The sequence below is a fragment of the Bos grunniens genome, chromosome X (assembly GCF_055505025.1).
Source record: "Bos grunniens cultivar Pamir isolate PY7600 chromosome X, Bosgru_T2T1.0, whole genome shotgun sequence".
NCBI lineage: Eukaryota > Metazoa > Chordata > Mammalia > Artiodactyla > Bovidae > Bos > Bos grunniens.
The window spans coordinates 67,097,099-67,385,456 of record NC_141194.1 but is presented as its reverse complement, the minus strand read 5'-3'; the positions used below and the strand labels follow the sequence as shown (position 1 = coordinate 67,385,456).

The following is a 288,358-nucleotide window of genomic DNA, read 5'->3' as shown; positions in this document are numbered from 1 at the left end:
CCTGGGTGTTCTTTGGAAGGAATGATGCTGAAGCTGAAACTCCAGTACTTTGGCCACCTCATGTGAAGAGTTGACTCATTGGAAAAGACGCTGATGCTGGGAAGGATTGGGGGCAGGAGGAGAAGGGAATGACAGAGGATGAGATGGCTGGATGGCATCAACGACTCAATGGACATGAGTTTGAGTGAACTCCAGGAGATGGTGATGGACAGGGAGGCCTGGCGTGCTGCAATTCATGGGGTCAAAAAGAGTCAGACACGACTGAGTGACTGAACTGAACTGATATATACGTGTGTGTATGTGTGTGTGTGTGTGTATTGGCCACATCAGGTAGCATGTAGGATGCTAGTTTCCAGACCAGGGATTGAACCTGTGCCCCTTACAATAGGAGCACAGAGTCTTAACCACTGGACTGCCAAGGAAGTCCTTCACTGAAATTTTTAAAAATAAAAACAAGAAAACAGTAGAAACAGAATAAACTTTGTCAGAAATCTGGAAAACAGCCAGCTGTTTATAGCAACCAAGAGAACATTGAATTAAGAAAAAGAAAATGTGAAATCATAGGAAAATTTTCTGGCATTTTTATTTACCCTTGTCATACCCACTCCTTTAAGACTTAAGCAGTCTTAAAGTGGTGGCGGACCATGTTTCCCCTGTGGGATTTTGCTCTCTACTTCTAGTTGGAGCAGAGCAGAACTTACTCTGATCTGACTTGTGTATGTCTGTTCAGCCTAGCTGGGGAAAAACCTGAAGGACTGACGTAAGACAGTCTTTAGTTTCAAAACTTGGAACTCAGAATGGAAGAGTTGTGGGCATTTCTGGAAAATACTGCAAGGAGAAATAAACCCTACAGATGCCTGGAGCAGCAGATATGACTAAGACAATAAACCACTTAAAGTCTGAGAGGAAAATCTGAGGGAGGTCTTTTGAAAAATTAGGATATCCAAATGCACTCATGGATACAGGTGCATTTAAATACCCATGCCCATGTCCAGGGCAAGAGTGAAATTCTAAGCTTTTATTTTGGGCTTATCCTTGGGTTCAATGCAAGACTCTTAAAGGAGTGCACCCAAACAGAGTCAATCTGCAAAAACTGGAAGAGGTGTTTGTTTGGGGAGGTTGATTAAGTTTCTCTTTTATGTTTCTTTTATTATCCCTTATTTTGTCTTTATCTCTTGGCATTCAAGAAAAATCTGTCAAAGCATTAGCTGAACATGAGCAAAAGGAACAGAGACTTCAGTGACTAAAAACAAATAGGAACACATTGTATATAAAAATAGTTTGTAAAAGTTAATAAACATATAGTGTAAATTATTTAAAAGTTAGAATATTACAGCATTGGGACTTCCTTGGTGGTTCAGGGGATGAGACACAGCACATCCACTGTAGGGAGCACAGGCTTGACCCCTGAATGGAGAACTAACATCCCACATGCAACATGGTACAGCCAAAAAGTAGAAAAAAAATTACAATGTAAAATATCCACTTAAATATAATGAGGAAATTCCCTGACCGTCCATTGGTTAGAACTCCATGCTTTCACTTCAGGGGACATGGGTTTGATCCCTGGTTGGGGAACTAAGATCTCGCAAATATCAGTAACCTCAGATATGCAGATGACACCACCCTTATGGCAGAAACTGAAGAACTAAAGAGCCTCTTGATGAAAGTGAAAGAGGAGAGTAAAAAAGTTGGCTTAAAACTCAACTTTCAAAAAATGAATATCATGGCATCTGGTCCCATCACTTCATGGGAAATAGATGGGAAAACAGTGGCAGACTTTATTTTTCCGGGCTCCAAAATCACTGCAGATGGTGATTTCAGCCATGAAATTAAAAGACACTTACTCCTTAGAGAAAAGTTATGACCAACCTAGATAGCATATTCAAAAGCAGAGACATTACTTTGCCAACAAAAGTCCGCCTAGTCAAGGCTATGGTTTTTCTAGTGGTCATGTATGGATATGAGAGTTGGACTATGAAGAAAGCTGAGCGCCAAAGAATTGATGCTTTGAACTGTGGTGTTGGAGAAGACTCTTGAGGGTCCCTTGGACTGCAAGGAAATCCAACCAATCCATTCTAAAGAAAATTGGTCCTGGGTGTTCATTGGAAGGACTGATGCTGAAGCTGAAACTCCAATACTTTGGTCATGTCATGTGAAGAGTTGACTCATTGGAAAAGATTCTGATGCTGGGAGGGATTGGGGGCAGGAGGAGAAGGGGATGACAGAGGATGAGATGGCCGGGTGGCATCACCGACTTGACAGACATGAGTTTGAGTGAACTCCAGGAGTTGGTGATGGACAGGAGGCTTGGTGCGCTGCGATTCATGGGGTGTCAAAGTGTCAGACATGACTGAGAGACTGAACTGAACTGAACATGATTTAAAAGGTGAATACATAAAAATAATTATAAACCTATTATTGGGAACACTGTATAAAGATGTAATTTGTGACAACAATGATGTAGAGAGAGGATGGAGCTATATAGGAGCATAATTTTTGTATGCTATATAAATTAGGTTGGTATCAATTCAAATTATATTGTTATAAATGTCAGATATTAAATAACCCCATTTTAAACAATAAAAATAACTAAAGAATATACACAAAAATAAATAAGGGAATCAAAACAGTTCATTACAAAAAAAAATCACCTAACTACAAACGAATACAGAAACACTATAAGATATAAAACAAATGGCAGAAGAAAGTCCATTCTTAGCAGGAATATAAATAGATTAAACACTTCAGTCACTATTAGGGATGTGAAGAATGGATAAAAATGTATAATCCAAGAATATGCTGTCTATAAGAGATTCATTTTAGATCCAAAGATACAAATAGATTCATGGTGAATGAATGAAACAAATTTTCATTTAAATAGTAACCCAAAGAGAACTAGCATCACTACATCATTAGATAAAACAAATTTTAAGTAAAAAATTAGTATAAGAGAGAAGGATATATTGATAAGTTTCTATTCATCATATATAAGTGAAAGTGAAAGTCACTCAGTTGTGTCTGACTCTTCAGGAACCCATGGTCTATAGCCCACCAGGCTCCTCTCTCCATGGAATTCTCCAGGCAAGAATACTGGAGTGGGTAGCCATTCCCTTATCAAGGGGATCTTCCCAACCCAGGGATCAAACCTGGGTCTCCTGTGTTGCAGGTAGATTCTTTACTGTCTGAGCCACCAGAGAAGCCCTATGAAAGTGTTAGTCACTCAGTTGTATCCTACCCTTTGTGACCCCATGGACTATAGCCCATTAGGCTCCTCTGTCCATGAAATTCTACAGGCAAAAATACTGGGGTGGGTAGCCATTCCCTTCTCCAGGGGATTCTCCTGATCCAGAGATTGAACCCAGGTCTCCTGCCTCATCATATATATATATATACATATATATATATATATAAAACAATTATAAACATATGTGACCCAAACAACGGAAGCCCAAAATACATAAAGCATACATATATGTATATGTGTATAAATATATTCAATATATATAATATATTTTATAAAACATATATATTTATATATTATAGAGAAAAATGATTCATTGAACAGAAGGATATGTATTCTCAAGAGCACATGGAACATTCTCCAGGATAAACATATATTAGGTCACAGAAAAATCTCATTAATTTAAAACAGTGAAATCAACAAAACATCCTCTCAGACTATGTCATGGGTTGAATTGTGTCTCTCCTGAAATATATATATATATATATATATAAATATATATATATGTATGTATGTATGTATATATGCATATTAAAAGTACAATCCCTAATGAAATGATGTTTGGAGATAGGGTCTTTAAGGAGGTAATTAAAGTTAAATTAAGTCATGTGGGTGAGGCCTTAATCTAATAGGATTGGTGTCCTTATAAAAAATAGTGAGTGATATCAGAGATCTCTGGTTCTTCGTATGCAAACAGAGGAAAAGCCATGTGAGGACACAGCAAAAAGGCAGCTGTCTGCAATCCAAAACATAGGACTCACAGAAACCTACCATGTTGACACCTTGATTTTGGACATCCAACCTCCAGAAACCTGGGAAAATAAATATCTATTGTTGAAGCTACCTAGTCTGGTATTCTGTTATGGCAGCCCAAGCAGACTAACACAGATCATAAGGGAATAAAGCTAGAAATTTTAAAAAGGTGGAAAATAGAAAATTCATAGTAAGTAAAAACAATATATTCCTAAACAACCAATGGGTCAAAGAAGAAATAATGACATAAATTAGATAATACTTATAGACAAAAGAAAAATAAAACACAGGCCAAAATTTATGGGATGCAGCAAAGGCAGTGGTTAGAAGGGAATTTACAGCTATACATGTTTACATTAGGAAAGATCTCAAAGCAATAACCAAATTTTATACCTGGAAGAACCAAAAAATAAAAGAGCAAACTAAACACAAAATTAGATGAAAATGATAGAAACTGGAGAAGAGAAACACAATAGATGAAATCATGGATATCTAAAATTGAGACTTTGAAGACAACAATATTGCTAAAACTAGCTAGAATGAGGGAGAAAAAAGGGAAGACACTAACAACTAACACAATAAATTAGGAGTGACATCACTAAGATGGTGACATAGATCATTCCTTACTTTCCCTCACAAGAAGAACACCTAACAACTATTTACTAACAAGACACCACTGAGATAATCTTAGAAAACAGAGGTGAGGCTGAAACAGCTCCCTGAACCACAAAGATCAAGACAGATGGCATTAGAAGGGTAAGGGAAGCAACTATACAGACAACATTGCCCATACCACAAGCCAGTGCAGCACCAAACAGATGTCTCCCTTGAGCCCCAGTTCCTCCAGTGACAAAATAGCCCAGGGAGGACAACTAACACCCCCAGCACTGTGGGTCACTTACTTCATGGAAGCCCCTATTCTGGTCTTGCCACATGGGGACTGCAGGGAAGTATGCAGTTCTTAACCACTGGGAATCTGACTGTGACAAAGAAGAGGGAGATGCTTACACCACCACCAGCACACAGACATTGGCAGACCAACTCCATACCAGCAGTGCTCAAGTAATAATCTCAACCAGTGTCTTTATTTATCTGTAAAACCAAGCTCAAGTTCACTCTGACCAAGGAACTCATTGTGGTACAGATATGTCTGATTCAGGTCCTCAAATGTGGAATTTTGCTGGCCCTGGGGACTGGTTTGCCACCTCAATGTAAGGAGCTGAGTCATAGCCCCACAGCTGGGGACAGTGTCTTCCAGCCCCATCTGACTGCAAGAGCTAGTGAGAGCACCTGGAAGCTGAGTAACCAAGAGGTGGGCAGGCAGAGCTTATCCCCCCCTCCCCCAAATAAAAGCCAGTACTGGACATGGCAGGTTCCCCTGCTATGCCCAGGGAAGGGAATTAATTATTAACCAAGGCTGAAAGTAGCTCCCAGCCCCTCCTGATAGGAATACCAGTTTGGGAAAAATTGGGAGAAGCCTGGATTGGCTCCCAGGAAGAGGAACTGCGATATGACCCCACCTACTGTAGAGAGTGTCTCCCAGCTCCATATGAGCAGAAGGAATGGTGGGAACACCTGGAATCTTTGTAAGCCAGCCATACTCAAGCCAACAGATGGGCAGGCAGGACCAATAATCTTCAGGGCATGTCAGTGGACTTGTTCAGCCAGGGAACTTGGGACATGGGTTAGCTTAAAGAACAAAAGGGATTTTACCAGATTTAGAGCTGCTTCTCCCACTGTGTCTGGACAGGGAAACTAATTCATAGCCCTAATCAGTGCAGAATACAGCTTCTATCTGCCTGAACAGGTAATCTAGCCAGAGAGCATGAGAAGCTGCATAACCCATTCAAATAGCCCTGCCTACAGTGGCCCTCGAATAAAGAGCACTTTCCTGGTTTTCCCTGTATGCAGAGCAACACTGGTGATTGTACCTAACCAGGGAATGTAGTGTACATTATTACCTGATTTGGGTTCCCAATGAGCCATATAGGCCCTCAGTCTCATAGTGCTGCACTGCTAGGAGAGTGAATGTAATTCATAGCCCCATCTACTATTGAATATAGTGCCCAGTCCTGATCATCTGGTAAGCCTGATCAGAGAATCCAGGTAACTGAGGGCCCCATCCTCACTGGGCTAGGGAAATAAGTCAGAAGTCCTACCCAACTGTTGTTAGCCAGTAGCACACCACCCTCCCCTTCGCTGACCACAGGGGAAAAAAATCAATATTGGGCTTCCCAGCCCAGGGGTCCTGTGCTGGGAAGATGAGCTCCTAGAACATTTGGATTTGAAGGTCAGTATGGCTTTCTTTGGGGAGATTGGGAGGGCTGTGGGAAACAGGACTCTACTCTTAAAAGGCACACAAAAATCTCACACACTCATACCCAGGGCACAAACAGTAATTTGGAAGTAACCTGGGTCAGACCCACCTGATTATATTGAAGAGAATTCCAGAGAGGCAAGAAACAACTAATAACAACAACTAACTAATATTAGCATTCTGGGGTCCCAGAAGAAGACAGAGAAGAGGCAGAGAACATAATTGAAAACATAATAGTGAAAATTTCCCTAGCCCAAAAAATGAAACAGACTTCAAGGCCCCCAAAACACATTAATGTCTCAAACAGGATCAACCCAAAGATGACCACACAAATATCCATTGTAGTTAAAATGGCAAAAATGTAAAATAAAGAGAAAATATTAAAAGCAGTAAAGGAAAAGCAACAAATTGGATACAAGAAAATTCCCATAAGGCTAACAGCAGACTTTTCAGTAGAAAGACATGGCACAATATATTTAAAGTAATAAAAAGGGAAAACCTACAACCAAGAATACTTTACTTGGCAGGGCTTTCATTCAGACTTAATGAAGAGATCAAAAGTTTTAAAGACAAGCAAAAGGTAAAAGAGTTTAGTCCCACAAAACCAGTTTTACAAAAAATGATAATGGGAATTCTCTAAGTGAATAAGAAAAGGCCACAAGGAGAAACATGAAAATTACAAGAGAACAAGCATATTAGTAAAAGCACATGTGTAATAAAGGCAATACATCACACAATTAAAATGGACGACCTAGAAGAAATGAACAAATAACTAGAAATGTATAATCTCCCAAGACTGAAAGTGTTAGTTGCTCAGTCATGTCTCTTTGTGACCCTGCGGACTATAGCCCAGGATCCTCTGTCCATGGAATTCTCCAGGCAAGAATATGAGAGTGGGTAGCCATTCCCTTCTCCAGGGGATCTTCCCAATCCAGGGATTGAGCCTGGGTCTCCTGCATTGCAGATGGGTTCTTTACCATTTGAGCCACCAGGGAAGAATTGAACAAATAACTAGAAATGTATAATCTCCCAAGACTAAACCAGGAAGAAATAGAAAATATGATCATATCAATGACCAGAAATAAAATTACAATCAGTAATTTTAAAAACTCCCAACAAACAAATGTCCAGGACCCAATGAGTTTACAAGTGAATTCTATCAAACATTTAGAGAAGAGTTAACACTTATTATTCTCAAACTATTTTCCAAAAAATTTCAGAGGAAGAAACCATTCTGAACTCATTGTATGAGACTAGGATTATTCTTATATTCTAACCAGAGAAAGATATCACAATAAAAGAAAAGTACAGGCCAATATCATTGAAGAATATAGGTGTAAAAATCTTCCATAAAATATAAGGAAACTGATTCTAAAAGTACAATAAAAGAATCTTACAACATGATCAAGTGGGATATATCGCACAGATGCACGGATGGATCAATATTCACAAATCAATGTGATACATTAACAAATTCAAGAATGAAAATAATATGATCATGTTAATATATGCACAAAAAGCTTTTGGAAATATTCAAATTCCATTTATGATAAAAAAAAAAAAACCCCTCTCTCCAAGGTAGATATAGAGGGGACATATCTCAAATTTAATACACATCATATACAACAAACCCATAGCTAAAACCATACTCAATGATGAAAAACTGAGGGCATTTCCTCTAAAATAAGGAAGAAGACAATGAAGTTCACCCTCACAATTTTCATTCAATATAGTTTTGGAAGTCCTAGCCAGAGTAATCAGATAAGAAAAAGAAGTGAAAGGAATTCAAATTGTAAAGAAAGAAGTAAAACTGTCAGTGTGCAGATGACATGAAGCTATACATAGAAAATCTTTAAAAAGCTAAGAGGGGGTGGTCCTAAGATGGCAGAGGAATAGGATGGGGAGACCACTTTCTCCCCCACAAATTCATCAAAAGATCATTTGAACACTGAGTAAATACCACAAAACAACTTCTGAACGCTGGCAGAGAACACCAGGCACCCACAAAGGCAGCCCATTGTCTTCAAAAGGAGGTAGGACAAAATATAGAAGATAAAAAGAGAGGCAAAAGAGTTAGAGATGGAGACCTGGCCCTGGGAGGGAGTTGTAAAAGAGGAGAAGTTTCCAAGCACCAGGAAACCCTCTCACCAGCAGGTCTGTGGGGAGTTTTGAAATCTCAGAAGGCAACATAACCAGGAGGAAAAAATAAATAAAACTCACAGATTACGTGCCTACCCTAACTGCAACCCCAGCAGAGAAGTAGCCCAGATGCTCGAGTCAGCCACCAGCAAGCGGGGGCTAAACAGAGAGGCGTGGGCTGCATTGCTTAAGGTAAGGACCGGGCCTGAATACCCTGAGGGCAATCTGAGGGAGCTAACGTAAGATGGCAACCCAAACTGTGGGATAGCCAGAAAGAGGGGGAAAAAAAAAAACCGGGGAGAGAGAGAGAGAGAACTTTCCCTGGAAAAGCTCTAACCTAAGGCACCACTGGGCCACTCACAGAACAAAGGACTGAGCGAATACCAAGGGAGAGCTAGCCGGCAGTGGACCAGCCCATCCATCCCCTGCCAGAGACAGGGAGGCAGGCAGGCGACAGCCAGAGCCATAAGGCAAGGGGCATCCTCTATCCAAACTGCGAGCAGGCTCCCAGTTGCTAACCAAGTCCTCCTGGGATCCTGGACAGTTGACATCTGCCAGGAGGGTCGCAGCCAGAGATCAGCTCCCCAGAGACACATGACACCCATGAGACAGCACTCCCAATGTGCGCACCTGGGAAATCAAGCAGCCTGGACCAGGGAGGTGATAAGATGCACTGCCCCACCTGGGGATAGAGTGCTCACCAAGCACCTGGTTGCCTGAGCTGCTCCAACCTGGGAAAGGCATAAAACGAAGGCCCAACTGAGTCTGTGCCTTTGTGGAGTACCTGAGAACCTGAACCTGAGCGGCTTAGTCCTGGGAAGTGCACGCAACCCAGGCCCACCTTAGACAGTTCCCGTGCAAAGCAACCTGGAGCCAGCAATGTAGACTGGGAAAGCACACACATCGTGAGCGGAGGCAAACCCAGTGTGGCCTAGATACTGTGAGCATTCCCCACACACACCAGTGATATTTGTTTGCAGTGTTCCTCCCTCCCTGCAGCACAATTGAACAAGTGAGCCTAAATAAATGACCACCTTCGCTGCCTTGTGTCAGGGAGGAAGTTAGATACTGAAGAGACTTGCAAACAGAGGAAGCCAAAATAAACAAAGAGGGAACCACTTTTGAAGTGACAGGTGCAACAGATTAAAACCCTGTAGTTAGCATTGACTACATTGTAAGGGACCCATAGACCTTGAGAAGAAGTGTTAGCTGGAACAAGGAACTATCTGAAACTGAATGGACCCCATACTGCCCTCAACAGCTCCAGAGAAATTTCTAGATATATTTTACTATTATCATTTTAAAATTTTTTTAAGTTATTTATTATTCCTTTAATTTTCATTTTTAAAACCTACTATTACCTTGTAAAAAAAGACCCTATTTTTAAAGCAAATTTCATATATTTTTTATGACTTTTGCAATTTTGTTTTGTTTTTTTTTTTCATATTGTATTTTTGAGAGTCTAATCTCTATTCTAGATTTTTAATCTTTGGGGTTTCTTTGGTATTTGTTATCAATTTTGTACCTTTAAAAATCCAATCTTCAGTGCCCATTTTTAGTTAGGAGTGTGATTACTGGCTTGATTGCTCTCTCCCCTTTTGACTCTCCTTTTCCTCTCCCAGGTCATCTCTATCTCCTTCCACCCCTTCTCTTCTCTATTTAACCCTGTGAATCTCTTTGGGTGTTCCAGGCTGTGGAAAACACTTAGGGAACTGATTACTGGCTAGATTGGTCTCTCTCCTTTTGACTCCCATCCTCTCCTCCTGGTCACCTCTATCTCCTTCCTCCCTCTTCTCTTCTCTGTGGAACTCCATGAACCTCTCTGAGTGTTCCAGACTGTGGAGAGGAAATAGGGACTTGATTACTGGCTAGATTGCTCTCTCCCCTTTTGATCCCCTCTCATCTCCTCTTTCTCACCTCTATCTCCATCCTTCCTCTTCTCTTCTCCATGTAACTCTGTGAACCTCTCTGGGTTTCCCTCAGTGTAGAGAATCTTTTCACCATTAACCTAGATGTTTTATCATTGATGCTGTATGGATGGAGAAGTCTTGAGGCTACTGTAAGAATAAGACTGAAAGCCAGAGGCAGGAGGCTTAAATCCAAAACTTGAGAATGCCAGAAAACACCTGACTCCAGGGAATATTAATCGACAAGAGGTCATCCAAAAGCCTCCATACCTACACTGAAACCAAGCTCCACCCAAGAGCCAACAAGTTTCAGAGCAAGACATACCAAGCTAATTCTCCTGCAACGCAGGAACATAACCCTGAGCACAAAAATACAGGTTGCCAAGTCACACCAAACCCATAGACACTTCAAAACTCACTACTGGACACTTCATTGCACTCCAGAGAGAAGAGATCCAGCTCCACTCACCAGAACACAGACGGAAGCTTCCCTAACAGGAAACCCTGACAAGCCACTCGTCCAACCCCACCCACAGGGAGGAACCTCCACAGTAAACAGGAAGCAAAAACTTCCAATGTGCAGAAAGGCCACCCAAACACAGCAACCTAAACAAGATGAAAGGGCAGAGAAATATTCAGCAGGTAAAGGAACATGGTAAAAGCCCACCAAACCAAACAAAAGAGGAGGAGATACGGAGTATACCTGAAAAAGAATTCAGAATACTGATAGTAAAAAATGACCCCAAATATTGAAGACAAAATGGAGTTACAGATAAATAGTATGGGGACAAGGATGGAGAAGATGCAACTTAAGTTTAACAAAGACCTAGAAGAAAAAAAAAAGAGTCAATCAATATTGCAGTATTGATTGACTGCAATAACTGAGATCAAAAGAAACTGGAGAGAGCCAAAGGTAGAATAACTGAGGCAGAAGACAGGATAAGTGAGGTGGAAGATAAAGGGTAGAAATAAATGAAGGAGAGAGGAAAAAGGAAAAAAGAATTAAAAGAAATGAGGACAACCTCAGGGACCCCTGGGACAATGTTAAACACCCCACCATTCGAATCATAGGAGTCCCAGAAGAAGAAGACAAAAAGAAAGGCCATGAGAAAATACTTGAGGAGATAATAGTTGAAAACTTCCTTAAAATGGGGAAGGAAATAGTCACCCAAGTCCAAGAAACCCAGAGAATCCCAAACAGGATAAACCCAAGGTGAAACACCCAAGACACATATTAATCAAATTAACAAAGATCAAACACAAAGAACAAATATTAAAAACAACAAGGGAAAAACAAAAAATAACACACAAGGGGATTCCCATAAGGATAACAGCTGATCTTTCAATAGAAACTCTTCAGGCCAGAAAGGAATGGCAGGACATACTTAAAGGGATGAAAGAGAAAAATCTACAGCCCAGATTACTGTACCCAGAAAGGATATCATTCAAATATGAAGGAGAAATCAAAAGCTTTACAGACAAGCAAAAGCTGAGAGAATTCAGCACCACCAAACCAGCTCTCCAACAAATACTAAAGGATATTCTCTAGACAGGAAACACAGAAAAGGTTTATGAATGCAAGCCCAAAACAACAAAGTAAATGGCAACTGGATCATACTTAGCAATAATTACCTTAAATGTAAATGGGTTAAATGCCCCAACCAAAAGACAAAGACTGGCTGAATGGATACAAAAACAAGACCCTTATATATGTTGTCTACAAGAGACCCACCTCAAACCTAGGGACACATACAGACTGAAAGTGAAGGGCAGGAAAAAGATATTTCATGCAAATGGAGACCAAAAGAAAGCAGGAGTAACAATACTCATATCAGACAAAATAGACTTTGAAATAAAGGCCGTGAAAAGAGACAAAGAAGGATGCTACATAATGATCAAAGGATCAATCCAAGAAGATATAACAATTATAAATATATATGCACCCAACATAGGAGCACCACAATATGTAACACAAATGCTAACAAGTATAAAAGGGGAAATTAACAGTAACACAATAATAGTTGGAGACTTTAATACCCCACTCACACCTATGGATAGATCAACTAAACAGAAAATTAACAAGGAAGCACAAACTTTAAATGATACAATGGACCAGTTAGACCTAATTGATATCTATAGGTCATTTCACCCTAAAATAATGAATTTTACCTTTTTCTCAAGTGCATACAGAACCTTCTCCAGGATAGATCACATCTTGGGGCATAAAATTAGCCTTGGTAAATTCAGAAAAAATGAAATCATTCCAACCGTCTTTTCTGATCACAATGCAGTAAGATTAGATGTCAACTACAGGAAAAAATTATTAAAAATACAAACATATGGAGGCTAAACAACATGATTCTAAATAACGAACAAATCACGGAAGAAATACAAATATGCATATAAACAAATGAAAATGAAAACACAACAACCCCAAACCTAAGGGATACAGTAAAAGCAGTGTGAAGAGGAAGGTTCATAGCAATACAAGCCTACCTTAAGAAACTGGAGAAAAATCAAATAAATAACCTAACTCTACACCTAAAGCAACTAGAAAAAGAAGAAATGAAGCACCCCAGGGTTAGTAAAAGAAAAGAAATCATAAAAATTAGGGCAGAAATAAATGCAAAAGAAACAAAGGAGACTATAGATAAAATCAACAAAGCTAAAAGCTGCTTCTTTGAGGAGATAAATAAAATTGACAAGCCATTAGCCAGACTCAACAAGAAAAAAAGGGAGTAGAATCAAATCAACAAAATTAGAAATGAAAATGGAGAAATCAAAACAGACAACACACAAATATAAAGGAGCATAAGAGACTACTATCAGCAGCTATATGCCAATAAAATCCACAACATGGAAGAAATGGACAAATTCTTAGAAAAGTATAACTTTCCAAAACTGAACCAGGAAGAAATACAAAGTCTTAACAGACCTATCACAAGCACAGAAATCGAAACTGTAATCAGAAATCTTCCAAACTAACAAATTACAGAACCAGATGGCTTCACAGCTGAATTCTACCAAAAATCTAGAGAAGAGCTAACATCTATCTTACTCAAACTCTTCCATTACTGTAATACCAAAACGCAGACAAAGATGCCACACAAAAAAGAGAACTACAGGCCAATATCACTGATGAACATAGATGCAAAAATCCTTAACAAAATACTAGCAAACAGAATCCACCAACATATTTAAAAGATCAAACATCATGACCAAGTGGGCTTTATCCCAGGGATGCAAAGATTCCTCAATATTCACAAATCAATCAATGTGATACACAACATTAACAAATTGAAAGATAAAAACCATATGGTTGTCTCAATAGATGCAGAGAAAGCCTTTGTCAGAATTCAATATCCATTTATGATAAAAAAAAAAAAAACCCATAAAGCAGGCATAGAAGGAACATACCTCAACATATTAAAAGCCATATATGATAAACCCACAGCAAACATTATCCTCAATGGTAAAAATTGAAAGCATTTCCCTAAAGTCAGGAACGAGACAAGGATGCACACTCTCACCACTACTATTCAACATAGTTTTGGAAGTTTTAGGCACAGCAATCAGAGAAGAAAAAGAAATAAAAGGAATCCAGGTTGGAAAAAAAGAAGTAAAACTCTCAGTTTGAAGATGACATGATCCTCTACATAGAAAACCCTAAAGACTCCACCAGGAAATTACTAGAGCTAATCAATGAATATAGTAAAGTTGCAGGATATAAAATTAACACACAGAAATCCCTTGCATCCCTATAAACCAACAAAGAGAAAACAGAAAGAGAAATTAAGGAAACAATTCCATTCACCATTGCAATGAAAAGAATAAAATACTTAGGAATATATCTACCTAAAGAAACAAAAGACCTATATATAAAAAACTATAAAACACTGGTGAAAGAAATCAAAGAGGACTCAAATAGATGGAGAAATATACCATGTTCATGGGTTGGAAGAATCAATACAGTGAAAATCAGTATACTACACAAAGCAATCTATAGATTCAATGCAATCCCTATCAAGCTACCAATGGTATTTTTCAGAGAACTAGAACAAATAATTTCATAATTTGTATGGAAATACAAAAAACCTCAAATAGCCAAAGCAATCTTGAGAAAGAAGAATGGAACTGGAGGAATCAAACTGCCTGATTTCAGGCTATACTACAAAGCTACAGTCATCAAGACAGTATGAGACTGGCACAAAGACAGAAACAGATCAATGGAACAAAATAGAAAGCCCAGAGATAAATCCACACACCTATGAACACTTTATCTTTGACAAAGGAGGCAAGAATACACAATGGAGAAAAGACAATCTCATTAACAAGTGGGGGAACCACTTGTAGAAGAATGAAACTAGAACACTTTCTGACACCATACACAGAAATAAAATCAAAATAGATTAAAGATCTAAACATAAGACCAGAAACTATAAAATTCCTAGAGGAAAACATAGGCAATACACTCTCTGATGTAAATCACAGCAGGATCCTCTAAGACCCACCTCCCAGAGTAATGGAAATAAAAGCAAAAATAAGCAAATGGGACCTAATTTAAAAAAGCTTTTGCACAACGAAGGAAACTATAAGCAAGGTGAAAAGACAGCCTTCAGAATGGGAGAAAATAATAGCAAATGAAGCAACTGACAAAGAATTAATCTCAAAAATATAAAAGCAACTCCTGCAGCTCTATTCCAGAAAAATAAGTGACCCAATCAAAAAATGGGCCAAAGAACTAAACAGACATTTCTCCAAAGAAGACATACAAATGGCTAACAAACACATGAAAAGATGCTCAACATCACTCCTTATCAGAGAAATGCAAATCAAAACCACAATGAGGTACCATCTCATGCCAGTCAGAATGGCTGCTAACAAAAAGTCTACAAACAATAAATGCTGGAGTGGGTGCAGAGATAAAGGAACCCTCTTACACTGTTGTTGGGAGTGCAAACTAGTACAGCCACTATGGAGAATAGTGTGGAGATTCCTTAAGAAAACTGGAAATAGAACGGCCATATGACCCAGCAATCCCACTGCTAGGCATACACACTGAGGAAACCAGAATTGAAAAAGACATGTGTACCCCCATATTCATCACCACACTGTTTAGAATAGCCAGGACATGGGTGCAACCTAGATGTCCTACAAATGGATAGGAAAGCTGTGGTACATGTACACAATGGAATATTACTCAGCTACTAAAAAGAATGCATTTGAATCAGTTCTAATGAGGTGGATGAAACTGGAGCCTATTATACAGAGTGAAGTAAGTCAGAAAGAAAAACACCAATACAGTATACTAACGCATATATATGGAATTTAGAAAGATGGCAATGATGACCCTATATGCAAGGCAGCAAAAGAGACACAGATGTAAAGAACAGCCTTTTGGATTATGTTGGAGAAGGCGAGGGTGGGATGATTTGAGAGAATAGCATTGAAACATGTATATTATCATATGTGAAATAGATTACCAGTCCAGGTTCAATGCATGAAACAGGGTGCTCACGGCTGGTGCACTGGGATAACCCTGAGGGATGGGATGGGGAGGGAGGTGGGAGGGTGGGTCAGGATGGGGAGCACATGTACGCCCATGGCTGATTTGTGTGAATGTATGGTAAAAGCCACCACAATATTGTAAAGTAATTAGCCTCCAATTAAAATAAATTAAAAAAAAAACTCAACATTCAAAAAATAAAGAACATGGCATCTGGTCCCATCACTTCATGGCAAATAGATGAGGAAACAATGGAAACAATGACAGGCTTTATCTTCTTGGGCTCCAAAATCACTGCAGATGGTGACTGCAGTCATGAAATTAAAAGACCTTTACCTCTTGGAAGAAAAGTTATGGCCAACCTAGACAATATATTAAAAAGCAGAGAGGTTACTTTGCCAACAAAGGTCTGTCTAGTCAAACCTATGGTTTTTCCAGTAGTCATGTATGTATGTGAAAGTTGGACCGTAAAGAAAGCTGAGTGCTGAGGAATTGATGGTTTTGAACTGTGGTGTTGGAGAAGACTCTTGAGAGTCCCTTGGACAGCAAGGAGATCAAACCAGTCAATCCTAAAGGAAATCAGTCCTGAATATTCATTGGAAGGACTGATGCTGAAGCTGAAGCTCCAATACTTTGGCCACCAAAAGACGCTGCTGGGAAAGATTGAAGGCAGGAGGAGAAGACGACAGAGGATGAAATGGTTGGATGACATCATTGACTCGATGGATATGAGTTTGAGCAAGCTCCAGAAGTTGTTGACGGACAGGGAAGCCTGGGATGCTGCAGTCCATGGGGTTGCAAAGAGTCGGACATGACTGAGTGAATGAACTGAACTGAACTGATGTCTTCTTTGGGGAAATGTCTATTTATGTCTTCCATCCATTTTTGACTGGGTTTGTTGGGGTTTTTTTTTGTTTGTTTGTTTTTTTATATTGAGTTTTATGAGATGTTTATTCTGGATATTAACCCTTTATTGGACATATCATTTACAAATATTTCCTCCCGTTTAATAGGTTGCCTCCTTGACTTGCTTTATGCAGCCAGAAACACAAAAATCACCCTGCAGCCTCTGGCCTGGAATACATATGACTGTGGAAGGGAGGTGAGGTCAAATACTCTGGATTCCCCTCCCCCTTCCTTATTACTTTGTGGTCAAAGCAGGGACTTAAGTACCCTTTTGGTAGCCAGCTGGTACTTGTTTTTACATGGTAGGTTAGACTTTATGTTTAGGGTGTTTTCATTTGGAAAGGCCCTCTTTGTCCAGCCTGGCATTCCAGTGTCGATCAGGTTCACTATCCCCAGGGCCTTTCATGGAGCCCTTAGGAAGTCTGAGAACGTTTTACAAGTTCCCAGAGTTTAGGGGTTGATTTGCTAACTGTAGTAGAGGCGAAATTGCTAAGGAACCATCCTTGGTGTGAACCTTCACTGATAGGCAGATGCTGAGGAAAATAGGCTGGGGCTTTTTTATACCGTTACTCTTTGGGTATTTCTAGGAATGAACTCGAGCGACTTCACTTCACTTCAGGAATGAACTCTGGAGGTTGAATAGAAGAAGAAAAGGGTTTTTTTGTTGTTTTTTGGGGGTTTTTTTGTTTGTTTGTCTTTAAGAAGAAAGAAATCTTTTATTTCCTAGGTGCAGCCCAAGTTGGGCTATTTGAGCCAGCACAGACTGGCAATGCCATTTTTCCTTTGTGGATGGGGATGTTGAGCTAAAATTACTTTTTTCTGCAACACTTGTTAATTTTTCATTTTTTAAAAAAATTATGCAAATGTGTATGTATATATATATTTAATTGTTTTTTTTCAAGAGACACTCTTTATTAGATGTGACCCTCCATCCTAGGTGCTGTTGGAGACATTGTTTTGCTGTTAGTTGGGTTAAAGGGTTAACCCTGCATAAATTTCAGTTCAATTCAGTTCAGTTGCTCAGTCATGTCTGACTCTTTGTGACCCCATGGACTGCAGCATGCCAGGCTTCCCTGTTCATCACCAACTCCCAGAGCTTGCTCAAACTCATGTCCATTAAGTTGGTGATATCCAACCATCTCATCCTCTGTCATTCCCTTCTCCTCCTGCCTTCAATCTTTCCCTCCTGCCTTCTCTTTTCTAAGGAGTCAGTTCTTCACATCAGGTGGCCAAATTATTGGAGCTTCAGCTTCAGCATCAGTCCTTCCAATGAATATTCAGAACTGATTTCCTTTAGGATTGACTGGCTTGATCTCCCTGCTGTCCAAGGGACTCTCGAGTCTTTTCCAACACCACAGTTCAAAACTATCAATTGTTCAGTGCTCAGCTTTCTTTATGGTCCAACTCTCACATCTATATATGACTACTGGAAAAACCATAGCATTGACTAGATGAATCTTTTTTGGCAAAGTAATGTCTCTGCTTTTTAATATGCTGCCTAGGTATGTCATAGCTTTTCTTCCAAGGAACAAGTGTCTTTTAATTTCATGACTGCAGTCACCATCTGCAGTGATATTGGAACCCAAGAAAAGAAAGTCTCTCATTGTTTACATTGTTTCCCCATCTATTTGCAATGATGTGATGGGGCCAAATGCCATGATATTAGTTTTTTGAATGTTGAGTTTTAAGCCAGCTTTTTGACTCTCCTCTTTCACTTTCATCAAGAGGTGCTTGAGTTCCTCTTCACTTTCTGCCATTAGGGTGGTGTCATCTGCATATCTAAGGCTATTGATATTTCTCCTGGCAATCTTGATTCCAGTTTGTGCTTCATCCAGCCCGGCATTTTGCATGATGTACTCTGCATATAAATTAAATAAGAAAGGTGACAATATACAGCCTTGTCGTATTCCTTTCCCAATTTGAACCCAATCCATTGTTTCATGTCTAGTTCTACCTGTTGCTTCTTGACCTGCATATAGATTTCTCAGGAGGCAGGTAAGATTAGTAAGTTTGGTAATAGATTTTTGAAGGTTAAAAAAAATTGGCAGAAGATCTGTATAGGAAATTTTTCCCAAGAAGACATGCAGATTAGCAAATGGTACATGAAAATATGTTCTACACAATTATTTATTAGTGAAACACAAATCAATACCACAATGAGATTTTACCTCATTCTATTAGAATGTAGGAAAGTGGTCAAAATGTACAAACTTCCTGTTTAAGTTGAATAAGTACAAGAGATGTCATGTAAAACATGATGCCTCTAGTTAACACTGATTTATGATATAGAGGAAACTTAAGAGAATAAATTCTAAGAGTTTCATCACAAGGAGAATTTTTTTCGTTTCTTTTTGCTGTATCTATATGAGATGACACAGATGACCTATGTTAACTAAACCTATTGTGGTAATCATTTCACAATATATGTAAATCAAACCATCATGTTGTATATATTAAACATATAGAGTTATGCATGTAAATTATTTCTCAAAATAGGAATAAAATAAGAAATGAAAGCCATTACCATCAACTTTATAGAAATTTAAAGGATTATAAGAGACTACTATGAAGAACTGTACACCAACTAATCAGATAACCTAGATAAAATGGACACATTCCTAGAAACACAAAAATTATCTTCACTGTATTAGAAATTCTAGCCAGAGCAATTAGACAAGAAAAAGAAATAAAAGTCATGATTTCCCTGTGCTTTCAATGCATGGTGTGCAGTTTTGATCCCTGGTCAGAGAAATAAGATCCCACATGCCAGGCAGAGTGACCAAAAAAGAAAAGAAATAAAAATCATTCAAGCTGGAATGTAAAAAGTAAAACTCCCCATATTTATAGATAACAGTATCCTGTATAGAGAAAACTGCAAAGAATCCATAGGAAAGCCACAAAAGCTAATAAATAATTTTAATGAAGATGTAGGGTACAAGAACAATACATACAAATAAGTTTGGTTTAAATAAATCAGCAGTTAATAATCTGAAAAAAGAAATAAATAGAGCAATTCCATTTATAATGCATCTAAAAGAATAATGAGGAGTAAATTTAACCTAGGAGATGAAAGACTTGTATACTGAAAAACTATAAAACACTACTGATAGAAATAAAGAAAACCTAAATAAATGAAGAGACATCAAGTTTTTACTGACAGAAATACTTAATATTGTCAAGACATTCATACTACTCAAAACAATCTATAGATTTAATACAATTTCTAGCAATATTTGAACAGCTTAATTGGTAGATATGGAATATTGATCCTCAAATTCATATGGAATTGCAAAGGGCCCCAAATAGCCAAAATAATCTTTAAAAAAGCAGAACAAATTAAGAAGACACACACTTCTTAATATCAAACCTTACTACTAAGCTACAGTAATCAAAACAGTGACAGCATGATGCTAACATAAGGACTGACCTATAGACAGTGCAATAGAAATGTTCAGTCACCATGTCATGTCAAACTCTTTGTGACCCCATGGACTGCAGCATGCCAGGCATCCCTGTCTCTCACCATGTCCCTGAGTTTGCCCAAGTTCATGCCCATTGGATCAGTGCTGCTATCCAACCATCTCATCCTCTGTTGCCCTTTTCTCCTTCTGCTTTGAATCTTTCCCAGAATCAGGGACTTTTCCAATAGAAATGAGAAGCCAGAAATAAACCCATATGCCTATGGTCAGTTGATTTTTCACAAGTGTGTTAAGTCCATTAAATGAGAGGAGGGGCCATGTCCTGTGGCAGAGTGTTGCTCTCTGTCAGGAGAGTGACATGCCATGTTCTTGGACCTGAAGGCATGGATTGATCATCAAGCGAGGGTTCTTGGTTTCATGATGAAGGAAAGAATCCTAGAGCCAGACAAAGAAAAGTTAAGAGAAGAGGAAACAGGTCTAAAAATACAAAGAGGAGATTGGTTCAAGATGACAGAGTAGAAGGACATGTATTCATCTTTTCCTGTGAGAACACCAAAACTGTAACTAGCTACTGAAAAACCATCAACAGGAGGACACTGGAACCCATGAAAAAAGATACCTGACATCCAAGGACAAAGGAGAAGCTACAGTAGGATAGCAGGAGGTGTGCAATCACAAAGGTATTCCATGCAAATAGAATTCATAAGAAAGCTGGAGTAACAAAACTCATTTCATACAAAATAGACTTTAAAACAAAGATTATTATAAGAGACAAAGAAGGACACTACATAATGATCAAGGGCTCAATCTAAGAAGCAGATATTACAATTATAAATATATATTCACCCAATATAGGAGCACCTCGATATGTAAGGCAAATACTAACACACATAAAGAGAGAATCAATCCAGTAATACAATAATAGTGGGGGAAGTTAATACTCCACTTTTATCAACGGACAGATCATCCAGATAGACAACTAATATGGAAACACAGGCCTTAAATGACACTTTAGATGAATTGGACTATACATTCTTCTCAAGTGCACACAGAACATTCTCCAGGATTGGCCACATGCTGGACCACAAGGCAAGTCTTGATAAATTTAAGAAAATTGAAATTATATCAAACATCTTTTCTGATCACAATGCTATGCAATTAGAAATAAACAACAAGAAAAAAACTCTAAAAAACACAAATACGTGGTGGCTAAACAATATGCTATTCAACAACCATTGGATCACTGAAGAAATAAAAAAGGAAATAAAAAATACCTAGAGACAAATGAAAACCAAGACACACACACACACACAAAAAACCAAGACACAATGGTCCAAAACTTATGGGACGAAGCAAAAGCAATTATAAGAGGAAATTTTATAGTAATACAATCTTACCTCAAGAAACAAGAAATAATCTCAGATAAACAAGCCAATCTTACACCTGAAGCAATGAAAGAAGGACAAACAAGACTGAAAGTTAGTAGAAGGAAGGAAATCATAAATATCAGAGCATAAATAAATGAAATAGAGACAAAGAAAACAATTCCAAAGATCAATGATACTAAAAGCTGGATCTTTGAAAAGATAAACAAAATTGATAAACCTTTAATCAGACTCACAAAGAAGAAATGTGAGAGTACTCAAATCAATAAAATTAGAAATGAAAAAGGAGACGTTACAACTGACTCCACAGAAATACCAAGAATCAGAGACTACGATAAATAACTGTATGCCAATAAAATGGATACTCTGAAAGAAATGGACAAATTCTTAGAAAGGTAGTCTCCCTAGAGTGAACCAGGAAGAAATAGAAAATATGAACAGACCAATCCCAAGCACTGAAATTGAAATTGTGATTAAAAACATCCCAACAAATGAATGGGGGTATAGCTTAGTGGCAGATTACATGCTTAGCATGTATGAAGCCCTGGGTTCTGTCCCCAGTACTTCCATCTTTATGAGCTTCCTTGATGGCTCAGATGGTAAAGAATCTTCCTGCAATATAAGAGACCTGGGTTTGATCCCATGGAGATGGGAATGGCTACCTGCTCCAGTATTCTTGCCTGGAGAAGTTTATGGACAGAGGAGCCTGGTGGGCTACAGTCTGTGGAGTCACAAAGAGTCAGACATGACTGACTGACTAACACAACAAATGAAAAGTCCAGGACTTCACAGCATCGCAGGTCAATTTTATCAAATATTTAAAGAATAGTTATATCCTTCTGAAATAGTTCCAAAAAATTGAAGAGGAAGGAAGATTTCCAAATTCATTTTATGAGGCCACCATCACCCCGATGCAAAGCACTGACTCATTGGAAAAGACACTGATGCTGGGAAAGATTGAAGGCAGGAGGAGAAGGGAATGACAGGATGAGATGGTTGGATTGCATCACTGACTTGATGGACGTGAGTTTGAGCAAGCTCCGGGAGTTGGTAATGGACAAGGAAGCCTGGTGTGCTGCAGTCCATGGGGTCACAAAGAGTCAGACATGATTGACTGACTGAACTGAACTTGAGAAGATAAACAAAACTGACAAACGATTATCCAGACTCATCAAGTAAAAATGGGGAAGACTCAAATCAATAAAATTGGAAATGAGTATTGAGAAGCTACAACATACCTCATGGAAATACAAAGGATAATAAGAGACTACTACAAGCAACTATATGCCAATAAAATTGACAACCTGGAAGAAATGGACAAATTCTTAGAAAAGTACAACCTTCCATGACTGAAACAGACAGAAATAGAAAATATGAACAGACCAAACATTAATGCTGACATCAAAATTGTGATAAAAAATCGTCCAACAAACAAAAGTCCAAGGCCAGATGGTTTCACAGGTTAATTTTACCAAACGTTTAGAGAAGAGCTAATGCCTATCCTGCTCAAACTCTTCCAGAAAATTGTAGAGAAAGGAAAACTCCTAAACTCATTTTACTAGATCTCTATCATCCTGATACCAAAATGAGACAGAGATATCACACTCAAAAAAGAAAATTACAGGCCAGTATCACTGATGAACATATATACAAAAATCCTCAACAAAATTCTAGCAAGTAGACTCCAATAACACATTAAAATGATCAGACACCATGATCAAGTTGGTTTTATCCCAGGGATCAAGGATTCTTCAATATATGCAAATCAATCAATGTGATACACCATATTAACAAATTGGAACATAAAAACCATATGATCATCTCAATAGATGCAGAGAAAGCTTTCAACAAAATTCAACACCCATTTATGATAAAAACTCTCCTAAAGTAGGCATAGAAGGAACCTACTTCAACATACTAAAGGCCATATACAACAACAAACCGATAGCAAACCTTATTCTCAATGGTGAAAAACTTAAAGCATTTCCTCTAAGATCCACAATAAGAAAAGAGTGCCCAGTCACCACCATTATCCCACATAGTTTTGGAAGTCCTAGCCATGGGAATCAGAGGGAGAAAAAAGAAATAAAAACAATCCAGATTGGAAAAGAAGTAAAATCTATTTGCACATGACATGATCCTCTACATAGAAAACCCTAATGATGCCCCAAGAAAATTACTAATCAATTAATATAGTAAAATCAAAAGATATAAAATTAATACACAGAAATCCTTTGCATTCCTATACACTAACAATAAAAAATCAGAAGGAGAAATCAACAATCCCATTTATCATTGCAACAAAAAGAATAAAATCCCTAGGAGTAAATCCACCTAAAGAGACAAAAGATCTGTATGCAGAAAAGTACAAGATAATGATGAAAGAAATAAAAGATGACACAAACAGATGGAGAGATAGACCATGATCTTGGAGAAAATCAATACTTGGAGAATCAATATTGTGAAATGACTATACTATCCAAAACAATCTACATTTTCAGTGCAACCCCTATCAAACTAGCAATGCCATTTTTCACAGAACTAAAAGAAAAAGTTTCGCAATTTGCATGGAGACACAAAAGACCCCAAAGAGCCAAAGCAATCTTGAGAAAGAAAAATGGACCTGGAGGAATCAACCTTTCTGATTTCAGACTATACTGAAAGGCCATAGTCATCAAGATAGTATGGTACTGGCAGAAAAATCAGAAATATAGACCAATGGAACAAGATACAAAGCCCATAGATAAACTCAAATCCACAGGGGCACCTTTTATTTGACAAAGGAGGCAAACATGTACAATGGAGAAAACACAGTCTCTTCAATGAGTGGTGCTAGGAAAACTGGACAGCTACATGTAAAACAATGAAACTAGAACACTTCTGAACACCATACACAAAAATAAACTTAAGATGGATTAAAGACTTATATGTAAGACCAGAAACTGTAAAGCTCTTAGAGGAAAACATAGGCAATACACTCTGACAAATCACAGCAAGATCTTTTTTGATCACCTCCTAGAGTAATGGAAATAAAAACAAATTTTTTTTAAAGTGGGACCTAAATATACTTTAAAACTTCTGCAAAGGAAACAATAAACAAGATTGAAAGACAACCCTCAGAATTGGATAAAATAATTGCAAATGAAACAACTGAAAAACAGTTCATAAAGCTCAAAATCAGAAAAACAAAAAGCCCAATCAAAAAATGGCAGAAGACCTAAACAGACATTTCTCCAAAGAAGACATACAGATGGCCAACAAACACATGAAGATGCTCAGCCACCACCAAGTATTAGAGAAATGCAAATCAAAAGTACAATGATGTATCACCTCACACAATTCAGAATGGCCATCATCAAAAAATCTACAAATAAATGCTGGAGAGGATGTGGAGAAAATGAACCTTCTTAAACTGTTGATGGGAATATAAACTGATGCAGACATTATGGAGAACAATATGGAGATTCTGTAAAAAACGAAAAATAAATCTACTATGTGACCCAGAAATACCACTACTGGGCTATACCCTGAGAAAATAACAATTCTAAAAAACACATGTACCCCAATGTTCATGCAGTACTATTTACAATAGCCAGGACATAGTGGCTACCTAGCCTGTCCAAAGAAAGGCAATGCCACAGAAGTCTTAAACTACTGCACAAATGCACTCATTTCACATGCTAGTAAAGTAATGCTCAAAATTCTCCAAGCCAGCTTCAACAGTACATGAACCATGAACTTCCCCTTCAATCTGGATTTGGAAAAGGCAGAGGAACCAGAGACAAATTGCCAACATCCATTGGATCATCGAGAAAGCAAGAGAGTTCCAGAAAAACATCTACTTCTGCTTTACTGACTATGCCAAAGCCTTTGACTGTGTGGACCACAACAAACTGTGGAAATTCTTAAAGAAATGGGAATACCAGACCACCTGACCTGCCTCTTGAGAAATCTGTATGTAGGTCAGGAACCAAAAGTTAATACTGGACATGGAACAACAGACTGGTTCCAAATAGGGAAAGGAGTACGTCCAGGCTGAATATTGTCACCCTGCTTATTTAACTTATATGCAGAGTACATCATGAGAAATGCTGAGCTGGATGAATCACAAGCTGGAATCAAACTTGTCGGGAGAAATATCAATAACCTCAGATATGCAAATGACACCACCCTTATGGCAAAATCGAAGAAGAACTAAAGAGCCTCTTGATGAAAGTGAAAGAGGAGAGTGAAAAAGTTGGGTTAAAACTCAACATTCAGAAAACTAAGATCATGGCATCCGGTCCCATCACTTCATGGCAAGTAGATGGGGAAACTGTGGAAACAGTGACTGACTTTATTTTGGAGGGCTCAAAAATCACTGCAGATGGTGACTGCAGTGGTGAAATTAAAAGACGCTTGCTCCTTAGAAGAAAAGCTATGACCAACCTAGGCAGTATATTAAAAAGCAGAGATATTACTTTACCAACAAAAGTCCATCCAGTCAAATCTATGGTTTTTCCAGTGGTCATGTATGGATGTGGGAGTTGGACTACAAAGAAAACCGAGCACTGAAGAACTGATGGTTTTGAACTGTGATGTTGGAGAAGACTCGAGAGTCCCTTGGATGACTGCAAGGAGATCCAACCAGTCCATCTTAAAGGAAATCAGTGCTGAATATTCATCGGAAGGACTGATGCTGAAGCTGAAATTCCAATACTCTGGCCACCTAATGTGAAGAACTGACTCACTGGAAAAGACCCTGATGCTGGGAAAGATTGAAGGCAGAAGAAAGGGACAACAGAGGCTGAGATGGTTGAATGGCATCACCGATTCAATGGACATGAGTTTGAGTAAACTCTGGGAGTTGGTGATGGACAGGGAGGCCTGGCGTGCTGCAGTCCATGTGGTCGCAAAGAGTTGGACACGACTGAGCAACTAAACTGACTGACTGAAACTGTCCATTGACAGATGAATGAATAAACATGTGGTACATATATACAATGGAATATTGCTCAGCCATAAAAAATAATGAATTTGAGTCAGTTCTAGTGAGGTGGATGATCCTAGAGCCTGTTATAAAAAGTGATATATGTCAGAAAGAGAAGAGCAAATATCATATATTAACATTATATATAGAATCTAGAAAAATGGTACTGATGAACCTACTTGCAGGGAAGGAATGGAGATGCAGACATAGAGAAAGAACTTGTGGACACAGAGGGGGAAGGAGAGAGTGGGGCAAATGGAGAAAGTAGCATCAACATATTAATATATACAGTATAAAACAGATAGCTGTTGAGAAGTTTCGATATAACACAGGGTGACAAGCCAGGTGCTCTGTGATCACCTAGAGGGATCATGGGATGGAGGCAGGAGAGGCAGGCTCAAGAGGGAGGTGATATATGTATAATTATGGCTGATTTGCATTGTTGTACAGCAGAAGCCAACACAACATTGTAAAGCAATTTTTGTCCAGTTATAAAATAAGCTTTAAAAATGGGCAAAGAACATGTGTACACCCGTGGTAGATTCATGTTGATGTATGGCAAAACCAATACAATATTGTAAAGTAATTAACCTCCAATTAAAATAAATAAATTTATATTTTTAAAAAAAGAAAAAAAATTGACCTTTATTCTGAGAATGAAGTAAAAATCAAAAAAAATTTTAAAAATTAAAATGGGCAAAGAACTAAAATAGACAGTTCTGCAAAGAAGATTGCAAATGGACAATAAGCACAGGAGAAAATGATCAAAATCTTTAGTCATCAGGATAATTTAAATAAAAACTACAAAGAGGTATTACTTCATATCCATTAGTGTATCTATTATGTATGTAATTACAAGTGTTAGTGAGAATGTAGAGAAAGTAGAGGAGAAGGCACTGGCGACCCACTTCAATACTCTTGCCTGGAAAATCCCATGGATGGAGGAGCCTGGTAGGCTGCAGTCCATGGGATGGTGAAGAGTCGGACATGACTGAGCGACTTCACTTTCACTTTTCACTTTCATGCACTGGAGAAGGAAATGGCAACCCACTCCAGTATTCTTGCCTGGAGAATCCCAGGGACAGGGGAGCCTGGTGGGCTGCTGTCTCTGGGGTGGCACAGAGTCAGACATGACTGAAGTGACTTGGCAGCAGCAGCAGCAGAGAAAGTAGAACTATTGTACATTGCTATTGAAAATGTAAAGTGGTACAGCTGCTGTGAAAAAATTTACCAACTTCTCAGAAAGCTAAACACAGAATTACCATGACCCAGCAATTCCATCCCCACATACATACTAAAAATTGAAAACAGAGACTCAAACAGATACTTATATGTTAATGCTCATTGCAGCTTTATCACAATACCTGAAAGGCAGAAACAACCCAAGTGTCCATCATCAGATGAATAAACAAATATTAGTATATACATACAATGGAATATCATTCTGCCTTAGAGGAATGACTTTCTGATACATGCTAAAATATGAGTGAACCTTGAAAAATTATGCATGCCAGACACAAAAGCATATATACTATATGACTCCACTTAACATGAAATATCTAGATTCAGCAAATTCATAGAGAGAGAAAGAAGATATAAGGACACCAGGGTATGGAGTGAGAGGAGAATGGGAAACCATTGCTTAATGGTTAGAGAGTTTCTGTTCCAGACAATAAAAAATGAAATAAATAGTGGTATGGTTGTACAACACTGTAAATATAATGCCACTGACATGTGTACTTAAAATTATTAAAATGGCAAATTTTACATTATGTGTATTTTACCATGAAAAATAAAAACAGAGAAAAACATTCTTGGATAAATAAGAAATGAGAGAATATGATGCTAGAAGCTCTGCCTAATAAGAAATATGATAGAAGTTTCTTTGGTATGAAAATAAGTAACCTCAGGCCACTAATTCAAATTCACACACACAAAGAGTATCAGTAAAGCATATATTGATTCATAATATAATTATAAATGAATATATAAATGCACATTTCTTTCCTTTTTGCTTTAATAAAAGCAATTGTCCAAAATAATCTGCATATAATGTAACATATAATACTATCATATACTAGGAGGGAGCAAAGCCATATCAGAGTAAGGAAATGATACAAGATAGTTAAGTTGAATCTACACAAAATAATGGGGAAAAAAGAAATGATAAATAGGAAGGTTAATATAACAAACTCTATGACTATACTTTTGTTCTTTTCTAAGTTTCTTTAAAAGACATAAAATTATACAAAGCAGAGGAACCCCATGAGATCAAATTGCCAACATCCATTGGATCATTGAAAAAGCAATGATCTTTTTCCAGATGTAGATGTTCCAGTAATGTTCCAGAAAAACATCTACTTCTGCTTTATTGCCTATGCCAAAGCCTTTGATTGTGTGGATCACAACAAACTGTGGAAAATTTTTAAAGAGATGGGAATACCATGCCACCTTACCTGCCTCCTGAGAAATATGTATGCAGGTCAAAAAGCAACAGTTAGAATCTGACATGAAACAGTGGACTGGTTTCAAACTGGGAAAGGAGTACGTCAAGGCTGTATATTGTTACCCTGCTTATTTAACTTATATGCAAAATACATCAAGCGAAATAACAGGCTGGATGAAGCACAAGCTGGAATCAACATTGTTGGGAGAAATATCAATAACCTCAGATACGCAGATGACACCACCTTTATGGCAGAAACTGAAGAACTAAAGAGCCTCTTGATGAAAGTAAAAGAGGAGAGTGAAAAAGTTGTCTTCCTTCAAAAAAAAAAAAAAAAAAAACTCAACCTTCAAAAAACAAAGATCCTAGCATCCAGTCCCATCACTTCATGGCAAATAGATGGGGAAATAATGGAAACAGTGAGAGACTTTATTTTGGGGGGCTCCAAAATCACTGCAGATGATGACTGCAACCATGAAATTAAAAGACGCTTGCTCCTTGGAAGAAAAGTTATGACCAACCTAGACAGCATGTTAAAAAGCAGTGACATTACTTTGCAGACAAAGATCCATCAAGTGAAAGGTATGGCTTTTCCAGTAGTCATGTATGGATGTTAGAGTTGGACTATAAAGAAAGCTGAGTGCCAAAGAATTGATGCTTTTGAACTGTGGTGTTGGAGAAGACTCTTGACAATCCCTTGGACTGCAAGGAGATCCAACCAGTCCGTCCTAAAAGAAACCAGTCCTGAATATTCATTGGAAGGACTGATGCTGAAGCTGAAACTCCAATACTTTGGCCACCTGACGCAAAAAACTGACTCACTGGAGAAGACCCTGATGCTGGGAAAGACTGAAGGTTGGAGGAGAAGGGGATGACAGAGGATGAGATGGTTGGATGGTATCACCAATTCAATGGACATGAGTTTGAGGAAGCTCTGGGAGTTGGTGATGGGCAAAGGAAGCCTGGGGTGCTATAGTCCATGCGGTCTCAGAGTCAGATGCAACTGAGCGACTGAACTGAACTGAATTATAACAATGAACTGTTGGGTTTGTAACATTTAGATGTAATACACATATAACAATAACAAAGAAGGGGAAGAAAGAATAGAGCTATACAGGAGTAACATTTCTGTTATTGGAATTAAGTCAGTATGAATCTAAACTAGATTCTGGTAAACTGAGATGTATATGGTAAGCCCTGCAGTCTAAAGTAACCAATAAGTAAATAACTCAAAAATATAGTGAACAATAACTAAAGTGTGATATTATAAAACTTAATACAAAAGAAAGTAGGGAAGGGAGAATGGAGGCACAAGAAAGATACACAACATACAGAAATGAAAAAGTAAAATGGCAGACATAAACTCAAGTACATCAATAATAATATTAAATGTGAATGAATTAATCAATACAATCAAAAGGCAGAAATAAAATGGATAAAATAATATCTAACTACATGACGTTTATAGCAGAGAGTTTAGATTCAAAAATAAAAGTAGGCTGAAAGTAAAGATAAATCATGCAAAGAGCAGAGAGGGTGGGACAAATTAAGAGAGTAGCATTGATATATATACATTACCATGTGTAAAATAGGTAGTAGGAAACTGCTATATAACACAGTGAACACAGTTCAGTGCTGTGATGACCTAGAGAGGAGGGATGGGGGTGTGCTGGGAAGGAGGCTCAGCAGGGGGTAATATATGTATACACATGGCCGATTCACATTGTTGTATGGCAAAAACCTGCATAACATTGTAAAGCAATTATCCTCCAATTAAAAAAACAGAGTATGGGAAAATAGGAGTATTTGTTCCTTGAGAGATCAACTTGTGTCATTAAGTGGTGAGTGGGAACAGACTCAAAGAAAGAAAATTATATCTGTCCATATTGTATGCATTAATTTGTATGATAAACTAATAAAGATGTATTTTAAAATTATGCAGAAAAAAGAATAAAGTCCAAAACTTTCCTTACAATATACATGTAAATCGACTGAAAAATGGATTATATATAATTACATTTATATCAAATGTTCGGCATCAGTTAAGTTCAGTTGCTCAGTCGTGTCCAACTCTTTGCGACCCCATGAAGCATGCCAGGCCTCCCTGTCCATCACCAACTCTCGGAGTTCACCCAAACTCATGTCCATCGAGTCGGTGATGCCATCCAGCCATCTCATCCTCTGTCATCCCCTTCTCCTCCTGCCCCCAATCCCTTCCAGCATCAGGGTCTTTTCCAATGAGTCAACTCTTCACATGAGGTGGCCAAAGTATTGGAGTTTCAGCTTCAGGATCAGTCCTTCCAAAGAACACCCAGGACTGATCGCCTTTAGAATGGACTGGTTGGATCTCCTTGCAGTCCAAGGGACTCTCAAGAGTCTTCTCCAACACCACAGTTCAAAAGCATCAGTTCTTCCGCACTCAGCTTTCTTCACAGTCCAACTTTCACATCCATACATGACTATTGGAAAAACCATAGCCTTGACTAGATGGACCTTTGTTGACAAAGTAATGTCTCTGCTTTTGAATATGCTATCTAGGTTGGTCATAACTTTCCTTCTAAGGAGTAAGCATCTTTTAATTTCATGGCTGAAATGTTCAGCATAGGCCAATCCAAAAAAGTAAGAAGTAGTTTAGTGGTTTCTAGGGACTGGTGGAAGGAAAATAGAGTGACTACTAATAAATACAGGATTTCATATTAGGTTGATGAAAATGTTCTGGCATTAGATTGTGGTGGTTGCTCAATTTTATGAATATACTAAAAACCATTGAATTAAATGTTTTAAGGGTTATTTCATGGTATGTGAATTATTTCTCAATAAAAAGTTGGCAGAAGACAAAGGCATGAAATCTTACATACATTTATGAATGTGTGCTCATGTGCCAACATGAAGGCAACCAAAGAATTACTCCCCGCTAGACTCCTCTACTTTTGTAGGGAATCTATGGAAGTAAGAGTAGGGAGGATACTGTAAAACTATACAACCCTTCCCCACATCACTTCAACTTTCCTTTTTCCTACTTAATCCAGTGATTTCAGGACCAGGACTACAGTAGTACTTGCCAGAACCATGATGATCCCTAAGCAAGAAACTCTTGTTTAAACCTTCAAAACTATATGCCAGAATTTATCAGGCCCTTTTGGGATAGATTATACTTTTGAGAGAGTCAATTCCTAGGCAGGTTGATAAGAAGTCTAGAGGTCCCCAAGGAGAGAGGGGTCTGGAATTCTCAAGGAGGAGGAAAGGGCAAACTTTTTTTCTCACTCTACCTTCTTATAGACTGTCTTAGTCACATAAAATGTTTATTTTTTTTTTCCTTTAAGCCTGGAACTGATGATTACACAACAAACAACTCAGTTTAAACTCTGTACTAGGGATTCTATAACAACAATGTATCCTGCTCGAGGACAGTTTCTCCTTTCTGAAAACCTTCTGACTAATCCTATCTTAGAATGTATATTACATTGGGTCTGGGAATGGGTCTGGTAGGATCTTTCTATTGTTAAATTCTAATCCTGTTGTCCTAAAATGTAAATTGTGGGAGTGGGTCTGGTAAAATTTTTACAACCTTGAGACATTCTTTAGATTAATTGTAATAACCAATTTAAAAAAGTATATAACTCCCTTGCTAACACTAGCAAAGGAGGCACTCTCCATCCCCCTTGTGATGTTTATGTCAGAAGCTTTCTCTGTCCCTTTTCTTACTTTAATAAAACTCTGCTACACAAAAGCTGTTGAGTGATCAAGCCTGATCCCTGGTCCTGAAGCTAAATCTTCTTCAGAGATCACGAATCCGACACCATTCACCATAACCTATCACTTTCAACCCCCTACTGCAAAACTGGAATTGACAATGACTGCAGCTGTATTGCCTAGTGGCCAATATAGCCCACTAGTTCTTTATCTGTGTAACCCTACTCTGTATGAATGGAAATGGACTGAAAGGAAAGCATTTGCTAGACTTACTGTTGTTGCTAGCAATTTGAACCAACACTATCACTGAATCTAACCTTCCTTCCAAAGATGGGAAGGTTTGGTTTAAAATCAATAACAAATACACTGGGACGACCCAGAGGGATGGTATGGGGAAGGAGGAGGGAGGAGGGTTCAGGATGGGGAGCACATGTATACCTGTGATGGATTCATTTTGATATTTGCAAAACTAATACAATTATGTAAAGTTTAAAAATAAAATAAAATGAAAAAAAAAAAATAAAATCAATAACAAATACAAAGAAGGAAAAATAGCAACTGAAGGTAAAAGAATGAATAAATGGCTTAATGGAACAAGAGGGGTCCAACATTACACTGGTTCTTCAAGAGAGGTTCAGAGGAAGAGAAAAATATTTATGCACACAGACTGGTATAATTATACAGATGCCTGACACAGGATGAAGCTGTATATGTGCCCAGACCAGTCCCATTTTGGACCTTAACAAGGTTAAATAGAAGCCTGCAAGTGTGAATGGTATTACTCTGAGAGACATTCTGGTCATGTGCTATGATGATGAACAAGATCAACTGTTAATGGCTGAATGGAACTCTATTAATGTACCATTATCTTTTGATTTATAAACAATATCATTTAGGAAGAAACTTCTAATAATTATGCTCTACTAAACTATCAAATCATGCACCATACAGCTACTGGAAAACTGATCATTGTGTTGACTGTAAGCTTTGGTCACCTAATATTTATGTTCCTGGCTATTATGGAGAGAATATAGCAGCTGCATGCCTATGATGCTAAAATGTGCTGTGCATATCCTAGTTTCTGTGGGTGTAAAGCTACTAAATAAAATAGAAACAATGGGTTTTTGATAGGAATAAGGTAGTAGGCATCGTAGTGTTAGCTTGTGTCCCCACAGGAAATGACCCTACCTTGAGGCAAGGAGGGCTTGGGGAGGCCTTTATGGCATACTTGGAAAAGGAAATGGCAACCACTCCAGTACTTTTGCCAAGAAAATCCCATGAACAGAGGAGCCTGGTAGGCTACAGTCCATGGGGTTGTGAAGAGTCAGACACGACTGAGCGACTTCACTTTCACTTTTCACTTTCATGCATTGGAGAAGGAAATGGCAACCCACTCCAGTATTCTTGCCTGGAGAGTCCCAGGGACAGAGGAGCCAGTGGGCTGCCATCTATGGGGTCGCACAGAGTCGGACATGACTGAAGTGACTTAGCAGCAGAAGCAGAGTAAATTACATCTAGGTGTAACTACTATCCATATAACCTTAGTAAGAAGGACCCAACACTTTCGGGTACAAAATGTGTATCCTAGTCACACTCAGGCAATTAGTATACAACGGCAACAACATGCCTGGTAGACTGTTCCATAAGATAGCAGACATTGGTCATGATATAGAAGAGAGCTGTAGGAGAGACAGGTGCCAGTTTAAGCATCAAAAGACAAACTCATCTCATTTTTAATGAGTGGCAAACAGAAGAAAAAGTTGTGTTAGTGAGAACAGACTAATCAGCAGTGATACTCTTTCAGAAGAAAAGAAAAGAATGGGAATCAGCGTGGGGAGATGATGGAGCTTTAGTGAACTAGAGCGGGCAGATTCAATGAATAGCGCTGTGCAATGCTAGGCCTCAAGGTTGGGAAAAGCCTTGCACTCTAATCCTCAACAGGGTCTCTTGACAATTTAAAAACAGACTGAGCCTGAATCAGCAATGGGTCATTGACTCCAGCTAGGGCACATTTCTGGAAACATTTTAGACCTTCAGACTTATGGAAGTTCTCTGGGGGCAAAGAGTTATTTGCATTGATGTAACTCTGCTACCCTTCATCCCAAGAATGGATCAAAATAAGATATACCCTGTAGTGTAGTTATAGCAGGAATCAGAACTATACTGAATCACACTCTTCTACTTGCTGTAAGAAAGAGATAGGCCACGCTACACAACAGCACACAATGGAGACAGTCTCAGTAAAATCATGGGAACTACAAAGAGATGACTAGCTTTGTTTCCATATTAGGGACAAAATTCATATGTTGACCCTAACCTCCAGTAACTCAGAATGTGACTGTATAGGAGACAGGGCCTCTAAAGAGGTGATTAAGTTAAAATCAGGCCATTAGCATAGCCCTTCCCAAGTGGCACTAGTGGTAAAGATGTAAGAGATGTGGGTTCGACCTCTGGGTCAGGAAGGTCCTCTGGAGGTGGGCATGGCAACCCACTCCAGTATTTTTGCCTGGAGAATCCTATAAACAGAGGAGCCTGGTGGGCTACAGTCCATAGTGTCTCAAAGTGTCAGACATGACTGAAGCAACTTAGCATGTATGTATTATGACTGGCATCCTTATAAGAAATGAGAGCATGCAAGTGGAGACATGGGATGTGTACACACAGAGGAAAGACCATGTGAGGATAGAGGAGGCAGCTATCTGCAAGCCAAGAAGAGTCCTCAGAAGAAACTAAACCTGCCAACACCTTTATCTTGGACTTCTAGACTACAGAACTAAGAAAATAAATTTCTACTGTTTAAGTCACTCAGTCTATGGTATTTTGTTATGGCAACACTAGCAAATTAATACACATATAACTTAGAACCTGGAAATTACCAAAATCCTGGCCAGTTGCAACAATCAGTTCAGTTCAGTTCAGTCACTCAGTCATGTCCGACTCTGCAACCCCATGAATCGCAGCACACCAGGCCTCCCTATCCATCACCAACTCCCGGAGTTCCATCGAGTCAGTAATGCCATCCAGCCATCTCATCCTCTGTCATCCCCTTCTCCTCCTGCCCCCAATCCCTCCCAGCATCAGAGTCTTTTCCAATGAGTCAACTCTTCGCATGAGGTGGCCAAAGTACTGGAGTTTCAGCTTTAGCATCATTCCTTCCAAAGAAATCCCAGGGCTGATCTCCTTCAGAATGGACTGGTTGGATCTCCTTGCAGTCCATGGGACTCTCAAGAGTCTTCTCCAAACAATAGTCACACATAATAACATCTTGTAAGTGGATAAAGGCCAGTTATGCTGGAAAGTATAATAGATAACCTCTCTGATTTTTACTGGCATGTGGAAAGAAACAAAACTGGACTATAACCATAGTGTGAAAGAGTTTAATATTAGCATTGCTGGTAAGATTCTATTACCTCATACAAATATTGATAAGTTTATGTATTGGGAAATTAAAGACTCCTTAGAATGTGGTATCAATGGAAACTGGTTGGTGTTAAAAGGAACTAGATGTAGTTAACATCAGTTAATTAATGTGATTCAATGAAGTTAATTAATGTGATTCTACACAAGTTTATCATAAGGTACAAATAACTATCAGCCAAAGACAAAGTAATACAAAAATATGGAAATGTATATAATGGTTTTATAGGATGGACTAGTTGTTTCTTCATGTCTATCAGTACCTCCATGCTGGGCATATTCATGTTAATATATTACTGTATATTTTATATAAATGCTATACTAAATACAGGTACTAAGAAAAATACCATCATTTTCCTGTAAGTGAGCCAAAGATCAAAAGGGCAAATTTTGCAGGAAAGAGTTAACTTAGCAGGTCTTAGGTGCTCAAAATTTGCACACTCCCTAAAGAGTTTATTTTCATTAAAGGCTCTTGTCCAACTACTAGGAATTGAGCTCTTAGAATGTTTTAAATCATAGAACTGTTTCTGTACACTCGGAGCTTTGAAATACACTATACCAATATGTCTAGGTGGTCTGTGTAAGTAATGTGATTTACGGTGAACATTTGCTTTCCTTAGGTGATCTGTTTTGCAAACTGATCAATCATGCAGGCACTGGGTACCTATGTGACCAAATCCCAATTAAAAACTCTGGAGTCTTAAGCAAATGAACTTCCCTGGTAGACTACACTTTGCACACATTATTCCATCTATAGATAGAGGAATTAAGTGTATCCTGTGCAGTTCTACCAGAAGAGGACTCTTGGAAGCCTGTACCTGATTTTCTTCAGACTTTATCCCATGCACCTTGATGATTGTGCTTCATATTCTTTTGCTGTAATAAATCATAAACATAATGAATTCTGATTCCTAATGAGTTCTGCAAGTGGTCTGGGGGATCCTTGACATAAGCACACATCAGTTCAGTTCAGCATAGAAATACCCAATTAACATAAAAGAAAGTAGTAATGGAGGAATAGACAAACAAAATAAGATATATAACACATATAGAAAACAAATAGCAAAATGGCAGATGTAAACCCTACTGGCACCCCACTCCAGTACTCTTGCCTGGAAAATCCCATGGACGGAGGAGCCTGGTAGGCTGCAGTCCATGGGGTCGCTAAAAGTTGGACACAACTGGGTGACTTCACTTTCACTTTTCACTTTCATGCACTGGAGGAGGAAATGGCAACCCACTCCAGTGTTCTTGCCTGGAGAATCCCAGGGACGGTGGGGCCTAGCGGGCTGCCGTCTATGGAGTCGCACAGAGTTGGACACGACTGAAGTAACTTAGCAGCAGCAGCAGCAAACCCTGCTTTATTACTAATTGCATTAAATATAAATGGAAGAATAACAGCAGATGATTAATAACATGCAAGAAAGATGGTGAAGCAACATCTTCATGCTACTGAAAGAAAAAAAAAAAAAAACTGCCAACCTAAAATTCCACACTGGCGAAATATCTTTCAAAGCAGAGGTGAAGGAACTCCCCTTGGCCATCCAATGGTTAAAATGCCACACTTCCACTGCAGCAGGACATAGATTAGATCCCTGGTTGGTGAAGTAAGATCCTGCATGCTGCATGGCACAGCCAAAGAGTGAAAACAAAAAAAAGCAGAGGTGAAATGAAGACTTTCTCAAACACCCAAAAGCTGAAAGACTCTCTTACTAGGAGACCTGCACTATAAGAAATATTAAAGGAAGTCTTTTGTGTAGAAAGAAAAATAATATGTGAAACCTGAATCTATACAAATAAATGGAAAGCACCCAATATGGATAAATTAAAATGACTTTTCCCCTTATTTCTTCTTACATAGTTTTAAAAGATAACTGTTGAGAGCAAAAAATAATAATAACACATTGCAGAGTTGAACATATGTAGAAGCAAAATGTATGACAATAACAGCACAAAGGCTGGGGAAGGGGGAATGGAAGCATTTTAAGTTCTGAAAGGTGAAATAGATTGTGATAAGTTAAAGGTATATATACTATAAACCCTAAAGAAACCACTAAAAAAGCATTATATCTAATAAACCATTAAAAAAGACAAAATAGAATCATAAATATTCAATTAATCCAAAGAAGGTCAAAAAGAAGACAAAGCAAATAAAGAACAAATGGGACTTAACAGAAGGCAAATAGCAAAATGGCAGATTAAAACCAAGCATATCAATAATCATGTTAATTAAAATGATCTAAACACACCAATTAAAAAAGAGATTGTTGAACTGGATTACAGAAAGAAAGATCTAACACCAGGCTTCCTGAAGGGTTAAATATAAAAACACAATAAGTTAAAAGTAAAAGAATGAGAAAAAATATACCATATATATATATATATATATACCATATACTATCAAAAGAAAGCTGGAATGTTTATATTAATAACAGCCGAAGTAGATTTCAGAACAAAGAATATTACCATGGATAAAAGGAGACATTTCATAATGACAGAGTGTCAATCCATCAAGAGGACAAAACAATCTCAAAAGTTCATGCACTTAACAACATAGCTTCAAAACATATGAAGGAAAAACTGATAGAATTGAAAAGAGAAACAGATGAATCCAAAATTTGTCCGAGATTTCAACACCACCTCTCAATAATTGATGGAAGGAATAGACAGAAAATTTGTAAATAAATCAAAGACCTGAGCAACACTCAATCAACATAACCTAATTGACATTTATAGAACACTCCATGCAACAACAGTCGTTATACACATACTTCTAAAGCACACAGGGAAGATTTACCAAGAGAGACTATATTATGAGCCATAAAACAAATAATTTAAAATTGAAAAGGATTCAAATCATATGAAATGTATTCTCTGAATTAAATTAGGAGTCAATATTGAAAAGGAATCTAGAAAATCCAATAAATATTTGAAAATTATATAGCACATTTCTAAACAGCCTTAGGTCAAAGAAATCAAAAGGGAAATGAAAAAGTATTTTGACCCAAATGAAATGAAAACACATTTCAAAATTTGTGGGGTGTAACTAAACCAGTATGTATAGGGAAATTTGTACCATTAAATGCTTACATAAGAAGAAATGTCTGAAAAAAAAAAGGAATGTCTGAAATCAAGTTGTGGCCATCAGACCAGCAACATGGGTATCACCAAGGAATTCACATATGCAAGTCCTTGGGCCCTACTTCAGACCTACTGAACCAGAAACTCCAGGCGTGAGGCCCAGCCATCTGTGGCCCTCCAAGTGATTCTGCAGGACGTTCAACTTTTGAGAAACACTGATGTATACTGCTTCTTGTTTTTATTGTGTTAGGATTTCTTCAACACGGAGTCTACAGTTTATACTGTGGTAAAGTTCATGTCATTAAAAACAATATAGTTTTGGATAGTCTGCTAATTTTTTGTCATTTAGAAATCTTCCTGGATTCAAAGAGTCCTGGCAAGTGATTGTGCTGTGCTTAGTCATTCAGTTGTATCCAACTCTTTGCAACCCCAAGGACTTCTCTATCATGGGGATTCTGCAAGCAAGAATACTGGAGTGGGTTGCCATGCCTTCTCAACCCAGGGATTGAACCCGGGTCTCCCGCATTACAGGTGGATTCTTTACCGTCAAGCCACCAGGGAAGCCACCAGGCAAGTGATTAATTCTACAAATAATGCTTCATTTGTTAAAATGATCCAAACTTCAGAAGACATAGTTACAACTGTTTTTGAAATCTCCAGGGGAAATGTAACACCACTGAACAATTCCTACTGCCTATAGTAGGAATTCTCTTCATGTGGGAACCAAATATAATCAATTACCAATCATGCATAGTGAAGAAAAGGAATAAAGACATATTAAATTTAAATAGCTGATAATATAAAATTAATTTGCTTGAAATATGGTTTTATAACTATACTCAAATATGAATTTGTCTCATGTTCTAGAAAGTCACTTCTAACAAAATATTGAAACCCTAATATAAGCACTACCTCAGAAGCACTGATGCCTACAGTGGTAGACATCATCTTTCCAACTAATTCAATGCATCAACCTAAAGAAGATCTGGTCTCTATCTAAATTTGCTGACTCACATCTTTCCTGGGATAAGGAGAGAAAGATTTTGGTTTCAATTTGCTTCAGTTACAGCTTCTGCTAATCAGGACAAAAGGAAATCCACATTGTATCAAAATATTTAACTGACAAGTATAGATGATAAGAATATGAAAGCAACATTTGCCTTGGAAGAATTGTAATATGGGTAATCTATTAATCTTGGTTTGTTATGACAGTATTCAAAAATAAAGGGAAAAATATAGTGAAGTGCTTCTAGACTCCAAAGGGAAAATGTAATCCATCCTATACCAGTTTTTCTTCCTTTTCCCAAATCTTTGCTGCCTTCTATCAGCTTTGGTTTTCTGTGAGTATGGTTTCAGTGTGTCTGCCCTCTGATGCCCTCTGGCAACACCTACCATCTTACTTGGGTTTCTCTTACCTTGGACGTGGGGTATTTCTTCACGGCTACTCCAGCAAAGCGCAGCCACTGCTCCTTACCTTGGACGAGGGGTATCTCCTCACCACCGCCCTTCCTGACTTCCAACATGGGATAGCGCCTCTAGGCCCTCCTGCGCCCGCGCAGCCACCACTCCTTGGACATGGGGTTGGTCCTCCCGGCCGCCGCCCCTGACCTCGGATGTGGGGTAGTTCCTCTCGGCCTCCGCCTCTGACCTCGGACTTGGGTAGCTCTTCTCTGCCGTTCCTGCGCCATTGCAGCCTGGCACTCTCGGCCGCTGCCCCTTACCTCGGACGTGGGGTAACTCCTCTTGGCCACCGCCCTTCGGGCATGGGTTCCCTCGGCTTCTGCCCCTGAGCTCGGACTGGGGTAGCTCCTCTCGGCCACGCTGAGTGCGCGCTGGTCACAGCTGCCGTCGCGCTTAGTGCTGAGATTCATGGGGTGGCCAAGAGTCGGACACGACTGAGCGACTGAAGTGAACTGAACTGATCTGCTTTGGTTCTTTTTAAGAAACTGCCTGCTACTCTTTTCGGTTTTTTTTGTTTGTTTGTTTTAAACAGAAGCCACAACAGCTGCCTATGGGACTATGGGAGTATAATTAATCAAGTAATCAACCAGCCACCACTGTTAAAGTGTTTTAATATCAATGTAAAATGAGATCAGGATTCTACAAGCAAGTTTCAGAATGTGAACAGCGATTTCTAAGATGATTTCTCTTCTTTTCAGGAGCCTAATATAAACACATATAAATCTTAGGATTTTTTTAATATCAAGTATTTTTCTCATTTTAATACAACTATAATTGACAAACATGCAAAATAACTAAGCTCCAAATCAAAGACTTTTAGTAGAAACATCCAAGTGAAAAATGAAGCATTTTAATTTACTTATTGGCCATAAACTCAGCAAGAAACCATCTTTCCTCCCATATCTCAGAAAAACCACCACCAACTAATTTATTTCTAGTGCATCAATACCATTAACACTATTTAGCCCTCCTTTGTCAGCATCCAGATATCCCTGGTTCAAACTAAGTAAATTAATGTCACAGTTCCAGTGCTGGAAATGCCCTACTATCCTCTTCACTGCATTACACTGACAAGGCACCTACCAACAATGCATAGGGTAGGAAACGAGCCACGAAGAACATAATGGCTTAACTGAAGAGTGCCAATTGAGTGAGGATATTAGTGGAAATGTAAAATTCTAGGAGGTATTCTTTTTTCATTCTCTCCAAGTTACCAACATGTATAGTACCACAAAGTAAAGAGTAGGGGAAGGTAACAACAGCCACATACATGAAATCTCCCTAGAACTAAAAGCAAACTAAACAAAATGCAAACTATAGTGGGCCAATGAACTGACTTCCATTTGGGTTTTATTTGTGGCTGCAAGCAACCTCTAAACTGAGATTCATAAATTAGGGAACAGTTTCAATGCACTGAGGAATCAGCAATTTGTATAAGAGCATTATTAAAGCATTTTCAGAGTTGTATGTGCTTCATTGTTGAATTTGGTACCAACAGTCAAGAAATAACTAAATAATAATAAAAAAACTCAAGTATTTCCTTTTTACTATACCTACTTCCAAACATTATAAAGTATCTTTAACACAATTTTCTATGTCATCCCTTAAGTGAATTAGCCAAACAGGTAGAAACTCAAAACATAACTGTAATATTACACAGAAGAATAATTTTCCTTCAATAACTTAGTCTGTTCCAAAGTATTTCTGTCCGAAATGTGTAGGTGCAACAGGATGAACTTCAGTAGTTAAAATTGTGATCTCCGGAAACTCTTGAATGATTGATTTGGCACCTTCAAAAATAAAAGAAAAATTGTCATTATGGTGGGATTTTTTTTAATAACATTACCTAGAATTCAGTAATTTTATGGTCAGTCAATAGGTCTACTACTGACAGAAGACAGAGAGCAATAACCTTTGGACAAACAGTTAGACTTGGTTAATCTCTTATTTATATAATTTCTGATACCTGAAAAGTTTTTATAGTAGTCAGACTATGTTTCCACCCATTCACTAATAAATTCTTAGAATCAAACTGTTTTGTATTCAATACATGAAAAATATATTCAGTTATAGCAACTTTTCCCCTAATGAGTCATTTGTTTTATTTTAAAGGCAGCTGATAGAGAGAATACAGTCCTTCTGGAAACAGGATCATACATTAGATGATGGTTTCTCAATTGGAACACGTTGAAACAAGTGCAAAGACTTTTTTATTATATCACAGAAAGCTACTTTTTGAGAATTTATAACTCTAGCCTGGGCGGGGAGGAGGTGGAGGAGGAAAAGACAGGGACTAGCTTGGATCCCAGTCAAACTAAAAAGCCATAGCAAGGATGCTACAGAGGAAGATTTTTTCATCTATAATGTCAAAGAATGAGTATCCTATTCTACTAACGCATATCTATGGAATTTAGAAAAATGGTAACAATAACCCTGTATGCGAGACAGCAAAAGAGACACAGATGTATAGAACAGTCTTTTGGACTCTGTGGGAGAGGGCGAGGGTGGGATGATTTGGGAGAGTGGCATTGAAACATGTAAATTATCATATGTGAAACGAATCACCAGTGCAGGTTCGTTGCATGATACAGGGTGCTCGGGGCTGGTGTACTGGGATGACCCAGAGGGATGGGATGGGGAGGGAGGTGGGAGGGGGGTTCAGGATGGGGAACACATGTACACCCATGGTGGATTCATGTCATTGTATGGCAAAACCAATACAATATTATAAAGTTAAAAAATTTTAAAAAAAAATTTAAAAAAAGAACTAACACAGTTACTTTTCTACTCCCAAAGACAGAAAACCCAATAATTATTTGGTGATCTCAAAATTTACAATGCTACCTCTGTTATATAGACAGATGACCAAGCAAATCAGCCTTTGTAACCATCAACATTTGAACTACAGGTAATTTTTCATTATGAAACAGCAAAATAATCAATGGCCTACTAAGTGTGACTCTCTCAAGTGGTTTTTCTGTAGCCTCTTCATGGTTGACTGAGATACGGAACCTTTGGAAATGAGGAAATGCTCTAACTAGAAGCAACACATTTCTCTTATGAAACAAATACAAATTCACTGTAGAACATTTGGAAAATAAAAAAAAGCTTAAAAAATAACATAAGTCACTTAGAATTCCACCACCCTAAGACAACCACTATTAATTTAAAATAAAAATTGAATTAGTATTGTGCATCTGTCTAGCCTCTCATGTTGAGGAAAGACTTATTAGGTTTCATGTTAAACCCAAGTCAGATTTTGGTAGTCATAATAATTTGTATTAGTCATCTCTAAATTTGGTGATGACATTTTATCCTATTCTAATGCTGTTGTGTTTCTGTTGTTTTGACTGACCAAATTTTTTTATTGTTGCAATGATGTCAAAACGTATCAAATTTTACATTTTAAATATGTGATATATTGTATGTCTATTATATCTCAATAAAGTTGCTAAAAATAGATTGATCAAACGTGAGGAAAACTGTAAGCAGGTCCTGGATATGACCTTCGTATATGCAAGGCTAAAGTCACTCCTTTTCTAACTCTTAAAAAAGTCTGCAGCCTAACTCATTGTTCTGAAAGTCAACAGAAGATTGTGGTGATGGCTGAGTGGTCAGCCTCACTAAAGCTATCGTTCATTCTGCTTTTACATTTAGATTTTCTGACATCATTAAATATTTTTTCAAAAACACGATTTAACAGTTTTATATTACATACAGTTGATCCTTGAACAACATGGAGCCTAATCCACATATAACTTATAGTCAGCCCTCTGTATCTGTAGTTCCTCTACATACATGAATTCAACCAACCATGGATTGTGTTGTACTGAAAAATATCCACATATAAGTGGATCCACGCAGTTCAAACCCACATTGTTCAAGGGTCAACTGTATATTTATTTAACTATTTCCAAGTAAGTCACTTATATACTTTCAAATTTTTTCTTACATGAAAATGATAGTCTCTTCAATGACTATCCTAAACACTGAATTTCTACATGCCTTTATGATTTTTTTTTAGGATACTTTCATAATTGTCTTATGGCAAAGAAACCCAGTGTCTTAAATTAGGCTTACCTCTCTCAGTAAATGAAGAACACAAGTTCTTTCATCATGCCCTTTGAGCAGAAGTCTAAGTTTAAAAACTTCTGCTCTTTGCTTCATACTACAAAGCTTACTTCAGAAAGACCACAGGGCTAGCTAGAACCTTGATTTTCTTGCTGTTTGAGAGCATTTCTCAGGCTCAGGTGGGAAGCCAGAGAAATAGGGACCTTTCAGCCACCAGCAAGCTCTACTCAAACACGGCCACCATGAAAACAACTGCAATTCCCTTCAGTGTGGTTAGTTCATACTTTTCCATTTGAATTTGAACATTAGAGTGGTTGAATGGTGTAAAGTATTACAACTAAGCTTAGAGATGACAAACACAGGTTATAATTATCAAAATTCAGTTAGGAATTAATGTGAAAGCAAATGAACTTTTCTTCAGGATGAATGGTTGGACAGATGCACACTTAACCACTCCATGACCATCCAGAGCCCCAGATGCTGCCTCTTGTTGAACTCACCATGAGGAGTGGAGAACAGACTGAGTAGGATAATAACACTAGGTTGAACTCCATGTTCTATGAGAACCTTTACAGCTTCAATTACAGTATTTCCAGTACCTGAAATCAAATGAAAATCAAATGCATTGGAAACTTTAACATTCATCTCAAAATACCTTTGAAGTTGCTTCAAAGTAAAAGCAGTTTAGTAATCTAACATAAGATACTCCTAGATAAAGCTTCATTTGAAGATGCCCATTTTTTATAAATGATGTTATTTTCAACAACAGACATAACCCATGTACTTTTCAGCTTTCAAATGCACAAGCCCTAAATTCATTCAGTATTTGAGATATCAAATGTAATACCCACCTGCTACCCCCAACTCTAGGATCTGAGCAAGCATAGGAAAAGACTAGAATAGGAGAAAAAAATATTACCTCCAAAGAGAATAAATCCTTGAGAAAACCATTGCTATACTCTGAGCTAGAAAAGGGACATATTTTAATATATATTCCGTGTTCTATATATTTTGCCTCATTAAATATTTTGCTTCAATCTGTTAATCTTAAAATAGAAGCTTTTTGGAGCTAATAAAGTTTGACTAATGTGTATTTTCTTATTACACAATAAAAATTCCCCAGAGAACTGCCCAGGGCAACTTCAAATCCAACTGAGAAAAACAAAAAAAGAACACATTTAGAAACAGTTTCATTTTTAAAGAAGGGTACCTAGAAGGTAGGCACTAAGCTGAATTTTAACCCTAATCAAAGGTTACAAATTAAATGCAAACAACTCACTGAGAATTGGATACATCAGAAGGACTTTTCTTCTGTAAATGTCTGGGGGGAACTTGGCATAATATACTTTGGCTCTTTGTGTCTCCTCATCACTCTGAATCAGGATCTTTCCAATTCGTATGGATCGACAGCAGTCTCGTAAACCTTGTTCCATGGCCTCACCTTGAAGTAGGAAATAAAAAAGAAAGAGTGATTAAGAGTAGATAGAGTGAAAGTCTGAGAATAAGCCAAAGAAGAGCTTGTGACTATTATTAACACAATAAAGACACTGTCAAAATGGAGCAATTCTTCTTAAGCTAATAGCTTCCACTTCTGATAAAATATGATTTTATACTTAGTTCAGGTCAATGAAACTAGGTTAAGGGCTGGTCAACGAAACTAGGATAAGCTAACTTTACTGCTGGCTTACAAGTTTTAGAGTTGTCATGCTTCCATGATTACAGGTAATAAAGTGTTTAAGCTGCTCTCTGAACTTTTCTATATCAGGAACATTTTAATTCTACTATTTTAAGGACACTGTATTACTTTCATCAGACAAAAATATAAAATATTATGGAAGAATGAGGGCTGTAGACCAAAGGCTCTCCATTTAGATCAAGCTGACATCAAGAGATATCATGTAGCCCCAGCAATGACTTCAGTGGCAGAGGCTTGGCTGGTAAACAGTGAAAAAGTAATATGCTGTTCCTTCTTCCCCCAGGGATCCAAACCAAAACCACCACTATCCCCTTGGTTTCTGAAGGTAAAGCTATTTTTGAGTCTGAATTCATTTAAGGAAGTGTTTGCTAAAAGTCAATCATTCTCACATCATCTTCAAGATTTCAGGCCACATCAAAATTCTTCTTGTACAGTTATTTACTTAATATTTTTCTTTAAATTAATTATTTTTGTTTACATTTAAGAGGAAACTGTATATCACTAGTGAAAATATAAAAAGTTTCTTTCTAATAGATATGGAAATAAACCAAGAGCTACTAAAGTTAAAAACACCCTCTCTATGCATCACCCCAAGGTCGTCTGGTATACACTAGGGGTGCAAGGACCATGCTGTTGCCTTTAGGGCAGAAGCTGGACTAAAACAGAAGAAATTGTGCCTTAAAAGTCCATCTCCATTGTCTTTACCAGTTTTAAAAGGTTGAACAGCATTGTTCTGAAAATCCTATCATTACTTAAAAGCTACTTTCTATTTTAAAAAAAGGAGCTTAAAGCTCCTATTTTATTTGAGATATCCAGTTGTTCACAAACAGAACTTCATAGCCAGAGAAGCAATGGGAATGTTTATATGTGAAAAAAGAAAAATCCGGGGACTTTCTTGGTGGTCCAGAGATTAAGACTGCACACTCCCAGTGCAGGGGGCATGGGTTCAGTCCCTGGCAGGGCAACTAAGATCCCATATGCACAAGGTTCAGCCAAAGGGAAAAAAATCCATCTGTTTCCAATGCAAGCAAGTGGGGATTCTACCATACCCTGGATCTTGTACAAAGAATAATTAATGAATTAAGTTGCTGAATGGAAATAATCATCCCCATGTAACAGGTATAGGTCCTAGTTATAGGCATGTGATTTTGCTGCACAAAGGTTAATTTACAAGGGCAATTGGTTGGACTCAAACACAAACACAATAGACTAGCAATTGGAAATACTTAGAGTTAATCACAGTTAAGTTCTTTTGCCTACATAATCACATACTCAGCAAACATAAAACTAAAAATATTAAACAAGCCATTCAGTCCAGCTCCTGACAGGGTAGGACTGTTCCTCACAAAAGAAATTTAAAAACCAGAACAAAGATTTTCTCTAGTCGAGTGCTCAAAGTTCTACAGGTCTGAATTTGTGCTATTACATACTCCATCAATCTTCAAGCTTCCCTATTCTCTCCAAGATAGTATCATTACATCCTCCTATTCTTCCACTCTCCTCTGAATTTTTCGAAGCTGGCTTGCCCATGGGGACACACCACTAGGGAAGATGCTCTGCAATTAAAATTAGCCGAACTCGGCAATACATGGGCCATGATTCAAAGGCACTATGAGGATAGACAACACAGGTGGTGAGATTTAAGCTCAGGAGACAAGCCTGCCTCTCAGAAAACAGCAACTGTATCTAAGAATGCAGAGAGACAAAGTCACACATACACAAACCTACCGCTTCTCATTATGCTGACCCCACAATTTCCCTTTTCAAATTTCACGCCTTCATACTTGTACCCTGTTGGGGAATAAAACCAAATAATTTATCTTTCATCATTGGAGCAACTATTTATTTAACAAAGTATCTATGGTTTAAAGTAGATGGGCACAGAACAACTCTTGTCCAAACACACTGTATAACATCTTAGGTTCCCTGTGAAACCAATAGGAAGAGTCATGATTTTTCATAGTTAATTCTTCATAAGAAGCCTGTGGGAATAATTGGGAGAGGTAGACTTCATCGAGCAGGAATAAGCCTTATGATAATTACATACACATTTCTTAAATTGAATTTAGAGGAGAATTGTTGCATTCCAAGAATGTTGCTGCTGCTGCTGCTATGTCGCTTCAGTCGTGTCCAACTCTGTGTGACCCCATAGACAGCAGCCCACCAGGGTCCTCTGTCCCTGGGATTCTCCAGGCAAGAATACTGGAGTGGGTTGCCATTTCCTCCTCCAATGCATGAAAGTGAAGTCGCTCAGTCGTGCCTGACTCTTAGTGACCCCATGGACTGGAGCCTACCAGGCTCCTCCATCCATGGGATTTTCCAGGCAAGAGTACTGGAGTGGGGTGCCATTGCCTTCTCTGTCCAAGAATGCTAGAAACCCCATAAATTCAAACTAGGAGCCTGCTGTGAGCCACAGCAGAGAACCTCCTTATTCCTGTCCACTTTTATTAACCTGCATTCTGTGTTTAAAAGCAGAAGAGAAAGACTGAAGTAATTATCAAGACACATTCATGCCTTGATCTCAGACTGAATTTGTATCAATTTTGATGCAGCAAGGTTAATCCCTAATTTTCACAAAATCAACCTTTGGATATAACAGTTTCCATTATTTAATAAAGAACCATATCAGAATTTCAAATCCCTAAAATAGGGATCCTTGACTGTTCTCTGTTAGAGCAGAACAAATCTAAATACTCTTCTCCAATCCTCATCGTTTTTATTTTCTTTTTTACTTTTCTTTTTTACCTGGAGCTTCCATTGCTAAACCACCCCACACATTTGTTAACACCAGCATCTTCCCCACAAAGGTGAAGGTAAGCTGACAGCAATTCTTAGCTCTGGTCCCAATGTGCCATCATCAAAGGTAACATCCGAATGTTGAAGAATATTTATTAACCTTTAACTTAAACTGACAAACAAGCTATGAACAAAAGTCATTCACATAAATTTCTTTACTAAATGTCCCCAAATTTAATAAGTTGTTTAAAAGAACAGCTCCATGCAGATGGCTCATTTTGCATACTGATTTACTCAGACTGCTTTCTTCTCATTTTCCCCCAATTCCACCACAGAATTTTTATGAGAATATGAGAGTAACAGCCCTGATTACCTGTTGGAGTGGTCACCATGCATTCTTCATATGGCAGCTGATTCAATCCCTCTTCCACAACAAGTCTGATCTAGAGAGTCAAAGGAAGAATAATTTGAGAATTTGCTAAGAATCTCCTGTTAGCTGTTAGCCTCAGGAGTTTAACACCGGGCAAAAGTCAGCAACATACTAGGCAAGGATTTAACTTACAGTAGTAGGAAGGGCCGGAGAAGGCAATGGCACCCCACTCCAGTACTCTTGCCTGGAAAATCCCACGGACAAAGGAGCCTGGTGGACTGCAGTCCATGGGGTCGCGAAGAGTCGGACATGACTGAGAGACTTCCCTTTCACTTTTCACTTTCATGCATTGGAGAAGGAAATGGCAACCCACTCCAGTGTTCTTGCCTGGAGAATCCCAGGGACCGGGGAGCCTGGTGGGCTGCCATCTATGGGGTCGCACAGAGTTGGATATGACTGAAGCGACTTAGCAGTAGCAGTAGGAAGGGCGACCCTCTCATGTGTTAGATTCAGTTCAGTTCAGTTCAGTCTCTCAGTCGTGTCCTACTCTTTGTGACCCCATGGACTGCAGCATGCCAGGCCTCTCTGTCCATCACCAACTCCCGGAGTTTACTCAAACTCATGTCCATTGAGTCGGAGATGTCATCCACCATATCATCCTCTGTTGTTCCCTTCTCCTCCCACCTTCAATCTTTCCCAGCATCAGGGTCTTTTCAAATGAGTCAGCTCTTCTCATCAGGTGGCCAAAGTATTGGAATTTCTGCTTCAGCATCAGTCCTTCCAATGAATATTCAGGACTGGTTTCCTTTAGGATGGACTGGTTGGATCTCCTTGCAGTCCAGGGGACTCTCAAGAGTCTTCTCCAACACCACAGTTCAAAAGCATCAATTCTTCGGCACTCAGACTTCTTTATAGTCCAACTCTTACATCCACACATGACTACTAGAAAAACCATAGCTTTGACTAGATGGACCTTTGTTGGCAAAGTAACGTCTCTGCTTTCTAATATGCTGTCTAGGTTGGTCATAACTTTCCTTCCAAGGAGCAAGCGTCTCTTAATTTCATGGCTGCAGTCGCCATCTGCAGTGATTTTGGAGCCCAAAAAAATAGTCTCTCACTGTTTCCAGTTTCCCTATCTATTTGCCATGAAGTGATGGGACCAGATGCCATGATCTGAGCCTTCTGAATGTTGAGTTTTAAGCCAACTTTTTCACTCTCCTCTTTCACTTTCATCAAGAGGCTCTTTAGTTCCTCTTTGCTTTCTACCATAAGGGTGGTGTCATCTGCATATCTGAGGTTATTGATATTTCTCCCAGCAATCTTGATTCCAGCTTATGCTTCATCCAGCCCAGAATTTTGCATGATATACTCCGCATATAAATTAAATAAGCAGGGTGACAATATACAGCCCTGACATATTCCTTTCCTGATTTGGAACCAGTCTGTTGTTCCATGTCCAGTTCTAACTGTTGTTTCTTGACTTGCATACAGATTTCTCAGGAGGTAGGTCAAGTGGTCTGGTATTCCCATCCCTTGAAGAATTTTCCACATTTTTTTGTGATCCACACAGTCAAAGGCTTTGGCATAGTCAATAAAGCAGAAGTAGATGTTTTTCTGGACCTGTTAGATTTTCTGTTAGATTCAGAGATAGAACCAAATGTCAGGCTGCTTGCTGCTAGGTATCCAACCTTGGTGAGGCACGTGATTGTCACTAAAAGTCTCAAGTATGCCTTCTGATTATCATTCAGTTAGTCCAGGCTATATTATGAGAAATGCAAAACCACAGCAAGTGCAAGAGTCATGGCTGGAACACTTGGACATAATATACTTCTGGTAACTGGAAATAGTGCCCACTGGGAACTGCTTTGCCTTATTTAGTCTTTGAAATTGTTAAGTTGGATGCTTTTTAACAAAGGCCCACCATGATGCGAAATAAATCCTGAATTTCGTAGGAGGAAATAAATGAGTGGATGGAACTGAACCAATTTACTGAGCTTTTAGTAGGATACAGTTGAATGTATTAGGACTTCCCAGCTTAAAGAAAAAAGGCTCCTAATGATCTTAATGTGTACAGAGCAAAGAATCCATCAGAACTACAAGGAATATCCTCCAAAACCCATCAGATATTCCTATGAACATCCAGAGGCCACTACAAAAAAGGCAGTGCTGAGTCTGTAGAGCACATTTTCTCCAATCAGTATTACATTACTGATTAAGAACAGCAAGGAGAAATGTCAAGCCCTATGCTCTGTTATCACAACAAAACACCCTGCTGCTGTTAAAATGATAAATGTTAAATGGGCTGCACTGTGTCAACCTGGAGTACCAGAGGGTCCAGGAACCTCATGAATACTGTGTGTGTGTGTGTGTGCATACTCACCTCTAGCCACCACCATCTGTAGAGATTAATGTTTCTTATGAGCAAAGTACAAAGAAAGATGAGGATCATTTTCTTTGAAGAGCCTTATTTTCCTTCTAGTAATACTCCTCCAAAGAGTCTTACCACCTGCCCATCTCCTCCAACTTTGGGACAAGAATTAGTGTGTCCAAGATTTACAGGAGAGCATAAACCAGAAGAAGGGTTTAACCTCTTCTCAAGAGTTAAAATTCAAAATCTGAGTGCCAGGAAAGCCAATCCTGACAAAGTCAGGACAGAATTAATGTCAACTATAACAGGACCCTTGTGCTAGAAGAGACAGTATACTAGAAATCCCCATCATCAGAAACCTCAACAGCTCCAGTCCCTACCACAACCACAACTGACCTTCCACACCCCGCACCCCCAATATCAGGACCTTCAAATCTAACTTCAGAGAACAGAGAGGTCCAAAATTACCATCCACTCAGGTGAATTTTGCCCCGGGTCCTTATTATCTCATTTGACTAAGATATAATGCCTGCCCTTTCAAGCAAGCATTTGATAATAACCATGATCTTAATTCCTATGTTCTATAGGAAAATGGCACAAGGAGAGCAAAAGGAAGAAAGAGAGAGAAATCATTTTCTATCAGTGAACACCAAGATCTCTGTTTCCCCCCACAGCAGCCACTGACACAACTGTCTTGAACCCTTTGGTTTGATAAAAGCAAAAAGAATAACCTATCACTCCAAGAATGTCAACTACATTTATCTTGATGCAATCCAAGGATTTTTACTGCCCCTGGAAGCTCAAATAGAAGTGGCCTTTGAACCAAGAATACATAAAAGTCAAAAGTAGAATATGTGCTGTCTATACTCTTTTTGAATAAAGACTTCCCTAGGAAAAATGCAAATGAAGAGTTTCATACCTCCCCCTATACAACATCATCACATTCCCTTTAATAATCTATCTTCTACTATCTAGTATCTGGTTATAACTATAAGCTTAATAAGTCACTTTTCTTTCTTTCCCAGACTAAACAATGAGAATAGTATTTATACTGTAAACCACACAAGATCAGGGACCATGTCTTTATGCTTTACCACTGAATCTCCTCCCACCTACAACACAGTCTGGCACAGTGTCTGACTCACATGAGTTCAATGTATATTTCACGAAGTGATGAATACTAGGAACCACAGTAGAACATCTGTCAACCTCATTCCAAGCACGAAACAAACTTAGATATACACACAAGAAGTAAACAGGGCTTACCTAAGACAGCCCAGTTTGGCCTGAGATCCTCTCAGATGACACTAGATAAACAGAATTGGGCTTGGTCAATTCTTAACAGGAATTCCCTACGTGTAGACAGTATCCACATGTGAAGATACTACAGAAAATAAGAGGCAAGATAGATATCCATCCCCATGTAAACTATAAGATAGCTATTAGCTTTTGTGCATTCTATGGACACCACAAGGGTAACTACTAGGTCTCTTTACATCTTTGGTTTCCTTTTAATTTACTTCACTTCACTGACCTAAGAAGAGGTACTTAAGACTGAGGATCAAGTTACCAAGATCCACTTGAAAAGTAGTGGTACATCAGAACTATAGACAGTGAGTTCGTAGACAATGATTTGAGGTGAATGGAATTGAGGCAGAGTTTTAATGAAAGAGTAGAAACAACACTTGCAAAGTCTAGCAAGATGTTACTTGGTACCATCTCTCTCAACCTCAGAATGTTCTCAAACAAAAAGCCCCTTGGGCTACTATGATTGTAACACTAGGAACAACAATGAAATGAAGATTGAAAACCTCCATCCACCTACCAAACGATCCGCAGAAAACATGAAGTCCCCTCTACTGGCTGTCCTAAAAAAAAAAGTACAAGTTTTAGTCTAGATTAGAGCTTTAAAGTGAAATATTACTTAACATATATACAGTAACACAGATATTAAAACCTATTACATGATAAAAGCTTACCTGTAATAGACTATTATTGAGACATGATATTTTTCACTAGGATACAGGAACCTAAATGGAATGACTTGATATTATTGAAAATGCTCATCTGATATCATTAGAGACAGAAATTGAAAAGATCATGTAGTCTCCCACTGAACTGCTCAAGTATATACTCTTCAACCAGGAGATGAACAAGTTCCTCCTGGAAAATGGCAGCATATCCAGAGCTTAAGTTAAGAAAAAAAAATTGCAGTAAGAAAACCAGGTTCTCCCCATTCTCACGCACCATTCATCCCAATTTAAAATGCTTATTACCAACATAAGTAACCATCTACTTTGCCTCTAATTCTTTCTGGAATGAGAACCGTACAAACAAGTTAATCCTCTATTTTTGTTATTGCTTCCAAGAACACATAACCTAATTAACAAGACCTCTTTTGCAAACTATTGATAAATTGTTCCATTTTTCAATCAAATAGCTTATTCCATAGATCTTTCTACCAATTTCCTGTACAATTCCTTCTGGTCAGTATTTTCAGATCCTGAGGTACCCAAGTAACAATAACCCAAGGTTGCACCCACCCACAAACTGTTAAAACAGCCAAAAGGGAAATGTTATAAGGCTGACATTTTTTTCTTTTGTAAAAATGTATTATTGTTCCTTCGCCTTCTCTCATGTAACTTAAATGATCTGACTGATTTACAGTTTATATACGTAATAATCCCCATCTGCCTGCCCATTGCATACCTAAAATATTCCCCAACATAGCATCAAAATGGCATATGCGAGCATATATCATCTCAGTATACCATTAATCACAACTCTTTTTCAAGCTGCATTTATTTCTCTGACAGGAAAAAGCAATGAAATATCCCTTACACAAATGGAGTTAGGTTTCTTAGAGTAACCACAGTTCTTTCATTATTACAGATACTAACTCTCTAAAATATAGCAAGAATATACATCTAGGTCTGTATTCTTTATATATAAATACTCCCTAAACTCAGAAAACTCTATCCACATGACTATACACAGAGAGCTCATTTAAAACAGGCTTTAGGGGCTCCCCTGGTGGCCCAGTGGTAAAGAACTGCCTGCCAGTGCAGGAAACACCAGTTCAGTCCCTGATCCAGGAAGATCCCACATGTAGTGGAGTAACTAAGCCCATGTGCCACAACTATTGAGCCTGTGCTCCAGAGCCCAGCAGCCACAACTACTAAGCCAATGTGCCACAACTACTGAAGCCCACACACCCTAGAGCGCATGCTCCACAACAAGAGAAGCCACTGTAATGAGAAACCCCCACATGGCAGCTACAGAGTAGCCTCCACTCACTGCAACTAGAAAAAAGCCTACATAGCAACGAAGACCCAGCACAACCAAAATAAATAAATAAATAAAACAGGCTTTATTTTATGTATTGCAGTTTTCAAATGAAAATATACTATTACATCAGCACCTTTCATTTCTATAATAAGTCTTCACAACATGCTTGTCAAAGAAGTAAAAGTCAGTGAACCACACACACACACAAAAGAAAATACTGAAGACTACTACCCTGTTTGGTAGACCTACATAAACTTGTCTAAACAGCCAGAACACAGTTTTTCAATAAGGTAGGAAAGTCTGGATTCTTTAAGAAAAGTCTTAAAAAAATATCCAGTAATATATTTTGAGAACACACCTGAAATACTTGTCTTTAATTTCTGATCAGTTACACATAAATATATTACAAAGAAAAGTTATATTAGGTTAAGAGATTGGAGTTGTTCAAATTCATTATTTTACTTTAGAATGAAACATTTTAACATCTTCACATTCTCCTTAAAAATATCAGCTTCAGTTGACAACTTTTGCATGATAAACATTTCGCTACATTCCAAAAAAAGTACACGATGTGAGAACCTAATAAGAACTATCATCTCTTGATAGTTATTTAACTTCCAGTAAAACTCAGTCATCCCACTATAAACAGTAATTACTAACCTATACACTGCTGTTTTTGACAGACTTCAGACTCATTCCATTCACTTTGAATCAATTTAGAAATTAAAGTAAAGCTAGAATACAGTAAATTGGTTGCATTTTGAACAAAACCCACAGTGTTCTTCAATATCCACATCTAAATCCTTTACATTGTTAACACCAGAGTTTCATTAAGCAGATATTTCCTGTTAGATAAATCAAGTTGCATATAATCTCTAGGCCTCTACTTTAGACCCAACACCGGACTAAAGTATGTGTTAATAAAGATGTTTTAATGTAAACCAGATCCCAGGTCTTATTCACTCCATATACTTGGTTTCAAATCATAACTCTATTCACCTCTGTCTCAAAACCATTCTTTAAAAAAATCTGTGATACTGTAAACAAAGTTTTGAGAGACATTTTAATCATTTTGTATCTGATAACTTTCCCAAATAAAATCTAATACAAGATCATCACAAAACAACAAACACACTGACACACACCCCTGGATTATTGTATAATATATTCAAATATTTAAACAGTGATATCCAGGCGCTCATAATTCAAAGCACAGAAATCTAATTAATGTTGAGTACCTTTTAAGTTGTGTGAACTCCAAATAGGATTAATAATGCAGACCTAACCATATCTGACCGGAGAAGGCAATGGCAATGCACTCCAGTACTCTTGCCTGGAAAATCCCATGGACGGAGGAGCCTGGTAGGCTGCAGTCCATGGGGTCGCTAAGAGTCGGACACGACTGAGCGACTTCCCTTTCACTTTTCACTTTCATGCATTGGAGAAGGAAATGGCAACCCACTCCGGTGTTCTTGCCTGGAGAATCCCAGGGACGGGGGAGCCTGGTGGGCTGCCGGCTACGGGGTCGCACAGAGTTGGACACAACTGAAAAGACTTAGCAGCAACAACCATATCTGAGAAAAGTGCCAACTTATCCTGACACTTTGCCCAACAAAAGTGCCACACATCTGTAGTAACAAAATGAAAGCCAAAGATACCATTAAAATATATATATTTCACAGTGAAACAACAAAAGAATGAGAATCACGCCAGAAACCATATCCTCACTTCAATGTGGATTTGGCAAATCGGACTCTTCCCTACTTAAGACAGTGTATAAAGCACTTTAAAGTTTCCAGGGAAGCTACAGTAATTGAATATAGTTTAAAACATGGACATCTCAAAGCAGACCCAAACCAAGATGAAATCAGGAGAAATCTCTGACCTTTCTTTCAAAATGGGCCAATAGGTATTTACTTATCATCCACAATATATGGAATTATGAGAGGAATGTTTTATAATATGAAAAAATTAAGACTTCAAGTAGAGATCTTCTCCTCTCTTCTTACTAGACCTCACTACTACTACTAACTACTTTGCTCTTGCTGCTACTACTACTACTACCACTACCACCACCACTAGAGGAATTCTCTAGTATTTTGGAAGACATCCTTTCCTGGGGCAATTACAACTTCAATTTCTAGAGCAGAAACTGCCATTTGATCACTACATGCTACTTATCTATTCAAAATAAACTTGAAAACCTCACCTCTTGATAAGAAAAATAATTTTAATAACTGTACACACACGCACAAGCATACAGATTTATTTACAAGCATTTACTTAAATGGTCCAAAAGTAACAACAGGTAACAGTAATATACATATATTATTCCCTTTCCCACAGATCATCATTTGTTAAAAGCTTCCTTGGTGCTAAGTATTAAGCACTTTTGATACATTATCTGATCTAATCCTCATATAATCTTAACAAGTAGAGTCTGCTATTATCAATACCACTTTTTTAGTAATGAAAGTAGAGAGGCTTACAGAGATGAAGAATTCCAAGGTTCTCCCCAGCCTGAAGCTAAGTCCCTGAATAAAGCTATTATCTATATTTTGCTATAATAAGGGAATGTTTACTAAAAAGTAACCAGTTTTTAGGTGTATTTTAATGATATTTATCTCCCTGTGAATCAGATGGGCATTTACATACAATGCAAATAATGAAATAAAGATTCTGGCAGGCAAATCATTAAAATGTTCCTTTTTAAGATGGAGAAGCTACTATTATAATGCGGCTTGTAAAGAGTTTATTGTTGTTGTTGTTCAGTCGCTCAGTCATGTCCAACTCTTCACAACCCCATGGACTGCAGCACACCAGGCTTCCCTGCCCTTCACCATCTCCCGGAGCTTGCTCAAACTCATATCCATTGAATCAGAGATGCTATCCAACCATCTCATCCTCTGTCATCCCCTTCTACTGCCTTCAATCTTTCCCAGCATCAGGGTCTTTTCTAGCTGGTTCTTTGCATCAGGTGGCCAAAGTATTGGTTTCAGTTTCAGCATCAGTCCTTCTAATGAATATTCAGGATTGATTTCCTTTAGGATTGACTGGTTTGATCTCCTTACAGTCCAAGGGACTCACAAGAGTATTCTCCAACATCACAGTTCAAAAGCATCAATTTTTCAGCACTCAGCCTTCTTTATAGTCCAACTCTCACATTCATACATGACTACTGGAAAACCATAGCTTTAACCAGACAGACCTTTGTCAGCAAAGTAATGTCTGCATTTTAATATGCTGTCCAGCTTAGTCATAGCTTTCCTTCCAAGGAGTATGAGTCCTTTAATGTCATGGCTGCAGTCACCATCTGCAGTGATTTTGGAGCCCCCCAAAAAATAACATTTGTCACTGTTTCCATTGTTTCCCCATCTCCTTTCCATGAAGTGATGGGACCGGATGCCATGATCTTTGTTTTCTGAATGCTGAGTTTTAAGCCAGCCAGCTTTTTCACTCTCCTCAAGAGGCTCTTTAGTTCTTAGATTTATGCCATAAGTGTGGTGTCATCTGCATATGAGGTTATTGATACTTCTCCTGGCAATCCTGATTTCAGCTTGTGCTTCATCCAGCCTGGCATTTCACATGATGTACTCTGCATATAAGTTAAATAAGCAGGGTGACATTATACAGCCTTGACATACTCCTTTCCCAATTTGGAATCAGTCCATTGTTCCATGTCCGGTTCTAATAGTTGCTTCTTGACCTGCATACAGGTTTTGCAGGAGGCAGGTAAGGTCCCATCTCTTTAAGAATTTTCCAATTTGTTGTGATCCACACAGTCAAAGGCTTTAGCACAGTCAATGAGGCAGAAGTAGATGTTTTTCTGGAATTCTCTTGCTTTTTCTATGATCCAACAGATGTTGGCAGTTCGACCTCTAGTTCCTCTGCCTTTTCTAACTGCAGCTTGAACATCTGGAAGTTCTCGATTCATGTACTATTGAAGCCTGGCTTGGAGAATTTTGAGCATTGCTATGTTAGCATGTGAAGTGAGTGCAATTTTGTGGTAGTTTGAACACTCTTTGGCATTGCCCTTCTTTGTGAATATAAAGGATATACAATTAAGGTTAATACAAGAATACACCTTATTCAAATGATTAAATTAAAACCTGTGACTCATAACTTAAAAGACAATTTAATTTAAATCAAACCCCGTAAATACAAAAAAAGATTCAAAATAAGTAAAAAAAATAAATCAAACCCTAGAAGTATTGAATTAGGTACTATTTTTGAAAATGAGGATTATACACAAGGATTGCCTTTAGCATTTGCTGTGGGAGAAGTTAAGTCTGGGCATAAAGTTGCCACATTTAGCAAATAAAAATACAGGACACCCAGCTAAATTTGTATTTCAGAAGTGTGTCACATACAGTGTTTAGGATATATTTATACTAAGAAAAAGTATTCACTGTTTATCTGAACTCAAATTTAACTGGGAGTCCTGTATTTACCGAGCAACCTAAGCTAAGGAGGAAGAACAAATTCGGACTCAGTTTTAGCCCAATATGATCTTGTTTGTTTTTGTTTAAGCAACAGGTTAAAGGGAAGTAAAAATAGAAGCTTTTCTGGCAAGTTTAAACCAAAAAACTGTTTCACTAAGAGTTAATGTTTAGTGGAAGATCCAAAAAACATAAGCTCTACTTCCATGGTGGTTGTGGTAGTTTAGTCACCAAATCATGTCCCACTCTTGCAACCCCATGGACTATAACCTGGTAGGCTCCTCTGTCCATGGGGATTCTCCAGGCAAGAATACTGGAGTGGGTTGCCATGCCCTCTTCCAGGGGATCTTCCCAACCCAGGGATCAAATCTTCGCTCCTACACTGCAGGTAGATTCTTTACCACTGAGCCATCAGGAAGAGCAAGCTCTACTACCATAGCTACTTTTTTATGTTATCATTCAAAAAGAATAGCTCCAATGTTTGTCATGGTATGCAGATGATTTAGAAATTATTTTCCTCCTCCTCCCTTCCCCCTCAAAAACAAAACAAAACAACAACAACAACAAAAAAACCCAGTCTTGGAGCAAACCTAATCTGATGTGAAAAACAAAAACAAAAAATAGTTTTTAGAGTGCTACCTGCCAAATACAAGTCATCAGGACCACAGCTCTTTAGAGCCTTAAGAATCTCATAAAACAGTGGCATTATTTATTCACACCTCAAGGCAGAGTTCAATGCAAACATTTGAGATCAGGTAGAAAAATAAGTTGTTCAGTAGCTCAGTTGTGTCCGACTCTTTGTGACGCCATGAACTGCAGCACACTAGGCTTCCCTGTCCTTCACTATTTCCCGGAGTTCGTTCAAACTCATGTCCATTGAGCTGGTGATGCCATCCAACCATCTCATCCTCTGTCATCCCCTTCTCCTCCTGCCTTCTATCTTTCCCAGCATCAGTCTTTTCCAGCATTGGAAAATACAACAGAGACATGTATAAAGAAGCAACATCCTCACTCCTGGCCTTAAGCCAGTTAGAAAATTCACACAGAAAACCAAAATCATGTCCATGATTTAAATAACTTGTAGGTCACAGTGTTTTCTGTGATTGACTTTTTGGTTTTGTACAAGTTGAAGGGGTTCTGAGATTTCTCCAGTCTCAGGGTGATGGCAGGCCAGGCTCTCTAGGCTGGCTCTGTGCAATTTAGAATCCCTGGTTCAGCCTATACCCCACAACCAAAACCAGCGAAATCACAATACGAGGGAGAATAGCCATTCTCCCATGGTCAGTGGCCCAGACTGAGTACAGCACAAACACATGTGGTATCTTAAAAGCTACAAGCACTCAGATTCCACCCAACTACTATTCAACTCTAAGGATGGGTTCCAAAAAAAAAAAAGACTCCCCAAGCAATTCAAATGAACAGCATTGGTTAAGAACATTACCAAGACAAATGACTCAAATCACATCAAGCTGCCTTCATATTATGGCTGCACAGGATGTTCATCCATCCTGAGGTTAACGGTCTTCCCATCAGGTGACTAAAAAAGTCCACAAGGCTGAATGCGCTCCTTCTTTAATGCTATTTCATGGACTAAAATAAGATTGTTCAACTTTCACCCAAGCTGCCTGCTGCCATGGCAAAATCCCTTTGAGGGCAAATATACAGGAAACATGCAATAGTTCATGAAACAGCTTTACTTTAATGTTTCAGGAGACGAAAACCAACAACAACAACAACGGCAGTGCAGGGGGTGATCTTTTCAATACACTGCACTGCCTTATATATGAAGTCATCAACTATGTTCAAGCGAACTGTGCATTACACTCAGATTTTGCTGCGTTTAATATATAAAGGAGGCAGAAAGGGAAGGATGTGTGGTTTAAATCCATTGCAGCAACAAAAACTGTAAATGAAGCAGTTGTTTCTTTCTGAGTTCACCAGTGACACCTGTGTGACTGAGTAAATTATCTGATCATTTGATATTTAGATTACTGGATACTCAGAAAACCATTTCTTTGAAATTCAATAATACAACCAACATATTATGTTGCAAATATTGTGCAGTTCAAAAAAATAAACACATTTAAAATCAGTGCAATGTTCTCAACATTACCTGCTTTATGTATTTACAACATGCAGTCCTCTTATTCAACTCCATTTCTTCATGCCAAAGTCAATTTAGAAAGCAATTCCTTCAGTAAATAGATACTAAGGACCAGGAACAATAAAAGGAATAACAAGTACTCCAACGGCTTCCATCATGAGACAGTTCCATAGTGCATATACATAATGTCACATCAAAATAGAGAAGAGCATAAGGGTCCAAGGAAGACAGACTGTGATAGGTACGATAACTATAGCCATGTAAATATAGCTGCTTTAACCACCAGCACTCTACACCAGTCCCCCAAAGGGGATGAAACAACAGATCCTCTTTGTGTGAGAGGATACCAATTTTTGAAGATAAAGGAACAGAGGCCTCTATTAACAAACAGATTTGAGTAACAAAAACAAAACTAAGTGTCTCCATTCTAAATAACTAAACATTGATCCAGTTCAGTTCAGACGCTCAGTCGTGTCCAACTCTTTATGATCCCACAGACTGCAGCATGACAGGCTTCCATGTCAATTAGTTATCAAAATTAGCATCAATTGGTTATCAAAAATTGTAGTGAGTTTTTCTATTCTGTATCATAGCAGGATAAAAATTATCTAGGCTCTCTCCGTGTTTTTTTTTTTTTTTTAATAAGAATGTGAGTTCTATATTTTGGAGATTAATCCCTTGTTGATTGCTTTGTTGAAAATATTTTCTCCCATTCTGGTTGTCTTTCATTTTGTTTATGGTTACCTTTGCTGTACGAAAGTTTTTTCTTGTAATTTATTTTTTAATTGAAGGATAATTGCTTTACAGAATTTTGTTGGTTTCCACCAAACATCAACATGAATCAGCCATATGTTCCCCCCCTCTTGAACCTCCCTCCCATCTCCCCCCTCATCCCACCCTTCTAGGTTGTTACAGACCCCCTGTTCCAGTTTCCTGAGTCATACAGCAAATTCCCATTGGCTATATATTTTACATATGGTAATGTAGGTTTCCATGTTATTGTCTCTATACATCCCACCCTCTTCTTCCTCCCCCTGCCTCCATGTTCATAAGTCTGTTCTCTATGTCTGTGTCTCCATCACTGCCCTGCAAATAATTTCATCAGTACCAAGACCTAAATATAAGACCAGAAACTATGAAACTCTTAGAGGAAAACATTGGCAGAACACTCAATGACATAAATCAAAGCAAGATCCTCTAGGACCCACCACCTAGAGTAATGGAAATGAAAACAAAAATAAATAAGTGGGACCTAATTAAACTTAAAAGCTTTTGCACAACAAAGGAAACTGTAAACAAGATGAAAAGACAACCCACAGAATGGGAGAAAATAATAGCAAATGAAACAACTGACAAAAGATTAATTTCCAAAATATATAAGCAGTTCATACAAGCCAATAACAGAAAAACAAACAACCCAATCAAAAAGTGGGAAAAGAACCTTAACAGACATTTCTCCAAAGACACACAGATGGCTAACAAACACATGAAAAGATGCTCAACATCACTCATTATTAGAGAAATGCTAATCAAAACTACAATGAGATATCACCTCATACAGGTCAGAATGGCCATTATTAAAAAGTCTACAAACAGTATATCCTGGAGAGGGTGTGGAGAAAACCGAACTCTCTCGCACTGTTGGTGGGAATGTAAATTGATATAGCCACCATGGAAGAAGGTATGGAGATTCCTAAAAAAAAAAAAAAAAAAAAAACACTAGGAAAAAAACCCATCATTAGTTAGTTCAGTCACTCAGTCGTGTCCGACTCTTTGTGACCCCATGGACTGCAGCATGCCAGGCCTCCCTGTTCACCACCAACTCCCAGAGTTTACTCCAACTCACATCCATTGAGTCGGTGATGCCATCCAATGATCTCATCCTCTGTCGTCCCCTTCTCCTCCCGCCTTCAATCTTTCCCAGAATCAGGGTCTTTTCAAATGATTCAGCTCTTCTCATCAGGTGGCCAAAGTACTGGAGTTTCAGTTTCAGTCCTTCCAGTGAATATTCAGGACTGATTTCCTTTAGGATGGACTGGTTGGATCTCCTTGTAGTGCAAGGGACTCTCAAGAGTCTTTTCAACATCACAGTTCAAAAGCATCAATTCTTCCGTACTCAACTTTCTTTATAGTCCAACTCTCACATCCCTACATGACTAATGGGAAAACCATAGCCTTAACTAGATGGACCTTTGTTGGCAAAGTAATGTCTCTGCTTTTGAATATGCTGTCTAGGTTGATCATAACTTTTCTTCCAAGGAGTAAGCGTCTTTTAATTTCAAGGCTGCAGTCACCATCTGCAGTAATACTGGAGCTCAAAAAAATAAAGTCTGCCACAGTTTCCACTGATTCTCCATCTATTTGCCATGAAGTGATGGGACCAGATGCCATGGTCTTTGTTTTCAGAAAGTTGAGCTTTAAGCCAACTTTTTCACTCTCCACTTTCACTTCCATCAAGAGGCTTTTTAGTTCCTCTTCACTTTCTGCCATAAGGGTGGTGTCATCTGCATATCTGAGGTTATTGATATTTCTCCCGGCAATCTTGATTTCAGCTTGTGCTTCATCCAGCCCAGTATTTCGTGTGATGTACTCTGTATATAAGTTAAATAAGCACAGTGACAATATACAGCCTCGACGTACTCTTTTTCCTATTTGGAACCAGTCTGTTGTTCCATGTCCAGTTCTAACTGTTGCTTCCTGACCTGCATACAGGTTCCTCAAGAGGCAGATCAGGTGGTCTAGTATTCCCATCTCTTTCAGAATTTTCCACAGTTTATTGTGATTCACACAGTCAAAGGCTTTGGCATAGTCAATAAAGCAGAAATAGATGATTTTCTGGAACTCTCTTGCTTTTTCGATGATCCAGCAGATCTTGGCAATTTGATCTCTGGTTCCTCTGCCTTTTCTAAAACTAGTTTGAACATCTGGAAGTTCACAGTTCATGTATTGTTGAAGCCTGGCTTGGAGAATTTTGAGCATTACTTTACTAGCATGTGAGATGAGTGCAATTGTGCAGTAGTGTGAGCATTCTTTGGCATTGCCTTTCTTTGGGATTGGAATGAAAACTGACCTTTTCCAGTCCTGTGGCCACTGCTGAGTTTTCCAAATTTGCTGGCATATTGAGTGCAGCACTTTCACAGCATCATCTTTAGGATTTGAAATAGCTCAACTGGAATTCCATCACCTCCACTAGCTTTGTTTGTAGTGATGCTTCCTAAGGCCCACTTGACTTTGCATCCCAGGATGTCTGGCTCTAGGTCAGTGATCACACCATCATGATTATCTGGGTCGTGAAGACCTTTTTTGTACAGTTCTTCTGTGTATTCTTGCCACCTCTTCTTAATATCTTCTGCTTCTGTTAGGTCCATACCATTTCTGTCCTTTACTGAGCCCATATAACCCATCAACCAACTCCTAGGCATATACTCTAAGGAAACCAAAATTGAAAAAAACACATGTACCCCAATGTTCACTGCAGCGCTATTTACAATAGCTAGAACATGGAAGCAACCTAGATGTCCATCGACAGATGAATGGATAAAGAAGCTGTGGTACATATATACAATGGAATATTACTCAGCCATAAAAAGGTATGCATTTGAGTCAGTTCTAATGAGGTAGATGTACCTAGAGCCTATTATACAGAGTGAAGTAAGTTGGAAAGAGAAAGATAAATATTGTATATTAATGTACATGGAATGTAGAGAGATGATACTGATGAAAGTATTTGCAGGGAAGCAATGGAAACACAGACATAGTGCTTTTTTTTTTTAATTCTTTTAACTGAAGGAAAATTGCTTTACAGATATGCAAAGCTTTCAAATTCAATTAAGTGTCATTTGTTTATTTTTGTTTTTATTTTCATTACTTAAAGAGATGGGTCAAAAAAGATCTTGCTGCGTAACTTAGAGTGTTCTGCCTATATTTTCCTATAAGAGTTTCACAGTGTCCAGCCTTACATTTAGGTCTTTAAGCTATTTTGAGTTTATTTTTGTGCATGGTGTTATGGAGTATTCTAATTTCATTCTTTTACATGGAGCAGTAGAGTTTTGCTAGCACCACTTACTGAAAAAACTGTCTTTTCTCCACTGTATAATCTTGCCTCCTTTGTCACAGGTTACTTGACCATTGGTGCATGAGTTTTTCTCTGCACTTTCTATTCTGTTCCATTGATCTATATTTCTGTTTTTGTACCAGTACCATACTGCCTTGATTACTGTAGCTTTGATTATTTGCAAAGCAGAAATAGAGACACAGATGTAGAGAACAAACTTATCAATACCAACTGGGGAAGGGAGGGTGGGAGAAAGTGGGAGACTGGGATTGACATTTATACACTACTGTGTACAAAAGTAGGAAGTCAAGAAACACCTGGAGTAACAGGTAAATTTGGCCTTGGAATATGGAATGAAGCAGGGCAAAGACTAATAGAGTTTTGCCCAGAAAATGCAATGATCATAACAAACACCCTCTTCCAACAATACAAGAGAAGACTCCACACATGGACATCACCAGATGGCCAACACCAAAATCACACTGATTATATTCTTTGCAGCCAAAGATGGAGAAGCTCTATACAGTCAGCAAAAACAAGACCAGGAGATGACTATGGCTTAGATCATGAACTCCTTATTGCCAAATTCAGACTTAAATTGAAGAAAGTAGAGAAAACCACTAGACCATTCAGGTATGACCTAAATCAAATCCCTTATGATCATACAGTGGAAGTGAGAAATAGATTTAAGGCCCTAGATCTGATAGAGTGCCCGATGAACTATGGAATGAGGTTCGTGACACTGTACAGGACACAGGGATCAAGACCATCCCCGTGGAAAAGAAATGCAAAAAAGCAAAATGGCTGTCTGGGGAGGCCTTACAAATAGCTGTGAAAAGAAGATAAGCAAAAAGCAAAGGAGCAAAGGAAAGATATAAGCATCTGAATGCAGAGTTCCAAAGAATAGCAAGAGACAAGAATGCCTTCTTCAGCAATCAATGCAAAGAAATAGAGGTAAACAACAGAATGGGAAAGACTACAGATCTCTTCAAGAAAATCAGAGATACCAAAGGAACATTTCATGCAAAGATGGGCACAATAAAGGACAGAAATGGTATGGACCTAACAGAAGCAGAAGATATTAAGAAGAGGTGGCAAGAATACACAGAAGAACTGTACAAAAAAGATCTTCACGACCCAGATAATCACGATGGTGTGATCACTGACCTAGAGCCAGACATCCTGGAATGTGAAGTCAAGTGGGCCTTAGAAAGCATCACTACGAACAAAGCTAGTGGAGGTGATGGAATTCCAGTTGAGCTATTTCAAATCCTGGAAGATGATGCTGTGAAAGTGCTGCACTCAATATGCCAGCAAATTTGGAAAACTCAGCAGTGGCCACAGGACTGGAAAAGGTACATTTTCATTCCAATCCCAAAGAAAGGCAATGGTAAAGAATGCTCAAACTACCGCACGATTGCACTCATCTCACACGCTAGTAAAGTAATGCTCAAAATTCTCCAAGCCAGGCTTCAGCAATACGTGAACCGTGAACTTCCAGATGTTCAAGCTGGTTTTAGAACAGGCAGAGGAACCAGAGATCAAATTGCCAACATCTGCTGGATCATGGAAAAAGCAAGAGAGTTCCAGGAAAACATTTCTTTCTGCTTTATTGACTATGCCAAAGCCTTTGACTGTGTGGATCACAAGAAATTGTGGAAAATTCTGAAAGAGATGGGAATACCAGACCACCTGATCTGCCTCTTGAGAAACCTGTATGCAGGTCAGGAAGTAACAATCACAACTGGACACGGAACAACAGACTGGTTCCAAATAGGAAAAGAAGTACGTCAAGGCTATATATTGTCACCCTGCTTATTTAACTTATATGCAGAGTACATCATGAGAAATGCTGGGCTGGAAGAAACACAAGCTGGAATCAAGATTGCCGGGAGAAATATCAATCACCTCAGATATGCAGATGACACCACCCTTATGGCAGAAAGTGAAGAGGAACTCAAAAAGCCTCTTGATGAAAGTGAAAGTAGAAAGTGAAAAAGTTGGCTTAAAGCTCAACATTCAGAAAACGAAGATCATGGCATCTGGTCCCATCACTTCATGGGAAATAGATGGGGAAACAGTGGAAACAGTGTCAGACTTTATTTTTTGGGGCTCCAAAATCACTGCAGATGGTGACTGCAGCCATGAAATTAAAAGACGCTTACTCCTTGGGAGGAAAGTTATGACCAACCTAGATAGCATATTCAAAAGCAGAGGCATTACTTTGCCAAAAAAGGTTCGTCTAGTCAAGGCTATGGTTTTTCCTGTGGTCATGTATGGATGTGAGAGTTGGACTGTGAAGAAGGCTGAGCACCAAAGAATTGATGCCTTTGAACTGTGGTGTTGGAGAAGACTCTTGAGAGTCCCTTGGACTGCAAGGAGATCCAACCAGTCCATTCTGAAGGAGATCAGCCCTGGGATTTCTTTGGAAGGAACGATGCTAAAGCTGAAACTCCAGTACTTTGGCCACCTCATGCGAAGTGTTGACTCATTGGAAAAGACTCTGATGCTGGGAGGGATTGGGGGCAGGAGGAGAAGGGGACGACAGAGGATGATATGGCTGGATGGCATCACCGACTTGATGGACGTGAGTTTGAGTGAACTCCGGGAGATGGTGATGGACAGGGAGGCCTGGCGTGCTGCGATTCATGGGGTCCCAAAGAGTTGGACACGACTGAGCGACTGAACTGAACTGATGTACAAAATAGATAATTAATGAGAACCTACTATGTAGCACAGGCAACTCTACTCAATGCTCTGTGGTGACCTAAATAGGAAGAAAAACTAAAAAAAAAAGGGGATATAAGTATATGTATAACTGACTCATTTTGTGGTACAGTAGAAACTAGCACAACATTGTAAAGCAATTACACTCCAACAAAAAGTTTTTAAAAAGAATGTGAATTCTACACACAGTTAAATTCCTTTTACTGTTTCCTAATAGCTAAAAAAACCAGCACTTATGCAATCTGAACCATGCACAAATCTAAACATCAAGGCTTAAAATGCCTCAAATGCACATAGCTCTTCAGAATTTATAATAAATGTTCATAGACAGTATCTTGCTTTAGCCTCCTTGGAGTTTCATGAGATATTATGAACTTACTCATTTTACAAATAATAAAGCTGAAGCACAGAGATGCTAAGCATCTTTCCCTAAGATTACTCTGGATCCTGCTGTCTCCTTCCAAATTTCAGAAGAAAAAAAAAAAAAAGATTTTGCTTATGCCCAGGTTTACTATACCACCCAGGCTTTTCTGAGTAACGAAATAAAATCAGGTATTGATACTGTCATATAGTCATATATGAATACTGAATGCCATGACCTCTCCAAGTTTTATAAAAATTGTGAAATCTGATGAAAGCAAAGGAATCCTCATCCCATAAAAAGACATGTGCAAATGTTCATAGTAGCATTATTCATATTAGCCAAAAAATGGAAACCAAACCACCCAAATGTCCATCACCTGATGAATGGATACACAAAATGTGGTATATCCATAATAGTGAAATATTACTTAGTCAAAAAAGAAATAGTGTACATTTCATGTAAATGGAATCATACAACATGTGGCCTTTTGTGACTAGTTTCTTTTGACTAAGTAATATTTCACTATTATGGATATACCACATTTTGTGTATCCATTCATCAGGTGATGGACATTTGGGTGGTTTGGTTTCCATTTTTTGGCTAATATGAATAATGTCCAGAATAGGCACACCAGTAGAGACAAAGTAGTTTAGCGATTGTCTAGGGCTCTTGGTAGGTTGGAGGGAAATGGGGAGTGACTGCTCATGGGTATGGGCTTTCTTACTGAGGTGATAAAAACGTTCTAAAATTTAATGTGGTGATGGTTACAAAGCAATGAACACACTTTAAATCCATTGGATTGTACACTTTAAAAGGTGTACTGTGTGTACATAAATATAGCTCAATAAAGATGTTATTTTTAAAAAATTACAAACAGACATACAAATAACATTTGCCAGATAATTTCTGAAGGTTTGCTAAAGCCCTGAAGCCCATCTACAGGTGCAACACAAGGTCCAAGACACAAGGTCAGTAACTCTTGCTCTACAGAAACAAGAATCATCCTATTTTCTTTTTTACAGATAAGTTTTATTTCAGTTCCCACTACCACAACTGCCAAATCTATGCCTCCTACTTTTTAAGATCACTACTTTATTAGTTCACAAGACCACAATTTTCAACACTGATTAATTAAAAACCCTTAAATAGTACTTTCACAAATATAACTTTAAGAGCTACAAAGAACTTTTAGTAATTGAGTGACAATTGCTTGAAAGACATAGCTGGAATTCAAACATATAAAAGATAAAATTTCTGCCCTCAAGTAGCTTAAAATTGAATAAGTGAGATAAAAGTAAAACAACAGCATACAAAACAGATGGTGAATCTTGCATTAAAAAGGAAAGATTAGCAAGGAAGAATGATTGAAGGAAAGCTTCTTGGCAGAGGTAGACATTTAATGTTGAAGAATAGGTAGGATTTGAACACACAGAGGAAAAGTAAAGAGAATTCCAGGTGCGAGCAGAAGTTGGGATGTTGTTTCAGAACTGTTCCTAGGAACCATGAAGAAGGGCCTTAATGTCCATCTAAGTATCCTGACTTTATTTGGTAGGCTCAGAGAAATCAAAGAAGGCTGCTGAGTAGGGCAGTTAGTTAATCAAAGCAGTATATTAAGAAGATTAATTGTTCAGTAATTCGGGGGAACATGTAGAAGAAAGAAAAACTGGAGACAAGGAAACAATTTGGGAATCTGTTAAACGTTATGAAGTGAAAGAGCTACGCTATCTGCCCTGTATCTGTTCAACGTAGTAAACCCATAACCCAGAAATTGTTGCTGCCCACGTGAAGAGGCACAGAGCAGATAGCACGTTCACCTGATTCGAATGACTGAGGAATCAGTCATTCAGTCATTCGAACGAATGAATGAGGAATCAGTCATTCGAATGACTGAGGAATGACTCGAGATAAAGAGGAAACCGAAGGTTACCTAAAATGCTTCCTCCCTACACAAAGCGACGTTAAGCACCAGTACTGGGAAAGAGAGTAGAAGGCCTGTGTCACGTGACACCGCCCCTCAAAGAAAAGGCCCTGCCCAGATCCCAACAGACCAGCTTCCCAACGCCAAGAACCTTAGCCAATTTCACTTCCAATCCCTGCCCACCCCCGCGAGACCCTCCACCTCCCCTACCCCTTCCGCTCTGGCTTACTTGTCCCTGATGATAGTCTGCAGCTCCCGGATCTGATCATTCATCGGCAGAAGCTTAAGCTGGGCCCCGATCTGCCGGGAGATTTCGCAGTCCCCTAGGAGGGAATCGCTGGCTGGAGCGTCATAGTTGCCAGTGCCACCGTTGTTTTCTGAGTTGAAGGTGGCGCCGCCGGAGGCCTGAGGGTCCAGCTCAGCCGGTACGCTAGAATGGGCGTGCCCGCTGAGGAGAGTCAGCGTGGCCGCGGAATCGCTGTTTCCCCCAGGGTGGGCCAGGATCAGGTCTCCAGCTTGCTGCGGCTCAGGGTTTTGGGTCGAGGCAGAGTTTACTTGCTGATTGTGACAGGGCATGGAGTCCGGACACCGTAACTCCGTGGCCATACACCAGGCCCCGGGCTGCCCCCGCAGCTACCGATCCCTACGGATAAAGAAGAGCAGGGAGAAACGGACAAAGCTCCTGTGCTCTCCCAGACGTCCCGCCTCCTAGCAACCTCTAACCCCCCTCTGCCCTCTCACCCCCTGGCTTCCGCCGCTTCCCTTTTACGCTACGTCAAGGCCCCGCCCACACCAGACGTAAGGGCCCGCTTAAACACATGATTGGCTTTGCTCCCTGCCGCTCTGCAGCTCACCACTCGTTAACCCTTTGCGTTACCCTGGCTGCTTGACAGAACCTGACAGACGGGTGAGGCTAGGGATGCTTGGTTCTCGGGTCTTCCAGGAGCCCATAGGGATGCCATGCAGAATTTAAGTGAGTGATAGAACCAGGAAAGAACTAGGAGTGGAGGGTGATAAAATGGTGATACACAGAGGCCCACGTTTTCAGAATTTGTGTCTTGCCAGAAAAGTTAAACTTAAGGAACTACTGTAATCTACTGGGCTTCCCTCACGGCGCAGACAGTAAAGCGTCTGCCTGCAATGCGGGAGACCCGAGTTCAATTCCTGGGTCGGGAAGATCCCCTGGAGAAGGAAATGGCAATCCACTCCAGCACTTTTGCCTGGAAAATACCATAGGCGGAGGAGCCTGATAGGCTACAGTCCATGGGGTCCCAAAGAGTCGGACACGACTGAGTAATTTCACTTTCACTTTCACTTTCAATCTACTGTAAGCTTGCCTGTGTGACACCAAAAGGACATTAAAAGCCTAGCAGCCAGCTGAAGAGCCGGCCCTCTACTAGACTGTTCTACCAGCTGAAGCTTCCCAAGCGTGCTTGGCTGCTGGAGCTTTCCTTTATCTCTATTGGTTGAGCCCTACGCTGTACAGTTACCATGGGAATTCTAACAGCATTTCAGGTCCACTACCGCTTTGTTTCTTTTAAATATCTGGAAAGACTTTTTTTAGTGTGCAGTCTCAGTATAAAGGCTTGAGGTAACGTCTAGGGCAGTACTTTTCAACACTTTTGTGTGTTAGAACAATTGTAAAGTTTGTTCAAATGCAGGTTGTTATGACTTACCTTTAAAATTCTGATTCAGTAGATCTGAGGTGGGACCCAAGAATCTTTATTTTTCACATGTAACCCAGAAATTCTGATTTTTTTTTTAAAGCAGTACTTTTTGAGAGCAGGTGACTTACTGACTCCCTTTTTGAAGAGCCTGAAAGTCAGTAACCTACTAATTCTACTAAAAAATTACTGAGCAGTATTTAACAAGTTCCCTTCGGTCTCTGGACTTGACTTTGCCCGCCTATAAGTGAGATGCATTAACTATTTGACCCCTAAATGTTCTTCCAATTTTGACATTCTATAATTCTATTTTGCCCTCCAAAAACCAATTCTTAAAATTCCTTGTTCCACACAGTAGCATAACCAACACGTGCAGAGAGTCAAGCAAATATGATTAATGGTTAACAGGAATATCGAGGCCTTTGATAAGACTTGAGTCTTGATCTGGCTCTCTTTTCCATTTTTTCTTTGTTTGGTTGTTCTTTCTGTATTGGTATTAATGGTATTTTTCACCTTTTTTGTCTCCCATTTTCTCTGCTTTGTGTCTGACCCTCTAAGTCAGTACACTATTGGTTGTAATTATAGACAGCTTAAGTTTGATTGGATGAAAAAAATTGCAGCCCTGTACTATAATCCCATTCCTTTTTGAAAGTCTGTGCATCTTTTTTCCTAGCACAGAGTATGACTCAAAGGATCTCTGGGTTTAAAAACTGAATCTGCTAACTTGAAGTGGGCAGGAGCAATTAAATGGCTACTTTGCCAATGAGTACTCTAAAGGAAAACATGGAAATATACTGTTTTTTATTACTGATAATTTAAACAGAGTACAGTGAGACATCGACCCAAACTGTACTGAAGTCATTTTGTTTAGTGTCGCATTAGGCAAATGACTTTGTTCTCAGTCCCACAGAATATGAATTACAGCAGTACAACCACCAGTGTTCTTGTGTTTTCACTCTTAGGAAACAGCCATTCGTATACTTACCTGTACTAACCAATAATCATTAGCAAATTTATTTACCTAGTCAGTTTAATTATTCAAGATGCTATTGAAGTAAAATTCACTAATGATTTATGAGAACACCTTTAATTTGGTGGTTTATAATCAATAAAGAGCTTCTATACATTCTCTTTTAATTCTCAAAAAAAAGTTTGAGGATTATCAAGCCTCGTTTATAGATGATATCTATGTAATTCTTTTTCTTAAAGTGATTTCTCCAAAGTCACACAAAACAAAGTAGAGCCAAGACAGGAACCTCAGTCTTTTCAACTTAAATCCAGTCTTTTTTTACACACACCTACAGATTCATGAAATCATTCCATTAACAAATAGTGGTTGAGTCCTTACTATTTTCCAGGAATGTTTCTAGGTGCTGGAATAGATACAAAGAAAAATGGATGAATATCTTAGAATTCTCTGTGGTTGTAGAGGTCATAGACGTAGTGGGTAGTATGGATCTTTGAAAACCAAAGGACAGTAATAAGCAGCAAAGAAGCCTACACCAAAGATACTAACAGCAAAATTGACAGACGTGAATATAGTGCTTTTGTTTCCCACTTTTTGATGGAAATACAAAGCCAGATAAAGAAAAAGCAGAAAATGTCTCCTGTAATAATTGAGATGACTGTAAACTTCATTTTAGGTTTTGAGTTATAAATTTGAGATGAGCTCTAAAAAGTATGGGAAGCAATAAACCAACCGCATGTATCAGTAGACTTCCTTCACATGCATCTACATAGTGTTGTTCAGTCACCCAATTATGTCAGACTCTTTGAAACTGCATGGACTGCAGCATACCAAGCCTCCTTATCCCTCACCATCTCCCAAAGTTTGCCCAAGGTCATGTCCAATGCATCAGTGATGCCATCCAACCATCTTATCCTCTGATGCCCTTCTCCTTCTGCCCTCAATCTTTCCCAGCATCAGGGATTTTTCCAACGTGTCTGCTGTTCACATCAGATGACCAAAATACTGAAGTTTCAGCTTCAGCATCAGTCCTTCCAACAAGTATTCAGGGTTGATTTCCCTTAAGGTTGACTCATATGATCTCCTTGCTGTCCTAGGGACTTTCAGGAGTCTTCTCCAGCACCACAGTTCAAAGGCATCAATTCTTCTGGCACTCCACTTAATGGTCCAGCTCTCACAACCATACATGACCACTGGGAAGACCATAGCCTTGACTATATGCACCTTTGTCAGCAGAGTAATGTCTCTGCTTTTCAATACACTGTCTAGGTTTGTCATAGCTTTCCTGACAAGAAGCAAACATCCTTCTGATTTCACAGCTGCAGTCACCATCTGCAGTTTTTAGAGCCCAAGAAGAGGAAATCTGTCACTATTTCACCTTTTCCCCCTCTATTTGCCATGAAGTAATGGGGCAGGATGCCATGATCTTGTTTTTTTTTTTTTAATATTTAGTTTTAAGCCAGCTTTTTCACTCTCCTCCTTCACCCTCATCAAGAAGTTCTTTAGTTTTTTCTGCCATTAGAGTGATATCATCCACATATCTGTGATTGTTGATGTTTCTACCACCTATCTTGATCCCAGCTTATAGCATCCAGCCCAGCATTTCTCATGATGTGCTCAGCATATAGATTAAACACGGTGACAGCAGACAGCCTGGTTATACTACATTCTCAATCTTGAACCAATCAGTTGTTCCATACAGGGTTCTTACTGTTTCTTCTTGACTGGTTTCTCAGGAGACAGGTAAGATGGTCTGATATTCCCATCCCTTTAAGAGCTTTCCACAGTTTATTATGATCCACAGTCAAAGGCTCTGGCATAGTCAGTGAAACAGAAGTAGATATTTTTTTCTAGAATTCCCTAGATTTCTCTATAATCCAGCGAATGTTGGCAATTTGATCTCTGGTTCTTCTTCCTTTTCTAAACTCACCTTGGACATCTGGACATTCTTGGTTCACATAATGCTGAAGCCTAGCATGCAAGATTTTAAACATGACCTTACTAACATGGGAGATGAATGCAATTGGTCCAATAGTTAGCACATTCTTTAGTACTACCCTTCTTGGCAGTTGGGATGAGGATTGACCTTTTCTAGTCCTGTGGCTACTGCTGGGTCTTCTGTATTTGCTGACATATTGAATGCAACACCTTGATGGCATCATCCTTTAGGATTTTGAATAGTTCTACTGGAATCCCATTGCATCCACTAGCTTTATTAACAGCAGTGCTTCCTAATGCCCAGTTGACTTCTCTCTCCAGAATGTCTGGCTCTGGGTGGCTGACCACACCATTGTAGTAATCCAGTTCATTTAGATCTTTTTTTGTACAGTTCTTTCGTGTATTCTTTCCATCTCTTCTTGATCTCTTCAGCATTGACTAGTCTCTACCATATTTGTCCTTTATTGTGCCCATCTTTAAGCAAAATATTCCCTTGATATCTCCAATTTTCCTGAAAAGATCTCTAGTCTTTCCCCTTCTGTTGTTTTCTTCTAGTTTTATACACTGTTCATTGAAGAAGTCCTTCTTGTTTCTCTATGCTGTTCTTTGGCAATTTGCATTTAGTTGAGCATACCTTTTCCTTCCTCCCTTGCTTTTCGCTTCTCTTCTTTCTTTAGCTATTTGTAAGGCCTCTTCAGATAACCACTTTGTCTTGCTCTTCATTTTCTTTGGGATGGTTTTGTTCGCAGCCTCCTGTACAAAATTATGAACCTCAGTCCATAGTTCTTCGGGCACACTGTTTACAAGTTCTAATCCTGTGAATATATTCATTACCTCTACTGCATATTCATAGGGGATTTGATTAAAGTCATACCTGGCTGGCCTAGTGGTTTCCATGTTTTCTTCAGTTTAAGTGTGAATTTTGCTAAGAGAAACTGATGATCTGAGCCACAGTCAACTCCAGGTCTTGTTTTTTTGCTTACTGTATACAGCTTCTCCATCTTCAGCTACAAAGAATGTAATCAGTTTGATTTTGGTATTGACTGTTTGGTGATGTCCATGTATAAAGTCATCTCTTGTGTTGCTGGAAAAGGGTATTTGATATGACCAGTGCATTCTCTTGGCAGAATTCAGTTAGCCATTGCCCTGCTTCATTTTGTTCTCCAAGGCCAATCTTGCCTGTCACTCCAGGTATCTCTTGACTTCCTATTTTTGCAGTCTGATTCTCAATGATAAATAGAACATCTCTTTTTGATGTTAGTTCTAGGAGGTCTTCTAGGTCTTCATAAAACTGATCAACTTCTGCTTCTTTGGCATTGGTGGTAGGATCATAGACTTGGATTACTGTGATGTTGAATGGCTTTCTTTGGAAATGAACCAAGATCATTCTGTCATTTTTGAGGTTGCACCCAAGTACTGCATTTCAGACTCTTGTTGATTATGAGGGCTACTCTATTTCTTCTATGGGATTCTTCCCCACAGTAGTAGATATAATGGTTATCCAGATTAAATTTGCCCATTCCCATCCATTTTAGTTCACTGATTCTTAAGATATCGATGTTCATTCTTTTGAGTTATAAATTTGAGATGAGCCCTCAGTGTGCTTCTCTTGTGGCTCAGCTGGTAAGGAATCTGCCTGCAATGCGGGAGACCTGGGTTCAATCCCTGGGTTGGGAAGATCCCCTGGAGAAGGGAAAGGCTACCCACTCCAGTATTCTGGCCTGGAGAATTCCATGGACTGCATAGTCCACGGGGTTGCAAAGAGTTAGACATGTCTGAGCAACTTTCACTTTCACTAAAAAGTACAGGAAGCAGTTAACCAATTTCATGTATCAGTGAATATCATACTTCACATGTATATACATACTACCTGTACAGAACACTTTTATATAGGTTATCTCATTCAACATTGTGAAGCAGTTAAGACTCCGTATTATAATTCCTGTTTTACAGGTGAGAAAATTGAAACTTAGGAACCTAATTTATAGCCACATGAAAGTGGTAGAGTTGAGAGAAGGCAGAAAAGTTAATTTATTATTAAATTATTAACTCTACTTTCCATGCAATATGCTTCAGTTATCTCACTTAAGCCTTTCAACAACCTTAGGAAGCAGACTCTATTTTGTTATCCCCATTTTATAGATAGAAAAACAGATATAATGAGATTAAATTGATAATGTCACACAGGTGATAGATAAAGTGCAGGAGCCAAGATTGGAACCTAAGTGAGATCAAGTCAATTTGTTTCTATAGCCCAGGTCTTTAGATTAATCCAGATTGTAGTCATTTCCTATAGTAGAGACTCATCCAGATTATATTCCTCTGTCTCAACTGCAATACCAGATTTAACCTGTGGACCAAAAATCCTACTTTATGACTGAGCTGGGTAACTCTGATACAATTTTCTATTAATGCTTAGTACTCTGATGAACTCTTTGGCAATCCTTTTGTGCCATGAACTCAACAGTTCTTTAATTCAAGTTGAATTGGTTATGCTTGTTAACATTGCATTGTACTTTTAAATTTCTTTTGAAAAAAATCTATTAATTAAAAGGATAACCAATGTTCTGAACAAATAGTGTGATTCACTTTTCTTTCCAACTGAATAGCTGTATCACCTTTCAGATGTATACTTGACTTCATTCTGTTGTTTCCAATGACCTCAAAATGTCTACTTGGATATTTTTCAGATATATATCTTACCTTATTTACTATTTACTTCCCCTTCTTCCAATATTTTTGAATGACTTTTCAAATACATATTGCCAGCCTTATGAAGTTAGTTAACTTGTGAGTATAAAACCTCTCCTGTAAATCCTGAACAATTCCTCGTAGATGTGTGGGGCAGGAAAGGCAGGTCTTGTATTAAAAAATTATACCATCTTGTATAAAAGAGTATACCTTGTATAAAAAGTATAAAAGAGAACCTATAAAAATGATATATTAAGAACTGAGATGTCTCATTTAGTGTTTTGTTGATTTTTTTTTATTGGGATGCTTTGATTCAATTCTATTTTTCTTTCATGTAAATTCTAGAGATTTATGTTTTGTGGTTACCTTGGGAGTTACCTAAGATATCTTATAAGAGCCTAACATTAATAACTTAAGTTCAGTCATAGACAAAAACCATACGCTTTAATTTCCCTCCGACTTTATTGTTGTCACAATTTACATTCGTTCCTATGTGTATCTTTAAACATATTTTATAGCTATTTTAAGTAATTTTTTAGATTCCAATTTTTTAATTGACAACATACAGTATTTGTTTTTCTCTGTCTGACTTACTTCACTAAGCATAATATCCTCCAGGTCCACCCATGTTGTTACAAATGGGAAAATTTCATTTTCTATTATAGCTGAGTAACATTCCATTGTATGTATACCATGTCTTTATACATTCCTCTGTTTTGATGGATATTTAGGTTGCTTCTATATCTTGTCAATAGCATTTTTTTATAAGGTAGGTTGAGTGGTGATGAATTTTCTCGGCTTAAGTTTGGGAAAATATCACTCCTTTATTTTGAGGAACAGTTTTACTGGGATGGTATTCTTGGCATTATTTTTTTTCTTTCAGTACTTAGAATGGGTCATTCTACTCCATTCTTGTCTTCCTGGTTTCTGCTGAAAAAATCCACTGATTGTTTCATGGAGATTCCACTGTATGTTGCCAGTGACTTAGCTCTTGATACTTCCAAAAAACTCTCTTTTTTTTCTTTTTTTTTTAATATAAATTTATTTATTTTAATTGGAGGCTAATTACTTTACAATATTGTAGTGGTTTTGCCATACATTGACATGAATCTGCCATGAGTGTACATGTGTTCCCCATGCTGAACCTCCTCCCCACCTTCCTCCCCATCCTATCCTTCTGGGTCATCCCAGTGCACCAGCCCCAAGCACCCTGTCTCATGCATTGAACCTGGACTGGCAATCTGTTTCACATATGATAATAAATATACATGTTTCAATGCCATTCTCCCAAATCATCCCACACTCACCCTCTCCCACAGAGTTCAAAAGATTGTTCTATACATCTGTGACTCTTTTGCTGTCTCTCATATAGGGTTATCATTACCATCTTTCTAAATTCCATATGTATGCATTAGTATACTGTATTGGTGTTTTTCCTTCTGGCTTGCTTCACTCTGTATAATAGGCTCCAGTTTCATCCACCTCATTAGAACTGATTCAAATGTATTCTTTTTAATACCTGAGTAATATTCCATTCTGTATATGGACCACAGCTTTCTTATCCATTTGTCTGCCGATGGACATCTAGGTTGCTTCCATATCCTGGCTATTATAAATAGTGCTGTGATGAACATTGGGGTACACGTGTCTCTTTCAATTCTGGTTTCCTCAGTGTGTATGCCCAGCAGTGGGATTGCTGGGTCATATGGCAGTTCTATTTCCAGTTTTTGAAGGAATATCCACACTGTTCTACACAGTGGCTGTACTACTTTGCATTCCCAGCAACAGTGTAAGAGGGTTCCCTTTTCTCCACATCCTCTAGCAGCCATTCTGACTGGGGTGAGATGGTACCTCATTGTGGTTTTGATTTGCATTTCTCTGATAATGAGTGATGTTGAGCATCTTTTCATGTGTTGTTAGCCGTCTGTATGTCTTCTTTGGAGAAATGTCTGTTTAAGTCTTTGGCCCATTTTTTGTTGGGTCATTTATTTTTCTGGAATTGAGCTGCAGGAGTTGCTTGTATATTTTTGAGATTAATTCTTTGTCAGTTGCTTCATTTGCTATTATTTTCTCCCATTCTGAAGGCTGTCTTTTCATCTTGCTTATAGTTTCCTTCGTTGTGCAAAAGCTTTTAAGTTTAATTAGATCCCATTTGTTTATTTTTGCTTTTATTTCCAATATTCTGGGAGGTGGGTCACAGAGAATCCTGCTGTGATTTAGGTTGGAGAGTGTTTGCCTATGTTTTCCTCTCGGAGTTTTATAGTTTCTGGTCTTACATGTAGATCTTTAATCCATGTTGAGTTTATTTTTGTGAATGGTGTTAGAAAGTGTTCTGGTTTCATTCTTTTACAAGTGGTTGACCAGTTTTCCCAGCACCACTTGTTAAAGAGATTGTCTTTTCTCCATTGTATATTCTTGCCTCCTTTGTTGAAGATAAGGTGTCCATAGGTGCGTGGATTTATCTCTGGGCTTTCTGTTTTGTTCCATTGATCTATATTTCTGTCTTTGTGCCAGTACCATACTGTCTTGATGACTATTGCTTTGTAGTAGAGCCTGAAGTCAGGCAGGCTCATTCCTCTAGTTCCATTCTTCTTTCTCAAGATTGCTTGGGCTATTCGAGGTTTTTTGTATGTCCATAAAAATTGTGAAATTATTTGTTCTAGTTCTCTGAAAAATACTGTGTGTAGCTTGATAGGGATTGCATTGAATCTATAGTTTGCTTTGGGTAGTATTCTCATTTTCACTATATTGATTCTTCCAATCCATGAACATGGTATATTTCTCCATCTATTTGTGTCCTCTTTGATTTCTTTAAGCAGTGTTTTATAGTTTTCTATATATAGGTCTTTTCTTTCCTTAGGTAGATATATTCCTAAATATTTTATTCTTTTCATTGCAATGGAGAATGGAATTGTTTCATTAATTTCTCTTTCTGTTTTCTCATTGTTTGTGTATAGGAATGCAAGGGATTTCTGTGTGTTGATTTTATATCCTGCCACTTTACTATATTCATTGATTAGCTCTAGTATTTTTCTGGTGGCATCTTTAGGGTTTTCTATGTAGAGGATCATGTCATCTGCAAACAGTGAGAGTTTTATTCTTCTTTTCCAATCTGGATTCCTTTTATTTCTTTTTCTGCTCTGATTGCTGTGGCCAAAACATCCAAAACTATGTTGCATAGTAGTGGTGAGAGTGGGCACCCTTGTCTTGTTCCTGACTTTAGGGGAAATGCTTTCAATTTTTCACCATTGAGGATAATGTTTCCTCTTCGTTTCTCATATATAGCTTCTATTATGTTGAGGTGTGTTCCTTATTTTCCTGCTTTCTGGAGGGTTTTTATCATAAATAACTGTTGAATTTTGTCAAAGGCTTTCTCTGCATCTATTGAGATAATCATATGGTTTTTATCTTTCAATGTGTTCATCTGGTGTATTATGTTGATTGATTTGTGGATATTGAAGAATCCTGCATCCCTGGGATAAAGATGTATGATCTTTTTAATGTGTTTTTGGATTCTGTTTGCTAGAATTTTGTTAAGGATTTTTGCATCTATGTTTATCAGTGATATTGGCCTGTAGTTTTCTTTCTTTGTGCCATCTTTGTCTGTTTTGGGTATTAGGGTGATGGTGACCGCATAGAATGAGTTTGGAAGTTTACCTTCCTCTGGAATTTTCTGGAAAAGTTTGAGTAGGATAGGTGTTAGCTCTTCTCTAAATTTTTGGTAGAAATGAGCTGTGAAGCTGTCTGGTCCTGGGCTTTTGTTTGTTGGAAGATTTCTGATTACTGATTCAATTTCTGTGCTTGTGATGGGTCTGTTAAGATTTTCTATTTCTTCCTGGTTCAGTTTTGGAAACTTGTACTTTTCTAAGAATTTGCCCATTTCTGCCAAGTTTTCCATTTTATTGACATATAATTGCTGATAGTAGTCTCTTATGATCCTTTGTATTTCTGTGTTGTTTGTTGTGATCTCTCCATCTTCATTTCTAATTTTGTTGATTTGATTCTTCTCCCTTTGTTTCTTGATGAGTCTGGCTAATGGTTGGTCAATTTTATTTATCTTCTCAAAGAACCAGCTTTTAGCTTTGTTGATTTTTGCTATGGTCTCTTCTGTTTCTTTTGCATTTATTTCTGCCCTAAGTTTTAAGATTTCTGTCCTGGGGTTCTTCATTTCTTCCTTTTCTAATTGCTTTAGGTGTAGAGTTAGGTTATTTATTTGACTTTTTTCTTGTTTCTTGAGGTAAGTCTGTATTGCTATGAACCTTCCCCTTAGCACTGCTTTTACAGTGTGCCATAGGTTTGAGGTTGTTGTGTTTTCATTTTCATTCGTTTCTATGTATATTTTGATTTCTTTTTTTATTTCTTCTGTGATTTGTTGGTTATTCAGCAGTGTGTTTTTCAGCCTCCATATGTTGGCATTTTTAATAGTTTTTCTCCTATAATTGACATCTAACCTTATTGCCTTGTGGTCAGAAAAGATGCTTGGAATGATTTCAATTTTTTTGAATTTACCAAGGCTAGATTTATGGCCCAGGATGTGATCTATCCTGGAGAAGGTTCCGTGTGCACTTGAGAAAAAGGGGAAATTCATTGTTCTGGGGTGAAATGTCCTATAAATATCAATTATGTCTAACTGATCCATTGTATCATTTAAAGTGTGTGTCTCCTTGCTAATTTTCTGTTTGGCTGAACTATCCATAGGTTTGAGTGGGGTATTAAAGTCTCCCACTATTACTGTGTTACTGTTAATTTCCCCTTTAATACATGTTAGCATTTGCCTTACATATTGTGGTGCTCCTATGTTGGGTGCATATATATTTATAATTGTTATATTTTCTTCCTGGATTGATCCTTTGATCATTATGTAGTGTCCTTCTTCGTCTCTTTTCACAGCCTTTATTTCAAAGTCTATATTATCTGATATGAGTATTGCTACTCCTGCTTTCTTTTGGTCTCCATTTGCGTGAAATGTCTTTTCCAGCCCTTCACTTTCAGTCTGTATGTGTCCCATGTTTTGAGGTGGGTCTCCTGTAGACAACATATATAGGGGTCTTGTTTTTGTATCCATTCACCCAGTCTTCGTCTTTTGGCTAGGACATTCAACCCATTTACATTTAAGATGAGATTGATAAGTATGATCCTGTTGCCATTTACTTTATTGTTTTGGGTTCCAGTTTATACACCCTTTTTGTGTTTCCTGTCTAGAGAAGATCCTTTAGCATTTGTTCGAGAGCTGGTTTGGTGGTGCTGAATTCTCTCAGCTTTTGCTTGTCTGTAAAGCCTTTGATGTCTCCTTCATATTTGAAGGAGATCCTTGCTGGGTACAGTAATCTGGATTGTAGGTTTTTCTGTTTCATCACTTTAAGTATATCCTGCCATTCCCTTCAGGCCTGAAGAGTTTCTATTGAAAGATCAGCTGTTACTCTTATGGGAGTACCCTTGTGTATTATTTGTTGTTTTTCCCTTGCTGCTTTTAATATTTGTTCTTTGTGTTTGATCTTTGTTAATTTGATTAATATGTGTCTTGGGGTGTTTCACCTTGCGTTTATCCTGATTGGGAATCTCTGGGTTTCTTGGACTTGGGTGACTATTTCCTTCCACATTTTAAGGAAGTTTTCAACTATTATCTCCTCAAGTATTTTCTCATGGTCTTTCTTTTTGTCTTCTTCTTCTGGGACTCCTATGATTCGAATGTCGGGGCGATTAACATTGTCCCAGAGGTCTCTGAGGTTATCCTCATGTCTTTTAATTCTTTTTTTCTTTTTTCCTCTCTGCTTCATTTGTTTCTACCATTCTATCTTCTACTGCACTTATCCTATCTTCTGCCTCTGTTATTCTACTGTTGGTTCCCTCCTGAGTGTTTTTTATCTCATTTATTGCATTATTCATTAGATATTGACTCTTTTTTATTTCTTCTAGGTCCTTGTTAAGCCTTTTGTGCATCTTCTCGATCCTTGTCTCCAGGATATTTATATGTAACACCATTGTGTTTTCAAGATTTTTGATCATTTTAACTATCATTATTCTGAATTCTTTATCAGGTAGATTCCCTAACTCTTCCTCATTTGTTTGGTTTGGTGGGCATTTGTCCTGTTCCTTTACCTGCTGAGTATTTCTCTGCCTTTTCATCTCGTTTATATTGCTGTGTTTGGGGGTGGCCTTTCTGTATTCTGTCAGTTTGTGGTTCCTTTTTATAGTGGAGGTCCCTCACTGTGGGTGGGTTTGTATGGGTGGGTCTTGAAGGTTTCCTAGTTAAGGAAGCTTGTGTCGGTGTTCTGGTGGGTGGAGCTGGATTTCTTCTCTCCAGGCTGCAATGAAGTGTCCAGTAGTGAGTTTTGAGATGTCAATAGGTTTGGTGTGACTTTGGGCAGCCTGTATACTGAATCTCAAGGCTATGTTCCTGTGCTGATGGAGAATTTGCATGGTATGTCTTGCTCTGGAACTTGTTGGCTCTTGGGTGGTGCTTGGTTTCAGTGTAGATATAGAGGCTTTTGATGAGCTCTTATCGATTAATGTTCCCTGAAGTCAGGAGTTATCTGGTGTTCTCAGGTTTTGGACTTTAGCCTCCTGCCTCTAGTTTTCAGTCTTATTCTTACAGTAGCCTCAAGACTTCTCCATCTATACAGCACTGATGATAAAATATCTTGGTTAATGATGAAAAGTTTCTCCACAGTGAGGGACACCCAGAGAGATTCACAGTGTTACATGGAGAAGAGAAGAGGGAGGAGGGAGATAGAGGTGACCAGGAGGAGAAGAAGGGGAATCAAACAGGGAGAGAGCCAGGTAGCCAGTAATCACTTCCTATGTGCTCTCCACAGTCTGGATCCCTCAGAGATGTTCACAGAGTTACACAGAGAAGAGAAGAGGGAGGAAGGAGACAGAGGTGGCCAGGAGGAGAAAAGGGGGAATCAAAAGGAGAGAGACAGATCCAGTCAGTAATCAGTTCCCTAAGCGTTCTCCACAACCTGGAACACACAAAGAGATTCACAGAGTTGGGTAGAGAAGAGAAGGAGGAGATAGAGGCGACCTAGTGGAGAAAAGGGAGAGTCCAAATGGGGAAGAACAATCAAGCCAGTAATCTCACTCTCAAATAAAAATGGGTACTGAAGACTCAGTTCTTAAAGGTACAAAATTGATAACAAATACCAAAAAGCAAAGATTAAAAATCTAGAGTAGAGGTTGCTCCTGCTGCTAAGTCAGTTCAGTCACGTCCAACTCTGTGCAACTCCATAGACAGCAGCCCACCAGGCTCTGCCATCCCTGGAATTCTCCAGGCAAGAGTACTGGAGTGGGTTGCCATTGCCTTCTCCAAGAGTACAGGTTAGAGTCTCAAAAATACAATATTAAAAAAACAAAACAAAGTCACAAAAATTTTAATATATATATATGAAGTTTGCTTTAAAAATAGGGTTTTGGGGGGAAGGTAATAGTAGGTTATAAAAATGAAAATTAATGAATGTGAGAGTTGGACTGTGAAGAAAGCTGAGCACCAAAAAATTTATGCTTTTGAACTGTGATGTTGGAGAAAACTCTTGAGAGTCCCTTGGACTGCAAGGAGATCCAACCAGTCCATTCTAAAGGACATCAGCCCTGGTGTTCTTTGGAAGGAATGATGCTGAAGCTGAAACTCCAGTACTTTGGCCACCTCATGTGAAGAGTTGACTCTGGAAAAGACTCTGATGCTGGGAGGGATTGGGGGCAGGAGGAAAAGGGGACGGCAGAGGATGAGATGGCTGGATGGCATCGCTGACTCGATGGACATGAGTTTAAGTGAACTCCGGGAGTTGGTGATGGACAGGGAGGCCTGGCATGCTGCGATTCATGGGGTCGCAAAGAGTTGGGCACGACTGAGTGACTGAACTGAACTGAACTGAGAGGACTTAAAATTAAAAAAAAATTTAATTTAAAAATTATAATAGTAAAAATATATTTAGGACTTTCTCTGGAGCTGTTGGGGACAGTGTGGGTTCAGTTCATTTTTCAGATAATTCTTTGACCCAGCTTATACTTCTCAAGATCTCTAGGCCCCTTCTATGTAGTCGGTGCTAACTGCAGGTTTTAACCTGTTGCACCTGTCACTTTCAACGTGGTTCCCTCTTTATTTTAGCTTCTGTTTGCTGGTCTCTTCAATGTCTAATTTCCGCCCTGACACAAGGGGGCGATGGTGGTCACTTTTTTAGGCTCACTTGTTCAGTTGTGCTGTGAGGAGGGAGGAACACTGCAAACAAGTATCACTGGCATGTGTGGGGAGTGCTCGCAGTGTTTCAGCCACACTGGGTTTGCCCCTGCTCGCTCATGGTGTGTGTGCTTTCAAGGTCTACACTTCTCAGGCTCTAGGTTGCTCTGCCAGGAACTGTCTGAGGTGGGCCCTGGGTTGCGTGCACTTCTCAGGTCTAAGCCACTCAGGTTCAGGTTCTCAGGTACTCCACAAAGGCATAGTCTCGGTTGGGCCTGCGTTTTAGTCCCTTCCCAAGTCCGAGCAGCTCAGATGACCAGGTGTTTGGTGAGCGCAGTTACCCCAGGGGGGAGATGCGTCTTATCGCCTCCCCCATCCCAGCCACATGGTTTTCTGGGTGTACAACTGGTGTGCACCTTCTCAGGTGTGCCGTGTGTCTCTTCTGGGGTGCTGATCTCTGACTGTGACCCTCGCAGCAGACATAAACAGTCCAGAATTCCAAAAAGTCTTGGTTTGCAACGAAGCCTGCTTGCAGTTTGGTAGAGGATACCTCTCTGGGGCCACAATTGCTGCCTTCTGGTTCTGTCTGCCCTCGCCTGCCTGTCTCCGGTGGGGGGAACGGGCCGGTCTGCAGCTGGCTAGCTCTGCTGAGTCCTTTGTTCTGTAAGTGGGCCTGGCAGTGTCTTAGGGCTTTTCTCGGGATTGTTCTCTCTCTGTCTCTTTCTCTTTTTTTTTTTTTTTTTTTTTCTCTCTCTCTCTCTGGCTATCCCACAGTCTGGGTTGCTATCTCAAGTTAGTTCCCTTAAATTGCCCTCGGGGCATTTAGGCCCGATCCTTACCTTAAGCAATGCAGCCCGCACCTCCCTGTCTAGCCCCCGCTTGCAAGTGATGGATGTGAGCGTCTGGGCTGCTTCTCCACTGGGAGTTGCCATTAGGCACGTAATGTGTGGGTTTTAATGCTCAAACTACCACACAATTGCACTCATCTCACATGCTAGCAAAGTAATGCTCAAAATGCTCCAAGCCAGGCTTCAGCAATATGTGAACCGTGAACTTCCTGATGTTCAAGCTGGTTTTAGAAAAGGCAGAGGAACCAGAGATCAAATTGCCAACATCCACTGGATCATTGAAAAAGCAAGAGAGTTCCAGAACAACATCTATTTCTGCTTTATTGACTATGCCAAAGCCTCTGACTGTGTGGATCACAAGAAACTGTGGGAAATTCTGAAAGAGATGGGAATCCCAGACCACCTGACCTGCCTCTTGAGAAATCTGTATGCAGATCAGGAAGCAACAGTTAGAACTGGACATGGAACAACAGACTGGTTCCAAATAGGAAAAGGAGTACGTCAAGGCTGTATATTGTCACCCTGCTTATTTAACTTCTATGCAGAGTACATCATGAGAAACGCTGGACTGGAAGAAACACAAGCTGGAATCAAGATTGTCGGGAGAAATATCAATCACCTCAGATATGCAGATGACACCACCCTTATGGCAGAAAGTGAAGAGGAACTCAAAAGCCTCTTGATGAAAGTGAAAGTGGAGAGTGAAAAAGTTGGCTTAAAGCTCAACATTCAGAAAACGAAGATCATGGCATCCAGTCCCATCACTTCATGGGAAATAGATGGGGAAACAGTGGAAACAGTGTCAGACTTTATTTTTTGGGGCTCCAAAATCACTGCAGATGGTGACTGCAGCCATGAAATTAAAAGACACTTACTCCTTGGAAGGAAAGTTATGACCAACCTAGATAGCATATTGAAAAGCAGAGGCATTACTTTGCCAAAAAAGGTTCGTCTAGTCAAGGCTATGGTTTTTCCTGTGGTCATGTATGGATGTGAGGGTTGGACTGTGAAGAAGGCTGAGCATTGAAGAATTGATGCTTTTGAACTGTGGTGTTGGAGAAGACTCTTGAAAGTCCCTTGGACTGCAAGGAGATCCAACCAGTCCATTCTAAAGGACATTAGCCCTGGTGTCCTTTGGAAAGAATGATGCTAAAGCTGAAACTCCAGTACTTTGGCCACCTCATGCGAAGTGTTGACTCATTGGAAAAGACTCTGATGCTGGGAGGGATTGGGGGCAGCAGGAGAAGGGGATGACAGAGGATGAGATGGCTGGATGGCATCACTGACTCGATGGACGTGAGTCTGAGTGAACCCCAGGAGTTGGTGATGGACAGGGAGTCTGGGCGTGCTGCAATTCATGGGGTGGCAAAGAGTCGGACACAACTGAGCGACTGAACTGAACTGAATTATTTATTTATTTATTTTTCCTCCCAGTTATGTTGCCCTTTGAGATTCCAAGACTCACCACAGACTCACCAGTGAGAGTGTTTCCTGGTGTTTGGAAACTTCTCTTTATTAAGACTCCCTTCCTGGGATGGATCTCCATCCCTACCTCTTTTGTCTCTCTTTTTATCTTTTACATTTTGTCTTACCTCCTTTCAAAGACAATGGGCTGCCTTTCTTGGTGCCTGATGTCCTCTGCCAGCAATCAGAAGTTGTTTTGTGGAATTTGCTCAGCATTCAAATGTTCTTTTGATGAATTTGTGGGGGAGAAAGTGGTCTCCCCATCCTATTCCTCTGGTATCTTAGGACCACCCCTTTCTCTTTGTTTTGACTTTTGACAACTTGATAATAAAGTGTCTCGTTGTGGATTTTAGGGAATTCATCTTATTTGATGATTTGGCTACTTTTACATCTGGATATCTGTTTCCTTCTCAAGATATGGGGCTTTTTTCACTCATTATTTCTTTGAATAAGCTTTCTGGTCCTTTCTCTCTTCTCCTTTTGGAACTTCCATACTGCTTATATTGGATGTCTTGATGGTTTTCCATAAGTCCCTTTACTTTTTTCTTTTTTATTCTTGTTACTCTGATTGGGTTATTTCTAATGAATTGTCTTGAAATTTACTGATCCTTTCTTTCTTTGATCTAGTTTGTTGTTGAACCCCTATAATGATTTTTTCACGTAATTATTACAGTCCTTAGCTCCTTAATTTGTATTTGGCTTTTAAAAAATATTTTCTGTCTCTTTGTTGCAATTCTCACTTACAATCCTCTTGACCTCAGTGAGCATTTTAATGACATCTATTTTGAATTTTCTGTCAGGTAAATCATATCACTTCCTTTCATTTGAGTTGATTTTTGTAGACTGATCTTGTTCCTTTGCTTGGAACATCTTTGATTGAGTTTTCATTTTTATTGTCTCTCTCTGCATGTTCATATCTTTGCATTGGACAAAGTAGACACCTCTCCTGGTCTTCACACTGACTCGTACAGGAGACAATGCCTACCAATCAACCCAGCCAGATTCTGGGATTCTCTATCAACCCTATGACTCCCCAAGGAGAAGCTGGCAGCTATGGTTTTGTCATGTCAATTTGTGGTGAGCCAGCAGAGTGACATATGTTGTCTGCCAGCCCAAGCTTCCATATCCATTCTTCCCCAGGCTGCTTGACTGTGGTGGACCCAGCTGAGACTGGCAGGGCGGAGGTAAGTACTCTGGAGAAGTTGGGGGCATTGTACATACAGCTTGACTCTTTCCCTCCCTAGGAGGGAAGCAGAGAGTTTGGTTTTTTTGTCTACATGTTCTATACTGGACAGGAGTGGGAGCTGTGATGTCTGCAAACCAAAAGGTTCATATACCATGACCAAGTGGGATTTATCCCTGGAATATGAAGGTGGTTCAATGTAACAAACTCAAATAATACATCAACATCCAGAGAATAGAGGATAACACCACAAGACCATATCAATAGATGGAGAAAAAGCAGTTGTCAAAATTTAACAGTTTCATGTTAAAAACTTCCAGCAAATTAGGAGCAAATGGAAGATACCTCTACATAATAAAGATTACATATGAAAAACCTACAGATAACATCGTACACAATGGTAAAAAGCTGAACGTTTTTCCTTTAAAAGCAAGATTAAGATAAGGATGCTCACCTCTCACTACTTCCATTTAACACAGTATTAGAAGTCTTAGCCACAGTAATTAGGCAAAAAAGAAATACAAGTTATCTAAATTGGAAAGTAAGAAAAAAAAAACTAACCCTTTTATATATAAAACCCCAAAAACATCATTAAAAAAAAAAACTATTAGAACTAAAAATGAGTTTACTAAAGTTACAGAATGCAAAGGGGCTTCCCTGGTGGTTTTCTGGTAAAGAATCTGCCTGAAATGTAGGAGATGTGGGTTCAATCCTTGGGTCAGGAAGATGCCCTGAAGGAGGGCGTGGCAACCCATTCCAGTATTTTTGCCTGGTTAATCCAATGGATAGAGGAGCCTGGTGGGCTGTAGTCCATAGGATCACAAAGAGTCAGACATGACTGAACCAACTGAGCATGTACACAAGCACAGAGTACAAAATCAACACACAAAAGTCATTTGAATTTATATACATTAGTGAAAAACTATCTGAAAAGGAAATTAGGAAAATAATCATTTTGTGTTATAGTACTATTAAGAAAAAAAATTTTAGAAATAAATTTAATCAAAGAGGTGAAAGACTCGTATACTGAAAACAACAAAATATTGCTGAAGGTGGTTAAATAGGACTCAAGCAAATGGAAAGATGAATTGTGTTCATGGATTGCAAGCTAATATTGTTAAAATGTTAAAATGTTTCTCCCCAAAGAAATCTGCAGACTTGATGCAATATAAAAAATCCAAAGACATTTTAATTAATTAATTAATTTAGTTATTTATTGAAAAGGGTTGAATTTAATCTTTATTTACAGGACATTGCAAGATATGAAATTCCACATAGAAATAAGAAACTCATTGAGAGGAGAAGCTTCATACAGTATGTACAGTTTGGAACTGTTCAAGTACAGTTTTGTTGTAAAAAGTGCTACAATAACAAACCACATTTAAAAAGAGTTCTTAGTAGAGAAACAGTAAGACAAACTTATACAAAGCATAGTACACAACGAACAACTCTAAGACTCAGATGTACATCTAAAAGTTGAAGGTCCCAGCAGAGCCATCCTGCACTTGGAATGTATAGCCTTCAGAGGTAGTTTCTGGCACAATATTTTGATCTTCCTCTTCCTCTACAAAAAAATACTTCTCGATCAAGTTTAATGAAGCTTTGTACACAGACTCATTTTCATGGTTTTGTAGAGCTTCAATTTTGTCCAAACCTCTACATTCTTCAATCATTATACTAAGTTTCTCAGTTTCACCTAGTTTCTCAGCAGCCCAAAAGATATTTGAAATGGCATCCAGAATAACCAGACCAATTTTGGTATCTTTTGCAGTTAGGAGGTTCATCAACAGCTCTATTATGCCACAATGAACAAGGTACACGATCTGCTCAACAGTTCCGCCACTTGTATAGTTATTCACAGCCCATGTGGCTTCCTTTTATGTCTTAAAGTCTGTCTTTGAGAGAAGGCCAACAAGGAATGGGACTAATCCATGATTCACAACTTGTTGTATCTGGTGCTGGCGGCCAGCTGAGATGTTTGACATTGTCCACATAGCTTCCTTCTGAATATTAGTTTTGGAGTTTGTCAGCAGGCTGGGAAATACAGCAAGTGCTCCTGCATCTATTACAACCTGTGTTTGTTCATGTGTCCCAGTGACAATATTTCCTGTGGCTCTGAGCACAGGAGTCACAACTGACAATTCAGTAGCTCCTAAAAGCTTCACAAATTGGGGTACAACCCCAGTTTTCACAATCATTTCAATCCATTCATTTGGACCACCAGTAAGGTAGGAAATAGCCCAGCAGGTATCAGCTAATACTTCTGGATCATCGTGATGCAGGAGATGAATTAAAGTAGGAAGAATCTGCTCAATAGCCTCTAAGAGGGGTGCAGGATTCTTGTTGGGACAAAGATTTGAAAGTGTCCAGGTAAGACTGCGTAAGTAACCACATACTAGAGATGACATATCAGGGACAACCAGAAGTGCCAATAGCGGATCAACTGCACCATCAGATCAGATCAGATCAGTCTCTCAGTCGTGTCCAACTCTTTGCGACCCCATGAATCGCAGCACGCCAGGCCTCCTTGTCCATCACCAACTCCCGGGGTTCATTCAGACTCACATCCATCGAGTCAGTGATGCCATCCAGCCATCTCATCCTCTGTCGTCCCCTTCTCCTGCTGCCCCCAGGCCCTCCCAGCATCAGAGTCTTTTCCAATGAGTCAACTCTTCGCATGGGGTGGCCAAAGTACTGGAGTTTCAGCTTCAGCATCAGTCCTTCCAAAGATATCCCAGGGCTGATCTCCTTCAGAATGGACTGGTTGGATCTCCTTGCAGTCCAAGGGACTTGCAAGAATCTTCTGCAACACTACAGTTCAAAAGCATCAATTCTTCAGGGCTCAGCCTTCTTCACAGTCCAACCCTCACATCCATACATGACCACAGGAAAAACCATAGCTTTGACTAGACGAACCTTTTTTGGCAAAGTAATGTCTCTGCTTTTGAATATGCTATCTAGGTTGGTCATAACTTTCCTTCCAAGGAGTAAGCGTCTTTTAATTTCATGGCTGCAGTCACCATCTGCAGTGATTTTGGAGCCCCCAAAAATAAAGTCTGACACTGTTTCCGTTGTTTCCCCATCTATTTCCCATGAAGCGGTGGGACCGGATGCAATGATCTTCATTTTCTGAATGTTGAGCTTTAAGCCAACTTTTTCACTCTCCACTCTCACTTTCATCAAGAGGTTTTTGAATTCCTCTTCACTTTCTGCCATAAGGGTGGTGTCATCTGCATATCTGAGGTTATTGATATTTCTCCCGGCAATCTTGATTTCAGTTAGTATTTCCTCCAGTCCAGCGTGGTTCATGATGTACTCTGCATATAAGTTAAATAAACAGGGTGACAATATACAGCCTTGATTAACTCCTTTTCCTATTTGGAACCAGTCTGTTGTTCCACGTCCAGTTCTAACTGTTGCTTCCTGACCTGCATATAGGTTTCTCAAGAGGCAGGTCAGGTGGTCTGGTATGTCCATCTCTTTCAGAATTTTCCACAGTTTCTTGTGATCCACACAGTCAAAGGCTTTGGCATAGTCAATAAAGCAGAAATAGATGTTTTTCTGAAACTCTCTTGCTTTTTCCATGATCCAGCAGATGTTGGCAATTTGATCTCTGGTTCCTCTGCCTTTTCTAAAACCAGCTTGAACATCTGGAAGTTCACGGTTCACGTATTGCTGAAGCCTGGCTTGGAGCATTTTGAGCATTACTTTACTAGAGTGTGAGATGAGTGCAATTGTGTGGTAGTTTGAGCATTCTTTGGCATTGCCTTTCTTTGGAATTGGAATGAAAACGGACCTTTTCCAGTCCTGTGGCCACTGCTGAGTTTTCCAGATTTGCTGGCATATTGAGTGCAGCACTTTCACAGCATGATCTTTCAGGATTTGAAATAGCTCAACTGGAATTCCATCACCTCCACTAGCTTTGTTTGTAGTGATGTTTTCTAAGGCCCACTTGACTTCACATTCCAGCATATCTGGTTCTAGGTGAGTGATCACACCATCGTGATTATCTTGGTCATGAAGATCTTTTTTGTACAGTTCTTCTGTGTATTCCTGCCACTTCTTCTTAATATCTTCTGCTTCTGTTAGGTCCATACCATTTCTGTCCTTTATCGAGCCCATCTTTGCATGAAATGTTCCCTTGGTATCTCTAATATTCTTGAAGAGATCTCCAGTCTTTCCCATTCTGTTGTTTTCCTCTATTTCTTTGCATTGATCGCTGAGGAAGGCTTTCTTATCTCTTCTTGCTTGTCTTTGGAACTCTGCATTCAGATGCTTGTATCTTTCCTTTGCTCCTTTGCTTTTCACTTCTCTTCTTTTCACAGCTATTTTTAAGGTCTCTTCCGACAGCCATTTTGCTTTTTTGCATTTCTTTTCCTCGGGGATGGTCTTGATCCCTGTGTCCTGTACAATGTCATGAACCTCATTCCATAGTTCATCAGGCATTCTATCTATCAGATCTAGTCCCTTAAATCAATTTCTCACTTCCACTGTATAATCATAAGGGATTTGATTTAGGTCATACCTGAATGGTCTAGTGGTTTTCTCTACTTTCTTCAATTTAAGTCTGAATTTGGCAATAAGGAGTTCATGGTCTGAGCCACAGTCAGCTCCTGGTCTTGTTTTTGCTGACTGTATAGAGCTTCTCCATCTTTGGCTGCAAAGAATATAATCAGTCTGATTTCAGTGTTGACCATCTGGTGATGTTCATATGCAGAGTCTTCTCTTGTGTTGTTGGAAGAGGGTGTTTGCTATGACCAGGGCATTTTCTTGGCAAAATTCTATTAGTCTTTGCCCTGCTTCATTCTGTATTCTAAGGCCAAATTTTCCTGTTACTCCAGGTGTTTCTTGACTTCCTACTTTTGCATTCCAGTCCCCTATCATGAAAAGGACATCTTTTTTGGGTGTTAGTTCTATAAGGTCTTGTAGGTCTTCATAGAACCATTCAATTTCGGCTTCTTCAGTGTTACTGGTTGGGGCATAGACTTGGATTACTGTGATATTGAATGGTTTGCCTTGGAAACGAACAGAGATCATTCTGTCATTTTTGAGATTGCATCCAAGTACTGCATTTCGGACTCTTTTGTTGACCATGATGGCCACTCCATTTCTTCTAAGGAATTCCTGCCTGCAGTAGTAAATATAATGGTCATCTGAGTTAAATTCACCCATTCCAGTCCATTTTAGTTCGCTGATTCCTAAAATGTTGACATTCACTCTTGCCATCTCCTGTTTGACCACTTCCAATTTGTCTTGATTCATGGACCTGTCATTCCAGGTTCCTATGCAATATTGCTCTTTACAGCATCAGACCTTGCTTCTGTCACCAGTCACATCCACAACTGGGTGTTTTTTTTGCTTTGGTTCCATCCCTTCATTCTTTCTGGAGTTATTTCTCCACTGATCTCCAGTAGCATATTGGGCACCTACTGACCTAGGGAGTTCTTCTTTCAGTATCCTATCATTTTGCCTTTTCATACTGTTCGTGGGGTTCTCAAGGCAAGAATACTGAAGTGGTTTGCCATTCCCTTGTCCAATGGACCACATTCTGTCAGTCCTCTCCACCATGACCCACCCATCTTGGGCGGCCCCACGGGCATGGCTTAGTTTCATTGAGTTAGACAAAGCTGTGGTCCTAGTGTGATTAGATTGACTAGTTTTCTGTGAGTATGGTTTCAGTGTATCTGTCCTCTGATGCCCTCTTCCAACACCTACCGTCTTACTTGGGTTTTTCTTACCTTCGTCGTGGGGTATCTCTTCACGGCTGCTCCAGCAAAGTGCAGCCGCTGTTCCTTACCTTGGACGAGAGGTATCTCCTCACTGCCGCCTCTCCTGAAGTTGCTCAGTTGTGTCCGACTCTTTGCAGCCCCATGGAGTGTAGCCTACCAAGCTCCTCTGTCCATGGGATTTTCCAGGCAATAGTACTGGAATGGATTGCCATTTCCTTCTCCAGGGGATCTTCCCGACCCAGGTATCAAACCTGGGTCTCCAGCATTGTAGACAAACGCTTTACCATCTGAGCCACCAGGGAAGTCCCTTGCAGAGTTATAGACTACATAATAATGATTTTTTAAAATTTTATAGCACTGGACTTCCCTGGCCATCCAGTGGTTGATTCAATGCTTCTATTGTAGAGGACCCAATTTCAATCCCTGCTCAGGGAACCAAGATTCCACATGCCATGTGGTACAGTCAAAAATAAATAAACAAATAAAAAACTGTATAGCAATTTGCAATTTACAAAACAATCTCCATAATTATATCATTTGATCCTCACAGCAACCTTGTAAAGTAGGTATTATTATATCCATTAAGGATGAGAAAACTAAGTTTAAATTCCTGAATTTCAAAGAAGTTATCAAATAGTACAACTTGATCTTTTATTAACAATTTTATTGAAATATAATTCATGTACATCTAATCCAGGCTTCCCAGGTGGCTCAGTGGTAAAGAATCTGGCTGCCAATGCAGGAGACATAGTGGACACAGGTTTGTTCTCTGGGTCAGGAAGATCCCCTGGAGGAGGAAGTGGCAACCCATTCCAGTATTCTTGCCTAGAGAATCCCATGGACAGAGGAGCCTCACAGGCTACAGCCCACAGGGTTGCAAAAAGTCATACATGACTGAGTATGCATGCACGAGCACACCATCTAATTCACTTATATAAGGAATATAATTCAGTGGCTTTTACTTTATTCATAGAGTTGTACAATCATCACCACAATCTATTTTAGAACATTTTATCCCAGAAAGAAAACTTCATACTCATTAGCAGCCACTCCAGCACTTACCCCAAACCCCAAAGTCTTAAGCAGACACTAGTCTATATTCTGTCTAGATATGCTTATTCTAGGAATGTCATAAAAATGGAACCATACAATATGTGGTGTTTCGAATTTTTTCATTTAGCATTATGCTCTCAAGGTCTATCCATGTTGTAATGTATTAACACCTCATTCCTTTGTATGGTCAAATAATATTCCATTATATGGATATATCACACTTTATTTATCCAGTCACTAGTTGATAAGTATTTTTGGCTATTATGAATAATGCTGCTATGAGCATTCATGTATATGTTTTTCTGCAGACATAAGTATTAATTTACAACTTGATCTTGAACTCCAGTTTTTCATCATAGGCAAAGTTTAAAGATGGGCCCCAAGATTCTTGCCCTCTCGTGTACATGCCCCGTATAATTCCTTCCCTTTGAGTATGGGAAGAATTTGTGCATATGATGGGATAGCACTCTCTCGGTTTGGTTATGTTACATGGCAAAGATGAAGAAGGTGTAGGTGTAGTTAAGGTCCCTAATCAGTTGACTTTAAGTTAATCAAAAGAGAGATTATTCAGACTGGGCCTCATGTAATCAGGCAAACCCTTTAAAAGGGGATTCAGGCCTTTCCTGAAAGAAAGAGTTTAAGTAAAAGGATGGTCAAATGGTACAAACTTCCAGTTGTAAGATAAATAAGTCATGAGGATGTAATATACAGCATGGTGATTGTAGTTATCTATACTGTGTTGAATACTTATTTGAATCTTACTGAGAAAGTAGATCTTAAAAGTTCTAATCACAAGAAAAAAATTAGTAACTATGTGGGGAGATGGATGCTAATTAAACTTATTGTGATAATCACTTTTGCAACAATTTTATACCATATCAGTTTTTTGTACACCTAAAACTAATACAATGTTACACACCAATTTTATCTCAATTAAGAAATAAGCAAAAGAGATTCTCTTGCTGGCCTTGAAAAAGCAACTAAGCTCACTGCTTATCAAGGGGGTCACCTAGAAAGAACCTGAGGATGCTTCTAGAAACTGAAAGTAGTTCCCAGCCAACATCCATCAGAAAACAATGAATTCAGTCCTACAACTGCAAGGAAGTGAGTTTTGCCAACAGTCAGGGAGCTAGGAAGAGGGAGGGATTCTACATCTCAGGTGAGATTGCAGACCTGACTGACACCTTGATTTTATCTTGGTAAGGCTCTGAGCAGAATATGCAGCTGATTTGTACTAAGATTCCTGACCCACAGAAATTGTGAATTAGTAAATGTATGTTGTTTTAAGTTGCCAAATTTGTGCTAATTTGTTATGAAGCAACAGGAAGTGACTACAATGTCATATGGACTCTTTTTTTAGTCATACCATCCAGTATTGCCTCCATGTACCTGTGTTCCCTTCCTGCTCCATGACTGTGTCATAGAGACACAATTGTGACATTGTGTCATAATTATTGCAGTTGCCCGGATAATTAATGGATCTTTTTAAAAATCTGATTTTGCTGGAAAATCTCATTCAAATATAAGGAGAGCAATGATTTTCTGATTAACAAGAAGTCACATAATCATGAGTTTTAATAGCCAGAGATATTAGATTCAAGATGTTACATTAAGATCTGAAAGGAATCTTCATCAGGCTCAGCCTAAAAACTGATGTCATACTCAAATCTACCAACCCCTTTGTAACATGCCTCATTAAAGTATTTTCCCAGATAACATTCTCTGATTTTTCAATTCTCATTTTCTCATTTCACTCTTCTGGCCTTTGGATCCGGCACTTTAAGATGGAAACTGAAATGAGTTCTGAAAGATTAAAAACATCATGCTGCATACAGCTTCATCATGGACTTACATGTCACACAGATTAAAAAAAAAGTTTTCACAGTTCACTGGCTCCTTAACACCAGAGTAAAACCATGGAGCTATGAAATTAGCAAGTTAAATAGATTTTGAAGAAACTTGAAATCATGGTCTATCTAGCAACATTTCTAAGGGATCCATTTGATTATTCTCTGAGCAATGGTATACATAGTTTTCAGAAAAACAATGATTCTTACTGTGCCATCTGCATGGAGTCCCACAGTCCCATGAAAATTTCCACAAGATCATTCTTTGCCAAGGAAAACTTGGTTGCTGCTTTACAATACATAGGATTGCCCACAATATTAGGAAGTGAGTACAGCTTTGGCATGCTCCTTAAACTCTGCAGTCATGTTGACAAACATATGAAGAGACATTACAGTTTAGGTTGACAGCACAGACTTTAGGGTCAGGCTTAGGTTTGAGTTCTGGCTCTGCTTCTTAATAGGTAAGTACCTTTGGGCAAGTTCCTGAACTTCTGCAAATCTGTTTTCCTAAGCAGAAAATAAAAGTTGATCTTAATATTACCTGCCTCATACAACACTGGGGAAGATTATATGAGATCATGTATGTAAACCATATAGCAAGTCCTTATTATAGATTAAGCTCTCAATAATTAATAGCTGTTGTTATTATACATGAGAAGGATTAAGATACGATTATTTTGTATAACATGCAAATGAACCAGGTCATTTTTAAATTTGTAGAAGATTTCCCCCCTGGAAGTAAAACAGTAAAATTGAATAAAATCTCTAAACTTTTATTAGGCTAAAAAATAACATTTTTGCATGAGTTTTAAATTTGGGGGGGTCTTCCCCAATGGCTCAGTGGTAAAGAATCTGCTGCAGTGTAGGAGACATAGCAGATGTGGGTTCAATCCCTGGGTCAGGAAGATTTCCCTGGTGGAGGAAATGGCAACCCACTCCAGTATTCTTGCCTGAAAAATCCCATGGATAGAGGAGTTTAATTTTTTTTTTTAATACAAACAACTATGATTAAAACACTCTAGTACTTCCCCAGTGGTCTAGTAGTTAAGAATCCACCTGCCAATGCAAGGAACATAGATTCAATCCCTGGTCTTGGAAGATTCCACATGCTGTGGAGCAACTAAGTCCTTGAGGCACAACTACTGAATCTGTGTGCCACAAATACTGAAGTGTGCATGCCCCAAAACCTGTGCTCTGCAAGAGAAGTTACTGCAATGAGAAGCCCTGGTATCACAATGAAGACTAGCTCCTGCTAGCTGCAACTAGAGAAAGCCTGCACACAGCAACAAAGACCCAGCATAGCCAAAAATAAATAAATAAATTAAAGGAAATTAAACAAAAAAACCACTCTAATGGCATAGTGGTAAGGAGCATGTGCTTTGGAATAAGACCCTCTGGGTTTAGATATCAACCACTTCCAAGCTATGTGTTCCTGGGTAACCCCTAAGCTTCCTTTCCTTCATTTGAAAAGTGGAGGTTATAATAGAACCTACTCTATATGGGCTTATGAGAGGACAAAATCAGATGATACCAGTTAAAGCAGAGTACTTAGAAGAGAATAAATGCTCAATAAATGTTCCCCTCACAAAGAGGGAAGGGACTTCCCTTGGGGTCCAGTGGTTAGGACTTCACCTTCCAATGCAGAGGGTACCAGTTTGATCTGTGGTCAGGGAGCCACAAGCTTCATGGCCAAAAAAAACAAAAAACAAAAAAAAACATAAAACAGAAACAATATTGTGACAAATTTAATGAAGACTTTTGAACAATGGTCCACATCAAAACAAAATCTTAAAAAAAAGAAGGGGAGTGATAAACATAACTTTAAAACATCAATTATTTATTTTGTACTGTGTCATTTGAAAAATGTTATACCAATGGTCTGATATATCCTAATAATAATAAATGTGGCTATGTGTACATGTATATGTACATATGGGCTTCTCAGGTGGCGCTAGGGGCAAAGAATTTGCCTACCAATGCAGGAGACATAAGAGACGCTGGCTCAATCCCTGGGTCATGAAGATCCCCTGGAGGAGGGCATGGCAATCAACTCCAGTATTCTTGCCTAGAGAATCCCCATGGACAGAGGAATCTGGCAGGCTATGGTCCATAGGGTTGCAAAGAGTTGGACAAGACTGAAGTCATTTAGTATGCATGCACATACATATATACATACACACATATATATATGTTTATGTGTACATATATGTATGTGTTTGTCTATGTATATATATATCTTTGTGTTCTGTCTTATTCAACATTATTTCATGTACACTTCCATATACCAACACAAGTCATATACTTTTCATAAAACTATCATTGAGGTTTTCCATTGAACTGCTTGTGTAAGAGGTGGGATTGTTTTCAAAAGTTATCATTATGACTCACACTGATATAAGCATCTCTGTGCAGTTTCCCTTATTTTTTTCTTTTGGAGTAATTTTTGGGCTGTATTTCCTTAAAGTATGAGTGTCAAGTGATCAAGAGGTATATAATGGAGTCAACAGGGTTAACTGACAAGATGTGAGAAACACTTTTCTACACCCTCCAAACACATAGACAAGTTGGATAAAATAACATCCCTCCTAGTTTTTAAAAATGCATAACTGAGTTTGAAAACAAAGAAACTCTCTATGTGTCAGAAATGAAGAGGAAATGCAATCAGAAGAGTAAACAAGAGTTGAAGCTCAATGCTCCTAAGAGGAGTCAGACAGTTGTAATACAAAGTCTGGGGTATTATTTTTCCTTTTTAAAATTTAGGTACAAAATAAAATCACCCTTTTGGTTTATAGTTCTGCAAGTTTTAATACACACATAAAGTAGTATAACAACTACCACAGTCATGATATGAAAGTCTCACCAAATTCTTCCATGTTTCTTTGTATTCAAACTGTTCCTCCACCCTCACGTGACTGGAGTTTTAATGCCTTGCCGAAATGCATGGTAAGCCACAGATCCAGTGCATGGGTAGTGAGCTGGAACTGAGCTTCCTGAAATAGGAAGTACTGCTAAAACTTTGACCCTTGGCCTGTGAATGTGGATTTGTAAGCAGGAAATCCATTCTCAGCTGTAGGTCCTCCATGAAAAATCTCCACTATGCATGGGTGTGGGGTCCACATACATACTACATATATTGTATAGAAAGCAAAAGCTAAAAGAATAAACTGTAAAAACTGGCCCCAAACTTTTATAGGGACACTGTGGAAACAAGCACAAAACTGCTCCATAGTGACACCTCTACAATCCAGTGTATGTGCAGAACTCTTACAGGAGACAACTCTCTCTGAAAAAAGAGAGCATAACTAAAATTTACAAAGTATACAAAGACTCTTACCACCAAAAGAGAAAACCAGCGTATGTAATAATGGAAAAACATAGGCCCACGGAAATCTAATCAAGTAATCTGTCGACTTAGAACTTGTGAAATAATCAGTGAAATAAAGATATTTCAGGACTCAAGACTCAAAGTATACTACAACACAACTTCAGTAAAATAACTGCTTAAGGATGCATGGTGATGGCGATGGGTGATGGACAGGGAAACCTGGCATGCTGAAGTCCATGTAGTCGCAAAGAGTCGGACATGACTGAACGACTAAACTGAACTGAAAGGATGCATTCCAGCAAGACTGAAAATGAAATCAGAAGTAAAAAGTGTGATGGAATTAGGCAATGTTGAACAAAAACATCAGTGAATCATGTTGAAATACCTAAATAAGTATTAACTATAAAAAATCATGATAATAATTAATTCAAAGAGGTAGATAGAATAAAAATCTAAACTACTGTAACTAGGAGGATAGAAGGGGAAACTAGAGAGTTCCAAAATTCTTTTATTTTTTGGTAGAAGGCTAGAAATGTTACTTTTAGACTGTGTTAGAAAAATGTATAGTAACATAAGTATCTTTAAAGTTATAAGAGTAATCATTGAAAGAAATGTAAATAACATACATAACTTTCAAACCAGTAGGGGGGGAAATTTCAATAAATTCATGTGAAGGAAGAAAAGAAAGGAAAAAGAAGTAAACAAAAACTATGGCAAAAATAAAATACAAAATAATATAATAGAAATCAGCCCAAATATGTTTATAGTTAATGTTATAAATGTAAATTAATCATCAGTTCAGTTCAGTTCAGTTGCTCAATCGCATCCGACTCTTTGCAACCTCATGAATCGCAGCATGCCAGGCCTCCCTGTCCATCACCAACTCCTGGAGTTCACCCAGACTCACGTCCATCGAGTCAGTGATGCCATCCAGCCATCTCATCCTCTGTTGTCCCCTTCTCCTCCTGCCCCCAATCCCTCCCAGCATCAGGGTCTTTTCCAATGAGTCAACTCTTCACATGAGGTGGCCAAAGTACTGGAGTTTCAGCTTCAGCATCAGTCCTTCCAATGAACACACGGGACTAATCTCCTTTAGGATGGACTGGTTGGATCTCCTTGCAGTCCAAGGGACTCTCAAGAGTCTTCCCCAGCACCACAGTTCAAAAGCATCAATTCTTCAGTGCTCAGCTTTCTTTATAGTCCAATTCTCACATCCATACATGACCACTGGAAAAACCATAGCCTTGACTAGATGGACCTTTGTTGGCAAAGTAATGTCTCTCCTTCTGAATATGCTATCTAGGTTGGTCATAACTTTCCTTCCAAGGAGTAAATGTCTTTTAATTTCATGGCTGCAATCACCATCTGCAGTGATTTTGGAGCCCCCAAAAATAAAGTCTGACACTGTTTCCACTGTTTCCCATCTATTTGCCATGAAGTGATGGGACCAGATGCCATGATCTTAGTTTTCTGAATGTTGAGCTTTAAGCCAACTTTTTCACTCTCCACTTTAACTTTCATCAAGAGGCTTTTTAATTCGTCTTCACTTTCTGCCATAAGGGTGGTGTCATATGCATATCTGAGGTTATTGATATTTCTCCCTGCAATCTTGATTCCAGTTTGTGCTTTTTCCAGCCCAGCGTTTCTCATGATGTACTCTGCATATAAGTTAAATAAGCAGGGTGACAATATACAGCCTTGACGTACTCCTTTTCCTATTTGGAACCAGTCTGTTGTTCCACGTCCGGTTCTAACTGTTGCTTCCTGACTTGCATATAGGTTTCTCAAGAGGCAGGTCAGGTGGTCTGGTATTCCCATCTCTTTCAGAATTTTCCACTAATCATAGGTATCTATTAAAAGAGACTCTCAGAATGGATATAAAAACACATTCATGTGTGTGTTGCTACAAAGGCATACCTAAAACCATCAAACAAGAGGGGCTAACAATAAAGGGGTAGAAAAAATATAGTAGGCAATGAAATGGTGATGTTAGTATCAGACAAAAGAGAACTCATGGTGAAAAATATTATTAATAAAAAGGAAATGACTTAATAAATTTTTCAGCCACCATGAAGATAAAACAATCATTAACCTGTATGCACCTTATACTAAAAATATCAACTTAACATATACAATAGGTGACCAAATTACAAGAAGAAATTGACAAATCTACATTCACGATGCTACATTTTACTACTGATATTAGTAGAACAAAGCACACAAATAAGTAGCAAAGCTGTAGAAAATTTGGACGAGTTAAAAAATTGTTATATCCTTTACAAGGTACTGATTATTTTTTAACCTTCTACTTAGCAACCTTGTATAACTATATTGTTTTTTATTAGTTTATCAATAGATTATTTTTTTAAACTGGAAAAATAATCTATAGTTTACTGCTATTTTCTCTCTTTCAATCCTTATACCTTTTGTTTCTATTTCTCATTTATTGCATTGACCAGTACTTCCATCTAATACAATGTCAAATAGTAGTGGGTAAGTGAGCACCTTTTTGGCATAGTCCCATCTTTAAGGAAAACACTACTAAATTGTCATCATTAAGTTAAATACTTGAAATACATTTTCATTTATGGTGGGAGAGATACCCTTTACCAATTTAGAGAAGACTAAAGAGTTTTAAAATCTTGGATGAGTGTTGAATTTTATTAAATATATTTTCTGATGTTTTCAACATCTTGTTTCTATATAATATCTATCTTTTAAAATTTGTCTATCAAGGAATTCCCTGGTGGTCCAGTGGTCAGGACTCTGCACTCCATTGCAGGGATGTGTGTGCTTAGCTGCTCAGTCATGTCTGATTCTGTGTGATGCTATAGACTGCAGACCGCCAGGTTCCTCTGTCCATGGGATTCTCCAGGCAAGAATACTGGAGGAGTTGCCATTTCTTCCTCCAGGGGGTATTCTGGACCCAGGGATCAAACCTGCATCTGCTGTGTCTCCTGCATTGCAGGCGATTCTTTATGCACTGAGCCATCAGGGAAGCCACTGAGGGGGCTCACGTTCAATCTCTGGTGGGGGAACCAAGATCTAGTCTTAAAACTGACATATAATTTTCTTGTACAATCCTTGTCCATGGTAAAGGGGCTTGTATTTCATTCTAAGAAGTTAATGCTTGATCCTATAGCAAGTGAATGGTTTTAATCAGGAAAGAAACATGATTAGATTTGTATGTTCATTAAACCACTGTATTAAGTATATACACACTTCATAAAAAAATGTAAGACATCATGATAATCATGGTGAATTATTCAAATCTATTTGTCCCCTTTCCAAACTCCACCAAAGTAATATAAAGGAATAAAACCGGAATAAATCTACATGGACAAAGAGACTAGGGCTAGAGAGGGCTAACACAGGCATCTTCACTAAACTATTCTTTTCAAAATATAAAGCAAATATAGTAAAATGTTAGTATATGACTAAGCCAGGTTACAGGTACGTGGGTGTCCATTATCTTCTCCTTCACAATCTTCAGTTACGATGAAATATTTCTTAACATTAAAAATTCACAAAATCAAGTTAGTTTCAGAAAGTGATATGTGCTTCTCAAATTTTAATGTGTACATGAATAAACTGGGGAATTCTTATTAAAATGCAGATTCTGAATCATTAGTCTGGCGGGGGGACGGCTGAGATTTGGCATTTCTTACTGACATCCTGGGTGATGCCAATGCTAGTGGTCTGTGGAACACTCTTAGAATAGCAAGATTTTAGAGCAAAAAAAAAACAAAACCAAAGCAATGATAGAGAGTGGTAGGATCAGGGGGTGACTTCTTTAGATAAGATGCTTTTGAAAAGCTTCTCTAAACAGGTGATATTTGAGTCATTAAAAAGCCTCCAGGAAGGAAGAAGTTCTAGGTAGAGGGGAAAGTTCCAGGTAGATCAGATCAGATCAGATCAGTCGCTCAGTCGTGTCTGACTCTTTGCGACCCCATGAATCGCACCAAGCCAGGCCTCCCTGTCCATCACCAACTCCCGGACCTCACTGAGACTCATGTCCATCCAGTCAGTGATGCCATCCAGCCATCTCATCTTCTGTCGTCCCATTCTCCTGCTGCCCCCAATCCCTCCCAGCATCAGAGTCTTTTCCAATGAGTCAACTCTTCGCATGAGGTGGACAAAGTACTGGAGTTTCAGCTTTAGCATCATTCCTTCCAAAGAAATCCCAGGGCTGATCTCCTTCAGAATGGACTGGTTGGATCTCCTTGCAGTCCAAGGGCCTCTCAAGAGTCTTCTCCAACACCACAGTTCAAAAGCATCAATTCTTTGGTGCTCAGCCTTCTTCACAGTCCAAATCTCACATCCATACATGACCACAGTGGGAAAGTAAATGCAAAGGCACTGAGGTAGGAATAAGTTTTGTCATTTTCTAGAACTAGAAAAGACTACTGTGGCATTCTTGAAGTACTCAGGTGTTTCTTCCACATTTCAGGTGTAATTAAGTGAAAAGAGCACCATATTCAGAGTCATGAAACCTAGGTTTGGTCTTTGTCCCATTAGCTCTGTGACCTCTATCAAATTACAACCTGACCCAGCTGTTTCCTCATAAATATGGGAATATGAATAAATAATACATATTCTGCAGGCTTGATGTGAGAATTAATAAGGTATGAATTTCAACAGCTATTTATAGTGACTTTTATTGTGTGTTCCTCTCTCTAGTTTATTTCCAACACATATGTGTCAAGTTGCTGCAGGCCAAGTTGGCCTATTGCTGCAGTTCTCCCCAGTGCACAACTCTTGTTATGCTTCATGTTCTATTTCTGGGTGCACTGGAAAATTTCTTTGGTTTATTTGGCTCATATGTGATTCACTTTAGCTCATCAGAGAGTAACTACTTTCTTATTTCAATGTTATTTACATTTCTTAATCAGAGGAGTTGACTTACAATAAAACTACTTTGGTAAAAATGTTGTGACTCCAGTCAAAAACCTTACAACTGTTGCTCCATGACAATAATGCCTTAGGTGATTGTAATGAAACATCTCAACACTCCTGAGAAATCATCTGTAGGATCAGATGTTTCAGACTTCTGAGATTATGCCTTATTTAAAATCTGAGAATTCTCTATGGCCCATAGAGACTTTCAATTAAATCTTGCATTTGAGTGGGGGTAACATCTTTAGTGTAAAAAACAGTGGAATAGTAGTTTGAATACTACGGTTCTAATGCTGACTCTAACACAACATGGCCCTGGTCTTCTTTATCTACTAGCAACAAGAAATACCCACAAAAATGTTACTAAGATCCAGAAAGATAATGTGTGTGAGTGTTTCCGAAAGTACATAAATTTAAGATATTATCTTGTCACATTATATCTGACAGACTATCACAAAATATATATTGTATAAGTTCCCACAGTTTTAAATTTTTTTTGGCTCCACCCTGAAGCATGCCTGATCTTAATTCCCTGACCAGGGATCAAACCCATGCCCCTTGAAGTAGAAGCACAGAGCCCTAACAACTGGACCACCAGGGAATCCCTAGGTTCCTGAATTTTTTTTTTTTTTAAATTAGAGCATTACTGGACAATACTTTACTTGGGTAGAAAGATTCAGTAGCAATACTCAGCTATTATAGAAATCATTGGTAGAATCTAGGGCTTCTCTAGTGTACAGTGTTGTTAACACAGAATGCTGCTGCTAAGTCGCTTCAGTCGTGTCCGACTCTGTGTGACCCCATAGACAGCCTCCTACCAGGCTCCTCTGTCCCTGGGATTCTCCAGGCAAGAACACTGGAGTGGGTTGCCATTTCCTTCTCCAATGCAGGAAAGTGAAAAGTGAAAATGAAGTCGCTCAGTTGTGCGGACTCTCCACGACCCCATGGACTGCAGCCCACCAGGCTCCTCCATCCATGGGATTTTCCAGGCAAGAGTACTGGAGTGGGTTGCCATTGCCTTCTCTGGTTAACACAGAATAGATGCTGAATAAATGTTTATTAATGATGATTTAGGTAGACATTAATGAAAGAAGCCACTGTTGATTTGTCAACTAGACAATGAGAAGCCAGAAATATCAAATTAGTCACTAAGTTCTGTCAATTCTATCTCCATAATATCTCTGGAATTGACCTACTGCCCTTGCTACTGCCAGGTTCAGGCCTTTATTTTATGACAATTGCCTTAAATTCATGACTCCAGTCTGAACTCCCTCCAGTACAACCTTACTAAGCCAGAGTGGTTTAATGAACATATAAATCTAATCATGTTACATTCCCAATTAAGGGCTTCCCTTGTGGCTCAGCTGGTAAAGAATATGCCTGCAATGTTGGAAACCTGGGTTCAATCCCTGGGTTGGGAAGATCCCCTGGAGAAGGGAAAGGCTACCCACTCCAGTATTCTGGGCCAGAGAATTCCGTGGGCTATATAGTCCATGGAGTCAGAAAGAGTCAGATAGGACTGAGCAACTTTCACTTTCTTACTGATTAAAACCATTCACTCATATAGAATCAAGCATTAACTTCTTAGAATGAAATACAAGCCCCTTTACCATCTCTGCTTACCCAGGCCCATCTCTTACTACTCTGCCACACACTCCCTACTCCCAAACCTGGAGATGTCTTCTCATGCCTTCTTGTTGTTAAACATGCTATTTCCTTCACATGGAATTCCTTTCAACTGGAAACTTCAGTCTTAAACAATTCCTTTAGTCTGTAAATAATTCCTTTCAAGCATCTTCTTCTCTGGAAACCTGGAGCCTAATATGAATCCTGAAACTAAGTAAAGCTAACTGCACGGGTCATGCATATTCTTTGTCTTTATCAGACTTATCATTAGTCCACGGTGCCTCTACATAGCTAGTTCATAATTATTTGCCTGTCTTGTGCGAAAGTTTGAGAATGCAGCAGTGAATAGAATATTGCAAACCACACTACCGTCTCCAGGGTTTCAGGTAGCATTTATGCTTAGAAATATAGTTTCCTAGATAACCATAAACATATTTCAACATCATTTTGTTGGATGATAGTGGTGACAAAAGAATATAAATGCGTCTTTAAACATGAACTTCTCTGCATACATTTTCATTTTACCATCCTTCAGCAAATCTAGCTGCTTCAGAATAATTAGATACTGCAGAAACCAAAAGGAAGAGGTACAGAGGCAAATTAGCAGAGTAAAGGGGTGTGTGTGTTTGTGCGTATAAAACCCTCCCAAGAGCAACAGAAAACCAATGGAAAACTGCTCCAAAGTTTGTGCGAAGAACAATCAGCCAAATGAAAGCGCTTATAACATCGCAGAGAGAAGGAAACGGCAACCCACTCCAGTATTATTGCTTGGAAAATCCCATGGACAGAGGAGCCTGGCGGACTACAGTCCATGGGGTCACAAAAGAGTCGGACACGACTTAGCGACTAAACAACAACACAGCAAGTGAATCTCACAGTGTATCTCACAGATGAAGCTTCTCCCTGGGGACATCAATATCTGTAGTTTAATCTGCCCTAAGCAGTAGTACACAGGAGAGTGATGAGAATATTTAGAGGGAAAATGGAGAGAGCGGATCTCGGCACCGAGTTGGAGTCGGCAGAAGAGTGAGATGACTGACCAGATATGGTTGCTGGATTTAGCAAATACGGTTTTGGGACCTAACTATACTAAGAAATGATCCACTGTTATCTGAAACTCAAATTTAACTGCGCATCCAGTGTTTTATCTGACAAATCGAAGCTAAGAAAAACAATGTTATTCCGATATTCCCGGCTGCGTAAGAAAAACACTCGAAAACCAGCCGGGGGGCGGGTGGGGGAAGCAGTTACGCTAAAGTGGCTGAATCTTCACGGAGAAGCTATTTCCGGTCTCCGCCTGGGAGGGAGGGGGAGAAGGACTAAGGTAGTAGTGAGTTCCGACCGCCAGAGTCCCACAATCCTCTACTTCGGTTCCTCTTTCCTCGCTCAAGATGGCGCTGCTCGCGATACATTCCTGGCGCTGGGCAGCTGCGGCGGTTGCTTTCGAAAAGCGCCGGCACGCCGTGATTCTGATTCGGCCTTTAGTCTTTTTCCCGGGCCCAGGTCCGCAGTGGAGGTCACATCAGCTCCGCAGCTCGGGAACTGCTGGAATCTCTCAGGTGAGATGCCCTTCACTTGGATGTGTAGGGTGAAGGACAAGGGGACCTATAGGGAAAAGATTGCTCTTGTATCTTTGAGTCAGAGACAGTGCAAAGAAGAAAGGTCAGGGCTGACTTGGAGCAGCATTAGTGAAGGAAATTAGGGTTAGAAATGTGAGGAGAGGGTGAAGAAAATCTTTAGGGTACAGTAAGTGGGAACGGGACATACTAGTGACGCTCATAATTTCCAGTTTTTCCTCTGAATTTAAGAGGCAGGGTAAACACCATCATAGTCTTTCCTAGTGCCTCAGACGGTAAAGAGTCTGCCTGCAATGCGGGAGACCAGGGTTTAATTCCTGGATGGGGAAGATACCTGGAGAAGCGAAACGGCTACCCACTCCAGTATTCTTGCCTGGACAATCCCACGGACGGAGGAGCCTGGCGGGCCCCAATCCATGGGGTCGCGAAGAGTCGGACACGGTTGAGCGACTACCACACACACACTCAGACACCATTCCCAGGCAGCTTACTTTTCTAAATGCAAGGAAAACTGGGCTACTTTCCAAAGTTAGTAATAGAGTTTGGGACCAATTTGCCAATGCTTGAGGTTTTACTCAGCGGGAAGTAGCAATTTGGAAGGCGCTGGAAGATTACAAGCTACCTATAAACAAGCGGCAAATTGAATTAGCTCCAGTTAGCTCCCTTGCTGACAGTGCTCCTTGATAGGCTCAAACCGTAATTATCTCTGTCTCCAAAATATAGACCGCCCTAAATTTATATGTAAACACCTTTATCCTTTGATCTGAAAATAGTGTTCCTATGTGTACACAGGTCATTTTGGAAGCCATAATCTTATCTTTAGCTAATGAATGTAGCTGTGGCTACAGTGCATCTTAATATTTGTATTCATTATTATCTTTCATTTTAGAATAGTTTTTTAAATTGTTATTTTTATAATGCTTGTACTTCAGTATATCTTTTTATTGCCTATAATTGACAAAAAGCTTAATTGGCATCCCTTGTTCATCTGGATCATTAAAATGTCAGCTTTATATGATAAACAACCTCTTAAGTTTTTATTCTTTGTCAATAAATATTTAAAACAATTATAATACAGTAGTGCAATGATGGGGAAGGTACAAAGTACTGGAAGAATATACATGAGAGGCATCAAAACTAATCTTGAGGTGGAGAAAATTGCCTTGAGTAACTGATATCTAAGCCAAGATCTGAAAAATTAGAAGTTAGTTAAAGAGGGAATAGCATGTGCAAAGGCCCACAGGTGAGAGAGCATGAACTGGAGTTCTTGATAGGAGATGGCAGATTGGGCTAGAGAAGCAAATCAGATCCTTTTAGTAAAGTTTTTTTTAAAGCATTTTGTAGTTGAAATGTGTAACATGTGATCTCTCGGGAACCAGTCTTGTTCTCTAGTCCTCTAATAAGCCACATGAAGTTAAGATAAAATTTGTAGGACTTTCAGGCTCCAAGAATGAGGGGGAAGGAGAAGTCATTAAGAGTTTCAGAGGAAGTAATGGCAATAAAAAAGTTAGCTTTCTCTTTACATGAACACTATCCCCACAGTTTCCTCCACTCTCTCCTCTATATCCTGCCATTTCCTTTGGTTACCATTTCTGAAGTGTAAAAAGCAAGGAAAAGATGTTACCATTGTTTTCTACTTAAAGGCATGCAACTCTTGCCTCTTGTTTGAAAATGTGGGTTTAACAGGGAAATGAATGATTATAAGGCTTTTAAAGTGGACCCTGATAGAACCTGAGGCAAATTTTCAGATTAATTAGTTACTTGTGGTTAAGATTACAAAATAAACACTGAGTGCATAATTTTAGAACAAATCATTAGTATGTATAGTGTATTTTAGAGCTGAAAGGAACCTTAGTGCTGTGTTATGAAGTCATATTAGTAGTTGGATCAGCACTGTTTTTAAATGAAATTTAGTAGAATAGGAAAGAAAATATCAATGCTTTATATGTATTTAGGAAAGTATTGTTTTATGAGTGTATGTGTCATTCCTGGGGCTTAGTAGGTGGTGCTAGTGGTAAAGAACCCACCTGCCAGTGCAGAAGACTTAAGAGATGCGGGTTTGATCTTTGGGTGGGGAAGATCCCTTGGAGGAGTGCATGGCTACCCACTTCAGTGTTCTTGCCTGGAGAATCCCATGGACAGAGGAACCTGGCAGGCTACAGTCAATAGGGTCACAAAGCTTCAGACATGACTGAAGTACCTTAGCACACATGCATGCATGATCTCATAGCTTTGTCAATTCATCCATTGATGGACACTTAGGTTGTTTCCATGTCTTGGCTATTGTAAGTGATGCTACTATGAACATGGGGGTGCAGATATTTTTAGAGTTAGTGTTTACATTTCCTTTGTATATATTCCCAGAAATGGAATTGCTAGATCATATGGGAGTTCTTTTTTTTTCTTTTAAGCCGAGCCATGCACACACATATATATTCCCACTTGTATGTGGTTACAGTGATGTATTGGGAAATGTGTTTTTCACACAGGATTATGCCCTAGAGCTGTGCTGTATAGTGTGTTAGTTGCTAGCTTCATGTGGCTGTTTAAATTAAAAATCTAATTCCTCAGTTGCATTAGTTACATTTTAAAGACTGAGTAGCCATATAGATATGGAATGTTTCCATTATTGTAGAAATTTCTATTGAATCGTACTACTATAGAAAAGATCATATCCAGGCCTTCTAATTTTGCAGATGAGGAGACTAAGTTCTAGTATAGATAAATGACAGCCATTAAGGCCATTCATTTGTTTATTGCCTTTTGTGTGTTAGATATTTATATAAGGGTAATTAAGACTGTGACAGACACTAATCACACAGTGAATGTATGTTGAGTCATAAAGATACTTATCTAATAATTGTTTAGTCACTGAGTTGTTTCCAACTCTTTCAGTCCCATGGACTGTAGCCCACGAAGCTCCTCTGTCCATGGAATTCTCCAGGCAAGAATACTGGAGTGGGTTGCCATTTCCTTTACCAGGGGATCTTTCTGACCCAGGGATTGAACCTGCATCTCCTGCTTGGCAGGCAGATTCTTTACCACTGAGCCACCTGGGAAACCCATAATCTAATTATTATACTAGACCACTATTCATAGAGGGAAATGCTTAAAAGTTTTTTCTTAAAATGGGAACATTTCATATGATAAGACCTAAATTATAATGATTATTATACACTTGCCTCTCTACTATACTAATTAATATTAAAGAACTTAAGAATTTTGAATGATGGAATTTTATATTTATTTCATTAATATTGATATGTTAGAAATTGCATCATATAATTAATCTATAGTGCCTTTTTTCTGTTTAACGAGTCCTTGCCTCTCGATCCTGACACTGATACTTTCTTCATTTTTAAAAAATAGTTTTTTATTGAAGTATAGTTGATTTACAATGTTGTGTTAGTTTCTGCTGTACAACAAAGTGAATCAGTTATACATATACATATATCTATTATTTTTAGATTCTATTCCCATATAGGTCATTACAATATTGAGTAGAGTTCCCTGTACTATATAATAGGTTATTAGTTGTCTATTTTATTTTTTTAAGCTTTTTATTTTATATTGGAGTATAGCTGATTAACAGTGTTGTGATAGTTTCAAGTGGACAGCAAAGGGATTCAGCCATGCATATATGTATCCATTCTTCCCCAAATTCCCTTCCTATCCAGGATGCCATATAACATTGAGCAGAGTTCCCTGTGCTATACAGTAGGTCCTTGTTGGTTATCCATTTTAAATATAGCAGTTTGTACATGTCAGTCCCAATCTCCCAGTTTATGCCTACCTCCTTCTCCCCTAGTAACCATAAGTTCGCTTTCTACATCTGTGACTCTATTTCCTTTTCGTAAATAGGTTCATTTGTATCATTTTTTTAGATTCCACATATAAGCAGTATCACATGGTATTTGTCTTTCTCTGACTTCCTTCACTCCATATGACAGTGTCTAGGTCTAATCCATGTTGCTGCAAATGGCATTATTTTGTGCTTTTTTATGGATGAGTAATCGTCCCTTGTATATATGTACCACATCTTCTTTATTCATTCCTTTGTTGATGGACCTTTAGGTTGCTTCCATGCCCTGGCTATTGTAAATAGTGCTGCAATGAATATTGGGGTACATGTATCTTTTTGAATTATGTTTTTTCCTGAATATTTGCCCAGGAGCAGGATTGAAGGGTCATATAGTAGCTCTATTTTTAGTTAAGGAACCTCCATACTGTTCTCCACAGCAGCTGTTAACATTTACATTCCCAGTTAATTTAATTAATTTTAATTAGTTAATTAAAATTAATTAATTTTTGGTTGAGCTGGGTCTTTGTTGCTGTGTGCAGGCTTTCTCTAGTTGTGGCGAGTGGGGGCTACTCTTTGTTGCAGTGGCTTCTCATTGCAGTGGCTTCTCTTGCTGCAGAGCACAGACTCTACATGCAAGGGCCTCAGTAGTTGTGGCTCGTGGACCCCAGAGCATACAGGCTTCAGTAGTTGTGGTGCTGGCTTGCAGGCTCTAGTGTGTTGGCTCAGTAGTTGTGGTGCATGGGCTTGGTTGCTCCACTGCATGTGGAATCTTCCCATACAAGGAATTGAACTCGTGTCTCCTGCATTGGCAGGCAGACTCCCATCCACTGTACCACAAGGGAAGTCCTCTCCAGCATTTATTGTTTGTAGATCTTTTGATAATGGCCATTCTCTCTGATGTGAGGTGATACCTCATTGTAGTTTTGATTCTCATTTCTCTAATAATTAGTGATGTTGAATATTTTTTCATGTGCCTCTTGGCCATCTGTATGTCTTCTTTGGAGAAATGTCTGTTTAGGTCTTCCACCCATATTTTCATTGTTTTTTTTTTTTTTTTTTTCTATTGAGCTGCATGAGCTGTTTGTATATTTTGGGGATTAATTCCTTGTCTGTCACATCTCATTCTGTGTTTTGTTCATGGTTTCTGTTCCTGTGCAAAAAGCTTTTAACTAGGTCCTGTTTGTTAATTTTTATTTTCATTACTCTAGGAAGTGTATCAAAAAAGATCTTGCTGTGATTTATGTCAGAGTGTTCTGGCTATCTTATCCTCTAAGATAAGAGTTTTAGAGTGTCTGGCCTTACATTTAGGTATTTAATCCATTTTGAGTTTATTATTATTTATTTGAGTTTATTTATTAAGAAAAAATTTTTTCTTAAAATGGAAAGATTTCATATGATAAGACCTAAATTATAATGATTATTATACAGTTGCCTCTCTACTATACTAATTCATATTAAAAAGACTTAAGTTTTGAAAGAATTTTTGATTTATTTCATTAATATTGATGTGGTAGAAACTGAGGCATCATATACATAATCCATAGTGCTTTTTTAATCTATGTTAAATGAGTTCTTAACTCTTGATCCTGACACTGATAATGTACTTTCTTCATTTTTTTAAAAACATCTTTATTGGGATTAGTTCACATATCTAAAAGTCACCCACTTAAAGTGTACAATTCAATGGGTTTATTATATTCAATGTGTTTTAGTATATTCAGCAATACATACCACCATCACCACAGTCAGTTTTACATTTTCATTACCTCAGAAAGAAACCTTTTGGCTATCACCCTCATTCCCCCTTCCCCACCAGACCTATACAACATTAATCTATGTTCAGTCTCTATAGACTTGTCCATTCTGGACATTTCACATAAATGGAATCTTTTAATATTTGGTCTTGAGACTGGCTTCTTAGCATTATGTTTTCAAGGTTCATCCATGCTATGGCATGCATTAAATACTTCATTTCTTTTTATAGCTGAATAATATTTGATGGTATGGATGTAAGATTATTCATTCATCAGTTGATAGTCATTCAGGTTGTTTCCATCTTTTGTCTGTTATGAATAATGGTGCTTAATATTTATATACAAGTTTTATATGGACATAATATTTTCATTTCTCTTGGGTGTACACATAAGAGTAGATTTGTAGGGTCATATGGTAATTCTATGTTTAATTCTTTATAAAGCTGCCAAACTGGTTTTCAGAGTGACTACAGGATTTTACATCAGAAGTGTCTGAGGGTACCAATTTTTCTATATCCTAGCTATTAGTTGTTATCTGACTTTTTTAGTCTAGCCATTTTGGTGGGTGTGAAGTCATGTCTCCTTGTGGTTTTGATTTGTGTTTCTTTGATAACTAAAGATGTTGAGCAACTATCCATGTGCTTATTGGCCATTTGTATGTATTCTTTGGAGAAATGGCAATTCAGGTCCTTTACCCAATGTTTAATTGGATTATTGTTCTTTTTACTATTGAGATATGAGAGTCCTTATTCTATATTCAAGTTCCTTATCAGATATATGATTTGCAAATGTTTTCTCTCATTGTGTAGATTGTCTCTTTCTTCCTTGATAGTGTACTTTGAAGCACAGAAGTTTTTCATTTTGTTGAAGTCAAATTTATCTATTTTTTTTCTTTTATTGTTCATACTTTTCGTGTTATAGCTAAAAATCCATTGCCAAATCTGAGGTAATGGAGATTTACCTTTAGGTTTTCTTCTAAGTATTTTATAACTTAATTCTAGGAGAAGGCAATGGCACCCCACTCCAGTACTCTTGCCTGGAAAATCCCATGGATGAAGGACCCTGGTAGGCTGTAGTCCACGGGGTCGCTAAGAGTGGGACACGACTGAGTGACTTCACTTTCACTTTTCACTTTCATGCACCAGAGAAGGAAATGGCAACCCAGTCCAGTGTTCTTGCCTGGAGAATCCTAGGGACAGGTGAGCCTGGTGGGCTTCCGTCTATGGGGTCGCACAGAGTCGGACACGACTGAAGTGACTTAGCAGCAGCAGCAGCAGTGACTTATAGAAACATTACTTTTGCATAGTTCTGGTTCCTTCCCCCACTTTGTTGCTTTACTTCTCTATATATTACATCTATAAATGTTACAGTCCTAACAATATATTGTGAGAATTATGACTTTATATAATTTTATGACTTTTAAAGAAGTTGAGATAAGAAAGGAGGGTAAATAAATATTTATGGCGTTTGTTATTTTAACCTTCATATTTATCATTTCTGGTTCCTTTCATTTGTTCTCTTGTGTTTGAGTTATCTGGATTCATTCCTTAGCCCAATACAGCTATGCTGCCACCCATTTCCTTTGTGCTGTTATTGGCAAGCGTATTGCATCTCTCTATGTTATAGGCTCAAAGGCAATGGCACCCCACTCCAGTACTCTTGCCTGGAAAATCCATGGACAGGGGAGCCTGGTAGGCTGCAGTCCATGGGGTCCCTAAGAGTCTGACACGACTGAGTGACTTCACTTTCACTTTTCTCTTTCATGCATTGGAGAAGGAAATGGCAACCCACTCCAGTATTGTTGCCTGGAGAATCCCAGGGACGGCAGAGCCTGGTGGGCTGCCGTCTATGGGGTCGCACAGAGTCGGACGCGACTGAAGTGACTTAGCATAGCATAACGTACATTATATAAATATTTTTATATGATTGATTTTTAAATCAGTACAAAGAAGAAAATAGAAAAAATGTACATTTATATAGTGTAATGATACAATGAGCCATGCCATGTAAGGCCAGCCAAGATGGACGGGGCATGGTGGAGAGTGCTGACAAAATGTGGTCCACTGGATAAGGGAATGGCAAACCATTTCAGTATTTGAGAACTCACGAACGGTATGAAAAGGCAAAAAGATAGGACACTGAAAGATGAACTCCCCAGGTCAGTAAGTGCCGAATATGCTACTGGAGATCAGTGGAGAACTAACTCCAGAAAGAATGAAGAGACAGAGCCAAAGCAAAAACAACACCCAGTTGTGGATGTGACTGGTGATGGAAGCAGGGTCCGATGCTGCAAAGAGCAGTATTGTATAGGAACCTGGAATGTTAGGTCCATGAATCAAGGCAAATTGGAAGTGATCAAACAGATGGCAAGAGTGAACATCCACATTCTAGGAATCAGTGAACTAAGATGGACTGGAATGGGTGGATTTAACTCAGATAACCATTATATCTACTACAGTGGGCAAGAATCCCTTAGAAGAAATGGAGTAGCCATCATAGTCAACAAAGAGTCCAAAATGCAGTACTTGGCCGCAATCTCAAAAATGACAGAATGATCTCTGTTTGTTTCCAAGGCAAACCATTCAATATCATGGTTATCCAAGTCTGTGCCCCTACCAGTAATGCTGAAGAAGCTGAAGTTGAATGGTTCTGTGAAGACCTACAAGACCTTCTAGAACTAACACCCCAAAAAAGATGTCCTTTTCATTATAGTGGACTGGAATGCAAAAGTAGGAAATCAAGAAACACCTGGAGTAACAGGCAAATTTGGCCTTGGAATACAGAATGAAGCAGAGCAAAGGCTAATAGAGTTTTGCCAATACAGTGCATAGCAAACACCTTCTTCCAACAACACAAGAGAAGACTACATACGGACATCACCAGATGTTCAACACCTAAATCAGACTGATTATATTCTTTGCAGCCAAAGATGGAGAAGCTCTATACAGTCAGCAAAAACAAGAACGGGAGCTAACTGTGACTCAGATCATGAACTGCTTATTGCCAAATTCAGACTGAAGAAAGTGGGGAAAACCACTAGACCATTCAGGTATGACCTAAATCAAATCCCTTATGATTATACAGTGGAAGTGAGAAATAGATTTAAGGGACTAGATCTGATAGATAGACTGCCTGATGAACTATGAACGGAGGTTTGTGACACTGTACAGGACACAGGGATCAAGACCATCCCCAAGAAAAAGAAATGCTAAAAGCAAAATGGCTGTCTGAGGAGGCCTTACAAATAGCTGTGAAAAGAAGAGAAGCGAAAAGCAAAGGAGAAAAGGAAAGATATACCCATTTGAATGCAGAGTTCCAAAGAATAGCAAGGAAAGACAAAAAAGCCTTCCTCAGTGATCAATACAAAGAAATAGAGGAAAACAATAGAATGGGAAAGACTGGAGATCTCTTCAAGAAAATTAGAGATACCAAGAGAACATTTCATGGAGAGTTGGGCTCAATAAAGGACAGAAATGGTATGGACCTAACAGAAGTAGAAGATATTAAGAAGAGGTGGCAAGAAAACAGAAGAACTGTACAAAAAAGGTCTTCATGACCAAGATAATCATGATGGTGTGATCACTCACCTAGAGCCAGACATCCTGGAATGTGAAGTCAGGTGGGCCTTAGGAAGCATCACTACAAACAAAGCTAGTGGAGGTGATGGAATTCCAGTTGATCTATTTCAAATCCTAAAGATGATGCTGTGAAAGTGCTGCACTCAATATGCCAGCAAATTTGGAAAACTCAGCAGTGCCCACAGGACTGGAAAAAGTCAGTTTTCATTCCAATCCCAAAGAAAGGCAATGCAAAAGAATGCTCAAACTACTGAACAATTGCACTCATCTCACATACTAGTAAAATAATGCTCAAAATTCTCCAAGCCAGGCTTCAACAATATGTGAACCGTGAACTTCCAGATGTTCAAGCTGGTTTTAGAAAAGGCAGAGGAACCAGAGATCAAATTGCCAACATCCACTGGATCATTGAAAAAGCAAGAAAGTCCCAGTAAAACATCTATTTCTGCTTTATTGACTATGCCAAAGCCTTTGACTGTGTGGATCACAAGAAACTGTGGAAAATTCTGAAAGAGATGGGCATACCAGACCACCTGACCTGCCTCTTGAGAAACCTATATGCAGGTCAGGAAGCAACAGTTAGAACTGGACATGGAACAACAGACTGGTTCCAAATAGGAAAAGGAGTACGTCAAGGCTGTATCAGAGAAGGCAATGGCACCCACTCCAGTACTCTTGCCTGGAAAATCCCATGGGTGGAGGAGCCTGGTAGGCTGCAGTCCATGGGGTTGCAAAGAGTTGGACACGACTGAGCAATTTCACTTTTCACTTTCATGCATTGGAGAAGACAGTGGCAACCCACTCCGGTGTTCTTGCCTGGAGAGTCCCAGGGAAGGGGGAGCCTGGTGGGCTGCCATCTATGAGGTCACACAGAGTCAGACACGACTGAAGCGACTTAGCAGCAGCAAGGCTGTATATTGTCACACCCTGTTTATTTAACTTATATGCAGAATACATCATGCAAAACGCTTGGTTGGAGGAAGCACAAGCTGGAAACAGGATTGCCAGGAGAAATATCAATAACCTCAGATATGCAGATGATACCACTCTTATGGCAGAAAGTGAAGAACTAAAGAGCCTCTTGATGAAAGTGAAAGAGGAGAGTGAAAAAGTTGTCTTAAAGCTCAACACTCAGAAAACTAAGATCATGGCATCCAGTCCCATCACTTCTTGGGAAATAGATGGGGAAACACTGGCTGACTTTATTTTGGGGGGCTCCAAAATCACTGCAAATGGTGACTACAGCCATGAAATTAAAAGACGCTTACTCCTTGGAAGGAAAGTTATGACCAACCTATACAGCATATTAAACAGCGGAGACATTACTTTGCCAACAAAGGTCCGTCTAGTCAAGGCTATGGTTTTTCCAGTGGTCATGTATGGATGTGAGAATTGGACTATAAAGAAAGCTGAGCACAGAAGAATTGATGCTTTTGAACTGTGGTGTTGGAGAAGACTCTTAAGAGTCCCTTGGACTGAAAGGAGATCCAACCATTCCATCCTAAAGGAGATCAGTCCTGGGTATTCATTGGAAGGACTGATATTGAGGCTGAAACTCCAATACTTTGGCCACCTGATGTAAAGAACTGGCTCATTTGAAAAGACCCTGATGCTGCGAAAGATTGAGGGCAGGAGGAGAAGGGGACAACAGAGGATAAGATGGTTGGATGGCATCACCGACTCAATGGACATGAGTTTGAGTAAACTCTGGGAATTGCTGATGGACAGGGACTCCTGGTATGCTGCAGTTCATGGGGTCACAAAGAGTTGGACTCAACTGAGCAACTGTATTGAACTGAACTTTCAGGATTTTCCCCCTTTTTTTGACTTTCATTATTTTTACTGTAATGTGTCTATGGATCTCTTTGCAGGTTTCTGTTGACTAAAAAAGATGCAGTCATGGGAATTGCCAGTTAAGTTTTATTTGGGGCAAAATGAGGACTGCAGATGGCGAGTCAGCACCTCAGATAGCTCTGAGAGACTTCTTGAGTGAGGCAGAGAGGGAAGGTAAATATATAAGATTTTTCTGAAGAGGGAGTTCAGTGCAATCATGTACTCATTTTGCAAAAGGTTTTCTGCTAGTCACGAGGAGCTGATGTCATCATGAAGGGATTTAGAGCTTTTCTAGATATGAGGAGATGCAAAGATTGGGGTCTTGAAACCAGTTCCTGAAAATATCTGTCTATAGAAACTTGTTCCACCAATTTTCCTGGAGGACAGTGTGCCTCACTCTCCACCCTGAATTCTCTTCAGGGAGTGTCAGAGGTCAGAAGCTGCAGCAGCACAGGTGGATGGCAAATGTCCTTCTTGTTGTTCAGTTGATGGTGAATGCACTTGACAAGTGCCAATTTGTAGTTGACAGGCAAATGCTAATTTGTGGTTGACAAGGCCTCCTGATGGTAATAAATTTGACCATACTTTGGGAGGCATTTCATGGCCATTTTGTCCCACATTGCTAGCAAGGCTCATTCCTAGTTCTTGAGAAGATTTTGCTGATAGGTCACTCAATGTGATATTACTGGACCAGGTTTTAATAGTCAAAGATCTCTGGACACCTGTCTTCTAGTTATGATTCAGGAAAATATTCCCTCTCATTACATCCTCCCATATCTAAAGCTACACTGTTACAATCATTGATCACATATTGGGCTAAAGATTTGATTGACTGCCTCAAGTCTAGTCATCATCATTTTTGTTAGAGGCTCAATTATACACTTGGTAATACAAGAGTCAGTATATATATTATCTTGTAAAACAGGCAAGATACAAATAATATAATTAATAACATTAATGGAATTATAAGGAAATGTTTCAGTCATGAGCCTCCCACACCAAACAAGTTTTTTTTAAAAGATGATCAAGACTAGGGAAAGGGTCACTCAAGGCAGAGATCTGGTTTTTCATGTGGTTCATCAAATGTGTTACATTTGAATCCTAGAGGATTCATCAGGTATGAAAACACAGCATTCAGTTTGAATTATGGCACAGGTGCCTCCCTAAGATGCTGTAAGGATGTCAAGGGCCATGCAGTTTTGTAGCATTGCCTTCCTTATCATAGAGACCTCAGAGTTCAGTAGGCTAATAGCCTGGTTACTATTGTTTAAAGCTTGTTGAGTGAAAGTTGTTAAGGCTTCAGTGTGGTCAATTACATTTTCCAGTCCTATTGAAGGCACAAAAAATAGCTGCTAAATGGTCATACCGATAGAATACAGATCTCTTGACTCATCAGACTCGTATCAGTGGTAGATTATCTGGGGTTACCTCTGATTTGTTTTGTATATAACCTTGAGTTCAGGGAAATCCCAAACTACACCTTCCTATCTATCCCAGTAGAAGCCAAGGCCATAAATTAGTACCACAATCCACCAAGTTCCATTAGATGCAATCCAGTGAATCCCTGATCGCCTGACCTTGTCAGTTCCATACCCATCACTGTCTCTAAGGTAATAAGGCACCAGCCTAGTTTCATAATGTTACTAACTTGATCATTCTTAGTATGATTTCATTGTTTCCAACATAGAAGAGCTTTTAAACTTAAATGACCATTGCCTGGTGTTAACTATGTGGATTTATCCTATAATTGTGAGTGTTTTCCTTTTAGTAGGTGAGAAGTTACAGTTTTTGATTGAGACTTAGCTTGTTGCTCTGATTGACTTTGACTGACCCTAAGAGAAAACTTAAATCTATGGCCAGGGTCAGAGCAGATATTATTAATTGGCCAGGTGACAGGATGCTGTCTAGTAATATCATAAGTAGACAGAACAGGATTGAACTGTCTTCTAAAATAAATTTCCTAGGGGCAGTCCAGTCAGAGCTTTGAAGGGGGGAAATCCACCAAGGTAACCCAGAAGTACTAGACATATGTAATTGGCCATAAACCCAGTAATTGGATTGAGTTTTAAAACTAGCATAGTCTTATGTCCAAGAGAAGGTAATGGCATCTCACTCCAGTACTCTTGCCTGGAAAATCCCATGAATGGAGGAGCCTCGTAGGCTGCAGCCCATGGGGTCGCTAGTCGGACACGACTGAGCGACTTCACTTTCACTTTTCACTTTCCTGCATTGAGGAAGGAAATGGCAACCCACTCCAGTGTTTTTGCCTGGAGAATCCCAGGGATGGGGGAGCCTGGTGGGCTGCCGTCTATGGGGTCACACAGAGTCGGACACGACTGAAGCGACTTAGCAGCAGCAGCAGCAGTCTCATGTCCATGATAGAAAATATTTGATTTATAAGCAAAGGTCCAAGAAGTCAAGAAAACATTATAAATGATCATATGAATCAAGGCCAGCATTTTGGGCAAGCTCTCTACTTCTGATGTTGTTGTCTTCTCGTCCTGGTGTGAGTGTAGCTCCTCCTCTATTCAAGTGTGATTTTAAAGTGAGTTTGAGATCAGCAGTCCTCTTCTACAGTCCAGTTTTGTGTCTGGGCCCTTTTTAAGTGTGAAATATAAACCCAAGAATCCGTTTCCCTTCAGTTTCACTGTGCATGAGGTAGTTAAGAATACTTGATAAAAAATCTTTCCATCCGGGTTGGAGACAGTCCCTTAAATTATGTCATTTTCTAGTCCTAGTTGCAGGTTGTGAGGCATTTGGTCTTCATCCAAAGATAGATTGCTGAGATAAACTTCAAAAACAAACTTAGGATGTCCTTTAATAAGTCAATTAAGTTTTATGTTAATATACCATAACAGCAAAGAACTATCCAGGAAATGAGTCTTAGCAGATACAGACCTCCATTAATTGGAATTTAATGTTAATTGAAACAGCTTTTTCTACCTAAAATTATCATTGTTTTTACCAGATATAACCAAATTAAAACTAGTTTGTTTGTGAAATAAATCTGGGTTCAGTAAACTTTGCCTAATGATTTTATAACCATAATTGATCACAGACTTCCTTTTTTTGCTTTGCTAAAACTTTTATAGTCTGTGGATACCTTATCTTTGACAAAGGAGGCAAAAATATACAATGAAGAAAAGACAGTCTCTTTAACAAGTGGTGCTGGGAAAACTGGTCAACCATGTGTAAAAGAATGAAACTAGAACACTTTCTAACTCCATACACAAAAACAAACTCAAAATGGATTAAAGATCTAAATGTAGGAACAGAAACTATAAAACTCTTAGAGGGAAACATAGGCAGAACACTCTCTGACATAAATCACAGCAAGATCCTCTATAACTCTCCTCCATGAGTAATGGAAGTAAAAGCAAAAATAAACAAATGGGACCTAATTAAACTTAAAAGCTTTTACACAACAAAGGAAACTATAAGCAAGATGAAAAGGTAGCCTTATAGGATGGGACAAGATAATAGCAAATGAAGCAACTGACAAAGACTTAGTATCGAAAATATTCAGGCAGCTCATGCAGCTCAATACCAGAAAAAAGAACAGCCCAATCAAAAAGTGTGCCAAAGAAGGAAACAAACGTTCCTCCAAAAAAGACATACAGATGGCTAATAAACACATGAGAAGATGCTCAACAACACTCATTGTTAGAGAAATGCAAATCAAACCACAATGAAGTATCATCTCATGCTGATCAGAATGGCTGCCATCAAAAAGTCTACAAACAATAAATGCTGGAGAGGGTGTGGAGGAAAGGAAACTCTCTACACTGCTGGTGGGAATGCAAACTGGTACTGCCACAAGGGAGTACAGTGTGGAGATTCTTTAAAAAACTGGAAATAGAACTGCCATACAACATAGCAATCCCACTGCTGAGCATACATGCCGAGAAAACCAGAATTGAAAGAGACACACGTACTCCAATGTTCATTGCAGTACCGTTTACAATAGCTAGGACGTGGAAGCAACCTAGATGTCCACTGGCCAACAAATGGATAAAGACGTTGTGGTACATATACACAATGGAATATTACTCAGCTATAAAAAGAAGCGCATTTGAGTCTGTTCTAATGAGGTGGATGAAACGAGCCTATTATACAGTCAGAAAGAGAAACACCAATACAGTATATTAACGCATATATATGGAATTAGAAAAATGGTAATGATGATCCTATATGCAAGGCAGCAAAAGAGACAGATGTAAAGAACAGACTTTTGGACTCTGTGGGAGAAGGCGAGGATGGGATGATTCTAGAGAGTAGCTTGAAACATGTACTACCATATGTAAAATAGATGGCCAGTGCAAGCATGAAGCAGGGCACTCAAAGCTGGTGCTCTGGGACAACCCAGAGGGATGGGGTGGGGAGGGAGATGGGAGGGGCGTTCAGGATGGGGGGACACATATGCACCCATGGTTGATTCATGTTGGTCGATGTATGGTAAAAACCATCACAATATTGTAAAGTAATTATCCTCCAATTAAAATAAATTAATTAAAAAGAATCTCAGACTGAACTTGTTTTTTTTTTTTTTTTTTAAATCCTCTCAGGGCTAGGAAAGTCACACCAAAGGCTTATCACAGATTTTGCTTGACAGATCTAGGTGAATTCCTCCCTTCTCAAGGTCTCCAAAGTTTCTTGAGCTTTCTGTACCTGTTAGTGAGATAGCCTTCCTAAGTTATCTGATAAAGGTACAGGAAACCTAAGAGTTTCCAATCTCTGGAGGGATCAGATAGAGAGAAAATATAGTGTTTCAATTTTGCTTACAAAAATATCATTTTACCAAATTGCTGTAAGTCGTAATCAGTTTGAGGGGAAGGTTTCCTTATACCTGGAAAACACAGATTCAAATCAGTAACTTTTCAGGTAGAAGCCATAAAAGTTATAAGCATATTCACCAGTTCATTCAGTCCTTTTGTTAATCTTTGTGAAGCCCTCAGGTTTCCCTTGAGAATCCTTTAATGCCTTACCCAGTTCAGAAACTTGAATTTATCCAAAAGTCCTTTCTGTAAATCTTCTTGAAAAGGAAGCAGTATTTTGAAAGTTGGTTAGTGCTGTGACAAAACTTTTACCAGGACATATCAGAATTTTAGGAACTCCATATAATTTCTAGGATATCAGTAACATTTACTGTCTAATATAACCTGAGATTTATTACTCATTTGACAATACTTCCCATGTAATTCAACATACCAAATGAACCTAATTGGTTTAATCTCTCTGGGATGTTTCAGGGGCCCTCTGAAACATCCCAAAGTTAGCTAGAATTCAAAAGTGCTTCATTAGAATTTGATTTAGGAAGTTTTGTCAATAAATATCCAAAGCGTTTAGAACACTCAGTCAGATAGGATCATAGGTCATTCTGAAACAATAGCTATTCACTTAGCCAACGTAACAATAAAGGATTGCAAAAGTAAATACAGAACAGATCATTTAAGAGGAAAAGAAATGTAAATCTATTATCAAAGGCAGTTCACCATCTGAAGAAAGTGTGTACTCTTATTAACAGGTAGAAAACCCAAATTCAAGTTTTTATACCAGCTTACTTTTAAATTCATTTAAAAGCAAACTTAATTACATTTATTTTTTCAGAGTTTTAAATTTTCGTTTATTTTTTAAAACAACAGAGGTCAACCACAGATGTGGACCTCCAGCAATAAAAACAGGATTTCAAGTGCCAGATACTCAGCATATTAGGTTTCCTACATAAGTCACAGGATAATAGTTCTAAATATCTATAATGTGATCCAAAACCCTAAAAACAGCTGGCACAAAACCATCATGAATAACTTCCTCTCTGGATATAAATTTTAAAAAATATTATTACAGTATCATAGCCCCAACTAACAACAACTGGGGTATATATTACCGTGTCTTGTGAAATTAGGTGTATTTATTCTCTTGATCAGTAGCAAATGCTATTAAACTTAATACTGACCATGCACGGAACTCTTTTCTCAGGGTCCACTTTCCACAAAAACTATTACTTTCTGTACCCATTACTCCATTAGTTTGCTTTCCCCTCCTGAAACAGCCAAGTGTAAGTCACACCTACTTCCTTTTCCCTTCATAAATGCAATTCCATTCCTCATGCCATACTGAAAAGACACATCCTACTTTCCTTAAGCAACCATGAATTGTCATTTATATTAGCATTCTGTAGATTGGTGAACATAAATACCAGTGATAATTTCTTTTTTAAAACATTTGTTTAATTGGAGGATAATTGCTTTACAATATTGTAAAGCATAGGTTTTTGTCATACATCAATATGGTTGATGTTGGTACCAACTTTCTAGATTCTGTATATATGCATTAACATATGGTATCTGTCTTTCTCTTACTTCACTCTATAACAGGCTCTAGGTTCATCCACCTCATTAGAGCTGACTCAAATGCATTCCCTTTTATAGCTGAGTAATATTCCATTGTGTATAGGTATAAAAACTTTCTTATCTGTTCATTGCCTGATGGACATCTAGGTTGCTTCCATGTCCTAGCTATTGATAGAGCTGCAATAAACTTTGGGGTGCATGTGTCTTTTTCAGTTGTGGTTTCCTCAGGTTATATGCCCAGTAGTGGGATTTCTGGGTCATAAGATTTTTTTTCTTCCTAGTGTTTTAAGGAATCTCCATACTGTTCTCCATAGTGGCTATATCAATTTACATTCTCACCAACAGTGCTAAAGGGTTCCCTTTTCTCCACACCCTCTCCAGAATTTATTGTTTGTAGACTTTTTGATGATGACCATTCTTACCAGTGTGAGATGATACCTCATTGTGGTTTTGATTTCCATTTCTCTAATAAGTAATTTTGAGCATCTTTTCATGTGATTATTAGCCATCTGGATGTCGTCTTTAGTGAAATGTCTGTTTAGGTCTTCTGGCCCCTTTTTGATTGGGTTCTTTGCTGCTGCTGCTGCTAAGTCGCTTCAGTCATGTCCAACTCTGCGACCCCGTAGACGGCAGCCCACCAGGCTCTGCCGTCCTTGGGATTCTCCAGGCAAGAACACTGGAGTGGGTTGCCATTTCCTTCTCCAGTGCATGAAAGTGAAAAGTGAAAGTGAAGTCGCTCAGTCGTGTCCGACTCTTAGCGACCCCATGGACTGCAGCCCACCAGGTTCCTCTGTCCATGGGATTTTCCAGGCAAGAGTACTGGAGTGGGGTGCCATCGCCTTCTCCAGATTGGGTTCTTTACTTTACTGGTATTGAGCTGCATGAGCTGCTTGAATATTTTGGAGATTAATTCTCAGTTGTGCTCTGGAGAGGGAGGGACACTGCAAACACCACTGGCGTATGTGTGGAGCACTCGCAGTGACTGAAGCACATGGGCGTTGCCACAGCCCAAGGTGAGCATGCACCTCCCAGTGAAAAGCCACTTGGGCTCCCGGGTGAGCTGCAAGGGCATAGTCCCAGGTGGACCATGTGTCTCCTCAGAGGAGCTGGTCTTAGGTTGTGACACTCCTGACTCCTGGTAGATCTGAGCTGTCCAAGATCCCGGGAAGACATGGGTAGCAACTAGCGATCTGCTTACAGCTTGGTGGCAGATGCCATCTCTGGGGCTGAGATTGCAGCCACCCCTTGCCTTCTGCCTCTGGCTGTTGTGCGCCTGCCTCTCTGCCTCTGAGGCCGTAAATGGCAGCCAGCTTTCCCCACTTCAGTATTCACTAGGGTGTGATCCTTTGTTTTGTGAGCGTGCCAGGAGTCAGAGTGTGGTGTTAGAGCCTTCCTTTGGTAATGGTCCTTTGTTTCTCTGGTGATCCCACGGTTTTCCCCTTTCTGTCTGTGGTATGTCACATTAGCCCCCTCTGAGTGTTCTCATGGCATTCAACCCTGGTCCTTTCCCTGAGGACCGACAATGCAGCCCACGCCTCCATACGCAGACCCCACTTGATATGGGTGGACATGAGTGTGTGAGTCACTTCTCAACTGTTAATTGCCATTTGGCACAATTTCTGTGGTGAAGTTTCTCAGTTATGCTTCTCTCTGTGGTTCCTAAGTTCCCCACTGACCCTGCCTGTGAAAGGGTTTCCTATTGTTTGGAAACTTCTCCTTCATGACTCCCTCCCCAGGATGGACCTCTGTCCTGAAATCCTTTGTCTCCCTTTCTGTCTTCATCCTTTGCCCTACCTCATTCTGAGGGGATTGGTTTGCCTTTCTGGGATCCTCTGCCAGCATTTAGAAGTTGTCCTGTGGGAGTTGCTGCACTTGCAATGATCTTTTGATGTATTTGTGGGGGAAAAAGTGGTCTCCCTGACCTATTCCTCTGCCATCTTGGGACTGCCCTGCCAGTGATAATTTCTAAAAACAACAACAACAACAACAACAAAAAACTCATTTGCTTTCTTATAGGAAACGTCTCAGGATGGCACCAAACATTATTCATTAATAGTCCAAAATCTCTTTAGTTTCTCTGTAAGAGGAAATTCGTTTTCAGTAGTCACTGTTTCAGAATCTTATTTTGTTTGGAAATAACCTAGCTATTCAATAAACTTTCATCACTTAGTTTACCACACCACTAGAAATTGAGGCTACCAAAATCTGGACAGAGTATTTTAGACAAACATTCCTAAAGTGTAATTATTCTTAATAGAGTTTATCTCAAAGCTCTTATATCATTTACATTTTCTTTCCTTAAAAGTTTCTTCACTTGAGTTACTTTCCTTGCTGACATATTTGTATATTAAACCTAGGCACAATGAAAATACTGTGCTTAAAAATGTTAATAATTCTTAGACCTGTCTATATTAGTTAGATCAGCAAATAAACATTAATAAGTTATTCATTTAATACTGAATATTTCCCAGTTCACCTGAATCTAAAACTCATTTACATTGTTTTCTCTTGTATTTAGAGTTGTTTGGTTTGTAACTGCTTACTTTTCTTTAGGCCAATAAGATTATTAGAACTCATTTACAAATTAACCTCAGCAATATTATCCAAAGACAAAAACACATACTGAGACATACACATATCCTGGCAGGCACACTGCAAGATCGAGCTTCATCTTGTAAACTTAGTCATAAATCACGTATCACAATATAAAACCCACTAATTGTAAATAATGAGACGGTTGGATGGCATCACTGACTTGACGGACATGCGTTTGAGCAAGCTCTGGGAGTTGGTGATGGACGGGGAAGCCTGGCATACTGTAGTCCATGGGGTCGCAACGAGTTGGGCATGACTGAGCAACTGAACTGAATTGTAAATAACAGCTGGAATAGGAAAATTTTAAAAAGGCTTTGTTCCCTTTTTTTCCTTCAGTCTAAGGAATTCAGAGATGGTCTAAATAAGATAAGTGATTCAGAGAGCTCTGGTCCTCAAGGTATAATAGGAGTTATTCTCTTAGGGCAGAAGTTTTAAAGAGATAATTTTTCTTTCAAGCTTTCTCTGGAGTCTAAAGAATATTGTGACCACACTGTCAAAAATCATCTTTATTTTTCTGTAGTCATAGTTTCATAACCAAAATTTAGGCCAGATAGTGCTCAAATTGTCCTTGAGAGTAAGGGTCTACCCTGGTCCCAGCAGGGATTGCCCCTATGGGCAAGTGGAAGTCTTAGTTTGAGCAGCCCTAGACTGTTGATTATAGGAGAACCTGGACATAAGGGAACTTTAGTCCATTTTCCCATCCTGTGGCAATAAAGGTCTGATAATTTTAGGCGATTTTTCTTTGTCATGCGATCATAGCTATAGGTTGACCAGTCATTTAAAATTGTTCCCAAAGAGGTCCCGGGTGTGGTGTGGAACCTTACAGGAAGTGCTTCCATTTTATCTTGAGCAATTTGTACCTGATATCTGTACACTCAAACGAAAGTAACCAAACCAAACCAGTACCTTACCACCAGAAGTCACACTCTGTCGAGACAAGCTCAACAAACAGGCGAAAGTGCAGTATGGTGAGAGAATGAGAAACGAGACACAAGAATTCAGAGAAAAGCGAGGATCAGGGGACCAACAATGCTCCAAGGTGAAGGTGCTGAAACTGAATCCAAGCCAGCTTTATTATACTTTCAGCCATGAATGAAAGAATATATGGGGAGTTAAACTATAACTCATGTGGCTTTCAGGGCCAAAGAACAAAATGATCATTAACCATTGAGCAATTAGGAAACAGTAACAAATCAGTAACTAAGACTGATATTCTTATCTATAGATTTTCCACCAGATACGTAAAACATGTGACTCTGAGACGCCAGTTGAGAAACAGTCTGGGATAGGTTTACCGACTCCAGAATCATATCTTGTTTTCAAGATAATGAACTGTTCCCTCTGGACTTGTTCCAAGAGTCTCATGCCATATAACATCCAGTTTATCAATAATTATAAATTTCTTTTGTGGCCCTTCCCATGGCCTGCTTTTCTTTTATTCTTCCTGTCTGCTGCTGCTGCTGCTGCTAAGTCACTGCAGTCATGTCCGACTCTGTGCGACCCCATAGATGGAAGCCCACCAGGCTCCCCCGTCCCTAGGATTCTCCAGGCAAGAACACTGGAGTGGGTTGCCATTTCCTTCTCCAATGCATGAAAGTGAAAAGTGAAAGTGAAGTTGCTCAGTCGTGTCCGACTATTCGTGACCTCATGGACTGCAGCCTACCAGGCTCCTCTGTCCATGGGATTTTCCAGGCAAGAGTACTGGAGTGGGGTGCCATTGCCTTCTCCGTCCTGTCTCCTACATCACTCCAAATAAAACAAAAGACAAAGAGATGCCCCAAAGTCAAAAGCCTAACAGAAGAAACAGCAAAGTGATGCCCAGAAACCAAAAGCCAAATGATAGTTCCCCAAGAGGATGGCAAAGAGATGCCCAGAAGCCAAAAACCAAATGGCATAAATTCCCCAAATGTGAGTTCCCAGTCCCACTACACCTGTGACCTGGCAGAGTTAGTGGCCTTTTTTAGCTCCAGTGTAGTTTCAAGCAATTTCTTCTTGGTTTCCTGAAAAGAAGTTACTGTGTTGTTTCCTCTTTCAGAACCTTCTAGATAGCAAAGTAAGCAATCCATTCAGTCTGTTTGATCTTACAGCTGGCTTTTTCTAATGGTGCCTGTAAAAATAGCAATTTTGGAATATCATGCTGCTGCTGCTAAGTCGCTTCAGTTGTGTCCAACTCCATGCGACCCCATAGATGGCAGCCCACCAGGCTCCTCTGTCCCTGGGATTCTCCAGGCAAGAACACTGGAGTGGGTTGCCGTTTCCTTCTCCTTGGAATATCATAAGAATCCCAATTTGGACATTTTAGGTTGAGATTTCCTTTAGTATAATTTCCCCAATTAACTAGGTACTTGCAAGTATAAGTTTTGTATGCACATAATGCTGGGATTCCCTGATAGCTCAGTTGGTAAAGAATCTGCCTTCAATGCAGGACACCCCGGTTTTATTCCTGGGTCAGGAAGATCCCCTGAAGAAGGGAAAGGCTACCCATTCCAGTATTCTGGCCTGGAGAATTCCATGAACGTAGAACCAAGTTCTAAGTCCGTGGGGTCACAAACAGTCAGACACGACTGAGCAACTTTCACTTCATTAACCCTGGCTGGAGTGTTAGAAGCTGCTTTCTGATGCCCCTTGTTTCTGTATTTGAGAGGATCTATTTCGCATTTTAAATTGAATTTGTCATGGATAAAATTCACCTTTCACTTTTATCCTGACAAATTCTATTAATGCAGCCAAACTGAGGAAAAGCATTACATCAGTCTCTTACCTGGCATGCAAACTACTCAGCACAGACCATTCAGTCTCCTCCAACTGAGCAACCTTGGTATCTTTCAACTAGCGCCTCCCCCTCAGTACCTTTCCACTGGGTGGGTATTCCCTGGTATCTTTGAACCAGCACTCCCCCACCCCCGTGTTCTTTCATCCAGACCCTTCCCACCAAGTATCTTTCAGTTACACAGGTATTTCTCAGTATATTTCAACTGATCCCCACTCCAAGCCCCACTTTGCATGTGGACCTTGAGTAGGTATGCCCTGGTATATTTCATCTGCCCTTCCCCTGCAAGTATCTTTTGCCTGGGAGGGGATAGGTAACCTGCTCCACCACCAAGTAAAATTAAGGTTTTCAACTAATATGGGAGATCTGAGAACCAGGCGAGTCTTACCCAAATTCGTCTGCACTCCCTGGGGCATCAGATGGGTGCAAGAGGCTGCTGCTGGTACCAAAGCTCTGATTCCTCATGGAGTTCAGGTGAAAGAGGAAAGTCCACTGTGGGTCCCTTCATCAGTCGCCATAACTGTCGACAAAAAAAGATGCACAAATGAGGACAAGAGCTTGGGAGACAGCACCTCAGATAGCTCTGAGAAACTGCTCCAAAGAGGCAATGGAGGAAGGTCAATATGTAAGATTGGTGAAGAGGGAGTTTAATGCAATCAAACACTCATTTTACAAAAGGTTTTCTGCTGGTGACAAGGAGCTGATGAGTGACTGAACTGACTGACTGATCCCTTTGAATATATACTACCTCTACTTTGTGAGCCCAGTTTATTACTGGTAGTAGTTTTCTAGGAACAACATAGGCTACATTGAAGTTCACATGAATTTTTGATGGGGTAAAACTGTATTCTATCTCTTCTGATACTACTTATTGATCTAAGTATAGGAGTAGGAGAACTGAGATTGATGCTGAGTGTAGTATTTTCCAGTGTTGGGGAGGTGGAATTAGAGTGGAGGAAAAGTAAGCTAGGTTCTAAAATCATCTGGGAAAGTAGAAAAGGTTCTAAGGAAGTGGTGGAGAATAGCAGCATTTCTATAAAAATTTTTATAAAATAACGCATATATATGGAATCTAGAAAGATGGTAATGACAACCCTGTATGCGAGACAGCAAAAGAGACACAGATGTATAGAACAGTCTTTTGGGCTCTGTGGGAGAGGGAGGGGGGGATGATTTGGGAGAATGGCATTAAAACATGTATAATATCATATAAGAAGCGAATCGCCAGTCCAGGTTCGATGCAGGATAGAGGATGCTTGGGGCTGGTGCACTGGGATGACCCAGAGGGATGGTATGGGGAGGGAGGTGGGAGGGGGGTTCAGGATGGGGAACACGTGTACACCCGTGGTGGATGCATGTTGATGTATGGCAAAACCAATACAATATTGTAAAGTAAAAAAAAATAATAATAAAAAAATTTAAAAAAATAAAAATACTTTTTTTTGAACTACACACACACACAAAAGATGAAGCTTAAACATGGGCTGTGAATGATAGGAGTGGAAATAAAAACGTCTTAAAACCTTTCTAGGTCCAAAGGTCTTCTGCCACTTGCAGAAGTGGCACTGGGGATTGAGAAGAGGAATTCAGAGGACCCCTCATTCTGAAATAGTTGAATAAATAACATTCTCTAAACCATTGACATACTGATTTGAATTGGTAATTAATAGTAGGGGGAATAAAAGTTCATAATAATGGTTCTAAACTTTTATTTAGAGCAATAGGTCCTTTGAGAATCTAATAAAGGCTATGAACTTCCCCTCTAGGAAAATGCAGATGCATAAAAACCTGTTTTTATTAAATTGAAGATACAGTAATACATTGATATTCAGTGTTGTGATCTTTTTTTTTTTTTTAAATTTACAATATTGTATTGGTTCTGCCATATATCGAAATGAATCCGCCACAGGCATACATGTGTTCCCCATCCTGAATCCTCCTCCCTCCTCCCTCCTCATACCATCCCTCTGGGTCTTCCCAGTGCACCAGCCCCAAGCATCCAGTATTGTGCATTGAACCTGGACTGGCGACTCATTTCATACATGATATTATACATATTTCAATGCCTTTCTCCCAAATCATCCCACCCTCTCCCTCTCCCACAGAGTCCAAAAGTGTCTCTTTTGCTGTCTCATATACAGGGTTATTGTTACCATCTTTCTGAATTCCATATATATGCGTTAGTATACTACATTGGTGTTTTTCTTTCTGGCATACTTCACTCTGTATAATAGGCTCCAGTTTCATCCACCTCATTAGAACTGATTCAAATGTATTCTTTTTAATGGGTGAGTAATACTCCATTGTGTATATGTACCACAGCTTTCTTATCCATTCATCTGCTGATGGACATCTAGGTTGCTTCGATGTCCTGGCTATTATAAACAGTGCTGCGATGAACACTAGGGTACACGTGTCTCTTTCAATTCTGGTTTCCTCAGTGTGTATGCCCAGCAGTGGGGTTGCTGGATCATAAGGCAGTTCTATTTCCAGTTTTTTAAGGAATCTCCACACTGTTCTCCATAGTGGCTGTACTAGTTTGCATTCCCACCAACAATGTAAGAGGGTTCCCTTTTCTCCACATCCTCTCCAGCATTTATTACTTGTAGACTTTTGGATCACAGCCATTCTGACTGGCGTGAAATGGTACCTCACAGTGGTTTTGATTTGCATTTCTCTGATAATGAGTGATGTTGAGCATCTTTTCATGTGTTTGTTAGCCATCTGTATGTCTTCTTTGGAGAAATGTCTATTTAGTTCTTTGGCCCATTTTTTGATTGGGTGATTTATTTTTCTGGAATTGAGCTGTAGGAGTTGCTTGTATATTTTTGAGATTAGATGTTTGTCAGTTGTTTCATTTGCTATTATTTTCTCCCATTCTGAAGGCTGTCTTTTCACCTTGCTTTTAGTTTCCTTTGTTGTGCAGAAGCTTTTAACTTTAATTAGGTCCCATTTGTTTATTTTTGCTTTTATTTCCAATATTCTGGGAGGTGGATCATAGAGGATCCTGCTGTGATGTATGTCGCAGAGTGTTTTGCCTATGTTCTCCTCTAGGAGTTTTATAGTTTCTGGTCTTACGTTGAGATCTTTAATCCATTTTGAGTTTATTTTTGTGTATGGTGTTAGAAAGTGTTCTAGTTTCATTCTTTTACAAGTGGTTGTTCAGTTTTCCCAGCACCACTTGTTAAAGAGATTGTCTTTAATCCATTGTATATTCTTGCCTCCTTTGTCAAAGATAAGGTGTCCATATGTGCATGGATTTATCTCTGAGCTTTCTATTTTATTCCATTGATCTATATTTCTGTCTTTGTGCCAGTACCATACTGTCTTGATGACTGTGGCTTTGTAGTAGAGCCTGAAGTCAGGCAGGTTGATTCCTCCAGTTTCAGTCTTCTTTCTCAAGATCGCTTTGGCTATTCGAGGATTTTTGTATTTCCATACAAATTGTGAAATTATTTGTTCTAGCTCTGTGAAGAATGCCGTTGGTAGCTTGATAGGGATTGCATTGAATCTATAAATTGCTTTGGGTAGTATTCTCATTTTCACTATATTGATTCTTCCAATCCATGAACATGGTATATTTCTCCATCTATTAGTGTCCTCTTTGATTTCTTTCACCAGTGTTTTATAGTTTTCTATATATAGGTCTTTAGTTTCTTTAGGTAGATATATTCCTAAGTATTTTATTCTTTTCGTTGCAACGGTGAATGGAATTGTTTCCTTAATTTCTCTTTCTGTTTTCTCATTATTAGTGTATAGGAATGCAAGGGATTTCTGTGTGTTGATTTTATATCCTGGAACTTTACTATAATCATTGATTAGTTCTAGTAATTTTCTGGTGGAGTCTTTAGGGTTTTCTATGTAGAGGATCATGTCATCTGCAAACAGTGAGAGTTTTACTTCTTCTTTTCCAATTTTGATTTCTTTTATTTCTTTCTCTGCTCTGATTGCTGTGGCCAAAACTTCCAAAACTATGTTGAATAGTAATGGTGAAAGTGGGCACCTTTGTCTTGTTCCTGACTTTGGAGGAAATGCTTTCAATTTTTCACCATTGAGGATAATGTTTGCTGTGGGTTTGTCATATATAGCTTTTATTATGTTGAGGTATGTTCCTTCTATTCCTGCTTTCTGGAGAGTTCTTATCATAAATGGATGTTGAATTTTGTCAAAGGCTTTCTCTGCATCTATTGAGATAATCATATGGTTTTTATTTTTCAATTTGTTAACGTGGTGTATTACATTGATTGATTTGCAGATATTGAAGAATCCTTGCATCCCTGGGATAAAGCCCACTTGGTCATGGTGTATTATCTTTTTAATGTGTTGTTGAATTCTGATTGCTAGAATTTTGTTAAGGATTTTTGCATCTGTGTTCATCAGTGATATTGGCCTGTAGTTTTCTTTTTTTGTGGCATCTTTGTCAGGTTTTGGTATTAGGATGATGGTGGCCTCATAGAATGAGTTTGGAAGTTTACCTTCCTCTGCAATTTTCTGGAAGAGTTTGAGCAGAATAGGTGTTAGCTCTTCTCTAAATTTTTGGTAGAATTCAGCTGTGAAGCCATCTGGACCTGGGCTTTTGTTTGCTGGAAGATTTTTGATTACAGTTTCAATTTCCGTGCTTGTGATGGGTCTGTTAAGATTTTCTATTTCTTCCTGGTCCAGTTTTAGAAAGTTGTACTTTTGTAAGAATTTGTCCATTTCTTCCACATTGTCCATTTTATTGGCATATAATTGCTGATAGTAGTCTCTTATGATCCTTTGTATTTCTGTGTTGTCTGTTGTGATCTCTCCATTTTCATTTCTAATTTTATTGATTTGATATTTCTCCCTTTGTTTCTTGATGAGTCTGGCTAAAGGTTTGTCAATTTTATTTATCCTTTCAAAGAACCAGCTTTTGGCTTTGTTAATTTTTGCTATGGTCTCTTTTGTTTCTTTTGCTTTTATTTCTGCCCTAAGTTTTAAGATTTCTTTCCTTCTACTAACACTGGGGTTCTTCATTTCTTCCTTTTCTAGTTGCTTTAGGTGTAGACTTAGGTTATTTATTTGACTTTTTTCTTGTTTCTTGAGGTATGCCTGTATTGCTATGAACTTTCCCCTTAGGACTGCTTTTACCGTGTCCCACAGGTTTTGGGTTGTTGTGTTTTCATTTGTTTCTATGCAAATTTTGATTTCTTTTTTGATTTCTTCTGTGATTTGTTGGTTATTCAGCAGCGTGTTGTTCAGCCTCCATAGTTGGAATTTTTAATAGTTTTTCTCCTGTAATTGAGATCTAATCTTACTGCATTGTGGTCAGAAAAGATGCTTAGAATGATTTCAATTTTTTTGAATTTACCAAGGCTAGCTTTATGGCCCAGGATGTGATCTATCCTGGAGAAGGTTCCATGTGCGCTTGAGAAAAAGGTGAAAGTCATTGTTTTGGGATAAAATGTCCTATAGATATCAATTAGGTCTAACTGGTCTATTGTATCGTTTAAAGTTTGTGTTTCCTTGTTAATTTTCTGTTTAGTTGATCTATCCATAGGTGTGAGTGGGGTATTAAAGTCTCCCACTATTATTGTGTTATTGTTAATTTCTCCTTTCATACTTGTTAGTGTTTATCTTATGTATTGCGGTGCTCCCGTGTTGGGTGCATATATATTTATAATTGTTATATCTTTTTCTTGGATTGATCCTTTGATCATTATGTAGTGACCTTCTTTGTCTCTTTTCACAGCCTTTGTTTTAAAGTCTATTTTATCTGATATGAGTATTGCTGCCCCTGCTTTCTTTTGATCTCTATTTGCATGGAATATCTTTTTCCAGCCCTTCACTTTCAGTCTGTATGTGTCCCCTGTTTTGAGATGGGTCTCTTGTAGACAGCATATGTAGGGGTCTTGTTTTTGTATCCATTCAGCCAGTCTTTGTCTTTTGGTTGGAGCATTCAACCCATATACGTTTAAGGTAATTATTGTTAAGTATGATCCCGTTGCTATTTATTGTTTTGGGTTCGAGTTTATACACTGTTTTTGTGTTTCCTGTCTAGAGAATATCCTTTAGTATTTGTTGGAGAGCTGGTTTGGTGCTGCTGAATTCTCTCAACTTTTGCTTGTCTGTAAAGCTTTTGATTTCTCCTTCATATTTGAATGAGATCCTTGCTGGGTACAATAATATGGGCTGTAGGTTATTTTCTTTCATCACTTTAAGTATGTCTTGCCATTCCCTCCTGGCTTGAAGAGTTTCTATTGAAAGATCAGCTGTTATCCTTTTGGGAATTCCCTTGTGTGTTATTCGTTGTTTTTCCCTTGCTGCTTTTAATATTTGTTCTTTGTGTTTGATCTTTGTTAATTTGATTAATATGTGTCTTGGGGTGTTTCGCCTTGGGTTTATCCTGTTTGGGACTCTCTGGGTTTCTTGGACTTGAGTGATTATTTCCTTTCCCATTTTAGAGAAGTTTTCAACTATTATCTCCTCAAGTATTTTCTCATGGTCTTTCTTTTTGTCTTCTTCTTCTGGGACCCCTATGATTCGAATGTTGTAGCATTTAATATTGTCCTGGAGGTCTCTGAGATTGTCCTCATTTCTTTTAATTCGTTTTTCTTTTTTCCTCTCTGATTCATTTATTTCTACCATTCTATCTTCTAATTCACTAATCCTATCTTCTGCCTCTGTTATTCTACTATTTGTTGCCTCCAGATTGTTTTTGATTTCATTTATTGCATTATTCATTATATATTGACTCTTTTTTATTTCTTCTAGGTCCTTGTTAAACCTTTCTTGCATCTTCTCAATCCTTGTCTCCAGGCTATTTATCTGTGATTCTATTTTGATTTCAAGATTTTGGATCAATTTCACCATCATTATTCGGAATTCTTTATCAGGTAGATTCCCTCTCTCTTCCTCTTTTGTTTGGTTTGGTGGACATTTATCCTGTTCCTTTATCTGCTGGGTATTCCTCTGTCTCTTCATCTTGTTTAAACTGCTGAGTTTGGGGTGTCCTTTCTATATTCTGGCAGTTTGTGGAGTTCTCTTTATTGTGGCATTTCCTCGCTGTGTGAGGGTTTGTATAGGTGGCTTGTCAAGGTTTCTTGGTTAGGGAAGCCTGTGTCGGTGTTCTGGTGGGTGGAGCTGTATTTCTTCTCTCTGGAGTGCAGTGAAGTGTCCAGTAATGAGTTATGTGATGTCTATGGTTTTGGGGTGACTTTAGGCAGCCTGTATCTTGGAGCTCAGGGCTGTGTTCCTGTGTTGCTGGAGAATTTGCTTGGTATGTCTTGCCCTGGAACTTGTTGGCCCTTGTGTGGTGCTTGGTTTCAGTGTAGGTATGGAGGCATTTGATGAGCTTCTGTCAATTAATGTTCCTCTGGAGTCAGAAGTTCCCTGGAGTTAGGGTTTGGACTTAAGCCTCCTGCTTCCAGTTATCGGTCTTATTTTTACAGTAGTTTCAAAACTTCTCCTTCTATACAGCACCGTTGATAAAACATCTACATTAAAGATGAAAAGTTTCTCCACCGTGAGGGTCACCCAGAGAGGTTCACAGCATTACATGGAGAAGAGAAGAGGGAGGAGGGAGTTAGAGGTGACCCGAATGAGATGAGGTGGAATCAATAGAGGAGAGAGTGGGCTAGCCAGTAATCACTTCCTTATGTGCACTCCACAGTTGGACTGCTCAGAGATGTTCACGGAGTTATACAGAGAAAAGAAGGAGGAAGGAGACAGAGGTGGTCAGGAGGATAAAAGGGGGAATGAAAAGGAGGGAGACAGATCCAGCCAGTAATCATTTCCTTAAGTGTTCTCCACCGTCTGGAACACACAGAAATTCACAGAGTTGGGTAAAGTAGAGATGGGTTATGGGAGGATACACAGGTGACCTGGTGGAGAAAAAAGAGAGTCCAGAGTGAGAGAGAGCAGTCAAGCCAGTAATCTCGCTCCCTAGTGAAAAATGGGTACTGAAGATTGGGTTATTAAAGGTACAAAATTGGTAACAAATACATAAAAGCAAAAATTAAAAATCTAGAGTAGATTTTGGAATTTCAAAAATACAATGTTAAAGAAAAGAATAAGGAAAGGAAAGAGAGAAAAAAAACAAAGTCGCAAAAATTGTAAAGAAAATATAGGTACAAAATTGATAACAAATACCAAAAAGCAAAAGTTAAAAATATAGAGTAGAGTCTGGAATGTCAAAAATACAATGTTAAAAAAAAGAAGAAAAAGAAAGAGAGAAAAAAACAAACAAACAAAAACCAACCAAGTCACAAAAATTATAAAGAAAATATAGGTACAAAATTGATAACAAATACTAAAAAGCATAAATTTAAAATCTAGAGTAGTGTTTGGAATTTCAGATATACAGTGTTATATAAAAGAAGAAGAGAAAGAGAGAGAGAAAAAAGTCACAAAAATTATTAAAAAAAAAAATAGGTACAAAATTGATAATCAACACCAAAAAGGTAAAATTAAAAATCTAGAGTAGAGTTTGGAATTTCAAAAATACAGTGTTAAATAAAAAAAGAAAATAAAAACAAGGTCACAAAAATTATAAAAAATATACATATGAAGTTTGCTTTTTAAAAAAAAAAATAGGGTCTTTTTTTTTTTTGCAAAGTAATAGGTTATAAAAGTGAAAATTAAAGGAATAATAGAGGACTTAAAATTTTTTTAAAAATTAAAAAAAAAAGACAGATCGTAAAATAGTAAAAATATATCTAGGAATTTCTCTGATTTTGTTGTGGGCATTGTGGGGTCAGTTCATTTTCGGCTAGTTCCTTTGTCCAACTTATATTTCTCAAGATCTATAGGCCCCCTTCCTATGTATTCAGTACTAACCACAGGGTTTTAATCTATTGCCTGTAGCTTCCAAGGTGGTTCCCTCTGTTACAGCTTCTTCTGTTTGCTGGTCTCTTCAGTGTCTGGTTTTCGCCCTGACACAAAGGGGACAGTGGTGGACACTTTTTTTTTTTTAAGGCTCACTTGTTCAGTCGCGCTGTGGGGAGGGAGGGACGCTGCAAACAAATAACACTGGCGTGTGCTCGCAGTACCTCAGCCACACTGGGCCTGCCCCTGCTCATGGCCCGTGTAGCCTCCCTGCCCACACTGCTTAGGCTCTAGGTTGCTCCACCGGGAACCATCTGCAGCTGGCCCAGGGCTGCTTGCACCTCCCAGGTCTAAGCTGCTCAGGTTCAGGCACTTGGGTAGTCCTCAGAGGTGCAGACTCGGTTGGGCCTGCGTTTTGTGCCCTTCCCTGGTCCGAGCAGCTCAGGTGATGTGTTTGGCGAGCACAACTGCTGCGACTTATCTCCTGCCTGCCGCTTGGTTAACTAGGTGTACAACCAGCGCACCTTCTCAGGCAGATGTTGACCTTCCAGACCCCCAAGAAGTTTTAGTTAGCAAAGAAGCCTGCTTTCAGTTTTGTAGATAACGTCTCTGGAGCTGCGATTGCCCCCTTCCGGCTCTGGCTGCCTGTCACCAGAGGGGGACGGTCTGCAGCCGGCTATCTCTGTACAGTCCTTTGTTCCGTGTGCAGGCCTGGCAGTATCTTAGGTTAGGGCTGGCTTTTCGCGTGGTAGATATCCCACAGTCTGGTTTGCTAGCCCAAATTATTTTGCTCAGATAGCGCTCAGGGTATTCAGGCCAGATCCTTACTCTAAGCGATGCAGCCCATGTCACGCCTCCCTGCCCAGCCCCCCCTTGCTAGTGGCGTGTGCAGGCGTCTGCGCTGCTTCTCCACTGGGGGAGTTACCATAGGGCTCGTAATCTGCGGGTTTTAATTGTTTATTTATTTTTCCTCCCTGTTATGTTGCCCTCTGTGCTTCCAAGGCTCAGCACAGATTCGGCACTGAGAAGGTTTCCTGGTGTTTGGAAACTTCTCTCTTTTTAAGACTCCCTTCCCGGGATGGAGCTCCGTCCCTCCCTCTTTTGTCTCTTTTTTTGTCTTTTATATTTTTTCCTACCTCCTTTTGAAGATAATGGGTTGCTTTTCTGGGTGCCTGATGTCCTCTGCCAGCATTCAGAAGTTGTTTTGTGGAATTTACTCGGCGTTTAAATGTTCTTTTGATGAATTTGTGGGGGAGAAAGTATTCTCCCCGTCCTACTCCTCCGCCATCTTAGCTCCTCCCCCTCCAGTGTTGTGACCTTAAAGTTGTTGGTTTTTCAAAGGAGTGTGGAGTGTGTTCTTGCCGTGTTATAAAATAGACTATATAATAGAGGCAAAGTTGCCTGTTCTGTATGTGATTCTTATAATTTTCCTTTTTTATTTTATTTATGCATTTCTCTTTTTAACTGTATAAAATCACATCTAATAGAAACATGAGAAAAATACCCACAGTCTCACTTCTTATCTTCCATTTTCCCCTTGAATTCCAGTTCTTACATGTATATAATTTATATATTGCTGAGACAACAAATTTTAGATCCTGTTTCTGTTTACTTATAGGCATTATTTTCCTTAGTACTCAGTCTTTACCAAAATTAGGTCTTTTAATCATTTTTTTTCCTCCTTCTTTTTCTAAAATCTCCCTAAAGTCTTCTTTTCTTCTCTCCACACCATTGTAAGTTTGTCACTAGTGAGCAAATAAACTTTTCAAATATTTTATTATATCCTTTGATCTTCACAGTAGCCCTGTGAGGTAGGTGAATACCTCATTGTAGTAGCAATGGCCTATTCTCCTTTTCAGTCTCTCAACTTCTGCCCTAGTTTTAGGTCTACGTAAGTTTATGCACAGCTTTCCTCACTACCTTTAGGCATTCATCCTTTCATCCCATCCCACACAAAAAACATCCAGATTATTCTTTCTGAAACATGACTCTGTTAAGTATCACGTCCCTGCTTGTGGACTTCAGTGGACTCTACACCTTAGCCTGCTCTTCAAGGCCCTAAAGAATTTTCACCTATCTTGCTGGCCATATTATTAACTATTTCCCTATAAATACCCTGCCCCTCCAACCATCCTGGATTGTTCACTGTTCCTTGAACCTTGTGCTTTTTTGTTTTTGTTCCTTCATTTATATCATACCCTCTGTCTGAAATGTCCTCTCTCTAACTCCTTTCTTTTGTTCAAATCTTAGCTCAAGGACCAATTTATGCCAATAGAACCATTCCTTATAAGCTTGTAAGACATTGATTTTTTCCTTCTCTGAATTCCTATAACACCTTTTTCTACTAATACAGTTATCATGTGTGTCTTGTGGAGAAGATAAGATTTTATGAACCTAAAAGACAGGTACACTCCAATCACCTTGTTTTATCTTCCTCACAACAGGGCATAGTGTCTCACATGTAGCAAGCACTCAGAGAATACTAATGAAATGAGTGATTAAACCCTATAACCAAATCAAAACAAAGTCTAACATGGAATAAATAACGTTTGCTTTAGTACCATACATTGGAACAGAAGGCTCATTTCTATGTAAAGGGTGTATTTCAGCACCATGCATCAGAATAGAAGGCTCATTTCTACATAAAGTGTATATTTCAGCAAAATCTTAATCAAATTGTGGAATTATTAAACTTTAGGGCAACCTATTAAGTTTGTCCATTGCATTTCTGTCACTAGGTGGTACTGTGGTACGGTAGCATCACTGAATGTTAGTGTTTGCTTGATAACCAAAGCTTATATGCTTTCAAAATTTTTGAGTTACTTTATTAGTAGGCATCTTTTGCTTAAAAAATGACTTACAAGATGGAGTTCTTTGAGGGATAAGATATACAAAATTTTACTGCTTGTAGCAATTTTAACTGCAGGCTATTTATTAGTTTATTGGTTCTTTAAGTTTTCTTTACCACATCCAGGGGTGAGAGATGTTAGAGTAGAGAAACTATACCCTAAGAGTGTAGGCTTTTTTAAATTAACTTATCATGCTTTTAATTTTTTTTCATGCCTTTAAAAGCATACTAGAAAAGAGAAGTTGAAGCTTCTATTGGTTTACTTATCAAATTATTTTTAACTGATCTTGAGTAATTTGTCATTGTAATATATACATATTTTTAAGTATACAAATATCTGCCAAGTGTGAACTCTTTCTTCAGCCACTCTTAACTATGGTGGCTTAACAGCTGTCTGTACGTATGTGTTTGCTAAGCTGCTGTAACAAAGTGATCTCGGGTGGCCTCAGCTTGCCATGGCTTGGAGTGGGGCTGGGTTACTAGCCAGAGATTGGGCTGGGTCAAGGCAGTGAAAGCACCAGATCCTAGCCACAAGACTGGTGGTCAGTGACAAGGGCCCTGGATCTTCGGCTTTACAAAAAATAATTCCCACAAAGATGGAAAGCAGTGAAGCAAGTTAAGTATTTATTAAGAGGAAAAGAGTACAGTCTGTGTGGATAGGCACATGGGCACTCAGAGGGGGAGTCCCTTAGTCGTGCCCTGATGGCAGTTTGAGTTACTTTTATGGGGTATTTTTTCCAGGTTTCCTTTGGCCAATCATTTTGATTTGCCTGGTTCACAGTCCATATGTGGTGTATCTCAGGATCCTATGTGGTTGGGATCACATCTTTTAGCCAAGAGGGATTTTACTGAAAAGGCATATGGGTAGGGAACATCCCTTGACATAACTCCCCTTTGGCCTCCAAGGAACTTTTCTGTGCATGTGTGGTTGGGGAGGGCTCCTGACTTTGAGAATGAGAAGTACGTGGTCTGGGCAGGGCCCAGCCTTCTCCCTTAATTGTCCTGCTATTGTCTTGGAGTTTTGATCCATAGGGAATGAATCTCCAGTTGCTTTACCCTAAGGCGATCCATGTGCCTCCTGCCTCAAAAGTACCATAGACTAGGTGGCTTAAACAATAGAAATTTATTTTCTCACAATTCTGGAGGCTAGAAGTCTGAGATAAGGTGTTGGTGGGGTTGATTTCTTCTGAGACGTTTCTCCTTGCCTTGTTAGATGGCTGCCTTCTATTTCCTCACAAGGTCTTTCTTCTGTGCATGTCTGTGTCTTAATCTCTTCTCTTAAGTATGCCAGTCATATATTAGGGTCCACCGTAATGACCCTGTTTAATCTTAATTAACCTCTTTAAAGGTCCTATTTCCATATACAGTCACGTTTGAGATACTGGGAGTTAGAACTTGAACAGGAATTTGGAGGAGACACAATTCAGTCCATGATAGCATGTGTGTATGTAAATACATAAAAAGCTGGAATAGTATACTGCAAACATACTTCTGGAGAGGAGATAGATTGGGATGCCAAAGGACAGTAAAAAGGAACTTTCACTTGTTATTCTAGTTCGGCATTTAGTAAACTTGTTTTTATAATTACAAAATTTTCATATTTAAATTTTTCAGTTGGTGCTCTGATCTTTTTGATAGGTTGTATTAATATCTTCATATGAACTCTGTTTTGTCTACTAGTAATACATTTTATTTTAGCATTCTTGCATATGACTTAATGATTAATTTTTAACATGTAAAACAGTCTTTAACAAGTTTAAGAAGCTTTCCTGAAAATATTCTGTAGCTTTTAGATTTAGCCAGTTTTGATTATCACTTTACTAGGCAATTGGAGGTTTATTGAATATTGTTTCCCAGTATTTCCTCTTCATTTCAGCAGTTTCTTCAATTTGTGTAACATAGGTATTCTACATATTTGATGCTGCCTAATAAAGATCTATAATTTCCCTGGTAGCTCAGATGGTAAAGTGTCTACCTACAATGTGGGAGACTCAGGTTCAATTCCTGGGCTGGGAAGGTCCTCTGGAGAAGGAAATGGCAACCCACTCTAGTACTCTTGCCTAGAAAATACCATGGATGGAGGAGCGTGGTAGGCTACAGTCCATGGGGTCGCAAAGAGTTGGACACGACTGAGCCACTTCACTTCACTTCACTTCAGTAAAGATCTATACTCATGCTTCTTTTTTCAAAATAAAGTTCTTGTATTTACAAAAAAAAAAAAAATTACCAAAATAGTACATACCAGCTACTGAAAGATTAGAAAACATAGAAAAAAAAAAAAAGAAAAAAGAAAAAGGCAGCTCTTCTCTAACACTTTAGTATAACCTATTTATTTATTTATTCATTGGTCTTCACCAGGATCAGAAAAAAAAAGGGATTCCTAATTGCTTAGAGCTGTACTTTCAATACAGTAGACATTAGCCACATGTGGCTATTTAAATTTCAATTAAAATTAAATAAAATTTAAAACTTGGTAGCTTAGTCACATAAGACATATCTCAAGTGTTCAGTAGCCACATGTGTCCGGGTGGCTATTTGACCACATAGATACAGAACATTTTCATAATCATAGAAAGTTCTGCTGGACATGGCTGGCCTAGAAAATAATTTGAAGTAGGGATGATATGATCAAATTTCTTTTAGAAATATGATTCTTCTTGCAGTTTGAAGGACATATTGGAAATAGACAGGGATTGGAGATAGGGACATCAGTTAGGAGGATATTGAAGTAATATAGAAGAGAAGTGATAAGGGCCTGCACTGCCTATCATGAGGAAGAGTTGTTGGGATTTGTCACCAAGCAGTCTAATGTCATGAAACGATTCTGAAAGGTTTTGAAGGATTATGAAAGATTTTGAAGCATGAGAGTATTACTTTGTCTTAGCTACTTTACCTTAGTCTCAATGTTTTTAGGCTATATGATGGACATTTGAATAAAACTTACCTATCACCCACTATTCTGGGGAGAATCAAGTGAAATGATAGCTGTGAAAGCAGTTTGTGAATTGTAAAGTGCTTTAAATTTTGCTGTTGCAATTTTGACTTATGGTTCTGTAATAAAACATTATTTTTGGTAATGGATTTTGTGAGGACTACCTATACAGCTCGTGTGGTTAGGCTACTATCATTGTTTCTGTTTTGAATGCTGCTTAAAGTCCAGCTAATTAGTGACACTACAATCCAAGTCCTTTCACTCATCTCTTTCCCCTTCATCTTGCTAGCTCTGTTTTCCACAACTCAAACTGATAAATTTTACTTCTTATTTAGGACCTGTTGTGTAACTATAATCTATTGCTTTAATGAATAGCATTTAAATAAGCCTACTGTAAAACTATCTTTTAAATGAATTCTTATATGTTAGTATTACTAGCTTAGAATATTGTCATACATACAAAAGTAGCAAAATCATACTAATGTTTCTAGAGTTTATTACTGCGTATTACAGCTTTACATTTACAAAAAGAACATTATACCATCTTCAGCCAGTCTTAACAAACATTTATTGCTTACCTGCCATTTGTCAGACATTGTACTAGGTACTGGAGCTACAACTATGAACAAGGCATAGCCTTTGCCCTCTAGGAAATCACAATTTAGAGGAGAAAACAGGTAACTAGCTGTTTAAAATAAAGCATGTTAAGTGCTTTAGTAGAGGTATGTGTAGGGTTTTTGACGGGAACCACTCTCAGTCTAGAGAAGTCAGGGAAAACTTTCTAAATAAAGAATTATGAATGAGTATTGAAGGCTGTGTAGGTAGATACTGGTCTGGTTGATGAAAGAGAAGAGGGTATTTCAGGGCAAAAGATATTAAACAACATGTCTTCTTTGTAAAAGCTGTAGTTTGGAGTGTGGATTGAAAATGGACAAGGTTGAAGATAGGGAGACACTTGACTTGATGGAACTTCAGAGAATTTAATGGTAATATTGGAGAGAAGGGATGGGAATCTCAAGGGAGATTATGACAATGTTTATAGAGTTATTTAGGAGGTAAAATGGGCCGGAGTTACTGTGTGATTCAATACAGAGAGTAAAGAAAAAAATAAAGAGTATACTTCCTGGGTATCTGGCTTAGGCAGCAAGATGGATAATGATGCTATTAACTAAGATGTGGAGCAGCAAATTTGAGAAGTTGGAGAAAATGGTGATTTCAGCTTGAGGTATGTGGAGTTGAAGCTATCTAGGAGACATCATGATGAAAATGTCTAACAGTTGTATATATGGGGTAGGTACTCTAGAAAGAGATTTAGACTTGCAGTAAAGTTTGAGAATCATCATGGAGGTAATTTTTTTATAGTGGCCATGGATAACTTCTGCAGACTATGTAGAAGGAGAAAAAAATAGAGGGCTAAGGAAGACACTCATGAGACTGCCAAAATTTAAATGAAAGAATAGACCAAGGAGAATATGCAGTGGCCAGAGACATTAAAGGAATAGGGATTGATTGGTATGCTAGAAACCAAGAAGTGAGAGTGTTTTATCAATAGAAAGGAGGGGGGACTTCCCTGGCAGTCCAGTGGTTAAGAATTTACCTTCCACTGCAGAGGGTTGTATGTTGAATCCCTGGTTGGGGAGCTAAGAAACCACATGCCTAGCAGCCAAAAAACCAGAACGTAATCAACAGAAGCAATATTGTAACAAATTCAATAAAGACTTTAAAAATGGTCCACATGAAAGAAAATCTAAAAAAAAAAAGAAAACAGAAAGGAGGGAATGGTCAATAGTATTATATGACAGAGAGGGTATGTAAGATGAATATGCAAAGTGTTACTGAATTTAGCAGTTAGCAGCTCATTTAGTATTTATGGTGATATGGTGGTAGAAGCCATATTACAGTGTCTTAAGCAGTAAAACATGCTATGTCCTTTTCACTGCATCATATCAGGTCAGTTTTCATTCCAGTCCCAAAGAAGGGCAATGCCAAAGAATGTTCAAACTACCCCATAATTGCATTCATTTCACATGCTAGCAAAGTAATGCTCAAAATTCCCCAAGCTAGGCTTCAACAGTACATGAACTGAGAACTCCCAGATGTTCAAGCTGGATTTAGAAAAGGCAGAGGAACCAGAGATCAAATTGCCAACATCTGTTGGGTCATAGAAAAAGCAAGAGAGTTCCAGAAAAACATCTATTTCTGCTTCATTGACTACGCTAAAGCCTTTGACTGTGTGGATCATAACAAACTATGGAAAATTCTTAAAGAGATGGGAATACCTGACCACTTGACCTGCCTCCTGAGAAACCTGTATGCAGGTCAAGAAGCAACAGTTAGAAGTGGACATGGAACAACAGAATGGTTCCTAATTGGGAAAGGAGTACATCTAGGCTGTATATTGTCATCCTGCTTATTTAACTTATATGCAGAGTACATCAGGAGAAATATCAGACTGGATGAAACACAAGCTGGAATCAAGATTGCCGGGAGAAATATCAATGACCTCAGATATGCAGGTGACACCACCCTTATGTTTGAAAGCAAAGAGGAACTAAAAAGCCTCTTGATGAGGGTGAAAGAGGAGAGTGAAAAAGCTGGCTTAAAGTTCAATATTCAAAAGACGAAAATCATGGCATCCAGTCCCATCACTTCATGGCAAAGAGATGGAGAAACAATGGAAACAGTGACATTATTTTCTTGGGTTCTCAAATCACTGTAGATGGTGACTGCAGCCATGAAATTAAAAGACACTTGCTCCTTTGGAAGAGAAGCCATGACAAATCGCCTAGACAGCATATTAAAAAGCCGAGACATTACTTTGCTGACAGATGTCTGTCTAGTCAAAGCTATGGTTTTTCCAGTAGTCATGTATGGATGTGAGAGTTGGACCATAAAGAAGACTGAGGGCCAAAGAATTGATGCTTTTGAGAAGACTTTTTGGTGTTTGAGAAGACTTTTGAGAATCCCTTGGACTGAAAGGAAATCAAACCAGTCAATCCTAAAGGAAATCAACCCTCAATATTCATTAGAAGGACTGATGCTGAAGCCAAATCTCCAGTACTTTGGCCACCTGATGTGAAGAGCCTACTGATTAGAAAAGACCCTGATGCTGGGAAGGATTGAAGGCGGGAGGAGAAGGGGACGACAAGACAAGATAATTGAATTGTATCACTGACTCAATGGACATGAGTTTGAGCAAGCTCTGGGAGATGGTGAAGGACAGGGAAGTCTGGCGTGCTGCAGTCTATGGGGTTCGCGATGAGTCAGACACAACTGAGCGACTGAACAACATCGAGAATATCAGAGGATATGTGGTATTGATATGTCTTATTACTGGTGATGTTAACCTCCATTGCATGATTAAGGGGATGTCTACTGGATTTCTCCAGTGAGAAGTACTATTTTCTCCTTTGTAATTAAAAAACACCTTGAGGTAGATTCTTTGAGAATACGCAAATACCATGTTTCTCCTTAAACTTTCACCAGGTCCTGTTAGCGTACCTACAACAGTTATTACTGTGATGTTCAGCTAATAAATACAGTTTTTTTGTTTCCTCATTTTACAATTGTTAATGGGACATCTTTTGTAAAGAAGAGCTGTTCCCTTCTCCCTCATTTAGTTATTCACTTATTTATATGAGGGTGAACTCAGAGATGTTAATAAAATATATTCTATGGATTATAATTTAATAATCTCAACTTTTATTTTGTTGCTGTAGTTGTCCTAGCTCTGGGCCACTAGAAGCTCCTTTAGATTGGCTCTTGTTTGTCCTTTGGAACAACCTCTATCCTTTTTCATTGCTTCATTACTTTCTGACACCACTCAGTGTCCAAATTCATCTTGTATTTTCCCTGACCTGGTGTTGAAATCATCCATTTCTACCAGCAATCTTGTGCCTTTTATTGGAAAATGGTATGTAGAAATGAAGATCTAGATGCTAGATGACTGTGTATTTTAAAAAAGTAATCAGTTCTAAGTTCTAGGGACTGCCAGGATCCACAAATAAATGTATTTACTGGTTTTGATAACAAAGCTAGGAATGGTAATTAATTTCATGTAAGACTGGGAAAACCATTTAATTGTGATTATTATTTTATTTGATAAACTATCTTCAGAAATGTGTGTCCAGCTTTTCATTTGTTACTTCTGATTAAATGCCCTTAATATAATTCCATATTTGATTACTTTTAAAAAATTACTAGGTGAAATTTGTATAATATGAAAATAACCATTTTAAATTCAATAATTCAGTGACATTTAATACGTTTACAGTGTAGTACAGCCATCACCTTTAACTCTGAAGCATTTCCATTGCTCCAAAGTAAAACTCCTTATCTGTTAAGTAGTTTTCCCCATTCCTACCACCCACCAGGCCCCATCAGTCTGCATCCTGTCTCTTGATTTATCTGTTCTAGATATTTCATATGAATTGGATCATACAATATGTGACCTTCTAGGTCTGGCTTCTTTTCACTTAGCATAATAGTTCAGATATTCATCTATATTGTAGAATGTGTCAGTATTTCATCCCTTTAATGGCTGGATATTATTTCTTTGTATATGCATGCATATACCACAATTTTAATCCGTTCATCTGTTGAGGACCTTTGGGCCATTTCTACCTGTTGACTATTGTGAATCGTGCTGTTATAGACAAGAATGTACATGTATTATACTTGTTTGAGTTCCTGTTTTCAATTTTTTCTTCTTCAGATTTATTGAGATATAATTGGCACATAACAGTATTAAAGATATAAAACAATTATTTGATATATGTATATATTGTGAAATGATTAGCATAATTAGTTAACATCTGTCACCTCACATAGTGTTTTTTTCTTCTGATAAATACTTTCAAATTTACTCTCTTAGCAACTCTCAAATATACACTTGACCCTTGAACAATGTAGGGGCTGGAGGAACCAACCATCTGCACAGTTCAAAATCTGCAGGTAATATACAGTAGGGTTTCTGTTTAGGCATTTCCTCCATATCCATGGTTTGGCATCTGTGGATTCAACCAACCACAGATTGTGTAAGTGTACCCTCACAGTTCAGACCCTTGTTGTTTAAGTTAATATTATAAAGTACAATATTATTATATAGTCACTATGCTGTATTTTTTGTTTCTTCCTGATCAGTCTTGGTAGATTTAATGTTTCTAGGAGTTTATCCATTTTTCTAGGTTGTCCAATTGGATTGGTTGGTGTATAACTCTTAAGATCTTTTGTATTTTTGTGATATCAGTGATAATGTCTCTTCATTTCTGGTTTTGTTTATTTGGAGTCTCTTTTTCTTGGCTAGTTTAGCTGAAGGTTTATCAATTTTGTTTTGGATTCAAAGAACCAATTTTTAATTTTGATAATCTTTCCTATTGTTCTCTTCTTCTCTATTCATTTTTGCTCTAATTTGTATTGTTTCCTTTTTTCTGCTAAGTTTGATCTTAGTTTCTGATTTTTTTAGTTGCTTGAGGTGTACAGTTAGGTTGATTATTTCAGTTGTTTCTTTTTTCCCAATGTGTATTACTGTAAACTTGCCTTAGAACTACTTTCACTGCAGCCCATAAGTTTTAGTATGTTGTGTTTTCACTTTTGTCTCAAAGTATTTTTTAATTTTTAAAATTGAAGTATATTTGCTTTACACTGCTGTGTTCGTTTCTGCTGTACAGCAAAGTAACTCAGCCATACATATACATATATCCCTTCTTTTTTGGATGTCCTTCCCATTTAGATCACCATAGAGCATCAAGTAGAGTTTCCTGTGCCATACAGTAGGTTCTCATTAGCTATCTGTTTTATGCAGTGTACTGTATATATGTCAATCCCAGTCTTCCAATTCATCTGACTTACGCCCTCCCCCATCTCCGTTTGCCCTTGGTATTTTTATGTTTGTTCTCTGTGTCCCTAGTTCTCCTTTGCAAATAAGATAATCTATACCATCTTTCTATATACAACATGTGTTAATCTATGATATTTTTCTTTTTCTGACTTGCTTCACTTTGTATGTCAGTGTCTAGGTCTATCCACATCTCTGCAGATGACACAGTTTCATTCCTTTTTATAGCTGAATGATATTCCATTGTATATATGTACCACACGTTCTTTATCCCATTCCTCTGCTGATGGACATTCAAATTGCTTCCAAGTCCTGGCTATTGTAAATAGTGCTGCAGTGAACATTGGGATGCATATATCTTTTTAAATTATGATTTTCTTTGGTGTATGCCCAGTAGTGGGATTACTTGATCATATGGTAGTTTTATCCATACTCTTCTCCATAGTGTTCTGCATAAGGTTCTCCATAGTGGCTGTATCAATTTACATTCCCATTAGCAGCATAAGAGGGTTCTCTTTTCTCTACACTCTCTCCAATTTTTGTTGTTTGATGATGGCCATTCAGACCACCATGAGATAATTCATTGTAGTTTTGATTTGTTTTCTCTGATAATTAGTGATGTTGAGCATCTTTTCATGTGTTTGTTGGCCATCTGTATGTCTTCTCTGGAGAAGTGTCTGTATAGGTCTTGGGCCCATTTTTTGATTGGGCTGTTGCTTTTTTTGATATTGAGCTGTGTGACCTGTTTGTATATTTTGGAGGTTAATCCTTTGTCAATTGCTTCATTTGCAGATATTTTCTCTCATTTTGAGGGTTGCCTTTTCATTATTCTTTGTCATTTCCTTTGCTGTACAAAAGCTTTTAAGTTTAATTAGGTCCCATTTATTTATTTTTGTTTTTATGTTCATTACTCTAGGAGGTGGGTCAAAAAAGATCTTGTTGCGATTTATGTCAGAGAGTCTTTTGCCTATGTTTTCCTCTAAGAGTTTTATAGTGTCTGGCATTACATTTAGGTCTTTAATCCCTTTTGAGTTCATTTTTGTGTATGGTATTAGGGAGTGTTCTAATTCCATTCTTTTACATGTAGCTGTTGAGTTTTCCCAGCACCACTTGTTGAAGAGACTGTCTTTTCTCCATTTTATATTCTTGCCTCCTTTGTCAAGATTAGGTGACCTGGGTGTGTCAGTTTATCTCTGAGCTTTCCATTAATCTATATTTCTGAGTGTTCCATTAATCTATATTTCTGAGTGTTCCATTAATCTATATTTCTGTTTGTGTCAGTACCATACTGTTTTGATGCCTATGGCTATATAGTCTGAAGTCAGGAAAGTTGATTCCTCCAGTTTCATTTTTCTTTCTCAGGATTGCTTTGGCTATTTTGGGTCTTTTGTGTTTCCGTACAAATTATAAAATTTTTTGTTCTAATTCTGTGAAAAATGCTATTGGTAATTTGATAGAAATTGCATTGAATCTGTAAATTGCTTAGGGTAGTATAGTCATTTTCACCATATTGATTCTTCCAATCCAAGAACATGGTGTATCTCTCCATCTGTTTGTATCGTCTTTGATTTCATTCATCAGTATCTTAATTTTTCTGCTTATAGGTCTTTTGCTTCCTTAGGAAGGTTAATTTTTAGGTATTTTTGTTGTTGTTGCAGTGGTAAGTGGGATTGTTTCCTTAATTTCTCTTTCTAAACATTCATTGTTTGTGTACAGGAATGCAAGGTATTTATATGTATTAATTTTGTATCCTTCAGCTTTGCTAAATTCATTGATTAGCTGTAGTAGTTTTCTGATGGGATCTTTAGGATTTTGTTTGCAGAGAATCATGTCATCTGCAAACAGTGAGAGTTTTTACTACTTCTTTCCCATTCTGGATTCCTTTTATTTCTTTTTCTTCTCTGATTGTTGTGGTTAGGACTTCCAAAACTACATTGAATAATAGTGGTGAGAGTGGACACTCTTGTCTTATTCTGATCTTAGAGGGAATGCTTTCAGTTTTTCACCATTGATAATGATATTTGCTGTGAGTTTGTTACATATGACTTTTATTGTGTTGAGGTCAGATCCCTCTATGCCTACTTTCTGGGATGTTTTTTTAATCATAAATAGGGGTTGAATTTTGTCAGAAGTTTTTTCTGCATCTATTGAGATGATCATATGGTTTTTCTTTAATTTGTTAATATAGTGTAACACATTGAATGATTTGCATATATTGAAGAATCCTTGAATCCCTGGGATAAACCCCACTTCATCAGGGTGTATGGTCCTTTTAATGTGTTGTTGGGTTCGGTTTTGCTAGTATTTTGTTGAGGCTTTTTGCATCTATGTTCATCAGTGATACTGTCTTGTAATCTTTTTTGTGATGTTTGTCAGGTTTTGGCATCAGGGTGATGGTGGCTTCATGGAATGAATTTGGGAGTGTTCCATCTCCTGCAATTTTTTGGAAGAGTTTGAGAAGAGTAGGTGTTAACTCTTCTCTGAATATTTGATAAAATTCACCAGTGATGCCATCTGGTCATGAACTTGTGTTGGTTGGAAGATTTTAATCACAGTTTCAATTTCAGTGCTTGTGGTTGGTTTGTTCATAATTTTTATTTCTTCCTGGTTCGGTCTTGGAAGGTTGTACTTTTCTAAGAATTTGTCCATTTCTTCCAGGTTGTCTGTTTTATTGACATACAGTTGCTTGTAGTAGTCTCTTATGATCCCTTTGTATTTCTGTGGTGTCTGTTGTAACTTCTTTTTCATTTCTAATTTTATTGATTCACGTCTCCTCTCTTTTCCTTTTCTTAATGAGTCTTACTAAAGATTTATCAATTTTGTTTATCTCCTCAAAAAACTAGCTTTTAGTTTCATTGATCTTTTGTTGTTATTGTTTTATTTCTATTTCGTGTATTTCTGCTCTGGTCTTTTTTATTTCTTTTGCTAACTTTTTTTTTTTTTTGATTCTTCATTGTCTTGGTTGCTTTAGGTGTGAAGTTAGTATGAGATTTTTCTTGTTTCTTGAGGTAGTATTGTATTGTTATAAATGTACCTCTTAAAAGTGCTTTTGCTGTATTGCACAGATTTTGCATCATCAAAAATAACCTTTTGTTTCTAGGTATTTTTTGATTTCTTCTTTGGTTTCTTCAGTGACCTTTTGGTTATTTAGTGTCATACTGTTTGGCCTCTATATGTCTGTATTTTTTTTTCACAGTTTTTTTTTTTTTCTTGTAATTTCTAATTTTACAGTGTTGTGGTCAGAAACTATGTTTAATATGATTGTAATTTTCTTAAATTTATGGAGGCTGGATTTGTGTCCTAAGATTGATCTATCCTGGAGAATATTTCTTGTGAAGTTGAGAATAACGTATATTTTGCTGTTTTTGCATAGAATGTCCTATAAATATCAGTTAAGTCTACCTGTTCTAATATGTCTTTTAACACTTGTGTTTCCTTAATTTTTTGTCTAATCTATCCATTGGTATAAGTAGAGTGTTTATGTCCTCCACTATTATTGTGTTACTATAGATTTCCTCTTTTTTGGCTGTTAGTATTTGCCTTACATATTGATATAATTCTATTGTGGGTGCATAAATATTTAAATTTGTTCTATTTCTTCTTGGAGTGGTACCTTCATCATTATGTAGTGTCCTTCCTTGTCTCTTGTCATAGTCTTCATTTTAAAGTCTATTTTATCTGATATGCAAATTGCTACTCCAGCTTTCTTTTGATTTTCATTTGCATGAAAGGATCTTTTTTCTGTACCCTTACTTTCCATCTATATGTGTCCCTATGTCTGAAGTGGGTCTCTTGTAGACAGTGTATAAACAGTTTTTGTGTGTGTGTGTGAGCATTCAGCCAGTCTGTGTCTTTCTGTTAGAACATTTAATCCATTTATATTTAAGATGATTAATGATAATGTATGTTCCTGTTGTTGTTCACTTGCTAAGTCATGTCCAACAGTTCAAGACATCATGGACTATAGCATGTCAGGATCCTCAGTCCTCCATTGTCTCAGAGTTTGCTCAAATTCATGTCTGTTGAGTTGGTGATGCTATGTAACCATCTCATTCTCTGTTGCCCTCTTCTCCATCACCTTTAGTCTTTCCAAGCATCAGGGTCTTTCCCAGTGAGCTGACAGTTTGCATCAGGTGGCCAAAGTAATAGAGCTTCAGCTTCAGCAGCAGACCTTCCAATGAATATTCAGGGTTGATATTCTTTAGGGTTGACTAGTTTAATCTCCTTGCAGTCCAAGGGACTCTCAAGCACAATTTGAAAGCATCAGTTCTTTGGCATTCACCCTTCTTTATGGTCCAACTGTCACATCCGTACATGATTACTGGGAAAACCATAGCTTTGACTCTACGGACCCTTACCAGCAAAGTGTCTCTGCTTTTTTAATACACTGTCTAGGTTTGTCATAGCTTTTGTTCCAAGGAGCAAGCATCTTTTAATTTCATGCCTGTAGTCACTGTCCCCACTGATTTTGGAGCCAAAGAAAAATAAAATCTGTCACTGCTTCCACTTTTTCCCCCTTCTATTTGCCATGAAATGATGGGACAGGATGCCATGATCTTAGTTTTTTGAATGTTGAATTCCAAGCCAGCTTTTTCAGTCTCCTTTTTATCCTCATCAAGAGGCTCTTTAGTTTCTCTTCACATTCTATCATTAGAGTAGTATCATCTGTTGATACCTCTGGCAATCTTTATTCCAGCTTTTGATTCATCCAGCCCTGCATCTCAAATGATGTACTCTGCATATAGGGATTCCCAGGTGGTGCTAGTTGTAAAGAATCTGCCTGCAAATAAAGGAGACATAAGAGACATGGGTTTGATCCCTGGGTCAGGAAGATCCTCTGAAAGAGGTCATGGCAACCCACTCCAGTATTCTTGCCTGGAGAATCCCCAAGGACAGAGGAGCCTGGTGGGCTACAGTCCATAGGTTCGTAAAGAATTGGACATGACTGAAGCAACTTAGCATGCATTCTGCATATAAATTAAATAAGCAAGATGACAGTATACAACATTGTTGTACTCATTTCCCAGTTTTGAACCAGTCAGTGTTTCCAAGCTCGTTTCTGTTGCTTCTTGACCCCTATACATATTACTCAGGGACTGGTAACATGTTCTGGATACTCCCATCACTTTATGAATGTTCCCCAGTTTCTTGTGATCCACACAGTAAAAGGCTTTAGCATAGTCAATGAAACAGTTCTGGATACTCCCATCACTTTATGAATGTTCCCCAGTTTCTTGTGATCCACACAGTAAAAGGCTTTAGCATAGTCAATGAAACAGAAGTAGATGCTTTTCTGCAACTCCTTCGTTTTCTTCATGAACCAGCGAATGTTGGCAATGTGGTCTCTGGTTCCTCTATCTTTGTAAAACCCAGCTTGTACATCTGTAAGTTCTTGGTTCAAGTATTGCTGAAATGTAGCTTGCAGGGTTTTTTTTTATTTATTTATTTTAATTGGAGGCTAATTACTTTACAATATTGTATTGGTTTTGCCATACATCAGCATGAATCTGCCACGGGTGTACACATGTTTCCCATCCTGAACCCCCTCCCACCTTCCTCCCCATCCCATCCATCCCTCTGGGTCATCCCAGTGCACCAGCCCTGAGCATCCTGTATCATACATCGAACCTGGACTGGCAATTTGTTTCACATATGATATTATACATGTTTCAATGCCATTCTCCCAAATCATCCCGCCCTTGCCCTCTCCCACAGAGTCCATGAGACTGTTCTGTACATCTGTGTCTCTTTTGCTGTCTCACATACAGGGTTATTGTTACCATCTTTCTAAATTCCATATATATGGGTTAGTATACTGTATTGGTGTTTTTCTTTCTGGCTTACTTCACTCTGTATAATAGGCTCCAGTTTCATCCACCTCATTTGAACTGATTCAAATGCATTCTTTTTAATAACTGAGTAATATTCCATTGTGTATATGTACCACAACTTTCTTATCCATTCATCTGCCGATGGACATCTAGGTTGCTTCCATGTCCTAGCTGTTGTAAACAGTGCTGCAATGAACATTGGAGTACACATGTCTCTTTCAATTCTGGTTTCCTCAGTTTGTATGCCCAGCAGTGGGATTGCTGGGTTTTATGGCAGTTCTATTTTCAGTTTTTTAACGAATCTCCACACTCTTCTCCATAGTGTCTGTACTATGCTGGATTCCCACCAACAGTGTAAGAGGATTCCCTTCTTTCCGCACCCTATCCAACATTTATTGTTTGTAGACTTTTTGATAGCAGCCATTCTGACCGGCGTGAGATGGTACTTCATTGTGGTTTTGATTTGCATCTCTCTGGTAATAAATGATGTTGATCATTTTTTCATGTGTTTGTTAGCCATCTGTCCACCCTCTTTGGAGAAATGTCTGTTTAGTTCTTTGGCCCATTTTTTGATTGGGTCTTTTATTTTTTTAGTATTGAGCAGCATGACCTGTTTGTATATATTTGAGATTAATTCTTTGTCAGTTGCTTCGTTTGCTATTATTTTTTCCCACTCTGAAGGCTGTCTTCACCTTGCTTATAGTTTCCTTCATTGGGCAAAAGCTTTTAAGTTTAATTTGTTCCCATTTGTTTATTTTTGTTTTTATTTCCGTTACTCTGAGAGGTGGGTCATAGAGGATCTTGTGCTTTATGTCACAGAGGGTTCTACCTATGTTTTCCTTTAGCAGTTTTATAGTTTCTGGTCTTACATATAGATCTTTAATCTATTTTATTTTTGTGTATAGTGTTAGAAAGTGTTCTAGTTTCATTCTTTTACAAATGGTTGACCAGTTTTCCCAGCACCACTTGTTAAAGACATTGTCTTTTCTCCATTGTGTATTTTTGCCTCCTTTGTCAAAGATAAGGTGTCCATAGGTGTGTGGATTTATCTCTGCTAAGTTGCTTCAGTCGTGTCCAACTGTGCAACCCCATAGACGGCAGCCCACCAGGCTCCCCCATCCCTGGGATTTTCCAGGCAAGAACACTGGAGTGGGTTGCCATTTCCTTCTCCAATGCATGAAAGTGAAAAGTGAAAGTGAAGTCCCTCAGTCGTGTCCGACTCTTAGCGACCCCATGGACTGCAGCCTGCCAGGCTCCTCCGTCCATGGGATTTTCCAGGAAAGAACACTGGAGTGGGGTGCCATTGCCTTCTCCGTGGATTTATCTCTGGCCTTTCTATTTTGTCCCATTGATCTATATTTCTGTCTTTGTCCCAGTACCATACTGTCTTGATGAGTGTAGCTTTGTAGTAGAGCCTGAAGTCAGGCAGGTTGATTCCTCCAGTTCCATTCTTCTTTGTCAAGATTGCTTTGGGTATTCAAGGTTTTTTGTATTTCCATACAAATTGTGAAATTATTTCTTTTAGCTCTGTGAAAAATACTGTTGGTAGCTTGATAGGGATTGCATTGAATCTGTAGACTGCTTTGGGTAGTTTACTCATTTTTACTGTATTGATTCTTGCGATCCATGAACATGGTACATTTCTCCATGTATTGGTGTCATCTTTGATTTTTTTCATTAGTGTTTTGTAGTTTTCTATATAGGTCTTTTGTTCCTTTAGGTAGATTTTACTCCTAAGTATTGTATTCTTTTCGTCACAATGTTGAATGGGATTGTTTCCTTAATTTTTCTTTCTCTTTTCTCACTGTTAGTGTATATGTAAGGGATTTCTATGTATTAATTTTATATACTTCAACTTTAGTATAGTCATTGTTTTGGGGTGAAATGCCCTATAGATATCAATTAAGTCTAACTGGTCCATTGTATCATTTAAAGTTTGTGTTTCCTTGCTAATTTTCTGTTTGGTTGATCTATCCATAGGTGTGAGTAGGGTATTAAAGTCTCCCACTATTACTGTGTTACTGTTAATTTCCCCTTTAATACATGTTAGCATTTGCCTGACATATTGTGTTGCTCCTATGTTGGGTACATATATATTTGTAATTGTTATATCTTCTTCTTGGATTGATCCTTTGGTCATTATGTAGTGTCCTTCTTTGTCTCTTTTCATGGCCTTTATTTCAAAGTCTATTTTATCTGATATGAGTATTGCTAATCCTGCTTTCTTTCTTTTCATCTCCATTTGCATGAAATACCTTTTTCCAGCCCTTCACTTTCAGTCTGTATGTGTCCCTTGGTTTGAGATGGGTCTCTTGTAGACAACATATATAGGGGTCTTGTTTTTGTATCTGTTCAGCCAGTCTTTGTCTTTTGGTTGGGGCATTCAACCCATCTACATTTAAGGTAATTATTGATAAGTATGATCCCATTGCCATTTACTTTGTTGTTTATTGTTCAAGTTTATAAACCTTTTTTTGTGTTTCCTGTCTAGAGAAGATCCTTTAGCATTGGCTGAAGAGCTAGTTGGGTGGTGCTAAATTCTCTCAGCTTTTGCTTGTCTGTAAAGCTTTTGATTTCTCCTTCATATTTGAATGAGATCCTTCCTGGGTATAGTAATCTGGGTTGTAGGTTTTTCTCTTCCATCACTTTCTAAGTATGTCCTGCCATTCCCTTCTGGTCTGAAGAGTTTCTATTGAAGGATCAGCTGTTATCCTTATGGGGATATCCTTATGGTTGTATCAGGTGGTGTGTTTTCAGGTGTCTGCGAGCCTAGTGTGATTTCAGGCAGCCTATCTGCTGATGAGTGCTTGTTTTGAATGAGATATGCAGTGCTAGAATATGCAGGGTCTTTGTTAGAACTGAATCTTTGTGTTGAGATGAACACTTCCAGGAGACCGTTCACTAATTAATATTTCCTGGGTCTGGGAATCGTTTGTTGGTACAGTGTCCTGGACTTGGCAGCCCTCCTCCAGAGGACCAGACCCCATGCCTGGGCAGGGAACTAAGAGTGCATAAGTGCATTGTGACTACAGGAAAATAGAAAAGGAAAATGTAACACAAACAAAACCCATGACAAATAGCAAGAAGAAAAAGAAACAACAGTACACACACAAACAAAAGAATAAAAGTAAAAGAAACCCAATCCAAGACAAATGATAAGAACAAAACCAAAGAGGAACAAAGAATCAGACAGAAAGGAAAAAAAAGAACAAACAAATGAAAGGACTCAAAAATGAAAACAAGGACTAAATTATCAAAAACAAAACATGAAAAAACAAAAATATAAAGCAGACTAAGGAGAAACACAATCAATTTTGTACCTATATTTTCTTTATAATTTTTGCAACTTTGTTTTTGTTATTTTCTGTCTCTTTCTTTTCCTTATTCTTTTCTTTAACATTGTATTTTTGAAATCCCAAACTCTACTCTAGATTTTTAATTTTTGTTTTTATGTATTTGTTACCAATTTTGTACCTTTAAGAACCCAATCTTCAGGACCCATTTTTCACTAGGGAGCGAGATTACTGGCTTGACTGCTCTCTCTCCCTTTGGACTCTCCTTTTTCTCCAATGGGTCGCCTGTGTCTCCTCCCTAACCCCTCTCTACTCTACCCAACTCTGTGAATTTCTGTGTGTTCCAGATGGTGGAGAACACTTAGGGAACTGATTACTGACTGGATCTTTCTCCCTCCTTTTCATCCCCGCCTTTTATCCTCCTGGCCACCTCTGTCTCCTTCCTCCTTCTTCTCTTCTCTGTATGACTCTGTGAACATCTCTGGGCGGTTCAGTTGTGGAGTGCACATAAGGAAGTGATTACTGGCTAGCCCACTCTCTCCTCTGTTGATTCCACCTCATCTCATTCGGGTCACCTCTAACTCCCTCCTCCCTCTTCTCTTCTCCATGTAACACTGTGAACCTCTCTGGGTGACCCTCACGGTGGAGAAACTTTTCATTGTTAACGTAGATGTTTTATCAGCAGTGCTGTATAGAAGGAGAAGTTTTGAAACTACTGTAAAAATAAGACCGATAACTGGAAGCAGGAGGCTTAAGTCCAAACCCTAACTCCAGGGAACTCCTGACTCCAGGGATCATTAATTGACAGAAGCTCATCAAACGCCTCCATACCTACACTGAAACCAAGCACCACACAAGGGCCAACAAGTTCCAGGGCAAGACATACCAAGCAAATTCTCCAGCAACATAGGAACACAGCCCTGAACTCCAAGATACAGGCTGCCCAAAGTCACCCCAAAACCATAGACATCTCATAACTCATTACTGGACACTTCACTGCACTCCAGAGAGAAGAAATACAGCTCCACCCACCAGAACACCGACACAGGCTTCCCTAACCAAGAAACCTTGACAAGCCACCTATACAAACCCACACACAGTGAGGAAACTCCATAATAAAGAGAACTCCACAAACTGCCAGAATACAGAAAGGACACCCCAAACTCAGCAGTTTAAACAAGATGAAGAGACAGAGGAATACCCAGCAGATAAAGGAACAGGATAAATGTCCACCAAACCAAACAAAAGAGGAAGAGATAGGGAATCTACCTGATAAAGAATTCCGAATAATGATAGTGAAGTTGATCCAAAATCTTGAAATCAAAATAGAATCACAGATAAATAGCCTGGAGACAAGGATTGAGAAGATGCAAGAAAGCTTTAACAAGGACCTAGAAGAAATAAAAAAGAGTCAATATATAATGAATAATGCAATAAATGAAATCAAAAACACTCTGGAGGCAAAAAATAGTAGAATAACAGAGGCAGAAGATAGGATTAGTGAATTAGAAGATAGAATGGTAGAAATAAGTGAATCAGAGAGGAAAAAAGAAAAACGAATTAAAAGAAATAAGGACAACCTCACAGACCTCCAGGACAATATTAAACGCTACAACACTCGAATCATAGGGGTCCCAGAAGAAGAAGACAAAAAGAAAGACCATACTTGAGGAGATAATAGTTGAAAACTTCTCTAAAATGGGAAAGGAAATAATCACTCAAGTCCAAGAAACCCAGAGAGTCCCAAACAGGATAAACCCAAGGCGAAACACCCCAAGACACATATTAATCAAATTAACAAAGATCAAACACAAAGAACAAATATTAAAAGCAGGAAGGGAAAAACCACAAATAACACACAAGGGAATTCCCAAAAGGATAACAGCTGATCTTTCAATAGAAACTCTTCAAGCCAGGAGGGAATGGCAAGACATACTTAAAGTGATGAAAGAAAATAACCTACAGCCCATATTATTGTACCCAGCAAGGATCTCATTCAAATATGAAGGAGAAATCAAAAGCTTTACAGACAAGCAAAAGTTGAGAGAATTCAGCAGCACCAAACCAGCTCTCCAACAAATACTAAAGGATCTTCTCTAGACAGGAAACACAAAAACGGTGTATAAATTCAAACCCAAAACAATAAAGTAAATGGCAACGGGATCATACTTATCGATAATTACCTTAAACTGAATGCCCCAACCAAAAGACAAAGACTGGCTGAATGGATACAAAAACAAGACCCCTACATATGTTGTCTACAAGAGACCCACCTCAAAACAGGGGACACATACAGACTGAAAGTGAAGGGCTGGAAAAAGATTTTCCATGCAAATAGGAACCAAAAGAAAGCAGGAGTAGCAATACTCATATCAGACAAAATAGACTTTAAAACAAAGGCTGTGAAAAGAGACAAAGACGGTCACTACATAATGATCAAAGGATCAATCCAAGAAGAAGATATAACAATTATAAATATATATGCACCCAACATGGGAGCACCGCAATATGTAAGATAAACACTAACAAGTATGAAAGGAGAAATTAACAATAACACAATAATAGTGGGAGACTTCAGTACCCCACTCACACCTATGGATAGATCAACTAAACAGAAAATTAACAAGGAAACACAAACTTTAAACGATACAATAGACCAGTTAGACCTAATTGATATCTATAGGACATTTTATCCCAAAACAATGACTTTCACCTTTTTCTCAAACGCACATGGAACCTTCTCCAGGATAGATCACATCCTGGGCCATAAAGCTAGCCTTGGTAAATTCAAAAAAATAGAAATCATTCTAAGCATCTTTTCTGACCACAATGCAGTAAGATTAGATCTCAATTACAGGAGAAAAACTATTAAAAATTCCAACATATGGAGGCTGAACAACACGCTGCTGAATAACCAACAAATCACAGAAGATATCAAAAAAGAAATCAAAATTTGCATAGAAACAATTGAAAATGAAAACACAACAACCCAAAACCTGTGGGATACTGTAAAAGCAGTCCTCAGGAGAAAGTTCATAGCAATACAGGCATACCTCAAGAAACAAGAAAAAAGTCAAATAAATAACCTAAGTCTACACCTAAAGCAACTAGAAAAGGAAGAAATGAAGAACCCCAGGGTTAGTAGAAGGAAAGAAATCTTAAAACTTAGGGCAGAAATAAATGCAAAAGAAACAAAAGAGACCATAGCAAAAATCAACAAAGCCAAAAGCTGGTTCTTTGAAAGGATAAATAAAATTGACAAACCATTAGCCAGACTCATCAAGAAACAAAGGGAGAAAAATCAAATCATTAAAATTAGAAATGAAACTGGAGAGATCACGACAGACAACACAGAAATACAAAGGATCATGAAAGACTACTAACAGCAATTATATGCCAATAAAATGGACAATGTGGAAGAAATGGACAAATTCTTACAAAGGTACAACTTTCTAAAACTGGACCAGGAAGAAATAGAAAATCTTAACAGACCCATCACAAGCACGGAAATTGAAACTGTAATCAAAAATCTTCCAGCAAACAAAAGCCCAGGTCCAGACGGCTTCACAGCTGAATTCTACCAAAAATTTAGAGAAGAGCTAACACCTGTCCTGCTCAAACTCTTCCAGAAATTTGCAGAGGAAGGTAAACTTCCAAACTCATTCTATGAGGCCACCATCACCCTAACACCAAAACCAGACAAAGATGCCACAAAAAAAGAAAACTACAGGCCAATATCACTGATGGACATAGATGCAAAAATCCTTAACAAAATTCTAGCAATCAGAATTCAACAACACATTAAAAAGATAATACACCATGACCAAGTGGGCTTTATCCCAGGGATGCAAGGATTCTTCAATATCTGCAAATCAATCAATGTAATACACCACGTTAACAAATTGAAAAATAAAAACCATATGGTTATCTCAATAGATGCAGAGAAAGCCTTTGACAAAATTCAACATCCATTTATGATAAGAACTCTCCAGAAAGCAGGAATAGAAGGAACATACCTCAACATAATAAAAGCTATATATGACAAACCCACAGCAAACATTATCCTCAATGGTGAAAAATTGAAAGCATTTCCTCTAAAGTCAGGAACAAGACAAGGGTGCCCACTTTCACCATTACTATTCAACATAGTTTTGGAAGTTTTGGCCACAGCAATCAGAGCAGAGAAAGAAATAAAAGAAATCAAAATTGGAAAAGAAGAAGTAAAACTCTCACTGTTTGCAGATGACATGATCCTCTACATAGAAAACCCTAAAGACTCCACCAGAAAATTACTAGAACTAATCAATGATTATAGTAAAGTTCCAGGATATAAAATCAACACACAGAAATCCCTTGCATTCCTATACACTAATAATGAGAAAACAGAAAGAGAAATTAAGGAAACAATTCCATTCACCGTTGCAACGAAAAGAATAAAATACTTAGGAATATATCTACCTAAAGAAACTAAAGACCTATATATAGAAAACTATAAAACACTGGTGAAAGAAATCAAAGAGGACACTAATAGATGGAGAAATATACCATGTTCATGGATTGGAAGAATCAATATAGTGAAAATGAGTATACTACCCAAAGCAATTTATAGATTCAATGCAATCCCTATCAAGCTACCAACAGTATTCTTCACAGAGCTAGAACAAATAATTTCACAATTTGTATGGAAATACAAAAAACCTCGAATAGCCAAAGCGATCTTGAGAAAGAAAAATGGAACTGGAGGAATCAACCTACCTGACTTCAGGCTCTACTACAAAGCCACAGTTATCAAGACAGTATGGTACTGGCACAAAGACAGAAATATAGATCAATGGAACAAAATAGAAAGCCCAGAGATAAATCCACGCACATATGGACACCTTATCTTTGACAAAGGAGGCAAGAATATACAATGGATTAAAGACAATCTCTTTAACAAGTGGTGCTGGGAAATCTGGTCAACCACTTGTAAAAGAATGAAACTAGAACACTTTCTAACACCATATACAAAAATAAACTCAAAATGGATTAAAGATCTCAATGTAAGACCAGAAACTATAAAACTCCTAGAGGAGAACATAGGCAAAACACTCTCTGACATACATCACAGCAGGATCCTCTATGACCCACCTCCCAGAATATTGGAAATAAAAGCAAAAATAAACAAATGGGACCTAATTAAACTTAAAAGCTTCTGCACATCAAAGGAAACTATTAGCAAGGTGAAAAGACAGCCTTCAGAATGGGAGAAAATAATAGCAAATGAAGCAACCGACAAACAACTAATCTCAAAAATATACAAGCAACTCCTACAGCTCAACTCCAGAAAAATAAATGACCCAATCAAAAAATGGGCCAAAGATCTAAATAGACATTTCTCCAAAGAAGACATACAGATGGCTAACAAACACATGAAAAGATGCTCAACATCACTCATTATCAGAGAAATGCAAATCAAAACCACTATGAGGTACCATTTCACACCAGTCAGAATGGCTGCGATCCAAAAGTCTACAAATAATAAATGCTGGAGAGGGTGTGGAGAAAAGGGAACCCTCTTACACTGTTGGTGGGAATGCAAACTAGTACAGCCACTATGGAGAACAGTGTGGAGATTCCTTAAAAAACTGGAAATAGAACTGCCTTATGATCCAGCAATCCCACTGCTGGGCATACACACTGAGGAAACCAGAAGGGAAAGAGACACGTGTACCCCATTGTTCATCGCAGCACTGTTTATAATAGCCAGGACATGGAAGCAACCTAGATGTCCATCAGCAGATGAATGGATAAGAAAGCAGTGGTACATATACACAATGGAGTATTACTCAGCCATTAAAAAGAATACATTTGAATCAGTTCTAATGAGGTGGATGAAACTGGAGCCTATTATACAGAGTGAAGTAAGCCAGAAGGAAAAACACCAATACAGTATACTAACGCATATATATGGGATTTAGAAAGATGGTAACGATAACCCTGTATACGAGACAGCAAAAGAGACACTGATGTATAGAACAGTCTTATGGACTCTGTGGGAGAGGGAGAGGGTGGGAAGATTTGGGAGAATGGCATTGAAACATGTGAAATGTCATGTATGAAACGAGATGCCAGTCCAGGTTCAATGCACGATGCTGGATGCTTGGGGCTGGTGCACTGGGACGACCCAGAGGGATGGTGTGGGGAGGGAGGAGGGAGGAGGGTTCAGGATGGGGAACACATGTATACCTGTGGTGGATTCATTTTGATATTTGGCAAAACTAATACAATTATGTAAGGTTTAAAAATAAAATAAAATTAATTAAAAAAAAAACAAACAAATACAAATTAGATAATAAGTAAAAAATACATAGTCTTGCTATCAAGTGATAACTCATTAGTAACATTTAGGGCTTAAAAAAAAAAAAAAAAGAAATCTTGAAAAAGGAGAACAAAGCTGGAGATCCCACACTTCGTGATTTCAAAACATACTATGAAGTAACAGTAATCAAGATGGCACAGTAACCAGCACAAAGTGCGTGTGTGCTCAGTCGCTTCAGTCACGTCCTTCTCTTTGCAACCCTACAGGCTGTAGCCCGCGGGGTTGCTCCGTCCAAGGCAAGAATACTGGAGTGGGTTGCCATGCCCTCCTCCAGGTGATCTTCCTGACCCAGTGATCAAATCCGCATCTCTTTAGGTCTCCTGCATAGGGAGGCAGGTTCTTTACCACTAGCACCACCTAAGAAGCTCACTGGCATAAAGAAACAGCTAAAGAAACTAAAGACCTATATATAGAAAACTATAAAACACTGGTGAAAGAAATCAAAGAGGACACTAATAGATGGAGAAATATACCATGTTCATGGATTGGAAGAATCAACTGTTCATGGATAGGAAGAATCAATATAGTGAAAATGAGTATACTACCCAAAGCAATTTATAGATTCAATGCAATCCCTATCAAGCTACCAACGGCATTCTTCACAGAGCTAGAACAAATAATTTCACAATTTGTATGGAAATACAAAAATCCTCGAATAGCCAAAGCGATCTTGAGAAAGAAGACTGAAACTGGAGGAATCAACCTGCCTGACTTCAGGCTCTACTACAAAGCCACAGTCATCAAGACAGTGTGGTACTGGCACAAAGACAGAAATATAGATCAATGGAACAAAATAGAAAGCCCAGAGATAAATCCATGCACATATGGACACCTTATCTTTGACAAAGGAGGCAAGAATATACAATGGATTAAAGACAATCTCTTTAACAAGTGGTGCTGGGAAATCTGGTCAACCACTTGTAAAAGAATGAAACTAGAACACTTTCTAATACCATACACAAAAATAAACTCAAAATGGATTAAAGATCTACACGTAAGACCAGAAACTATAAAACTCCTAGAGGAGAACATAGGCAAAACACTCTGCGACATACATCACAGCAGGATCCTCTATGACCCACCTCCCAGAATATTGGAAATAAAAGCAAAAATAAACAAATGGGACCTAATTAAAGTTAAAAGCTTCTGCACAACAAAGGAAACTATAAGCAAGATGAAAAGACAGCCTTCAGAATGGGAGAAAATAATAGCAAATGAAACAACTGACAAACATCTAATCTCAAAAATATACAAGCAACTCCTACAGCTCAATTCCAGAAAAATAAATCACCCAATCAAAAAATGGGCCAAAGAACTAAATAGACATTTCTCCAAAGAAGACATACAGATGGCTAACAAACACATGAAAAGATGCTCAACATCACTCATTATCAGAGAAATGCAAATCAAAACCACTGTGAGGTACCATTTCACGCCAGTCAGAATGGCTGTGATCCAAAAGTCTACAAGCAATAAATGCTGGAGAGGATGTGGAGAAAAGGGAACCCTCTTACATTGTTGGTGGGAATGCAAACTAGTCCAGCCACTATGGATTCCTTAAAAAACTGGAAATAGAACTGCCTTATGATCCAGCAATCCCACTGCTGGGCATACACACTGAGGAAACCAGAAGGGAAAGAGACACGTGTACTCCAGTGTTCATCACAGTACTGTTTATAGTAGCCAGGACATGGAAGCAACCTAGATGCCCATCAGCAGATGAATGGATAAGAAAGCTGTGGTACATATACACAATGGAGTATTACTTAGCCATTAAAAAGAATACATTTGAATCAGTTCTAATGAGGTGGATGAAACTGGAGCCTATTATACAGAGTGAAGTAAGCCAGAAAGAAAAACACCAATAACGTATACTAATGCGTATATATGAAATTTAGAAAGATGGTAACAATAACCCTGTGTACGAGACAGCAAAAGAGACACTGATGTATAGAACAGTCTTTTGGACTCTGTGGGAGAGGGAGAGGGTGGGATGATTTGGGAGAATGGCATTGAAATACGTATAATATCATATATGAAACAAGTCTCCAGTCCAGGTTCAATGCCCGATACTGGATGCTTGGGGCTGGTCCACTGGGACGACCCAGAGGGATGGTATGGGGAGGTAGGCGGGAGGAGGGTTTAGGATGGGGAACACATGTATACCTGTGGCGGATTCATTTCGGTATTTTGCAAAACCAATACAATATTGTAAAGTTTAAAAATCAAATCAAATCAAAATGAAAAAAAAAAGGAGAAAGACAAAGAAAACCTAAAACAAACAGAAAAATAAAGAACAGAAACAGTAAAAACACTAAACAACAGAAAAAGTCAAAATGGAAGAAAATTTTTAATTAAAGTGAAGTGGTATCAACAAAGTCAGCTTCTTCTAGGGATACCAGTTTCTTCTTTGATTCATTTTTTCTTTTTTTCATACTTCCTGGTTGCAAGGAGATTTTTCTTGTCTTTTTAAGTGTGTCTTACACTAATATTAAGCAGGTGCTTTGTGAGAATGGTTTTGTTTGTAGACACATTCTTTATGTGCTTGTGAGAAGAGATGAATTCTGCATCCTCCTACTCTGCCAACTTGACTGGGGTATTTTCTAATTTCACTTTTAATATTTTTCTGTTCATCCATTGGTTGTGTAGGAATATTTTAGTTTCTATGTATTTTTGAGTTTTCCAGTTGTCTTTTTGATATTAATTTCTAGTGTTATACTGTTGTTGTATGAGAAGATACTTGATATGATTTCAGTGTTCTTATTAACATTTGCTAATATTAATTTTGTGGCCTAATATATGATTTATCCTAGAAAGTGGTCTGTGTGCACTTGTAAAGTATATCTGGGTGAAACAGCTATTATTGTATCACTATTTCTTTCTCCTAGTTCCGTTTGTTTTTACCTTATATATTTCAGTTCTCCTGTTTTCAGTTCTTTTGCGTACATATCGAGGAGTGTAATCACAGGGTCATATGGTAATTCTGTGTTTAAATATTTTCAAGACCTGCAAAATTGTTATCTGCAGCAGTTGAATCATTTTGTATTTCTACTAGCAATGTGAGAAGGTTTCAGTTTCTTCATATTTATTTTAACATGTCTTATTTTCTGGAATTTTTTTGCGGGGGTAGATTTTTAGTATAGCAATCCTAATGAATGTGAAGTCATACTGAATTGTGGTTTTGATTTGCCTTTCTTTAAATGACTAATGAGGTTAAGAACCTTTTCATGTATTTATTGGCTACTAGTGTTTTTATTGCCTAATCTGAAGTAATGACAATTTCCCTCTATATTTTCTTCTGAGTTTTATGGTTTCAGATCTTCTTTTTCTATATGATTGAGGTAGGAGTGGAGCTTCATCCTTTTACATGTGGATATTCAGTTGTTACAGTATCATTCTTTGAGACTTTTTTTCCCTCATGAAATGCACTTGACTTCCTTTTAAAAATTAGTTTCCATCAGTGTATGGGTATATTTCTGGATTCTGAATTCTATTCCACTAGTGTTTATGTCTATCCTTATGTCAGTCCTGCACTTTCAATTATTGTAAGTTTACAGTTGGTGTTGAAATGTGTGTCCTCTAACTTTCTCCATCCTCAACCACCTTTTTTATCTTTCCTAAATTGCTTTGGTTAGATCTTCCTGTACAGTATTGAGTAGCAGTAGTTAAAAGCTGTCATCCATGTTTAAGGAGAACACTCAGTTCACCACAAAGTATGATGTTAGCTGTCATTTTTACATGGTTTATCATGCTGAAGCAGTTTCCTTCTGTTCACAGTTCTCTGAATGTTTTTATCACAAAAAGGTGTTGGGTATGTTAGCTGTTTTTCTATATCAGTTGTGATGATCAAGTGTTTCTTTCCCCTTTATTGTATTAATGTGGTGTAGTATGTTTGTTGATTTTCTTGTGTTAAACCACGGGCTTTTCTGGGGTAAATCCTACCTGAATATTGTATGTAATCTTTTTAACATACTTTTTGACTCAGTTTGCTAGTATTTTGTTTAGACTATTTACCTCTATATTAATAAGGGATTTTGGTATTTAGTTTTCTTCTTATGGGCTTCCCAGATGGCTCAGTGGTAAACAATCTGCCTGCCAATGCAGGAAACAGAGAAGATGCAGGTTTGATTCCTGGGATGGGAAGATGTCCTGGAGGAGAAATTGGCAATCCACTCCAGTATTCTTGCCTGGGAGATCCCATGAACAGTGGAACCTGGTGTACTATGGTCTATGGGGTCATAACGTGTCAGACACAACTGAGCACACACGCATCTGAGTAATGTTAGTTTTAAGAATGAGATCGAAAGTGTTCCTTTCCTTTCAGTTTTTGGGGAAGAGTTTGAGGAGGATTTAAATTATTTCTTTTTAAAGTGCTTGGTGGAAGTCACCAGCAAAGTGATATAGTCTAGGATTTTCTTTGTTGGAAATTTTTGTGTTACTGATTCAGTGTTTTTATTTGTTGTGAATCTCCTCATATTTTGTGTTTCTTCTTGGAGTAATTTATGTTTGGTAATTTTTATTATGAGAGGAGTTTGTCCTCATTATCCCCATTGTCTAATTTGTTGGCATACAATTATTTATCCTTGTTATTTCTGTAAGGCCTGTAGTAATGTTTTGACTTTCATTTCTAATTTTAGTTACTTGTCTCTCTCCTTGTCATTCTGACTAAAAGTTTGTCAATTTCATTGCTGTTTTCAAAGAACCTACTTTTGCTTTTGTTGATTCTCTCTATTGTTTTTTTCTTTATCTCCACTTGAATTTTTACTATTTCCTTCTGGTATCCTTAGGTTTTTGCTCTTCTTTTTATAGTTACTTAAGGTGTAAAGTTAGGTTATTTATTTGATATCTTTTTTCATTTTTAAAATAATTGTACTTTTTTAATTTAGTTGCACTGGTTCTTTGTAGCTGTGTGGCAGGCTTTCTCTATTTGCAGTGAGCAGGGGCTACTCTTTATTGTGGTGCGCAGGCTTCTCATTGTGTTAGCTTTTCTGGTTGTGGAGAGTGGGCTCAGTAGCAGCTCACAGGCTCTAGAGAGCAGGATCAATAGTTGTGGTGCACAATCTTAGTTGCTCAGCAGTACATGGAATTTTCCCAGACCTGGGATCAAATCTGTGTCCTGTGCATTGGCAAGCCGATTCTTATCTACTGTATCACATGGGAAGTCCCTTTCTTCATTTTTAATGTGTATTTAGTGCTATAGCTTTCTTTCTGAGCACTGTTTCCACTCTATCCTATAAATTCTGGTATTTTTAAAAATTTTGCTTCTTTTGTACTTCCCTGGTGGTCCAGCATTTAAGACTCCACAGTTCCACTGCAAGGGGCACAAATTCGATTCCTGGTCAGAGAACTAAGATCCCATGTGTTGCATGGTGTAGCTCCCCTCTCCAGTTGTTTTTGGTTATTTTTTGTGGTTAAATATATGTAACATTAAGTTTACCACTGTGACCATATTGAAATGTACACAGTTCTGTTCCATTTAGTATATTCATATTGTTGTGCAGTAATTACCACCATCCATCTCCAGAACTTTTTCATGTTCCGCAACTGATACTCTATACCCACTGAGTACAAACTAACCCCCTATTCTCCCCGTTTCCCTGCCTCTGAAAGTGAAAGTCGTTCAGTCATGTTCAACTCTTTGCAACCCCATGGACAATAGAGAGTCCATGGAATTCTCCAAGCCAGAATACTGGAATGGGTAGCCGTCCCCTTCTCCAGGGGATTTTCCCAACCCAGGGTTGGAACCTAGGTCACCTGCATTGCAGGCAGATCTTCACCAACTCAGCCACCAGGGAAGCCCTTTCCTACCTCTGGCAAGTACTATTCTATCGGCATACCTTGAAGATACAGCAGGTTTGGTTCCAGATCACCACAATAAAGCAAATATCAAAAAAGCGAGTCACATGAATTTTTTATTTTCTCAATGCATATAAAAGTTATTATTTACACTATAGTCTGTTAAGTGTAAAATAACATTAAGTGTTAAAAACATATATGTCTTAATTTTAGAAATAATTTATTGCCCCAAATCCTAACCGTCATCTGTGCCTTCAGTGTGTCATAACTTTTTTGTTGGTGGAGGGTTTGAAATGTTGTGAGAATTACCAATGTGCGACACAGACAAACAAAGTGAGCAAATGCTGTTGGAAAAATGGTGCCAGTAAGAGTTGCTCAATACTGGATTGCCACAAACCTTCAATTTTTTTTTTTAATTCTGTGAAGTGCAACAAAACAACATGTGCTTGTGCTTTCTGTCTCTGAGTACACTAGGTACCTTATATAAGTAGAATCATAGACTATTTATATTGTCTTATTGTGACTGGTGTTTTTTTACTTGGTATAATGTCTATCGTTCATTCATGTTGTAATATGTGTCAGAATTTCCTTCCTGTTTAAGGCTGAATAACACTCTACTTTATGCACATACTACATTTTGTTTATCCATTCGTCAATCAGTGGACACTTAGGTCGCTTCCACCGTTTGGCTGTTGTGAGTAATAATGCTATAAAAATGGATGTACAAATGCCTGAGTCCCTGCTTTGAATTGTTTTAGTTGTATACCCAGAAGTGGAACAGCTGGATTATATAGGAACCCTGTTTTTAATTTCTTGAGAAATTGCCATAGCATTTTCATCAGTGACTGCACCATTTGACACTCTCAGCAATAATGCACAAGGATTTCAATTTCTCATTGTCCTTCCAACAGTGGTTATTTTCTTGGTTTTGTTTGTTTGGTTTCTGTTTGCTTGGTTTTTGATAATAGCCACCCTAAGGGGTGTGAAGTGGTATCTAATGGTGATTTTCATTTACATTCCTCTGATATTTCCTGATGTTGAGCATCTGTTCATATGCTTATTGCCCATTTGTGTATCTTCTTTGAATAAATGTCTATTGATGTCTTTTACTCAGATTTTGATTGCATTGTTTGGTTTTGTTGTTGTTGCTAACTTGTAGGATTTCTTTATTCACGATATTAAACCTCATCACATATATGATTTACAAATATTTTCTCAGTTTGTTTATTTTTTCTAAGTAAAAAGTTCTTTCGCCACCCCATGTGGCCCCAACCAGGGACTGAATCTGGGCCCCTGGCAGTGAGACACCTGAGTCCTAACCACTGGACAGCCAGGGAATTCACTCTATTTTTTTTAAAAAATGTTCTCTATTTTATTTATTTCTGCTCAAGTCTTCATTATTTCCTTCTTTCTGCTATTTTTGGATTTAGTTTTTTCTTTGTCAACCCTTGAAGTGAAAATTAAGGTTGTTTATTTGAAGTTGTCTGAGTTGAGGCTGCTGTAATAAAATACCGTAGATTAATGGCTTATAAGGAACAGAAATTTATTTTTCACACTTCTGAAGTCTGGAAAGTCTAAGATCAAGGTACCCAGAAATTCACTGTTTGTTGAGGGAGGGCCCACTTCCTGATTCATAAATAGCTGTCTTCTCATTGTATCCTTATATGGTAGATAGGCCTAAGGAATTCTCTGGAGTCTTTTTCATAAGGCTATTAATTCCATTAATGAGCACCTATATCTGAGTAATCACCATATCAGTGTTTATTAATCCCTTAATGTTAAATTTGATATTTTAGTTTAAGTTGGCACATATGATAGAAAAACTCTGAATAGCAAGTGATAATGGTTTTTTTAGAGCTAGTGTGATTTTTAAATGATTATTCAGAGCACATACTATCTTAATACGTTTTATTTCATTATATGATACAAAAATATGTGTAACTATGTAACGTAGTAGTAGTTCAGTTGCTCAGTTGTGTCCAGCTCTTTGTGACCCGTGGACTGCAGCACGCCAGGCTTCCCTGTCCACCACCAACACTTGGAGCTTACTCAAATGCAGGTCCATCGCGTTGGTGATGCCATCCAACCATCTCATCCTCTGTCATCCCCTTCTCCTCCTGGCTTCAATCTTTTCTAGCAGCAGGGTCTTTCCCAAAGAGTTGGTTCTTCATATCAGTTGGCCAAAGATTTGGAGTTTCAGCCTCAGCATCAGTCCTTCCAATGAATATTCATGACTGATTTCCTTTAGGATGGACTGGTTGGATTTCCTTGTAATCCAAGGGACTCTCAAGAGTCTTCTCCAACACCACAGCTCAAAAGCATCAATTCTTTGGTGCACAGCTTTCTTTATAGTCCAACTCTCACACCCATGCTTGACTACTAGAAAAACCATAGCCTTGACCAAATGGACCTTTGTTGGCAAAGTAGTATCTCTGCTTTTTAATATGCTGTCTAGGTTGGTCATAACTTTTCTGCTACGGAGCAAGCATCTTTTAATTTCATGGCTGTGGTCACCATCTGCAGTGATTTTGGAGCCCCCAAAAATAAAGTCTGTCACTGTTTGCACTGTTTCCCCATCTATTTTCCATGAAGTGATGGGACTGGATGCCATGATCTAGTTTTCTGAATGTTGAGTTATAAGCCAACTTTTTCTCTCTCCTCTTTCACTTTCATTGAGGCCCTTTAGTTCTTCACTTTCTGCCATAAGTGTGGTGTTATCTGCGTATCTGAGATTATTGATATTTCTCCTGGCAATTTTGATTCCAGCTTGTGCTTCATCCAGCCCAGCATTTCACGTGATGTACTCTGCACATCATGCCTCAGACGGTAAAGTGTCTGCCTACAATGTGGTAGACCCAGATTCCATCCCTGGGTTGGGAAGATCCTCTGGAGAAGGAAATGGCAACCCACTCCAGTATTCTTGCCTGGAAAATCCTATGGATGGAGGAGCCTGGTAGGCTACCGTCCACAGGGTCGCAAAGAGTTGGACATGACTGAGCGACTTCACTTTCACTTTCACTCTGGATATAAGTTAAATAAGCAGGGTGATAATATACACCCTTGATGTACTCCTTTCCTGATTTGGAACCAGTATGTTATTCCATGTCCTGTTCTAACTGTTGCTTCTTAACTGTTGTCCATAATGGCTGAATCAGTTTGCACTCCCACCAACATTGTAGGAGGGTTCCCTTTTCTCCACATCCTCTCTAGCATTTATTGTTTGTAGAATTTTGATGATGGCCATTCTGACTGGTGTGAGGTGATACCTCATTCTAGTTTTGATTTGCATTTCTCTAATAATCAATGATGTTGAGCATCTTTTCATGTGTTTATTGGCTCTCTTTATAACTTCTTTGGACAAATGTCTCTTTAGGTATTCTGCTCATTTTTTGATTGGGCTGTTTTTTTTTGTTTTTTTTTTTCTGGTTTTGAGTTGCATGATCTGCTTATATATTCTGGAGATTAATCCTGTTGTTTCATTTCTAGTGATTTTCTCTCCTTCTGAGGGTTGTCTTTTAACCTTATTTACTGTTTGCTTTGCTTTGCAAAAGCTTTTAAGTTTAATTAGGTCCCATTTGTTTATTTTTCTTTCTATTTCCATTACTCTAGGAGGTGAGTCACAGAGGATCTTGCTGTGATTTATGTCATGGAGCATACTGCCTGTGTTTTCCTCTAAGAGTCTTGTAGTTCTGACCTGACATTTAATTCTTGAATCCATCTTGAGTTTATTTTTGTGTGTGGTGTTAGAAAGTGTTCTAGTTTCATTCTTTTGCACATGGCTGTCCAGTTTCCCAGCACCATTTATTGAAGAGGCTATCTTCTGCATGGTGTATTCTTCCCTCCTTTGTCAAACATAAGGTGCCCATAGGTGAATGGGTTTATATCTGGGCTTTCTATGTTGTTCAGTTCAGTTCAGTTGCTCAGTTGAGTCTGACTCTTTGCGACCCCATGAATCGCAGCACTCCAGGCCTCACTGTCCATCACAAATTCCCGGAGTTCACTCAAACTCACGTCCATCAAGTTGGTGATGCCATCCAGCCATCTCATCCTCTGTCGTCCCCTTCTCCTCCTGCCCCGAATCCCTCCAAGCATCAGAGTCTTTTCCAGTGAGTCAACTCTTTGCATGAGGTGGCCAAAGTGCTGGAGTTTCAGCTTTAGCATCAGTCCTTCTGATGAACACCCAGGACTGATCTCCTTTAGAATGGACTGGTTGGATCTCCTTGCAGTCCAAGGGACTCTCAAGAGTCTTCTCCAACACCGCAGCTCAAAAGCATCAATTCTTCAGTGCTCAGCTTTCTTCACAGTTCAACTCTCACATCCATACATGACTACTGGAAAAACCATAGCCTTGACTAGACGGACCTTTGTTGGCAAAGTAATGTCTCTGCTTTTGAATATGCTATCTAGGTTGGTCATGACTTTCCTTCCAAGGAGTAAGCGTCTTTTAGTTTCATGGCTGCAATCACCATCTGCAGTGATTTTGGAGCCCAAAAAAATAAAGTCTGACACTGTTTCCACTGTTTCCCCATCTATTTCCCATGAAGTGATGGGACCGGATCCCATGATCTTCGTTTTCTGAATGTTGAGCTTTAAACCAACTTTTTCACTCTCCTCTTTCACTTTCATCAAGAGGCTTTTGAGTTCCTCTTCACTTTCTGCCATAAGGGTGGTGTCATCTGCATATCTGAGGTTATTGATATTTCTCCCACCAATCTTGTTTCCAGCTTGTGCTTCTTCCAGCCCAGCGTTTCTCATGATGTATTCTGCATAGAAGTTAAATAAGCAGGGTGACAATATACAGCCTTGACGTACTCCTTTTCCTATTTGGAACCAGTCTATTGTTCCGTGTCCAGTTCTGTTGCTTCCTGACCTGCATACAGATTTCTCAAGAGGCAGGTCAGGTGGTCTGGTATTCCCATCTCTTTCAGAATTTTCTACAGTTTATTGTGATCCACACAGTCAAAGGCTTTGGCATAGTCAATAAAGCAGAAATATATGCTTTTCTGGAACTCTCTTTCTTTTTCGATGATCCAGTGGATGTTGGCAGTTTGATCTCTGGTTCCTCTGCCTTTTCTAAAACCAGCTTGAACATCTGGAAGTTCACAGTTCACATATTGCTGAAGCCTGGCTTTGAGAATTTTGATCATTACTTTACTAGCATGTGAGATGAGTGCAATTGTGTGGTAGTTTGAGTATTCTTTAGTCTATATTTCTGTTTTTCTGCCAGTACCATATTGTCTTATTTTTAAATTTGTTTTATTTAGACAATAATTACTTTACAATATTCTAATGTCCTCTGCCATACATCAACGTGAATTGGCCATAGGCATACATGTGTCCCCTTTCTCCTGGATTCCCTCCCACCTCCCACCCCACCCTATCCCCCACTGTCACAGAGTACCAGCTTTGGGTTCCCTGTGTCATATATCAAACTCCCACTATATATCAAACTCCAACTGACTATCTGTTTTAGATATGGTAATGTATATGTTTCAATGCCATTCTCCCAAATCATCCCACCCTTTCCTTCTCCCAGTGTGTCCAGATGTCTGTTCTGTATGTCTGTGTCTACTTTGCTGCCCTTCACATAGGATCATTGGTACTATCTTTCTAGATTCCATATATATGTGTTAATATATGATTTTTGTCTTTCTCTTTCTGACTTAACTTTATTATGTATAATAGACTCTACGTTTGTCGACCTCATTAGAACTGACTCAAATGCATTCCTTTTTATAGCTGAGTAATAGTCTATTGTGTATAAATAATATGTACCACAGCTTCCCTATCTGTTTATCTGCTGATGGACATCTAGGTTGCTTCCATGCAATGAATATTGGGGTACATGTGTCTTTTTTCAGTTATGGTTTCCTCAGGGTATATGCCCAGTAGTGCAATTGCTGAGTCATATGGTAGTTTTATCCCTAGTGTTTTAAGGAATCTTCATACTATTCTCCATATTGTTTGTATCAGTTTGCATTCCCAGCAACAGTGTAAGAAGGTTCCCTTTCTTCCACACCCTTTCCAGTATTTATTGTTTGTAGACTTTTTGATGATGGCCATTCTAACTAGTGTGAGGCGATACCTCATTGTGCTTTTGATTTGCATTTATCTAATAATGAACAATGTTGCACATCTTTTCATGTGTTTAATAGCCATCTGTATGTGTTCTTTGGAGAAATGTCTGTTTAAGTCATCTGTCCACTTTTTGATTGAGCCTGTTTTGGAGATTAATCCTTTGTTAGTTGTTTCACTTTCTACTATTGTCTCCCATTCTGACAGTTGTCTTTTCATGTTGCTTATAGTTTCGTTTGTTGTGCAAAAGCTTTTAAGTTTAATTAGGTACCATTTGTTTCTTTTTGTTCTTATTTATGTTACTCCTGGGAGAAGGCAATGGCACCCCACTCCAGTACTCTTGCCTGGAAAATCCCATGGACCAGAGGAGCCTGGTGTGCTGTAGTCCATGGGGTCGCTAGGAGTCGGACATGACTGAGCGACTTCACTTTCACTTTTCACTTTCATACATTGGAGAAGGAAATGGCAACCCACTCCAGTGTTCTTGCCTGGAGAATCCCAGGGACGGGGGAGCCTCGTGGGCTGCCGTCTATGGGGTCGCACAGAGTCAGACACGACTGATGCGACTTAGCAGCAGCAGCAGCAGCATGTTACTCCTGGAGGTGGGTCATAGAGGATCTTGCTGTGATTTGTGTCAGAAAGTGTTCTGCCTTTGTTTTCCTCCAAGAGTTTTTATAGTTTCTGGTCTTAGTTTAGGTCTTTAATTCATTTTGAGTTTATTTTTCTGTATGGTGTTAAAAAGTGTTCTAATTTCATTCTTTTACGTGTAGTTGACCAGTTTTCCCAGTGCCATTTGTTGAAGAGAATGTGTTTTCTCCATTGTGTATTTTTGCCTCCTTTGTCAAAGATAAGCTGTCCATAGTGAAAGTGAAAGTCACTCAGTTGTGTCCGACCCTTTGGGACCCTATGGACTGTCTAGTCCATGGAATTATCCTGGCCAGAATACTGAAGTGGGTAGCCTTTCCCTTCTCCAGGGGATCTTCCCAACCCAGGGATTGAACCCAGGTCTCCCGCATTGCAGGCAAATTCTTTACGAGCTACGCCATCAGGGAAGCCCCAAAATACTGGAGTAGGTAGCCTATCCCTTCTCCAGCGGATCTTCCCAACCCAAGAATCGAGCTTGGGTCTCTTGCATTGAAGGCAGATTCTTTACCAACTGAGCTATGAGGGAAGCCCCCAAGGTGTCCATAGGTGTGTGTGTTTATCTCTGGGTTTTGTATCTTATTCCACTGGCCTATATTTCTGTTTTTGTGCCAGTACCATACTGTCTTGGTAACTGTAGCTTTGTACTAGTCTGAAGTCAGGAATTTACTTCCATCAGCAGTCACATCCACAGCTGGGTGGTGTTTTTGCTTTGGCTCTGTCTCTTCATTCTTTCTGGACTTATTTCTTCACTGATCTCCAGTAGCATATTGGGCACGTACCAACCTGGGGAGTTCATCTTTCAGTGTCCTATGTTTTTGCCTTTTCGTACTGTTCATGGGGTTTTCAAGGCAAGAATACTGAAGTGGTTTTCCATTGCCTTCTCCAGTGGACCACGTTTTGTCAGAACTCTCCACCATGACCTGACCATTTTGGGTGGTCATACACGGAGTGGCTCATAGTTTCATTGAGTTAGATAAGGCTGTGGTCCATGTCATTAGATTGGTTAGTTTTCTGTGACTGTGATTACATTCTGTCTGCCCTCTTATGGAGAAGGAGAACAGGCTTATGGAAGTTTCCTGATGGGGGAGACTGCCTTAGGGGAAAACTGGGTCTTGTTCTGATGGGCGGGGTTGTGCTCAGTCAATCTTTAATCCAATTTTCTGCTGATGGGTGGGACTGTGTTCCCTCCCTGTTGTTTGACCTGGGGCCAAAATATGGTGGAGGTAATGAAGATTCAAAAGGTCCCATGCAGGCACTGGTGCACTCAGTGCCCCCAACCCTGCAGCACGCCACCGCCGACCCATGCCTCTGCCGGAGACTCCTTGACACTCACAGGCAAGTCTGCCTCAGTCTCTTGTAGGGTCACTGCTCCTTTCTCCTGAGACCTTGTATGCACAGGTTTTGTTTGTGTGCTCCAACAGCATGTCTCCCCAGCTCTGGCGGGGGAGTTCTGATGGCTCTGTGGTGGTGTTAATGGCGACCTCCTCCAAGAGGGCTTATCCCTTACCCAGGTCTAATTCATCCAGAGGCCCTGCCACTGCAGCAGTCCACTGCTGACCGGTACCTCTGTAGGAGACACGCAAACAATTCTGGCTCAGTCTCTGTGGGGTCTATGGGTCCTGGTGCGCACATGGTTTGTTTGAGCCCTCTGAGCATCTCTGGCGGGTTTGGGGTTTGATTCTAAACGTGATTTTGCCCCTCCTACCATCTTCCTTTTTTTTTCCCCCCATGGGGATGGTCTTGATCCCTGTCTCCTGTTCAATGTCACGAACCTCCATCCATAGTTCATCAGGCACTCTATCTATCAGATCTAGGCCCTTAAATCTATTTCTCACTTCCACTGTATAATCATAGGGGTTTGATTTAGGTTATACCTGAATGGTCTAGTGGTTTTCCCCACTTTCTTCAATTTAAGTCTGAATTTGGCAATAAGGAGTTCATGATCTGAGCCACAGTCAGCTCCTGGTCTTGTTTTTGTTGACTGTATAGAGCTTCTCCATCTTTGGCTGCAAAGAATATAATCAATCTGATTCCGGTATTGACCATCTGGTGATGTCCATGTGTAGAGTCTTCTCTTGTGTTGTTGGAAGAGGGTGTTTGTTATGACTAGTGCATTTTCTTGGCAAAACTCTATTAGTCTTTGCCCTGCTTCCTTCCGTATTCCAAGGCCAAATTTTCCTGTTACTCCAGGTGTTTCTTGACTTCCTACTTTTGCATTCCAGTCCCCTGTAATGAAAAGGACATCTTTTTTGGGTGTTCTAAAAGGTCTTGTAGGTCTTCATAGAACTGTTCAACTTCGGCTTCTTCAGCATTACTGGTTGGGCCATAGACTTGGATTACTGAGATATTGAATGGTTTGCCTTGGAAACGAACAGAGATCATTCTGTCGTTTTTGAGATTGCATCCAAGTACTGCATTTCAGACTCTTTTGTTGACCATGACGGCTACTCCATTTCTTCTGAGGGATTCCTGCCCACAGTAGTAGATATAATGGTCACCTGAGTTAAATTCACCCATTCCAGTCGATTTGAGTTCGCTGATTCCAAGAATGTCGACATTCACTCTTGCCATCTCTTGTTTGACTACGTCCAATTTGCCTTGATTCATGGACCTGACATTCCAGGTTCCTATGCAATATTGCTCTTTACAGCATCGGACCTTGCTTCTATCACCAGTCACATCCACAGCTGGGTATTCTTTTTGCTTTGGCTCCATCCCTTCGTTCTTTCTGGAGTTATTTCTCCACTGATCTCCAGTAGCATATTGGGCACCTACTGACCTGGGGAGTTCCTCTTTCAGTATCCTATCATTTTGCCTTTTCATACTGTTCGTGGGGTTCTCAAGGCAAGAATACTGAAGTGGTTTGCCATTCCCTTGTCCAGTGGACCACATTCTGTCAGTCCTCTCCACCATGACCTGCCCATCTTGGGTTTCCCCATGGGCATAGCTTAGTTTCATTGAGTTAGACGAGGCTGTGGTTCTAGTGTGATTAGATTGACTAGTTTTCTGTGAGTATGGTTTCAGTGTGTCTGCCCTCTGATGCCCTCTTGCAACACCTACCATCTTACTTGGGTAAGCAAAATGGCTGTCTGGGGAGGCCTTACAAATAGCTGTGAAAAGAAGAGAAGCGAAAAGCAAAGGAGAAAAGGAAGATATAAGGATCTGAATGCAGAGTTCCAAAGAATAGCAAGAAGAGATAAGAAAGCCTTCTTCAGCAATCAATGCAAAGAAATACAGGAAAACAATAGAATGGGAAAGACTAGAGATGTCTTCAAGAAAATTAGAGATACCAAGGGAACATTTCATGCAAAGATGGGCTCGATAAAGGACAGAAATGGTATGGACCTAACAGAAGCAGAAGATATTAAGAAGATGTGGCAAGAATACACAGAAGAACTGTACAAAAAAGATCTTCACGACCCAGATATTCACAATGGTGTGATCACTGACCTAGAGCCAAACATCCTGGAACGTGAAGTCAAGTGGGCCTTAGAAAGCATCACTACGAACAAAGCTAGTGGAGGTGATGGAATTCCAGTTGAGGTATTTCAAATCCTGAAAGATGATGCTGTTAAAGTGCTGCACTCAATATGCCAGCAAATTTGGAAAACTGAGCAGTGGCCACAGGACTGGAAAAGGTTAGTTTTCATTCCAATCCCAAAGAAAGGCAACGCCAGAGAATGCTCAAACTACCTCACAATTGCACTCATCTCACACGCTAGTAAAGTAATGCTCAAAATTCTCCAAGCCAGGCTTCAGCAATACGTGAACCATGAACTTCCAGATGTTCAAGCTGGTTTTAGAAAAGGCAGAGGAACCAGAGATCAAATTGGCAACATCCGCTGGATCATGGAAAAAGCAAGAGAGTTCCAGAAAAACATCTATTTCTGCTTTATTCACTATGCAAAGCCTTTGACTGTGTGGATCACAATAAACTGTGGAAAATTCTTCAAGAGATGGGAATACCAGACCACCTGGTCTGCCTCTTGAGAAATTTGTATGCCAGTCAGGAAGCAGCAGTTAGAACTGGACATGGAACAACAGACTGGTTCCAAATACGAAAAGGAGTACGTCAAGGCTGTGTATTGTCACCCTGCTTATTTAATTTCTCTGCAGAGTACGTCATGAGAAACACTGGGCTGGAAGAAACACAACCTGGAATCAAGATTGCCGTGAGAAATATCAATAACCTCAGATATGCAGATGACACCACCCTTATGGCAGAAAGTGAAGAAGAACTAAAAAGCCTCTTGATGAAAGTGAAAGTGGATAGTGAAAAAGTTGGCTTAAAGCTCAACATTCAGAAAATGAAGATCATGGGATCCGGTCCCATCACTTCATGGGAAATAGATGGGGAAACAGTGGAAACAGTGTCAGATTTTATTTTGGGGGGCTCCAAAATCACTGCAGATGGCTCCAAAATCACTGCAGCCATGAAATTAAAAGACGATTACTCCTTGGAGGGAAAGTTATGACCAACCTAGATAGCATGTTCAAAATCAGAGACATTACTTTGCTAACCAATGTTCGTCTAGTCAAGGTTATGGTTTTTCCTGTGGTCATGTATGGATAGGAGAGTTTTACTGTGAAGAAGGCTGAGCCCTGAAGAATTGATGGTTTTGAACTGTGGTGTTGGAGAAGACTCTTGAGAGTCCCTTGGACTGCAAGGAGATCCAACCAGTCCATTCTGAAGGAGATCAGCCCTGGGATTTCTTTGGAAGGAATGATGCTAAAGCTGAAACTCCAGTACTTTGGCCACCTCATGCAGAGTTGACTCATTGGAAAAGACTCTGATGCTGGGAGGGATTCGGGGCAGGAGGAGAAGGGGACGACAGAGGATGAGATGGCTGGATGGCATCACTGACTCGATGGACGTGAGTCTGTGTGAAATCTGCGAGTTGGTGATGGACAGGGAGGCCTGGGGTGCTGCGATTCATGGGATCGCAAAGAGTCAGACACGACTGAGCGACTGAACTGACTGACTGACTGAACATCTTGCTGGGGCTTCTCCTTTGCCCTTGGACATGGTGTATAGTTTTTTCGCGGTATCCAACTTTCTTCTGTCGATGGTTGTTCAGCAGCGAGTTTTAATCTTGGAGTTCTTGCAGGAGAAGATGAGCATATGTCCTTCTGCTCCATCATTTTGAAATATATATTTACCACCTACCAGACCACCTGACCTGCCTCCTGAGAAATCTGTATGCAGGTCAATAAGTAACAGTTAGAACTGGACATGGCACAATAGACTGGTTCCAAGTTGGGAAAGGAGTATGTCAAAGCTGTATATTGTCACCCTGTTTATTTAACTCATATGCAGTGTACATCAGGAGAAATGCCATGCTGGATGAAGTACAAGCTGGAATCAAAATTGCCAGGAGAAATATCAATAACCTCAGATATGCAGATGACACCACCCTTATGGCAGAAATCAAAGAACTAAAGAGCCTCTTGGTGAAAGTGAAAAAGGAGAGTGAAAAAGTTGGCTTAAAACTCAACATTCAGAAAAGTAAGATCATGGCATCCAGTCCCATCACTTCATGGCCAGTAGTTGGGGAAACAATGACAGGCTTTATTTACTTGGGCTCCAAAATCATTGCAGATGGTGACTGCAGCCATGAAACTAAAAGACGCTTGTTCCTTGGCAAAAAGTTATGACCAACCTAGACAGCATATTAAAAAGCAGAGACACTACTTTGCCGACAGAGGTCTGTCTACTCAAAGCTATGGTTTTTCTATTAGTCATGTATGGATGTGACAGTTGGACTATAAAGAAAGCTGAGCACCAAAGAATTGATGATTTTGATCTGTGGTGATTGAGAAGACACTTGAGAGTCCCTTGGCCTGCAAGAAGATCAAATCAGTAATCCTAAAGGAAATCAGTCCTGAGCATTCGTTGGAAGGACCGATGCTGAAGCTGAAACTCCAATACCTTGGGCACCTGATGTGAAGAACTGACTTGTTGGAAAAGACCCTATTGCTGAGAACAGGTGAAGGCAGGAGAAGGGGACAACAGAGGATGAGATGGTTGGATGGTATCACCGAATCAATGGAGATGACTTTGAGTAAGCTCCGGGAATTGGTGATGGACAGGGAAGCCTGGCGTGCTGCAGTCCATGGGGTCACAAAGAGTCGGACATGACTGAGCAACTGAAGTGAACTGAAGTCAGGAAAGTTGATTCTTCCAATTCCATTCTTTTTCTCAAGATTGTTTTGGCTCTTCATGGTATTATTTGTTTCCATACAAATTGTGAAGTTCTTTGGTCTAGTTCTGTGAAGAATACCATTGATAGTTTGATAGGGATTGCATTGAATCTGTACATTGTTTTAAATAGTATAGTCATTTTCACTATATTGATTGTTCCAGTCCAGAAATAAGGTATATCTCTCCAACTGTTTGTGTCATGTTTGATTTCTTTCATCAGTGTTTTATAGTTTTCTATATACTGGTCTTTTGTCTCTTTAGGTAGGTTTATTCCTAGCTATTTTATTCTTTTTGTTGCAGTGGTGAATGGAATTGTTTCCTTAACTTTTCTTTGTGATCTTTATATGTTTTTGTATAGGAATGCAATGGATTTCTGTGTATTAACTTTATATCCTTTAGCTTTAATACATTCATTAACTAGTAATTTTCTGATGGATTGTTTAGGGTTTTCGTGTCATCTGCAAACAGTGATTGAGTTTTACTAACTTTCCAATCTGTATTCCTTTTATTTCTTTGTTCTTTTTCTCTGCTTGCCATAGCTAGGACTTTCAAAACCATGCTAAATAATAGTGGCGAGTGTGGACACCATTGTCTTGTTCCTGATCTTAGAGGACATGCTTTCAGTTTTTCACCATTGAGAATGATTTTTGCTGTGGGTTTGTTGTATATGGCCTTTATTATATTGAGGTAAGTTCCTTCTAGGGCTACTTTCTGGAGCATTTTTATCATAAATGAGTGTTGAGTTTTGTGGACGGCCTTCTCTGCATCTGTTGAGATGACCATTTGTTTTTTATCTTTCAATTTGTTGACATGGTGTATCACATTGATTGATTTGTGGATATTGACGAATCCTTGCATCCTTGGGAAAATTCCACTTGAGCATGGTGTATGATCATCCTAATGTGCTGTTGGATTCTGTTTGCTCAAATTTCTTGATGATTTTTGCAGCTATGTTCATCAGTGATAGTGGCCCACAATTTTTTTTTTTTTGGTTGTATCTTTGTCTGGTTTTGATATCAGGGTGATGATACCCTCCTAGCATGAGTGGGAATTTTTCTTCCTGTTTAATTTTCAGGAAGAATTTGAGCAGGATAAGTTTTATTTCTTTATACTTTTTGTAAAATTCATCTGTAAAACCATCAGGCCCTGGGTTTTTTTTTTAATTGGAAGATTTTTTATCACAGTTTCGATTTTAGTGCTTGTGATTGGTCCATTCATGATTTCTGGTTTTTTCCTGGTTCAGTTTTGGAAGGTTGTACTTTTCTAGGAACTTGTACATTTCTTCCAGTTTGTCCATTTTTTTGGAGTATAGTTGCTCACAGTAGTCTCTCATGATCCTTTGTATCTACATTGTCTGTTGTAACTTCTCCGTTTTCATTTATAATTTTTTTTAATTGAGTCCTCTCCCTTATTTTCTTGATGAGTCTGGGTGTGATTTGTCAAGTTTGGTTATCTACTCAGAGAGCCAGCTTTTAAGTTTATTTAACTTGGCTGTTATTTCCTTAATTTCTTTTTCATTTATTTGTGCTCTAGTCTTAACAATGTCTTTCCTTTCACTAATTTTGGAGGGTTTTTTGTTGTTGTTGTTGTCCTTTTCTAGTTGCTTTAGGTGTAAAGACAGGTTCTTTATTTGATGTTTGTCTGGTTTACTGAGGTAGGATTGTATTGCTAAACTCCCCTCTTAGAACTGCTTTTTCTGTATCCTATAGTTCTGGGTCACCGTGTTTTCACTCTCATTTGTTTTTAGGTATTTTTGATTCCATCAGTGACCTCTTGTTATGTAGAAGTGTGTTGTTTAATCTCCATGTGGGTTTTTTTTTTGCAATTTTTCCATGTAATTCATATTTTGCCTCATATCATTGTGTTCAGAAAAGATGCTTGATATGATTTCAGTTTTCTTAAATTTACTAAGGCTTGATTTGTGACCCAAGATGTGATCTATCTGGAGAAAGTTCCAGGTGCACTTGAGAAGAAAGTGTATTCTTCTTCATTTGGATGGAATGTCTTGAATATACCAGTTGGGTTCATCTGGTCTAATGTGTCATTTAGTGCTTGTGTTTCCTTATTAATTTTCTGTTTTGATGATCTGCCACTGGTATGAGGTGTTCAATGTCTGTTAGTGTTTTTCATATGTATTGAGGTATTCCTATATTGGGTGCATAAATATTTATAATTGCTTTGTCTTCTTGGTTTGATGCCTTGATCATTGTGTAGTGTCTTTCCTTATCTCATGTGATAGTTTTTATTTTAAAATCTATTTTTTCTGATATGAGTATTGCTGCTCCCACCTTCTTTTGGTACCCATTTGCATGGAATATCTTTTTCTATCCCCTGACTCTCAGTCTGTGTGTGTCATTACATCTGAAGTGGGTCTCCTGGAGGCAGCATGTGCACAGATCTTGTTTTTGTATACATTCAGCCAGTCAGTGTCTTTTGGTTGGAGCAATTATTTATTTGCATTTAATGTTATTATTGATATGTGTGCTCCTATTGCCATTTTTCTTAATTGTTTAGGGTTTTGTGGATCTGTTTCTTCTCTTGTGTTTCCTGCTAGAGAATTTCCTTTAGCATTTGTTGTAAGACTGATTTGGTGGTGCTGAATTCTTTTTTTGTGATGAATTCTTTTAAATTTTGTTTTTCTATAAAGCTTTTTATTTCACCTTCAAATCTGAATAAGGTCCTTGCTGGGTAGAGTAATCTTGGCTGTAGGTTTTCTCTTTCATCACTTTAAATATATCCTGCCACTGCCTTCTGGCCTGCAGAGGTTCTGCTGAAAAATTAGCTGTTGGCCTTTTCAGGACTCCTTTGTATGTTATTTTTGCTTTTCAATGTGTGGAGGGGAGTCCTGGATGGTGGAGGGCCAGTCCAGCAGGCAGACAGGGCCTCTGGAAGGGTGAAGGGACCTGAAGAGGATGGAGACCTAGGAGGTGGGAGGAAACCAGAGAATAGAGGGGGACCCTGGGGCTGGGGATCCCAAATGGCAAAGGACTGGGCCTGGAGGAGGGCCCTGGAGGGGGGAGATGGTCCAGAAGGGCAGAGGGCTCAGCCTGGGGGCCTTAGGAGGCTCCAGGGCTGAGTTGGGAGAGTGACACTAGGCAGTTCCCTGTTCCTGCAACCCTGCAGGTGACTTCCCAAGCCAGCAGGCATTTTTATCTCCTTGCAGGAGCCTCCCCCGGTGGAGAGGTCCCTGAAGAGTGTAGTATGCCCCAGAGGGCAAAGGGCTCTGCAGGTGAATAGAGAGGGCCCTGGAGGGCAGATGTTCAAGCCCCTGGGCTCCAGAATGTATCCCAGGGCCAAATGAAAGGGGAACCCCATGGGCTTACCCAGTGAATCTTTCTATCCCTTCAGAGATCTCTCTCTCTCCCAGTGGAGCAGATACATCTCTCTCAGTACCTAGAAGCTTCTAAATTGCTTCTGGTGCCAGAACTTCTCCCCCTTCCCCAGCAGCCCCTCAGTCACAGCAAAGTTAAAGGGGAACCCAGGAGCTTTTCCCAGTGGATACTCCAATCCCCAAGGATCCCAACCTCTCCCAGGCAAGCAGGCACACTGCTCCTAGTGTCCAAAGGTGCCCAAACTGCCCCTGGCACCCAAAACACTTATGGCATCAAAACTACTCCCCTTCCCCAGCAGCCTCTCACTCCTGCAAAGTGAAAGCGGGAACCCCTTGGGCTTTTCCCAGTAGATCTTCAATCCCCAAGGATACAACCCTTCCCAGGTGAGCAGACAGCCTGCTCCCAGGGCCCAAAGGTGCCCAAACTACCCCAGGCACCCAAATTTCTTTCAGTACCAAAACTGATCACCCTCCTCCAGCGGCTCCTCAATCACTGGTCCCCAGGCCTCTAGCTTCTCCACTTCCTCCTACCCGGTGCCTGTTCTCTCTGGGTCTCTTCTTGTCCACTTATCTGCAGGAAGTTCCCCACTGGTGCCTGTTAGGTATCCTAGGTGTGGCACAGATTCCGTGTCTTCCCTCACTGACATCTTGACTCTGCCCATCTGTTGATTTTCATATGAAATTACTTTGGCTGAGATTTTATTTATTTTTTTAATTTATTTTAATTGGAGGCTAATTACTTTACAGTATTGTAGTGGTTTTTGCCATATATTGACATGAATCAGCCATGGGTGTACATGTGTTCCCCATCCTGAACCTCCCTCCCCATCCCATCCCTCAGGGTCATCCCAGTGCACAAGCCCTGAGCACCCTGTCTCATGCGTCAAACCTGGACTGGCGATCTGTTTCACATATGATAATATACATGTTTCAATGCTATTCTCTCAGATCATCCCACCCTCGCCCTTTTGCACAGAGTCCAAAAGACTGTTTTATACATTGTCTCTTTTGCTGTCTCGCATATAGGGTTATCGTTACCATCTCTCTAAATTCCATATATATGCATTAGTATACTGTATTGGTGTTTTTCTGACTTCCTTCACTCTGTATAATAGGCTCCAGTTTCATCCACCTCATTAGAACTGATTCAAGTATATTCTTTTTAATGGGTGAGTAATATTCCATTGTGTATATGTACCACAGCTTGCTTATCCATTCGTCTGCTGATGGACATCTAGGTAGCTTCCATGTCCTGGCTATTATAAACAGTGTTGCGATGAACATTGGGGTACACATGTCTCTTTCAATTCTGGTTTCCTCGGTGTGTATGCCCAGTAGTGGGATTGCTGGTTCTATGGCAGTTCTATTTCCAGTTTTTTAAGGAATATCCACACTGTTCTGGCTCAGATTTTAGAAGGAAGTTTGGTTCAGCTAGCTTTTCTAACTTTGTGAAGCTTTTTAAAATTTTTTTTCACCTTTTTTTTTTGGTGATATTTGGTCTCTCCCATTGTTACCTTTGTCTGGGTCTTCTTTTCCTTTCTGCCCTAGTCCTGCTCAATTTTAATTCCACTTCATGCAGTTTGTCCTCAATGTGTCTTTTTTTTTAATTTATTTTTTTATTTATTTGGACTGCACTGGGTCTTTGTTGCTGCATGCAGGCTTTCTCTAATTGTGGTGAACAGGGGCTGCTCTCTAGTTGTGGCACGCAGGCTTCTCATTGTAATGGCTACTCTTGTTTCAGAGCACAGGTTGTAGGGCATGCCAGCTACAGTAGTTTCAGGCACATGGGCTCAGTAATTGTGCCTTGTGGGCTCGAGTGTGGGCTCAGTAGTTGTGGCACATAGCTTAGTTCTCTTGCATCATGGAGAATCTTTCTGGACCAGGAATAAAACGTGGGTCCCCTGCATTTGCAGGTGGATTCTTAACCACTGGACCACCAGGGTTAAGAATTGTGTCTTCAAAAGGAGCCTTTGTTGGTCAGTTTTTAGCATTCATGGGATTAGGCTGTTCCACCTCCTTTAGAACTAATTATCGGATACTCTTTGCATTCATCCACTAGTGGAATGGACCAAAGCCCTTCCAGTTTCACCTATTGTTCCTTATTTGGCCGATGTGTTTTCTGGTGAGTACTATATGGTATTTTCCTGGTCTCAGGTCTGCATATGGTATTTGCTTATTGCAATGGAATTGCCATTACCATGCAGATCATGTTGCTGAACCAAACTCTCCTTGTGGTTGTGTTATGAGGTGCAAGGGGACTTTACTGTGTCCTAGTTTTGTTGTGTATTTTGTTCATAAGTTCTGTTCTTTGTTTTGTATAGTTATCTGTTTGTAATATGAGAATTCAAGATGAAAATATTATGCCTCTACTGTGTTGTTGTCTCCTCCATAAGTTTTTAAACTATTTTTTCCTCTATCGTGATTTTTAAAAAAAGACATGTAGACTGAGATCTACCCTCTTAAAAAATTTTTAGGTGTGTAGTACAGTACTGTTAATTTTAATTGCACTCTTTTATGAGAAATCTCTAGGACTTTTTCATTTTGCATAACTGAAACTATGTGTATTGAGCATCAACTTTCCATTTCCCACTTCTCCCTGTCCATGATAACCACATTACTTTCTGCTTTTGTGAGTTTGACTACTTTAGATACTTCATATAAGGAGTTTTATGCAGTATTAGTCATTCTGCAACTGGCTTATTTTACTTAGCATGATATCTTCCAGGTTCATTCATGTCATCACATATGACAAGATACCTTTTCCCTTTTTTTTTGGCCATGCTACATGGCTTCTATGATCTTAGTACCCCAACTGTGGATTGAACCCAGGCACGAGGCAGTGAAAACATGGATTCTTAATGAATGGACTGCTAGGGAATTCCCAATTTCTTTTTTAATGATGAAAAATACTACACCGTTTGGATATATCATATTTTCTTTATCTAGTTATCTATCTATGAATATTTAGATAGCTTCCAGAATTTTGGCAATACTGAAAATGCTGAAGTGAATATGGGCATGGCAAATATAACTTCAAGTACCTGATTTCAGTTCTTAAGGATGAATACTCAGATCTGGGATTGGTGGATCATATGGTGGTTTAATTTTGAATTTTTTGAGAAACCTCCATATAGTGTTCTGTACCAGCTGCACCATTTTACATTCTTGTCAGAAGTCCACAGAGTTCCAGTTTCTCCACATCTTCACCAACACTTGTTTTCTTGTTTGTTTTGTTTTTCTATAATGACCATTCCTAACAGGTGTAAAGTGATTTTACTGTGGTTTCTATTTGTATTTTCCTTCTCCTATTAATTTCTAATTTCAGTTTATTTAGAACAGAGAAGATATTTTGTATGACTTTAATCTTCTTAAATTTGTTAAGATCTGTTTTTTGACCTAATACGTGGTTATCCTGGAGAATGTTCTTTGTGCAGATGAGAAGAATGTCTGTTCTGGTACTGTTAGGTGAAACAATTTCATTTGTCAGTCAGGTCCATCTGGTCTGTGGTAGTGTTCACATTCCCTCATTTCATGTTGAATATATGTATGTTTATCAGTTATTGAAAGTGTGATATTAAAATCTGTTAATACGTTACTATGTATTTTTCCCTTTATTTCTATGAAAGTTTGCTTTATGTATTTAGGTGCTCTAATGTTGGGTATATATATATTTATAACTGTTACATGTTCCTGGTGAATTGAAACTTTTATTATTATTATATTATGTCCTGCTTTGTTTCCCATGACAGTTTTTGGGTAAAAGTTTATTTGGTCTGATACAGTTACCATTTTCATGGAATATATTTTTTTCTGTCCTTTCACTTTTAGCCTAAATGCGTCTTTAAGTCTAAAGTGAGTATCTAGTAAGACAGCATATAGTTAGATACTGATTTTTTAATCCATTTAGCCATTCTATGTCTTTTGGTTGGAGAATGTCTATTAAAATTTAAAGTAGTTACTGATAGATAAGAACTTACCATTGCCATTTTTGTCAATTGTGTTCTGTCTTAAAGCTCATTTGTCCCACTTTCCTTGTTTCCTTTGTGTTTGGTTGGTTGCTTTGTTTTTTGTAGTAATATTTTTTGATCCTTGTTTTCTTTTATGTATATTCTATAGGCATTTTCTTTGTAGTTATCATGAACTTTCATTAAACATAGCAGTATAGTTTATGCTAATAACAACTTCATGTTGATCATTTATAAAAGCTAGTTTTACCATCTCCCACATACTTTATATTTTTGATATCAGAATTATATCTTTTTATAGTTATTATTTATGGGTTTTTTTTAACTCAAATACTAGAAAAAGTGATATTTGTACCACTTTTACATTGTTGTAGCATTTCTTTGTCTATGTCTTTACTTTTCCCAGCTGGCTTCATAGTTTCACATGTTTTTATGTTGTTGTTTAGTGTCCTTTTGTTTCAACTTGAAGAATTCCCTTATGATAACTTATATCAGGTCTAGCATTGACAAATGCTCTCAGTTTTTGTTTATCTGTAAGTCTTTATCTCTCATTTTTTGAAGTAGAGTTTTACTGGGTATAGTGTTCTTGGTAGGCATTTTTTTTTTCTTTTCATCAATTTGAATGCATCATTTCACTCCCTTCTGGTCTGTGAAGTTTCTGATGAGAAGTCTGCTATAAGTCCTGTTGGGGGCTCCCTTTTATGTGATAAGTCACTTTAATCTTTCTGTGTTTAAAATTCTCACTTTGGAAAAAATTCTCTTTGTCCTTGACTTTTGATAGTTTGATTATAATGTCGTGATGTGAACTTCTTTGGAGTCTTCTTTGGATTCATCTTTAGTGGTCATTTTTAGGCTTCTTGAGTCTGGTTGTCCATTTCCATTTCCAGATTTGGCAAGTTTTCAGCTCTTATCCTTTAAATAATCCCTTTATGTATCTTTCTCTCTCTCTTCTAGTTCTGAGATTCCCATAATATGAAGGGTGATTCATTTTATGTGGTCATTTAAGTTCCTTAATCCTTCTGTGTTCTTTTTCATTCTTTTTCATTTTTAATCTGACTGGATAATTTCAAATGACCTTTCTTCATTATTGGCTGATTCTTCTATATGGTCAAATCTGATCATATATATTGCATATTGCATATATTGTTGAACCCAGGCATTGAATTTTTTAGTTCAGTTTTTGTATTAAATATCTCCAAATTTATTTTCTTTTTTATATTTTCTCTCTTGATAGTCTCATTCATCCGTAATTTTCCCAACCTCATTGAGCAATTTTTTCATTGAGCATTTTTATGACAGTTATCTTGAACTTTTTGTCAGGATAGTCATACACCTTGATTTCATTAGTATCAGTTTCTGGAGCTTTATTTTGTCCCTTTGATTGGACCTTATTCCCCCCTTTTTGTGTTCCTTTTAGCTTTGTATTGATATCTGCACCTTTGAAGAAATAGCCATGTCATCTAGTCTTTTATGTGCTGGCACTGACAGGGAAAGACCTACACCAGTCATCCCAGCTCAAAATTCTGGCAACCTGTGTTTGTAGATTTCTAATTAGAGTGATTTGTTGGTTTCTCTTTTCAGAACCTCATAATCTCTTGCTTGCTCTGGTGTCTGTATGCTGTATTGCTGGTTCTCTGAAACAGTTGTATATCATCAAGGTAGTTTTTTTTGTTTTTAGCTGTACCAGGTATCTATTATATGCCAGGTCTAATCTACACTCTGAGTTGGTCAAGACAGAAACCAGTCTCTAGGACAGCCCCCTGAAAAATCAGAATATTGGATGCAGGGTCCACTCTTTTCTCTCCCTTCAAAAGTAGAAGTCTCAAGTTGTGAACCTTCTAATAAAGCTGAGTATGCTACCCACAGCACACTGCTTTTCCACTTACCATCATTCTCAGCATTTGCCAGGAATCCAAACTATGCTGGTTCTGTCAGAGCTTCAAATGAGGGGAGATAGAAACTAGTCTCTTGGGCAGCACTCTGAAAGTTGTATATTGAACACATGTTTCTTGCACTTCTCTCCTTCACTGTCAGAAGGGAAGCCTCAGGATGCATGCCTCCTTCCAATTACACAAAGCCATGCCAGGTTTCCTATGCTCATAGCTGCCTGCAAGCATCTAAACTGTTCTGGTCCATCAGCATTCTGAGTAAGCTGAGAGAGAATCCAATACCTTGGGCAGCACTCTATAGTTCTGAGATGTGGGTGACAGGTTGCATGCCCTCTTTTCCCCTGAAGTTGCAAGTCTGAGTAATCTGTCTTGGCACTGAGCTCTGCTGGGTTGGGGGAGGGGCTCATGTAGATAAAGTGAATTTGGTCATTTTGTTTCATTGCATTGTTCTTGACTTTGTCCTTGTTGGGGGTTACTTCAGCTTCTTCACTGTACTATGGAATTCTCATAACAGTGTTTTGGTCAATGTTGTTGTTCAGTCACTCAGTTGTGTCTGACTCTCTGCAGCCCCAAGGACTGCAGGCTTCCCTGTCCTCCACTGTCTCCTGGAGGATGCTCAAACTCATGTCCATTGAGTTGATGATGCCATCCAACCATTGCATCCTCTGTCGTCCCCTTCTCCTCCTGTGTTTAATCTTTCCCAGCAACAAGGTTTTTTCCCATAAGTCAGCTCTTTGCATCAGGTGGCCAAAGTATTGGAGCTTCAGCTTCAGCATCAGTCCTTCAATGAACATTCAGGGTTGATTTCCTTTAGGATTGATTTGTTTGATCTCCTCATAGTCCAGGGGACTCTCAAGAGTCTTTTCCAGCACCACAGTTCAAAATCATCAATTCTTTAGCAGCCAGCTTTCTACATGTGATCTTAGCCAAAAGGCCAATAAGCAATCAGCCTTCTTTTTGGTCCAGCTCTCACATCCATACATGACCACTGGAAAAGCCATAGCTATTACTATATGGACCTTTGTTGGCAAAGTAATGTCTCTGCTGTTAAATGTGCTGTCTAGGTTTGTCATAGCGTTTCTTCCAAGGAACAAGCATCTTTTAATTTTATGGCTGCAGTCACTATCCACATCATATTAAATAATGTTAATATACTTTTGTGTTCCTTTATTTATCTTTCATTACTTTTTTAAAAATATAACATTTCTACTCTTAAGAAGTCCTTATTTTCCCATGTACCTCCTGCCCCAGACTCTCTTCCTAGACTTATATTCTTTCTCCTGCTTGCCCCATTATCTCTTGCTCCAGGCATCTGCAGCTAGTATGTGTATTTTATATGCTTTACAATAAACAACATTAAACACTTCCAGCCTGAAGAGAGTTCTGAAGGATGCACAACAAGGTAAGCCCCTGAGCAAGCTGCCAGACAGTTTAAAAAACACATCCATAATTATTTGAGCAAGGAGCCTCACATTTCAACCTCTGGTAGCAGCCAGCCATATGAGGAATGAGAGATACCTCTGATCTGGGGAATGGGATATGGTAGGTGAGTATGCACAAATGTCATAATGTTCTCTGCTGAAATTTAGCAATTTCTTTCCTCATTATGCAATTCCCTACTTGCTGTACATTTTTTGGTTGATTCCAGAAGTTTTAGAAAAATTGTTTTTGTCAGTTTTTGACAGCTTAATCATTGTTTTAGTGCACGTACACTTTTGTGAAGTTTCACCAACATCCACCAAAAGCCACTTTTGGTGATGTTGCCCTTTATGTTTAACACACAGTTGTGTTGATATTTTTTACCAAAAAAAAAGCAAACAAACAATGGAATGTCTTCCTTGTTAACAACAGAAAAATTAACCTAGGCATTTCAGGGTTATCCATCAGGAAGAGTAAATTCAGTTCAGTTCAGTTCAGTCGCTCATTCATGTCTGACTCTGTGACACTATGGACTGCAGCACGCCAGGCTTCCCTGTCCATCACCAACTCCCAGAGCTTAGTCAAACTCATGTCCATCGAGTCGGTGGTACTATCCAACCATCTCATCCTCTGTCGTCCCCTTCTCTTCCCGCCTTGAATCTTTTCCAGCCTCAGGGTCTTTTCCAATGAGTCAGTTTTTTGCATCAGGTGGCCAAAGTATAGGAGCTTCAGCTTCAGCTTCAGCATCAGACCTTCCAAAGAATATTCAGAACTGATTTGCTTTAGGGTGGACTGGTTGGATCTCCTTTCAGTCCAAGGGACTCTCAAGAGTCTTCTTCAACACCACAGTTCAAAAGCATCAATTCTTCAGCACTCAGCTTTCTTTATAGTCCAGCTCTCACATGGATACATGACTACTGGAAAAACCATAGCTTTGACTAGACAGACCTTTGTCAGGAAACTAATATGTCTGCTTTTTAATATGCTGTCTAGGTTGGTCATAACTTTCCTTCCAAGGAGTAAGTGTCTTTTAATTTCATGGCTGCAGTCACCATCTGCAGTGATTTTGGAGCCCAAGTAAATAAAGTCTGTCATTGTTTCCATTGTTTCCCCATCGATTTGACATGAAGCGATGGGACTGGATGCCATGATCTTTGTTTTTTCAATGTTGAGTTTTAAGCCAGCTTTTTCACATTCCTCTTTCACTTTCATCAAGAGGCTGTTTAGTTCTTCTTCATTTTCTGCCATAAGGGTGGTGTCATCTGCATATCTGAAGTTATTGATATCTCTCCCAGCAATCTTGATTCCAGCTTGTGCTTCATCCAGCCCAGCGTTTCTCATGATGTACTCTGCAGAGAAGTTAAATAAGCAGGGTGACAATATACAGCCTTGATGTACTCCTTTCACAATTTGGCCCCAATCTGTAGTTCAATGCCCAGTTATAACTGTTGCATCTTGACCTGCATAAAGATTTCTCAGGAGGCAGGTAAGATGGTCTGGTATGTCTATTTCTCTAAGAATTTTCCACAGTTTGTTGTGATTCACACAAAGGCTTTGGCATAGTCAATAAAGTAAAAGTAGATGTTTTTCTGGAATTCTCTTGCTTTTCCCATGATCTAGAGTAAACCCACTAGATCCAATGACAATGTTGATATTGTTAGTACTGATAATGTCAGAAATGTCCGTCTCCATTCCACCACTTACTAGCTGTATGGATTTGAGCATGGTAGTCTTTCAGAGCCTCAGTATCTAGTTTGTATAATGGGAATAGTAATAATAGTCGATACCCTGTAGGATTATCAGTTCAGTTCAGTTAAGTTGCTCAGTCGTGTCTGACTCTGCGACCGCATGAATTGCAGCACGCCAGGCCTCCCTGTCCCTCAACAACTCCCGGAGTTCACCCAAACTCTTGTCCATCGAGTTGGTGATGCCATCTAGCCATCTCATCCTCTGTCATCCCCTTCTCCTCCTGCCGCCAATCTCTCCCAGCATCAGAGTCTTTTCCAATGAGTCAACGCTTCGCATGAGGTGGCCAAAGTATTGGAGTTTCAGCTTCAGCATCAGTCCCTCCAATGAACACCCAAGACTGATCTCCTTTAGAATGGACTGGTTGGATGTCCTTGAAGTCCAAGGGACTCTCAAGAGTCTTCCCCAGCACCACAGTTCAAAAGCATCAATTCTTCAGCGCTCAGCCTTCTTCACAGTCCAACTCTCACATCCATACATGATCACAGGAAAAACCATAGCCTTGACTAGACGGACCTTTGTTGGCAAAGTAATGTCTCTGCTTTTTAATATGCTGTCTAGGTTGGTCATAACTTTCCTTCCAAGGAGTAAGCGTCTTTTAGTTTCATGGCTGCAATCACCATCTGCAGTGATTTTGCAGCCCAAAAAAATAAAGTCTAACACTCTTTCCGCTGTTTCCCCATCTATTTGCCATGAAGTGATGGGACCGGATCCCATGATCTTCGTTTTCTGAATGTTGAGCTTTAAGCCAACGTTTTTACTCTCCTCTTTCACTTTCATCAAGAGGCTTTTGAGTTCCTCTTCACTTTCTGCCATAAAGGTGGTGTCATCTGCATATCTGAGGTTATTGATATTTCTCCCGGCAATCTTGATTCCAGCTTGTGTTTCTTCCAGTCCAGCGTTTCTCATGATGTACTCTGCATAGAAGTTAAATAAGCAGGGTGACAATATACAGCCTTGACGTACTCCTTTTCCTATTTGGAACCAGTTTGTTGTTCCATGTCTAGTTTTAACTGTTGCTTCCTGACCTGCATACAGATTTCTCAAGAGGCAGGTCAGGTGGTCTGATATTCCCATCTCTTTCAGACTTTTCCAGTTTCTTGTGATCCACACAGTCAAAGGCTTTGGCATAGTCAATAAAGCAGAAATAGATGTTTTTCTGGAACTCTCTTGCTTTTTCGCAGATGTTGGCAATTTGATCTCTGGTTCCTCTGCCTTTTCTAAAACCAGCTTGAACATCTACAAGTTCACAGTTCACGTATTGCTGAAGCCGGGCTTGAGCATTACTTTATTAGCGTGTGAGATGAGTGCAATTGTGTGGTAGTTTGAGCATTCTTTGGCATTGCCTTTCTTTGGGATTGGAATGAAAATTGACCTTTTCCAGTCCTGTGGTCACTGCTGAGTTTCCCAAATTTGCTGGCATAATTGAGTGCAGCACTTTCACAGCATCATCTTCCAGGATTTGAAATAGCTCAACTGGAATTCCATCACCTCCACTAGCTTTGTTTTTAGTGATGCTTCCTAAGGCCCACTTGACTTCACATTCCAGGATGTGTGGCTCTAGGTGAGTGATCACACCATCGTGATTATCTGGGTCGTGAAGATCTTTTTTGTAGAGTTCTTCTGTGTATTCTTGCCACTTCTTAATATCTTCTGCTTCTGTTAGGTCCATACCATTTCTGTCCTTTATCGAGCCCATCTTTGCATGACATGTTCCCTTGGTATCTCTAATTTTCTTGAAGACATCTCTAGTCTTTCCCATTCTGTTGTTTTCCTCTATTTCTTTGCATTGATTGCTGAGGAAGGCTTTCTTATGTCTCCTTGCTATTCTTTTGAACTCTGCATTCAGATGGTTATATCTTTCCTTTTCTCCTTTGCTTTTCATGTCCCTTCTTTTCACAGCTGTTTGTAAGGCCGCCCCAGACAGCCTTTTTTTTTTTTTTTTTGCATTTCTTTTCCATGGGTAGGTCTTGATCCCTGTCTCCTGTACAATGTCTTGAACCTCTGTCCATAGTTCATCAGGCACTCTTATCTATCAGATCTAGTCCCTTAAATCTATTTCTCAATTCCACTGTTTAATCATAAGGAGTTTGATTTAGGTCATAACTGAATGGTCTAGTGGCTTTCCCTACTTTTTTCAATTTAACTCTGAATTTGGCAATAAGGAGTTCATGATCTGAGCCAGTCAGCTCCTAGTCTTATTTTTGCTGACTGTATAGAGCTTCTCCATCTTTGGCTGCAAAGAATATAATCAGTCTGATTTCATTGTTGACCATCTGGTGATGTCCATGTAGTGAGAATTAAATGAGATAATGTAGTATTAGGCAAAAGGCCAGCCAAATAATGATTGTTTAGTGAATGGTAGCTGTTGTGCTTCTTATTATGGTTATAGTTAAGATTATACTATAATGGTTATAGTAAAGCTGCTTCTCCCATCCAAGTACTATCCAGGCAGACCCTGCTTAGCTTCCAGTATCTGACAAGATCAGGTGAAGTCAGGGTGGTATGGCTGTAGACAGCATAGCTGCTTATAATCCATGTTGCTTCATAATGCAAAAGTATCTCAGCAAACAAATCCAAATTAAAATATAAAAAGGGGTAAAATGCTAAGTACTCTGGCCCTCAGCTAATCTGCTGTTCTATTCTGGGCTACGCATCTCAAGGAATGAACTAAAATTTAAGGGTGTTTTTGGGTGAATGATGGTGGAAAGGTGATCAAGCTATATCCTACCTTTGCATTGGTCTTTCTGTGATATTTTTGCCCACATCTGTTAGCTTTAGCTTATAAACTTCGAAAACGTAATGAACACTTATTTAAATTTGTTGTGTACGGTGTGTAAGATAAAAACCTTTTTGTATTGCAACTGTGTATCCAACTTAAGAATGTTAATATGGCAATTTAGAGCAAGATTTGTTTACTCTTGAAATAGTTTTAAAGTGACTTTAAGGCTCTAGGTTGCTTCTCTTGAAGACATTTGGAAAAATAAAGCCCGTAAAATATTTGTAAGAGAGCTGTTAGTTTCTTCCTGACATTATATGAGAATAAATGTTCTAGCCATTGTATGAATTATGGTCACCTTATGAATTTTCAAAGTGCAAGTGAGAAGAAGAGTGGATAGTTTTAGAAAAAAACTCTTTAACAGTTTTCAGGGCTCAAAGAGAGAAATGAAAGACAGCAAAATTAAGAAATTTTTGTGTATGTATATTTGAAGGGGTGAAGTATCTTTTGAAAAGGTTCATTTTTTTTCTTCTGTAAAACTAAGTTTTCTTGTACAATAATTTTGTTATCAGAAATATTACAGTTATGTTCTCCATCTTGTCTCTGTTCGATAAGACCATGAGGAGATAATGGAGTAGAGGCTAGCAACCTTCTCAGGTTTGAGTGCCACGAGAAGAACTAAACTAATGGTTAACAAAATAGGCAGATAGAAGAGAAAGAAAAATCTACTAGCACATTATAAGAGAGAAAAAAAGAGGTAGCAAAACGATAAAGAGGAGACACCTATGTTGAAGGGAATGGCAGATTGCTATCAGCCCCAACTGTGTGTGTTTACCAACCTCTATAGTAGAACTTAACTTTTAGCATGCAAGAAAGAAACTAAATATGAATAAATCTGAAGGGATTTAAAATACACAAAACCAAATACCTTCCTTAAAATACCTTTTTCATCTAGTGGTCATCTGAAGCTTTTTAGGTATCATTTATATGTCTGGGAATTGGTTTTATGTTTATATCAATATTTTAAATCTTTACCTATGTTATAAGCAAAGATTATGTCTTTTCTACCAAAGGACTGCCTGTTATTAGATTTTTTTGGAATGCACATAAAGAAAACTATTTTGTATACGACCTGCATAAGTGAGCCTTGCAGAATGATGCAAGTAAATGAAAACTCTATCCTGTATGAGTTTTGTGTAATTTCCCCAGGTAATTTGCTCACCAGTGGCAATCTGATATATCCGTGAAAAGCAGCAAACATAATGAGAGCATTTATACAAAAATATTACTAAACAAAAGTGTCAGATTTGCTAGTGATTCACATTGTCCACAATGAAACTTAGAGTTAAGAAATGTACTTCAGAATTTTCTCCAAAGTCCATATTAATAAATATAAAAACATGGAAGTTGAAACTGTAAAGTAGCAAAAAATAGGTCCAATTCTACTTTCTCAACTTCTTTCATATTATCTCAGCATTGCAGCTGCACTGTGTGTAGTAATGTCTCCATTCTGTGCACAAACACAATAGGGCTAGGAATCTTAGAAGCACAGAGATTTATACCAGTTTCCTAAAGTTCTTGGAAGTCAGCCCAGTGAAATAATCCACTAATTAAATGTCTCTAAAATATGCCCTTGGTGAATTACTTTTAATATGATAAGGTTCTCTTTGTGTATTTTCTCCCTAATTTCATGATTTAAAAATGAACTGGTTCTGAAGTTTTGTGTGTTTTTTTGTTTTTTTTTTTGTTTGTTTGTTTTTTTTACCTGTTAACATTGAGTCATTAGGTTTTATTGCCCTGAATTTGGCAAATGCCTTGTAATTCTTTATTACTTTATTAGTAAACAGCATGAAATTTCCCATCACTTAGATGAAACATATGAAAAAGTTAACAGGTTTTGTAATGACAAAGAGTTTCTTATATGAATGGGGAATGAAGTCTAAACTTTCTTCACAGAAGTTGCCTAAACAAATATATGAAGAATTTTGTGCAAACTACTAAATAGGCCTGCTGCTGATGTTATGCCCTCAGAGATGTAAAAATTGGTAGACAAAAAGGAAAATTGATTAAAAAAAAAGGGGGAATTCTGTGGATAATTTTTGTTCGTGAGATTATTTTTTATGATAGTGATTTTTTTCTGAAAGTGTTTTGTTTTGCTGTGTCATTGTGAGAATCCTTAGAAGCTGCAGGGATTTTAGAAATCATCAAGAGCAGGTTATCAGCAGTTAATGGCCATTGGGCCAAGTCCAGTATGCCATCTATGTTTACAAGGCCTCTGTGCTAAGAATTTTTTTTAACATTTGTTAATGGTTGGGAATACCAGACCACCTGACCTGCCTCTTGAGATACCTATATGCAAGTCAGGAAGCAACAGTTAGAACTGGACATGGAACAACAGACTGGTTCCAAATAGGAAAAGGAGTATATCAAGGCTGTATACTGTCACCCTGCTTATTAGTACATCATGAGAAGCTCTGGGCTGGATGAAGCACAAGCTGGAATCAAGATTGCTGGGAGAAATATCAATAACCTTAGATATGCAGATGATACCACCCTTATGGCAGAAAGTGAAGAGGAACTAAAAAGCCTCTTGATGAAAGTGAAAGAGGAGAGTGAAAACGTTGGCTTAAAGCTCAACATTCAGAAAACTAAGATCATGGCATCTGGTCCCATCACTTCATGGCAAATAGATGGGGAAACAGTGGAAACAGTGTTAGACTTTATTTTGGGGGGCTCCAAAATCACTGCAGATGGTGACTGCAGCCATGAAATTAAAAGACGCTTACTCCTTGGAAGGAAAGTTATGACCAACCTAGATAGCATATTCAAAAGCAGAGACATTACTTTGCCAACAAAGGTTCGTCTAGTCAAGGATATGGTTTTTCCTGTGGTCATGTATGGATGTGAAAGTTGGACTGTGAAGAAGGCTGAGCGCTGAAGAATTGACGCTTTTGAACTGTGGTGTTGGAGAAGGCTCTTGAGAGTCCCTTGGACTGCAAGGAGATCCAGCCAGTCCATTCTGAAGGAGATCAGCCCTGGGATTTCTTTGGAAGGAATGATGCTAAAGCTGAAACTCCAGTACTTTGGCCACCTCATGGGAAGATTTGACTCATTGGAAAAGACTCTGATGCTGGTAGGGATTGGGGGCAGGAGGAGAAGGGGACGACAGAGAATGAGACGGCTGGATGGCATCACTGACTCGATGGACATGAGTCTGAGTGAACTCCGGGAGTTGGCGATGGACAGGGAGGCCTGGCGTGCTGCGATTCATTGGGGTTGCAAAGAGTCGGACACGACTTAGCGGCTGAACTGAACTGAAAGTGCCATAAACACTGAACATAACTTGTATTATGAAAAATAACTATTCTAAAAAGGATACATTTGGGCTTTCCTGGGGACTCAATGGTAAAGAATGATCATACCCACGTCTCCTGTCAATGTGATCCCTGATCGGGATAGATATCGCATGCTGTGGAGCAGTTTAACCTGTGCACCACAACTATTGAACCTGTTCTCTAGAACTCAGGAGCCACAACTGCTGAGCCCATGTGCTGCAACTACTGAAGCCTGAGAACTCTAGAGCCCATGCTCTGCAACAAAAAAAGCCACTGCAATGAGAAGTATGCATACCACAACTAGAGAGTAACCCCCACTCACTGCAACTAAAGACTGTGCAGCAAATAAATAAAAAGGATACAATCATATTTAATAGTCACTAAAAACATTATATAATAGGATTATTTTTTGGTTTAATTAATTAATTTATTTTTTCACCGTGGTGGGTCTCCATTGCTGCATTGGCTTTTCTCTAGTTGCAGTGAGCAGGGGATACTCTCTAGTTGTGGAGCACAAGCTTCTCATTGAAGTGGCTTTTCTCTTGCAGAGCTTGTTCTCTAGGGCGAGTGGGTTTCAGTAGTTGTGGCATGGTGACCTCTAGAGCAGGGGCTCAGTAGTTGTGGCTCTCAGGCTCTAGAGCACAGGCTCAGTAGTTGTGGTGCCCGGGCTTAAATGCTTCCGGCTGTGGTATCTTTCCAGATCAGGGATTGAACCTGTGTCTCCTGCATTGGCAGGGGGATTCTTTACCACTGAGCCACCAGGGAAGCCCAATAGGATTATTTTTTAGTAAAATGTAATTTTTATCTTAAAGGAAAAATGTAATTGAAATAGGTTTGCTTGCTTGAGTCTTAGTCTCATTACATGGAGGTAGTTCTGTCTACTAGGTTGATGGTTTTAGTGTTGATAATATTTTTGTAAGTAATAATTGAACGTCTACACATAGTAAAATATTGTGCCTATGCAACTGTCAAAGATTAATATTTATATTAATTAGTGGACAAATAGTGCTGATCAAAATGAGAGCATACATTATTATGCTTGGATGCCACAGAATCTTTGACTTTTAGGCTCTGCCAAAATTTCTTCTTTTTTAGGTAAAATAAACATGACTCTCCAGTGTTTTAACCTGTCTGCCTCTTCAATCAGACTGGCAGATTGTTATTTCCAGTATACTGCATTTGTATAGTATCTGTGTACATTGGTCATGTCTATTATTTTCAGTAATATATGGTTTATTTTTGTGTGTATCTTTTGAGGGGTGGGGTTATAAATAAAATCAGATGCTAGATTTGTTGAAGAAATAAGTATAATCCTAGTTAAGCTTTTTAAAATTCAGTTAATAACTGCAGCATTATCATTTTATTCCATAAAAATCACAGAATTTTAGAGTTAAAAGGGACCTTAGAGCATCTAGTTCAACCCTCTAATTTTCTAATCAAGTTTTAAAGAATTAATCATCTTATTTTCTCTTGTTGCCCTTCTTCATTTTTTGACTTTTTAAAAGATTTATTTAATTTGTAATTGAAGGATAATTGCTTTACAGAATTGTGTTGGTTTCTGCCAAACATCAACCTGAATCAGACATAGGTATACATATGTCCCTTCTCTCGCCTTCTCCATTTTTAAGTAGTTTTTTTTGCTATAAACTCTTTTCTCCAGCATTTTAATAGTAGAAAGTGAAAGTGAAGTTACTCAGTTGTGTCTGACTCATTGCGACCCCATGGACTGTAGCCTACCAGGCTCCTCTGTCCATGGGATTTTCCAGACAATAGAACTGGAGTGGATTGCCATTTCCTTCTCCAGGGGATCGTCCCAACCCAGGGATCGAACCCGGGTCTCCCACATTGTAGACAGATGCTTAACCATCTGAGCCACCAGGGAAGTCCTTTTAATAGTAGAGGTAATCCCTAACTTACAAATACATTGTTTCAGAAGTGTTTGTAAGTCTGTTTGGAAATCAGAGCATTTTTTTTGTAGAGATTATATTTTAAATAGTGATGGGACTAGCCCTCAAAAGGAGTTAACACATTATGTGACTGTTGTTTTTGCTTTTGCAATGAAAGATGTTTTAAATGATTTTCTCTGGGGATCAGGAAAGAGATGACATTGTAGAGGAGCATGTCAAGGTCTTTCTTTTTATCTGTTATTTCTTAGGTGGGGTAGTGAATACATATTGTATTCATTATTTTCCAAGCTTTTTATATGCCTGAAATAGTTCATAATTTTACAATGCTGTCTTAGTATGAAGTTCTTTGTGAATATGGACATTTAGAAAGTATTTACATTGAATCCTGATGCATAAGGGAAATATGGTTTGATTAGAGAAGGATAGATAGCTAGAAAATTTGAAGGGGTTTTATGGGTACTTTCAGGGGCTTACGTAGATTTTATGGTAAATTTTCTTTATTTTGACTAATGTCACTTTAGAAAGTATGTTTTTGTTGTTAATTTGAGTGTATCAGCAACATTTATCTTTTGCTTATTGACAATATAGAGGCAGTGTTTTGAGAGAGAATAAAGAAGATAGTCATCATGAGATAACAGGGCAAATTTTGAAAGGCAAAGAAGATTAAATTGTATATGCATGTGTAAACATGTGCAATATCTTACTTGATTTATAGTTACTTGAACTGGGGGGTTATGAAAAATAGGACAGTGAGGGAGTAAAGCTTGTTTGAGGTCTTAGCATGGTAAAAAGCTGTAAGGAGAACAATTGACATAAGCACTAGAAAGGCATCATTCACAATAGAAGTCTTGTACAGATTTGAGGGTGCATTGCATGTTGTAGGAGCTTGGGCTTGGCAAGACAGTGCAAATAGCTATTAGTATTTTTGAAATTTTTATAATTTAGGGAATGCCTATATATTTACAAGTATGTGCTCAGTTGTGTCCGACTCTTTGCGACCCCCCAGACTGTAGCCTGCCAGGCTGCTCTGTCTGTGGATTTTCCAGGCAAGAATATTGGAGTGGGTAGCCATGCCCTCCAGCGGATCTTCCTGACCCAGGGGTTGAACCTTTTCTTTTGCATCTCCTGCATTGGCAGGCAGATTCTTTACCACTGCACCACCTGGGAAGTCCCTATTTACAAGTAGACACAAACAGAAACTGCTCCTACTGGTTACATTCTAGAAAGCAACTAATTTTCTCAATAATTTGATTAGCTTTTTTGTGTGTGTATGGAGGTTGTTTTTTTGGTTGATTTAATTTTTGCTCTTTTGCAGTGTACAGCATTGACTTTTATATGAAAACATTAATCATTTCTACAACTCATTTGTAGCTTAGGGAAAGCCCACGTATTACCTGCTTTTTGGGAGATTCTTAACCTAAGATGCAAATTTTTCTTCACTAAATTGATGGTGCATTTTAGAAGGATGTATGTCCATTTGGGGCTTCCCTGGTGGCTCAGACAGTAAAGCATCTGCCTGCAATGCGGGGGACCCGGGTTCAATTTCTGGGTCGGGAAGATCCCCCGGAGAAGGAAATAGCAATCCACTCCAGCACTTTTGCCTGGAAAATCCCATGGACAGAGGAGCCTGGTAGGCTACAGTCCATGGGGTCGCAATGAGTCGGACATAACTGAGCGACTTCACTTTCTTTTCACTTTCACTTTCATGTCCGTTTTAGAGATGTCTATTTTTTTCTGCTTTCTTTCAACTCCACTTTTGGAGTATTATCAACACAACAGATTGGCCCAAGAGTCTATCACCTGGTTATAAACCTTAACAAAACTGATCATATGACCATTATGTAAATTTAGCATTCAGAATTAAGACTAAAGAAGGAGCACATAATAAAGTTCAGTAAGGGAGGAGTGTTTGATAAGGGCAGAGAAACCATTTAAGAAATGGGGTTGAAGACTTCAGAGGCTTTCAGAAACAAAGAGAAACCTAGGGAGAAAGAGGGCAAATGGAAAGTACAGTTTGATACTTTTAATGGGTAATATAATTTACTTTATATCTGGACCACATATTTTTTGCCATTTTAGATATGTGTTAGAAGCATCTTTCTCATATTGGCTATGGTTTTAGTTTATGCATGTTTATGAACAGTAATCCTCATGGACAGAGGAGCCTGGTAGGCTACAGTCCTTGGGGTCATAAAGAGTTGGACATGACTAAGTGACTAAGCACAGCACAGCACCTGGGCTATAAAAGAAATATTTGAATATTAACTGTCCACTCTGAAATTTCTGACCTCTTTTTTTATTCTCTTCTGCAGATCTCAGAGTTATTAAGACATACTACATGGCGGAGACTAGGAAAAGACAATTCAAGAGAGTTATTAGATGCTACAAGGGTAAGATGAAGCAGACATTTCTTCTACATATAGCTAGGAAAAATGTGTAAGCCCTTTGAGCATTTTCTAATTTATATTACATATTTTTCAAATAATTTTCCTTTTCATTTTTTTTCTAAATACTGGCAAGATGAATAACAAGATATATTTCTGCTACTGGAAATGGAGAAAGAAATCCTGATATTTTTCTACCCCTGGAGAGATATATTTGAATCTTTCGAGATCAATGCCAACAAGAGTAACACTTTTAGAAAACTTTTATAAATGTAATGGCAGCTTGTTGATGCTTAAATTTATCCTGGTAATTTGTATGTGATGTATGGAATGCTGTACATTTTTTAAGTGAGTAAAGTTTCTTTTTACCTTAGAAGATGTTCACATAGCAGAATATCAAGGGACTCTAAGCTTATTAGAGTCCGTGGGATAGGTAATGCTGAGTTTACATGTTAATGAGGGTTGATTTTCATTGCTAATGTAAGTGAAAGACACCTTTAAAAATTCTCAGTGCTTTAAAATGAGACAAATAAATCTCTTAAGATAGAAAGACAAGAAAATTAGAAGACAGTCTAGCTCCTGAGTAGTACTTCCTTTATTTTTTCTTTCTGTTTAACAGTTATTTCCCATTAAGGTACAAGGCATTGTTCTGATTTATGCAGAAGCTGTAGATATGAATTAGGTTTTCCATTATTAAAGTTTTAAGTTAAGAGAGAATGTGCTTGATCTTCTCATTGTTTAGACACTACTATTTATTTTTATTTTATAAATATATAAAATATTTTGCTTTGTTGATGACCTCATTATCTTGTGAGTTATTTACCAGACCCCTTGATATAGCTTATTAGCCTTTTAAAGGGAAAAAAAAGTCACAAAATGACATTGTCACAGTAAATATTACTTTTTGATGTTTTTCCTTTAAAAATGCTTTACGATTGTTGATCCAAAAATCAGTGACCCATTTATGGCAATTATTTTTTGGGTCTCAACTGATGAGCACAAGAAGGTACTTTTGATTTCTGTAATTCCACTTTCATAGCTTGGCCCTGAGCTGATACTCTTAGGATTCAGTATTGATACACAGTTGTGATTGTAAAGAACTATGCCTTTGTTCACTAATTATTATTATGGCTACTGAAGAAGCATTATTATATCTGTGTACTTCATTAAGTATTTTTTGAGGAAACACTTTCAAATTAGCAAGCCTAAAATTTTAAAAAGCTTAATCTTTACTATCTTTTCAACTATTGTATATTTTCCAAATGATTAAAAATTTTTTTAGACTGATAAGTAATCTAGGGCTTTTTAAAAAATTATAAAAGGTAAGATGTTTGGATATTTTCAAGACTAGTTGAGAAATTTGTAGATAGGTTTGTTTTATAAACTAATTCAACAAGCACATCTGCAAGACACAGATGCGTGGTATGGTGGTATGGGCCATAGGAGATACAAGGATATGAGAGAATGTCCATAGTCTTAAGAAATTTACCATGTAGGAGTAAAAACAAAAGATTTATACAAATTACTGTAACATAAGATAGACTGTGATGTGGTTAAAGATACTTTGTTTCTATATATATATATATATGCAAGTCAGAATAATAAAAATGAGTTATAAAGAATCAACTATATTGAATTATAAAGCAAAAATGTTATACACATGGAAAGCACGTGGGATACAGTTAATTAACTTTATTATATACTTGCCAGTGATAAGAATTAAGGATTACACAGTACTTAGTAGCAAATGATAATAAGAAAGCTGGTATAAATCAAATAGAAGTACATTACAAGTTAAATCTTTTAAATATTAATTTCAAAAACTAGAGAAAGTAACTTCTGTATGAGTAATTTGTTATATCTCAATATTCTTTGTGTAAGTGTATCTGTAAGCTTATTATGAAGGTATTTTACTTAGGTATGCTAGGCTCAAAGCTACGCCTCTGAATTTTTTGGGGGGACATTCATCAGATTAGACTGCCTAAGTCAAATTTTTAAAGATCTGAGATTCTTTAATAGCTAATGGATGGCTTGGTATTATCTTCAACTAGGCTCTCCAGGCATGGCCACTGATAGAAAAGAGGACATGTTGGCATGGTCATGCAGGAGGAGGACTCCACACAGACCCAAAAGAAGGGGTAAGAGACAATAACAAGTACCTTAAAATTCTTATAGCTGATTGGAAGATAGCTATAATCATATACATATACATATATATATATATATATAATTATTATGTTCCAGAATATTTTGATTGACTCATGTAACTGCAGATTTTCTAATATAAAACCATATGGTTATGTAGATGAATTTTTCTCAGGCTTAAGACAAAAAATGTCATGATTGACTAAAAAATAAAAAAGTTAGTTACCAAACTAAACATTTTAGTCTTTATTTTAAGTAGTATTTGTTGAGGTTATATGTTATTATCATCTATCCTTATGAGATAAATTATGTTTAGCTCTTACAAGTTGTGTGTGTGTGTGTTAATGATAACATTTTCCCTTCTATATTCTTGGTTTAGAAAGATTCTAGAATTTCCCCTAGCTTCATGGAAAATACTCCATTTACACCATCCATTTATTTAATTATCCATGTTCTTTATCATTATCATTATACAGACAAGATTAAACAGTAAGTTCACTGAAATCAAAAGATTGAAAGTGCACTACACTTTTTCTAAGTGAGTGGAACTGTCATTGGAATACTGTTATACAATTCTCCATCTGACCTTCTTTCTCTAAGTTTGCCTTTATTTTCTTCTCTAACTTGACCCAACCAGTATATACATGGTATCTCTTAAGCAGAAATGATATTTTCAGGGTTAGTGGCAAGTGAACAAATTTTATGTAAAAACACTCTCTAAATTTCAGAGAAGTAAATAAATTTTAGTATTTTATTGGTGGGAGGTGATTGGTAAGAAAACCTTTCTGGTGCTTTTCTCCCTGTTTCTTTAATCCCCCATGTAGCTTCTCTCACAGAATTTAAAACACATCACATTCATGTTTCTTTCCCATTTTTGCATATTAACATTTGTCCTGATTGTCATTTTTTTTAAATATAAATTTATTTAATTGGAGGCTAATTGTATTGGTTTTGCCATACATCAACATGAATCCACCACGGGTGTACACGTGTTCCCCATCCTGAACCCCCTCCCACCTCCCTCCCCATATTATCCCTCTGGGTCATCCCAGTCATCCCAGTGCACCAGCCCTGAGCATCCTGTATCATGCATTGAACGTGGACTGGCGATTCATTTCACATATGATATTATACATGTTTCAATGCCATTTAGAATTTTAAAAAATAAAATAAATACTGAAATTTGTTTAATATATATTATTGATATATGGATATGGCATGACACCATATTGTTTGCATCAGTCTCTCAGCTTTCAAGATTGTCAGCAAGGCCTCTTAAGGATAGTTTATAAGTAATGCTCTAAACATACCAAAAATATGTTGAATAATGCAGGAAAAGCATTATCTATATATATATATATATATATATAAGCATTATCTATAATAATGCAGGAAAAGTCATGTCTCTTAGACTCAAGCAATGTAGACTTCAAGATAGATTCTTTATTCTCCAAGAAAGTAAAAGCAAAGCAAAACTCATTGTAAATCTTTATATTTGGTCTCTTTTTCCTTTGTTCCCTGCCCTCTTTGTGTTACTTCAGCCTCATTAGCTAAAAGTAATCAGAGAACAATAAAGCATGAAGTCACACCAGAAAAGAGGCAGTGTTATTATTGTTGATCAGTCACTAGGTTGTGTCTGACTCTGCAACCCCATAGACTGCAGCTTGCCAGGCTCCGCTGTCCTTCACTATCTCCCAGAGCGTGTTCAAACTCATGTCAGAAGAGGTAGTATGGAGTTCTACTTAACAGCCTGAGCTGGAGAGACTGACTGCCTAGATTTGAATCTTGGCTCCATCACTTCCTACTGGAAAGACTTTGAGCAAGTTACTTAATCTCTGTATGTATCAGTTTCTTCATCTTTAAAATGGGGATGATAAACACAGCAAAGGGAATTTGGATGATTCACACCATTCAAAGCTCTTGAATAGTGCCTGTCACAGGAAATGTTCAGTAAATATTACCTGCTGTTACTACAATGTGAGATTATTATAAGTCCTATACTCTACTATTATTCATTCATTTTAGATGTATGTATTATTGAATACCTGCCTTGTGCATAACTATGTTAAGTAACTGGAGATACAATAATGAAAAAGACATAGTCCCTGCTATTGAGAAACTCAACAGTTTATTTTTTAATTTATTATGTATTTATTTTTGTCTGTGCTGAGTCTTCGTTGTGGTGCATGGGCCCTTTGTTGCTGCTTGCTGGCTTTCTCTGGTTCCAGCAAGTGGTGGCTACTCTCTAGTTGTGGTGCCATAGGCTTCTCATTGCAATGGCTTCTCTTGTTGCGGAGCATGGGCTGTAGGGTGTGAGGGCTTCAGTAGTTGTTGCACACGGGCTCAGTTACGCCATAGCATGTGGAACCAGGGATTGAACCTGTATCCCCTGCATTGGCAGATGGATTCTTAACCACTGAACCACCAGGGAAGTCCCCAGAAACTTAAGAGTTTAGATGGCAGAATATCTAAAGTACCATATAGAAATTTTATCACTCTACAAATTATAGATTTTACCTTATAACCAACTGAAATTTTTATCACTTTACTTTCTGTGCATTTGTACTTGTATGTTCCAAACTTTTAATAAGCATTAATAATTCTGCTCAGAAGGCATTTAAATCATTTGTTTACCCATTGTGGCTATAGTAAAGGGGTTGTGAAAAAAGAGTGGCAGTTTCACTATTTGGAAGCTCCTCTTTTTTAAATAGATGAATTAAAGAATTGCTTGTTTTATAATAGAATCTTCAAATTTTTAAAGGATTTTTGGGACTTTACCTCTGCATTTAAACTTTTTTATGCCCCTCTTTTAAAGAGGCATCTATTAGTATATTTAGATAATCTTATTAGTATATTTAGATAATTAGTATATTTAGATAGTATTTAGATTATTAGTATATTTAGATAATCCTATACTAATTTAGGGGCTTCCCTCATAGCTTAGTCAATAAAGAATCTGCCTGCAATGCAGGAGACCTGGGTTCAGTTCCTGAGTCAGGAAGATCCCCTGGAGAAGGAAATGGCAATCCACTCCAGTATTCTTGCCTGGAAAATCCCATGGACAGAGGAGCCTGGCGAGCTACAGTCCATGGGGTCACAAGAGTTGGACATGACTTAGCAACTAAACCACCATACTAATTTAGGTATCTAAATTAGTATATTTAGATATATACTAGATACTAGTATATTTAGATAAAGAAGCATCTATTAGTACATTTATTTTTATAATCCTGTGCATTCATGCTCAGTCATGTACGACTCTTTGCGACCCTGTGGACTATAGCCTGCCAGGCTCTTCTGTCCATGGGATTCTCCAGGCAAGAATACTGGAGTGGGTTGCCATTTCTACTCCAGAAAGATAATCCTGTACTAATAAATACATCCTCAAGAAAAAGAAATGCAGAAAAGCAAAATGGCTGTCTGAGGAGGCCTTAAAAAAGAAGAGAAGCAAAAAGCAAAGGAGAAAAGGAAAGATATACCCATGTGAATGCAGAGTTCCAAAGAATAGCAAGGAGAGATAAGAAAGCCTTTCTTAGCGATCAATGCAAAGAAATAGAGGCAAACAACAGAATGGGAAAGACTAGAGATCTCTTCAAGAAAATTAGAGATACCAAGGGAACATTTCATGCAAAGTTGGGCTCAATAAAGGACAGAAATGGTATGAGAAGAGGTGTCAAGAATACACAGAAGAACTGTACAAAAAAGATCTTCACAACCCAGATTGCCAGAGTCCAGCTCCAGCAGCCAGGGATTCAACCTGAAGGGAGGGACGGTGTCAGCAAGTAACAACGCAGCCTCTCAATTTTCTTGGACTGCACATTTATTTCAAGTTTAAGATTTTCTTTTATACTTTTACAAAAGCATTAGGTCAGATGTTTGACATTTTCAGTTCCCCCTCACCCAGATTTATTATCTCCATAAATCATTGTTGCCCTTCAAACAGAGTTCCTGCTTCAGTGATTCTCTCGGAATCAGCTTTACCATCTATTATCTACTTCTTATGTGTCCTATAGTTAACTTGTGATTACATTGTAACTCATGCTACATTCCTCACTTTATTTCTTATCTTTCTAAATCCTGTTTGCCCCTAACATCCTGAGCTCACTATATCTTAAAAAGGCTTCTAGCTATTAGTATCTCTAAAATTCCTAACCTCTATACACTATAGTAAAATATGCTAACATTACAACATTCCTTAAATCTTTAACTTCTAACTATTTTAATTATTTCTAAGCCCTAAATTCAGTAAACTCCTTTGCCATAAATATTTTCCTCACAAATAGGCTTCAGAACCTTTCCATGGCCTCAAGCTGTGGCTTATGTGCTCCTCTTGGAACACTCTTTTGTAAAAGTCCTTGAACAAATGTCAATGATTAACTTTATGAATTATTCTCTGAGCACAGCTGCAGAAGGCTTTGTGCCTTCTCATGCTCCTCTCAAGAACAATAAGCACCTTAATACTCCTTTTCAGTCAACTCAGCGGAGGAGAGGAAAAAAAAAAGTCAGAATCACAAGGCCTAACTCCTTCATCCCGGGTCTGTGCCTGTGGGACAGAGAGGGGGTTGGGACCATGCCTCCATTTTGTCAGTAATGCCTAACACGGCACCTGACACCAGATAATCATGATGGTGTGAATACTCACCTAAAGCCAGATATCCTGGAATGTGAAGTCAAGTGGACCTTAGGAAGCATCACTACAAACAAAGCTAGTGGAGGTGATGGAATGCCAGTTGAGCTATTTCAAATCCTAAAAGATAATGCTGTGGAAGTGCTGCACTCAATATGCCAGCAAATTTGGAAAACTCAGCAGTGGCCACAGAACTGGAAAAGGTCAGTTTTCATTCCAATCCCAAACAAAAGCAATGCCAAATAATGCTCAAACTACCATACAGTTGCACTCATCTCACATACTAGTAAAGTAATGCTCAAAATTCTCCAAGTCAGGCTTCAGCAATATGTGAACTGTGAACTTCCAGATGTTCAAGCTGATTTTAGAAAAGGCAGAGGAACCAGAGATCAAATTGCCAACATCTGCTGGATCATTGAAAAAGCAACAGAGTTCCATAAAATCATCTTATTTCTGTTTTGATGACTATCCCAAAGCCTTTGACTGTGCAGATCACAAGAAACTGTGGAAAATTCTGAAGGAGATGGGAATACCAGACCACCTGACCTGCCTCTTGAGAAACCTGTATGCAGGTCAGGAAGCAACAGTTAGAACTAGACATGGAACAACAAACTGGTTCCAAATAGGAAAAGGAGTATGTCAAGCTGTATATTGTCACCCTGCTTATTTAACTTATATGCAGAGTATATCTTGAGAAACACTGGGCTGGAAGAAGTACAAGCTGGAATCAAGATTGCCGGGAGAAATATCAATAACCTCAGATATGCAAATGATATCACCCTTATGGCAGAAAGTGAAGAAGAACTAAAGAGCCTTTTGATGAAAGTGAAAGAGGAGAGTGAAAAAGTTGGCTTAAAACTCAACATTCAGAAAACTAAGATCATGGCATCTGGTCCCATTACTTCATGGCAAATAGATGGGGAAACAGTGGCTGACTTTATTTTTGGGAGCTCCAAAATCACTGCAGATGGTGACTGCAGCCATGAATATAAAAGACGCTTACTCCCTGGAAGGAAAGTCATGACCAACCTAGACAGCATATTAAAAATCAGAGACATTACTTTGCCAGCAAAGGTCCATCTAGTCCAGGCTATGGTTTTTCCAGTGGTCATGTATGGATGTGAGAGTTGAACTATAAATAAAGCTGAGCACCAAAGAATTGATGCTTTTGAATTGTGTTGTTGGAGAAGACTTTTGCGAGTCCCTTGGACTGCAAGGAGATCCATCCAGTCCATCCTAAAGGAGATCAGACCTGGGTGTTCATTGGAAGGACTGATGTTGAAGCTGAAACTCCAATACTTTGGCCACCTCATGCAAAGAGCTGACTCATTTGAAAAGACCCTGATGACAGAAGTTGAGATGGTTGAATGGCATCACCAACTCAATGGACATGAGTTTGGATGGACTCCGGAAGTTGCTGATGGACAGTGAGGCCTGGCATGCTGCAGTTCATGGGGTCGCAAAGGTCAGACACAACTGAGCTACTAAACTGAACTGAATAAATAAGTGAATAATGCAGAACTTAATATAAGGGCTACTTCCCAGATTTTCCTTGACATTTTATCCCTAATAATGTGGGAAAAGTCTTCTAGCTACTTTGTAAATTTTTCCATTTGATATCTGCTCAGCTTTTTCTTATCTTTTGACCTAGCTTTTTATCAAGCTACTGTTATCCCTGACAGTGAAAGCATTATCTCATTTTTAAGTATAAAGATATCTTCATTGATTAAATACTGTCAGAAGCTAGTAGTATTAAAAGAGAGATGAGCATTTACTAGAGCAGTCACAGGCTTTGATATAAATATTGGTATAATCAAGTGAAATAGCAACTTAGGATATTAAAAAATTGAAGATTGGGGAGAGACTGGAATAGTAAGCTCTCAAACTTGTTAAAATGAGTTGACACACAGACCAGTGTACAGGAATACCTGGATGACATGGAGAGGCTTTTTGCAGCTCTGATAACATCCATCATCAAGCAGCCTTGTGATCTTTATTTGATTTCTCAAATTGACCTCCTTTTGGGATAGAGTTTTCACTGACTGGCCATTGAGAATATAATTCAACTTCATAGTTTTTTTTTTTTAATTATAACTATTAAATTGACTTGGGTACCACTCCATCTCATAGAATAAGCCATTTTTTCCCTGGGGCCTTTTCACTGCCAGATAAGTTCTTCATTGCAGCTTCAGACCAACAGAGCCTAGAAAACAAACCTTAAGGTGTAGAGAAAGTAACATTAATGCAAAGCTTTTCCTGACAATTAATATATCTTCCTCCTCCACCCATAAATTCATTATACTTATATTTCCAATAATGTGGGGAAAGTTTTCCATGTACTTTCTAGTTTTTTTCTGTGAAATATCTACTCAAGTTTCTTATCTTTTGCCTGGCTTTTATCAAGCTACTGTTATCCCTGAGATTATTGAAGTAGTGGTTAAAATTATTCCTTTAATTGCAGTTAGTTATCTTTAGCTTGGATTGAAAAGAGTTCTTTGGACAGTTTGCTTATCCTTAAAATTGTGGGCATTTCCAAATTCTCTGCTTAATTAGTTTTCATGGAGAAAACATCCAGCCTATGACTCACATTTATACAAAACAAATAGCATCCAGAATTTTTTGGTATATTTTTCTTCCTTTCCATAAGTTTTACCCTAACTAGTTTCCTTCTAAACAAATGCCCTTGATTCTGTAAGAATATTTCTTGCTATTGAAATTTAGGAATGTCTCTAAAACTAGAATTCGTATATAAATTCATCAGCTGAAGAAAAAGTGATTCTGCTGTCTTTATCAACAAATCATTTTCTCTTTTCTTACTCTTTCATTTTCCTATCAAAGACCAGATTGCTCCACTCCCTTTAAATGAATGGACTTTTGGTAGAAAAAAAATGCTCTTGCTTCAGTGCTGGACAGCCTTATCTGGTGAGAAATAAGAAGTTAATGACTTAAGAAGCAAAATGTATTCAATATATCAATATACAGTTATCTTTAATATCTGAAAATTCTTCCAGGGGAGCTACTCCAGGTGTGTTTTAATTTTTTTTTAATTGTCCTTTTTGTGTCCTGTCTACATGATTGTTAGCTGTAGGTATTCACTTACAAGAGCTTCCCTGATAGCTCAGTTGGTAAAGAATCCACCTGCAATGCAGGAGACCCCGGTTCAGTTCGTGGGCCAGGAAGATCTGCTAGAGAAGGGATAGTCTACTCACTGGAGTATTCTTGGGCTTCCTTTGTGGCTCAGCTGGTAAACAATCTGCCTACATTGCAGGAGACCTGGGTTTGATCCCTGGGTTGGGAAGATTCCCTAGAGAAGGGAAAGGCTACCCATTCCAGTATTCTGGCCTGGACATTTCCATGGACTGTGTAGTCCATGGGGTAGCAAAGAGTTGGACATGACTGAGCGACTTTCACACATGAACATTCACTTACAACACTTATGACTATGAGCAACTGTATCTTTCCCTCAGGTCATCCTGTTGAATTGAGCACTGCTGCATATAAGCAGTACAATTTGTGGCTTTCCAGTTATACCCTATTGGGTCAGGTGCTTCTGATGTTATGTTCATGTTTGTTTTGGCTTACCGTGCTATGATTGCAGTTTCAGCTCCCTCTGTACAAGTAGATATTCCTTTTATTATTTTTCTTATCTGCTCAGCCACATGAAGCTTATTAAACTGTATATTAATACCAAATAAGTAAATATTTATAAATCTGTGCAAAGTTGTGATAACTTAATAAATCAAGCATTTAGGTATTCAAAATTTTCAGATATTAAAGATAACTGTATGTTGATAAATTGAATACAGTTAGGTCTTCCTCTTAGAACTTGTCCTCATGTGTTTAAGAACAGTTAATTCATTAGTTAAATATTTATGGACATTGTTTCTATTATTAGTTAAACTTCTTTCTCTGACACCTGCTGTTTTCTTTTTGTCTAACTTGTTTTCACGTACTTTCATCTCTTCTTTGACAGCTTTTTGGTGTCTCCAAACCGTTTCTTCCAAAAATGCTTTCTAGGGGAAAAAAATAGGTACAATTTTGTTAACCATTCAAAGATGTTAGTGAGCCAGTTTGAATTCCTTCTTTAGTTACTCTTGTGGTTTTATTCTGAATCTAATTGTTTCCCTCTATTATAGCTAGCTAATTCCAGTATATAGTTGCTGCTGCTGCTGCTAAGTCACTTCAGTCGTGTCTGACTCTGTGCTACCCCATAGACGGCAGCCCATCAGGCTCCCCCGTCCCTGGGATTCTCCAGGCAAGAACATTGGAGTGGGTTGCCATTTCCTTCTCCAATGCATGAAAGTGAAAAGTGAAAGTGAAAAGTGAAAGTGAAGTCGCTCAGTCGTATCTGACTCTTCGTGACCTCATGGACTGTAGCCTACCAAGCTCCTCCACCCATGGGATTTTCCAGGCAAGAGTACTGCAGTGGGTTGCCATTGCCTTCTCCGAGTATATAGTTGAGACCTTTCTAAAAACTTGTATTCCTCATACTAATATAGTAGTAGTTTTCTAGTTTAATGGGACTTAAAATATCGGGTTCGTGTTTTGAATTTGAGGCTATCTAGCTATGGCAGGAAGGCCACATTGCATATATTAGCAGGGTAAGAAAGCAGATTGACTGCTACTTTTACAGGCCTTTTTAATGATATTTCTTTAGCGTTCATTTTAGAGAACTTTTGTTGTCTGATATGTAGTTATCATGGTTATGTCTTTTAAATGACTTTTAAATTGTATTTATTGTGAAAATTATAAACAGAAAAGGTAAAGAATTTCATAAAATTTCATATTTTCTGTTTATGTGTAAACAAGGCTTAAAGAAAAACTATGTTGATTACTTCAGGAATTTTTACCCTGAGAAAGAATTTTCTTTTCTTAAGAAAATTGGAGTTTTTCCCCCATGCTATAATTACACCTCAGATGGTGTGTTTTCAGATAATTCAATTTCTTGTCATTCTTGACCATTTCCTACCTTTTTCACATTTCTTTAATAATGTGATCTTAAAATGGTGTATATGTTATTTGTGTTGCTCAGTCTGAAGTGAAAAGATTAGTTGATGTGAAGATTATATCTGATTCGGTCTCTAAGCTGTGACTAATCTTTTTTTAGCTTAGATAATCTTTTGTCTTTCAAGATTACTGTTGGGTGTCCAGTATGAATTAACTGTGGTAATTTTGAAAGGTGGTGTATTTCAGGATCTATATTAAGGCCTTCAGTTTTATTTTACTCTTGTGCAGCAGTAATAAGTTGGTTTAAAATACTTTAAAAATGTGCCTCAGCCTCTGAAATGGCTGTTTGAATTGGCCTGTCCTTAAAAAAAGACATTATTTTCCAAACTTTGTAGTTGATTATCTACACTGCAACTGAAAGGCGTGTACTTATAGCCTAATGGACTCATAATGCATGATTACACAACTTCAGAACCCATTTTGTTGAATGAAGTGGTGACATTTTATGCACTATTAAGCCAACTAGGATAATTTTCTTGCTCTTAGCCATAACTTCTCTGTGTCCTTATTGAAGAAATTTTGAGATGTGTTGTAGAAGGTTTTTGACAGGAAAGAGTGTTTCTAAATATATATGGAAACAAGGCCTTTTTTCCATTATTCCAGCAAGAAAAATACAACAGATGAAACTTGTGAAATGGGAGAGTGGTTGAAATGTCCAGGTTGTGTTATAAAACATTAAATTATTTTTATTTAGTAATAGTTCAATTTGAAACATGAATTTTGAAATTACAGCCTTATTCCATTTTTTAAAATACCCTACCAGTTATGAAAGCTCATATGTGTGATTATATGTGTGTATAAAATAAAGCATTAAGAATTATACTCTCAGCATTTCCTGTCTTTGTAATCCAGTTTATTTAAACCAGCTCAAGAAGGTAATCTTGTTTTCAATAAATATGGACAGTTTTGTTTCTTTTACTATTTACTCCATAAACTGAATAAAATAGACTAGAAAAATAGTATACTGAGCCTTGGATAAAATAACTATAATATAAAAACTGCCCTGTATAATATGTTGTCCTGGGTTTATGTTGACAGTTTCCCTTGATTCTTTGCTGTGCAGATCTACTTGAAATTATCTAACTCTTCCCTCTCAAAATGAATTACATTTTCTTCTTATTGTATGTGATCTACAGAAAACAAGAAAGCAAAAAGAATATAAAAAAATCATCAATGATTCCATCTACTCAAGCTACTAATGTTAACACTTTAAGGGTATTGCTTTCCAGACCCACTTGTATGCATGTGTAAAACTCATACACATATAACATTTTGTCCTCTGAAAATACATTTCGTACTCTGGTTTTTTCACTTAACACGTTTCTGTGTCACTGTATATATTTCTGAATGGCTATATTTTGCTGTATGCATTCACTGTGACTTATTTACATAATTCCCCATTGTGATTGTTTAGTTTAAACCCAGTTTTTTCCCTATCAAAGCAGCATGGAAATAAACATCCTTTTAGCTAAATTTTCATGTCTTTATTCAATAAATATTCACTGACTGCCTACTGTGTCAGCCATTGTATATAGTATTGAGTTACAACACTGAGCAGGAGGAGAAGAGGGTGACAGATGATGAGATGGTTGGGTGGCATCATCAAGTCAATGGACATGAGTTTGAGCAAACTCTGGGAGATAGTGAAGGACAGGGAAGCCTGGTGTGCTGTGGTCCATGGGGTCACAAAAAGTCAGACACAACTGAGCGACTGAACAACAACAACAGTGAGCACAAAGCACAAAGTTACTACTCATGTGGAATTTACATTCTCGCAGGAGAGCAGTTAATCAGGTAATCACATTGCTATATATGTAGTTTATAACTGAAATGGATTCTCTGAAAGAAAAGGAATACTGTTTTGTGAGAGAATAGAGCCAAGGATCCTGACTGGGATTAAGGAAGAAGACCTCATTGAGGAAGTGCTGCATGAGCTGGCAGTTTTCACTAGTTGGAAGGAGTTGAGGGTGAGTTGGTATTACAGAGAGAGAGAAAGAGATTATTGTAGACAGAGTGAAAGGTATTGTGCAAAGGCCCCATGGCAGGCCAGATTATAGTCTATTTTGGGAGCTGAAAGAAAGGTATAATGTGGCATGAACACTGAAATCAGTTGTATAAGATATGACTAAAGAGGTTGCTAGGGGCCAGGCCAAAGCCATGTTATGGACTTTGATCTTAATCCTAAGAGTGATAGGATACCATTGAAAAGTTTTAAACTGAGAATATTTCTTTGCAGGCTGAACTAATTGGACAAGGAGCAGAGTGGATGGGAGGAGATCAATTAGGAGATTGTTGCAGTGGTTTGTGTGAGAAATGGTGATAGATTACGTTTGTGGTGGAAATAGAAAGAACTAGACAAATTCAAGAGATTTTCAGGAAGTAAGATTGATTCATCTTGGAGAATATTCATATATTTTTTTAAAGCATTAAGTTCCCAGAATTCTTGACATAAAGGGCAGAATTATTTTCAAAGCTTAATGGCAGATATCAAATTACTTTGTGGAAAGATTATTACAGTGCGCTCTCCCATTAACAGTTATTAGAGTACCTATTTCCATACACTTTCACCAACAATGAGCATTAACTTATTTTTCTTTTTTAATATGTTTTCGAGAAATTGAGTAGATACCTCAAGTTTTAAAATGGGGATTATTTCACCAACTAAAATGGTAGTTTGAGAGAGTGTGTATGTGTGTATACACACACACTGATCTTATTTTGGCTTTGAAAAGTGTGCTTTTGATTCTTAATATTCTGTTTCCAAATGCTGAAACTAAAATAAAAAGATTTATTAATGGGAACATTGCCTTGGGAACTTGGGAAAAAGAAAAATGTACAGTAGGTTTAAGTCAGATTAAGTATGATTGGAAAAATATGGTTTTGTTGAAATTTTTAAATAACCCTAACCCAACTTCTGTTTTATATAGTCAATCCCAAGACTCGTACTTTACTAAACACTGTAACTCTGCTCTATCATGAGTTTGGATTTAGGGTTCCAAAATATTTTATATAAATATATAGTGTGTATGTGTGTGTATGTATGTGTGTGTATACCTAAAGTTTTGACCATGAAGATGAAAATATAGAAATGTTTCTAAAATTTTATATAATATTTTGATAGCTTAGTAGATAAGAAATAAATGTACAGTACACGAATAACTTTCTGGCAATATGAGGATGGCTATAGCTGAAAGTAAGAAACAAAGAGAAATAAGTAGCTTTTTCAAATCTATTGAATTAGTTTCAGTTTAAAGGATATTGACCTTAGATTCAGAATAAAAGTTATATTTGTAATGTTTTTTGTATTTTCTTCAAATATTTATATAATCCTACATTACTAAACTATACTTATATTTGAATGACATGTTATACTCTCTGCTGTGTTCTCTCTTCCAACAGTTAAAAGATGTTGATACTCGGAAAATCATAAAAGCAATGCTCTCTTATGTATGGCCCAAAGACAGACCAGATCTACGAGCTAGAGTTGCCATTTCCTTGGGATTTTTAGGTGGAGCAAAGGTAAGAATAAGAAGAATTATGTTTCGTTTATTGCTATAGCTATGAAGTATCATGACGTTTTCTAATAATGAAACTCAGGCTGATATAAGCCACTTTTGGAGTAGTATTTTCAATGTTTAGGACCCTAATTTATGTAACTCTTCTGTGCAGTCAGCAGAAAATTATATGATAATGTTTGATTTATCTATGGATCAGACTTATAACAGCCTCATCTTAATGGAATTCACTCCTGAAACCAGTGTAAGATGCAGGATCATTGGATGTAACAAAGCAAAATAAACTATAAAAGAAGCTCATCAGAGTCCTTTGGCTCTTATTGATACATATTTCTGGTAAGCTTAGTTCTCAGTTCCTAGTAAATTGAAAAGAGGATGAAGACATTTTAGGTACATTGATAGTCATAAGTGATAAGCAGCACTGTGACATGAAGGGGGGGAAGGAAAGAAAAATAGGAAAACTTTGGTACAAGACCTTGATGCAAGGAATGATCGAGGGCAGGAGGAGAAGGGGAAAACAGAGGATGAGATGGTTGCATGGCATCACCCAATCAATGGACATAACTTTGAGCAAGCTCCATGAGATGGTGAAGGACAGGGAACCCTGGCGTGCTACAGTCCATGCAGTCGCAAAGAGTTGGACACGACTTAGCGAATGAACAATAGCAAGCCACCTCAGTTCATCACTGTGCAGTAAAACATTTTAATAAGGCAAAGTTAGAATCAAGTTAGGATAATGACTGGGTTTTTAAGAAGAACTCTTTTCAATTAATTCAGATTTTAAACTCAGTGAAGTCTGTTATCTTTAGGTACAATAATAGTCATTTGTTGTTCAGTCTCTGTTTCGTGTCTGACTCTTTACATCCCCAAGACTGCAGCATGCCAGGCTTCCATGTCCTTCGCTATCTCCCAGAGTTTTGCTCAAACTCATGTCCACTGAGTCGGTGATCCCATCCAACCATCTCATCCTCTGTGGTCCCCTTCTCCTCCTGCCTTCAATCTTTTCCAATTTCAGGGTCTTTTCTAATGAGTCAGCTCTTCACAGTAGGTGGTCAAAGTATTGGAGCTTCAGCATCAGTCCTTTCAATGAGTATTCAAGGTTGGTTTCATTTAGGATAGACTGGTTTGATTACCTTGCAGTCCATGGAATCCAAGTCTTCTCCAGCACAGTAGTTCAAAAGCATCAGTTCTTTGGCCCTCTTTATGGTTCAACTCTCACAACCATACATGACTACTGGAAATACCATAGCTTTGACTAGATGGACCTATGTCAGCAAAGTAATGTCTCTGCTGTTTAATATGCTGTCTAGGTTTCTCATAGCTTTTCCTCCAAGGAGCAAGTGTCTTTTAATTTCATGGCTGCAGTCACCATCTGCAGTGATTTTGGAGCCCCCCCAAAATAAAGTCTGACACTGTTTCCACTGTTTCCCCATCTGTTTCCTATGAAGTGATGGGACCAGATGCCACAATCTTAGTTTTCTTAATGTTGAGCTTTAAGCCAACTTTTTCACTCTCCTCTTTCACTTTCATCTAGAGGCTTTTTAGTTCGTCTTCACTTTCTGCCATAAGGGTGGTGTCATCTACATATCCGAGGTTATTGATATTTCTCCTGGCAATCTTGATTCCAGCTTGTGCTTCTTCCAGGCCAGCATTTCTCATTATGTACTCTGCATAGAAGTTAAACATGCAGGGTGACAATATACAGCCTTGACGTACTCCTTTTCCTATGTGGAACCAGTCTGTTGTTCCATGTCCAGTTCTAACTGTTGCTTCCTGGCCTGCATATAGGTTTCTCAAGAGGCAGGTCAGGTGGTCTGGTATTCCCATCTTTTTCAGAATTTTCCACAGTTTCTTATGATCCACACAGTCAAAGGCTTTGGCGTAGTCAATAAAGCAGAAATAGATGTTTTTCTGGAACTCTTGCTTTTTCCATGATCCAGCAGATGTTGGCAATTTGATCTCTGGTTCTTCTGCCTTTTCTAAAACCAGCTTGAACATCTGGAAGTTCATGGTTCATGTATTGCTGAAGCCTGGCTTGGAGAATTTTGAGCATTACTTTACTAGCGTGTGAGATGAGTGCAGTTTGTGCGGTAGTCAGAGCATTCTTTGGCATTGCCTTTCTTTGGGATTGGAATGAAAACTGACCTTTTCCAGTCCTGTGGCCACTGCTGAGTTTTCCAAATTTGCTGGCATATTGAGTGCAGCACTTTCACAGCATGATCTTTCAGGATTTGAAATAGCTCAACTGGAATTCCATCACCTCCACTAGCTTTGTTCATAGTGATGCTTCCTAAGGCCCATTTGACTTCACGTTCCAGGATGTCTGGCTCTTGGTAAGTGATCACACCATCGCGATTATCTGGGTCATGAAGATCTTTTTTGTACAGTCCTTCTGTGTATTCTTGCCACATCTTCTTAATATCTTCTGCTTCCATTAGGTTCATACCATTTCTGTCCTTTATCGAGCCCATCTTTGCATGAAATGTTCCCTTGGTATCTCTAATTTTCTTGAAGAGATCTCTAGTCTTTCCCATTCTGTTGTTTTCCTCTATTTCTTTGCATCGATTGCTGAGGAAGACTTTCTTATCTCTTCTTGTTATTCTTTGGAACTCTGCATTCAGATGGTTATATCTTTCCTTTTCTCCTTTGCTTTTCACTTCTCTTCTTTTCACAGCTATTTGTAAGGCCTCCCCAGACAGCCATTTTGCTTTTTTGCATTTCTTTTTCTTGGGGATGATCCTGATCCCTGTCTCCTGTACAATGTCAGGAACCTCCGTCCATAGTTCATCAGGCACTCTGTCTGTCAGATCTAGTCCCTTAAATCTATTTCGCACTTCCACTGTATACTCATAAGGGATTTGATTTAGGTCATTCCTGAATGGTCTTGTGGTTTTCCCCACTTTTTTCAGTTTAAGTCTGAATTTGGCAATAACGAGTTCATGATCTGAGCCACAGTCAGCTCCTGGTCTTGTTTTTGCTGACTGTATAGAGCTTCTTCATCTTTGGCTGCAAAGAACATAATCAATCTGATTTCGGTGTTGACCATCTGGTGATGTCCATGTGTAGAGTCTTCTCTTCCGATAACATATCACTTCCTGTTTATTTTATATTTACTTTTAACTCTGGAAATGATGTTAGACAAAAGTCAAATTCAAGTGATTTTCTTATTCAAGTTCAAAATGAGTTGTAAAGCAGCAGAGAGCTCAAAACATCAACACTGGGTTTGGCCCACGAACACCGAATGAAGGTACAGTGCAGTGGTGGTTCAAAAAGTTTTTGCAAAGGAAACAAGAGCCTTGAAGATGAGGAGCATAGTGGCCGGCCATTGAAAATTAACAATGGCCAGTTGAGAGCAGTCATTGAAGCTGATCTTCTTACAACTACATGAAAAGTTGCTGAAGAACTCAGTGTCGACCATTCTGCAGTCGTTTGGCATTTGAAGCAAATTGGAGAGGTGAGAAAGCTCAATAAGTGGATGCCTCATGAGGTAACCAGAAAATCAAAAAAAAGTTGTCATTTTGCAGTGTCGTCTTCTGTTATTCTGTGTAACAACAATGAACCATATCTTGATCAGACTATGACACGTGATGAAAAGTGGATTTTATATGACAACTGATGATAACCAGCTCAGCGGTTGAACCAAGAAGCAGCTCCAAAGCATTTCCCAATGCCAAACTTGCACCAAAATGAGGTCATGATCACTGTTTGGTGTTCTTCTGCTAGTCTGATCCACTACGGCTTTCTGAATCCTGACAAAACTATTACATCTGAGAAATATGCTCAGCAAAATCAGTGAGATGCACCAAAAACTGCAATGCCTGCAGCCAGCATTGGTCAACAGAAAGAGCCCAAGTCTTCTCCATGACAAAGGAGAAGACTGACTGTACGTTGCACAACCAGTGCCTCAAAGGTTGAATGAATTTGGTTACAAAGTTACGCCTTGTCCATCATATTCACCTGACCTCTCATCAACTGATTACTACTTCTTCAAGTATTTTGACACCATTTTTGCAGGGAAAATGATTCCACAACCAGCAGGCACAGAAAATACTTTCCAAAAAGTTTGTTGAATCCTGAAGCACAGATTTTTATGATATAAGAATGAAGAAACTAATTTCTCATTGGCAAAAATGTATTGATTGTAATGGTTCTTATTTTGATTAATAAAGATGTATTTGAGCCTAGTTATAATGATTTATAAAGTTCATGGTCTAAAACTGTGATTACGTTTGCACAAACCTAGTACTACCCTTGGTATCATCAGGCATAGTGCTTTCTTGTGGCTTTAATATACATTTCTCTAATGGCTAATGATGTTGAATATCTTTGCTTGTGCTTTGTTGCCATCCATGTCCACTTTGATGAAGTGTCTATACAAATGTTTTGTCCATTTTTTGTTTGGACTGTTGTTTCTACTGTTGAGTTTAGTGAGTTATTTATATATTCTGTATGAGACCTTTCTCAGATATATAATTTGCAAATATTTTCTCCCAGTGTATAGCTTGTTTTTCAGTTCCCTTAATAGTATCTTCTATAGAATAAATGTTTTAAATTTTAATAGATTTCAGTTCATCATTTTTTTTCTTTATGGATTATGTTTTGGTTGTTATGTCTAAGAACTATTTGCCTAACTTAAGGTCATTAAGATTTTCCCCTGTGTTTTCATCTAAAAGTTATATTTACATTTAGATCTGTGCTCCATTTTGCATCAATTATTGTTTTGCATTTAAGTGAAGTTTCGTGGTTTTGTCTGGTTGTTCCTACATGAAGGCTCTCTTCTCCCCATTGAATTTTCTTTGTTTCCTATTGCTGCTATAACAACTTTTCAAAAATTTAGTACTTAGACAACACGAATTTATTGTCTTATGTTTCTAAAGGTCAGGAGTCCAAAATTAGATTTCACTGGATCAAAATAAAGGCATTTAGCGGGATTGTGCTCCCTCTAGAGTCTCTTGAGAGAGGATCAGTTTCCTTGCCTTTTATAGCTTCTGGGCTTCTCTGATAGCTCAATTGGTAAAGAATCCGCCTGCAATGCAAAAGACCCCCATTCAATTCCTGGGTTGGGAAGATCTGCTGGAGAAGGAATAGGCTACCCACTCGAGTATTCTTGGGGCTTCCCTTAGGGCTCAGCTGGTAAAGAATCCACTGCAGTGTGGGAGACCCAGTTTTGATCCTTGAGTTGGGAAGATCCCCTGGAGAAGGGAAAGGCTACCCGCTCCAGTATTCTGGCCTGGAGAATTCCATGAACTGTATAGTCCATTGGGTCCCAGAGTCGGACACAACTGAACAACGTTCACTTTCACTTCCAGCTTCTAGAAGTCACCTGATCGTTTGGCTTGAGGCCCCTTCCTCCATCTTAGAGCTAACAGCAACTTCAGTCTTCTTGACTCTTAACTGTTGGATTCTATAGTCATATCATTTTTTTCTTCATTTTGGCCCTCCTACTTCCCACTTATAAGGACCTTTTTGATTATATGTGGCCCACCTAGATAATCCAGAATACTCTCCCCAGCTCATATTCTTTAATCACATCTGCAAAGTCCATTTTACCATGTAAGGTATCATCTTCTAGGTTCTGGATATTAGTACATGGAAATATTTAGGGAGCCACTATTCTTTCTCAGATAGATAGTTGGATGTCATCATTTTCTGAATTGTTTCTTTGATCTATGTGTCTCTCCATTCATCAACATCACAATGCCTTCCATATTGTAGTTTTATAGTACGTCTTAAAGAGAGGTAGTATGGTTCTTCTGATTTTTTTTCCAAAATTATTTTGGCTTTTCTAGTTTCTTTTCTTCAATCATTGCTACAAACAAGCTGGATGGGACTCTTAAATGGATTTTTAATAAATCTCTAGACCAATTTGGGGAAAATTGATGCCCCTTACTATGTTGATTCTTACAGTTGATGAACACAGTATGTCTCCCCATTTATTTAGATCGTCTGTAATTTATTTCATATGTATTTATAGCTTTCAGCATATAGATACTGTACATATTTGATTAGATCAGTGGTTCCCAATTAGGGGTGATTTTGCCCTTCAGGGGACATTTGGCAGTATCTAGGGCTTCCCTGGTAGCTCAGACAATAAAGAATCTGCCTGCAGTGCAGGACACCCAGGTTCAATCCCTGGGTCTGGAAGATCCCTGGAGAAGGGAATGGCAACCCACAACAGTGTTTTTGCCTAGAGAATTCCATGAACAGAGGAGCCTGGCAGGCTACAGTCCATGGGTCACAAAGAGTTGGACACAACTAAGCAACTGACACTTTAACACTTTCAGTTCAGTTCAGTTCAGTTCAGTCGCTCAGTCGTGTCCGACTCATTGCGACCCCATGAATCGCAGCACGCCAGGCCTCCCTGTGCATCCCCAACTCCCGGAATTCACCCAGACTCACGTCCATCAAGTCAGTGATGCCATCTAGCCATCTCATCCTCTGTCGTCCCCTTCTCCTCCTGCCCCCAATCCCTCCCAGCATCAGAGTCTTTTCCAATGAGTCAACTCTTCGCATGAGGTGGCCAGAGTACTGGAGTTTCAGCTTTAGCATCATCCCTTCCAAAGAAATCCCAGGGCTGATCTCCTTCAGAATGGACTGGTTGGATCTCCTTGCAGTCCAAGGGACTCTCAAGAGTCTTCTCCAACACCACAGTTCAAAAGCATCAATTCTTCGGTGCTCAGCCTTCTTCACAGTCCAACTCTCCTATCCATACATGACCACAGGAAAAACCATAGCCTTGACTAGATGGACCTTTGTTGGCAAAGTAATGTCTCTGCTTTTCAATATGCTATCTAGGTTGGTCATAACTTTCCTTCCAAGGAGTAAGCGCCTTTTAATTTCATGGCTGCAGTCACCATCTGCAGTGATTTTGGAGCCCCCCCAAAATAAAGTCTGACACTGTTTCCACTGTTTCCCCATCTATTTCCCATGAAGTGATGGGACTGGATGCCATGATCTTCGTTTTCTAAATGTTGAGCTTTAAGCCAACTTCTTCACTCTCCACTTTCACTGTCATCAAGAGGCTTTTTAGTTCCTCTTCACTTTCTACCATAAGGGTGGTGTCACCTGCATATCTGAGGTTATTGATATTTCTCCCGGCAATCTTGATTCCAGCTTGTGTTTCCTCCAGTCCAGCATTTCTCATGTTGTACTCTGCATAGAAGTTAAATAAGCAGGGTGACAATATACAGTCTTGACGTACTCCTTTTCCTATTTGGAACCAGTCTGTTGTTCCATGTCCAGTTCTAACTGTTGCTTCCTGACCTGCATACAGATTTCTCAAGAAGCAGGTCAGGTGGTCTGGTATTCCCGCCTCTTTTATTGGTCACATTTGCACAGTGCTGGGGAGTGCTACTAGCTTGTGATCAGTAGAGGTTAGACACTAAACATCCTGAAGTACACAGAACAACCCCTCCTATAAGAAAAATTATCTAAATGTTAGTAGTGAAGGATGAGAAACCCTGGGTTTATACTTAAGGATTTGTTTTTGTGGGAAGGGGTGTTGTAAATTTTTAAAAATGTTGGTTTCCAGTTGTTCATTGCTTGTTTATTGATACATTAATAATTGTTTATTTATATTGCTCATTATAATGATAATTGTCTTGGTAATTACTGATGTATTTGGAGTTCAGGCTACCATTTTATTTTTGAGAGCTGACCTGAGTTGAGTTTGTATATCTTAATTTATTTATTTTTAATTGGAGAATAATTGCTTTACAATATTATGTTGGTTACTGCCATATATCAACATGAATGAACCATAGGTGTACATATTTCCCCTTCCTCTTAACCCTCCCTCCCACATCCCACTCCATTCTCCCTCCACCTGCCACCACCCCCCCTGCCCCGCCCCACAAGTAGTCAGAGAGCACCAGATTTGAACTGCTTCCTTGGGAACAGGGAATTCCCTCCAGCTATCTGTTTTTCATGTGGTAATGCATATGTTTCAATGTTGCTCTCTCTATTTGTCTCACCCTCTCCTTCCCCCAGTGTCCACAAATCTGTTCTCTTATGTCTGCATGTCTGTTACTCCCCTGCAAATAGGTTCATCAGTACCATTTTTCTAGATTCCATATATATGCATTAATACACGATATTTGTTTTTCTCTTACTGAATTACTTCACTCTGTAAAATGGGCTCTAGGTTCATCCACCTCATTAGGACTGACTCAAATGTGTTCCTTTTTATGGCTGAGTAATATTCCATTGCATATATATTCAATGACTTCTTTTTTTTTTTTTTTTTTGTGGTTCAATTCCTACTTGATGTAATTTCTTTTTTTTTTTTTTCTCTAATTTTATTTTATTTTTAAACTTTACATAATTGTATTAGTTTTGCCAAATATCAAAATGAATCCGCCACAGGTATACATGTGTTCCCCATCCCGAACCCTCCTCCCTTCTCCCTCCCCATACCATCCCTCTGGGCCGTCCCAGTGCACCAGCCCCAAGCATCCAGCATCATGCATCGAACCTGGACTGGCAACTCGTTTCCTACATGATATTTTACATGTTTCATTGCCATTCTCCCAAATCTTCCCACCCTCTCCCTCTCCCACAGAGTCCATAAGACTGTTCTATACATCAGTGTCTCTTTTGCTGTCTCGTACACCGGGTTATTGTTACCATCTTTCTAAATTCCATATATATGCGTTAGTATACTGTATTTATGTTTTTCCTTCTGGCTTACTTCACTCTGTATAATAGGCTCCAGTTTCATCCACCTCATTAGAACTGATTCAAATGTATTCGTCACCATACACAAAAATAAACTCAAAATGGATTAAAGATCTAAACGTAAGACCAGAAACTATAAAACTCCTAGAGGAGAACATAGGCAAAACACTCTCCGACATACATCACAGCAGGATCCTCTATGACCCACCTCCCAGAATATTGGAAATAAAAGCAAAAATAAACAAATGGGACCTAATTAACCTTAAAAGCTTCTGCACATCAAAGGAAACTATTAGCAAGGTGAAAAGACAGCCTTCAGAATGGGAGAAAATAATAGCAAATGAAGCAACTGACAAACAACTAATCTCAAAAATATACAAGCAACTCCTACAGCTCAACTCCAGAAAAATAAACGACCCAATCAAAAAATGGGCCAAAGAACTAAATAGACATTTCTGCAAAAAAGACATACAGATGGCTAACAAACACGTGAAAAGATGCTCAACATCACTCATTATCAGAGAAATGCAAATCAAAACCACTATGAGGTACCATTTCACACCAGTCAGAATGGCTGCGATCCAAAAGTCTACAAATAATAAATGCTGGAGAGGGTGTGGAGAAAAGGGAACCCTTTTACACTGTTGGTGGGAATGCAAACTAGTACAGCCACTATGGAGAACAGTGTGGAGATTCCTTAAAAAACTGGAAATAGAACTGCCTTATGATCCAGCAACCCCACTGCTGGGCATACACACTGAGGAAACCAGAAGGGAAAGAGACACGTGTACCCCAATGTTCATCGCAGCACTGTTTATAATAGCCAAGACATGGAAGCAACCTAGATGTCCATCAGCAGATGAATGGATAAGAAAGCTGTGGTACATATACACAATGGAGTATTACTCAGCCATCAATGACTTCTTTATCCATTCATCTGTCGATGAACAACTAGGTTCCTTCCATGTCCTAGCTATTGAAAATAGTGGTCTTCTATTTTATTATTTGTTTCCTGCTAGTTTTCTTTTTATTTTGTTGCTTTGTTTCACCTTTCCTACCATATTTTGCATTATTTGAACAGGTTTTACTATCCCATTTTATCTCTTGTGCCTTTTGCTCTATCTCTTTGTATAAGTTTTTAGTAGTTGCTTTAGGAATTATAATATACTTTTCACGGTCTACTCAGAATCAGTACATTATCACTTCAAGTGAAATGTAAAACCCTTACCACCCTCTAAGACCCCCATTATGTTTACAAATCATTTTATGTGTTACATCTGCATACATTGAAAACCCCATTAGTCAGTGTTTTAATTTTTGCTCTAAACCATCAAATGTATTTTATAGAACTTAAGAATATGCTACTATATTTGCTTAGATATTTACCATTTCTGTTACTTTTCCTTCAGTCCTAATGTTCTGGGATTCATACTGCTTCAATTAGCATTACCCTGAATATGGAGAATTTCCTTTAGCTTTTCTTTTAGAACAGGTCTGCTGTTAATTAATTCTTATTAGTTTTCTTTACTCTGAGAAGGTGTTGCTGTTCCCTTCATTTCTGAAGGCTAATTTGTGGTGATAGGATTTTGGTTGACAGTTCTTTTACCACTTGAAAAATGCTACTTCCTGCTAGCCTCCCTGGAAATCTTCTGTCTTCAAATTGTTTTTCTCTTGTACTTAATGTATTATTTGTGTCTAGCTCTTTTAGTAGTTTTTTTGTCTTTAACTTTCAGAAGTTTAATTTTGATGTGTCTAAGTGTGGATTTCTTTGGATATATCCCTATTTATGGTTGCTCAGCTTCTTGAATTCTTAGGTTTGTCTTTGCCAAATTAGAGGAGTTTTTGTTTATTTGAATACATTTTCTAGTTTCACACTTTTTCTCTTATTCTTCTGGCACTCTGAAGAGGAATGCTAGATCTTTTCTTATGGTCCCTTAGGCTTCTGTGTCTTGTTTACTGTTTTTGTTTTTTTTTTAAGTCTATTTTCTCTCTGTTGTTCATATTCAGTAATTTCTATTGTTCTATCTTTAAGTTTACATATTCTTTCCTTTGTCCTCTTCATTCTGCCATGGATCCCATCCATTCAGGCTTTTGTACTTGTTATATTTTTCAGTTTCAGATTTTTTCATTTGCTTCTTTTATCTCTATTTGCTGAGGCATTCTATTTTTGTTGATTTAAGCATGTTTATAAATGTTCTTTGAAGTACTTTTATGATAGCTACTCTGAAATTCTAGTCAGGTAGTTCTAATATTTCTGTCCATTGTATTTTCTTATTCAAGTTGCTATCTTAGGCATTCTTGGGATGATGAGTGATTTTTTAATGGAAACCTGGGCATTTGGGGTACTATTAGACTGAATCTCATTTAAATCTTTCTATTTAGCAGGCCTCTCGTGGCACTGCTCTGCAAATGGGTTTGAAAGTCCAAGGAAAGTCTTACCTTGGCCTCCAGTGTTTCCTAGGGAAAGGGACTCATGACTCTAGGTGGATAGGAATTCAGGTGCCTCAGTAAGATGAAAGACAAGCTATGTACTGGAAGGAAATATTTACAAATCACATAACCAACAGAGGGCTATATCTAGAATATAAAGAATTCCTAAAATTTCAGTAGCAAAAAACAATCCGAATAAAGAATGCACAAAAGACACCAACATATTTTATCAGAGAGGATATATGAATCACAGAGTACATGCAAAGATGTTCAACATCTTTGCTGTTATGGAAACGCAAATTTAAACCACAATGAAATATCACTATACACCTATTAAAATAGTTTCAAAATTTTAAAAAACTGTGATGATACCAAATGTTGGTGAGGATGCACAGGAATTGGATCATTCATACTTTACTTACAGTAATATAAAGTGGTACCAGCCACTATGAAAGAGTATTGTTAACTGTATGACTTACCAATTACCCAGGTGGGCATTTATCATAGAGAAATGAAAACATATGACCACCTGTATGAAAATGTTCATTACATCGTTATTAATAATAGCCCCAAACTAGAAACAACCATAATATCCTTCAGATATGAGTGAGTGGTTGAATAAATTCTGCTACATCCATGGACTAGTACTCAGCAGTAAAAAGAGATGAGCTGTTGATAGATGTATCATCTTTGATGAAAGAATATAAATAAGTAGCATAAGGAAGTTCTTTTGTGGTGATGGTACAGTTCTGTGTCTTGATTGTTGTGATGATTACATGGATCTGAACATGGGATAAAATTGCATAGAACCATATAGATAACACATACAAACCACACACACACTAATACACATTTAAAAATGATGAAAACTGAATGAGTTCTATAGCCTGGTTAACAGCAATGTGCCAATGTACATTTTTGATTTTGATATTGAACTACAGCTATATAATAGATGCCATCATTAGGAGATGCTGGGTGAAGGGTTATGAGTCTCTGTACTACTTCTGCAACTTTCTGTCAGCCTATAATTATTTCAAAATGAACAGTTAGAAAATCACAGTTGTCTGAGATGATTTAAGCCTAGTTCTGCTGAAGGCAGAATATTAGGGGGAAATCAGTATTTGCCACCACCACCACCCCCAGTCCCAGAATCCACCCACCGAAGAAGGAGATCTGAGACGTGGGTTTGATCCCTGGGTCAGGAAAACCCCCAGAGTAGGGAATGGCAATCCACTCCAGTATTCCTGCCTGGAAAATTCCATGGACTGAGGAGCCTGGCACAGTCCATGGGGCCACAGAGTCAGACATGACTGAGCAACTAAACACATCCTCAAAATATCACAAGATCAGTGGAAACCACATGTAATGGTATACTAATGGTCTACATGTAGATAACATCTACATGTAATCTTTTCCATTTCTTTGGTGGTTTTCCTTTTCTTTTAAAAATTACTTTTATAGGGAAACTGACAGTAATCAACAATTATCATTACAGGTAGTGTATGTTCTTAGCACCATGCTAACTACAGACAGATGACATTCAAATTCTTTATATGCTTATAAGGATGCTCTCAATTTGACCAAATGTAAATACATTTTCAAAAAAAATAAAATTGCACAATTTTCTTGGTGATACATTAGTTTCAATGACAATTTACTCTAAGTATGGCAAAGATATAATGGGCTATGCATTGTGAGAATTGCAGGCTAGCTGTAACTATTACTTTTTCTTGCACTCAAAAGTGTGGTGGTGTTTTAGTTGCTATGTCGTGACTGATTCTTACAACCCCATGAACTGTAGCCTGCCAGGCTCCTCTGTCCATTTGATTTCTCAGGCAAGAATGCTGGAGTAGGTTGCCATTTTCTTCTCCAGGGGAAGTTCCTGACCCAGGGATTGAAGCTGTGTCTCTTGCATTGCAAGCAGATTCTTTATCATTGAGCCACCAAAGAGTCCCTGGTATACTGGAATGCAAGTGAGGGGATTTAGCCTTATTATACAGAAAACCTGGAATCTGTTCAAATTTATTTAAATTACTTGTGCAAATTTATTTAAATACTTTTCAGCTGTTACCTGCTGTAACTGGTTTAAGTATTACACTTAAGAGTATCCATTTAGGGTGGTGGTGGTGGTTTTGTCACTAAGTCATGTCCAACTCTTGTGACCCCATGGACTGTAGCCTGCCAGGCTCCTCTGTCCATGGGATTCTTCAGGCAAGAATACTGGAGTAGGTTGCCATTTCCTTCTCCAGCCATTTTAAGGTACAAAAATAATTAAATACTATTGGCCCTGCCTTATAAGCTGCTGATATGGTTATGGTATACTGGAAAAAATTCTGAATTTCAAAGTAGACCTGGATTTTAATTCCAGCCTCGCTGCTTACTAAACAAGTCATTAAAAATCATAGAACCTGAGTTTTCTCAGTTTTGGAGGTAATACCCATTTCATTCAGCTCTCACCTTTGTGATAGGTACCTAGGCACCATTGCTACTCCTAGAGCCATTTTTACAAAATGTTTGTTGCAGAAGGTTTCCACTGACTTATCCATACACATGCACCTGGAGATAAAGTGAGTGATAAATATATGATAAAAATTATAAATGCTGTGCTTTAAACTATAAAAAAAAGAAAGGTTAGAAAATAGAAAGTGCCAAAAGGGCTGCAGATTTTAGAGAAGGCGTCACGATAGGAATGAGATTAAAAGTGGGTTTTGAAGAACAAAGTGGAGAGGTAAATTGAGCAAGGAGACCATTTCAAGTAGAAGCAAAATGCCTAAGAATATATGATTATATGGGAATCAGAATTTAGAAATTTTTATGTTACTTGAAACCAACTATTTATTAGATTATATTTGGGAAGTTGTAAATCTTAAAGTTTTAAGCAATTTTTTCCATAGCATTGAGTTTTACAAATATTCCAACATCTGCTGGCTATTTTAATGATATTAAATGTTACAGTACCTACTTGGTTGCTAAGACATTTTTATACATTTGAAATCTTGATTGGTAAGGTTTACATAGTTCCTGTCAGTTGTAGCTAATCTTAGATTTATTGACCATATTCTTTCTGTTTATCAAAGATGAATGATATAATAATGGAACTAACGAGAACTGGGATTTCATTGTTTTTGTTAAGTCTTATAAAATTGTTTTCACATTATTAATGTATATGAATTTAATTTCTGCAAAGAAAACGGCCAGCTTTACCAACTTCCTTTTTCTAAATGATGGTTAGTGTTTTTAACAGTATAACTTTATAGAAAATGTGAAATGTGAGTAAGTGATTGACTAACTTATCTTGAATATATGAAAGCATTGTACCCCTATTTTTTTTTTCTGGTGTATTCTCATGGAGAAATAGGTTGGTGTTTGAAAGCTTAACTTGGTATTCATTGGGTTTTGTTTTATATGGTATTGGAGCAAAGGGATTTTTTCTGGGGCAAATGTATCTATCAGTGTTGTTTCTTTTTCCCCTGCCAGTGGTGAATGAATCAACCACAGATACTTATAATTTATCTGCTTTTGAGATCCTTTTTGCTGTGTAATTTTGGTTTTACCATTATTTTGGTGAATAAATAATTTTACACATATTTATTGAACACCTTCTACCTACAAAGCATTGTACTCTTATGGGACAGAAAGAGGAATATGATACAGAATGTCAAGAATCTGGTAGAAAAGAAAAATATATACACAAGTAACTATAACATAAGGCAATTTGCTGTCATGAGCTCTGTAGGATTTTAGATAACAAAGAAAGAATTTTTGAGTGGATGATGGGGTGATTTCATGGAGGCAGGAGCATTTGACTAATGCACATAGCTTGTAAATGAATATTAACATGGCAGTCAGTGTGAGGTAGGAATCCTGAAATGACAGCTCTCCTACTGCCAAAGATTTTGTCTTTATAAACTAGGAAAAATGATTCCATGGTAAATGGTTACTATCTAAACATTCCCATAAATGCTAGTTTAAGGTAAATATTTATATTTTGTAAAAAAATAATTTGTATATGATGGATAATTGCTACTTTTATGTTTTTAGGCCATGAATATTGTGGTTCCCTTCATGTTTAAATATGCTGTAGACAGCCTCAACCAGATGTCGGGAAACATGCTGAACCTGAGTGATGCACCAAATACAGTTGTAACCATGGCAACAGCAGTTCTGATTGGCTGTATGTGTGGTTCTTTAATCTGTCTACAGGTGTTGACTTTCTTCAAGAGGGTTTTATCATACTTGAGCATATGACCTTTAACCACAAACATAATTTAGCATTTTGGATATTTGTGTTATGTGCAATTTTTTTTGATATGTGATTTTTAAATGTTCTTTGTACTATATACTTTCCAAAAATTATATAATAAAAGTTTCTAAGTTCTAGAAAGCAATAACCTGAAATAAGATATTAAATTCATAACAGCCACTTCTAATAGACTCCTTATAAGATATCTTTTTAGTAAGACTATAGTTATATTCTTGCTGTTGTTGTTAGCTGTTAAACAGGAAATGGCTAAATAATGATATATGTATTCGGAGAAGGCAATGGCACCCCACTCCGGTACTCTTGCCTGGAAAATCCCATGGGTGGAGGAGCCTGCTAGGCTGCAGTCTATGGGGTTGCTAGGAGTCGGACACGACTGAGCGACTTCGCTTTCACTTTCCACTTTCATGCATTGGAGAAGGAAATGGCAACCCACTCCAGTGTTCTTGCCTGGAGAATCCCAGGGACGGAGGAGCCTGGTGGGCTGCCGTCTATGGGGTCGCACAGAGTCGGACACGACTTACATGACTTAGCAGTAGCAGTATATTAATATGTTTTTAAATTATATTCAGTAGCCATGACACAGATCTGCAATTTATAAAGAATATAATGCTTTGTGTCCCCATGCCATAGAAAGGATACTCTGTGAGATTCAGACCTGAGTTGCGGCATGCTTAGTCAAAGCACTTGGATTTTTCAGGATATCAATTTTATCATTTGTTTCTTGGAAGAATTGAATTAGATCATAAAACCTGAACAGATACTGTGCATTTATCTATAATAAGACCTTATGGGCTCAGTTCAGTTCAGTCGCTCAGTCATGTCCGACTCTTTGCAACCCCATGGACTGCAGCACACTAGGCCTCCCTGTCCATCACCAACTCCCAGAGCCTACTCAAACTCATGTCCATTGAGTTGGTGATGCCATCCAGCCATCTCATCCTCTGTCGTCCCCTTCTCCTCCTTCCTTCAATCTTTCCCAGCATCAGGGTCTTTTGGGTTGCTATTTAGTAAAAGTATTTACTTGGAAAAAAAGTCTTTCAACATCTGGGACCTTATGGGGGTAAATAACAATGAAGGATTTTCATAGTGGTGGGAAAATTAATACTCACTAGGCTAGATGTTTTCTAGGTTTCTTTTAGTGTAAGTATTCTGTGATATGCTCATTCATTGTACGAACATTTTCTGAGCCCTTGCTGTTTTTTGCACTGCAACAATTCTAATGTTTTTGCACCCCATTTTTTCTTGAATGTATTGTTAGATGGTGTATCAAGAGCGGGAGCTGCCTTTTTTAATGAAGTTCGAAATGCAGTATTTGGCAAGGTAGCCCAAAATTCAATCCGAAGAATCGCCAAAAATGTCTTTCTCCATCTTCACAACCTGGATCTGGCTTTCCACCTGAGCAGACAGACAGGAGCTTTATCAAAGGCTATTGACAGAGGGACAAGGGGTATCAGTTTTGTCCTAAGTGCTTTAGTATTTAATCTTCTTCCCATCATGTTTGAGGTGACTCTTGTCAGTGGTGTTTTGGTAAGTAAAACATTTTTCATGACAACTTTTATCATACATTCTTGTTAGTAGATGCTTAGTACTTGAAGCTTTTGTACTGTTGCATGCTGATGATTTTAAAGCAAAATTCCATGATGCCAGAAGGATTATGCAGTTTAATTATTTTGCCACAAGCTTCAAAGGACTGTAGCTAAAGTCTTTTATCATGTTGTTGTTGTAAAGAGTTGTTCAGTTCTACACGTAGATCAGTCATTTAGCTAATGCTTGCAGTTTTTTTGTTGTTAGCAGACATTATGGTGTATGACTTTGGACTGGTATGCTCAGATTATCTACATTTCTTGCTATTCACCATTCATAACATTTTAGGCATAATTATTCACCGTTTCATATTTTATAATTAAAAGTATGTGTATAACTTAAAGTTGGTTTTCTAAGGTATTTGTTTTCTTACTTAGTTTTTCATATATACAACTTTATACCAACATATTTTTTTTTAGTTTTTATTATTTTTTTTTAATTTTATTTATTTTTAAACTTTACATAATTGTATTAGTTTTGCCAAATATCAAAATGAATCCGCCACAGGTATACATGTGTTCCCCATCCTGAACCCTCCTCCCTCCTCCCTCCCCATACCATCCCTCTGGGTCGTCCCAGTGCACTAGCCCCAAGCATCCAGTATCGTACATCGAACCTGGACTGGCAACTCGTTTCTTACATGATATTTTACATATTTCAATGTCATTCTCCCAAATCTTCCTACCCTCTCCCTCTCCCACAGAGTCCATAAGACTGTTCTATACATCAGTGTCTCTTTTGCTGTCTCGTACACCGGGTTATTGTTACCATCTTTTTAAATTCCATATATATGCATTAGTATACTGTATTGATGTTTTTCCTTCTGGCTTAGTTCGCTCTGTATAATAGGCTCCAGTTTCATCCAACATATTTTTAATTAGAATCTTTGAGGTTTGCTATTATATATTATAAACTATTTGATAGAAATAATGACTAAGCTCATTTCTTTTTTTGTCTTTTCCAGTATTATAGATGTGGTGCCCAGTTTGCATTGGTGACCCTTGGGACGCTTGGTGCATACACAGCATTCACAGTTGCCATCACACAGTGGAGGTAAGGTGTTCTCCAGAGGTCAGTCAAGGTGAAGAAATTAGTTATGCTTCTATAGCAGACATTCCATACCTATGCACATCTTTGTCTTACAGAACTAAATTTAGAATAGAAATGAACAAAGCAGATAATGATGCAGGCAATGCTGCCATAGACTCGCTGCTGAATTATGAAACTGTGAAGGTAATACGTTTAATTTGACTTTTTCTTCCTTTCACACTGTACTAAGATTTGTTCTGGCATTTAATACAGGTGCTGTACATTAGAGCTGCAGATTAGGATAGGATCTCTTAATATGATGAAATAATAGTACTTTATTGTTTTTTCTTTTATTTAGGAGTTTCCCTTTCTTTCCGCCTCATTTTTTGTGTGGCACCATCAGAACTTTATCTTCTAAATTAATTTATAAGTGGTGGTGACAGTTTAGTTAGCATTTGATTCAGAGTGCACACTGAGTTTTGACTCTGTATCTTTCATAGTGCCTAGCATAGTGCTTTTCACTAATTCTTTCATTTATTTGTTCATTTTTCCACTTAATAAATATTACTGAATGCCTCTTGTGTGCAAAGCACTATGCTAAGTCCTGTAATGAGGAGGGCAGTAAAATCAATGATTGCTGTTTAATCCTTGCCCTCCCAGAATTTGCTAAGCATTGGGAGAGTTAAAGTATGCAAGTGATGACACAAGAAGGCATAATGTGGTGGGGGCAATGAAATTGTGAATTCAGAGAGTCTCAGGGGATCAAGGGAAAGCTTTGTGAAGAAAGTCCCTTGACACCTTTTTATAGATCTGGATTTAAATTAACTAGGCATTCTTTAAATATTTTGGGGATGAATTTTATGAACTTCTAAAATACTGTCCATAGTGGAAAACTGCAGGTGTACCATAGTCCGATGTATTGAAAGTTAGTTTTTAAAATTTCCTGTGCAGTACAAAATTGTATCCATAGATGAAGTCTGATTCCAATTATACTTGTATATAATTACTATTTTATGTATTTTGTAGTATTTTAATAATGAAAATTATGAAGCACAAAGATATGATGGATTTTTGAAGACATATGAAGCTGCTTCATTGAAAAGTACCTCTACTCTGGCTATGCTGAACTTTGGTCAAAGTGCTATTTTCAGTGTTGGCTTAACAGCCATAATGGTGCTCGCCAGTCAGGGAATTGTGGCAGGTAATAGATCTGTGGTTTTCACGTTTGTCAGTGTTTTACTTAACCTTTATAAATAAATATTAATGAAAGGAATATGTATTTTAGTCTTAAATATAAAGCATTTTTAATAAGGTACTATAACATCCTTGGAGTACTTTCATTTTTGTATCACAATATGTTTTCTTGATGGTATGTTGTTTTCTTTTGTTTTATGCTACAAATTTAGCACTAATTTTCTCATTGATTGGGATTGCTGTTTGTGGGGCTACAATCTGATTCTTTTAGGAGTAACATACTTTTTAGCATCTAATATTTCTAATTTCTCTTGTGGACCTGGAAAGAAGTGTAATTAACTTAGTGTTTAGTCCAAAGGACTAAAGTGCAAGCGGTCTTATTACTAGTAACCCTTTTATCTATTAGCTGTTCATTTGTAAAACATTTCAAAAATAAACAATATCCTTACCTCTTTTCTGTAACTTGCTTGTTCAGTTAGGATTCTTTCATTCACTATGAACTTAATATATGGTTTATCATTCCCAATCATGATACCCATTTGCTCCAATGTTTTAATTTATACTTTTAAAAAATTCTACTTTATATTATGCTAGTATCTTAGGAAGAAAGGAAAGATTTTCAGCCTTCCATTTCTGTCTGCATTTTAAAACCATTCTTTCTGTTTTTTAAACCATTCTTTTTTCTTATATATCATGTGTAGTGTATGGGTAGGCTTTTCCCATTCCACTTAGCACATATCTAGTTCCCTATATTTCTAAATTATGGGTTAAAATGCTTTGGAATTAGATTAGGCCTTACCGTTGCTGATTATGTATGTTTTCAACTGTATTCCACAGTAAGAAACTGTAAACTTCTCTTAAACTGGAAAGTTCATGACATCTAAAGTATTTTTTTTTTCTCTACCAACTGCATATTAAGGTACCCTTACTGTTGGAGATTTAGTAATGGTGAATGGACTGCTTTTTCAGCTTTCATTACCTCTTAACTTTCTGGGAACTGTATACAGAGAGACTAGACAAGCACTTATAGATATGAACACCTTGTTTACTCTACTCAAGGTAGACACCCGAATTAAAGTAAGTAATGTATTTAATACCTTTTTAAAAGCATATAAGCATCATCCCATAATGGGATAACAGTCTTATATCACCATGTTAGCAAACTAATTTGTCTTTTGCAGGAATTGGGACTATAATGTGTATTAAATGGCTGTTACAGCTTTTACTTCTATGTTTAGAAACCTTATAACATTAGCAAAGAATATTATACCTAGACACTAAATTTTATTAACTTCAATTATTTGTACTTGCACTTGATTTACTTTTGCTAATAATGATACAAAATGTTATTGCCTCTCCTTATATTCTCAACCTCCTTTCTCCCCTGCCCACCATCTTTCTTCCTCCCCAAAACAAATTGATCAGAAATCAGAGCATTCAAGATTTTTGCCCTTAGCAGTGAGGGAAAAAACATCTTTAAAAGCATGCATAGAAGTGATCTAACTCCACTTATAAACTTTCTCCTTTCCCTTTATTTTCCTTTTTATCTCTGTAAATTAGAAAATTATCTGCATAGCAATACTCTCGGCAGTGTATAAAGTGGCTTTTTTTTTTTTCTTCCCTGCTAGGACAAAGCGATGGCATCTCCCCTTCAGATCACACCACAGACAGCTACGGTGGCCTTTGATAATGTGCATTTTGAATACATTGAGGGGCAGAAAGTCCTTAATGGAATATCTTTTGAAGTCCCTGCAGGAAAGAAAGTGGCTATTGTAGGAGGTAGTGGGTCAGGGTGGGTAATTTAGTTGTTTATAAAATTTTGCATCATTGATTGATGATTCCCAATGTAATATTTTTTATTTGTCATAATAAAATGATGACTGTAGTTTAAAATTGGGGTTCCTTAATGCCAGTTGGAGCTATATAACCTTTCCTTGTTTTCTATTTCAGGAAAAGCACAATAGTGAGGCTATTGTTTCGCTTCTATGAGCCTCAAAAGGGTAACATTTACCTTGCTGGTCAAAATATACAAGATGTGAGCCTGGAAAGCCTTCGGAGGGCAGTGGGAGTGGTACCTCAGGTATTTAAAAAAGGAAAAAACCTATTTGGGGGAAGATTTGTTGGCTTGCTGAATCTTTTACTAGAATAATTTGGATCCAAGGAGTCAGTATATGTTAATTAAGTTGGAAGCATTAGGCCCTACAGGCCATATTCTGTTACCAAAAATCATGAATTTAAAAATCTTCATGATGGGAAGATTTTTTTTAAGCCTTAGGAAGAAAACATAACATAGAGGAAAGAGCTCAGACTGGAGTCAGACAGAACTGGATTCTAAGCCCAGCTTTAACCCTTATATGTTGTATAGTTGTAAGCCTCAGTTTCCTCATCTGTACAATAAGGATACCATTTTTCTTATAGGACAGAATTAATATGGATTAGAAATATATGTGTAAAGCACCAAGTACAGTGTCCCTCACATAACTGTTCAGTAAATGAAAACTATTATTTGAGCAGTTTTTGACATAGTAAATCTATAAAAATTATAAAACAGTTGGGCTGCCAACTTCAAGTTGGTATTCCTTGTCCCCAAGTACCAAGCACAGTGCCTGACCCATAGTGAGCATTTAACAAGTATTTGCTGAGTGACTGTAGGGGGAAACAAGTTCAGAGTAAGCTCTGAGAAGATAAGGAGATAGCCCTATAGGTTATAAGTTTTTCTTATGCTGAAAGCCAATAGAGAGACCTGGGACTTAGTTGTAGCATAGGTGGTTTAGTTGCTAAGTCATGTTCAACTCTTTGTGACCCCATGGACTGTAGCCTGCCAGGCTTCTCTGTCCATGTTATATAGCTTGTAAAAGGTCCTCAACTGATCTGACACATGCCACTCTGCCCTGTCCTCCCTTTCACTGAGAATCCCAAATTTGGAGTGCGTGAGTCACCTAGGGAGATTTTTCCAACTCCAACTCCCTTTCCAATTCCAACTCCCTTTCACACACTGTTTATGAGGGCAGTGTAGGCCCCAGAAACCTGCGTTTGTGAATATGCCTCCTAGGTCTTTTTGATTTAGGTGATTTGTAGACTATATGTTCAATTATATTGAAAAATAAAGCATTTTATTCACTAAGGAAAAATATACATGATCAATAAATGAAAGAAAAGATGCTCATCCTCATTAGAAATCTTAGTAATTAAATCAACAATGGTATACCACTTTTCACCCATCAGACCGGTAAAGATTTAAAAATTCATGATGTCTAGTTTGGGTAAGGCTATGTGAAATGGCCAGTCTCTTGCTGGAGGAAGCATACAGCTTTCCTGATGAGCAAATTGGCAGTATATAACAAGAGTCTGAAAAATATTTAGTCTTTATTACAGTAATTCTACCTCTAGGAAGTTTTAGTAAGGAAATAGAGAAGTGAACAGATTTTTATATGCTAAGCTGTTCATTATACTTTGTTTATAATAGCAGAAGTTAGGAACAATATAAATATCATGTTTATAAAGAATATTGAGTATCATGGAAAAATACTCAGCTACAAAGTTTGTTGAAAAAGAATTTCCAAACAAAATGTAATATCTCCATTTTATAATATTAAATAAACACATGTAACAGAAAAAAATTGGAGAAAATACACCAACATGTTAATAGTAGTTATTGCTGGTTGGTGGGATTATGGATTATTTAATTAACTTTTGTTTTACCATACATTTTGTATTTTTAACATTTCCAGTTACCATTTATTTTAATTTTTTTTCCAAATAGAAAATATTTAAAAATAAGTGTTTTCTCTTTGCAGAACTTTAAACTCATTGGATTGAACTATCACCTCCATACAAGAAAAGTTTATATTAGTATTAGGGATCAGATCAGATCAGTCGCTCAGTCGTGTCCGACTCTTTGCGACCCCATGAATTGCAGCATGCCAGGCCTCCCTGTCCATCACCAACTCCCGGAGTTCACTGAGACTCACGTCCATCGAGTCAGTGATGCCATCCAGCCATCTCATCCTCTGTTGTCCCCTTCTTCTCTTGCCCCCAATCCCTCCCAGCATCAGAGTCTTTTCCAATGAGTCAACTCTTCGCATGAGGTGGCCAAAGTACTGGAGTTTCAGCTTTAGCATCATTCCTTCCAAAGAAATCCCAGGGCTGATCTCCTTTAGAATGGATTGGTTGGATCTCCTTGCAGTCTAAGGGACTCTCAAGAATCTTCTCCGACACTTCAGTTCAAAAGCATCAATTCTTCAGCGCTCAGCCTTCTTCACAGTCCAACTCTCACATCCATACATGTATTAGGTGTAAAAGTTATTAAAATATGATTTGAAATAATATCTGTAACTCTAGGGCTGATTATGATATTAAAGAAGATCTTAATTAATTGAGTGTACTGGTTAATGTTAATCAATAGAATCATTTTGTTTCATCTTACTATTGCCTTACAACCATTGGATACTGAAAGAAAAGTGGGAGGTAGATACTTGCATTAAGTAAATTAGCTTTAGTGTGCCATGTCAGAATAAATTGAAATATCAAATGAATGCTTGCAGTGAACTTTCTCCCCCCAAAAATCTATAATGCATAAATTCTTTGTTTTCTGTGTTTTAAGTCCAATTTAAAAGCTTCTGAGATATTAATATATGAAATATATTCAATTTCATTAGTAATAAGAGAAATGCCAATTTAAACAAAAACTACATTTTACCCTTAAAAGTAGCAACAATGAAAACTTATTAATATCCAGGGTTGTTGAGGATATGGGGACCTGGCACCCTCATACATTGTTGGTTGGAATATATGCTGTTGGAACGTTTTTGGAAGACAGTTGGGCCATACTATCCAAGGGTAAATGTATGCTTGTAACCCAACAGTCTGCTTCTGGGAATCTTTCTTACAGAAATACATGGGTGTGTATAAGTCATTATATAATGATATTTTATTTCAACATTGTTTACAATAGCAAAAGTTTTAATTAATACCCATCAGTATAGGAATGGATAAGATAAATATGATACATCCTTAGTATCACAAAACTGTTAAAAAGAATGAGGTAGGTTCTGTTATTGACATGAACAATCCCCAGTTGTGTTAAGTGAAAAAAGCAACTCATAAAGTATGGCCCCACTTTTGTTGGGGGAAAAAAAAAAGGTGTATGTTTAAGCATATAAATGTATCAGAAAAAGTTTGGAATGATACACAACAAATGGTTCATGGTGATTGGCTCTGGGAAGGGAAATGAAGCAGGCATGAGGGATGATATTAATAAAAGACCCCTTTTATCACATGTTACTCTTTATGTCTTTACTATTGTTTGAATTTTTAAAATATGAAACATGCGTATCTATGTGTGTATATATATAAATCTGGTCCAGGATGCTGTCCTCTTCCATAATACCATTTACTACAACCTCTTATATGGAAACATCAGTGCTTCACCTGAGGAAGTATATGCAGTGGCAAAATTAGCTGGACTCCATGATGCAATTCTTCGAATGCCACATGGATATGACACCCAAGTAGGGGAACGAGGACTCAAGCTTTCAGGTAATCAAAGATTTTAGACCTGGCCCCCACTTATATTCACCCTTCAAACATTAATTTGTCAGAACCATTTACTAGAAAATGTAATGACAGAGTACAAACCTAATGCTTATCTAGTCTCTTTTGGCAAAGTTCCCAGTTTCCTGTCTATCACTGTAAACAATTCAACATGCTAGAAGTAACTGTTCCGAAATCATGCAGGTCTCTCTCTCTCTCTTTTTTTTTTTTTTTCCACTCACAGCTGCAAACACTGTAAGTGCTTAATAGGAAGTTACTGATACATGGTGAGATCAGTGTTAACTTCTTACCTTAAAGGAAAGCCAAGATCATCATTCATATGGGAAAGAAGTAAGAATAGAGACAAGTAATTTGATAGTAAATAGTGTATCTTCTCATAGCTCAGCTGGTAAAGAATCTTTCTACAATGCAAGAGACCCCAGTTCAATTCCTTGCCCATTCCAGTGTTCATGGGCTTCCCTGGTGGCTCAGATGGTAAAGAATCCGCCTGCAGTGTGGGAGACCTGGGTTTGATCCCTGCGTTGGGAAGATCATGGAGGAGGGCTTGGGAACCCACTCCAGTATTCTTGCAAGGAGAATCCCCATGGACAGAGGAGCCTGGCATGCTACAGCCCATGGGGTTGCAAAGAGTCAGACATGACTGAGCAACTAAGCACAGCAGTGTATCTCCTCATAATTTCTTGATTATTATGGAATGTTTTCGATAACTTCAGACTTCCTTATACTTGGTATACTTCTTTATAGCCAGCTTCATTTTCCTGTCTTTGTTGGTTCAGTGACCAAGTAAATTTTAGGGCTTCTGCATTTTAAGTGTTTAATTATGAGATGATTATTAAGTTTTATAATGGATTATCCTAAAATGATTGAATTTTCTTGAGGATTCAGAAAAATGTTTCTTTGCCCTGAATTATTTGAATTCTGAAAGTATGGTGTAACTAGTGCCTGAAAGTATTAATGTAACTTATATAAACATGCTACACTCTTTGCATTTACTCTTCATTCTAGTTTAGTTTGGGGGGGAGCTTTATAGATTAGGAATGAAGGTAAGAAAAAGAGAATGAAGAATATCCACATGAATTTTAATGAGTCTTATTTCTCATTATAAACCAGCATCACAACATTGACTAGGTACATACTGTGTGCTAGCAGCTTGCAAGAATACTGGAGTGGGTAGCCATTCACTTCTCCAGGGGATCTTCCCAACTCAGGGATTGAAACTGAACCCTGGTCTCCTGCATTGCAGACAAATTCTTTACTGTCTGAGCCACCAGGGAATCTTATACTTCCAACCAAAGTTTTATGTAAGATTGATGGCCTTAGACCTATGAGAGTCCCAATGAAGAAAGAAAGGTTGCTTTCTTTTCTTTAGAGTATATTTAGGAATAATTGTGGGTTTGTACATTGTGAAAGAAAAAGCATTGGACTGGGAATTAGTCGAGTCTTGTTAGATTCTGCCAGAACTTGCTCTGTGACCTCGAGCAAATCACTTAACTTTTCTGGGCCTCTGTAGTCTTTCTGTTTTAAAATTCTGCTGTGCTAAAGCCCTATAGCAAAGAACTAAGGTGAAATAAGAGGTCCTAGGATACAAGCTTAACATAGAAGAGTGCTGTGAAAATAATAGCTTTCTGTAAAAAAAAAAAAAAATCAGAATACTGGCTAAATGGTACTTTGTTATATTAAGAAATAAATTTAGATATTCATAGTTTCATGTCTTTAAGTTTTCAGACTTCATATATTGAATTTGTTTTTGGCTTGGTGTATTCTGTCATATTGGAATTTTTCTACCTGAAGTCATTGTTCATTGGGAAGTAATATAAAGTACATATAAAATAATGTATGTCATGAGCATATTTTTGGTGAGAGAAGTAATTCTAGAATCAAAATTATCACCTCCCCTCTTTGTTCTTTTCACCTGCCATGAAGTCAGAATCCAGAATTACATTAATGTTCCAGGGAATATAGTTTGTCAAGGGATATTATATATGAACGTAGACTCTTAAAACTGGGTAAAATGAACAATAATCAAGAGTAAAACTAAATATTGAAGGTATTACTTGTTGGTTATGATTAATGGAAATACTAGAAATATAAAATATGTCTTTATATTGTACTATCTTAAAATTTTCTTTACCAGGAGGAGAAAAGCAAAGAGTAGCAATTGCAAGAGCCATTTTGAAGAACCCCCCAGTCATTCTCTATGATGAAGCTACTTCATCATTAGATTCAATTACTGAAGAGGTAAATGATGGTGAAAACATTCTTCAATTCAATTCAATTCAATTCTTCAATTCTCATTGCTTAACTTTTTTCCATGGAAATTTCAGTAAGTAGCTACATTCTTTCGTATTTGGAATGAGCTTCAAAAGGAGGTGCTTAGCCCTTTTCTCCGATAAAGGAAGTATTGGTAGTAAGAATGCCAGTTTGCATTACATTATCACATATTTTAAGTCTGTTTGCAAATATATCTCCTTTTGAAACTATGTGGCACCTTTTGTTCTTATTGTATAATGTTTGCATCTTGCAAAGCTCTGGGAATCACCTAATCTGCCACATAATACACATTGAAACAAGTCATGTAAATGGTTCTGATACAGTACATACCAGAAAAACTTTCACTTATCATGGAGCAACTCACTAAGGTGCAAACTTGGCACACACAGCCTACAGTGCTGGTATCAATTTATGTTCATTTTACAACAAGTATTGTGAAGCTCTAAGATGTTATAAAATTGATGTCATGGTACTACCCAGAAACCACAGTAGACTTCATAACATCTTTGTATTAGACTAAAGACTTGACAGCAATCATAATATCATAAATGAATCCCCTTAATCTAGAACTGAAGATTGTGTCCATGGGATTTCCCAGGGAAGAATATTGGAGTTGGTTGCCATTTCCTTCTCCAAGTACTGAAGATAAGAGTGATGTAATTTGTCAGTTGCCTCCATTCACCTACATTTTACTTGAATATATAGTAAAACCATGTTGTTGAAGGATAGGGCTGAATTCAGCTTCACAACATGTATGACATATATTGATATTTGCATATGGAGTTAAGGTTCAGGGAATGCTAATTGTTCTGCCATATGTTTAAAACAGCTTAGTTTCTAAGTTGTTTAGCATGAGGATTTGTTCTATTTATTTATTTTAAAAATTTGAAATTTTATTTATATATTTTTAATAGAATGACTTTTCTAAAAATTATTTATTTTTGGCTGCACTGGGTCTTTGTTGTGATGTGCAGGCTTTCACTAGTTGTGGCAAGCAGGGGCTGCTCTTCAGTGTGGTGCTCGGGCTTCTCTTATTGTGGAGCATAGGTTCTAGGCACCTGGGCTCAGTAACTGCAGCTCACAGGCCCTCGAGCTCAGTATTTGTGGCATGCAGGCTCAGTAGTTGTAGTGCACAGGCTTAGTTGCTCCATGGCATGTGAAATCTTCCCGGACCAGGGATCAAACCAATGTCTCCTGCATTGGTAGGCGAATTCCTATCCACTGTACCACCAGGGACGTCTGACATTTTATTTTAAATATAGCATTGTATACATGTCAATCCCAAACTCCCAATCTAACCCTCCCCCCATTCTGCATATAAATATCATATGATGTTTATCTTTCTCTCACTTACTTCACTTAGTATAATAATCTTCAGGTTCATCCATGTTGCTGAAAATGGCATTATTTCATTCTTTTTAGTGGCTGAATGATATTCCATTGTGTATATATACCATATCTTCTTTATCCATTCATCTGTCAATAGACATTTAGGCTGCTTCAGGCCATGACTGTTGTGTAAGCAGTGCCGTAATGAATACTGGGGTGCATATATCCTTTTGAACCATTTTATTTTCCAGATTATAGGATGGAGTGAGATGGCTGGATCATATTGTAGCTCTGTTTTTAGGTTTTGAGGGAACCTCTATACTGTTGACCATAGTGGCTGTACCATTTTACATTCCTACCAGCAGTGTACGAAGATTCTCCTTTCACCACACCCTCTCCAGCATTTATTGTTTCTAGACTTTTTGATGATGGCCATTCTAACTATTGTGAGGTGATACCTCATTGTAGTTTTGATTTGCATAATTGATGATGTCAAGAATCTTTTCATGTGCCTTTTGGCCATCAGTCTCCTTTGTAGAAATGTCTCTTTATGTCTTCTGTCCATTTTTTGATTCAGTTGTGTGTTTTTTTATATTGAGCTGCATGAGCTGTGTGTAAATTTTGGAGACTAATCCCTTGTCAGTAACATAATTTGCAAATATTTTCTCTCTTCTGTGGGTTGTCTTTTCATTTTGTTTATGGTTTCCTTTGTTGTGCGAAGCTTTTGTGTTTAGTTAGGTCTCATTTATTTATTTTTTGTATTTCTATTACTCTGTGAGATGGATCAAAAGAGAGATTGCTGCAGTTTGTGTCAGCGTGTTCTGTTTATGTTTTCCTCTAAGAGTTTTATAGTATCTGATCTTAAATTTGGGTCTTTAATCCATTTTGAGTTTATTTTTATGTATGGTATTAAAGAATGTTCTGATTTCATTTTTTTACATATAGCTGTCCAATTTTCCCAGCACCATTTATTGAAGAGGCTATCTTTGCCCCATTGTATATTCCTGCCTCCTTTGTCAAAAATAAGGTATCCATAGATGCGTGGGTTTATCTCTGGGTTCTCTGTCCTGTTCCATTGGTCTGTATTTCTGTTTTTGTGCCAGTACCATAACTGTTTTGATTACTGTAGCTTTGTAGTATAGTCTGAAGCCAGGGAGCCCAGTTCTTCCAGCTCCATTTTTCTTTCTCAAGTTAGCTTAGTCTATTCAGGGATTTTTGTGGCTCCATACAAATTTTAAGATTTTTTGTCTAATTCTATGAAAAATGCCATTGATAATCTGATAGGGCTTGCACTGAATCTCTACATTGCCTTGGGTAGTATAAACATTTTGAAAATATTCTTTCAGTCCAAGAACTTGATCTCTCTCCATCTGTTTTTGTCATCTTTGATTTCCTTCATCATTATAGTTTTCTGCGTATAGGTCTTTTGCCTTCTTTCTACTGCTGCTGCTGCTAAGTCGCTTCAGTCGTGTCCCGCTCTGTGCAACCCCATAGACGACAGCCCAACAGGCTCTCCCGTCCCTGGGATTCTCCAGGCAAGAACACTGGAGTGGGTTGCCATTTCCTTCTCCAGTGCGTGAAAGTGAAGTCACTCAGTCATATCCAACTCTTTGCGACTCCAGGGACTGCAGCCTACCAGGCTCCTCAGTCCATGGGATTTTCCAGGCAAGAATACTAGAGTGGGGTGCCATTGCCTTTGCCTTCTTAGGTATGTTTATTCCTAGGTATTCTTTTTTTACAATGGTAAATGGGATTGTCACCTTAATTTCTTTTTCTGATCTTTTGTTGTTAGTATATAGGAATGCAAGAGATTTCTGTATCCTGCAACTTGACTAAATTCTTTGATTAGCTCTAGTAGTTTCCTGATTGCATCTTTAGGATTTTCAATGTATAAAATCATGTTATCTGCAAACAGTGACAGTTTTACTTCTTTTTCCATTTGGATTCCTTTTATTTATTTTTCTTCTCTGATTGCCATGGCTTGAACTTCCAAATAATGGAATAATTCAGTAATTATTGAATAATAATGGTGAATGTGGACACCTTTGTCTTGTTCCTGATCTTAACAGAAATGCTTTCAGTTTTTCACCATCGAGAATGATGTTTGCTCTGGGTCTGTCATATATGGCCTTTATTGTGTTGAGGATATGTTCCCTCTATGCTCATTTTCTGGAGAGTTTTTTTTAAATCATAAATGGGTATTGAATTTTGTGGAAATCTTTATCTGCATCTATTGAGATGACCATATGGTTTTTATTCTTCAGTTTGTTAATATGGTGTATCACAGTGATTGATTTGCATATATTGAAGAATCCTTAAATCACTGAGATAAATTCAACTTGATCATGTTGTATGGTCTGGTTTTGGTATCAGGATGATGGTGCCTTGTAGAATGAGCTTTGGGATGTTCCTCCCTCTGCAATTTTTTGAAAGATTTTGAGAAGGATAGATGTTAGCTTTTCTCTAAATATTTAATAGAATTTGCCTGTGAAGCCATCTGGCCCTGGGCTTTTGTTTGTTTGTTAGAATATGTTTAATCACAGTTTAAATTCCAGTGCTTGTGATTGGTCTGTTCATATTTTCTATTTTTTCCTGGTTCAGTCTTGGAAGGTTATACTTTTCTAAGAATTTGTCCATTTCTTCCATGTTGTCCATTTTATTGGCATATAGTTGCTTGTAGTAGTTTCTTTGGAGAAGGAAATGGCAACCACTCCAGTACTCTTGCCTGGAAAATCCCATGGATGGAGGAGCCTGGTGGGCTGCAGTTCATGGGGTCACAAGGAGTCGGACACGACTGAGTGACTTCACTTTCACTTTTCACTTTCATGCATTGGAGAAGGAAATGACAGCCCACTCCAGTGTTCTTGCCTGGAGAATCTCAGGGACGGGGGAGCCTGGTGGGCTGCCGTCTATGGGGTCGCACAGAGTCGGCCACGACTGAAGTGACTTAGCAGCAGTAGCAGCAACATTAGTTTCTTATGATCCTTTGTGTTTCTGTAGTGTTGTAACTTCTTTTTCATTTCTAATGTTATTGATTCAAATCTTCTCCCTTTTTTTTTCCTTGAGTCTGGCTAAAGGTTTATCAATTTTGTTGATCACTCAAAGAACTAACTTTTAGTTTTATTGATCTTTGTTACTGTTTTCTTCATTTCTATTTCATTTATTTCTGCTCTGATGTTTATGATTTCTTTCCTTCTACTACTTAAGGGTTTTTTGTTATTCTTTCTCTAGCTTCTTTAGGTGTAAGGTTAGGTTGTTTATTTGCTATTTTTCTTGTGTCTTGAGGTAGGACTGAATTGTTGTGTAAACTTCTCTCTCTGAAATGCTTTTGCTGTATCCCAAAGGTTTTGGGTCATCATGTCTTCGTTGTCATTTGTTTCTAGATATTGTTTGGTTTCCTATTTTATTTCTTCAGTGACCTCTTGGTTATTTAGTAACATGTATTTTAGCCTCTGGGTGTTTTTGTTTTTTACAGTTTTTTTTTTCTTTTTGTAATTGATTTCTAATCTCATAGTGTGGTCAGAAAAGATGCTTGATATGATTTCAGTTTTCTCAAATTTACTGCGGCTTGATTTGTGACCCAAAATGTGATCTGTCCTGATGAATGTTCCTTGTGCACTTAAGAGGAAAGTATTTTCTGCTGCTTTCAGATGGAATGTCATGTAAATCTCAGTTAAGTCTGTCTTGAAGCTTGTATTTTCTTATTAATTTTCTGTCTGGATGTTCTGTCCACTGATGAGAGTGGGATGTTAAAGTTCCCCCACTATTATTGTGTTAATGTTGATTTGTCCTTTTTATGGCTCTTAGTATTTGCCTTATATATTGTGGTGCTCGTATATTGGATGCATATATATTTATAATTATTATATATTCTTCTTGGATTGATTCCTTGATCACTATGTAGTATCCTTCTTTGTCTCTTGTAACAGTCTTTATTTTACAGTCTGCTGCTTCTGATAGGAGTATGGCTACTCCAGCTTTCTTTTGATTTTTATTTGCATGGAATACCTTTTTCCATCCCCTCACTTTCAGTCTGTATGTGTTCCTAGGTCTGAAATTGGTCTCTCACAAACAGCATATGGAGTGGTCTTTTTTTGTATCTATTCAGCCAGTCTGTGTCTTTTGGTTGGAGCATTTAATCCATTCATATTTGAGGTAATTATCAATATATATATCCTTATTGCCATTTGTTCACTGTTTTGATTGTTTCGGATTTTTTTTTTTGTAGGTCTTTTTTCTTTTCTTCCTCTTTTGTTCTTTTGTGAATTGATGACTAACTTTAGTGTTGTGTTTGGATTCCTTTTTGTATGTGTATCTGTTAATATTTTAGATTTGTGGTATGTAGTTACCATGAGGTTTTGGTATGTGTCATGCTCAGTTGCTTCAGTTGTATCCAACTTTTTTGTGATCCCATGGACCATAGCCCACTAGACTCCTCTGTCCATGGGATTCTCCAGGCAGAAATACTGGAGTGGGTTGCCATTTCCTTCTCAAGGGGATCTTTCCAACCCAGGGACTGAGCCCAAGTCTCTTGTGTCTCCTGCATTGTAGATGGATTGTTTACTGTTGCGCCACCAGGGAAGCCTGGTTTTGATAAAGCAGTCTTTATATTAGCAATATTGTTTTAAGTTGTGGGTCTTTTAATTTCAAATTTGTTCCCAATACCCTGCATTGTGCTCTCCTCTTCTCACAGTTGCTGGCTTTGATATCATATTTTTGTGTAGATTGTTTCCTTCCTTTAATGTATATTTGCCTTTAGGAGTGAGTTTTTCCATTCATAATTTTCCTGTTTCTATTTGTGGCCTTTTCTTTTCTGCTTAGAGAAGTAACTTAAGTAATTGTTGCAAAGCCAGTCTAGTGATATTGAATTCTCTTAGCTTTAACTTTTCTGCAAAGCTTTTGATTTCTCCGTCAAATGTGAATGAGAACCTTGCTGGGTAGAATATTCTTGGTTGTAGGTTATTCCCTTTCATCGCTTTAAATATATTGTGCCAATCCCTTCTGAACTGCAGAGTTTCTATTGAGAAATAACTTATAACCTTAAAGAGTTCCCTTGTATGTTATTTGTTGCTTTTAGTATTTTTTTGTCTTTAATTTTTGTCAAGTTGAATACTATGTGTCTCGGTATATCCCTCCTTGGTTTATCCTGCCTGGGACTCCCTGTGCTTCCTGGACTTGGATGACTGTTTCCTTTCCCATGTCAGGGAAGTTTTCAGCTATTGTCTCTTGAAAATATTTTCTCACGTCCTTTTTCTCTCTTGTCCTTCTGGGACTCCTATAATGTGAATATTGTTATGTTTAATATTGGCCCAGAAGTCTCTTAGACTAACTTCATTTCTTTTCAATTTTTTTTTCTTTACTCTTTTCCACATCAGTGATTTCTACCATTCTGTCTTTCTGGTCACTTATCTCTTCTTCTGCCTCAGTTACTCTGCTGTTGATTCTTTCCAATGTATTTTTCATTTCAGTTACTGTATTATTCATCTCTGTTCTTTAGTTCCTTTGGGTCTTTGTTAAACCTTTCTTGCATTTTCTCAATCTTTGGTCTTTTTTTTTTTTTTCTCTCAAGATCTTGGATCATCTTCACTATTGTTTTCTGAGTTATTTTTCCAGTAGGTGTCTATCTCTACTTAGTTTTTCTTCTGGGGTTTTATCTTGTTCTCTAGGACGTATTCCTCTGCCATCTCACTTTATCTAACTTTCTGTGATTGTGGTTTCTGTTCTGCAAGCTGCAGGATTGTAGTTCATCTTGCTTCTGCTCTTTGGTGGATACGGCTGTCTAAGGAGCTTGTGTAGGCTTCCTGATGGGAGGGGCTAGTTCCTGCCCTGTGGTGAGTGGATCTGGGTCTTGTCCCTCTGGTGGGCAGGGCCATGCTCATGGAGACTTGAAGCCACTTGTATATGGTGGGGTGGGGTTAATGGTGGCCTCCTGGTAGGCTCACGTCAATGAGTACTCCACAGATCTGCCACTGCCAGTGTCTTTATCCCCATAGTGAACCACAGCTGCCACCTGCCTCTGCAGGAGACCCTCTAGTATTAGCAGGTAGGTCTTGCATAGTATCTTATGAAGTCACTTCTTTTTTATCCTGGGTCCTGGTGTACGCACAACCTTGTGTCTGTCCTCCAAGAGTGGCATTTCTGCTTTCCCCATCTCTTTGGAACTAGGCTGGGAAGCCTGGCGTGAAACTTAGGACTTTCACTCCTGTGGAAGAACTTCTGTGGTATAATTTTTATCATGTTGTGCCCCTCCTACCATCTTGTTGTGTCTTCTTTGCCTTTGGATGTAGGGTATCTTTTTTGCTAGGTTCAAGATTTTTTTTTTTTTTTTGCCTTTGGTTGTTCATCAGTTGGTTGTGATTTTGGTGTTTATGTAAGAGTGAGCTCATGTCTTTCTACTCTGCCATCTTGAGCTAATTTGACAATTTGTTATATTTAAAGAGAACCTTAAGCTGCATTAGACCCCATTCATGAGCAGACTAGAATCTGCTTACAAGAACTTTAAATCTAAAAATGTGTCATCCACATCTATCGCAAATTTGGAGTCCCCACAACAGTCATTATTTGAGTCACATACCTTTATTATCTCAAGGAGCATAATCCATTAATTGCCAGCAGAGAAGAGGGAATGAGTTATCAGAAGATTTAGTAAATTTGAATCGATCTTTTAAAAAGGTCCAGAGCATCATTAGGATAGCAGTTTAAGTTCTTGAGTGTAAAGATAGAGGAGTTGCCTCAAGCATCATAGTTTTTCTTAGAAGATTTTCAGTCTGCACTTGATTTTCAGTCTGCCATAGTAAAGTTTAAGGTCTTCTTTTCCTGGGTAACCATCTACTCAGGTAATTTTATTCCTTTAATAAATATAGTGATTAGAGATACCTATAGGAAGACATTGGTCCTATCCCCATCCCCCATGTTGCTATTTCCATCTAGCAAGTTGTACTTAGACCCAGGTATCCAAGTATAGCTGAATATATATACAGCTGCCTTACTTTTTTGTTATTTTTGTTTATTGGTTAAGTCGTGTCTCTTTTGTGACACCATGGACTGTAGCCCACCAGGCTCTTCTGTCCAAGGGGTTTCCCAGGCAAGAATTCTGGAGTGGGTTACCATTTACTTCTCCAGGGAATTGTGCCAACCCAGGTGTCAAACCTGTGTCTCCTGCCTTGCAGGTGGATTCTTTACCACTGAGCCACCAGGGAAGCTCTCTCTTACATTTTACAGACAGTAAGCAAAAAAAAAAAAAAAAAAAAAAGTGTATTTTCCAAAATACCTTAAGAAGTCAGAATACTTCTGAAAAAGAAGTTTCTTCAAGTTAAACATGAACAGTTGTCCTTGTCAATCTTTCTGTCCTCTGAGTTAGAACTAAGGAAAAGCAAATGCTCCTGTGTTCTTTGAGTCTTCTATCTTTTCTTGATTTTTTAAAATTTCTCTGCATCCTATCACTTAGTTGCCTCCTTATTTTGTTTTTGCTCTCACTGGTCAGATAAACATCATATCTGACTATGCTCCTGCCATCAGTGGATTCATTTTATTTGTTTGTTTTTAAGTATGGGAAATCTCCACCTTATCCCAAACTAATTTAAAGAAGTGGTTGCTTATCTTTAACTTTTTCCATGATAATGTGGTCATATTTGCCTTCCCTCTCTGATTGATTTAGTTTCTTCTTCGTAACTATTAGATTGGGTAGAATATTTGGTAGTGGTATAAAGTTTATATAACAAAATTAACTGGCATTTTATATGTTCTTTTAAAAAATATATGGTTCTTTTAATTTACATTTACCTAATAGATAAATCTCCCCCGCTTACTATTCTTGTTGTCAAACTTGCAGACTATTCTTGGTGCCATGAGGGATGCAGTGAAACATAGAACTTCTATTTTCATTGCACACAGATTGTCAACAGTGGTTGATGCAGATGAAATTATTGTCTTGAACCAGGTAAGATATTTAACTTTAAAGTTCAGTGTTTGAAGTACATTAGAAATTGTTGCAAACACAAGCAACTTACATTGTTTCTAAAGAAATTTTTAGACTTTGTGTTCTTTGAATAAGATTGAATCCTGATAGGATTCCATTTTTACCTCTATTGATAGGAACAACCTATGCCACTTACAAAAATGAATAAAATGTATTAATTCACTCTTTTTTTTTTTGCTGAGACATGCAGAAAATTTTTATTTATCACATTTGTTAATACTTAAGTTTTACTTGTAGAACAGTCACCAATAGAAGAGCAGGCTGTTAGTAGGTATTAGTAGGGTTCAGTCAGGGATCTAGCATAGCATCTAGGAAGTACACAGGAGGTGGTTTAACAGGGAGATGGTTCAATAGAGAGGGGTCATAGCTCTCAAATGCCAACTTTTGTTACAGTAAGCTGTCAGTCACTGTTTATTTAGATGCTTTGGTTAGTTGATACACTACATATTTTTCAATTAGGGATTACTTTTGTTGTTTTTTGTTTGCTTAAAAAAAATTTTTTTTCAGTTATCTTTAGAGGTTAGGTGTTGGGGCCCATCCCCCAACAACAGAATAGTATTATTAGAAGTTCCTGCTGCTGCTGCTAAGTCACTTCAGTCACGTCCGACTCTGTGTGACCCCATAGACGGCAGCCCACCAGGCTCCCCCATCCCTGGGATTCTCCAGGCTTCCTAAGACCGGCAGTTCCAGCATGTGAAGTGTGATAGGACATAGCCAGGAAGATGAGAAATTGAAGTCATCATCTAGAGGTTATATAGTCCATCCCTGTTGCTCCTTGCAGCCTGCAGGTCCTCTTAGCCGCCCTCTCCATTAAACCCATTAACATGCAGGATCCTCATTTGCTTCACAATGGTGCTTTTTCCAGATTCACCACCAGCAGCAGATGGTGGTGCATGGTCCGGTAGACCTGCTTGTCCTTCTGCAGCTGCTTCTTAATCTTGTTGGCCTCACGCTGCTCCTTCTCCTTGTTGTGCTGGTCCTCAGTCTTTCTGTTTTCAAGACAGCCCGTGGCAGCGGGGCCAAGAGGGCTGGGGCAGCACCAGCCGGGCAGGCAGGCCGAGCGCAAACTTGGCTCCTCTGGGAGGAGCACCAAGGGAGGGCGGTGTTTCTGTGGCCGAGCGGAGCTAGTGGCTCCCAGCCCATTGAGCTGGAGTGCAGGGGTCTAATGGCTGCCGCGGAGTCAGATGGACTTGAGCTGGAGCTGCAGGGGCTGCTGCCACCACCGCCACCACTCTTATTGCCAGAGCTCTTCAGCGGGTGCAGGGAAGGGGAGGTGGAGGCTGCAAAGGCGGTGGAAGGAGGAGGAGGAAGAGGGATGAGGAGCTTAATTCACACTTTATTAACATTTTAAAAGCAAAGTTAGATGAGGAAAGCTTTAAATCCTAATATGTTAGAAACAGTTTTAAAGGTTTTGTATTTAAAACAATTTTTCTGCATTCATTTTTGCTCTGTACAGAATATTTGCTTAATGTCTTCAGTGTATTTCATATTTTCATTTTCCTAATACCTGCACACACCCTTGATGTTTAAAAGAAAATTACCATAAAATAAAGTGGTCATTTTCAAACATGGCCATTTTTATTTTGTATTTTTCCTCATGAAGAAACTAAGACAAATGACAGCCTACTTTATTTCTCTGAGGGAATTACTATAAGAGTGTACTCTCTAAATATTCTGAACAGATCAGAGTGCCACTATTGCAATTAGTAGATTTGAAAATTGTAATAGTTTTACTTTTTTCCTCTCTGTAGGGCTATTTTATCTCCACCCACCTTTGTACTTGATTATTTCTAATGATGTTCTCTATGTTTATTTTTACTGTCTAACAAGTAAACCTTCAATTCTTTATCATTTTGAAAGCATAAGTACTGGGAGTTGAGAGCAAAAGCATTCTCCTCTACATTCTGTACTGAGAGAATTTTTTGCATCACTAAAATTTCTTATAGGATGTTTACTTCCATGTTATGTATATTGTTTCTTTTTTATGTTACCACTTACTCAAAAATGCTAATATTCACTAAAGAGTAAACTGATTTTTTTCAGTATGATTGTCCAGAATGTCTCAAGTGGGAAGATTTATAAATATACTTTATTATCTCATTGATGTTTAAGTATCTGAAGTAAAATCTGCTCTTGTGCTTTTTACTAAACTTTTCAATTGTATGCCATCATGTACATAGAGCCTTTTCTTATAAATATAAAACATTAAAAGTACCTTAACAAGTATAAGCCATAGGACTGGAAAATGTAAGTTTTCATTCCAGTGCCAAAGACTGTTAAACTACTGTACAGTTGAGCTCACTTCACGTGCTAGTAAGGTTATACTCAGCATCTTTCCAGCTAGGTCTCAGCAGTATGTGAACCGAGAACTTCCAGATGTACAAGCTTCATTTAGAAAGGGCAGAGGAACCAGAGATCAAATTGCCAACATTCACTGAATCATGCAGAAAGCAAGGGAGTTATAGAAAAACATCGACCTCTGCATCGTTGACTACACTAAAGTCTTTGACTATGTGGATCACAGCAAACTGGAAAAGTCTTAAAGTGATAGTAATACCAGACCACCTTACCTGTCTCCTGAGAAACCTGTATGTGGGTCAAGAAGCATACAAGACATGGAACAACTGACTGGTTCAAAATTGGGAAAGGAGTATGACAGGCTGTATACTGTCACCCTGTTTATTTAACTTATATGCAGAGTACATCATGAGAAATGACAGGCTGGATAAATCACAAGCTGGAATCAAGACTGCCAGGAAAAATATCAACACCCTCAGATATGCATATGATACCACTCTAATGGCAGAAAGTGAAGAGGCACTAAAGAGCCTCTTGATGAGGGTGAAAGAAGAGAGTGAAAAAAACTGAATTTAAAAAAATATATGAATTTAAAGCAAATGGAAAGAAGTAAAACTATCTGCATAAAGAATTGATAACATAACCATGCAGAAGAAAAAGAGAATGCAGAACTAACCCAAATAATAACTTTTGCACACATTACTCTTATTTTTTAGCCTTAGTAGAATATAAGGATAAAGATAACTCAGATTTGAGTACGTTTGTTGTTGGTAGTATGGGAGTAGCTATTTTGAAACTGTTTTCTGTATATCGTAAGACTGAGCATATGAGTTAATATATTGATGTTGTTGAGAAATAAAGGTCTTATTTGGGAGAAGAAAGATAGAGATATGGAATAGGAGAACGGGAGGAAGAACCTTTTGATGTTATATTGGGACAGAATTATCAATATTAGTTTATGATGAAAAAAAAGTTCCTAACTCTGTTCAGGGAAAGAAAAGGTCTAGAAGCAATGAAATCCCAGAAGTAATGAGTATAACTAGCACCTAGATCTTACACAAAATGCTGTTCCTCAACAAAAAGAATCAAGGAGCATTTTGAGTGGATTCCCACTGGCCAAATGTGGGATAATTTGAACATTAAAAAAAATGATACTTGTGAATTACAACACACTGAATAAAAAGAAAATCTATGATTCTATAGTAATGCTTAGGGAAAGCTCTTCTTTAAAAATGAAATCTTGCCACTTACAACAACATTAATGGACCTAAAGTGTATTATGCCAAGCCAAATGAAAATACATCAGAGAAAAATATATACCTTATGATTTTACTCATATGTGGAGTCTAAAAAAACTGAGCAAATGAACAAACAACAGAAACAGACCCATAGATACAGAGAACACACTGGTGATTGCCAGAGGGGAGAGAGTGGGGAGATAGATGTAATAGGTGAAGGGTATTAAGAGGTACAAACTAAGTCATAGGGACGTAATTTACACATAAGGAATATAGTCAATAATAACTTTGTATGGTGACAGATGGTAACTGAACTTAGGTGATCACTTCATAATATATAAAAACAATCACTGTGTTATACATCTGAAACTTATATTATATGCTTTCTTTTGTTTTAATTGGGATGTAGTTGCTTTACAAAGTTGTACAACAAAGTGAATTAGCTGTATGTATACATATATCCTACATCTGATAGATAGAGTGCCTGATGAACTATGGAATGAGGTTTGTGACATTGTACAGGAGACAGGGAACAAGACCATCCCCATGGAAAAGAAATGCAAAAAAGCAAAATGGCTGTCTGGGGAGACCTTACAAATAGCTGTGAAAAGAAGAGAAGTGAAAAGCAAAGGAGAAAAGGAAAGATATAAACATCTGAATGCAGAGTTCCAAAGAATAGCAAGAAGAGATAAGAAAGCCTTCTTCAGCGATCAATGCAAAGAAATAAAGGAAAACAACAGAATGGGAAAGACTAGGGATCTCTTCAAGAAAATCAGAGATACCAAAGGAACATTTCATGCAAAGATGGGCTCGATAAAGGACAGAAATGGTATGGACCTAACAGAAACAGAAGATACTAAGAAGAGATGGCAAGAATACACAGAACTGTACAAAAAAAGATCTTCACGACCCAGATAATCACAATGGTGTGATCACTGACCTAGAGCCAGACATTCTAGAATGTGAAGTCACGTGGGCCTTAGAAAGCATCACTACAAACAAAGCTAGTGGAGGTGATGGAATTCCAGTTGAGCTATTCCAAATCCTGAAAGATGATGCTGTGAAAGTGCTGCACTCAATATGCCAGCAAATTTGGAAAACTGAGCAGTGGCCACAGGACTGGAAAAGGTCAGTTTTCATTCCAATCCCAAAAAAAGGCAATGCCAAAGAATGCTCAAACTACCACACAATTGCACTCATCTTACACGCTAGTAAAGTAATGCTCAAAATTCTCCAAGCCAGGCTTCAGCAATATGTGAACCATGAACTTCCTGATGTTCAATCTGCTTTTAGAAAAGGCAGAGGAACCAGAGATCAAATTGCCAACATCCACTGGATCATGGAAAAAGCAAGAGAGTTCCAAAAAAGCATCTATTTCTGCTTTATGACTGTGTGGATCACAATAAACTGTGGAAAATTCTGAAAGAGATGGGAATACCAGACCACCTGATCTGCCTCTTGAGAAATTTGTACGCAGGTCAGGAAGCAACAGTTAGAACTGGACATGGAACAACAGACTGGTTCCAAATAGGAAAAGGAGTACGTCAAGGCTGTATATTGTCACCCTGTTTATTTAACTTATATGCAGAGTACATCATGAGAAACGCTGGACTGGAAGAAACACAAGCTGGAATCAAGATTGCCGGGAGAAATATCAATTACCTCAGATATGCAGATGACACCACCCTTATGGCAGAAAGTGAAGAGGAACTCAAAAGCCTCTTGATAAAGGTGAAATGGAGAGTGAAAAAGTTGGTTTAAAGCTCAACATTCAGAAAACGAAGATCATGGCATCCAGTCCCATCACTTCATGGGAAATAGATGGGGAAACAGTGGAAACAGTGTCAGACTTTATTTTTCTGGGTTCCAAAATCACTACAGATGGTGACTGCAGCCATGAAATTAAAAGGCGCTTACTCCTTGGAAGGAAAGTTGTGACCAACCTAGATAGCATATTGAAAAGCAGAGACATTACTTTGCCGACAAAGGTCCGTCTAGTCAAGGCTATGGTTTTTTCACTGGTCATGTATGGATGTGAGAGTTGGACTGTGAAGAAGGCTGAGTGCCAAAGAATTGATGCTTTTGAACTGTGGTGTTGGAGAAGACTCTTGAGAGTCCCTTGGACTGCAAGGAGATCTACCCAGTCCATTCTGAAGGAGATCAGCCCTGGGATTTCTTTGGAAGGGATGATGCTAAAGCTGAAACTCCAGTACTTTGGCCACCTCATGTGAAGAGTTGACTCATTGGAAAAGATTCTGATGCTGGGAGGGATTGGGGGCAAGAGGAGAAGGGGATGACAGAGAATGAGATGGCTGGATGGCATCACTGACTCGATGGACGTGAGTCTGAGTGAATTCCAGGAGTTGGTGATGGACAGGGAGGCGTGGCGTGCTGTGATTCATGGGGTCGCAAAGAGTCGGACATGACTGAGCGACTGATCTGATCTGATACATATATCCTCTCCTTCAAGGCCCTCCATCCCACCCAATACTGTATGGTAATTGTAACTCATTAAAAAAAAAAAAAGAATATTAACACACATGTAAGGAATGATACGTTTAGAAAATCATTTTACAGCCACCATTGTAGTAAAAGATTTAGATAAATATCATCGTTTGCTAAAACCATATGGTAAAAAACTATTGGGGAATAGAATAGTCACTTAACCCATAGATTACTTTTCTACTACAAAGAAAAAAATACCTTTAAAATAGAGAAATCTGGTAGACACTTCCTTTCACTTAATATCATTCATCTTGGAGGAAACTGATATCATACATCTCCTAAGATGATACACTGAGGACATATCATCACCTATATTGTATTTCAGCAAAAATGTTTAGCCTAGATCTAAGAATCAGGAAAAACTAGAGAAATACAACTTGAAGTGCATTCTTTAGAAAATAAGCCTGGATATTTTAGAAATGTTACTGTCACTCACACAGACTAGAAAACTTACAAATTCAACCTGTTGATCCTGATTGAATCCTAGATGGGGAAAAAAAAAAAAATATATATATATATATATATAGAATATTATTGGGATCATTGGTAAAATCTGAATATGGACTATAAATTAGATGAATTTCTTGGGTGTGATATAGTTGTATTCCAGTCATATAGGAGAATGTCCTTATTTTCAGGTGTGTGTGTGTACAAGCTCAGTCGTGTCCAACTTTTTGTGACCCTATGGACTGCAGCCTGCCAGGCTTCTCTGTCCATGGAATTTTCCAGGCAGGAATACTGGAGCAGGTTGCCATTTCCTTCTTCAGGGGATCTTCCCAACCCAAGGATCAAACCTTTCATCTCCTGCATTGGCAGGCGGATTCTTTACCACTAGTGCCACCTGGGAAGCCCTTTCAGGAGATACATGCTAATGAAATACTTAGGGGTGAAATGTTATGATGTCCACAATTCATTCTTAAATAATTTAGCAAAAAGTAGTATAAATTTAGAGATACGATCAAGTGAGAGAAAGCAAATGTGGAAAAAGTAACAGTTGCTAACCCAGGAGAAGCATATATAGGTGTTTATTTTTACCATTCTTGCATCATTTCAAATTTGAAATGGGGTGGTAAATAAATAAGAAACAATTGGAGAACAAGAGATTTTGGAAATCAAAACTGTCATTGCTGAAATAAAGTCAAGGAAATTTCTAAAGAGTAAAACAAAAAGAGAGAAAATAGAGGAAAGATTTGAAAACAAGAAAATTAGTCTAAGAGGTCCAACATTTGACTAGTGGTGGTTCTAGAAAAAGGGAGTCAGAAAAAGGAAGGATATAACCAAAGACTAATATCCCCCAAATGTCCAGAACTTCAGAGCATAAGTTTTCAGATTAAAAGGGCCTAGCAACAATAACCTGGTGTACAAGACAGCAAAAGAGACACTGATGTATAGAACAGTCTTATGGACTCTGTGGGAGAGAGAGAGGGTGGGAAGATTTGGGAGAATGGCAATGAAACATGTAAAATATTATGTAGGAAATGAGTTGCCAGTCCAGGTTCGATGCACGATGCTGGATGCTTGGGGCTGGTGCACTGGGACAGCCCAGAGGGATGGTATGGGGAGGGAGGAGGGAGGAGGGTTCGGGATGGGGAACACATGTATACCTGAGGCAGATTCATTTTGATATTTGGCAAGACTAATACAATTATGTAAAGGTTAAAAATAAAATAAAATTAGAAAAAAAATAAATAAATAAAAGGGCCTAGCAAGTACCCACCACAATAAACGGAAGGAGGAAAAAGAATAGACAAATTATAAAATTTCAGAATTGAGGATAAGGAAAACAGCTTAAAAGCTGTGAGAGAAATATCTTCCAGTGGGGGTGCTAAATAATAGATTACATAACATAGTCGATAATGAGAAAAACACTGTTCAGACAAACTTAAAGTTTAGAGTGAATTAGTGACGTAGAACAGAGAAGGCAATGGCATCCCACTCCAGTACTCTTGCCTGGAAAATCCCACGGACGGAGGAGCCTGGTAGGCTGCAGTCCATGGGGTCGCTAAGAGTCTGACACGACTGAGCGACTTCACTTTCACTTTTCACTTTCATGCATTGGAGAAGGAAATGGCAACCCACTCCAGTGTTCTTGCCTGGAGAATCCCAGGGACGGGGGAGCCTGGTGGGCTGCCGTCTATGGGGTCGCACAGAGTCGAACACGACTGAAGCGACTTAGCAGCAGCAGCAGCAGTGACATAGAAAACTAAGCAAATGGAAAAACAAGGCAATTACTAAGTCCAGGAAGAATAAGAAATTAGGAGAAAATATATATAAAGTCCTAGTACCTGACAACAGGTAATATTTACATAGTTATGATAAAGCAAACATTGTATATTAAATAACATTTATTATACAACCAATATTATTAGAAGAGTGAATTTGAGGCATGGGAAAGTGGAATAGTTGAAAGTGCTGGATCTCATTAATATGTATCTGTGTATGTAAATGCCAGAATAAATAGCTACAAATTGGGGGATAAGAAGGAGGTATTCAAGGGTAGAGAAGTAGGAGACAAAAGAATGTACTTTTTATCAGCTTTGTAATTATTTTTAAGCTATGTACATTTATGCTTTAATACAAGTAAAAATAATTTAAACTACACAATTTTACTACAGGATAAATTTTTGTAATTTATTTCATTAGTTGTCTGCAAAAATAGTTCCCATTCTTTCTAATACTTTTGGATGCAGCTTTCATAGAAGATTTTTTTAATTGATGTATAATTCATGTGTTAGTGATTCAGGGTTTTTTTTTTCAGATTATATTCCACTGTAAGTTACTATAAGATATTGAATACAATTCTCTGTGAGTGAAAAGAAAGTGTTAGTCGCTCAGTCATGTCTGACTGTTTGTGACCCCATGGAATGTAGCCTGCCAGGCTCCTCTGTCCATGGAATTCTCCAGGCAAGAATACTGGAGTGGGTAGCCATTCCATTCTCCAGGGGATCTTCTCAACCCAGGGATTGAACCTGGGTCTTGTGCACTACTGGCGGATTCTTTACTGTCTGAGCCACCAGGGAAGTCCCTGTGCTATTAAGTAAATCCTTTTTGCTTATGTATTTTATATATAGTAGTTTGTATCTATTAACTCCATACTCCTACTGTCCTTTTCACCTCCATGTCCCCTTTAGTAACCATAAATTTGTTTTCTGTATCTGTGCATTGAGAATTTTATTTTGTTTTTTTTTACAGTGGTAAATAAAAAAGTATAAAATATGTAACCATGGGGACTTTTATGCCAATGAAGTTGTCCACACACCTTGGGATTGAGGACTACATGCAGGATCCAGAGGAATTCAAATAGAGCAAAATAATTCTTAGACTCTCCAGCCAGAAATCAAGGAGATGCTTAAATTAACCGCTCAGAAGTGGGCACATACAAATTTCAGTTATTTAGCTTAAGGTTATATTTTTAAAGGTCATATCACCAGGAACACCACTGAAAGTGACAAAATTACTTTTGTCTTCCAGTATGTTTAACAGTATCTCTCAAGAGACAAATTAATTGTAGATATAAGAATTTGGCATCAATACCAAACCTATGCAGTGTTAAGTTTAATAGCTATTGTTAAGAAAAATAGCTACTGGAAGAAATAAACATCATGGAGAAATCTTGTTTATTTCAAAGTACACATAGGGTTTTGGCATATTATTTTTAAATCCTTTAAATCTCTGTATAACAGTGCTTTTGATTTAAATTTGATTTATTGATTACAGAAAATACCACTTTTAGAAAATCTTCACCTTTCTTTTCTGCTCTTCAAAATGAAAAATAAAACATTCAGACTGTATTTTCTTTAAGTGAAATACTTTATGTTATATAGAATTTCATAGCTTTTTGGTTTTTTATCATACTGGTAGCTCAACAGTAATGAAGGCATTCCTACCTTGATTTTTCCCACATATACTGTAATTAAAAAATTGGGGAAAGTATTTTAATGAATGCAGTCTTTCAAAATTCTTACTTGGAAAGTATTATGTGTTTTCAATTATTATGCTAGTTATATGACTTTGTCTATGTTTCTCTTATTTTTGCTTATTAGGGTAAGGTAGCTGAACGTGGTACCCACCATGATTTGCTTGCTAACCCTAGCAGTATCTATTCAGAAATGTGGCATACACAGAGCAGCCGTGTGCAGAACCATGATAACCCCAAATGGGATGCAAAGAAAGAAAATGTGTCCAAAGAGGAAGAAAGGAAGAGACTACAAGAAGAAATTGTCAACAGTGTCAAAGGCTGTGGAAACTGTTCCTGCTAAGTCACATGAAATATTTTCTTTTCTTCTTTTCTTCCTTTCTTCCTTCGTCCTTCCCTTACTCCCTCCCTCCCTCTCTCCTTTCTTTCCTTCCTTCCTTCCTCTTTTTACCTTGACTACACATTTGCACTGAAGCAGAATTGTTTTATTAAAAAAAATCAGACATTCCCATTTTCTATAGTCCTTCTTTTAGATAAGATTTATTTGAAAAGGGAATTGAGTTTTACATCTTTCACAGTCTATTTGATGTGGCATCTATATTTATCTCCTAATTATTTTCTTGTTACTGCCTTAGTTGTGGTCAAAGCATAATTGTTGTTACTACTTGACTTTACCCCATTTCCATTTTTGAGGCCTGACAGTCATCTGATATCCATAACCAGATAAATCAGATTGGCTTCCAAAATTTTTGTAGTTTTTCAAACCTCCTTTATGCTGACAATTTAGATGAAAAGTATCTATTTCTTTTTTAAAAAGTGTAGATTTTCTTTCTCCATTGAAATACATGAATGATAAATAACAATACTTAAAATTTTAGAAATATTTACCACCATGTATCTTTAAGAGGAAAAACCTTGACTCTCATGTTGGTATATAGAATGTTCATCATTAACCAGCATTGTAACTGTCATGTAGTGCTGAGAATTTTATTTTTCCACCAAATGAGATGTAGCTTTTGTTTTGGACAAAAATTCATAATTTTTCTTTAAAGACTTGCAAACCTTGATATAATTTGAGACTTACTATACTGGGAGTGATCTAAAAAGCTTAGGATGTTAATTGGGTTTTCTGTTTCCATCTTAAATGCACTGCTTTTGCTATCTGAAGTTATACAAAGAAACAACCGAATGGGATGTGTGCATACACACGTGTATAAAGCAAAATCTAACAATTATTAATAACCTTTAGACAAATAGGAGAGGATTACAAAAATATTTAGATGATCAAGCCTCTAATCTGTGTTGATACTTCAGAATTACTTTATTACCAGATCTTCTCTGCCTTTTTCAATAGTTTAATGAGTTTAAGCTTGAAATAACAAGGAGGAGCCCAAGCAAGATAATTAAGTTTTACTGGCTAGAAATAATTAATAAAATGTTGGTATGTATTCACTTAGAAAGTTCCTTTCCTTTTCCAACTTGAATTTGCTTTAATTTTTTGGTAGTAATCATTCAGCTTGAAAAACTTGTGTATCTCATGAACAGCAACATAACTGTATATAATGAGGCTTTGTTTCTCAGAAAAGGTGTTAAAATATTTATTTTATTGGTCTGTGGTTTTATTGTGTTTTAAATGATAATTTGGTATGGAAGAGACTAATTTTTTTTTCCGATTTATTTTGTCATTAGTAGGTAGATATCTAAGCTTATCTAAGTCTAGTCTCCAGTTTTGTTATATAAAGGTGATTAGAAAAGTAGCTTGAAGCTAGTAGTTTATGGTTAGTCTTTGATACCAGAGCAAGTGGTAGGATCTTGCTTTTGGAGTTGAAATTAACACTGAGATGCTTAATCAGCTGCAATATGAGGGGAGGTTTGAGACATTTCTTACTCTCAAACCATAGATGTGATTGCTTTTCTGAGGAACAACAACCAAAAAAACATGTCCTTTGAATAACCCAGCTGTATTACTAGAAATAATGGTTAGTCTAGATAGAAACTCTGCTTCTGTTAATTCCTTCTGTACATTTTTAATGTTGTTGATAGAAAATATTTAACTTTGTTGCATAATCAAGCAGGTAAAATTGAAATAATCATTAGTAATATTCATTTTGAATGTGAATAGTGGTATTCAACGTAAGTGATTCTGTGATATGGGAAACATATAGTCAAAGAAGGACAGGAATGTTTTTAGGGTGGGGATAATTTCCCGACTAAGAAATTTGAAAGTACTTTCATATGATTAGAGGTGGTCTCTAGACCATTGCGTCACTGTGGTCATTAACCAGTATTTTCAGCTAATAAAAACTTAAATTACCAGAAAAATACAGTTACTATAGGGGCTACAACTAAGTCTTAAATTTTTTTCTCTTAACTCCATCTTGTTAAGGTGGTTCTATACACTGACATAATAGACAAATTAAAATGAAAGAAAAGCTTCCTAGGATGATTCACTCAGAGGAGGTTCCAAGAAAGGGACATTTATCATAATGTACTAGTTTTACATTAGAATATTCCACACAAAAGTACAAATTTCTAAGTTAATGTCACAAAATAATATATTTTTTTAATGTCTTGGGATGAATAAGCTACAATTTTGGCATATGGGCTCTGAAAATGGAGCAGGGGATAGGGTTTTGTTTCTTAATATCCCTTTATTTTTAAGATTGAAATCTTCCTAAGGGAATCCCAGTTTACAAAGATTACATTGAAACCAAGGTAATTTGGGATCATAAAAACTGGGCCAGTTGCCTTCTTGAAGGTTTTAACATAGAAATATTTTGGTGAGGAGATGGGCTCCTTTGGAAATTTTTGAACAGTTCAAGTCTGATGGTCACTTGTGAGAATCAGAAAGAGGCCTTAGCATTTGGATAAACTCAAAATATGCATTTACTTTTCCTCTGCAGGGATTTGAACCTTTTCTATACCTTTAGTTAAATATTTTGCCTTTTCCCTTAGATGCTGACAAAGCTCAGTTTGTGAAGATGGTTAGTTTAAAAGTATGTTTTGCTTTTAAAGGCAACATATTTAAAATTAATATGATTCCTTATTCTGGATCACTTTGCACACACTGCCATCTTGCTCCTATCCTTCTTTATTGCTGGATGTTTCAGGAAATGCAACTTTGACCAGTAGATACTCATAATTCTCTTACCTTGTAACTTCATCATAGGATATTCTTCTGCGTATTGGTAGTTGAAAGCATTTAAATATGTTTACAAAGGCAGCTTTCTTATAGAAAGGTCCCTTCCCTCCTGCTTTGAGTATATAGATTTTGAATGTAAACTGTATAATAAATGACAGTATGAAGTCAAATCAGCTGGTTAAAATTGGTTAAGATAAAATAACTCAATGCGGAAGCTTATTTACCACAGATTTATTGTTGTAACAATCTGTGCAGATAATCAGTACTAAATAAACTATGTCTTTGTGGCTCAAAATGGGTGTCCCATTGAAGCAACTCTTCTGCAGTGCATAGGGAGAATTAATATTTTGCTATTCACACACTCCAAATAAGTACAGATTTAATAGACACTCTGGGAGTATGGCCTTAGAGCCTCATGCAAAAAGTGAAAACTTTAAATTGTCTCAAAGAGAAAGTAATTGTTTCCAGTGCTCATAATATGGGCAAAATGGTAGCAAATTATAGTGCTTTCACTTAGCATTAAGCTGTCATATTTTTAATGACCAGTCAGTGAAAGGCAACTTTCTATTGCCCCCAGTTTCTCAGTTCTAATGACTAAGAAGGAAACCTTTAGGGTAGAAAAATGCCTTAACTGCAAACCATGCATTAAATTTAGTATTTTGATTAGCTAGGTAGAATTGGAAATGTACTAGCTTTAATTAGAAATAGATCAGAACATTTTTGGTTTAAAACAAAGGCAATGGATTGTTTGCATATTTCCTGTTCTCACACAGCTACACTAGAATGTTTTTCACTGATGACTTTCTGTTTTATAATATCATTGGATTTTAGAGCTGGAAGGAATTTAGAGGTCCTTTAATAAAATTTCTTCATTCTTAAAATGAGGAAACTGTATTTCAGGAGAAGTCACTGAACTTACTATTAGTCAAGTTGATGAAAATTCTGGGTCCTGACATCCAGTCCGTTTCTTTGTTGTTGTTGTTGTTCAGTCGCTCAGTTGTGTGCGACTGTTTGTGACCCCATGGACTGCACACACCAGGTTTCCCTGTCCTTCATCATCTCCCGGAGTTTGCTCAAACTCATGTCCATTTAGTCAGTGATACCATCCAACCATCTCGTCCTCTGTTGTCCCCTTCTCCTACTGCCTTCAATCTTTCCCAGCATCAAGATTTTTTCTTATGAGTCAGCTCTTCTCATCAGGTGGCCAAAAAGTATTGGAACTTCAGCTTCAGCATCAGTCTTTCCAATGAATATTCGGGGTTGATTCCCTTTAGGATTGATTGGTTTGATCTCCTTGCAATCCAAGGGACTCTCAATAGTCTTTTCCAACACCACAATTCAAAAACATCAACCTTCAATGCTTTTTGCTGAACCACATTTCCACCCAGAAGTTATGTTCAAAAATATATTGAGGTTGAGACATCCAGCATGGTAAAGTAAGGGGCTCTGTAGACCCTCTTCAACAAAACAACAGCTTAACTGGTAAAAAATGTTTTTAAAAAAATCATTTGAAGTATCTAGAAATTATCCAAAGGACATAAAGCAAATGGAGAAACATTCATTTGAGAAACTTATTAGGTTTCAGTAAGAACAGCAAGAGTCTGGCATTTGAGGAATTACCCACATATTCTCCACTACACCAGGTCTTTGTTACAGAAGCTCTTCCCTCAGTGCTCTATTCTTTTCAAGTGTGGTGAAGATGTTAGGGAGAGATAGGGCTCCTCTTTCCCCAACTCCTACTGTAGGGCTACCATTTTACCCTGCAAGGTAACTGCCTGCATTTCTCATTTCCCCAACCCTGTATTGCAAAAAATGTATTCCAGGCAAGCACAAGCAAGAGGACTGGAGATCCTTTCTACCACCCAACCCCCACTCTTAGGCTGGAAGCACTCCATGCACAGATTGAGAATACTGGGACCCTGATTTTTTCCACCTCAGCTAACTCAAGAGGTTTCACTCAAGGAGCGAAAAACCAAGAGTACCATGGACTGCCACCACGTCCTGGTGCCTTTTCATAGAGTGGTGGTTTCACTCAGGGCCCTCTGCCGCCAGCTCTGGTTCATTGATGCAGAGGTTCTTTCCAAAGGCGAAGGCATTCAATGAATACAAAAAGTTCCGCAGGTCTATCTGAGGGTACTGACTTCACTGAAACAAAGCATGGAGAACTCCATCCCTAAGGGCGTTGTCAAAAACAATGGAGATCTTGGTGGAGAGCTACTAGGAGGAGCTGGTGCAAGCAAATCCGTAGAGCAGCCAGAAGTTAAACCAGAGGGAGCCCAGAAGTGCCTCCTGGGAACACAAGCAACTCTGAGAATTGAAAAGTCTGAGTGCATGTGCTGGGCTGCACTCACTCAGGATAGTCAGAACGGAACATGGGACAGACTTAAAAGTATTTTGCAACATGTGCAGACCATCAACACATGGGAGAAGTTGGACTGGCACATGGAACTAGACAAAATACTGACTGAGCAAAAAGTTGCTGTCACCCAGATATGACTCATAGGAATGCAGGCTTAAAAATAAAACCGCACACATTCCTGGCAATCTGAAACACTGTATGTCCAAGACTGTGCCCACTCAGAACAGAAAAGGAACCTTCAAGTACTAGTCCCTGGCTGAACATAGGTCAAAAGTAAACTCTATATACTATGGTAGCACCCTCCAAGCACACACACATCCAATGGTAAAGGGTAAAAATCTTACTGACCACTAATTGCTTTATGCCAACCCAGGGGCAACCCTTGGGTGCCTAGACTAAAAGAGAAAGATAATATCAGACTGCACACTGCAGGGAAAATAACCAAGCAGATAATAGTCCCCCAGAGGAGGTGGATCATTATCCACAGATATTACAAGATACTATATAAAATGTCCAGTTTTATGCAAAGAAAACAAGAAAGTCACCCATTTGCACAAGGGAGGAGGGGGCAGGGAGCAGGCAATAAACGTTGCCTTAGAAAGGACCCAGATGGTGGATGTAGCAAAGATTTGTCAATAAAGAAATAGGGGGAAAAACTAGAAATTATGAAGTTGAGAAGTACAACAAATAAGAAATTTACTAGAGGAGCCCAGTGCAGTATGTCTCCTACATATGAACAAGTTCCATTCCAAGAGCACATCCATAAGTCCAACCAATTTGTTCAAATATACTGTCTATAGGAGAAATACTCCATAAAGATACAAACAAGCCAAAAATAAAAAGATGGAAAAATATATATATACCATGCAAGCACCAACCATAAACTTTTTAGAGTGTCTATACTAATATCAGATGGAATAATCCCTAAATGTTATTAAAGATAAAAATACTTTGGCCACCTAATGTGAAGAACCAACTCATTGGAAAAGACCCTGGTGCTGGGAAAGATTGAAGATGGGAGGAGAAGGGGACAACAGGATGAGATGGTTGTATGGCATCACTGACATGATGGACATGAGTTTGAGTAAACTCCGGGAGTTGGTGATGGACTGGGAAGCCTGGTGTGCTGCAGTCCGTGGGGTCACAAAGAGTTGGACATGACTGAGTGACTGAACTGAACTGTAAGATAAAAATGGATATTTCACAATGATTAAAGATTCAATCTGTCAGGAAGATATAACAATTTTAACATGTATGCACCTAAGAACCTGTCAAAAGAGATGAAACAAAAGCTTGACAGACTTAGAAGGAGAAACAGACATTTCAACAATTATAGTGGAAGATTTCAAGACCCTACTTAATAATGGATAGAACAACTAGAGAGAAGATCAAAAAGGAAATAAAAGTGAAGAATGCAATTTGCTGAAGTGTACATGGAACAGTCTTCATAGACCATATGCTGTGCCATAAATCAAGCTTCAATAAGTTTTAAAAGATTGAAATCATATAAAGAGTGTTCCCTGACCACTATATATTAGAAATCAGTAATAAAGGAAAAAACACTTGGGTGCATCAGAAGGCAATCACTTTAAATATGGGTCAAAAAATTAAAAGGGAAATTAGAAAATACTTGGAGATGAATGAAAATGAAAACACAACAAAAACATGGGATGCAGCTAAAATTTTTGTTAGAGATCAGTTTATAGCTGTAAATATCTATATTTAAAAAAGGAACATCTCAAATCAATAAACTTCTGCCTTAAACTAGAAAAAGAAGACCAAACAACCTAAAGGGAGATGAAAAATAATACAAAATTAATAGGGAAAATTAACAAAATCACAAGCTTGTTCTTTGGAAAGATCAACACAATTGTTAACTAGACTGACCAGTAAGAAATACTGAAGATTCATAATAGTAAAAAAATGAAAGAGTGGATATCACTACTAATCTTACAGACATAAAAAGACTGTAAAAGACTATGAAAAATTGTACAGCCACTATGGAGAACAGTGTGGAGATTCCTTAAAAAACTGGAAATAGAACTGCCTTATGATCCAGCAATCCCATTGCTGGGCATACACACTGAGGAAACCAGAAGGGAAAGAGACACGTGTACCCCAATGTTCATCGCAGCACTGTTTATAATAGCCAGGACATGGAAGCAACCTAGATGCCCATCAGCAGGTGAACGGATAAGAAAGCTGTGGTACATATACACTCAGCCATTAAAAAGAATACATTTGAATCAGTTCTAATGAGGTGGATGAAACTGGAGCGTATTATACAGAGTGAAGTAAGCCAGAAGGAAAAACACCAATACAGTATACTAACGCATATATATGGAATTTAGAAAGATGGTAACAATAACCCTGTGTATGAGACAGCAAAAGAGACACTGATGTATAGAACAGTCTTATGGACTCTGTGGGAGAGGGAGAGGGTGGGAAGATTTGGGAGAATGGCATTGAAACGTAAAATACCATGTATGAAACGAGATGCCAGTCCAGGTTCGATGCACGATACTGGATGCTTGGGGCTAGTGCACTGGGACGACCCAGAGGGATGGTATGGGGAGGGAGGAGGGAGGAGGGTTCAGGATGGGGAACACATGTATACCTGTGGCGGATTCATTTTGATATTTGGCAAAACTAATACAATTATGTAAATTTTAAAAATAAAATAAAAAAAAAGACTGAAAAATTGTATGACAGCAAAGTAGATAATTTAGAGGAAATGGGCAAATTCTTAAACTGAAGAAGAAATAGCCAAGCTGAATAGATTTATAAGCAGTAAAGAGATTAAATTACTAATCCAAAACTAATCAAAAAGCCTAGGCCCAGATTGCTTCATCACTGAATTCTGCCAGAGAGTTAAGAAAAGATTAATACCAATACCTCACAAACCTCCCCCCCCCCAAAAAAAAAAATAAAGGAGGGAATTATTTTGAACTCATTCTGTGAGACTTATATCATCCTGATACTGGAATAAAAGACATCACAAGAAAACTAGAGAACAATATCCCTTATGTGTATAGATACTAAAATCCTCAAAAAATACTGGTAAACAATCCAACAACTGTACAGCATAGCCAAGTGGGAGTTACCCTAAGCATACGAGATTAATAAAACTCCCACAAATCAATGTAATACACCATCATAATAAAGAGCAAAAACCATATGATCATCTCATTAGATGCAGAAAAAGTATTTGACAAAATCCAATAACCTCTCATGACAAAAATGCTTGATAAACTAGACATTCAAGGAAACTTCATCAACTATGAAAAACAGCTAACATTATACTTAATAGTGAAAGACTGAATGCTGTCCTCCTAACAATAGGAATGAGACAAGAATGTTTGGTCTTTCCACTTCTATTCACTGTTGCACTGGAGGTTCTAGTCAGGGCAATTAGGTAATAAAAACAAAGCTAGAGGACTCAACTTCCAAACTGTAAAACTTACTCCAAAGCTACAGTAATCAAGATGTATATAGTACTGACCTAAGGCTAGAAATACAAATCAGTGGAGTAGAACTGAGAGTCCAGAAATAAACCATTATATTTACAGCCAACTGATTTCTGACAAAGGGTGCCAAGATGATTCAATAAAGACTGAACATTCTCTTCAGCAAATGGGACTTCAACAACTGGATATCCACATGGAAAACAATGAACATAAACTGCTTTACAGATATATAAAAATTAAGTCAAAAGTAGTTCATAAACCTGAATGTAAGAAAACTAAAACTCTTAGAAGAAAACATAATATATCTTCATAACCTTGGATTAAGCAATTGTTTCTTAGATGAGACCTAAACAGCACAAGTAATATAAGAGAGAACAGATGAATTGAACATCATCAAATCAGCAACTCAACAACTCAACTTTTCTGCTTCAAATGATACCATGAAGAAACAGACCGTTAGAATGGGACATAATGTTTACAAATCATATCTGATAAGCGGCTATATCCAGAATATATAAAGAATATAATTACAACTCAATAATTTAAAAATCCAATAACCCAATTAAAAATGAGCAGAAGAGCTGGATAGAAATTTTCCTAAGAAGATATACAAATGTCTAATAAAAACATGAAAAGATAGTCATTAGAGAAATGCATATCAAAACCACAAAGAGATACCACTTCACACTGACTATAATCAAAAAGAAAATAATAATGTTGCAGAAATGTGGAGAAACTGAAACTCTCATACATTGCTAGTAGGAATGTAAAATGGTGTGGCTGCTATGGAAAACAGTCTGACAGTTCCTTAGTAACTTAAATAGAGTTACTGTATGACCCAGAAGTTCTACTTCTAGATACATTACCCAAGAGAATTGAGAATATATGTTCACACAAAAACTCATACATGAGCATTCATAGTAACATCATTCCTAACAACAAAAAATGTAAACAACTCAAATATACACCAATTGATGAATGGTAAATATAATATTTTCTACCCAAACCATGGAATATTTTTATTGTCATAAAAAAGAACAAATCCGTGTTACTTATGGATGCTTCCCACATATTGTATGCTTTCATTCTAGAACATGCAAATCTATAAAAATAGAAGGTAGATTAGTAGTTGTTCAAGCTGGTTTTAGAAAAGGCAGAGGAACCAGAGATCAAATTGCCAACATCCGCTGGATCATGGAAAAAGCAAGAGAGTTCCAGAAAAGCATCTGTTTCTGCTTTATTGACTATGCCAAAGCCTTTGACTGTGTGGATCACAATCAACTGTGGAAAATTCTGAAAGAGATGGGAATACCAGAACACCTGATCTGCCTCTTGAGAAATTTGTATGCAGATCAGGAAGCAACAGTTAGAACTGGACATGGAACAACAGACTGGTTCCAAATAGGGAAAGGAGTTCATCAAGGCTGTATATCGTCACCCTGTTTATTTAACTTATATGCAGAGTACATCATAAGAAGCGCTGGACTGGAAGAAGCTGGAATCAAGATTGCCAGGAGAAATATCAATCACCTCAGATATGCAGATGACACCACCCTTATGGCAGAAAGTGAAGAGGAACTCAAAAGCCTCTTGATGAAAGTGAAAGTGGAGAGTGAAAAAGTTGGCTTAAAGCTCAACATTCAGAAAACGAAGATCATGGCATCCGGTCCCACCACTTCATGGGCAATAGATGGGGAAACAGTGGAAACAGTGTCAGACTTTATTTTTCTGGGCTCCAAAATCACTACAGATGGTGACTACAGCCATGAAATTAAAAGACTCTTACTCCTTGGAAGGAAAGTTATGACCAACCTAGATAGCATATTGAAAAGCAGAGACATTACTTTGCCAACAAAGGTTCGTCTAGTCAAGACTATGGTTTTTCCTGTGGTTATGTATGGATAGGAGAGTTGGACTGTGAAGAAGGCTGAGCACCGAAGAATTGATGCTTTTGAACTGTGGTGTTGGAGAAGACTCTTGAGAGTCCCCTGGACTGCAAGGAGATCCACCCAGTCCATTCAGGAGATCAGCCCTGGGATTTCTTTGGAAGGGATGATGCTAAAGCTGAAACTCCAGTACTTTGGCCACCTCATGTGAAGAGTTGACTCATTGGAAACGACTCTGATGCTGGGAGGGATTGGGGGCAGGAGGAGAAGGGGACAACAGAGGATGAGATGGCTAGATGGCATCACTGACTCGATGGACGTGAGTCTGAGTGAACTCCAGGAGTTGGTGATGGACAGGGAGGCCTGGCGTGCTGCGATTCATGGGGTCGCAGAGAGTTGGACACGACTGAGTGACTGATCTGATCTGAGAGATAGTGTGGTGGGGGTGTAAATGGGAAGTTGCTGATAACGGATACAGGATAAGTGTATTGACTATAGCCTGTGTTGTGTGGTTCATGACACAGATGTGTTTTGTACATATGCTGACCCTGTAGTGTGTTGCTAGTGTTTTACTTCTGTATTTCAAGAGGTGCATTGAAGTAAGAAATCAGTAGCCTCAGTTTTTCTTCTGGTCTCAGTTATACAAATCTTCAACTGCTATTTCCAAAGGTTCATTTACCTACTTAAAATATTGATGATATATATTTTTTAAAAAAACCTCTAGTATCGTACATCGAACCTGGACTGGCAACTCGTTTCATATATGATATTATACATGTTTCAGCTGGTGCACTGGGATGACCCAGAGGAATGGTACGGGGAGGGAGGAGGGTTCAGGATGGGGAACACGTGTATACCTGTGGCGTATTCATGTTGATATATGGCAAAACCAATACAATATTGAAAAGTTAAAAAATAAAAAAAAAATAATAAAGCATCAAAAATATTTCAAAAAAAAAAAAGCCTCTACAGATGCTGCCTTTAACAGTACTCATGAAACATGAAAAACAAACCCTTCTCCCACCAGTAATATTATATGCCAGGTTGTCTATAAATAAAAGCCACTACATAAATTAGATGCTGTAAGTTTAAAAATAGGATGCAATTATAGTTAATACTTTCAAAATTAATAGTCTCATAGTTATATAGATGATCAGAATTTGATGAAATCTCAGGTGGTTTAGTCCAGAGTTCAACAAACTTTTCCTGTAAAGGCAGTATCTAAATATGCCACACTCCTGAAATTTTCTGGTTTTTCCCATGTTTGACTCCCGTAATTTAGTTCATAGGTTTTCTAGCCTTGTATGTTCCCACCTTGTGTTTATTTTTCTTTTAATGCAACACATCACTCATTTGTACAATAAATAACTGTCACTAGAACAGTGAACCTCAGGGTGGTCAGGAATTGTCATAAATACATGAAATTCATAAAAAAATTTAAGTCCCATTTCAATTTCCTATCTACCACCAGATTTATTAACATATGAAAATCAGTTGCTTATCCTTTCTTTTATCTCACTTTAGCCTAGTGATAATGGGGGGGGGGGGGATGAAAAATGACCAAAGGTCAATACACAAAGGAAGAAGTTTAGGCATTGATAATCTGAGAATAAAGTTTTCAGCTATAGAATAATTAGGAATTAACTAATTGAGTACTTAGTTGAGCCAGTTGTTCTCCCAACTGACTTCCCTTCCTGTTAAAACTCTGGTGTTAAGGCTTTTGTAAGCAGAGCACTCAATGAAAAGAACAGCTTTCTAGACTTGTTGCTGAGTGTCCTTTTCAAAAATAATATTTCACTACAGGATTTTGGTTTCCCTAAGGAAAAAGCAAGAGATTTCCAGAAAAACATCTATTTCTGCTTTATTGACTATGCCAAAGCCTTTGACTGTGTGGATCACAAGAAACTGTGGAAAATTCTGAAAGACATGGGAATACCAGACCACCTGACCTGACTCTTGAGAAACCTATATGCAGGTCAGGAAGCAACGGTTAGAACTGGACATGGAACAACAGACTGGTTCCAAATAGGAAAAGGAGTACATCAAGGCTGTATATTGTCACCCTGCTTATTTAACTTATATGCAGAGTGCATCATGAGAAATGCTGGGCTGGAAGAAGCACAAGCTGGAATCAAGATTGCCGGGAGAAATATCAATAACCTCAGATATGCAGATGACACCACCCTTATGGCAGAAAGTGAAGAGGAACTAAAGAGCCTCTTGATCAAAGTGAAAGAGGAGAGTGAAAAAGTTGGTTTAAAGCTCAACATTCAGAAAACTAAGATCATGGCATCTGGTCCCATCACTTCATGGCAGATAGATGGGGAAACAGTGGAAACAGTGTCAAACTTTATTTCTGGGGACTCCAGAATCACTGCAGATGGTGATTGCAGCCATGAAATTAAAAGACACTTACTCCTTGGAAGGAAAGTTATGACCAACCTAGATAGTATATTGAAAAGCAGAGACATTACTTTGCCAACAAAGGTCCGTCTAGTCAAGGCTATGGTTTTTCCAGTGGTCATGTATGGATGTGAGAGTTGGACTGTGAAGAAGACTGAGCGCCAAAGAATTGATGCTTTTGAACTGTGGTGTTGGAGAAGACTCTTGAGAATCCCTTGGACTGCAAGGAGATCCAACCAGTCCATCCTAAAGGATATCAGGCCTGGGTGTTCATTGAAGGGACTGATGCTGAAGCTGAAACTCCAATACTTTGGCCACCTGATGTGAAGAGCTGACTCACTGGAAAAGACCCTGATGCTGGGAGGGATTGGGGGCAGGAGGAGAAGGGGACGACAGAGGATGAGATGGCTGGATGGCATCACCAACTCGATGGACATGAGTTTGAGTGAACTCTGGGAGTTGGTGATGGACAGGGAGGTTTGGCGTGCTGCAATTCATGGGGTCACAAACAGTCAGACACAACTGAGCGACTGAACTGAACTGAAGGTCCTGCCATTTCTATCTGCATTTAAAAAAAAGAAATGAAAAGTGTAATAATATCAAGTGAAGCTTTCATAATAATTTCAAGTGGTTATGCCCTCTGTAAGGTCTCAGAGGTATTAACACTATTCTTCATATTTTAAGATCACATGAAATCTATTAGTGTATCATTTAACCTCTAGCTCAGAATGCATCTTGTTTGTGTGGTCTCTGCCTCCATTTGTGTAGCCATCCTAATTTAATGTTTAAAATTATAGTTAATGTTCTAAGATGATTAACATAACCAGCTCTAACACAAGTGTGGTAAAGTGTTTTAATGAACTCCTCCTGGTTAACAATGAAAAGTTTTCAGGCCCTGGTAAATAGGGTTTGTGTGAATATCACTCATTCATTAAATATGACAGAAAAATGTGAAAACGTGAGGACAGACACAAGGAGAACATAGCCATTTGATGACAGAGACAGAGATTAGAGTGATGACACCTGCATGCCAAGGAATGCCCAAGGCTACCAGAAACTGGAAAAGGCAAGACAGAATCCTCTCCCAGAGGTTTGGGAAGGACCATGACACTGCTAACACTTTGGTTTTGGACATCAAGCCTCCAGAACTATGATGAATTTGAGATCTTGAATCACTGAACAACAAGCCCAGAGTTAGCCAACTGAAAACAAACAGAGCTAGAATCTGCTCCACATCAGTTCAGTTCAGTTCAGTCACTCAGTTGCGACCCCATGAACTGCAGCACACCAGGCCTCCCTATCCATCACCAACTGCCGGAGTCTACCAAAACCTGTGTCTATTGAGTCGATGATGCCATCCAACCATCTCATCCTCTGCCATCCTCTTCTCCTCCTGCCTTCAACCTTTCCCAGCATCAGGGTCTTCAAATGAGTCAGCTCTTCGCATCAGGTGGCCAAAGTATTGGAGTTTCAGCTTCAGCATCAGTCCCTCCAATGAACACCCAGGCCTGATCTCCTTTAGAATGGACTGGTTGGATCTCCTTGCAGTCCAAGGGACTCTCGAGAGTCTTCTCCAACACCACAGTTCAAAAGCATCAATTCTTCAGCACTCAGCTTTCTTTATAGTCCAACTCTCACATCCATACATGACCACTGGAAAAACCATAGCCTTGACTAGATGGACCTTTGTTGACAAACTAATCCACATCAAATGATCCGCAAAGCCTATTCAATTATGTTGGAGTCAAGGAGTGGTTCTCAACTCCTTCAATCCTGGATACATATCTGAAGAACCTAGGACAAATAGGTGAGAATTTCCAAGGACAGCGTCAAAATATGAGCAGAAACCACTGGGGAATTCTGTTTTCAGTACATTCAGAAAGCATCATACTGCAAAATTAACTAAGGTTTTTTCACAGAAGTAGAACAATGCTAAAATTTGTATGGGTCCACAAAAGACCCTGAATAGCAAAAACAATTTTGAAAGAATGAAACTGAAGGCTTTTCCTGATTTTAAATCGCCACTCCAGTACACTTGCCTGGAAAATCCCATGGATGGAGGAGCCTGGTGGGCTGCAGTCCATGGAGTCGCTAGGAGTTGGACACGACTGAGCGACTTCATTTTCTCTTTTCACTTTCATGCACTGGAGAAGGAAATGGCAACCCACTCCAGTGTTCTTGCCTGGAGAATCCCAGGGACGGGGGAGCCTGGTGTGCTGCCATCTCTGGGGTCACACAGAGTTGGACACGACTGAAGTGACTTAGCATAGCATAAAAACAAACATGTAGACCAATGGAACAGAATACAGAGCCCAGAAACATACCCAAGCATATATGATCAACTGATTTTCAACAAGGATGCTAAGAATACACCATGAAGAAAGAACACTCCCTTTAATGTTAATAAATGGTGCTGGGAAAACTGGATAGCCACATGCAAAAGAGTGAAATTAGACCCATTCTTACACCATACACAATAATAACTACAAAATGGATCAAATACTTAAGTGTAAGACCTGAAATCATAAAACTCTTAAAAGATAACATAAGGAAAAATCTTCTTGACATTGGTCTTGGCAATGATTTTTTGCATGTGGCTATCCAGTTTTCCCAGCTTTATTCTTTCTCAATTGTTTTTGCTATTCAGGGTCTTTTGTGGACCCAAATTTTAGGATTGTTCTATTTCTGTGAAAAATGCTATAAGACTTTGTTAGGGATTACACTGAATCTGTAGATTGCTTTGGGTAGTATGGACATTTTAACTATTAATTCTTCTAGTGCCTGAAAACAGATACCTTTACATTTATTTGTGCCTTCTTCAGTTTTGTCACCAATGTTTTTTGGTTGAGAGTGAACAGATATTTCACCTCCTTAGTTAAATTTATTCCTAAGCTTTTTGTTTATTTTTTTGGATGCTATTTAAATGGGATTTTCTTCCTTTTCAGATTGATCACTGTTGGGTTAAAGAAATCCAACAGATTTTTATATGTTGGCTTTTTATCCTATGACTTTACTAAGTTGGTTTCTTAGTTTTAAGAGTTTTTGGTGGAGTCTTTAGGGTTTTCTATATATATAGGATTATGTCATCTGCAAACAGATAATTTTCCTTCTTCTTTTCCAATTTTGATGCCTTTTATTTCTTTTTTTTTTTTTTTTGGTCTGCTTGCTCTGCTAGTACTTTCAGTACTATATTGAATGGAGACTGGGCATCTTTACTTTCTGATTTTCCCTAATTATGATGTGAGGTTTTCATAAATGGCTTTTATTGTATTGAGGTAAGTTCCTTACATACCTATTTTTTTGTGTGAGCTTTTATCATGAATGGATGTTGAAATGTGTCAAATAATTTTGCTGAACCTATTGAGATGATCATGTAGTTTTGATTCCACTAATGTAATGTATCTTATTGATTGATTTGCATGTGTTAAACCAACCTTGAATCTCAGAGTTAAATCCTACTTGGTCTTTTTTTATGTGCTATTGAATTTAGTTTGCTAGTATTTTATTGAGAACTTTAACATCTACATTCATTTTTTTAAATGTGCACCATTTTTAAAGTCATTATTGAATTTGTTACAATATTGCTTCTGCTCTGTGTTTTGAGTTTTTTTTTTACTGCAAAGCGAGTGGGTTCTTAGCTCCCTGACTCAGGATCAAACCTGCAGTCCCTGCATTTGGAAGGCAAAGTCCCAACCACTGGACTACTAGAGAAGTCTTTCTTCTTTTTTAATGTAGGCATTTTTCACCATAAAATTCCCCCTTTGTACTGCTTTTGCTGCATCTGATACATGTTGGTATCC

General features: G+C 38.3%; 2 protein-coding genes, 1 long non-coding RNA gene and 2 pseudogenes across 6 annotated transcripts; 1 reads left to right on the top strand and 4 right to left on the bottom strand.

The window, feature by feature from the left end:
• Positions 1-41,237: 41,237 nt before the first annotated feature.
• Positions 41,238-71,517, bottom strand: UPRT (uracil phosphoribosyltransferase homolog). Its single transcript, XM_086388995.1, has 7 exons — positions 71,008-71,517; positions 53,710-53,752; positions 49,520-49,589; positions 48,139-48,201; positions 45,994-46,155; positions 45,215-45,313; positions 41,238-42,433 (listed from the first exon to the last, which is right to left on the bottom strand). Exons 1-7 carry the CDS (start codon positions 71,382-71,384, stop codon positions 42,327-42,329), a joined length of 921 nt encoding a protein of 306 aa, XP_086245121.1. The 5' UTR covers positions 71,385-71,517; the 3' UTR covers positions 41,238-42,326.
• Positions 71,518-91,175: 19,658 nt separating this feature from the next.
• Positions 91,176-92,162, bottom strand: LOC147340650 (importin subunit alpha-1 pseudogene; annotated as a pseudogene).
• A 16,106-nt stretch (positions 92,163-108,268) lies between these two features.
• Positions 108,269-142,542, bottom strand: LOC147340649 (uncharacterized). The gene is made up of 3 exons (XR_015159546.1): positions 142,365-142,542; positions 132,830-132,961; positions 108,269-109,787 (listed from the first exon to the last, which is right to left on the bottom strand). It is a non-coding gene; the product is annotated as an uncharacterized LOC147340649 (long non-coding RNA).
• Positions 109,567-271,812, top strand: ABCB7 (ATP binding cassette subfamily B member 7). 4 transcript variants are annotated; one of them, XR_015159544.1, is made up of 16 exons: positions 109,567-109,741; positions 209,671-209,748; positions 211,794-211,880; positions 224,921-225,040; positions 240,184-240,316; positions 241,665-241,933; positions 242,955-243,043; positions 243,136-243,223; positions 244,046-244,220; positions 245,133-245,290; positions 245,842-246,005; positions 246,164-246,293; positions 248,011-249,751; positions 251,901-252,004; positions 261,198-261,305; positions 271,429-271,812. XR_015159544.1 is itself a non-coding variant. In XM_086388993.1 (16 exons), the coding sequence occupies exons 1-16, from the start codon at positions 109,574-109,576 to the stop codon at positions 271,642-271,644; spliced, it is 2,259 nt and encodes a 752-aa protein (XP_086245119.1). In that variant the 5' UTR covers positions 109,567-109,573; the 3' UTR covers positions 271,645-271,812. The 4 variants fall into 4 exon arrangements, 2 of the variants coding, with proteins under 2 accessions (XP_086245119.1, XP_086245120.1); XM_086388993.1 differs by having other exon boundaries at positions 249,580-249,751; XR_015159545.1 differs by lacking the exon at positions 211,794-211,880.
• LOC147340648 (guanine nucleotide-binding protein G(s) subunit alpha pseudogene) lies at positions 262,088-263,272 on the bottom strand (annotated as a pseudogene).
• Positions 271,813-288,358: the final 16,546 nt, after the last annotated feature.

Coding starts and splice junctions, on each gene's coding strand:
- ABCB7 (XM_086388993.1), top strand. CDS start 109,574: ATGGCGCTGCTCGCGATACATTCCTGGCGCTGGGCAGCTGCGGCGGTT. Junction 241,934..242,954: donor CTCTTGTCAGTGGTGTTTTG/GTAAGTAAAACA, acceptor TGTCTTTTCCAG/TATTATAGATGTGGTGCCCA. Junction 244,221..245,132: donor CAGTCAGGGAATTGTGGCAG/GTAATAGATCTG, acceptor CTGCATATTAAG/GTACCCTTACTGTTGGAGAT.
- UPRT (XM_086388995.1), bottom strand. CDS start 71,384: ATGGCCACGGAGTTACGGTGTCCGGACTCCATGCCCTGTCACAATCAG. Junction 46,156..48,138: donor GGTCAGCATAATGAGAAGCG/GTAGGTTTGTGT, acceptor TCCTACTTCAAG/GTGAGGCCATGGAACAAGGT. Junction 42,434..45,214: donor TCTGTTCTCCACTCCTCATG/GTGAGTTCAACA, acceptor TTATTTTTGAAG/GTGCCAAATCAATCATTCAA.